Raw genomic sequence first — 266,686 nt, 5'->3', positions numbered from 1 at the left:
AGCAGGGCTGAAATTGACGGCTTTATAGGCATTCTAAAATACAGGATCAGAGTGGTTTTTTGGCAAGAGACTTCACAGACATGTTTTGGGGAGCTCTGAGACTTATTTAAACTGGTTGAAAAGGAGGATAATACGTGAACTTTAAGTTATTTTCTGGGCATTTTGCCTTCATTGGATAGGCTAGCTGAAGAGAGACGGGGGGATGACAGGCATTAAAAGGTCATGATCAGATTGGAAGCCGCGACCACTAAGACAACCATAGCCTCCATACTGTACACGGGGCACGCAGCAATAACTGAAATATTATCGCTGCCCCATCAACACTTTTTAAATACATAGCTCTATGCTTTGGTTTTATCCAGCAGGTTTCCTTCTTGTAGTTTGTACAGATGTACAACGTCAATTGGTGCGTCACTTTCTTTCTATCATTTAAACTGTTTTGAAACTCAGTTAGACTTTCTATCTGTCGTTAAAAAAAATAAACTAAATCAGTTCATCGGGGGGGGGTTCTCCTCCTTTTTATACTAAAGCATTGAATGCATGGCCCATGTGGCTGTGCTTTAGTTTAAAGGCCTTTTATTTGACTTGGCTGTGTGATTTCCTTATGTTATAAAGCTTGACCTCAGTAAACCTCAGACTGTTCCAACCTGTACCTATATCCCTTATAAAACCTGAAATGGAGACCGTTTGACATTGACTAGTGTATCGGAAAATTGTGTTTTTTCCTGCTCTTTTTGGCACACCAAACATCTTGTAGTTTGACTTCAATTATAATTGCTATCTAATCATTGGGAGAATTAAGTAGGGGTTAAATATACCTCTGACAATGTTTCCTACGCTACTGCCAGCAAAGATGACACTCAATCAATCAACAGATGGTATTTGATTTAAAACCAATTTACAAACCGACCTACACTGTACTTAAGCAGGATAAAAAAATGTGACAGGTAGCCTACACAAGCAGAGGCCTGTGTGTTTTCCGGTGAGTGTTGTTAATGGTGGTTAGTTAAAAGTGAAACGGCTCCTCGCCATGGGAGCTGTGCCATGCTCCTGTGTACCACCTGCCAGTCCTCCAGTCTTTTTCCATGCACCAAAGTTCTGAAGCGCCTATTCCCATAGTGACAGAAGGCAGGCCTAGGCGGTGCTCCCCTGTACGACCACGGTGAGCCCGAAATAGCTCCACTATTTACAGATGCAGTCACGCCCCTTTTTCCTGGCACCGTGTCCTCCTTACCCTAGTCTTCCTCTGACAGCGCCATGCCCTTTGACACAGTGGAGAGATGACTCAGGGCAGCATTTTCAACAAAACAAGAACAGGCCAACTAAAGTGGCGTCTCCATGATAATAAAACAAAACAATAAATACTGATATGTAGTATTACACATGGCCTACGGCAGTGCTGCATTTTTACAATGGGAAACATTCATGATTGGAACACTTTACTTCAGTTTTGAATTATTTAATTCAATGTTACTGCATGTGTATTTCTTGTATACTTATATTATTTTTTTTACAGAGACAAGAAAACTGATACCATCCTTTTAAGTTAAATACCCTCAACAGAGGTTCATTTAGCAGGTAATTGTGGAAACATGGATTTAATGTGCTGCAAATGAGCCTGTAAATAAAGTTTTGAATTGATTCTAACTATTGGAAAGGACTATAACCATGTTGTTTAACCAATATGTGTAGCCTGCAATGTCTGTTTGTTTACTTTGTCTATTTTGTTTCAACACAGACAACAAAAGCCTTTTTGAATGATTTTGATTTGGGATTTTTTTGGTCTTTTGTCCCTTTATTTTTTAGAGATGGGTCAGAGGACAGAGTCAAAAACGTGGAAGAGAGAGAGCGGGGAACGACAGGCAGGAAAGGAGTCACAGGTCTGAGTGGAGAAAAAGTCTAATAAAACACTTGCCGATACACAATAGATAATACAAATATGTAAGACTAAATGTTTGATTTTGTTCAGCGAGCTGTCAAGGTATTGGCTGGCTGATTTTCTTACATTTAAACAAAATATGTTTCACTGTCTTCCCCCGGTGCTAAATTGACTGTTACCTCCTCATACATCAAACATAATCATTTTTTCGAGAGAGACCTGGGTACACCAGTGGCAATAAAATAAATAATAAAAATATCGAAGTAACAGACATCAAAACACAAGTAGGTGCAAGGCCAAAACACACAACAACATCATACAAACATGTTCAGAGTCACGTCTCCTACACAGGGCGATTAACATAGACAACTCCCTATCGGTTTAGATTTGTAGTCTTTCAGCATAGCTTTAAATTCCACGAGAGTGACCAAATCTCTCTGTCACAAGTGGATCTGTAGTGTGTTCCAGGAAGAGGGAATACTGTAACTGATGTCCAGTACCTCTGACGACCTTTGTAATACATTTTCATTTTCACAATTTCAGTGATTTTGTAAAAATGTTCTCATCACTGAACTGAAATCATATGGTAATCAGAAAAATAAATCCCAGATGATCATGATAGTATGTAACTCATGACCAAAGTAGATGTGACTGTATTCATACAGAGTGCACTGATTAGGTTACAATATGTCCTTGGTCCTGCCTGGTCAAATCTTACTGACAGGGTGACTTGATTGACAGACAGACTCAAAAAATGATTGGCAGTCTAAGTGACGGACACACATTTGGACCAAGATATCCTTTGAGCAGACCATGGAGACATGCAAAAATCATAACCTGTGATCATAACGAGAGCAACGCGTGCCATTTTCTCCCCAGGGGCCACCTGCACACGGCACCTGGCAGAGGGCAAGACTTAGAAGTTTCATTGAAGGTTTTTACGGCTTCTTTACGGCTCTGCTTCCTCCTCCATCGTATTCCCACAGAGGCCTTGATTTGGGCCTTTACAAAGTGAGCGCATAGGCACAGCGCTGGAGCGGCCGCCCTCTTCTCTCATCAGCCATCTGCAGGTAGTAAATCCTCAATATACCTCCGTTATGAAGGGCATGTTGAGAGAACCATGGGGGTGGCTTTAAGAGATAATTACTTGACCATTCTCTGGGACCTTTGATAGTTTTGCCCCTTGTGATCACACTACATTTGATCTTTCATTTTGTCTCTGATTATTCTTTCTTCCTCATAGACATACGTCAGCTGACTATAAACAGACCGTTTTATAAATTACCTTTAGGAAGACAAAGAAGATGAAGACCATATGTCTTTGTGTGGTTATGGGCATGTGTTTACATGTGTTTTCTTTATCTGTTAAGCTTGGGATTTTTGGAGCTCCACAGGTGCACACACGCTCCTTTCATGGGACTGTTTCCATGTGACAGGACCAGCAGATGACCCGCTGACATGGTCACATGGTTTTGGACCAACAGACAAATCACCTTTTTTAAAAGACACTTTAAGAGTCACTCCGAAAGGCAACCAGATGGAGCCTGGAAAAATCTTGTGCCTTCTTTTATTCCCCATCTGCAATCATTCAGCTTGATTCTCTCTCTCTTTTGTGATGCGTGAAATGTTGTGCAAGGATTTGCCAAATTTAGCAGCAGGACAGATGTTTGCGCTTTGGAAATGTGAAAAGTGAGAATTTTCTCTCAAAGGTCTGTTCATACAGGGTGATCGCAACACGCGAGTTCTCTTTTTCTCCACATCAAAGTCGATCCATTCAAGTGGCCTTTCTAGTCCACTCTGAGAGCTCTACACTTCATGGACTAAAAGAAAATAAAACTCTAAGACATCCCGGGCGAGCCCTCCTCTATTGTTTGCTGTAAATGTTTCGGGACATATACAGAATGTTTATGTTGAAGTACATTGTAGCGCACATTAGGGATTCTCTTAATGGGCTACAGTAAAAGCCCTTGCTAGTCAAGAGTTCAGGCAGGTGCAGACTCTTACAGTAGATAAAGGAGCCTGGCACTGGAGATGAGTTCACGACAATCACTGTGAGGCTTTTAGACGCCTTCTCCAAGCTCAATCTTCATTTCCCCTGACACTGATTTTGCAATAAGGATCCGGAGAAAAGGGGAATGTCCATCTATTCATTTTAATGATCCCTCATTATTGACTGCTGGCAGGGAGGGGGCGGGCAAAGGTAATGATTCTTTGTCTTTGCTGGCCAATCACTCCTCTTAAAGGAATCAGACTCTAAATAAGGCCACTAATGGATGCCCAGTATGACCTTAATCTGACCCCAAGTAAACTATGCAAACTGACTTCCCGACATGAGGGAGTGAGAGATTGCTGCTTTAGTCGTTCCTCTTTTTCAAAGAGCTCATTAAGATTTGTCCAAGTAGAAAAAAGAATTGTAATCAAAACAGAACCAGAACCTCAAATTCCATTTGGTTCAAAATGTTGATTTTGTTTTCAAGATGAATCATTGCTAACAGCTATGGTCAGGTCAAGGGCAGATTTGATACTGATATAACTTCAGAAATCTCACAAGGGTTTTTTTTTTTGTTTTGTTTTTTCACAAACAGCTCCATAGAATGTTTCTTATTTCTGTTTTTTTTTTTCTTCCTTCAGTTAAATCTCCTGTGAGGAACTTTCAGAGTGTGTTGATCTTTTCATACCAAGTGGACAACACATCTTTTCATTTTACCGATTTTGTCCTGTACATGTCAAAGTCATGTTTTATAACCAACAAAAAAGAAATTCTGCTGTCTTCTAACAGTCAAATATATCACTCACAATGAATCATTGCCATGGGAAATGTAAACAAATGCATCACACAGTTGATTGGCTCATCTGACAACTACTTGGTGGCAACAGTGATAGGCATTACAAATAGAAAGAGTGAACATATTTTTGATGGTCTCATTTGGTAGATATATTGGCATCAATATTCATTTTGTTCTGTTTTATAACCAGCTAAGAACTCCTTATTAGACCTTTAAAACATGAGGCTAGAGTTAGCCATACAGTTGGCTTCTTCATGAAAAAAAGATAACTGAGGACTGGACTGGCTCTTTCCAAAGTCACCAAAATCCTGAAAGCACTGATTGTGTTACCACTGGATATGTAGGCAGAGCAAGTATTGCTTTTCTTCAAAGAGATGGATTGTTGTACTCTTATTCAAATAAGTGGCAGTCTGCTGGCCAGTAACTTCGTTTAACCTAGATTAAAACCTGGCTCTAAGCTGTTGCAAAGTCCACATATCAATTGAAGGGGTGACCATATTTCTCACTTTAAATTTGACCACAAACCCACATATATCAATGAACAGATTGGAGACCACTACACACTACACAAGGTGGCATAGGCCAAAGTGCTGAACAGTGCTGCTTTCAGTCTGAACCAACCTTTTGTGTTTGCTTTTTCTAATATGGCTTGGTATGACAGCATTTACACTGTGGGCAACTGAAAATGGACACTTACACATGCTGCTAAATTCAGCATATTCTTTGCTTAGTATTTTTCAAAGTAATCGGGAGCTCTCCTGGAGCTCTTTGGAAAACGTGAACTTCCTGTTCAGTATGATGTTACCAGGTCCAGTGATGACAAGCCAGGCTCGCTAAGCAACATCTGTAACCCGAGAGTCATGGACACGTGTACAGACAAATCAGTTTTAAACATGACCCTGGTACACAAGTAATGTTTATCTTTTTGGTTAAAATAGCAACAGCCTTAGCAACGACATTGACGTATTTAAAGACGTGTTGCAAGCATGGTAGGTTAAAAACTAGAACAGGGACTGTTCAAAACTAGGACATTAGTGTTTTATAGATATTTGTGATGACAGAGAGCTTGAAAACAGAACGGTCTTGGTCAAATCTCAATAGTTATTCAATAGTTTATCATAATCATGTTTATTTATTGATTACCCATGTTACTATGGTATAGAGTCAGAACCTTTCGCAGTCCTTAATATTCAAACAAATGAAAAAGACCCAATTACAGAGTTCTCAAATGTAAAAAAAAATCAAAAAAATCCAAGGGCTAAAAAAAACATAAATATCCCAACAAAATTCAACAGGGTTGAACAAAAACAAAGAAGCATGAGAGGGGTTTAAAAGTATTAAACATGAGGGCCTTCAGACGTGCCAAACTGACAATGACGCGAAAGCACATCGACACTAAGTAGTCTTTTGGTGATTGGACACAGGTGTGACAAACAAGACAGGTGAAACAAGTGAAGGTAATCAAAAGGGGAGGAAAACACACAGAGGGAGGAAGTAACACGAGCCATGATACTCAGGGACAAAAAGACAATGCTGAAATTTTTAGTCAGGAATATGAACAGAAAAAACACACAAGGGATAAAGCAACACAAGGGAGTAACAGGATCAAATCTTACAGTGAAACAAAATACAGAATGAAACAAGAACAAATCATGACAGGTAGCGCTTCATTAAGTCCCAGTAAAAAAAATAATTTAAACCTTAATTCAGGTTGGGATTTAAAACAAAAAAAGAAGGTTTATCACTGGGCAATACTGAGCGCTATCATCCAAGCTACGATAAAGCTGACTCACTAACACATTATGCTTCCTTCTTTGCCTAAACAAAGTCCTACTGTTATTTTCTCCCTCACTTTGAGTTAAGATAAGCTAACTGGATGCTGGCATCACATTTAACACCATGACATGGGTATTGTTCTTATCATCTTATCCTCAGCCAAAAGGTACATTCAGTTGTTCTCTTTAAACCTTTTCCCACCAAACTCTCTAAAGTTTAGAATTTCTCTGCCCCCACATCATTTCTCACGTATTGATTAGGACGCCTTTAGCTCACTTGTTAAGGCTTTCAAGTGAAGAAAAGAAGATGTTGTGATTGAGCTCCAGTGGCTCAAGATTTAGTTTCTCAGCTGACTGTATCATAAAGGTTTTAAAAGAAAACATCTCACTGTTCTTGTACAGAAAAAGGTGCACCGGTATCAAATTATGTACCTTTGACTTTATATTAATGTGTGAGAGTGTGCATATCTCAGCCCATCTGAGCTGTCATCAGTCTGTCAAGGTAATGAACCCTACTTTACTGCAGCCTCCAACAGCTCTTTAAGGCCTACTTCACACCACTGAAGAAATACACTCAGGTATAAGTTGTTTTGCCTGGATGGTCCGCTGGATGATGGGTGGGCGGGGATGTTATTAGGAGCGTTCATCTACAAGGCTCCCCAAGCCATACTATACTGAAACTGACCACAAGACAACCCTATCATCCTCAAAGATTACCTGTCTCCTGCACTGTATATGAATGTTTTATCATAAAAGCTTTTCTTTTTTGCTAAGTGCCTCCTTGAGTGTTTGCTTTTAACTTTTGATTACTTTATGTCTTGTTGTGAAGACGAAAAAACAAAAGGCCCCGGCCATTTGAATATAATGGACATAACGGGAAAGCCAGTCTCTGTTGCTTCATCGAGACGATATATCACGGCGGTGTAATCCAAACACAGCGGGTGCGAAATAGTTTACAGAAAGTGGTTATTTCAGACAATCGGAGTAAGCAGCTTGTCAGAAGTTTTGATCTAGACATTGTCAAAGTGGGCCGAGCAGGTGGAGATACTCAAGGGAAAAAACAGACATGACACAATCCTATAAATGAAATAGTACGGCAGGCTCTGTATAAGATCCATATGTTTCCGTCTGTGAGGAAATATAGGATGTCATGCATTACAGTGTAAAAAGACTCATTTACAACCATTAAAAGCGGACCAGCTCACCATATCTGCATTTGATGTGGCAGATCACTGCTCATTTGGCTGAGTTTTTATATGATAGCGCTCTTTTTTTATACAGCCATGAGTCATTTAGAAGAAAAAACATTTTTCTCTCATTCGGTCTAGACGTCTAGATCTCCAGTCCCGAGCACCCCCGCTCCTGCTCCTCAAGGTTTTACCAGACGTCGCGTTGCGAGAGGGGAATGGTCGATTGCATAACGGAAGGCGAGACTTGATCGTTCCTGGCCTTCTCACAAAATTCAATCATTCTCTGCATACTCCAATCCCATGACGGCCCATTAAAGAGCAGCCCGGGCTAGGATTTCCCCTCATGTGTTTTAAATTGAAATTACGGTCACAAAGTCTGCCATATGCATGAATCGAGGAAGACAAGGAGCTGGGGGAGAAGGAGATATCAAAAATAGTTGAACAGATGGAGAAAAGAGAGAGGCAGGCAGGGAGATAAGAAAACTCCTGACCCTTCCTTTCTCTGTTTAGTTACTTTTGTTACTATGCCACCCACATTCATGCAAGACAATCTATCCGCCAATTTAATTTGAATGAATCTGTTGGATTTCTTTTCATCAAAAGGACCAGATCAAATGTGTATTTATTAAACAAGGCCATGAAGTAATGTTGATAGTGGACCAAACATTGGATGTTTTCCCATCTTCAGATATAACGCCACGGTGCTTCCAAACAGGTCAGCAGCTTTTAAACTCAGCACACCATCAGTCATAGATACTACGGGAAGCGATAAGAAGAATAGGTGAAGTATGAGACATCAGGAGATGATCACCCCAGATGTTCTTTGAGGAACCACTGGGATCTGAATCAGACTCTGACTGGCCATAAGTTCCTCTTTCTTATTTGTCCCTGTTGACTTGGGGAAGGACACACACACACACGCACACACACACACACACACACACACACACACACACACACACACACACACACACACACACACACACACACACACACACACACACACACACACACACACACACACACACACACACACACACACACACACACACACACACGCTCCAGAATAAAAAATAAAAAAATTAAAAATAACATATCTATGTGAGGGCAGTATCACACTGACCAAGATGTTTCCGCATTTTCAAAGTTTGTCGACTGAATTGGGGATACATTTCGAAAGCACTCTTTATTTATTTTAGTCATCCTAAACCAAGGTTGTCTATTAGCCACAGCTAGATATCATGTATTCATGCCATCTATTTGTATTTTACATATGAACATGTGTTTGTTCACCACCTTATTTGCCTCTATGAAGGTTTATTCTCTGATGGGCCCACTGCCCAACAGAAATGTAGTTTTGCTTATGTAAATTATGTAATCTGTTTGTAGCACTGTGTCTGTTCGATAAATGCAGAATCATGATTATCTTTTATTTACTCATTTAACAAATGTTCCCGTCTTGTCTAAAAATTGTTCGACTACTTAAAGGATAAAGCTTAGTGTTACAGTGTGACTCAGTTCATCATGCAGATCTTTTTATCAAACAGTGACACCTAGTGTTGGTTTCAAAGACATGCAGAGAACTAAAAATAAGGAAAAGTTCAGTTCATACGTGCATCTCTATTAGGAAAAGGTTGATTAATATTTGTATTATTATTTATTTATCCCGCCAGGGGAAATGTGGTTTTACATTATGTTTAATGAACATGAACATACACATGCACAAACAGGATCCTATGGACATGCATTAATGGAGAGTGAGTGCCCACAGGGAGAGCTGTAGAGCAGTTTTGCTCAAAGGTGCTGCAAGAGTGGACAGGAAGAAGACTGGCACCAGTCCGACTACCAGGCCAATTAACAGAACATGGTCCATGCCCCTACAGTTCCTAACCCATGTCTCTACAGACCCCACTATCATATGGACACTCTTTCCATGGGTAGTAACCAGTAAACTATGTGTTTAATTCTGTTAGATTCAATCCAAAATTGAAGTAAAATCAATAACAGAGGTCTGCACAGTGCAGCAGTCAAGTATATTACTGGATCAAATCTCTGGTTGGACAGGGGCCTTTTTGTCTTACCACAGTTCATGCCCTTTTGTCCTAATTGGTGACTCTAAATGGCCAAAGGGTGTGAGTTTTTTTGTTTGTGTCATCATCAGCCTTGTGATTGTTATGTGCCTTGTCTTGGTGTACCCTTCATCTCGCCCAATGACAGCTGGAACAGCCTCCTGTTCAACCCATAGACTGTGAAAAATAACCCCAAACACAATCAATTGTATCAATAATGGATAGATAGATGCTTTTGATACAATATAGAACCACAGAGGAGCAGGAAGTGACGTTAAGATTACATTTGTTAATTTTTTTTAAAATATATCACATGATTCTTCTGGTAAATCTGGTAAAATTATTCGGTCAGGCCTTGTATATGACAAGACTTCACAGTTAGTGCTTTGAATTTCCCTCGGGATCAATAAAGTATCTATCTATCTATCTATCTATCTATCTATCTATCTTGCAAACCAAAGACAATTATCAAAGAGGGAAGGAAGTGTGCTTGGATGAATGGTTTCTTTTCATTTCATTCTCTTTTCCGTTGAATATTTCTTTTTCACATTTGATACAACGTTCCTCTTATCCTGCACTTCTCTTTTCTGTTGAAACACATGCTGTGAACACTACACAGGAGTAAATTGGTCATAAGTATCTCCTTTGTCTGTTATTCAAAAGTGCCCTTTTTAACTTTTTTGCATTTATATCACCTCTATCGAAACATAAAACAAGTGAAATGGGCTTGACAGTATTTGTGTTTTCCCTCCTGTGTTTTCAGCAATTTTGCCTCTCTGCCCCTGTCTTCTCTTTCAATAAAACCTTACTGCCCCAGCTTACTTAAAGTCAGTAAAAAGTCAGTGTGTAAAGTCATGTGCAGCATAAGTCAATCTTTCACAGAGTTTAACAAATTTTATTTGGTATTGTTTGAGTTTGTTCACTAAAATTACGAATAAAAAGCAAAATGAAACAAATGAAAATAAAAACAAATGCACTCATACAAAAGCACAACTGCTTCAGTGTCTCAAATTAAGGCACATTTTAAAGCCAAAAGTACCTATGTTCTTATAAAAGAAAGATCATTTAAAAACACTTTTCACATTGTGTTAATAGTTCAAGTAAACTGGCTTTGACCTCTGAATTGAGAAGGAAGTGTAATCTACTCAGCAACAAAAAAAAGTCGAGTGCAGTCTGACACATTCGTAATAACGTGTCATTTCAGACGCTGCTCCAAAAATAAATAAATAAACAATATCTATCAGAACTCTGCCATCTGAGAAAGAAGTGGGCACAGATCATTTCAAATGTAACTTATTTTAACGTTAACCCGTTAACAAAGAAGTTAACTTTGATATCAGTTCATCCGGTAATTCGTTTGATAATTATTGGAAGTAAAATCAACGTTGAATCTAAATGGTCTATCAAAAAGCAAAAATGACATTGGGTTTTTTTCTCTGCAATAGATTGGCATTCTTAAGAGGCCACGATGGCTCAGAAAACTCTGAACACTCATGTTTATGTTGAAAATTGAAAAGTAGAAACTTATTTCATAAATCACCCACCCGCCAGCGGACTAGGTATGTTTCTCAACGTCTTTTAGACATCTGTGCTGTACATATCACTCATGCTGTACTTCCAACTGTGTAAACAACTTCAAGATCTGACCAACACAGCAGCCACAATCTACGCATCTGTCAGACCACCGTCAAACGGACTCGTCTTTCTGATTCTTAACATTTTTGGGTCTACTCTGTACTTTTCTGGTCTTGCATCGGCAAGGGTCCCCAAGATCCAAATCCAGTAAAAGATTAAACCAAACACATTACACCCTTAAAGATCCATGCATTGATTCAAAACTTCTGTTATGTACTCTGCAATAGTTCTGGCACACTGACCTTTTGGTTTCCACTGCATTTGACCAATCAGGAACTTCCATTTACTATTCCTGGGCTACCAAAGCCAATGACATCTTGAGGAGATACAGGACTTTCTATCTCATCCCTCAGTGGCTGCATCACACGTGTGCGAGTTTAAAAAAAAAAAAATACCAGCAGGTTAAGTAGTCTCATCTGTTCAGAGTAAGGGTCAAATGAGATCAGCTGACTTGAATTGCCAAAAGTGGATTCAAGTAATGAAAATGATGTTATCAAACACTTATTTCAATGGAAGTTAAATGTTCACTATATCGTTTTTCAAAGAAACTTCTAAGTAATTGTTAACGGATTAACGGATTTGTGCCCAGCTCTGCAACAGCTGTACAAAAAGTAGGACTATGTAAAGCGAATGACTGTAATGAGCTCAGTGCTACTTCAGAAACAGCGCAAGTTATCTTTCAGTAATCTTACAACAGTGTTTACACTATAACTTAAATGTGTATTCTCTACACTGGACACTTGGTATTGCAAGCATCACCTGACTTAAAGAGTCCATATACACTGACCAATGGGAACATTGATAAAGCCCCAATCATGGAACCCAACTGTACTACTGCTCCACACCACACGAGGGCACTGTGACCCTCATCCCTCAGAATCACTCCAATGATGACCTTCACATATGACAGGGACAGGACAAACAGGATCCAGGCCAGCACCTGTAACACAGAAGAAGTAAATATGATACAATCATGTCAAACTCAGTCCTTGTTGTTCAGATACCACTTCACTGGATTAAGTGTTGTCTCTATTTAAAAGTCTAATTACTTAAATAGGTATCTGTGAACATGTATGCACATTTATGTGTATTAATATGATGTAATGTGAGATGAACTACTTTATTTTTGTATTATACCCCAAACAATCATATCACATTTGATAATGTGTTTCCAGTATAGAATACTTGACATCGACATTTTACCTACTTATCTATCTCCATACTACATGTCCATATTGATACTTGTGACCATTTGTGCCAATTATATATATATATATAGTTGCTGTTTTTAACAGTATTGCCTCATAATTTCATTTTCTGCTGATCCCATTGATAGACTTTTTTAAAATTCTTAATTCTTTTTCTTTTGGAAAAAACACTTTGACTACAGAAATACAAATAGGAAATAGAAACACGCCAATCCCAGCATGCTTCTTTATAATAAAAGAACTACAGTACATGTGCATGTGACTATGAAAAGTGACTATTCTGAGGTATCAAATGTCCTTTTCGCAAGTCAGAACTTCCTTTTGAATATAACTACTTTGAGAAGATTATACAACTTTGTCCTAATACATAAGAACAAACAGTCTGTACCATGACTACGGTTCCAGAGGGACTGTGGACCAGCAAGGGGCAGGGACTGAGAGAAGCCATGGCCATGATGTAGGCCCCAAATCCAGTCCCAAACATGGTCAAGAAACCCATGAAGAAGAGAGACCTGAAAGAAAAAATCATTACAAATTGTTAAGCGCATCATTTCCATTTCATGGAGCTACAGAATACTTGCTTACATTCATTATTACTCAAATATTTTTAACAGAAAGAGATGGTTTCAGCCTATACTTCTTACCTAATTGGAACACACATGGAGATGAAGCAGGCTACAGGGTTAGCAACAGCTGCCATGGTGGCGGCAAGATGGTAGGCCTTGTTCCCATACGGCAGACAGGAGTAGGACTGGATTGAGGGCAGCACTGCATTGGTCAGAGCATTGACCCAGGCAAGTACAATGAATATGAACAACACCTCGAGACTACTAAATGTCCCCCTCCCAAAAGAGCTCCTGGGCTCCCTCCTGACTGCTTCCAGGGGGCTGATCATGGGCTTCTGCTCTGGTGTCTGTGCATGAAGAGACAGACCTTGTTCCCTTTTCTCAGGAACCAGATCGCCACTGAAGTACAGGTCATTCTTCCTCTCCCGAGCCACAGCAGGGTGATAGTTTAGCAGGATGAAGGCTACCATGCAAACAACCATCATTACACTAAGGAAAATGAAGAAGACCTGCGCGGAGAATTTAGCTGGCTGGTAGATGGCTTTTAGCTCTCCACTCCCAACCATAGTTGAATTAATAAAAGTTTCGTTAGCAACATTAACCAAACTGACATTCTGACAGTGGACCACGCCAACACCTTGAATCAGAGCCACAACTGCAGGCACCAGACCGCTGAGGCCTTCACCTGCGAAGTACGTAGTGAGGTACTGTGGACGCAGTCTCATCATGAAAGGCAGGAAGGTAACAGACGAGGTGCAGTCAACAACAGAAAGCAGAAAGCTTAGCACCAGCAGAGGAACACTGTGAAAAGAGCCCCCGATTGTGACTGTGTGCTTCCAGAAGAAGGCCAACAGGAATGTCGCAATAACCCCCAAACCTACAATGCAGTATATGACCGGCCGCTCATCTAGTGTACCAGGTCGGAAGTGGTGCATGAGAGTGATGAAGAGAGGACCTATGTTGGCCATTTGGATGAGGACTGTGAGGTAGGATGGCAGAAACCAGCCCTCAGGGATCTCTGGTACGACCAATGGCAGCTCCACCCACATCCCGTTGATTGCCACCCAGGAGCCCATACCGAACAGGCAGGCCAGCACGTGAGTCAGCAGCGACATGATGGAGTGATTTTAATGGAATGAGGTAACTCAGGAAATGTAGAGCTACACAATCTGAAATAAAGTGAAAACGTGGAAAAGTTGAATTAGTAGAATGCAAAAATTTAAAAAATCACTCAAATATGTGAAAGGATACATACAAATCCAGTCTAGCACCTCTGTGAGGTTTTACTACAGCACACCAACCTTTAAATCCTGATCTGACGTGCTAAAACGTTCTTATTGGTAGGGAACTAAAACAGGATTTATGTAAATGTCATAAAAGTTTTGTAATTAGTTTTTAAACTTAATTTCACATGTCTTGGGGGAGGGGTTCTGGGTAAAATGCTAGCAGCTTGCTAGCATTGAGGCTTTATGTTGAGCAAAAGGCGAACAGTAATCTAGCATCCACGCTAAAACAATATCATCTTTTACAAAACGGTTGCAGGCTAAAATTTGAACATGATCTCTTGTACAGCAAGAGGCTGTTAGAAATGTCATGCCGTTTTGTAGAAACAAAAGTGCTATTCAAATATAGTTCTCAATGTGATGATACAACACATTTTTCGTCAAAGCACTCTATTATTCATATGTTACATTAATATCAGTTACATTAATGCTTAGGTGTAATAGTTTGACATTTTTCCATGCTAGCATTTGCTAATCAACGTAATGCTGAGGCTAATGAGATGCCACAGTACACTGATAAATCATCAAAGACCAGGGTATTGTTAAACTGTCAGTTGGACACAACAGTGGGTCTAGGTGAGTTGTTAAACTAGTGCCTTTTTGCTGATGTTTGCTTACCTCATTATTGAGGACATTTTGTGGAAAAAAAGAGGTTAATTTAACATGCATAGCAGGGGCTGAATGCCACAAATATGTTACTGTGTAGAAAACCAAATTAACCATGTGACTGGAGTTGACCTTCACAGTCTCTACCTTCTTATTCGTTCACTCTCTCATGGTCAAGCAACCTGACCTTTCACTCACTGACACACTGCTCCCATAAAAAGCTCCATGTGTTCGTGAAATAAACACACACATTTCAGGGACGTGTTTGTAACACTGTGTCATAAAACTACATCTCAAGTGCCATATGAAGGATTAGCTCATCTTCAAACTATCAACAAATAGTCAACTTTCAAATAACCACATAAAGCATATTGTGTTATTGACAAACAAAACAAACAAAAAAACGTTTTTCTGATGTCTTTAAGGGACAAGCTTTAGAAGACTAAATACAAAGAGACATAATAATCTATGTAGTGTTTTTAATAGATCCCTGTGTGGATTTTAAAACAGTATCTTGATCTTGTTATCTTAACACACAGCATGTGTAACAGTGGTATTAGGAAACTCTAAAGTCGCTAAGGAGGCAAACGGTTACAATTTCCTGTTCCTGCTTTTACATATACGTCTTAAAATCAAACCTGTTTTTTTTATACATACACAGACAGTGTGTTTATATACATACACATAAGCCTTATGTTTCTAGGATCATCAGGAAATCCAATACTCTGTAGGCCTAAATACCTTGCATCCACAGTCCTAGAATATTTCATCCTACCTTATTCAGAACATTGCAAAGAAGAGCCTGATCCCCTCTTCCCTCTGTCCATTCAAAAACCCTCACTCCATAGTGAGCCGTGTTTTCTTACATCAGCCACAGTATGTGTTTATATGCCTTCCCTCCCCCTTTTCTGGTCCATTCACTCTTTACTTAAGCTTACACTCTGCTTCCGTGTCCCTGCTGCTCTTGCCGTGGGAGGGACTGCACAGGCGCACATACTCCACACCACCATGACACTATGAATGTCCTCCTATTGGAGGCTTGTTTCAAACTCACACAGCCATGTGCTCGCTGTCTGCCAGGGGCTCAAGCAATAGGAGGAAAGAGAGTAAAGGAGGAGGGCTCAGAGAGATTAGCTCCTCCTTTTGCTTGTTCCTCCCCCAACCGGCATTGACCTTCATGTGGTCTGCGCTCCTCAGCAAACATGCTGCACTGTGAGTGAGAAGGTTAGTTACACACTCATTGAAGTTATGCACTATACATTGGGAACAGCATACCAACCTTGTTTTGCATTTGTTTTGAGCCTCTATGTACAGCAACTCGTTTGCATACAGGCTGTTGGTTTACATTTCACAATCACCTTAGGTGTGAATAGACTAAGAATACCAGACCAGTTATTCAAGTTCAACTTGGACACCACCCACATGACATTGCAGTTTTAATTTTCCAATCAGCTTAATGGTAAAGGCTCATGAAGTACAATATGTTGTGTTTTTAAGCTAAATTTAATACTACAAATTAAGAGGCAGGCATTTTACAAAGTACAGTTCAGTAATTGTGTTGCATCAGCATCTTGTGTTATGCCCAATTCTTTTGTAATCATCACAAGGCCAACCAGAAGGCACCTACATAGACAGGCTACAGGTTACGAAAAAAAAAACTGTCCATCCTAAATTACATCAATCAATCAATCAATCAATCAAACCGACCTATCTATCTATCTATCTATCTATCTATCTATCTATCTACATATCATCAGTCTCCTGTTACAAAACAGACACCCCCTCTCTTCTTAAAATGCTATAAGTCTTTTCTTTTTTCTTTTTCGCCTGATTGTCAACTATGATATCTTCAGTGTTTAAAGAGACTAAACAAGCCAGACAAAACAGTGGCAGGACACATCCGGACTCTGTCTCCTTGGTCAACATGAAGTGGTGATTGTTTCTAAATGTTCTGTCGACTCTGGGTTGTGTCCTCTAAGCCCCTCCTTCAACACACCCTCCCAGCACCCTGATGAGGTCAAAGACAACATGACAGTGCTCCTCCAGTTACCTTTACTACTGCTGAGTAACCTCCTCCTACATCACAGAGAGGTTAGTACATGTTAACCCCTCCTGCTAAACCCTCAGTTATCACTGCAGTGTGGCTGAATCTGAGCAACTGCACTATGTTTCTTGACTAAATGTAACAAGTCAATTTGAGGTATAGGGTAATAAAAAAAACTACTGGATGAATCTAACTGATGACTTGGGCAGACTTTTTGGGTATAGGTTCTTCATTTTGATTAATTTTCAAAAATGCAAGCAATCTTCTAGTCACTGCTTAAATTTAACAAATATATTGTCAAAATGTCAGTACTGAAATTATAAATTAATGAGAATTTTTGAAAGTGAAAAATGTTTTATCTTTAAGCAGCTTTGTGTAAAAAATATGACTGAAAATTCAAAATATTTTAAAGCTTTTAAATTTTTTAGCCCGAGCAGTCATTAAAGGAACACAGATTGTTTATTTAAAATAAAGTGGTATCAACAAATAACTATTGACATTTTGATAACCTGTGATCTTCTCAGTCTACCTAATTTTTTACAAGGTTGACAAATTCTAACTTTGAGTATAAGTAACATTGTCTGATATCATACAATATATCATCAGTATCATTTATGAAATATATCCTTCAGACGATATCCCCCCCAAAAAAAACAATCAAAAAAAACAATTTAAAAGCTACTACTTTGCAGAACCATTGTTTATCTATTTAGAGCTGCATAATGGTTAATATTTACTTTTTCTAAAAGATGTACAAGAATACGTCCTTTGCATTCTCTCATGAATCTGAGATAAAACTCTCGGCAGTCAAAGTAGAACCTGTCTCAAGGTTGTCAACAACAAAAGAAATCAGCAAGGGCAGGGCTGAGAATGAAGGAGGAAGAATCAAGTAGACCACTACTGTGCAGTGCATATTACAGGCATAGATTAGGCTTTTTTTAATAACATTATTCAGAATTATTTGTGACTATTCTGCAATAACACTGGTATTATTTTGCCATTATGTAATACTGCAATATATAACATTTAGATGTTTAAATATGTATAATAACAAACATTTGCACACTTTTACATAGTGGTTATAAAAGGTCACGTTTTCCCTATATTTCAAATCTTCTATATCTTTATTTGATGATACCTACTTAGATGTCATTGATCATCCTCATGTGATTTTGTTAAGGACAAGCTCAACATGTTTATTGTAATTTATTTCTTTATTTTAAGTGTTTCTAAATGTCCACAAGTTTAATTGTGAGAAGTATCTTCAAAAATACAAAACTTTACTAAAACCACAAGGAACTAAATTCATTGTGATATGATGATACATGATGATAATGATCTCAATTCATCATTCATAATGAGACAAGAAGCCACCTACCTGCGTGTGGGAATGAAAGTGAAGCCAAGCCTGGTGAGAAGTTACACAAGTGCAGCAATGCTTCTGTGCTGAGAGTTACTGTTGGGATGTGTAACAGCCTTCTGCTGTTTCTGTTTTATGCTCACACACTGAGAGCAGCCCCTTGTACTTTACTACTCTGGGTCCTACAATCTCTGTCATGTGACTGCAGAGGGCTGAGCCAGGGGTCCGGTTTGGGAAACCAAAGTCCTCAGCAGCAGAGGTGGGTGCTGGAAGCTGAATGAAGAAAGAGGGAGGAAAGCAAGACAATGGATAAAAGATATAGCTTTGAAAATGTTGGTGAGATATTTTAGTAGAAAAGTATCAAACTAAACCCGATGAGTTTGCAACATTAAAATAATACTTTTCTTTTTGTAGAGAGCTCTGCCGCAGTGGGCAGCTTAGCCAACCAGAAGATGACTTTTGACAGCTATGGTGCTTTCTGAGTGGGTGTTTGGTCGGGGTCAGTCCGGCTTTTGTTGAGCACAAATTCCTGCCCAAACGAATGACCCCTGTGGAGCACCAACTAGTATTACATCTGAGTGCCCTTGCACCCACGTCTGCCTTGTACCCTGACTGGAACTACATGTTCTGTTCCTGAACAATAAGAACATTTCACACTCATGACATTCAAGCTAATTACTCTGGAAAATGTCTTTGCACACTTTTCTCGATGTGTAATTAAGGCTACGGTTATGTAAGAAAGACAATATAACCTCTGACAGTTTGAAGCTGCAAAATGTCTATGAAATTGTTCCTTATCCTGTCCCTGTTTGTTCAACTTCACTGATTAGCACAGGAAAATAATTGCTCTTATTCTGTATTGTTAGTTTTTTTTTTTGTTTAAATTAGCCTTTGTAATGTTTTAATGAAGGTGGTTGTCAGTAACACATTACTGCAATCATCATTTTAAAAGGATGAGACAATGGCTTTAAAACTTTATGTGAATTGGTACTCAAGCACAAGGAACGACACAGCAAATTATTTGGCTGCCACTGGCTAGAATGTTGATCGTTAACATTTGCTGGACAGTTGGGCGACCTGTGTGGTAGCTGTTGCTAACGAACTAGCAGACAAGCTCCAGACATACTCACAATATTTATGCTATTGAAGGCCTGTTAGAGCCCGAAATGTAACAACAACCAAAAATGTAATAACAAAAATGTAATGAAACCTGAAATTTAATAACTGGTCAATAACTAACAAAACGCTGAGCTCAAAACGTAACAAGTTTTTACATTATGGGTCAGGCAAATTATGTTTTTCCTACTAGTGTAAAATTGTATTACATCACAGAGTGAGTCAATCAATTATGGATTAAAGGGTTTATTACTTTAATGTAGAGTGTAGTTTCATACACCTCCCCGTTCCAAATATATACACTACTCAAAAAATAAAGGTAACACTAAAATAGATGTCCTAGATCTGAACGAGTGAAGTATTCTTATTAAATACTTTGTTCTTTACATAGTTGAATGTGCTGACAACAAAATCACACAAAAATGATCAATGTAATCAAAAATGATTAACCAATGGAGGTCTAGATTTGGAGTAACACTCAAAATTAAAGTGGAAAAACACACTGGAGGCAGATCCAACTTTGATGTAATGTCCTTAAAGCAAGTCAAATGAGGCTCAGTAGTGTGTGTGGCCTCCATGTGCCTGTATGACCTCGCTACAATGCCTGGGCATGCTCCTGATAATAATAATAATAATAATAATACATTTTATTTAATGGCGCCTTTCAAGCCACCCAAGGTCACCTTACAGTGGATAAAAGCAATACATTAGGTTAAAACCTAACGTAAAAACAAACAAAAGACAGGTGTAGTGTGAAGTGAAACAGTTACAGTGAGTATGCTAGTTTAAACAGGTGGGTTTTGAGTTGGGATTTAAAGGTGGAGATGGACTCTGACTGTCGTATGTGGGGGGGGAGGGAGTTCCAAAGTCTGGGTGCCGAGCAGCTGAAGGCTCGGGCACCCATGGTACTGAGGCGTGGTGTGGGGATGGTTAGCAATCCAGCAGAGGTTGAGCGGAGGGTGCGTGAGGGGCTGTAGTGATGGAGGAGGTCGCAGAGGTAAGTGGGGGCTAGGTGGTGAAGAGCTTTGTAGGTGAGGAGGAGGTTTTTGTAGTCGATGCGATATTGTACAGGGAGCCAGTGAAGTTCAATGAGAATGGGGGTGATGTGATCAGATGATTTGGTGCGAGTGATGATCCGGGTGGCAGAGTTCTGGATGAGTTGCAGTCTGTTGATGAGTTTGGCGGGGAGTCCAGTGAGGAGGGCATTGCAATAGTCGATGCGGGAAGTGACAAATGAGTGAACTAGGATTTCGGTGCTGGACTGGGACAGTGATGGGCGGAGTCTAGAAATGTTACGGAGGTGGAAGAGGGCAGTCCGGGTGATGTTTCTAATGTGGGGAGCAAATGAGAGGGTGCTGTCCAGAATGACGCCGAGGCTTTTGACTTGGGGGGAGAAGGGTACAGGGAAACCGTCGATGATGATGGGTGGTACTGGGGTGTGTTGTGAGTTGGCGAGGGTGGGTTTGGAACCGATGGGCCTCGGTTTTGTTGCCGTTGAGTTTTAGGAAGTTCCTGCTCATCCAGTTCCGAATGTCTTCCATGCAGGTGATGAGGGAGGTGGGAGGGGTGGCGGCAGTGGGTTTGGAGGAGATGTAGACCTGTGTGTCGTCGGCGTAACAGTGAAAGTGGATCCCATGATGGCGGAGGATTGTGCCCAGGGGGAGAAGGTAGATGATGAAGAGTAATGGACCCAAGACTGACCCCTGGGGAACACCCAGTGAAACACCCGGACACCCAGACTTGCGGTCCCTTATTTGCACCAATTGTTGGCGGTCAGTGAGGTATGATGTAAACCAGCGGAGTGCAGCACCAGTGATCCCAATGCCAGCCAGGCGGTCCAGGAGTAATGTGTGGGAAATAGTGTCGAATGCTGCACTGAGGTCGAGGAGGATGAGTATGGTCAGAAGTCCGGAGTCAGCTGCACAGAGGAGGTCATTGGTGATTTTGACTAGGGCTGTTTCAGTGCTGTGTTTTGGACGGAAACCGGATTGGAAGGGTTCATGGAGGTTGTTTGTGTTGAGGTGGGACTGTAGTTGAGCGGCAACCACCCTTTCAAGTGTTTTGGAGATGAAGGGGAGGTTGGAGATGGGCCGGTAGAGGTTGAGGTCAGTTGGGTCAGCGCCGGGTTTTTTCAGGATGGGAGTGATAGCAGCTAGTTTGAGAGTGGGGGGTACAATGCCAGTGGTGAGGGAGGAGTTAATTATATTGGTGATCATCGGAGAGATGGATGGCAGACAGGCTTTGATGAGGGAGGTGGGAAGAGGATCAAGCTGGCAGGTAGTGGTTTTAGCTTTGCGGATGAGTTCAGAGATGGTGTGATCCGATGCTGGGGTGAAGTCAGAGAGGCAGCTGATGAGTGGTTGGCCAGCAGTGATCATCCAAGTTGGATCATTTGAGGAGGTGCAGGATGAGGCCAGTTGTTGGTGAATGGTAGTGATTTTTGAGTTGAAGAAGTCCAGGAAAGCAGTGCACTGATCAGTGGACATGTCTGGTGGGAGGATTTTAGGAGGCTGAATTAGGTGGCTGACCGTTGCAAAGAGGGCTCTGTTGCTGCCAGTACCAGTGTTGATGAGGTTGGAATAATATGAAGATTTGGCAGTAGTAAGCGCATTCTTGTAGTGATGCAGGTGGTCCGAGTACATTTGGCTGTGAACGGTGAGTCCGGTTTTTTTGTATAGTCGCTCCAGTCGACGACCTGTGGCTTTGAGCTGGCGTAGGGCAGGGGTGAACCAGGGAGCAGTGTGATTGAAGGAGACTGAGCGGGTTTTCAGAGGAGCCATGGTCTGAAGGGCGGTGGAGAGACAGTTGTTGTAGTGGGTCACCAGGTCAGAAGGGGAAGATGCTAGGGAAGGGCTGGGGTAGGAGCTGATCAGGGTGGAGAGATTTGTCGTGTTGATATGATTGATGTTTCTGAAGGAGATGGTCCGTTGTTCTTTGACTTTGTGAAGTTGGGTGTGAATGTCAAAAAGTACAGCTTTGTGGTCAGTAATGGGGAAGTCCATGATGTCAAGATTGGTGGGGGTGATGTCAGTGCAGCAGATTAAGTCCAGTATGTGGCCTTTGTTATGAGTTGGGAGCTTTACATGTTGTGTGATTCCGAGACAGGGGGGGGGGGGCGGGGCTCAGTGGACAAAAAGGAGCGGATGTTTGTGTTGCTGTTGTGTTGACTGTACTGAAAGTTCCGTTGAGAGCCTTTGTGAATGTGTCGTTTGAGAATGTAGTGGTGTTGTGCAGTCTGTGGTGGAGCGGCCCTGGAGAAAGTCCGTAGATGTAACATCTCTGTTACTGTAGATAGGGCAATGGAGGGTGGGTGGTGAACTGATTTGACCCTTTTTTCAGTTCTGACTGGGATGATATGTGGAATAGAGTCAGGAGCATGAAGTGAGACAGGGGCGTGGCTGTTCAGGCATACAGACAGTCAGGCACTTGGGGCTGTGTGCACGGCGTGCTGTATGTTAGCAGCGAGCATTCGTGCACCTAGTTTGTTCGGATGTAGCCCGTCTCTTTTAAAATAAGACCATCTGTTCCAAAGAAGATTGAAGTTGTCGATGAAGCCCACAGCGTGTCCACTACAGACTGACTGGAGCCAGCTGTGAAGGCTGAGAAGTCTGCTGAATTGGCCGGTGCCGCGACCGACTGTGGGGATGGGACCTGAGATAAAGATGGACTTTCCACAGCACTTGAGGAGCCCTAAACATTAATCAAAGTCAGCTTTGGTTACCTCGGACTGAGAGCGGGTTGTGTCGTTTGAGCCAACGTGCACTATGACTCTTTTAATTGAGGACGGAAGTGAGGGCAGTAAATCCTGGAGTTTTTCTATAATGTCAGTGACAGTGGCTCCAGGAAAGCAGTGGGTGGTGGCGTTAAAAAAGTGTACTGACCTAATTATTGAGTCACCGATGATTAGAGTTGATGGTGGAAAAAGTGGCAGAGGGATAGTTGGCTGTGTTGTGGGGGGAGAAAAGGCGGCATGATGGGCCTTCGAGGTGCGGGTGGTACTCACTGGCAGACGGGCGGTCAAGTCTGTGTGGTGTTGTTGCGCTGGGGCACCTATCTTACCAGCAGTAAGGGGCACCCTAGAGCTTGGATAGAAAGGAGCTTCTTCTCATCACGGCCTCCTTCAGCAATTGGCGGCGGTCAGAGAAGGAAGATTTGACTGTTGGAGCAGGTGAAGGCAGTGGTGTATGCTCGTCCAAGGGAGGAAAATCCTGCGTGCTCAGGATGTTGAAGCGGTTGGCAAGTGGTATAGCCAGGTGAGGGGAAACCGGCGACGGAGGCTTGGCACAGTGTTTAGCTCTACTGGCTATGGACCAACGATCCCGCGGACGCGGCGTAGAGCTCATGGGGCTCACAACTTCAGTTATCCCATTGCTTGGTGACGTCTCTGTGGATCTCTCACAGGGAGCAGACCCGGCTCTCGATTTTGGCTTCGCTCCCATGTAAAGCCACGGATCCTCTGGTACAGCTGACCTAGTCTCAAGCTCAGGCTCAGGCTCAGGAACGTCGGCGATCATAGAGCCCGACCATGGCACAGTGTGGTTGTTGATCTCTTCAGGATGGGCACGGAGGGGAAGGCCTGTGGAATCCTGACAGCTGTGGCCAGAGGAGCTTAGGACTGCGAGGCGCTTTGCCTGGGACGTGGCGACGGTGGAAAATCCTAAAATGAGCTGATCTTTTTCTCTGAGCTCGGCTTTCATTGAGGCAATGCTGGTCTTCAGTTTCGAAATGGTAAGGCAGCAGGATACACACTCCGATTCACCATGAGCCATAGTGCAGGTTACAAACTGTAAGATTAAGAAAAAGTGTAGGCAGACAGACCTGCTGCTGCTGGCTGGATGCTAGTAGGCCAGGCAGGTGGCTGAAAGCTGGCTGCTAGCAGGCCAGGCAGGTGGCTGGAGGCTGGCTGCTAGCAGGCCGGGCAGGTGGCTGGAGGGTGGATGCCAGCCGGCCGGGCAGGTGGCTGGAGACTAGATGCTTGTAGGCCGGGCAGGTGGGTGGAGGCTGGATGCTAGTAGGCCAGGCGGGTGGCTGGAGGCTGGATGCTAGCAGGTCAGGCGGGTGGCTGGTGGCTGGATGCTAGCAGGCCAGGCAGGTGGTTGGAGGCTGGCTGCTAGCAGGCCAGGCAGGTAGTTGGAGGCTGGCTGCTAGCAGGCCAGGCAGGTGGCTGGAGGCTGGCTGCTAGCAGGCCAGGCAGGTGGCTGGAGGCTGGCTGCTAGCAGGCCAGGCAGGTGACTGGAGACTGGATGCTGGTAGATGAGGCAGGTGGCCGGAGGCTAGATGCTAGTAAGTCAAGCAGGTGGCTAGAAGTTCCTCCTACCTGCTGAAGTCTGGCTGCCGGTGAAGGAAGGTGTAAGGCCTGGTGAGGCTGGCTGCTGCTTAATCCTCTCTGCTGCTCACTGCTGCTCACTGCTGCTCACTGCTGCTCACTGCTGATGAGGTGGCAGATGGTCTCCTGAGGGATCTCCTCCCAGATCTGAACTAAATCATTAGCCAATTCTTGGACAATCTGTGGTGCATTGTGGCGTTGGTGGATTGGGAGCGAGACATGATGTTCCAGATGTGCTGAATTGGATTCAGGTCTGTCGAACAGGCGGGCCAGTCCATAGCGTCAATGCCTTCATCTTGCAGGAACTGCTGACACACTCCAGCCACATGAGGTCTCGCATTAGGAGGAACCCAGGACCAACTGCAATTTGATTGATTCTCAATATTAATGACATGGATATGTATGAAACTTGGTCAAGATGTTTTTACATACCACAGAGTAAAAATAATATAAGTTCATGTTTTGTATTTAATCTTATTTAAGTACAGTGTTTCCCACACATGCTATACAGTAGAAGATATGTGGGCAGGCTGCCCAAGTATATTAAATTTACATAATACAACTTTTATGAATTTGAGTATTTTTCATTTTTTGATTCTCAACATATCATTCAATTTTAATGCTTATTGTATGGCACCAACAACACCCCTCCACACACGTCTGCACAAAGGAGTTATCAATTTGAACACATCATATCTAAAAACCATTAAGCAAAAGCGGCGGACAAAATTGTCCTTTGCTGGACCTGCAATTGCCTGTTGCTTCATGTTTGTGTTAGCAGGCTAATGTTAGCAGACTCTGGGGAACTTATTGCTTCATATTGCACATAAATTGACACTGAATGACCATGATCAACTGTATAGACCAAACACAAAAAAAAAAGATCCAAACAAGCATCGAGTGTGTTATTGTTATTTTTTCAAACCGCTTTATGCGCACAGCCACCCTGTCCCTGTAAACATGATTTAAAAAAAACTGACAACAGCACAGAACGGGGTCTCAAGCTTCTCACTCATAGAAAGCCATGACTCAGAGACATTTACAGAGGACACTTGATTTCTGCTGTATTTCTGTGTAAAATGTCACACATTTTGCTTTTAAAAGCCAACGTTACGAACGATTTCAACTTTTATATTTTCAAGCTAGGCCAACTGGCTTATTTTTCACTTAACTTCTGAATCTTCCCTTTAGCTGTGAGTTTCTTTCTTCAATAAATGGTGACAGGTCATGAAAAGAATGATAAACAGCTGTTTTACTATATATGGTAATCATTAATCTCAGCTACACTGCTTACACTGACACCATTTACTGCCCACTTTACATCTGAGAAATGATCTAAAAGAGCTTAGAAATGCTGACTCCATTATTCTTTGCTGATTGTATAACCTAATTTCTGAAAAAACATCATCAACTTAAAACTCCAGATCTCTAGTCAAAGGAAAATGTTTTTATAAAAACTCGATCATGCGCAGGCTGATCTAGTGACCTGGAGTCAGGGTGAATGTGTGTGTAGAAGTACAATACTCTGCTTTCTGTCTCTAAACTGCTGGACTCTGTTTAAAAAAATAAGTCTGTGTTTTTGGTACCGAGTGAACAGTCAGAGTGAGACTAAAGATTCCCTTGTTCAACTCAGCAGGAAGAGAACTTTATCTCGGTGTTCACAGAGGGTACATCTGCACCTGAGAATTTATCATTGAACATGATACAAAATACAATACTACATAACCTGACCCTTATCCTTGATTTTTTTGAATGTGACTTGTGATGCACACTATTTGTTGGTCCACATTTTTTAAATTTGGGTAACGCAAAGTTTGAATAAAAATGAAATCCCTGCCTTCTAGCAAATCGAAGAAACTTTATGTAAATTCACTTTTTCAGAACACGTCAGAAAAACTTAAACACACCAATAGCAGAGTTTGCACTAAAGTGTAGATGTGTGCACCAATTCTTATCTAATCACGCACATACTTTCACACAGCAGTTGCTCTACCTTTGCAAGCAATTTGAGTTCAGTGTCTTGCTGCCACTTCGACATTTTGAAGACTGGCCGGGGAATGAACCAAGTTAAGAGATGTGATTTTCAACTTAGGCACAGCTTCTTTTGTAGTCTTTTTGTAGTTGCATAAACTGCGCCAATAAATGTCAATGACACGGTTGAAGGCACACAGAAAAATCACCAGACTCTTATCCATGACAGTTTCACAGCTTAATTTGGGGTTGGTTTTGATGTTGCTGCCAAAACTTTACTATTTGGTTTTAGTTTCACTGCTATTAAAGTATCTAATCTAGACAAAACAGGCTCCTACAAGGTGGCCAGAAGTAGGGCTTTAACGTTGTTGAGAATCTGCTGCTTTTTAATTAGTTTGCCACTTATAGTATGATCACAATTTCTATTATTATATTTTTTCAAGACTTATTTTGTGGATTTTTATGCCTTTACTTGTAGACGGGACTGTGGAGAGAGAAAGAGAGAGAGAGAGAGAGAGAGGAATGACATGCAGCACAGGTCACAGCCACAGGTCAGACTCGAACATGCTTTGAGGACAGTTGCCTCTGTACGTCATCTGTACATCAACCACCGGACCACCAGCGCCCTACCATGACAACTTTAATAATTAAAAAAAAAAGAAAGTATATTGCTCATAACTACATAAAATATGAATGTGAATGCTTGTAGTAAAGTTGATAAGTCAATTTTGTGTTGACAACTTTGTTTCTTCCAAGTCCAAAATAACTGCACCAAAAAACAAATCAACAATGAACTGTTTCATGTTTTCATTGTCTTCTGGCCTACTCTTCCTCCCATAAAAACTGCATTGTAGTGTATAAATCACCAGGTTATCATTATGCCAAATATTTTTTTAATTTATTACAAAATGATTTCTTTTTTCGTACAAGACGTAAAGTTATTAGTGACATTCATCTACCGATTTCCCTAGTTAGACATCAGAAAGAGTGCTGGGTATAGAAACATTTACAGTACAGAAAGATCAGGGTGCATAGCAATAGAGGAGAAATCTGGCCTTTATAGTTTCACATTTCAGCAAAAGAAAATAGAAATCAACCTTCTGTGAAAGCAAAACAGAGAGAAGAGGAAAAGGTAAATCGACATGTAAAATCGTATTTGACTTTTAAAAATCTTCTTTTTTTTTGACAACTGCATAGAGCATAATATGCAACCTGTTACATAAACGCTACTGTGTCCACTCTCAGGAGGCTCTAGTACAAATGCGGACGTACAAAAACATTAACTGTACATGAAGCTTATCAGTGAGAAGTAGTATCATAGCCCAACACTAAGCTTGTACAGCAGACTGAAGGTGGAGCTGCCGTTGCTTCTTTAAGAAAAAATGTACAACAGTATTTTTTTTTTTGCTGAAGGGATGCATACTTGGTATTTTCAAGATCAGAAAACCTCTTAAAAAATGTAAATGTTTATATAAAATGTATTGTGAGAATTTCTGAATAAATTGGAGGTCAGAAAGAAATAAACAAACAAACTCAGAGGGAAATACAGGAAATTTAAAATATACTGCTTTTGGTTAAAGTGGCTGGTAGGGAGAAAAAAATGAAACTTTACGGTCAATTTAACTGAAAAATTACAAAGTTCAGCCAAAACTTCCTTCGTCTCGAGTGCATTCTTTTGTTTGTTTTCTTATTTATGACAACTGCGCTCTTAGCTAAATGATTCATCTACAGTAGTTGGACACATGAAAGTGCATTTTTATGAACACAATGTGCTAAACAAAACTTGCCCAGGAAGTACAGTGTTATATAGTAAACAAAAAAACCTACATTTTCACAGTAAAGTTCCATAAACATACATACATCCAGAAGCACAAAAGAAAAAAAACAATCCTGAGAAAAATAATCTCTACAAAACAACAATGACTTTGTTGAACTTCAGTGCATCGCCCATTACACAATCTCCAGTGTTTATAACAAACGTACTGGAAAAAAAAGCATACAAATAAACAATAAAGTGAAAATATGGAGGCAAAAAAAAAAACAAAAAAAAAACAGTGTGGCTCTGCCAACAATGTCAACTTCATGGATTGAAATGAAAACAGGAATTATCACAATGTCGAAGGACATCAAACTGTAACCTTTACATCCTTGTGGTTTTGGTATAAGTTTGTTTTTTTTGGACGATTTCAGACAGCACAACACTTCTCACATACAATGTACAAAAGCCTTCTAGCTGGAAGTCGTTAAAATCAGTTTTTTCCACATAACTGTCCATGAGCTTTAAAAAGAAAAAGCAGGAAAATCAAATTTGATAGAGCAAGGCGCCGGCCCTCATGCAATAAGCATCCATGCAGAACTTTTAATCCCTACTCTCTAAGCAGTCAGATATTTATGTATGAAATGCAACAAGGAATAAAAAGTAAATCTTGATTTGCATCTGGATTAATCTCGTATTTCTCCACACATGGGGGGGGGAATAATCTGTACACAGATTCTTAAAGGCAAAAAGACCCTTTAACATCTGGTGAACTTTGTGACACTCGTGTCATTTTTCTCTTCAGATGTGACTGAAGTGTCATTTTATTTGCCCCCCCTGTATCACGTTGCTTCCACTCATCCCTGTGTTTGAGGGGCCTCGAGGCGGTGTTCGGATTCAGCACTGCAGCATACTCGTGGTGCTCAAGGGCAAAGGTCATCATGTGGGTAACCTCTCAGCTTCTTCTGGGGGAGGAGATGAAATGAAAAAGGAGAGGGTTATCTGACCAGTTTGTTCATCTCATTTTGTACGTGTCCAATAAGTGAACAGGATGCATGATAAAAGCATGATTGTTAACCTGAGGGGGAGGGAGAATTGTCCTCCCCTGTTGTGACGAACTGTAGATCAGAGCCCAAAGCAGCGATGGAGCTCCGGGGGCGAATGCAGCGGTCACCTGAGAAACTTCTGCGAAGTAATGCCTGAAGCAAACATGAATCATCAGATTAGATAGATAGAGACTACACAAGCTTTCCAAACTGAATAAAGCACCAAAAATGAGCAACAAACTGCCTGCTGTTAAAAACTAAATTGTCAAGGAGACCCAGAAGGCTGCCAGGGAGGCCTTAACATTTAACACAAAAGGCTGGAGTACAAATAAACTTCCCAACACCCCTAGTTACACTCTGAGGGCGCACTCACACCAGGCAATCCGTACCGCACACTTAAACCCTGAAGTCCAGGGCCCGCATTCACAAGCATCCTGAGAATCCTCTCAGAGGGATTCTGACTTAGTGTAAAAAATCCAAGAAGTTGTTTAGGAACGTTCTCTGAGCGAGGAATGGACAATAACTGTCATCTTCGTGAGGAGGCGTGGTTGACACTGTTACGAAACATTTTTTTCAGAAGCTGTGACTGGTTAATCAAAAAAAAAAAATGGAGATAAAAAGTCAATCATAGAATCTAATCAGACGTGTATGTCTGAACACTTTGAAATTAGCATCTGTGTTACAATTTGTAACACATTCAAATTATATATAGCTTACATTAAATCCCACACCCACTTATGCAGCAGCTTCTTCACCTGCTGATCGTTACATCAGCAGGTATGGTTCTTAATGAGTGATTGGATACACCTGTGGAGCTGACCACATGGAGAGAAACACAACATGCATGTGTCACTTTGCACTGAGAAAAGTCAGAGATGGATTAAAAAGTCTGAACAAATCGTTTGTCTATTCTGCCCAACTATGAGTCAAGAAACATTCTTCACATAGCGTTTATTAAAAACGTCTCCATTTTCTCCTCAGATTCAGAAACTCTTATGCCCGTTAGAAATCCTCCTCACTACTTCTAACAGTTTGACACCTTAGTGGCTCTTTTAAGGGCTAAGACACTTTGTGAGTAACTTTCATCTTTACAAGGATCTAGTCTAAACTTTGAGGGTGAATTCTTAGAAAATATCCTGATTCTGAAGATTTTCTCAATGGGAGCAAATGTTAGTACTGATGAGGCTTTGTGAATATGGGCCCAGTTTCTTAGCCTTGTGTGAGTGCCTTGATCTGTGCTCAAGCAGAATATTGGACCTGGCACACTTGGAAGGGATGTGCTTCAAGGTACAGTTTAATGCTCAAGCATGGGTACGTAATGTGGAGCTTTTTCCACTATCAACAAATCCTTGACTTGTTGTGGCTGTATCACTCAAAATGAGCCATAATAAAGTGGCTGTCTTTTTCTCTTTTTTTTTTATTTCTGAGTCCACCTGTCTCGTAAACAGCACACTTCATAATTACTTGAAGCCATGCATGTGTTGTATAACGAGACCAGCAAAAGCGCAACAGAGAGCAAATAAATGAAAGTTTTCATTTGTGTGTATGCAGACTGACAGACTACGACCAACCACAGAGAGAACCTCTCACTACCTCTGAAGGTGAGATAATGAGTCAACACAGAACATGGGAGACCCAGAGTATATATAAACTCCCCACACCTGGGCTCAATCAAAGCCAATCAGTCACACACACACACACAAACACACACACACACATATGATCACACACACCTGGTTGCAGTGAGTTGATTCTCTCACTAATCTCTTTGAGTAAAAAGAGCGAGTACCCTCACATTCTCTGGTTCCTCTAAGTTTAGTTAGTTATTTTGGTTTTATAAATAATCCCGTTATTGTTTCCTTGGGAGGGAAATTAGAGATTATTATTATTCTTTTCATTGTTATTAAAGAAAACATTTAGATAATCTTATAACATATATATATGAAAAAGTAACAATAGAACATAGCATATATTAGTAAAATATGCCAGGAAAGGCTGCAACTCCTCTCAGTGATGATTTGTTGAAATTGTAGCGATGACAATCTGGTGTTGACAGAAAACATTAATATGAAAATACGACATGTAGCGCCAACTGCAGATCCCTAAAATAAATCATCTTGCCTTGCGTGTCATGGGGCTGGTGGGGGCGGAGGCACTGCTGTAGAGGCTGAGGCTGGAGTTTGACCTGCTGACAGTCAGACCCTTTGAAGAGCTTCCAGCAGGGGACAAGTACTTCTCCTTGATCTTTAGGTTGGTCCTGCCCTTTACTGTAGAAGGGACACAAAAGGGACATTTAACAGGTTACTGTGTGCAGATAATAAATGAAACAAACAAAGATTGTTTGACTCGATCTTACAGATGCAAGAATGCTTACTCATTTTAAAATCAAGGCCATAAAAGAAAGATACACCAATGTTATACATAGATTTGATATATGTTGTATTATACCGTACTGGGGATTGCATGGCACAAAAGAATCTCCAAAACCTTGATATAAATTGAATGTATGTACATAGAATAAAAAACTTGAGAGAGAGTTCAAACTATTTGGATTAATATACTGTATGTTTCGAGCGCTACTCTGATATGTAGCATTTACATATCAGAGTAGCAAAAACACACTGTGTCGTACAGCGTTCCAAATTCTGGACATTGGAGACAGCTGCCTTCCCTCCTCCCTAGACTCGATGTGCACGCAGGCTGCCATGTCGAGGACAGGAAGCTTCAGTGTTTGGCTAGTTGACAGTGTCCCAACCTTTCTGCGTGCTGCCAAGGTAGGTAGGGTAGAATCAATCATCTGAACCAGTCTGCTTGCTAGCTTCCATCGCAAACTGATGGGCCTCCAAAATGGCAATGTGGGGGTGTCTTAAAACTACCTACTTTCTCTGGTCATAACAAGAAGTGTCCATTCAGAACCAGAATCAAAACTTAGAAGGAGAACACGGCTTCTGTTTTGTTTTTAGAGATGCCAGTAGACTTCTTACATATTGCTCCTTTTAAAGGATTTGTCAAAACATCATGCATCACTTTTGGTAACTGCAAGTCATACTGCTTTGCCTGAACACAAAATGTGCTGATTTACAAGAAAATTAAGTTTGAAGGAATTATTTTTTGGGTATGTTACTGACCTCTGCAGGGGTCATTCTTTACCAGGAACTCATCTAGAGCAGTCCAGCCTCCTCCCACTCTGACCATCAACGTGCTACGCAGGATACGAACCATCCGCAACTGCTGGGAATCTCCAAACTGCAGCAAACACACAGAATAAATTATTTAAAATAAAATTAATTAAATTACTTTTTTTGGATATCCTTATTGTTGCATCTTTGCAGTTCATTTCCAAGATTTTTTTTTTACACACATACTTGAAATCTTTAAAAACATTGACTATTTAAAGCCCACCAGTGAGACAAAACGTGTTTTTAATCAAAGTCTAGTAAAATGACTCACCCTGTATCTATTGGCACTTATTTGCTCCACTTGAAACCTCTTGGGACAGTTACACTGTGACACCTGTCGACTCACCTGCAGAAAAGACAAAATAATAAGAAGTCTTAGTAAATTTAACAAAACATTACCCACTACAATTACACACTACAACTACTAATAATAATAAAAAAAACTTTATTTATATAGCACTTTTCAAGCCAGAGGCACAAAGTGCTTCCCATAGACAACATACATCACAACACAATCAATGAAGGAAGTTAAAAGCAGTTACCGCAAAACCCACAATAAATTAAAAGTAAGATAATAGGAATTATTATAAAAACAATTAAGCAAGACAAAATAAGCTTAAAATTAAATGATTGAACTACAGACCGGTAATAAGTAAAACAGATCAAATTAGTTTTCAGATAGAAATGCGAGCCTGCAAAATTGTGTTTTAATTCAGGATTAAAAAACAGAAACAATGTCAGCAGCTTTAATATCAACAGGAGGACTGTGCCAAAGCTGAGGAGCTACTACAGAGAAAGCTCCATCACCCTAAGTCTGGACTGTTGTACCGTTAGGAAACCTTTCTCTGCAGATCTCAGTGGCCGTTTTGGTTTGTACGTCCAAAGTAACATTTTGAAATGGATTCTCTAAGACATTGGTCACCAATGTAAAGAAGTTAAAACTGGGATGATGTGAGCGAAGTCTTTTGTCTTGGTCAACAGTCTGGCTGCAGAGTTCTGTACAGTCTGAGATTTGGCTACATCTCGGGCACTGAGGCAGGTAAACAGAGCGTTGCAGTCGCTCATCAAAAGACATACAGTATATATATGTACTGTCCCCTCAAAAGCTGTTCATACCTCTTCATTGATTTGATCTGCATCCAGTGTTTTCCTGTACGGATCTCTGCTGGGGTGCAGCGCACTCACAAACTCATAGTAGTCGATGAAGCCATCGCTGTTAATGTCGAAGATGTTTGCCACTGCGTTCATTTCCAGGGAGTTGGTTGGAAATTCTACACAACATATGGAGATGGATTTACTATGACGATGAAAAAGGTGTTGTCACATAATTGATATGTTCGATTTAGATTTTCCATATAATGTTATTGGTGAGAAATCTTTATTTGAGCATGTAAATTTGTGATTTTTGAATATGCCCTTTGAGTTCAAAAGTCTTTCAAAGTATGAGATACGTGTGGAAACACTGGACCAGGACATGACTATCGGTTCTTACTGGAGGCAAGGACATAATCAACAAGCTCCTTCTGGCTGATGCGTCCGTCCTGGTCTCGATCGATGCTGCGGAACACGTCCAGGATCCGCGATTTCAAATGACTGATCCACTGTATGTAGCGCTTTCGCCAAATATTGAAGTCAAAGTTTGCAAATTCCTCCATCTGTCCAGAAATGCAAAACATCAAAACAAATTTACTGGTTGTCATAAACTTTTAAACTTTTTGAACATATCTGTAGTGGTTTTTTTTTTTTAAAAATGTGTTCATTTGGCAAGAACAACAACCTCTTTGAGCATTTGCTGGTGTTGCTCCAGGCGTGTTTGTCTCTCCACAGCCAGGAGCCAGAGTTTCTGCCACTGACGGACCAGCTGACTGAGCTCAGGAGTCTGGGGGTCAAGGTGCTCCAGGGGGACAGGCACTACAGGCGGCAGCTTGAGAGTGCTCCTCCTCTCTAGATAGGAAAAAAATGGCAACATGGGAGTCATTACACATTCTGCTTTACAACTTATGAGCAGCATCCTATGCAGGGATTAAAACCATGACTTTTGGCGTTCTTAATAGAGTTGGGGCTTACTTGTCAGAGGCCGTTTGCTGGGTGAGACTTGGTGCTTAGGAATGCTTTTGTGTTTGCAGGACTTTGTGGCATGTTCAACCTCCGGAAACTTCTTATTCAATTCCTCCATGAAAACCTGCAGAGGCAAATGATCGTTGATAACACGAACCAGCAACAATGCAATTTAATGCTCTGTATGTGGTTGATAGGCTGGTGATACTGTTCCATCGGTGGATTATACGAAGAATGACTAAAGTACGATATAGAAAATACATCTGCATAAAGAGAAATTCCAATAAGTCAAATGAATTAAAATATTATGTTGGTTATGGTGCAAACACATCTCAACAATTATACATCATACTTGCAATTTAAGGAGAAGATTAGTTGATTTATTTGTCTAGATAACAAAAGAGTATCTACACATATAACCATTCCTCAGTTTGTAGTAAGATTGATGTTTGGTCTGCATTTGATATAGAAGATAAAAATATGTTTAGAAGTGGCATAAATAGGTAAAAAATATATATTTAAAAAATCATACTGTATGCTGTTCTATCAGTTCTTGGTTCTGCTCCGTGGTCTCGGGTAGGGGCTCATGGTCTCTGATGGTGAGGGATTCCTCTGCTGATGAGATCCAGTCCAGCAGCCTCTGGACCTCCTCTCTCTCTGCCTCCAGTGCTGCCAAGCTGCTCTGGATCTTCTGGCCCTGCTGCTGAGCCCAGGTCTGAACCTGACTCGGGAAACAAACAAGGTGAGTGAACTGCACTGGGTCCTTTTTCAAATGCTGACTCAACAGTTTCACAGATTGCGTAAGCACTTGAGTCCCATAACTGATGGCAAGGTACGCCAAATTATTAATTATACAAATTTTTTTTTAAAGGGAAACAATGTAATCCAGTTCCTACATCCAATGAACACTTACCTCTTCATAGCGAGTTTTGGTGACACTGATCCAGGATTTTAAGGTGATTATGGAGTCTGGGTGACAGGAGGCCAGGATCTCTTCACCCAGACAGTGAATGTTCTGCAAGTCCACAGCCTGAGCCTGCAGGGCACTCATTGATTCCTTCATAGGAGGACAGGAATTTATTTAAATCAGAAATACATTCTCACGTAGGATGAACCATTAGCTTAGTATTAATGGAAAATGTCACTAATAGCAGACATTTTTCCTTTGATGTCGCTCAAGATGGGAAGCTCAAATGTTACAGTGTACAATGTTACGCCTGTGTTCATTTTATTGCTTTCACTGAGGATAATTGATTGTAAAACTGTAACCAGCTACCCTTTAACATCAGCTAAAAATGTCATTCAACTTCATAGCTGTTTCTTTATGTATGAAGCAACATTAAACTGCTGTGACTGTGACCGTAGCTAACAGTTATCAAATGTGTCAACTGCTTTTAAATATGGCTGGATTTATCTTTTGAACTGGATTATCATGATTCGTTGTCTTTTTAGCTGTCATCTAATATAACCACTTTGTGAAAATGGTCAGCTATAAACCTTACCAGTTCATTGTTGATTTTCCTTTGTGCTGAACAATGAGTGAAATTGACAAGGCATGGAATGAGCCACATCAAAGTGGATCAATCAAAATACTCAAAAACAAAGTGAAGGTGATTCATACGTAAGAGTTTGGTATTTGAATGTAAGTTTACATTTACACAGTGAGCTACACCCTCAATAGGTGGATTCATAACTTCCTTTCTGAAAAACGGCAGAGCTGAGATAGATTACTTTTACAACTGGTGATCTAACAACTCATTGATATTAAATACAATGAAAACTACAGAGATTATTATTGATTTGAGAACATGGTCATCTCTCTCCCCTGTACAAAAGAAGGACAAAGAATTTGTGTGCAAGAGTACAATTGACCACAAACTGACATGGAACACCAACACCAAAGCATGATTTAAAAAGGCTCAACAGCGCCTCTTTTTTTTTTTTTTTAAGGAAACTTAGTCATTTTAATGATGACAGCACCATCCTGAAATTATTTCACAAGTTTCAATGAAAGTGTTGACCTTTTGTATTTAGTGCTGAGGAGGAGCATTGTCAGTCCAAAATAGGAACTGGACAAGGTTATTAAACTAGGCATTTAAGATAACTGGGAAACAAATGTCTGCAGCATGTCTTACGGACACATTATATTTAGCCATCAAGATTACAGCTAACCTTTTGCAACCCCTTTGGTGAGACTATGAACTCCTCATTTCAGGGTGCAGGTACAGAATGTCCAGGATGAGGACTAAAAGAGGCATTAAATCCTTTGTACCCCTCAGCATCCAGCTGCTGAATAAGCTCTGATTATACAGAATGAACTCTGCACACTGCACTTTATTTAACTTGCTACTGAAATCCTTCATTTAATCATGTGATGCTTTTGTGTGTTTTTATGTGTTGTAAATATTAGTTTGTGTAGTGTTTGTGCTCTCAGTGCAAGGAAAATTCCCTTAAGGGTAACAAAGGGTTCATTGATTCATTCAACTATTTAAATATTTCAGTTTGCAAAATTAGCATTGGTACATTAGCATGCTAACTTTTTTTTCTTCTGCTGCTACAAAATTATTTTAAAATCTACCTTAGTGGTTTTCATTACCTTCACCTTAAGCTTGGTCATCCTAGCCTCTGATTGGTTAGTTTAGTGACATGTGATGAATAACTAATTCACAAACAACCCAACAAATGTGAAAAATGGTTTGATGAAAAAAACATAGGAGGCAAAAATCTACAGTAGAACAGCTTACATTCTGTAAAGTGGCTCAATATTATGCAGCTTTATGTCATTACTTTTGTCGCACGCAATCACTCAATAAATTAACCAAAACGTTTCTGCCACATGGCCCCATTATTTGTCCTTCAAACAGGTTGAATGAGCTCCTTTTTTTAACGACCACTGAGCAAAATACACAACCTTATCAACACTAACCTGTTGTTCTGTTTCAGACCGTGACCCCTTGACCTCCCCAGAATCAAAAAAAAAAAAAAAAAGATAGGGCATATACATTTCCTCATAGACTGTGATAAGATATCCTCTTATACTGACCTCGTGTTGTTTGCGGAAGGCGAGCAAGCCTTCCTCCTCCTCTGGTATGACCCCATACTTCAGTATCCTCTCTGCCTCACTGAGGCGCTCCATGAAAGAGTGGACGAGGCCGTTGAACTTTTCAGCCTGACGAGAACAAACGTGTTTTTAGATAATTGAAGAAAAGTAGATTGCCCTACTAATTAATTGTTTTTTTTATTATATTAAGAACAGCCTATAATCTGCCATTGGTTATGTCCTGATATAGGATAGGCTACAGTTTTGCTATGTCCATTTCAATTTTACCAACAAGGATATTTTTCCTTTTTTCAGAGGAAATGTGAAGCGACTGTCAGCATTATTTATTGCAGCTAAAGACCACAAGGAAATCTTATCAAAGCTAATTTCGTCTTTCACTTTTAGTGATACCTGCTGAAGTGCAGCTTCCAGCCTGTCTTGTTTGCTGACTGACAGTTTGCACACAGCCTCCCATCGGCCTTCCAGCTCATCCATCTGCTCCTGCAGCCAGTGAGCGTCAGCTGTGCTGCTCCTGGTCAGATCTCTCACAGAGCGCTTCAGGGTCCTTATGCATCCAGCTCTCTTTCCCAGCTCCTTTTGGAAGGCCTACGAGTTAAAAAAAAAGAAGGTAAATCAAAATAAACTAAATAAACTAAATTTCAACATCCATTGTGAGTAACTGAATCTTTGATCCATTATCCTGTAGAAGAAACGATTGCAAGGCGTTCACATCAGAATACTACATTTAAAATGTAGATAAAAATGAATTACAAAAACAGATCAAACATCCTGTGAATCCTACATTCCCTTTTTTTTTTTAAATACTGAATTGTTGTTTAACATTCAGAAATTTTGAGACCACAAAATGAAAGGCATAATAGGCGTCGTACCTTATGTTTGTCTATCAGGTTGTGCACCATATCCTTGTCTCCGCCTACAGGAACATCCTCAGCGAGTTGGGGCTCTGCTCTGTACAGCCAGTCATTCAGTGCCTGCAGAGCATCAGTGAATCTACCTGAGAACAGCAGGGCCTCCTCCAGCTTGTGTTGTCTGAGAGAGGCAAACAAAAGCACATTCAAACATACTTGTACACAGCCGAGTGTGTCCTCATCCATTGTAACACAGCGCATACCTCTCCATGGATTTGCCACTGATTGTGTCCCACGTGTCTTTGAGTTCAGCAAGCAGATTTTCTAAATGCTGTCTGTCATAGCTGGTCTGAGCTCGCTCATGAAGGCTCCGCCCACTCTTAGATGTCGCGTCATACATCGGCCTCTTGGATCTCAGCAGCTTCTGGAACTCCTACATTTACGAGAAGAAGTGATCAGCGACGGCCTTCATGAACACATTGCACACGAGTTCATATGACGCCTTGGCTGTACTGCACCTTTTGCTCAGCCAGTTGTTGTTTAATCTCCTCGTGGGACACGGCGATCTCTTTATGTGTGTCTAACGTCTGCTCGACCTCCGTCATCCAGTCCACCAGCAAGCGCCATGATTCATTAAACTAAGACACAAGCAACACAAATATAAGTCACACAAAAGTGACATTGTAAGCGAACGAGTCTTAGAGAAAAGGTGAGAGTCGATATGACGGGTTTACCTGTTTGACGTTCTTTTTGACCTCCTCCAGCATCCTGCCTCTTTCTGCCGCCCGCTGCTGAAGCTTTTTGAAGCGATCCTGGACAGTCATGATCAGGTTATGGATGACGTCACAGTCTTCCTTCCTGCTCAGCTCGGTTAGTCGACATGCTGTGTTCTCCACCGTGCTCTTCTTCTCACCATAGCCCTTCACCTCATTCACCAGTGTCTGTGCAACGATAAGTGGTTCATATCAGCAAAGAATTCATATTTAAGTCTTGGACCTGACAGGGTTAAAACAGTATGTGTAAGGAGACCTACTCTTTGGTCCAGCAGCTGAGAACAAACTGTGTCCAGGACAAAGCTCGGAGCAGGGAGAAAGCCGATAGACTCTTCACACTTGGTCATCTTAGTGAGTAGTTCCTGCACATTACTGTGAAACTCCTTGGATAGACTCAGTCCTTCTGTAAGCTTTGCCTACGGGAACAAATGACAGGCTTTTTTAAAAATGTGCACTAAAAACACAACACCACACGAAAACGAGTTCAATCACCTTTCGCTCTTGGACTTTGCTGTAAACGGAGGCCCATTTCTGTTCCAGAATAGATAAGCTGTGTTCCGTGCTCGATCCCCGCACAACGTCTCGGCTCTCCAGCATCCTGTGGATGGCGTTCTTCACGTCCGTGTAGGCGTGGAGCTTGGACTCCATCTCATTGCACAACTCCTTTCATAGGCAAGAAAAAAGGGAGCCAGTAAGTTTTTTTTTTTCTTGCTTTTAGTTTTTGTTGTGCCAGTTAGAATGCTGGGGAGTTTTACCAAGTGTGCACTGAGCCTTTCAGCAGCAGAGTCTGGCATACTCCAAATGGTTTTAGAGGAGGACAGTCTCAGGTCTGTGTTCTCCAGCCACTGCAGAAGATCCTGAATCTCCATCGTGACATCTTGTACCTGAAAAAAATTGAACAACTGATTATTGCAAAATATCCGTTTGCGATGTTAATATCAGCTACTACAACCTCAGAGTTGTTTTTATATGCTCGATAAAAACTTTGACTTGAAGCTTCACATTACATAGTATATATTTAAACTGCTTCTCTTTCGGATAATCAATGCATGTAATTTGGACCTCTCTCTTCAAGCCTATGGTTAGTGTTACAATCACCACAAGAGGGCGCCAAGATACAGTGCTATTGAATCAAACTACAATATAGATGTAAAGTAAATATTGGCAGTAATGCATTTCATATGGAGTTTGTCTTATGGCTGTAAATTAATTGCACTTATTGCACAAACTTCTCTCTTCACCTGACTCAGTCTGTTCTCTAACTCCAGCTGCCTGCGTTCAGTCTCGCAGCGGACAAACTCCCAGCTCTCATTTAGCTGCTCCAGGTGAGACTGCAGACCATGCGGGCTGTCCCCAGACCCGACCTCCAGCAGCCCCCTGCCTGCCTTGTTCAGGGTCTCTACCGTGCGGACGTGGGACATGACATCATTACGCAACACCTTGGAGAAGTAGGAAGCATTGAAAGTGAGAGATTTGTCAATTAGATACATTGTTGCAAAAGTTTTGTTCATGTTGTCTTCATTGTGCTTGGTAAGTTACATTGACATTAATATTACAAAAGGTTCAAACACTGTAATGTTGAAAGCTGTCAGCAGGAAGAAGGTGTTCAAGGCCAAGTGTAATCTGGCAGATACACCAACAGGTGAGACGTTTGAGTGCTATTACACCACACTGTGTAACAGAGCCATTGTGTGATGAGTCCATAAACTGAAATTCAAGTCTGAACATACATCAGCGTGTTTAGGCCTCCACCTACCTTATGTTTTGCCAGTTCTATTTCACAGGCCTGCAGGTCGATGCTGATTGGCTGGCTGCCCTGCAGTTGTTCTGCAGTCCTGGAGAGCCATGTGTGCAGCTCATCCAGTGTGTTTTGGAACTGACCCAGACCCAGCAGAGCACACTCCAGCTGATGCTGATGGCAGCACAGGAAAGTAATAACTGTTATTATTCAGTGTTACAGTCGGTCTGTTTATCATGTAGTTTTCATTTTGTTTCTACAGAGCTCTAACAAGTTAACATCATGTTTTAAAAAAACCCAAAACATTCTTCATCAATGTCAGTGTCCTATTTACCTGTCTGTTGACGGTCTCTGACTCCAAGCTGTCCCAGCGGTGTCTGAAGTCGCATAGCGGTGAGACTGAACCTGGACGCTCTGAGCCTGGAGACAGTCGGCACACAAAGCGATGGTTCTGACTCTCGATCTCGATTTTCTTCTGGTAGAGCTCACGCTTAAATTCCTAAAGGGAGGCAAAATATAAGTTTGAATAACAATCGTCTACCAGCTATGGTAATTACTTGCTGGATCATTGCTGGTAATCTGTATTCTTGAGTGAATGTACCTTGAGATCACACAGCTGTTCTTTGACTGACTCCAGATCAGGGCCAACCATAAACTCTTCAGTTGACCTCAGCTCAGCCGACTTTAACCACTCAAAAAGACCCTGTAAGGAAAACAAAGCAAGGTAAGGCAAGAAAGAAAAGATACATTAAAAAATCCAATATTGCTTATTCAGAATTATGTATAGGTTCTTCTTAAAATCATGTAGGGTCTGTTTATAACGAACGACTACCATAAGTAATCAGCTCAGCGTGAACACAGATCTTATTGCTTTAAAGTCCCTGTGACTGTTAAAGTCTTACATCCTGCTGGACACAGATTTACCTCCTGGTCTTATTCGTACAGAAATGAATTCTTAATAATCCGTAATAACAATATGTGTCTTAATTATACTGAGCCCTTATTCCAGTCAGCCATAAATTATCACCATGTTATGGTAAATGGTCTTGACTGGTCTTGACTTGACTGGGGATTGAACCCAGACCAAAGAGACGTCCGAATCCACCAGTGATCCACAGCCACCCTGTGATTATCACATGAACGGTGTACTGAATGCTTAAACGACTATTTCTTTTGGTTTATGGAGCTGGATTTATTTCACATAGTTTGTTCCTTTAATAATGTCACACAGTTTGCTCCATTAAACTTATCTTCTTTTTGAAAAAGAATCCACACTGTTTGGCCAGTCACACAAAAAAAAGCTGCAGGGAGTCAGAGTCTGAACTCAGGAAACAGGAAAAAAAGAAACTGGCTAAGTATTCGGCAGGATGCCATAGCACTGAATAAATCAGGCAGTGGAAGCTAATTTGAAAGAGCTAAGATAATGACCAAGAAACGTTATTGAGTAAATTAGTCCATATGTTTGGGCAGCGACAGGCTCTGACCATAAGCTTCAGCCAAATCACAAGGTCCTGTTCTCATATTCTCACTAACAAACACACACATACCAATTATTATTATTATTAATATTATTATGGAACCATCTGCCTGTTCAGATAATGTTCCTTGTTACGTACACATCCTGTGGATGTATGAAAGCACAAACCTGCATCGTGTCCTGATAGTGAAGTGCCATCTGCAGGGACCCCTCCAGCTTGTTGTGACATTCGTTCCACAGTTTACTCAAGTTGTTCCACGTGCAATAGAGCTGTAAAGTAAAAATAAAAAGTTTTAAGTGAGACAATTCCACATTATGGGTTGAATGTGATTTCATTTGGATGTATTTTCTTACTTCGTCTAGGCTCTTTGTGACGTCTGGTTTATCTGTATCTCCACAGGCTGACATCAGGTCCATTCCTAAAACGCCAAGTGTGTCCAGATCTCCCTGTAAACTGTCAATATCCTCCCTGAGAGTCTAAAGGCAGGAGAGGGTGAAAAAGTTTTCATAGTGGGTTTTTTTTCATATAACAATGTGAAATTGTTATGTATGACTCTAAACAAACCTGCATGGTTTCAAGGCTCTGGCGGATTGTTTCAGAGTCTGTCCGACTAGCATTGAGATCCAGAACGGCCTGCTGAGCATCATTGAGAGCAGCTGTGACATCGCTAACATCACTCCAGAACTTCAAGGCCAGATCCAAAAGTTTGAGCAGCCAGCTTTCCCTCTCCTGGGCCTGAGTGTGTGTCTCATCCCACAGCTGGGACAGGCCGGACACTCGCTCCTGGATCGCTAAAATCACAAGAAAACAAGAATTTGGTTAAGAATGGTCCTTCTATAGTTGTTTGCATTTCTCTTTGTATACATACAAATGAGAGTACCTGTGCCAACAGATGCATCGCCGGCTGCCTGTGTGTTCGCCAGCAGCTCATCTGCCTGTGTCTTGATGCTGCCAAGGCCCATTTCCAGCTTGGAAAGCTCAGCCACGGTGTGTTTGTTGTCTTGCAGCTGCTCCTGGATCCTTGGGGTGAGGCCTTGAAGAGAAATGGGAGTCTGTATGCGACTACGCAGGCGGTCCAGACTCTCTCTGATAAGTGTCATCCTCTCATTCAGCTGTGGATTCAAGAAAAGGCATGAGGTGGTGTGCTTAGGAAAATTTGTAGGGTGTAAAATGTGAGGCTATTAACGGCAATTTTGAGATTTATCCACGTGTTCTTACCTGTGTGAATCGAGGCAACGACTCCTCCAGCAGATTAGCCGTCTCTCTGACCCGGTCTCTGATGGCTCTATGTTGTTCCTCGGCCTCTGAAGCCTTTCGACAGAAATCCTCCCCCTGAGTGGGGTTTAGTTCTGATAAGCGTTTTGCTAAAGAGCATAAGCGTACAATCAAGGGTCTATGTTCTGCTATAGACTCCCTCAGACCCTGAACACAGGAGAGAAAAAAGAAAGCTTGTTTAATATCAAGAGAACACAATTTTCCTTTCGAGAGAAACTGAGCTCATTTCCATTACTCCAAAGAATAGAGGTTTCAGTTCTTTTAATGGATTACCTACTACTGTAATACCGACACACCATTGCTACTGTTCAAGTATCTCTAGGTAGCGGATAATGTTAGGGAAGCGCACTTAGACAAAACACCTTATTTACCCCGAGGAATAGAGGCTTACTGTGATGTATAAAAGAACCTCTTTGTTGAAATGGACAAAGAAAAAAAAAAAAAACGAGCGATAACAAAGAGAAACGCTTGCAGGGTAATGTGGAGAAGCAGGTTCCTTCTACCTGTAAGAGGTCCTGTTGTTCCCGAAAGGCTTCATAGCTAATTGTGCTCAGGGAAAGCTGGCCAATTAGGGATTGAGTTTCTTGAAGCCAGGGCGAAACTTCAGTAAAGCCCTCTGAGAACTGGAGAAGAAGCGACTGAGCATGCTCAAGCTGCAGGACCACATGGGAATTGGTGGCTGAGGTTGTGTTGCATTGTTCCTGTAAGGCCTCCATTGGTGTCTGCATGGGGAGGTGACAGTAACATAATAAATTACAACTTTAAACACTGTTTTTACCTTTAATATCTTTATATTAATTCCAGGAAAAGTTGTTGCTTAAGATACCAGCAAATCGCCTGTTTCTCCTTCCTCACTGTATGTCAGCAAAATCTCACTGATCTTCACCATCTTCTCAATGTTGAACCTGTGTTGGAGAATCTCCACAGCCAAAATCTATTCAAGAGACAAAACGTCTAGTTAAATTGACAAAACATTACTTTTTTTTCATACAAAAATGGTAAATGTGTATCAAGTTAATTAGTCAGCAAGTTAAACGTGCTTGTCATATTTCCCAACCTTCTGTTCATAGAGTTGTTCTGCTATGAGCTCTGGATGCAGATTGATGGATTTCAGCTTCTCAAGACTCAGCGCTGTGTCTCTGAACCAAGCCATCTCCTTCACCACTGCCTGCTCCAGCTGATGAGAATGTGCTTATGTTAGCATGGTATCATCACAACACAACAAGAAAACATGACATTGTCAAAAGTCTCACTCACGTACACATACTACCACTCTGAGTAACAATCAGGATGTAAACTACTATTTGTGTTTTTTGCTCTGACAACTTTTTTTTGTGCAAAAAGTCAACATCAAAATGATTTTAAGCTAAGGGGAACATTCAGGGGCCGTCCTAAGTATTTAAAAGATATTATTTGAAATATACTGAGTTCTAATTGTATTAAAATGTGTCAATCTACATTTAAAACATGTTTCAAAGTAACTTAACCCTTAAACATGATTTTTTGGTTTGAGTCAGAATGTAAAGGGTTAAATGTAAAAGGCCTATCGTCTTTTCCCTTCTTGCTGGTGCTAGATCAGAAAAGGCTTTACTTCCATCTCTGTTATTGGAGTTCCTGCTATTAAATAACAGAGGGCTTAGTAAACTTAACTTAGTCAGGGAATTATTTTAAATGACAGTAGAATTGACCAATCACCTCTTTCATGTTAGTGGTGGAGGTATTGCAAAAGGTGTGAACAAAGCCATTAAACAGCCAGTGCAGAAATTATGGATGCAAATGATAGTGATTCAAAGTGAAAAGAAGACCTTCAACTGAGCATAATGTGGGGCCGTAAACGAAGGCTTTCGAGAAGCATTTCAATTAATAAAAAGTGATACCTGTCGTGGACTTCGTTTTCAAGTGATGCTATCGTCAATGTTTTGGTAATGTACATTTTTCAGGTCAACTGAAGTTAAAGCTTGCAAGCAACTTAACATGGAAGTTAATCTCAGCTTTTAAAATGTTTTTTTTTTTTACCACTGCTTGTATTGCTAACCAATGCAATGCTAGGCTATGCTAGTATATCAAAGCTTGCATTAGACATAATTGATCCTTTTAGTAAGAGATTCTATTTATTACTTATTATCAACTTTTGCTCTCAGAGCTTATATCTACACCCTCTTTTGACTATTGTGCATTTAACCTCCACACACTTGACAAAGTGTCATTTTTAGGCACAGTGTTGGCTAAATTAGTTTAGATTTCGAAACAACTTTATGAGATGATAGCAACGTTTATTCAGGGTCAGTTTGGGTGGAAAGCAAACCATTTTTGTTTTTAGAAACATTGATGCATCATAAGGAATTTTACACTTTACATTTAACTTTAAAAAGTAAAAAAAAAAAAAAAAGTGTATGACAGGCTTATTCTATTGCGTTTCTTGCATTTACCCTCTGTCTCTCAGCTGTGCAAAGCACTGAATCTCCAGCATGTGCCTGTGCTCCACCTGCCCCGAGGAGCTCCCTTTCAATGCGGCCCAGCCACAGGTGGAGGTCCTCCTGGCTGGAGGTACAGCGACTGGAGGCCTCCAGGGCCTGCTCCAGCCTCTGCAGCACATCCAGACTGCTTATACTTAGCACAGAGCAACGGATACGCAGGGCATCCATCTTCTCCTGTACCTGCTGGGATTCCTCCTCTGAAGCACAGGATGAAATGCAAACATTAGCATTATCAGAAGTCAAAAGGTAAGACCTGTATGCAGATATTGACAGTGTTAAAATATCAGATAGAGGTAAAAGTAAACTTTACCAGAAATTGCTTCCATGAGATCATGGGCTGATCTTTGTATTTTTCCTAGTTCCACAGTTTTTACTTGAATCTCTTCAACAACAGCCTTGAAAAGCAAAAAAAAAAAAAAAAAAAGTCCCGATTATATTTCTCAAGTGAAAAAGGACAAAAACATTTGTTCTTTAGCACATGCAGTTGAACTATAAATGATACATTCCCAACCTTGGCCCTATCTGTTGCCTCTGAGAGATGCAGCATCACTCTCTCTGCATTTCGTAGTTCAGCTAGAGTTTGCTCCACTGATATGAGCCATTGCTGCAAACTGTCTACTCCCTCCTGGAAGAGCTGGGCCCTGGGTAGAATGACTTCCAGACACGCTCTCCTACCAATTACAAGGCATTCACAAATTGTTAAGTACGATTTTAACACGATTTAACCTTTGCCAAATGAAAGTGTGGCATTGGCACTAAATGTAGCTGACCTTTGTTCTGCCTCCAGCTGTAAAGCCTCCCATTTCTGTTGGAGAGCAGAAAGCTTAACCTTGGTCTGCACCCCCTCCTCTCCTGGGTGGGCTTCCACCAGTCGAGGGCCCTCCAACATCATACAGTCCATACTACGCCTTCGGTCTGTCAGGAGGCGCTGCAAGAGCTGTAAAAGAAAAGATTTGTTCATGAAGTTCAAAAGGTTCATAATAGCTACTAGAGTCAGAGAAAAGACAGCCATGGTCATTATTGCCCTTTGGAGAGAAACCTTTTTTTTTTAATCCAAAACATTTACAATGAGGTGCCAGTAAAGCTCATTTGATAGATCAGGACCCCAGGTTCAAACAAACGAGCCAACAAAATTTGTTAATTACAAAAATTAAAAAAAAGTTTTTATAAATACTACAGACATAAAATGCCTTTTACAAGAGTTTGAATTTCATTAGAATTTATCAAAGCCCTATTCTTGTTTTTTCTTTTCTGCAATTCCATCATTCTGGATAAGCCCTGTCTCATGTGACAAGCTTACATTGTCTAGAGTCAGCCAGGTTTCACCTGATTCAGAAGAACCTACAATGGCTGTAATTGCAGCTGAGTGAGGTAGTTCCTTATTTTTAGTTCCCAATGTAATGTTCACAATGACTCACTGATCGCTACCCATCCACAAAAAAAAAAAAAAAAACTGAGTTTAAAAGAAAGCATTTGAGCATCTGTCATGAAACAAAGAACAGTGCTTAAAAGACTTTTTTTTAGCAAACTAGAAATGAGGTGAGTTGATGTGATGTTGGTGATAACAGACCTTTTGTTCTTGGAGCTGTGCTTTCACCACTTTGACCTCTGAAGATGGTGGTTTCTGATTAGCTGTGAGCTCTTCAATCTCACTGACCCACGTGAGCAAAGCCTCCAGGTTTTGGAGAAATGAGTCTGAATCTGTTGACGCATCCTTTAGTGCCAAGGCAGACCTCGTTCCCTTGAGATGGACCATTGAAAAGTGTTAGCTGAAGGTATTGATGAATGGAAAGACATTGTTCCCAGTGAAATATGATCCGGTTCACTTTACAATCACAATGGGGGAAAAAAATGGGTTAAGGGTTAAAGCATACCCGCCATTTATCTAGACTGGATTCCTGGTCTGAGCTTGAGTGTCCCTCACTTTGGAGCTGCAAAATAAAGGCATACTAGTTTCAATTTATTGAAACATTCTTTAAAAGAGGCTTCCTGTGTACGTCATGGATAGGAAACATGATAAAAGGTAAGAATCTTAGGATCAGATGAAGAGAAGAAGGAATGTATTGAACACATGAGATTAGACGTGTTTGAAAATTGGTGATTTTGGTTAACCTCAGCCAGTTCCTTAGCGGCACCATTTAGGACTCTAACAGTTCTTGTAACAACGGGGTCCCCTCCTTTATCTCCAGATGGATATTCGGTAACTTCCACAATCTCCGTTACGATCGTCTCTGTCACTTCCGTCACTTCCGTCACCTCTCGTGATGCCAACGTCTTCCAGGACCAAGGGCTTCCTTCTCTGGAGTCTCTTCTCTGGAAGCTAGCCCTCCTCTCCGTTGCATTCTTGTCAAGATGAGCCAGGGGGGATCTGGCAAACTCCGGGGGCATTGTTCTCCTCGTGAGGCTCCCATTTCGGGATGTTTTTATTGGAGAAGGGCTGCCGTGCCAGGCATTTTCCAGAGTACTGGTGCTCCTGATTGTAGAGGCTGGAGAACTCCTGAGTGGTTTGTCGGAAATGGGAGTTTGAGTCCCCTCGTCCCTTTTAAGATCAATGTCCTCTAACTCCTTGTCGCACTCGGACTCTGTTTCCTTATTTACATCCTCCTTTGCATTGTCTTCAACCGCCACTTCAGGTTTGGCCTCTACATGCTGTTCCTTGGGCTGCCACTCTCTTCTTCGTTGGTAACACTCCTTTAGGAAGGCCTCGTCTGACCTCACGTGTTTGGACTTCTGGCCCAGGCAGCTGGGCCGGCTGATGAGGTTACCCATAATCCTTCAGCCCAGAGGCTAGTGAGGTAACAGGTGAGGTAAGGCCCCTCGGCCATGCATGCAGAAGATCCTTCAGCTACCTAAAATCAGACAAGGGGGCTCTGGGTCATCATGCAGTAAAATAGTGCTCATTGTGTAAATTAACCAAACATATCATTGCTCACTTACTATAAAAGCATGTCTTTCAACTTGCAACTGCTAATATCTTCAGATAACACGTAACTATATGATTCAAAATGTCACTCACATTCTTTACTTGCCAAATTCTTGTGCTAGCATTGCCCTTTTCCTGCCCCGACAGATTACAGGGAACTACCGCAGAGATACTTGGCCTGGACAGTCGCTGTCCCTTTGTTTTTCTTTTGACCACATACACATGCTTCCCATCTATCTCACATCACCCACTTAAATATTCTGGGCTAAGAAATCAATGTGACAGGCTTGTCGAGGATCCCACTGTTGAGCCTGGCACAGAGAAGCAGTGGCAAAAGGCCAGCATTTTCTCGAACTTAGCCTGGACCAGTCCTGGGAAACCCGCTGAGAATCTGATCAAATATGACAGCCATAAAAACGCCTCATTTCTTTTGGGTGACAATAAAAGGAGGGGGTTTGAAGACAGGGTGGCATGGCGGAAGTTGGGGGGGTAATGAAAACATACACCAATCAACAAAGGCACCTTAGTGTGCAGACAAAAATTTTGTTTTGAAGAAAAAAAACTAAATAAATTGCTTTTCCATGATGAGATTGATTTGGAGCTTGTAAGGCTCTCATCAACATCTTGTTGGAGCAGAGTCAGTACATTACTGAAAAGACTCTGATTGGCAGTGACAATTTCAAACTGTGTCAGCCTGTCTGCTTCCCTCTCAGCACAGTGCTTTCATTGCTGTGACAGAAGGGTTAAAGGTGAATGTAATTATCTTGGTCTTGAGGAGCTGAGGTGAGCCCATCAGGAGATCACAGGGAGGGTCCCTGTCGAGGCCGGGTCCTCTCTCCGAGACAAGGTTGGACCACTCCATTCATCATTATGCAGGTCACCTCAGGTCATGCTTGGTTACTAAAGATCTGTTGGGGGGCAATATGGGTGGACACAGGGCCAATTGAGATGTTGGCTCTACAAAATACTGAGAGAATTCTGTTTGGGGCTTGCTCAAAAATTTAGAAGAGGTGGATCTTTGGATCGCATGCTGCAGTCAGGCTGTTGGCAGAGAGGATTATGCCGAATAAGCAGTTCTTTTATCTTGCCAGAGGTTAGATACAAAGACAGTGTGCAGCCAGGGAGAACTCAAACTGTGATCCTTTTAACATGCATGCCATTTTTGAAGTAAATCAAATCATGTCATTAGTCTGAAACTAATCATAATTAACATACATCATGGCTTTTAACTAAATGAGACCATAACATGACCTAGTTTGATATGATGGCCACATGTGCATTAGACTAGCAATTACCAACATCATGCATGTCTCTGCTGAGCAGATGATGCAGTCAAGAGAGATCCACAGGGGAGCTCACAGTCTGATCAGAGAGTGGTGCCCAGACAAAGCCTCAGACTCCAGATCAATGATTACCCAGTTAGCTCAGATCACTGGCCAGCAGTCTCCTGAGGAGAGCAGAGAGAGTGCCTGTGGCCGTGTTCACATGGGTTAACAATTCAACAAGAGGGTGTGCCGTGTCTGGTTACTTCTTAATATGTGTGGTTGTTAGCTGAATTACACGGGCGCCTCGACAGTGATCTCACTGCAATTTACAGTAGGCAAGAATATGCTGAGTAGGCTCATTATGGAGCACATGGTGCGCTGCAAGGGGGATATAATCAGACATAAACATGCAAATGTACGTATTATATCTACTAGACATGGGAGCTCAGACATTAAAATACAGCCTACTTTTTGCTTTAATAAAGCATTAATCACATGAAAGAGTATTACAAATCCCATGACCTACATTCTTCTACAATCAAAGCGTACAGGGAAAGCCCCTCTCAAAATGTCTCAAGCCTGTGTTTGATGTGCACCTCTCTCTTTCTAGCATAATGGTTCAAGAGGGGGAACCGGGGAACCAGAGAACCACTCCACCATTTACCTCATACAATGACCTAACCATCCCATCACTTAACCTATTTCAAAATGGCCCTTAATTCAGCCAGGCCTTTTCTCTGCACTCAACAGTGATTTATGGTACATGACTGCACTCCATTTCCTGATGAATTTGATTACAACCGTGGTATAGGGGCTTCTTTGTGGTATGGCCAAATATAAAATAAAAAATCCTAATATTATTGCCTGGAAAGAAGCTTAATACTTAATTTTCAATCTTCATGTAATTCTTCTCTAAATTTTAATATGAAGATGTGTATGCTATTCCCTTTCATTTTAAAATATCCATATATATACAAAAGATCAAATCTGTATGGAATGTGTTGCACAATTGACCCATTTTATACATTTAAAAAATGTCTGTATTTATATGAAATAGGGTTGTAATTAGCAGAAAAAACAATAATCATCCATCACAACAGTAGAGCCCAATGATGTTGTGTCACTGCTGTTTGTCTGTGTCTGTTGAGGGAGGTCCTGAAGTAGCAATCATGGTAGTGGTCCCTAATCAGAGATGGCAGCTGTGCACTCACTCACCCATGAGACTCATAACATTTTAGGCTGGATATAGTACAAGGTCACACATTCATCCCAAAGACAGTCTTCTAAAAGTTCAAGAAAAAGCTATTTCAGCGTAGTTGAAGGAAAGCTATTTAAAAACATGTGTTTTTTTTAAGGTGCTAATGTGGTTTAAATCCTTTGAAGAAGGTCCCTAAGAATGTGTTTACAAAGACGACACAGTTAAATAAAAAATATATACTTACATGTAAACTCATCCATTCAAGCCCTTAAAGTGTTTCATTGCCTGCTGCACTTGCTTTTTTCACTTCCAATGAATTTAAGAAAAATCACAACTCATTTACTGTCACATGGCTCCCTCAAATCACTGACCAGCAAAGTCCCAAACCAAACTCTCCCTTAGCCAATCCTGGCTAAAAGGCAGTTTTGGCGGTTTGAAACTCACAAGAACCACACTTACCCCTGAAGCACAGTTGAGCCAAACAGCACGAGTAAAGGAATCCAGCCAGTCCTCAATCACCATTCAAAAAACGGGGAGAAGGGGGGGGGAAATCCAGCTTTGTTTGAGCATCCTTTGAACGGCCTCCCAGCTCCACCATCCCAAACTGAAAGCTCCTCACAAACACATTTTCAAGCATACTTTCTCCAACACACACTCAATCAAGTCCACTCATTCACACATGTCCACATACAAACACACTTTCCAAACACTCTCACACATGCCCTGATAACTCATGCTTTTCCGTTGCCCACAGTCACAGGCAAACAATGTCCTCCTCTCCCCTCACGGTGCACCCCTCCCCTCCGCTCACTTCACTTCTCCTCCCACCAGCTCTGCTCCTCTCCCTTTCTTCTTTGTTGTGGGAGCTGTGATAGAGGAATTCCTTCCTTGTTAACGCCGCCGATGGGATAGTGCGCCCAGATGGAGACAATGTATTCCAACGGCTCAGTTGAACTCCCACAGTTCCCAGCCAAGAGTAGTTTTCACATGGAGGTCAGATTGTCAGCCAGCTCCATATAAAGACGAGGCGCTGGCATTCTCATCAGTTCTGCAGCTCAGGTTGCTCCTGTCCCCGGCAGCTAGGCGGCAAAGTGCCCCCTTTACCTTCCCCAGGCTTTTTTCTCTCAATCTCTCCCTGTTCTTATCCCACAAAGCCCCTCCTCTGGGTCTGACTGTGGCTCACAAAACTCCATGCCGCTTCTGCTTGAAAAATGGAATGGGTGGGGGGCAAAAAAAAAAAGGAGAGTTTTCTAAAGACCCCCGGGCCGCCCCTTGGAACATTCACATGTTAAGTGACAGCTGCCTTAGCCCTTTGCCTCTCTCGATGGCGAGGAGGAGAAGTGCAGGCTACAAAAGAAGAAGGTACCCACACCCACCCTTCTTACCCATCCACTCACACATTCACCCCCAACCCCCTTGCTGCCCCCCTTTCCCCATTCAGAGCAAGTGCAGTAGTCTCCACAGCAGCCACAAAGACGACTAATTACTGTAAAACATCTCAGATTACTTTTCAACTCACTTCAAGACATTGCAAACTCTGTCCCATAAACAAAGGGGCAGGAAGAAAACACACACACACGCACACACACAAGTAGAGAGCGATGTGAAGATAATAGTCTTTTCTCTGCGTTTGGCATGGGAAAGGAAAGGAAGGACCCCTGTGGGGAAATTCGATCATTCACTATTTCAGTATGTCACAATATTTGCCCTAAAAATGCCGAACACCAAGCATACTCTATGTAATCTCCATTCCACGAACATTGCACATTTCCTGGGGTTTCAACTTCACATTTTTTCAGGTGAATAGGACTCAAATTTGCATATGAGCAAAGGGGTGAACACAAGTTTTGTGCAGGTGCACTAACACCCAACTGAAGCGTGCTAAGCAGGTGACTCTCATCGTGTTTATGCTCCAAATCCTACCCTCTTTATTCTATTCTTTCTGTCTTTGTCCAGCCAACCAAATGATCAAGCAATCGACTGATCCGCCGAAACCGTGCATGCATGTACAGCACACACCCACGCACTCTCTCTCTCTGTCTCACACACATTGTGTGGTGTATAAACACACACACACACACACATGCACGCTTGCACATACCGGCATCCTTCCAAAAAACCTGCAAGGTCACATAGCATTCTGAGTTTTAGGATTATTTGAAGGGGAAGACATTTTCGGAAAAGGAGCATTTGTTGCTGTACTTCTTAAAAAGCTCTTGCCACAGTTTTTTGCCATTGCTTCCAGGGATGAGAATATCTACAGTTTGAGGGGGAGGAATGTGTTTCTTGGTTTAAATTACATGTGTGTATTTACATATATCCCCTCAAAAAATATCATGAAATCAATACCACTCGCCCATGTGGAATGCCTTCTGTGTTACATGTGAGTGGGAGGTTTTTAAATCTGTCAATACAAACTGAGTTAACTGTGCATGAGATGTGTGCAGAGACCTGATTTATTCTGTGTGGGCCCTGTGATCATGATGTTACTACAATATTGGAGACTTTAGAGCCCAGTATATCCTGAAAAAGGTTCTATTGGGGTTACAAGAAAATTCAAATACAGCAGGAGAAAAATGCTCTTTGTTTTAAATGAGTTAAAAGTGTATATTTTCTGTTTAGAGCGATGTCAAATACCTGCAGAGTTTCTGCAGGTCGTGTTGGGCACTTCTTTGACACAGTGATAAAATGAGCTAAATCCTTACATGCAGATTCACACATCAAGTAGATCTGAGGGGAACGTCATTAGTTCTGGTACGAGTGAGTGTAAATTGTAAATATAATAAAAATTGAATCTACAAATTTGAATAATTTCTTCATACAGTTAAGCATCTTGTTATTCAATCATTTGTGCAAAGTGTTTTAATCTATCTGTCTCAAAAATAATCAGAGTAAGAATAACTGACCTTTAAAAAGTGATGTTTGACTCTTGTTATTCATAAACAGCCTCATCTCATTCCTTATTGACATTCATTTAACACTATTAGCCTAGTGGTCTTTTTTTATTCATCTGAGATTCTTTCATTTTACTTAAAGAGGATGTAGGTAGCTGCTTTTCAGGGCTACAGAAACTTCTTGAGAATCAATTTCAGACAAATCTGCTGCTTGATTTTGATTTGGCTCTAAAAAGCACGTATCAAATTATTGTACTTGTTATTTGTAGATTTTTTTTGTTTGGTTCTATGTTGTCCTTTTCCACCCTCCGAGTTTTTGCGAACCACCTAGCACCCTCTAGCGACCCCCTGTGGGGCTGGTAGACCCACTCTGAAAAAAAAACAAACCCAAAACACTTCTCTCGACCACATGGAACAACACTACAGTGGCTATGACTGTTAAAAATACACATGGTGATAATGGTTCCCCCCCCTTTTCTTGTTCTGTTAAAAGTGGATATATGAGAAATGTGAAAATCATGTTGTTTTTTTATAATCATGTCTTTTTGCCTGGAACACTCCCTGACTTTTCATAAAATGGCTTCAATCTGTGGCATATGAGGTCACAAGGGCAGATTAAATACAAAAAATAACCAAGTGCAGACTTAGTCTTGTAAAACCCTCCCTCATGTGAGTGTCCACTCAGCCGCTCATTCAGTAACATTGTAACCTCAATGACTTAGCACTAAAGCTGCTGATGGTTCATTCTTCCTTTCCACTACTTTGCTACCACATCCAAACTCCCATCCTCCCTCTAGCAGTAATTTATGTAAATGGTGATAAAAAAACAAAAAAACCAAAACAAAGGCGTAGAGGAAGGGAAAAAAAACAAACAGTCAAAACGCCTGTCACTGTGGCCTACAAGGAAGAGAGAGAGAGGCCATGAATTGAATAGGACGACCCCTGCAGGGTCAAGTTATTTAACCCCTGAGTTCTTCAGTGCTGATGCAAGAATTATCTGACTCAGAAGATACACCTAATCTCAATATCTTGGAGCTGTACAGGGGTAAAAAAAAAAGAAAGAAAAAAAGGCAAACATATATTCTGGACTTTTAGACACAGCTAAGACAGTTTAGCTGTAAAAGATTCACATACACACAGAAAGTTGTTTCTTTGGGTCACTTAGAGAGCTCATGTCTTTAGCTGTTTAATGAGCGAGTTAGGCCCACATTCCCCTTCCCCCCTTTCTTTATCTGAATGGAGCTGGCAGTGATGAGGCACCCCTTTGCCAGGAAGACATTGTTGTAAAAACCATGACACCTGATCCCAGCTTTCAGCGTTCTCCAGCCCCCTCTGTACTAATGAAATGATTTCGCCAACACATCTCTCCTCTCCATTACACAGTACAGCAGCACACAGAGCCTGCACACAGTTCTTTAAAATACGGGAGCTGATGTGTCTGAAGAGCTGCTGGCACGCCGCGCTGTGCCCTGATGCAATAAGCTGCAACTGGCGTTGAGAAAGAAAGCTCATTTTTCACTCAGTAGCCTTCATTATCCCTCCAAAATTCAAGGGATAATAGAGTAGAGAGGTCGGGAAACAGGATAAAACGAGTCTCTTAAATTAATGCGATTCAGAAGAGTCCAATAGGAGCCGAGATTTGATCACAGATCCCATGTGCCAGAGGAAAAAGATTAATTTTACGGGCTTGTTTCCCCCCTCCTCTTCGAGCTCAACCTCTCTTCTGCCTTCAAATTAAATAAGACCTCAATGGCTCCTCTACAGAGCATGGTAATTAGTCCTCTTCGTGAGACATGAAAAAAAGAGGGGGTCCCTCTAAAGGGTCAAACCAGAAGCACCATTCAGTATGCACACTGTCATTTATCACCAAAAGAGGTTGCTTCCATGAAAAGTGGATGAAAGGCTGATGGGATTCCCTCCTGGGTTGCTCAGGCCCCGCTGAGCTGCAAAATGTACGGCCGACAATCGTGAAGGAGAAGAGGATTTAGGCACTCAGGGATTGAGGAGTTCAACTCATCTGGCCTATGCGTTTGATTCAACTTTCTCCAGGAAGTGAGGATTTACAACCATAGGTCCACATTTTACACAAGCACAACAAAGGCAATAAAGAGGCCCCACATTACCATGAACCCTGATCAAGTGTGTGAATCAAGAATTCTTCTACGGGATGTATTATGAAAAGGTCTCGAAGTTAGAAATCAATTAGACACACCTAGTGGGACAAACAAACTGGATATAACATTAAATCTTAACTTGAGTTGATAAAGCAAGAGTTTTCTACCTTTGAAGCATTTCTCACTATTCATTTATCTTGTAGGGGAATCACCGCAAGGAACACAAGCCGCCCCCCTTCACTCCTTTCCTAAAGGTTATGACAATGTCAGAGAGCCGGGATGCTGTTTGCTGGCTGTCAGAAACAGGGAGCAGAGGATAATAGGCTGTGATCTTTCACCCCGCTTCCTGACTGTGTTTGTAAGTTATGTGTACACGGCTTATTTGGGATGCAGCATCTGCCACAGGCCCAGGGAAACCAGAGACCTTTAAGACACAGACAGCCTTTATCCAGAAGAGCCTCCTTGGCAGGGATGGAGGGGGAGACAGACAGAACTTTTGACCCTAACCTGACTGTCAAAGTGAAGAGATGTCATTTGGCCTTGTCCGTGGCGTGATGCAAAGACAACAACACGATCAGACTCATATCCAAGTAAGACGATTTCTCAGATCACAGGTTTGGAAATGTCATGGAGCGCGTGGTGAAGAGACTATCACCAGAATGTCTGTTTGTTACTGTCACACCTGAGACACATTTCCATTGTACGTAATAATTACGTTTTTATTGATAAAAAAATTAATCATACCGTGGTATCCAAAATGCTGTTCCATCAATGATGCTTCAAGAAGGAATGATTCCAAAAAGGTCAAAAGTCCACAGCCTGCAGGTTTTAGTTTAATGCAGTTTTTTAGGTATTTAACTCATAATCATGCCTTTAAATTGTGTCGTCGGTTTTTTTTAACAGACAATTTACACAGAGTTTGCTATCATGGTCTGTTTTGTTGATATCTTTTTGGGACTGCTTATATTATACACATAACTGAAAATGTTGACAGTGATTCTACGAAAACTATCACTCACCAATATCCTATTTGAGTGCTGTAGCTTTAAACCCAGAGGAAGAAAAAAAAAGTCAAGCTTCCCCAGATTTATCATGTCCGTGTTATTGATTCTACAATGCTCATTTGCAGTTAGTTGGAAGTTTGTTGGTGTGTCATTGCATCAAACAGTCTTCCTAAAGTTAATTCTTCCAGAACAGATATCCTTTAGGTGTTCCAGAAAAACATTTGAATGTCTTCAATTTCATGGTGTCTGGACAACTCCATAAACTGATGAATATCACAAGACACCATCAAAACTTAGAGGAGCTACTTAGGGGAGTTTCATAAATCCCCTTTAAGTTTTCCTGGTTCACAGATTGAAGGGTATTGTTTTTTTTAAAGTGCTTATAGACAAGCTCCCATTTCAAGCTCTTGTGTATTCCAGTGTTGATGGGAAAGTGTGTTCATGGGAAAAACAGCTTAAGATGTGTCAATGCATGCCTGGTGTTAAGGAGCAGGTGTGTGTCTCTCTCCTGTGTATTGTAGGAGGGTCTGTAGGCCTATAGAGGGGGGGGGGGGGATGTCCTCATTCAGACTGCTAACTAACAAGTCCCTTAGGCCCAGACTACAACCAGCAGTGCAGCAGGCTAACAGCATTACCATGACAAAGGTCTGCGGTCGGATGCAGTATGAAAAAGGCATGGTATGAAAGACACCCCCTTAGTTCACACATTCTTATATGGGGGCCGAAAAAAACCCAACCAAGTTTTCAGGCTTTTGTGACACAAGACATGCCTGTGCATCACACACTCGTCACTTCTCAGGGAAACGCAAACAAAACGTAACGTGTGAAAAGAATAGTCAACTACAGGGAATGTTTCGTGCTGTAAAATGTTTTCTTAAACCCTCTTCCAGAGAAGTCAATCAGTAAGTTTCTTCAAAGGTCACGCAGGTTCAAACACAGATCGTACTTTGTCCCTTGGCTCTTTCAAGTCACACAATCAATTAATGGCTCAAACATCCAGTCAGGACAATGGGACACATTCACTTGAATGGACCGTATAACTAAATCAACCGAAACCAATTTTTACGATAACAATAACAAACTTCAAACACTTGACCCTTCTGTCATTGATTCACAGCTCACTGAGGAAGGTGCAGTCAGCTTTCACCATGGATAACCCAATACATTATTACCTCAACATTTTGCTGCGCCTCTGTTAGATAAAATAGTTTTCAGTTGGTGTTATAAATGAGCTAATAAGCTCAAAATAAATGTCTTTCTTGTCTAAAGGCTGAATTTATTTTTTTCAGTGTCAGTGCACAGTTAAACCACAGAATATGATTAAAAACATTCACTATGCTATTTGAGAAAAATGTAATTGCCAAAATCTAAATCTTGTAATATGGCAGACCTGCTGTTAAGAAAGATGTTAGGGGATTGACTAATATAGACCTGAAGGGGAGTAACATAATTGCAAAAATGCTGGAGCTAAACATAGCTTATTAGCAAACCTGCCATTAAAAGTGATGCTATTGTTTTCTTTTTTGCCATTCCCAGAGATTTAGCTAGCAACTTAATTTGTGGCCCCAGCCTTAACTGACAGATCTTTGAATAGATATTTGTACAATTGGTTGTATAACAAAATCTACAGTTGGTGTTCAATAAATGCCTCAATAGTCTGATCAGAGAGCTCTTACCATAAAGATCCAGCTCTTCTTTTTTCTGCCCCCTTGCCTCTTCCTTCCATCTGAGTCTAATGTCTTTTCTGTGTGTGCGCTCATGTGTGCAGGGGGCCTCCAGTGCCAAGCACTTCTGTGGCCCAATGGCACAATGGAGCCTGATCCCCCATCCCCTCCGTACCCCTGTGGCCTAAAGAAGTCTCTCTGCAGGAGTGGAGGAGGACCACCTCAGTATCCTTCTAAGTATGTCTGACTTTAAAAAAACATTCAGTCTCATTCCTATTTTTGTTGTTTTAAGTGTTAGCATGCTGACTAGCACGAGGATCATTTGTTGTCTCTTGTTTTCTGTTCTTCATAACAAACATAAGATGCTGCTGGAGGTAATGCAAAAAGAGGGTGCAAGTACAGGATCAAACGAATGGAAGAAACAAAGAACTTACCATGGTTAATAAGAGTTCATTTGTACAATAAATAAAAACAAAGAGGAACTGTAACTCAATCTAGAATTAGCATTCTTTTTTTGGTGGTTAAATGAAGTTGAAAACAACTAACTGGCTTAATTTGGAGTCACACTGCTGTTTAACCAACATTTGGCAGCGCACCTTCCTGATTGCCCAAGTATTTACCAATTTAATTTTCAGTTTAAATCTTTGTATCTTGGACAATAAAATGACGAAGCTTGCGTCTTCAGTTTGCTTGTTGTTTTAAATTCCTTTGGGTTTGCTAGCTTTGCCAATGATGTAGCTTTGAAGCTAGCCATGTTAGATAGATTTATTGGTTGACTATAAATCCACTATTTTGGATCAGACAGGATATCAACAACTTTTGTATAGCTTACCATGAAATGTGGGGCAAATTAATAATCCTTAGAGGATGAAGCCTGCTGATTATTGAGATATTTTTTTTTTTAAAGCAGCACCCTTTGTTGACTGAAAGAGCATTTGTTGAGGTCAAAAGGTTGCCATACGTTTTTCCGAAGATGTTTACGCTCCATACAGGATGGACTTTTCTTTAGGCTACATTTTCAATTCAAAATAACATTTTCCAATAAAGCTACCTACAAAGAAAAGGCCCTATTCAACTCTAGCATGCTAACCCCTATAATGGTGAACGCAGTAAACGTAAGACCTGACTTGTATCAGTGTGTTAACTTTAGTTCTGTAGATATGTTGCTAACATTTAGCTTCAAGCTGCAGCTATGACTGAGAGCAGAGTCACTACTGTAACTCTGCGGTAGAGTTCTGGTACTTGATGATATTGCTATGTTGTGACAAAGCTCCAAGTGTGATGAAAACCTAAAGGCTACACAAGGTTCACTCTAACCTTCTGAATAACTGGACTTGACACATTTACACAATGAGAGAGAGTAAGGCATGGCAATTGGATTTCATTTCTTGTAAAGCTTCCCATTATGTCTAAAAGAAAATATAAATAAATGGTAAATGGACTTGAGCCTGTCCAGAACTTGTCTAGTCTTCTGACTAGTCAATGCGCTTTTACACCGCAGGTCACACCTACCCATTCACAACCATTCACATACTGATGGCAGAGGCTGCTACTGTATGCAAAGTGTCCATCAGTACTTATCTATTGATACAAATTAATACACCAATGATGCAGCAAAACATGCTTGGGATTAAGTGTCTTGCCCAGAAAGGATCAACCCTCCAGTTGAGAGATGACCAACTCTACCACTGACCCACAGCCGCAACTTCCTTTGTATAACTATTTTTAAGAAAGAAAGTAAGGTAAAAGAAGTATAAAAAGCCAAACACAAACCTTTTCCAACCAAATCTGACATATTCGATTTGAATTTGCTGATTACATTTAATTACTTGATATTTATATATTTGGGAGACAAAATCTGTCTCAACAGGAAGATTCTTTGAAAATACATTTCATGTACCTTTTTTAATGTCAACGTGCTATGTGGTGAAAGAAAGAGAGTGGATGGTAGAGGGATGATGATAACGATGAAAAATCTGAGAGATAATAAGCTAAACAAACCCTGGGATCCAGAGGAGGCAACCTCATCTCCATACTCTTCAGCCACTGTCTCAGTGCCCTGATTTGACCTCTGAATTCACACTGCCATTGACTTAAGTCTTCCTCATCCCTGCTAAAACAGAGACACATATTATTGATTGCATTTTGGAATATCTTCATTATTCATTTATTGATTATTAATAGGTAGACAAGCATTTTGGTTTGTCCTGATATATTTCTTCTTCTTTGCGAAACAGTATATGTTAAAATAAAACATGGGTGTGGCTGGATCTCTGGTGACCGGGAGGAGAAAATGGAGAGGACAGACACAATAGCAAAACCCTGACCTTAACCACAGCAGGAATTAGTTACAACAGAGCTGTCAGGGAACATTACTCTTATCAAATATAAAGTAACCAGGGCTTTGGAAAACATCTCATTAGGGAGGCATATGCTCTTTTTCTCTCTGTGTCTCTCTCTCTGCTGAGCTGGAACCTCAGTTCAAAGTGTCTTTGTATTGTTGGTAAATGCAGACGAACCGGTCTACAAAACTGACACAATTGACCAACTGTTGTCACACAGGCTGACTGTTGGTGGCCACTTTCAGTTAAGCTTGTGTCATTTCATTGCAATTCCTGTTAATTAAAATAAAGTCAAATTCCAACGTGACTTCATTTTTAATGACCAAGTACAAAAATCAAAATGTAGTATTTCCTCGAGGCTTGACTCTGACATAGAGAGATCTTCTAAATGAAATAAGATACTTCTTAAGTTGGTGTTTTGTTGAGTTATATCAGCGACACTCTTCGATGGAAACATACCTCTGATCCATTGATGTTGGTGTTGATCCAAATATAGCACTTCCTTTATCCTGCATAAGACCATTGAAAGAAACAGACAAACAGAATGCTTGCACCAATTCTCATGTATTGATTACGTGAACAGTCTTTGCAGCTGCTTGAGCTGTTACTGAGCATTCAACAGTTCATTATATGAGTACAGGCATTGATGATGTGACTGTTTTGACCCTCTGTTTTCTGTGTTCTTACCTCCTCGCCTCCAGCTTCTGGTGCAGGAAGAGCTGGCAGCGAGAGGCTCAGATCAGAGTAGTCAAGGGAGCTGAGTGAAGAATTCTGGGAGGTGAATGCCCCGTTTCTTCTGTTGGCAGGCTCCTCCATCAAAACCAGTGGCTAATGTTAGCATAGAAGAGCAAGAAAGTTTTTTACATCTGGATTGACTGACTCAAGTTCTTTAGGCATTGAAACAACAATCAGAACAGCTTCCTTTCACAAAACCTAATTCTAAAGGAGAGCTAACACAGGTCCTCTGATTTGTAGCACATCATCAATGGCCTTAATAACCTATTATAGGCTTACTTTCCTGAAAGAAAACATCGAACTCAGTGGGTTCATAACATAAAGAGTCAGGCAATTTTTTTGACTGCATCTCTGTTTCACCTGATTCTCTTGCTTCCTTTTGCGAGTGTGGGTCATGCTAACACTGCCCTCCTGTGGTCAACTTGTGCCCTTACTCGTGGCAGGTTCCAAACACATGTTGGTTGTTAACAGATTCATATCAACATAGACCTTGCATAATATATGAATATCACAATGTATCACTATTTTAGATAAAATTATGTTTCTATGCAGTTGTATAGAGACGCTCTTTGAAAATGTTTTCACTGGTGTACTGCTTGGCTCATAAAATATTCACAATAACACGAGAAGAAGATACAAAGCTATTACTTTTCCCAGCAGGTTTCTTGGACAGTAGATTCATAAAATTCATTAAAATATTGTTAAATGTGCCACCCATAGAGCTGTCAGTTCACCTATTTTAGTTTCTCTTTATGTCCATGTTGACATTGACTATTAATGAAACGCATTTGGCATTTGGATTTTTCTCAGAGCTTCCATTTTATTATTCCTTTAAAGAAACCAAAGATATATGTTCAACTCAAAACATTGTGTTTCTTTATGCAATTAGCAAATAATTAAGTATATATTTGGGAGCTATAGTATTGAAAGTCTTTGTGCAAGTTCCATCATAACTAGCGATTTTTTACAACTCAGCACCAAAAAAAGTGATACTGACTTCTTCGGGACCTCATTTTTAGATTTTCTCTTTATTCCAATGTAATTTCAGAAAGCTGAATAGAACAATATGTTCCTTTATTATGTTCATTTATCTTAGTTCGCCCTTATATTGTTACATGAATGACAAGAGGGTCTCTTCAGAGCATATTTATTTACAACATAGTGTTATTTTCAGAAAGTACATCAGAATCCACTCACCACATCATTCAAAGCAATATTGGTCTCATAAGCAAAGCGGACCAGTTAGTTTGTGAACTTCTATATGATGTCATATTCAAAATCAGCAAAGTGATATCTGTAGTTTTTGTGTTATTTTACACTAACCTATTTCCCAAATATCCTTTATAAATGTAAAACATGCATAGCAAATAAAAAACAAATTGAAGACATTTACAGAAGTAAAACATTTGAGAGATACATAACAGAAATACTTGCAGAGGGAAAAATAGATATCAGCTAAAAAAGCTTCAATGCAAAAGAAATATGGGAGAAAATGTCAACTGAAATGAGCAAATGAACAAAAAAACATTCAAACAATATTGTGCTGTAAAATAAGCAAATACCAAATGTATCTTATTAGCACTTTGGTTGGATAACATTTACAGAGAGAAAATACAAAAATATACTCAGTGGACTCAGATTCAGTTTTATAAAGACGTGCTGTTCTATTACAATGTACTACTGTAATCCCAATTAAAATGACTGATCCTGTGTGTATGCCTTGTGAGTCCTCTCTAAAACAAATCTGGATATAACAGCATAAAAAGCACGATTGGCATGCAAAAAAAATAAATATATGAAAATAACTTCATGAATGAGAGGTGTTCCTAAAAAGTATCCCAAGATGGTGTCAGGTTGAATCAGCCTCAGTTTTCTTCAAATATGAATTGCAATGGAAGAAATGACATGGCAGATCTAGAAATAAAAGAAAAATAACTATGATTTGAAATGAAAAATAAACCAAGCCATGCATAAAAAAACAGAATTGATTGACATTTTAAATCTTGATGAAAAAATTCAGATTCAGTATATGATGAATTATAAGTTCCTCAACAGTTAAACACATAAGTTAACACATAAGTTCATACTGTACCTGTCTAACTGGATGAGGGTGACATGGACTCTCTAAACCATCCAAATTGATGGGATGGTTTTCTTCAACCAGCTGAGGATCTTTGTGCATCATTTGGATTCTAAGGGACTGAGGCAGCTGTAAAACACAACACAATAAAGAGCTCTTAATATGCAGTAGTGAATATGTTCAATAAAGGAATTCTCAAGTCGTGGGCAAGATGGGGAAAAGATTATTTAATGTTCTGAGATGTGATAAGAATCAACTAAATAACAAAAGCAAATTAATCAACAAACAGAAAAGAATTCAACTTACAAGAACCAAAATAACAGGCAGCAGGTCTGTATGGTAGATCAGGATCAATTCTGACATCATCTTGGGATTTAAAGGGGACACTTAAAAGATGGTGAATATAAAGTTTCCAAAATTGGAGTGTGTAAAACAATGGATTCATGAAGACAAAAGATGCAAAAGTCTACTAGATAAGATAGGCTACAAGTTAAAAAAAAATGAAATTGGTTTCAGAAAAAATAGTGCACATTTTCATTTCTGGCACTTGATTGTTGTGTAGTGTCTCCTTTTGTAGTGTCAAACTGTGTATTCTTATTGGGTAGGATATGTAGTTAGGCTGCATTTAATATAAATAAATGAAAAATGTCCATAATCTTTACATAAAAAAGAAATTTGAGGAATCTAATTACTTTTAACCTCTTAAAAACAGTTAACACAAAAGGTATCTCATTTAGTAGAACTGGGATAAAGGGTAGACACTGACAAATATTTTTGAATTTCAGGAAATAAAAATGGAAAAATATTTCCATTTTACATACATACAGTATATATTAGTTTTAAAGGCACAAGTATACAACTTTTTTCACAAGTGTGAGATTGAAACTATCAGGTCACTTTAAGAAATAGCAGAAATGTCATGCTTTTCTTTGTAAAATATTAACTTGGTGATCAGTACAAAAAAACATATATCTTATCTAAATGCTTGTTATGTCTCCATAAATGTATAGACATCATTTATAGATGAAAAACATCTGCGTGACAGGTAAATCTGTGTGACCATTTTTAGGGCAGAATAAATAAATTATATATTCTTTGTTAATGTTACTATTTATTTTTGGGCCTTGTTAGGATCAGTACTTGCTAAACTAGAATCTGCGGCTGTAGCCAGTTGAAGAGGAAGTGTAGGAGGACGATGAGAAATTCGTGCTGAAGCCAGCATCGATGCTGCCTCTCCTAGAGCCTGTTCGGGAGCCAGTCCTTGAGCCAGTTCTTGAGCCATAGGCAGATCCAGGACCACTTGCATTGTAGGGACTGTAGAGGCCTTTGCTAGACTGTGAGGAGGCCTCCAGAAGCCTTAGGCTGGTTCCTTCCTCAACCATGCTTTTGTCCATGGCATCTTTGAAGGAGATTTTTAGTTTGGTCTTTGGACATGTTAGGTATTTAGAATATGAATTCACATCTCTTAATTTCTGGGCAGTTCGGGCATCAATTGATCCCTTCCTTATGGATTCATCTAGTGACACTCTGTTTTCAACATCAGGTTCAATAAGTCCACCAGTCAGATATTGGATCTCAAGGAAACGTTGTCCAGCCTCATAGTACAACCAGCCCTTCTTTAAAGCTTGGGATGCAGACATCTTTACTTTAGATTTGGGATCTTCAAATCCATTAAAGGCTTTTTGAGCCAGGTTTAGGCGATCAACCATGATTTTATCCACTAGGCCTTTTTCTGTGGCATCAGCAACTGAGAATCTTTCCCCAGTTGTAGGGTCAATTATTCCGCCTGTGCAGGCTTGGGCTTCCAACAATCTTTGGCCTGAGATGTTGTCTACCAAGTTTCTGTGAATGGCCTCAGTGATAGACACCTTCTCCAGTGTGTCTATGTCTAAGATTCCAGCGATGGGACCAGTTTCCTCGGCTGGATCATTCCATATGACTGCAGGTGGTTTAACAGAGGGTATGGGGCTCATTGGAGAAGAGTAAGTGGAACCAGCAGTGGAACCAGTGGTGGAACCAAAGGAGGATGAGCGTGAGCGGAAGCCTCCTGTGTTTCCAGAAAGCATGTCAGCAAATTCTGTAATGGCCAGGTTTCCAGATCGGTATGTATCAAGAGATTTCTGGTCAATAAGGCCACGTGCAAGAGCATCATCAACATCATATTGTCTCCCTGACCGCCTGTCAATAATGATGGATTTGACAGTACCATCAGAGGAGGTCATTGTGATCTCTTCCCATTCACACTCTTGCTCAGCAAGCTCCAGGTAGGTTTGATGGTCTATGAGTCCCTTCCTGTAGGCCTCATACACTGTCATTTCTTTCCCTGTCTCTGGGTCTACAATGACAACTCTGCGTTTACGAACTGAGGACTTGGAGGAGGTCTTCCTTTCCCGCTTCTTTTCTTTCAGTAGCAGGAGCACCAGGCCTGTGTCAGGATCAGTGATGCACTTCTCCATAAGCCCGAGGTATGTTAGATTTTCCTCAGTGTTAGGATCAAAGAAGCCTTTGGTGTCATCAGATGGATCTGTCAGGATTTCATTCATTTCCTCATCAAAGAAGCCACGTTTGTAGGCTACCTCAACTGGCAGACGATGACTTTCTTCTGGGTCAATGATACCACCAGTGGCAATCTGGGCCTCCAAAAGTCGGATACCATGGTCTTTCAGGATGAGCCCTTTTTTCATGGCCTGGAACAGGGAGATGGTTTTGCCTGAATAAGGATCTCTGTATCCTGTCACTGCACGCTCAGCAGAGAGGAGTTTGTCTTTGAACTCAGGTCCTACAATTCCCATTTTCACTGCTTCATTGACAGTCAGTTTGAGGTTTTTGATTGGATCAATTACGTACCCTGTGGAGGCCTGGGCCTCGAGAAGTTCAAATGCTGTGCCTGGTCTAATCATGTTCTTTTTCATGGCCTGGTAAATTGATAGACGTTCCTTTGTGGACTCTAAGAATACACCAGCAATACAGCTTGTGCCCTCAAGGTATCTTGATAGTCTATTGGAAACCTCCTCCACTGTAATTAGACCTTCATTCAGTTCAGTGACAGTCTCCTGGTCGATGATTTGTGAGCGGAGCAGCTCTTCCATTGTGATCTGTTTCCTTAGACCCTTGAACATCAGCCTCTTGTCTCCTAGGGAGAGTAGGCGCAATCCTCCTTCAACCTTGCATCTTTTTAACAGCTCTGCATAAGACAGTTTTTCATCAGTGACAGGATCAACAAATCCCTTGACATCATCAGTTAGCCTCTCATTGGTTTCCTTGTTTATATAACCTCTTTGCATGGCAATGTCTGCAGGCAGATGGAACTGGAATTCAGGATCAATAATACCACCAGTGGATGTTTGAGCCTCTAACATTTTCAGGGCATAATCCTCTGGAACAAGATCCTTTTTCATGGCCTGGAATAGAGAAATGATTTTCCCACTGTATGGGTCTTTGTATCCTGTGACTGCTCTCTCAGCTGAAAGAAGCTTATCATGGATCTCGGGGCCAACAACACCCTTACGAACAGCTTCATCAACTGTGAGTGTTTCATTTTTTACTGGATCAAGAAGAAAACCTGTGGCAGCTTGAGTTTCTAGGAGGCTGAGAGCAACTTCTGGTTTCAGGAAACCTCTCTTCATTGCTTGGTAAATGCTTAGCTTGGTGCTTGAGTCAGTTGTGACCCCAGCAACACAGCCTGTGCCGTAGAGATACTGTTTCACACTGGTCAATTCCATTATGTCACGGATGTCCCTCTTGCCCTGTTTAATGAGGTTGTATGTTTCTAGGTCAATGATGCGAGCATTGTAAAGCTCTTCAATAGTTATTCTTCTCCTTATAGTTTTGTATGACAGTGGGTCATTTTTGACGACCTCTCTCTGCTCCATGATCTCGATGATAATGATTATCATCCGTTCTTTAGTGATATTCCCAGAGCGATATTCATCCATAAGTCTCTGCCTCTCTTGCTCTGGAAGCAAATTTGAGTTCATGATATCCCAGAGGTTCATTGATTGGTTAGCAAGACCCTCAATTGGAATGTCAATTTGGGTGTTTGTCAGATCACTCTGTGTTTGTTCCTCTGTGTAGAGGTAGGTCTTCTCCACAACAGTTGGAGACTGAGGCTTTGAGAGTGGAAGGATGTACAGGCCTGTCTCTGGATCTCTTTGGCACTTCTCTTTAAGCTGTCTGTAGGTCACACTCTCATCAGACGCTGGATCTGAGAAAGCCTTGTGATCATCAGATGGTTCAGATAGGGTTTTGGCCATTTCCTTGGTCAAAATCTTCTTCTGATATGCCACATTAGTAGGGACACGGTGGCTATTTGCAGGGTCAATGATTCCTCCACTAACCATCTGTGCTTCCAAATGTGGCATGGCATGCTCTTTTAGGACAAGATCTTTTTGCATTGCCTCATAGAGGGAGATTTTGTTGCCTGTGAATGGGTCTTTATAGCCAGTGACCGCCTTTTCTGCAGAGAGGAGTTTTTCATGTAGCTCTGGGCCAACAAGGCCTGACTTCACAGCCTCATCTACTGACACACACTGATTCTTCACTGGATCTACGATGAAGCCAGTGGCAGCCTGGGCCTCCAACAGTGAAAGACCTGTGTTGTGTCTCAGGAGCTTTTTCTTCATAGCCTGATAAATGCTTATTGTCTCCTTTGTGGGCTCTAGGTAGATGCCAGCAATGCTTTCAGAGCCTTGAAGGTATTTATTGACATTGGGATTCTCACTGACTTTGGTAGGTGTTGTTTTGCCTTGCTGCAGGAGTTCAAAGGTTGGCTTGTCAATGATTTTGGAATCATACAGAGCACTAGCTGGCACAGGGGATCGAAGTCCCTTGAAGCAGGACTGTTCTTGTTTCTTGGCTTCTTTGTCATTGACAACTGTGATAACAATTTTGATTATTTTTTCAATTGTAATCTTTCCTGACCTGAATTGTCTTAGCAAGTCAAGCCTTTGTTCCTCAGTGAGATAATCAGAGTTGAGGAGTTCCCAGATGGTCATCTTCCTACCCTTAAGTGGTCCAGAGTCAAGTTCCACTGTTGCCAGAGTCATTGCCTCTTCAGCCTGAGCCTCAGTGTAGGTAGGCTCCTCCTTTGCACTGATTGCTTCATCAGAAAGCGGCAGCAGCAGGAGACTAGTTTTCTTGTCAGTGACACATCTCTTAAAGAGCTCTGAATATGTGACCTTTTCTTTTTTGTTGGGGTCGAAAAAGCATTTAGTCTCATCTGTTGGACTGCTAAGAAGCTGTTTCATTTCATCATCAAAGTAATTTCTCTTGCATGCCACATCATGGGGAATGCGAAGGCTTTTTACAGGATCAATAATGCCTCCAGTAGTTGTTTGTGCATCGAGCAGTCGGATTCCCTGATCTTTAGGTATAAGATCTTTTTTCATTGCCTGGAACAGAGATACAGTTTTTCCTGTGTAAGGATCTTTGTAGCCTGTAACAGCTCGTTCTGCTGACAGGAGTTTCTCATGCAGCTCAGGACCAACAATACCTGCTTTGACAGCTTCATCAACAGTGTACTTCTGATTGTTAACAGGGTCAACCACGTAGCCTGTGCCTGCTTGGGCTTCAAGCATGTTCAAGGCAGGTCCTGCCCTCATCATGTCTTTTTTCATAGCTTGGTAAAATGACATGGTCTCCTTGGATGAGTCAATGACTACACCGGCAATGGCTTTTGTACCCTTCAGTGCTTTGTGGACAGGTTCCATTTCAGAAACCTCTTTGACTGTCTTATTTCCCTTGTGCAATTTATTGTACAGGTCTTTATCAATGATTTTGGACTCCAGGAGCTCAGTGGCAGGTACAGGTGCTCTCAGACCATCAAAGGTGATTTCATTCTTCTTCTCTTTGTCCTCCGCCACAGTAATCACAATCTTTATGATTTTTTCAATTGTGATTTTGCCTGTCTTGTACTGACGAAGAAGGTCCTTCTTTTGGTCTTCAGTGAAGTACTCAGAATTGATTATTTCCCAAATGGTGACAGTCTTTCCCTTAAACCTTCCAAATGGCACAGACACAGTGGTTTTGCTGAACACATCCTTTGTCTCCTCCTCTGTGTACATACTTGAACACTGGGCAGCTTTGTCTGTTATAGGCAGGAGTGGCAGACTGGTATCAGGATCAGCTACGCATCTAGTCATGAGCTCGGAATATGTCAAAGGTTCTTGAGTGCTGGGGTCAAAGTATCCCTTTGTATCATCGGTAGGCTTCTCCATAATCTTGTTCATTTCAGCATCATAGTGTCCCTGTTTATAGGCTATTTCATTGGGTACTCGATGACTATTGATAGGATCGACTATGCCACCAGTTGCAAGTTGCGCCTCAAGGATTCTGATGGCATGATCATGCTCTATCAGACCCTTCTTCATTGCTTCACAGACAGAGATCTTCCCACCAGTGTATGGATCTTTGTAGCCAATAACTGCTCTCTCAGCTAGAAGCATTTTGTTGTGCAGTTCAGGGCCAATCACACCTTCCTTGACAGCCTCATTAACAGTAAGTTTCTGATTCTTAATTGGGTCTATGATGTAACCGGTGGCAGCCTGTGCTTCCAGGAGAATCATGGCTGTGCCTGGAGTAATCTTCTTTTCTTTTGATGCTTGGTAAATTGACATCTTCTGTTTGGATGGTGTCAAAACACCAGCAATGCAATTTGTCCCTTTAAGGGTTGTTTTTAGATTTTCAGCCTCACCAAGTTTTTGCACTGTGGTTTTGCCATTTTTCAGCTTGTCGAACTCCTTCTTGGGTAAAAGGCCGAGGTCATGAAGTCTACTGGCTGGTACTTTTTCACGGATACCATCAAACGATAGGGGATCAGGTTTCTTCTCTGCACCACCTACCAAATCACCTGCATTTTGGCCATTGTAAACTGTATTTGTTGTTGTAACAGATGTTACTTTGATGAGCTCTTTGTCTGGAATGTTGGTGTTTTGGTCTTTCTTTGCTTCCTCGAGCTGTTGGAGCTGCTCCCGCAATTTCTGGTTCTCTTCTGCAAGAACCTTTTCCTGCTCTAGTCTCTTCTTTTCCAGTTCTTGCATTTCTTTTTGCTTGTTAAGCATCTCCTTTTCTGCCTCTTTTTGTTTGTTAAGGGCTGCATCCATGGTGGCTTTAAGTTTCTTCTTCTCCTCCTCCATCTGCTGTCTCTGGCGTTCTTGTTCATCCTTAAGCGCTTGGGCCTTTTTGAGTTCCTCTTCAAACTGGCTCTCCAGCTTCTTTTTCTCATCTTCAATTAATTTCTCCTTCTTTAACAGCATCTCCTTTTCTGACAGGAAGGTCTGCTGCAGGACTATCTTCTCATGTTCAATTTGTTTCTGCTGTGCATCAGCCATCTGATAGGAAAAATAGTAAAAAACAGAAGTTAATACAAGTATATAGGAGAGACAAATGTATACTTTGCATATGTTGTCATGTAACTATGGCAGTTTTTATTTATATAGTTAAGAAAATGTTTAATGGTAGCAATTTGTACAATGCACTCTGCTTATGCATATTGAGATCAAATAATCTATGTTTTAGATAATTTACAACAACAACGTTGATCAGAAAGTGAACTTCATGTGATGCATCTGCTAAACAAAGTGTAATTACTATTCTTTTCCTGTAAGAACACACTGGGCTCTACTTGTAAGGATAGGAAGCCTTGAAGTGTTGCAATTGAGTTGAAAAAAAAAAAAAAAACCTCTAAATTTTGAAGAACTGTTCAGTCAATGCTCAATATATTTATTTGTATTTTCCATAGTTGTATTTTCCTGGCTCTTGAATCTTTATTATAGCTTATTTTATTTGTATTTTTTTGTATCTTTATGATGAAGGTTAAGCAATTTTGTTGTATAACAATTTAGAGTCAACCCCAATAAAGAAAAGGGCTGCAATAACCCAAATAATCTTCATAGGAGAAATGATGAGCCAAAATTCCCAATCATGCCAGCACTGCACTCTATGGGTACAAATGAATGACCAAACTCCTCCTCACTTCTCTCCTATCCCCATTTTGTTTTCAATAGCCTTGGTGGAAGCTGCTGTAAATCAAAATTACAATAAGGCTAGTGCCTTTCGCTGTTGTAACGATTCACCATTAGTCTACCATGCCACATTACTCAGAACTCCAACATCCTGGCTCCTGCAGTTAGGGACAGTGAAGTGTAAGTGTAACACTTGCTCACAGCTTTCATAGCTAGCAGAATAAGCTATAAGTGACACTATCTATGAAGCTAGCTAGGTAATGGAAAGAAAAGCAATGCATCTATCCCTCAGAAACCACTACATAAAAATAAGATCCAGTTGAACAACAATATATTACTTATTTATTTTGATCTTTGTGTGGGACTTCTCAAAGTGTTGTAGTCACTGATAGCTCCATAGCCACTCTAAACCATTTCTATTAATGAAAATTCACTGGGTCATTGCAGTGTATTTGTCCTTATTGGCTAATGTAGTTAAATATTGGATTGATTTTAATATAGAAATTGGTATACTCTGGTAGAAGAAATAATATTTGTACCAAAAATGCTCTAAATTCAGTCCATGGCACTAATGCAAACTAAATGGTGAGGAATGTGGTTCAAGTCAACAAACACGTGTCAAGAAAGAGGGAATGGCGGTTGCATGCCTTTTGTGTCAAATAATGTACACAAGTGCATTACATGGTCATGCCGGCTGGACGGTTGACAGGATCAATAGGGATTAAAACTGATATTTTTCTTTCTTATAGCTGACAAATGTTAATGTCTAGTTCAGTACTATGCTTGTCAGCCTGAGGTGAAGGCACATTTGGTGGGAGTGTCTAGATTTCTTAAAGCACTCTCTCGGCCCCTACACTAAAAACATTAGTCAGTGAAACTAATAATGAAAACCCCCCTTGTTTTTGAATACTCTTAGACTCTACAAAAATGGTGAAAATCCAAGATTAAGCTACCATCAAATAAAGGCAACGGTATACGCTTATTTTGAACACATTGAGTCAGGGTAAATCTGTGAGTACATTTGACTAACTTTAGTTACACTCACTGACTAAATTGCAAACCAAATTATTTCTTAGTACTATTTTGATCTGAGTTTGAATCATTAAGTTTAAACTGACAAAATAGCTTTTTTAAAGGCAAGAATGATGACGCATGTCTTAAAAAAAGAAGGAACATTCCGGGGGGGGGGGGGGGGGGGGGAGCATTCAGGATGTGATCTGCATGAGCACAGTGCACTGTAAAAAAATAAAAAATAAAACATACTTTGAATATTTAAAATGACAGAAATAGTTTCATGATTAGTATTATCAGATAAAGAGATAGAGGAAATTTTAAGAAAGAAGTGGGTTATTTTTCAGAGAATTTGAACAATGACATAAGCTGCTCTGTTATGCCATTTTTGACACAATACCTCTTTTGACTTATTTTGCAGTTCTTCAGCCTCCTTTTTCAGTCTAGCCTTCTCCTTTTCTAGGTCTGCAATAGCATTGCGTAAACCGTCGGCCTCTTTGCTGGTATTCTGTCTGTCGACCTCCAGTTTTTCCACCACAGTCATTCTTTCCTGGGTGGCTTTTTCAGTCTCATAAAGAACTGAAGCGATGTTATCAGCTTGTTTCTTGAACTTTTTAGCTTCCTGTTCAGCTTTGGCCTGTGCTTCACTGAGCTGAGAAACTTGAAGTTTGAGTCGTTCAGCCTCTGCTATGATCTCTAACTGTCGTTTCCTCTCTGCTTCAAGTGACTTCTGGTATTCCTCCGTTTCCTCGTCCAGACGCTGTTGCATTAATTGTTTGTCCTCCATCAGCTTTTGTGCCTGCTCTTGAGCCAAGTCCTTCTGCCTTTGGAGCATCTCTGCCTCAGCTCTAAGTTTGGATGCCTCTTGTATGGCCTGCATTTTCTCTTTCAGCATTTTCTCTGCGAGAGCTCGTTGCTGATTCAGGTCGTCTTCTGCAACCTGTCTGAGGCGTGCAGCCTCCTGGGCCTCTACACTTAGTCTAGCTGCATCTTCAGCAAGCTTTTTCATGTTGTCTGCCTCTTTTGCAAGGAATTTCTGAGTGTTGTCTTTGTCTTTCTTGATGAGGCGTTGATTTTCCTCCTCCATTTTGACTTTCAGTTTGAGAAGCTCCTCCATCTGAACCTTGACTTTGAACAGCTCCTCCTCGACCTGGGCCCTTTGTTTGACGGCGTCATCGACTTCGTCCTTCAAGCGCTGCAGCTCATCATCCAAGACCGATTTCTGTTTATCGGTCTCATCAAGTTTCAGTTTAACCTTTGTGAGCTCTTGTTCCACTTGGAACTTCTGTTTCAATGTTTGCTCTGCCAGCTTTTTGTGTTTTGCCATGTCAGCATCAGCTTGCTGCTTCTGCTTGATTGCTGCAGCTTCAGCTTGTGCTCGTTTCGCAGCTTCAAATTCAGCCTCCTTCCTCACCCTCTCAGCATCCTCCTGAGCTTTGGCTTGGAGTGATGCTTCTTTCTCCGCAGCTGCCCTTTGACGCTCTGCTTCCTCTGCTTGTTGGCGAAAGAGAGCCGCTTCCCTCTCTGCCTTCTCCTTAGCAGCCTCCGCTTCTTTGGCCAGAGCCTTGGCCTTCTCATACTCTGCCTTAAGCTTCTTCTGCATCATAGTGTCTTCCTTCTGTTGCGCAAGGACACTTTGGACTTGCTGCTCAGCAGTACTGCATTTCAGCGCTGCTTGTTGGGCTGCAACAATCTGTTTTTCTGCTTCTTTGTCGGCCTCCTCTTTTTGCTTCCTGGCTTCTTCTGATTTCTTTTTCAGCCGATCCAGTTCGTCTTGGGCAGCCTTGCGTTGTCTGGCGGCCTCTTCCTCTGCAGCGGTGATCTTCTTGACCTTTTCCTCTGCCTCCCTCCTCCTCTTCTCCTCCTCGAGGGCAAGCTTCCTCATCTTCTCGGCCTCCTCTTCTGCTCTAAGTTTGCTCTGTTGGGTTTCCTCGGCAATGTTCTTCAGTTTGTTAAGTTCCAGCTCCAGGTCAAGCTTTCCCGATGAAGCCTTCTCGAAGTTGAGCTTGAGAATTCTAATCTCCTCTTCTACAACTCGCCTCTGCTTGAGCGTGTCATCTACGATGGCTTTCTGCCGATCCATTTCAACCTCAGATGACTTCTTAAGTTGGATTATCTTTAACTCAATATCCTGCTTGTGCTGAGTCGCCTGGTCTTCAAGAGCCTTTCTCTGGTAGGCCTCATCCTCAGCTTGACGCCGGAGTCTTTCATTTTCCGCCTCTTTTTCCTTCAGGGCGATTTCAGCCTCTGTTTTAAGGCGAGTGGCTTCGCTGATTGCAGCAAGCTTCTCTTTCAGGATCCTCTCAGCCTCCGCTCTCTGACGGGCCGCCTCTTCCTCAGCAAACTGCCTCTGATGCTTCGCCTCCTCTGCGATGGCTCTGAGCTTGCTCGCTTCATCAGCAAGGTCCCTCATCTTGGTGGCTTCAGCCTCAAGAAGCTGTTTGCTCCTCTCTGTGTTGGACATGGTCTCCTTCTCTGCCTTGGACTTAAGCTGAATAAGGATATCCATTTCACTTCTCACTTTGGCCAGTTCATCCTCCAGCTGTTTCCTGTCTTGTTGAGCTTGAATAACTTCGTTCTTAAGGCGGTAAAGTTCATCTTCGAGGAGGGATCTCTGCTGTTCTGCGTTGTCAAAGTCTGCCCGAAGACGAATCAGTTCCTGTTCTGCGGTGAGCTTCTGCTGAGCTGTGCTCTCAGCTACCTTCCTCTGCCTCTCAAGTTCTTTCTCCGCCATGTCTTTCTGCTTCAGGGCAGAGTCTTCAGCTTTGGCTCTCTTTTTGGCCTCGCGCTCAGCCTCCTCCTTTTGTTTTTCAGCATCTTCTTGCGCCAGGCTCTTCTTGTGAGCTTCCTCCTCAGCCTGCAGTCTCAAGCGGAGGGCCTCATTGGCCTTTTGTCTCCATTTCTCAAGTTCCTTTTCTGCTTCTTCTCTGGCATTTTCTGCATCCTCCTGTTGTTTCTTGAGACGCTCTGCTTCATGTTGCAGCTGGAGGACGGTGCCATGCTCTTGTTTGAGTGATTCTTCTAGCTTCGAGGTCTTTTCCACGAAGGAAAGGTGTTTGTTCTTGAGCTCAACTGCAGCGCTCTGCTGGGCCGCGGCATGGGCAACCTCGATCTGTCTCTCCTTCTCAATCTCTGCTTGCTTAACCTGCCTTTCAGCCTCCTCTGCCTGCCTCTTCAGGTTTTCAAGGTCTTCCAGAGCTTTTTGCTTTTGCCGAGCAGCTTCCTTCTCGGCCTCAGATTTGCGCTTGAGTTCCTCCTCTGCCATGCGTTTTTTCTGTGTCTCTTCATTGACTTGTTTACGGAGCTTCTCAGCTTCTTCCTGAGCGGCCTTTCTAAGTTTCTCAGCTTCAGCTGCTCTGTCACGCAGTTGCTGGAGCTCAGATTCTGCAGTCGACTTTTGCTTTACTGTTGTTTCAAGCTGGAGCCTGACTAGGCGGATTTCCTCCTCAATCTTGACCCTGCTTTGCAGAGCGTCATCCACCTGTTGACTTTTGTCCTTGATCTGCTGCTCCGACAAGTTTTTGAGCTCATGGAGTTCAAGCTGGATGTTTTGCTTTTGCTTCTCTGCATCGACAGCAGCCACTTCTCGCTTGTTGACTTCTTCCTTCATTCTGAGTTTCAGCTCTTGAGCTTCTTTCTCAGCTTTGGCTATGGCCTTCGCGTGAACTTCGGCTAACTGCTTTTGTTTGTCTAACTCAGCCTGCATCTTGGCCATTTTTTTCTGCTCTTCCTCTTTGAGTTTCTCTGCAGCTTTCTGCATTAGTGGAGGGAAATGGTAAAGAAAGGATTATAATCAAGCATGACATGTTAAAGGTAACACTTCACATTAACCAGCTCAACACAGCGGGAAACAAAACTGCAATTACGAGTGTAATCACAGCCTATCCCACTGAAGTATGAGCCGCTTAATGTACTGTATTACCCAGGCAATGTTAATGTTAATGTTAGCTCAAAGATCAGGTCAAAGGTCAATCACTAGATGCACATTCATTAAGGTAATGTTAAATTCACAATGCAATTAAAATGATTCATGACAAGACAATACAGAGGGGAAATGAATGATGATGTGGAATGTATGAATTATGTATGGAAACAAAAATATCACTTCACAACACAGCAAGAAACTCATATGGCATGCGCCTGCAGCTGTTGCAACTTTCAAAAACTGCATTAACTGGAGAGTTATATAATAATAATTATATTATAATCGACTAGAATAAGGGTCATGTAGCTTTTGGTCTTGTCAAAAACATTAAAATGTCTGTTTTAATATGTATTTCAAAAATACATTATACAGTATATATTTGAGATGATCCCACACTGATATTTTTTTTAAATATCCTATGTGTCTAATGTTATTCTGTTCAGTAGACATTTGTTTAAGGTAGTAATGTTCAACATTAAATTATTTCATGTTTTTATTTTCCTCTGCTTTATTTGGCAGGGACAGATGCAGTATACGTGGAGAACTAAAGAACAAGTTTCTTCTGCACTGCATCACAGCACTGAAAGCTCCTGCATATTCCCAATGTCTGTCCCTGAAAAGGCCTTCAATATAAAATAGTTTTGGTCATTAAGACCGTTTTTGGCCAAGTGTGGAGACATTTCAAAGTATTCTAGTTTTTCAGATTTTCAGATTGTCAAGTGTTTGCCACAGAACTTCACCTAAAAATAATCTTATCCCATGCACTGGGGTTCTTTAATTCACTTAGTTGCCATAACATGGAATGGAAAGTAAGGCAAGATGATGCCACTGGAGGTTGGGAAACCACTTTATGACTCCAGCAAGTTTTAGAAGCAGCTAAAGCAGTTGAAGAACACTAAGAAGTAAGAATGATGTTGACTCAGAGACAGTGCAGAAAGTTAAAGTGACTTAACAAGAGGCTTCACTAAAGCAAGAATTTAAATAGCATATAAAGAAGAAATGCAGTTTAAAAGGTGGTTGCAGTGACTCAACAAGAAGCCGCAGTGAGACAAGAATAACATGAAATGTAAAGAAGAAATGCAGTTTGAGAGACAGAGACAGATGTGAGAACAACAGGGGGAGATGGCGGTTACACAGTGTGAGTAAATTTACCTTTTTTTAATGCTCAAACATGTTAAGCATTCATCATGGCAAAGCACTGGCAAGCAGTTAAGAGAAGCAAAGAAACAAAAACAAAACATCAGGGTTAGAAAAGAATGTAAAAACCTTAAACCAGTGTTAATTAGGGGAGAAAAAAAGAAGAGCTGAAGACAATAAGTGAACCTTGGAGATTTAACTTTGATTTATAACCTTCAGAAAAAAGGAAAGTTCCCAGAGGAAGAAGAGAGGAAAAAGATAGTAGCGGTGAAAGAAAGAACCCCTCACTGTCAAAATGTAACGGTGAATGGAGATGGGGTGGCTCATACAAAGAAAACTATTTTAGAGAAATGGAATAATGTTCTCAACCAGGCATCAAAATCGATTTTGAAAATGGTGCTCCGTTGAATGTGCACACACTCAAAACTCATGCGTCATGTGTTTGGGACAATCTTTGATGCTTTCACTTTTTTCTACTAGAGCTACTAGAATATACTTCTATATCTTCCAGATCAGCTGCAGCATGCCAATGTTTCATGTCACCCTGTGCAGAGAGACTTTTGTCACCCGTACATTAATGTCATTTGTGTACGTGTGTGTGTGTGTGTGTGTGTGTGTGTGTGTTTGTTTGTGTGCAACACACAGAGAGAAGTGGCTGCATGCGTGTGTTGTGATGATCGGCGGTGGTTTTGTTCGTGTTGTTTTGTTTGGTTGATTATTAAGTCGGTTGGTTAGGTTCATGTTAGAGTTTAGTTTGTTTGGGATCCACAGCCAGTTGTCACGCACCTCCTCGTCGTCCAGCCGCCGCTGTGTGTCAGTGATGAACTTGATGTACTGACTAGTCAGAGTCATCAGCTCACTGTACCTGGTCCTCAGTGTTACATACTGACACAGGGAGAAACAAACAACACTCCAAAATGTGAGTTTTCAGCTGCATGTTGATGGACAGTCAAACAATTCTTATAACATCAATAAAAAAAAAAACATTTAATATTTATACGAAGAATCTGAATCCGAAAATGTTGTGAGAAAAACACCTCCTGAATGATGTTGTCAGAAGCAGAATCCAGTTTGGTTTTCTTCAATGGAGAAGCAAGAGGCTCCACCTGGGCTTTGTAGGCAACCAGCTGGAGTTCGTAGTCCTATTTGAAAACACAAAATACTCTCTAAATATGGGCTATGCAGTTTTTTTAAGGGGTTAATGTTAAAGAAAAAAGATTTGCTCGATGCTCACCTTGATTGAATCAATGTATCCTTTGGCATATTTTTGACACTCATCCACCTTGTCCTTGTTGCCCTCAATCTCCTCGAGAAGTTTCTGTTTTGAAAAAGGAGTTGTGAGAAGAGAGATGAGCTCACTGGTTCCATGTGAGACTGATTATGGCGATGTTCAAAATGTCAAGCAGAACACAGCAAACCTTCTCCTGGGTCAGCTGTTCTTTCAGAGTTTTGCTGTCCGTGATGGGCACAGCCTGAATCTTCTCCTGCCTCTGTTTGGCGTCGCCGATCCAGTGAATCAGCCAATCGTAGCTCTCGCGGTAGTAGCCAAGCTGACGGCCGAGCTGCTCCAGCTCTCTCTGGCGGAGGTCTATCTGCGTGAACATGGCCTTCCAGCGATCCTGGAGACTGGACTGCAGCTGTCGGTAGTGGTCGAGCTCGGCGTCGCGTTCGCTGTGCACGGCTGACATCTTGTCACTCACTTTGGAGACCTTCTTGAGCTCCTCGTCCAGAGAGTCAAACACTGGCTGCTCACCCTCAGCCTCGGCTCGCATTTTCTACGGTAAGAAAAAACAAAACAGGCTGATCAGCAGTGTACAAATAATTTAAAGTCATCAGTAGGAACAAAGCTTCGATCCCAGTGGCTTTTTGCCTAGAAAATAAAATATAGCCATACTGAGATAATGCTGCTCAATCAGCACTTATGGTGATGACAGTGACAGCAGGGACCCTGTCCTCTGCCTGTATTTTGATGTTTCGTTTTGGTTTACTCCTGACATTTCTCGGTAAGGGAGCTGGCGTGTTTCTCCCAGCCAATGAAAATACGCAGGTGAGATACATTTCTGCGACTGGAGGAGCTTGAACCTTGCGTTCGCCTTTAACCACGGACGTGGAGTTGGCCTGCTTTCTGTTGGACAGGCAGGTGCCAAACCCAAGTGGTTAGCTCGTGCTGGTGAAGGTAACTTGGTAAAGGTTGAATGTTGTGCATACAAGCTGCAATGACTCTACCTTTCAAGGTTTCCTCTAACTGCTGACGTTTCTCTGAACCCTGACACGAACAGAGTCAAAAGCTGTTTACCTTGAGCTTGGTTCTGTAAGTCTCCACTTCCTTGACATCACTGGGCACATTATGAACCTCACGCAGGTTGTCCTCATACTGCTTGAGAACCCCCTCAGCACCCTGTGTGTTACGAATCACCATCTCCACGGTCTTCAGCCTGGTGCAAGAAAAAAAAAGAAGAAGAAATTGTAGACAAAGTGGCAAACCAATGTTTCATCAGAGAACAGTGCACTATCTGTTTGTTTCAAAGAGCTCGTGTGTGAAGACTCACTTGTCCAGATAAATAGAGGAAAGCATGTGGGCGTGATCCATCTTCTGCACGGTGATGTCAAGCTCTGAGCGGAGGAGGGGAGAAGAGGCAGACTGCTGTGGGGAAGCCAAGACCTCTTGTGTCTTAACAGTAACCTTATTCAGGTCCTTCTTCAGGCCATCAAGCTCCACCTGGACTTTCTGTAGGACAGAAGAGGACAACATGAGTTTAAAACATGTGAAGAAGTGTCTACACTTTACTGAGGACAAACAGCTTTTTATAAATGTGCTCCAAGGCAGCTTTATAATTTCATGAACCAGTGCAGCGTTTCTCTGTGTGGATTGGCCAGAGGCAGCGCACACAATACTGACAGTGTGAGAAAAGCTGGAGTCTGAGCAGATGTAGTAAAAAAAGGTAGCTGGCAGGCGTGCAACTATCTCTCATGTGTGAACCAAATCAAGACCCTGTAGCAAATCCTAGCAACTCTCTGCTTTATTTTCACACTTCAAAGTAACCGAGAAAAAGCAACTACAATCTGTTCCACTCAACACACAGTGGAACAGAGAAAGCATGGAATTTCATTATTAATTGCTTTTTTTCCCAATCAGTTCAACTTTTTCTTTGCCAAAAAAGCTATGCCACATGAGTGAATAAAAGCAAACACTGCAGTTACACAGAGAATGATCACATCATGTTATGACGAGTAGCTGAGCATTTTCCATCCTCCTATATTGAAAAAAAAATTCCTCCTGCAAAGGTTATTAACAGGTTCTTTTCATCTCTTCCTCATAAGTAAATGGAGGGGGATACACGGTCAGTTGATGTTAATTAGCTCTTGGGCTAACCTTAAAAACTTGCCTGGTGGCATCTGTTGTTGAATTCTTGTAGATGGCAGTCAGTGCACTGCTAATATGTAATTTTTTAGAGGGATTTTTTGTTTTTTAATATGTTCAGGACTTTTTGATGCCGTTTCCCTACATCAAAACATAAACACACTGTTTTATTTTCATGTGGTACCTTCTGCTCTGTTGTCTTCTGGACACACTCCTTCAGAGGCTCCTTCTCTACGGGTCTGCGGATGCGAGCCACAGTCCCAGCCTCACAGTCCTCGATACGCAGGCGCAGGTCCTTGATCTCAGAGATGTAGTTCTTACACAGAGTCTCGTCCTTTTGACCTGCCGAGAAAGAAAGTGTCTCTGTTAAGTACAGCACAATGTACTATTTACTTTGCCCTAATATGAGGTGTGTGAGACATGTACCCAACATCTGTCCCACACAAGTGCTTGGCGGTTGGTTTGATGCACTGAAAAATATGATTTAATTAGAAGTACTATCACAAAGCTCAGATATGATATTTCTACAATCAGTTGAGAATGATAAGGAATGTTCATGATCTGGTATTTTAGAGGTGCATTTATACTGCATTTATATGTATTGAATTATATTTGAAAGCATCATAGAAGCCAGTGAGCTGGCTCACAGGCGTCGCCTCATATGTGTAGCACGATCATACATGCATCTCTTCGAGTGTTGTGACATAAACACACGCAGCACAATGAGCACTACAGTTACAGCATACACTATGTATATATGTATGAACAAAATCTACTCCGAGATACAGCGATGGCTTTATTACTTGATACGACTAAATGCCAAAAAACACAACATACTCAATAAACCACGTTTTGTTTTTCATTGTGCAAAGCTGCAGATCAGAAAAGCATCATGGAAACCAACACAACATGCTGTCACTCCGTTTTCTACTCTAGAGCTTCTCATCGAGGCTCATCCAAAGCTAAAAGCGTGTCCACACTCTAGCTTGGTAAGCTGTAGCTTTGACCGGCATCACTTACCTTTGAGCTTAACAAGCATTAGTCCTGAAAGTTGAATAACAATTACATTCTGTAAAGTTGCTGCGCACTTGTTGTTCATTACATTCATAGTTTTTCTTTCCCATGATAAATCAAAAGGTAAGCTGTTGTTTTGGAGAGAGATGTTACCTTTATCCATGGAGCGAACCAGGTTGTCGAAATGTTGGGTGGACTTGGTGTAGTCCTCCTCGATCTGCATGCGGTCGTCGGGTCCGAAGAGCTGTGAGTCCTGGCTGTCACGCATGTAGTCCTGGTAGTGGAGCTCCAGGTTTCTCATGATCAGCCTGTATTCCTCAGGTTTCATGCTCTTTAACTAAGAAGGAGGGACACGAAAGGAAGGGTGTGGTATAACTTTACTGCATCTATTCGGCCATATTCTCAGAAATCTGATCTAATGACTGGTTCACTTATTTTTTGTTCGAAGACATTCGAAGGTTTAATTCAATTTCTCATTTACAGTATATATGGAATCATCAAAACAAAACAATAAATCCTAACAGTCCCCTTGTTAACTAAGAATGGCCTATGCACTTTTACCAGTAGCTAGACGTAGTTAAATAGAACATTCAAATACATTAAACTTGTTCCAAACCCATTTTTTGGACCCTGTCTATCCTCTGCAAAACCTGTTATGGACAATCGTTACAATATTGAAATGATTTATTGCAAAAGAGAAGTTGTTGGTCCGGACGTATAATCTCATACAAACAGTCGGTTGAGCTAAATTGCAATTACTGATAAGTGAAGTTCTCTTGTGAATACATAATCTTATAATGAGCGTTAACACCTCTAAATGTTGTGCTTCACTTTGTTCAAAGCGGTTGTACTCACTGTGGTGACATTCCAGGAGCGGATCTGTGTATAGTCTCTCATCAGGTACTGCCATGACAGCAAGCTCTTCGTGTTAATGTGGAGCGTCTGCCACATGGTTACCATCTGCTGATGACCCCCATCCAGGCTGGAGCAGAGTTGGTGCAAAAATTAGGAAACAAACAGAACTTCATTGAGAACACATTTTCCTCTAAGACTTGACCCATAATCTGATTGGTGAGCAGTTTGATTATCAACCAGTTATAATGATTTGAAGCATTGCATACTTTAAAAAAATAATGCGGCTATAATGTAACTAATAGTAAAATACTAGTAAAATACTGTAGTATAAAGACATATGGGTCAAGGATTTGAAACAATCAGTATTAGCATTTCTTGCTACTGAATTAAAACAAATAATTCTGTTGCTGAGTGGCTCTTCACTCAGTTTATAAAAACACGAGACTGATTCATGAGCTGACCCGTGTTCTCACCTGTTCACACTGTCCACAGCCTCCTTGTTGACCGGAGGCACCATGAAGCAGACGGAGGGCACCAACGCCTCGCTTCCAGAGCGGTTCAGGACCTTCCACTTAAAGGGCTGAGAGTTGTTGAGGAGTGCACACTCATCTCCTTTGTGAACAGTGATCTGAAACACAACCCATGGTTGATGAACGTGCACGTTCATAAAACCCAGGAAAAAGTACGACCGCAATCATGTTAATGATTGTAAAAGCCTTTAAGGGGATCTTCTTACCTCCTGTTGCTTGAAGTCACAGACAGCCTGAACAGGCAGTTTGCCTTTGATAGAGGTGGTGGGGTTGCGTGGTTTCAGTTGGATGATGGACTTGGCTCTCTTGTTCAGGCCGGTCACAAGGGTCTTGTATTCATTCAGCTGTTCTTTCTCCTCCTACATAGAAACAAGATCACGATGAAGTCATCCCATCTTTTCTTACAAATGACCCTTATCTCGATCAATTTCTAATTCATATGTTTAGAAAGCTCCTTCTGCATCACCACATGCATAAAGATGTTGATATTCTCTATAGGTGTAGTTACGACAACTCACCACAGCATCCTGCAGCAGATCCTCAAGGCGGGTGGTCGTAGTGGAGCGATCACAGCTGTATTTCTTTTTCATGTTCTCTTGTATCTTCTTCATCTTGTCCTGAGCCTCTTTCACATCAGCAAAGAACTGCAAGGAAAGGATGCCATGCAGGTCAAGAAATACCCAAATGTGGTCTTTCATATAGAATAGATTTTTGGGAGGAAGAACCAGGAGAATCCCAAAGCTCTAAGTTCATTCAGCTCAATGTGTCAGTACCTGGTAGTAGGCTGTGTTTTCTTTGAGATGAGCCTCAGTGCAGCAGCACAGCTGGAGGAGCCAGCTCCACTGAGTCTGAAGGGCAGCTGTGAAGGCCTGGAAGAGACAAAGATAAAAAAAAAATATATATATATATATATATATGAAAATGAAAAAGTGACCAGCTTGTATACTCTGTATATTGATTAGTACTGCTCAGGAGGGTTTACTAGAGTTATTACCTCAACTGTTTTCTTGCCAGGATGTCCATCTTTGACAAATCTGTCTCCCATGGCCTGGATGTCATTGACCTTCTTCTCCCTCAGCTCCAGCTCTCGCATGAGACCCTGAACAATCCAATTCAAACAGTTAATGACTATCTTAAGGGAAAGAGTAATGCGTAATGATTTGATTACTTTATCAAACAAAATCTGAAGGACTGGAAGTATAAAAGACTAAAGCATGTGACTGGAGACAGTCAAGCGTTGTACTACTTCAAAGACATACCGAGTAGTTGTCTTTCTTAGCCGTCATGTTGGTGTTCCTGTCACTCCAGTCGAAGTTGACCTCTTCCTCTTCTTTGTCATTCAGCCACATCAGCTCCTTTGTGGCAGCGCTGACGAAGGCGTGGAGGGAATCCAGGTTCCTCAGGCGGGACTTTGAAGAGTTCTGAAAAGTAAAAAGTAAATCAAATCATTAGTAGAGGATAAAAAAAAAGAAAATCTGCATTCAAATTGCTAAAAATAAAAAAACTAATCTTTAGATTTAGTGTTACATTTTTCTAAATTGGAAGTTCGTGATGAACAATACTAGAACACGTTTTACCAGTAGTTTGCCATACTGAAGGTCCAGTTTGCCCAGGTAATCCTTGTAACCCTTACTACTGAGAGGCGACAGCTGGCTCTGAATAACACAAACATGCAACAGATGTTACTTTTAAATCAACAGCACTCTGCCCAGCAGTATTGAATACTTTGCAGTGGTTCTGATAGTATCACCTCATCAGCCCTGGCCCGTTCAATCTTGGATTTGAAGTCCTCTATAGTCTGGTGCAGGCCTCTGTGGCTGCCCAGCTGGGACTCCACAGTGGGCAGATCAGAGCCCCACTCAGCTTCATCAATGCGATGCTGGTTGTCCTCCACCCAAGCCAGAAGATCTTTGACATATCGAAGGGTGACATCATCCAACTCTGGCCGCATCTTTATGGTTTGATGGGAGGTCTTCGTCTGGTGAACATTGGTAGTAGTCACCACAGTCTTTAGACGGAGGTTGTAATCGCTGCGCAGGTTCACCAGGCGCTCATGGAGGAGGTAAACCCTGTGGGGTTGAAAAAAAACAAAAAAAAAACAGTCAGCTTTAAGTTAGTCTATGAGCTAATGTAATGTATCCCTATCTGTGCTTTTGTAACAGTTTTGTAACAGGGCGTGTCTGTTCAAGGAAACACACACAGCACCCACCTGCGGTACATCTCTTCAGCCTGAGGGTGGCGCCCATCCTTGAGTACTTGCACATCATTAAAGAGCAGGCGAATCATGTTGTCTGCCTTGTCCAGCTCTCTCTCTATTTCTGCAGTGTGCTTGGCTGGTTTCCCTGCGTTCAGCAGACGGATGTCCTGAACGGGTGGAATTAAAAAAAATATTAAAAAGGCTGTCTTCCTTTTTATTGACTTTTCTAACACGACATATTCAGCAGATAGCGTTCAAATAGCTGAAGAGCATTTTTTTTAAATGCATCATTTGCTCAGGATGTACAGTTCAAGTTTGCTCACATTTAAAATGCAATGCCAAATAAATTTACATTCTGATTCTGATAATATATATTCATTTTCTGGATTCTGGATTTCTGTTCTCCTTTGTAGTCACATATTAAAACAGTCATAATAATGGAAGACCACTGTAGGACTCACTGTCTGCAGCAGGTTCTCCAGGTGGCTGAGCTGGTCATCACTCGTCCTTGACTCCATATGGACTTTATTGAGGATCCTCTGAAGCCTCTCAAGTCTGGATGACACAAAAAAATACACGTACAAAATAAAAATAATAGAATCAATAAACATTTTGTTTATCCCTGTTCTAAAAATCCCAAAGAATCAGAGCGCTCTGCGACATTTGGACCACCAGAAGCCAAAGCTCACCACTTACTGAAGTCTGTAATCCAGCAAAAACCAATTTATGTGGATCACCCACAAATGCTATGATTCTGCTCTTTCATAACTATTAAGAATTCCAGTTACAAAAAAAGAACCTCTTCTCAAAGTCCCATTATGCCTGAGGATATCTACCACGTAGCAAGGCAGTGCGACACAAATCTCTCTGTTTGTCTGACAAAGACATCCAGTCTACGAAATGAGTCATTCCGCATCTCACAACCGTGAACGAGGCAATCAGACTGTGAGATGCCCCGACTTTCTCGTGACCACCAAACTATCCCATTTTCAGAGAATTCTTAATACTGGGGAATATGTCTTATTTGATTTAATCAGAAATAATAAAATAATTGCTTGTGTCTAATTAAGAGGAACATTTTTTTTTTTTAAAAAACAACCTTTGTCAAGGTTAAATCAAAATGTAAAGTGGATACACATTTTTTGAAATACTTTTTTCGTAATTTCTTTATCTGCATACGTGGACGTTTAAAGGCTAAATAGCATGCTATCTAATCCTATAACCTTTTGGCTAAAGCTAGACTAATAGGTTGTTTGCATGAAACTGTTATTAAAAAGATGCCTCATCTAGTTTGGTTAAGTTGAGTATATTTTCTATTTATACCTTTAATAGATGTTTTTGGCATCTATCTGATCCATGTTAGCATTGTCCTTTTCTCAACTGCCTGTCATCATCTGTAGGTGTAAACTGTTTTTGAGACACATGAAGCACATTACAGTGTCTTTTTGTCTATGTTTTTGTATTGTATGTATGATATGCTATAATCTTTGATTTCTAAAATTATTGATATTAGAAAAATCCTTATTTTAAGGATCATTCTCCATTCATACTATACAATATCCATAAAAATGCCCATAATTTGTGTCTACTTTTCCCATAATTACTCACATTGGAGCCTTTCATCTATACACAGTAACAGCTGAGGGCTTTTTAACGTCAGTCTTGTTTTGCCTAAAAGGACATTTTTTCCTTCCCACTGTTTCTTACTAAACGTTTCAAAGTTTGTTTTTGCTCATGATGGATTAATGTTGAGTCTCTGTAAATAACATAACCAAGAGCAAAGTTGGAACCTGCTCTTTTTGTCTGTAGATAAGATTCATACAAATAATTGATTGTTTGATATATCCAGGACTGTCCTCACCTCTCATGCTCTATCCTCAGCAGCCGTTCTCTTTCCAAGATGGCCACATGAAGTCGACCCCATTCTTTCTCCACATCAATGGGATGGTATCCTGGAGGGACCTTTACCTGACCAGCATGCACAGCGCTCTGAGGGCAAACGGGTGTACAATGCATAAGTCACATGTCAATAAAACAAAACACAATACTAATTCAAGGGAGTGTAAAAGCAGTGTCAGCTTGCCTCAAAGGACTGGTAGATGTGTTTGGACCGGTTCTTGTCGGTCTCTTTCACTGGTAGCTCTGCCTCTTTGAACTTCAAGAACTGGCGCCAAAGAAGCTACAAAAAATGAAGAAAAAGACAACATTTAATTTAATTTGTAATCTGTTCACTCATATGTTTTATCAGTTAGTTTTTTTGTTGTTGGTATATTTATGCATACAATGAATTTGTTTTGCTGTATTAATGCAAAAACAGTTAACAAGGAGAAGCCAAAACAGCAAAATGTTAAATAAAATAAAATGTAGGAATAAATAACAAATGTAGAAAATATAATTTAAAAATGTGAAATATAAAAAATAACAAAAAAACACAAAAAGTACAAAGGTGCAATAGAGTGCAATTAAGAAAATAAATTCAAAGTCCAGTGAGCATAAATGTAACGCATTAAAAAAAAAAGTTTCACTTTCACTTCAATTAAGCTGGTTGAAGGGGTTTATTAAAAAAAAATGAGGTTAACCTTTGAGCTTTTAATTCCTTTCATTTAGAGATAGGACCGTAGATATAGAATGAATTAGAGAAGAGTTTGGGGAATGAGGTCAGATATTAGCTTACACTGTCGGAAAAATTAAAACCTCAACTTTACTGGTGTTAAAGACATCACAATGCTGCCTTTTTTCAGTGAAAGTTATACAACTGGATTGAAAACAATTGGAAACACTAATTCCCTTAAATGTAATCAGTACAAATAAAGTAACACATCATGCTACAGTTAAACATTTATATATAGGCGGCTAGACTCTGGGGAACATCAAGTTGAAGTATGTGAAATAACTTTACTGCCTTGTTGTTGGAGACAGCGGCGGCTCTCTCTGGAACCAGACTTAGAAAAGCACACCTAAAACTCTACTTATGCAGTTCTTCTGTTTTGTTTGACTTCTAGGAAAGTTGAGAAAAAAAATACAGACATGCTATGCTTTTGTTCAGCAGCACTGGCAGGGAGTGGCACCGTCTCTTCTGAGGATTAGGTTTGGCATTATTTGCCTTGTGGCTGCATTTTTTATTTTTTTTTTATCAGCACAAGAACTGCCCCACCTAGAGCCCAACAATACATGTCCCTCCTTTCTGCCAATATTATGAATGCATGATCTTTTAGCAAAAAATCAAATGACCAACAAAACCTAAAAAACTGACAACTTATATAAGGTTTTCTTTAAATACCTTTCAAATAACAGTTTAAACCTTTCATTTGTACTCTTTGGTGCTGTTGAACTGCAGTCTGCACACATATCCAGAACAAAGCAAATCTCCAACCTGTGGGCATAATAACAGCACAGTCTCAGCAAATCATCTCACCTCGATCTCCTCATAGCTGCCGGGGAACTTCCTCTCCTCGAAGATCATGACATGGTGGCGGATCCACTGGAGCAGGACAGTCACCAGCTCGTAGTACTCCTGCCAGCGCAGCTCCAGCTCCTAAAGCCAACGCAGCAGAAAAAAAAAAGGAGAGTTGGAAGCTAAACAACAACAGACAGGAGGGCTCTTCTTCTCCTGCAGCTCTGTGTCCGATCATTCACACGCCACACTAAACCCAATTAGGTAGCAACAATCCAAGTCTTGTGTGAATAAACAGGGAAGGCAGAGGGCAGGGAAGGAGGTAAGCGGAGGGGGCAGTGGACGGGGAGACAGTGTTAGAATGAAAACAATGGTGGGAGGCAGATGGACAGAAGCTTGTGTCCATCTCCTGGAGTCCTTGTGAGAAGTTGTGTATGGAAAGATTCAGTTTAGGTTGCGTCACCATCGCAGAAATCTAAAGTGTGAGGTTGCATAAACACCCCCCCCCCCCATGCCTCCAAACTGTAAACACCACAGGTTGCTAATTTCCCGCATTACTTGGTTTCACAAGACTTCTATTTTTCTTTAAAGATCTTGAAGCAGTGGACCGCCCTAACAATAAAAGCTCAATTTTAAGTGAAGTCACAAGTCTGTTTATATTTGATGAAATCTGATCAAGCCTGCCATCAGATCTGACTTGGCAACATCTATTTATAACGTTTTACTTAAATCAGTTTGAAGGAACGTTCAATGTGATTGGATTTCAACAACCCTCGTCAACAAGGCACAATGTCTTGTCTCTGTGCTGTGTCAGTCATGCAAACGACTCTGTAGTGAAATATAAAGGAACAGCAAGTCCTGCGTCTAATGTTTTAGCACTCTGAATCAGTTTTGGTCTCAAGACTGGTCTCGAGGTCTCTTTTGGAAGGTCTTGTCTCGGAATTAAAAGCTGTTCCACTCGGTCTTGTCTCTGTTTCAGACTGGGCGGATTCCGGATTTTAAATCAAGACCCGACAAAACCCCCACTGACAGAATGAATCCATACATTACAGTGATTAAAAGGAAAATGCCGCTTTCTCAAAGAACAAATATCTTCTTGGTCTCGTTTAGTGTGGAACTTGACTACAACACCATCTGCGTCCTTTTAAACGCAAAAGGTGCTGTGATACTTTTCCAGTTAGAAAATAGTTTCTGTGGGTTTAAATTCAATCCCAACATTTAAATCTGAGCAGACGTAAAACAATAACTTTATAGCTATAATTAATCTCTTAGTTGATGATTTGGTCGTTTGTAGGTCATAAAGTGGCGTGAGTAACCAAACTCAGAGAAAAAAATGACATTATATGAAAGAAGATCCTCTCACGTTTGCTCTGGCACCATCATGTGCGTCCCTCGGCATGGCATCATACAGGGATGACACGTAGGTGATGATGGATTTCTCATCAGGGTGTGGCACATCGACATCTGGAATCAGAAGACAAAAACATGTAAAATAGAGAGAAAAAAAAAGGGGAAATAATTGATGCATAAAGAATGTTATCCAATGTCTGATGTCAAAATCAAAAGGACTTTTGAGTCTAGCGCACCTTCCGGGTCAAGGAGTCTTGTCACTCCCAGGTTTCTCTCTGCCACACCAAAGGCTTGCTCCAGGTTCTCTATGTTGTTCTGTCGGTACACTGTGCCCATGTCGATGAGTCGGGGACTAGAAGGAAAAAAACAACAACAAAACAACAATCAACCGCTGAGAAGTTATGACCTATGAGAGTCAAAGTTGAAGGGTTTGGTGGAATTATCTACAGAGGTCCAATAGAAAGAGTCATTTAAGTTGGATAGCATGGATGACCATGGACTGCTGTGAGTGCACACATTATGAAAGTAAAGAGCATGTTTTGTGCTCTCTTCATTGACCTTTGAGTTTTAGAAATCCAAATGTTTCACTAAAATGGTTAGCAAAATGCTAAATGCTTGATCACATGTTTCTATTAAAAATGAAAGAAAGGGACCTGTATTTTATGTGACTGCCATCAACATAGCCGATAGAGCTGAATGTGACAAATCCAGCTATCCTTAAGAGTGACATCAAATGTCAGACTTTCAACTGGACAACACATGAACATGGTGAGGCCTCAACATTTTTTAAAAAATGATTCCAAGGGACTTAAAAAGTGTCACAGCTTGTTAAACTTAATGTATAAGACTTATGATGTTTAGGTGTTGACCACTGCAAGACCCTACTGTTCTGGTTCGACGAGAAGTTTAAAACTTGTCCAATGTGATTTCATGAAAGGCTTAATGTCATCACTATAACATGTAAACAGAAGGAATGCATTCTGTACCTGTCTGCTCACTTAAAGAGTATCACATTTAATATACTCAAAACTCTGCATGGCCTTTTTAAGACCTTCTGCCAATGACTATATATGGCCATAAAATAGTCCAACTGTTCATCTTCTGACAAGCACCTGCCCTTTTTCTGTCCTCTGGGTGTTTGAGTCTCTTTGGCAGACATCAGTGCTTCTATATGTGGAATTTAATTTAAGCAGCAGCTAAGATAATCAAAGCTGACACATTTTAATCCTAACTTAACTAGCTTAACAGAGAAACGTTCATGTCTGCAGAGTGCAGGGAAGCATGAGAGAGCATCACAGAGTATCGTTGAGCATGCATGAATTAATTAACTATCATATAACTTTTAGAATTGACATCATCAGCCACAGCAGTTTGAAATGCATTGACAGAATTTACTAAGTACATAGACTGTTAGCAAATGCAGCACTAGTAACAGTAGGTGAAGTTTCATACAGCTCTCTGATGCGTAGGGTGGAACGGCTTGCGTTGGGTAAATAAAGAGGAGAAGACTCCACATGGCAGACTTCTCGTACAGAATACTGCTTCACTGGTCGAGAGGAGATGCTCATGCTCTGTCCCTCCTTTCCATGAAAGCAATGAGACCTCAGTCCATGACCCAGTTCCTCACTGCTCGAGCGGGCCCCCGAGCTCTGAGAACCCCGCCCCGAGTCCCCGGATGGTGTCTCTGACGGGATATCTTCACACAACATGACCACCCGGTTGTCTACACCGCTGACAGACCCTGATGCATCGCCGACGAAGCCCAGCCTCCGCTTCCTAAGCTTCGACTTCTTCCTGAAATTGAGCATTTTGAAATCTGCCAGAAGCTCCTTTTGCAGTGGCTTTGTCGGTTGGTCTTACAGCCTCATCTACTCGTGATGAAAGGTGGGTTTTTTTTGGTCTCGATTAAATCCATGCAACATGTCTCTCAGGTGTACATCATCATGTGAAGATCCTCCTAATCCTTCTGTCGGGTTGTTGTGATGAAAAAGCCTCCTAGTGGCACAGCCAAGTCACTACTTGTCAAGCTAGTCTGCATACAAGTCCATCCGTTGCCTTAAAGTGCAATATGTAAGCCCTGGACAATCTTAAACTCTGATGATGAGCACAAAATCGGCACTAAAGCCTGGGCATGAAATAACGCTAAAGTGTTCATGCAGCAGCCACAGAGTGCTACAGCTACGCCCACACACCACTCCCCTGCCCATTATGAAAGGCAGCTCTAATCCAGCCTCAGGTGACTCCAACAAAGAAGAAAAAGTTGCAGGTACATGTTCAAGTAGAAGGAAACCTGCCCCTGCAGGCATCTCTTTCTTACCATTCATAATGACTGTAAAGAAGAACATCTCTGAGCATTTCACTGTCTCTTATTTTATTCCTTTTTTCCTTCTGTCTGCTATAACTGTTAGCTCTTTGGTTTCCAAAACCCCCTTTGTCAAAGTGTCTAAAAGGAAATGTAACTTTATTGAAAAATCTTCTTGAGGAAAAAAAAAAAAAAAAAAAAAGTCTATTCAATTCCCAGGAAGTTAGTACACAAAGCAATCCTTCACCGCTAATTCCACTTTAAAGACACTAAACAATTCCAGGGGAGTGTGCATGTTTATGTTTTCACCAACAGGATATTTCACTTTTTTTTTATCACAATAGCTTCCTGAAAGTTTAGAAAGCTAACCTGACTTGATCGAGAAAATTATCACCCAAAGGTCCAACTGTATTACTCCTGGCAGAGACCTGTCTGTGCTATTACTAGCCTAAAGGGCTGTAATGTTCATGGAGAAGAATTAATACAGTTAATATTCAATCTGCCAAGGACCAGTTCTGTCAGGTGCTAACTTGAAAATAGGTCTCAAGAAAGTTTTCTTTGGGCAAAGAATAGCAAAGACATTAAGTTTTAAAACCAAGTTTAATAGACGAGAGTGCTCAATTATGTTGAGCTCTATTGCCTATTCTTCCAGCTGGGAGGACACTCTGTTAAATCATTTAATACTAAGGACTAATTAAATCCTATTAATCAGGTAATCAGATATCACATTATGGAAAAGTAAAGTTGTTGTTTTTATAACTGAAGTTAATTCAAGTATCAATCACAGACTGTAAATTTAAAAGGAGAAAGCCTGAGTGACATCAGCCATCAGTTTGTGCAGGGGAGGTCTGGAGCCTCATCGGCAGACGCCGCCATGTTGGAAATCCTGTCTCAGTCTAACTTTCTGTCAACCTAACGACATGCTAAGAGTTGGAGCTGAGGCGGGTTTTAAGCCTCCTGACACACTGTTACATCGCACCTGCCTTTCAATCAGGTCAGCTATGTGCCTAACTATGGATGACACTCCCAACCTTGTTAAGTTGTGTACCAGGCTGTAAACATGTTCATTTCTAACTGTAAAAACAGGACTTTTTGGATGTGGTGTGTATGTGACTTCCACAGCTCTTGGAGTCAGTCTCAAGCGGACCCTTGATGAACTGCAGGATTTTGTGTTTTGGCTTCATTTTTCAACACTGAAGGTTGCTGCTTGGTATCACTCCATCTTAACACTATCAAGAGTCAGTTTAGAGTAGGTACATTTCTTTTGAACAATCACAAATGAATTGGCCACTCACTAGTGTTTGTGAATGACGGCGTTGAAGAGCTTGCCGTCTCTCCAGCTGGTGGTGAAGTTGTCACAGCGGATGCCCTGGTAGCCGTCCGTCATCCTCTGGGACCAGAGCAGCAGCTTCTCCTTTGCCGTCATGTCTTCTGACTGACCATTGATCTGGATATCTGAGATCTGAGTTGATATATGAAACGCAAGTCAGGAAAGTGGAATAAAGTGCAGAAGATTTTCCTTGTTGAGGAAATGTAAGGAGTTGAGTCATTAGTGGAAACCAAAAGGAGAGGAATGATTGGACACCCCTGTTTAACTTTCAAAGGAGATATAAATGAACACCTCTGTCTTCCCTTTGACATAGCACCCATCTAAAATGAGCAGTTACTTTTGCTGTTGAGTCCAATTCCGATCCTTTTCTTGCTGAATTTTTAACAACAACAAAAAAAAAGCACACCCATGTGACTCATTATGGATGTGTTGATAACATAGGTGCACTTTATTTACTTTTATAAAGATGACATAGTGTGTCTTAATCTGTAAATACAACGAAATTGTCATAATCATGATGTGGGGTTTAACACTAGATTATATTAGAAGAGGAGGCTTTCACTGTCCCCTTTGATCGCTGTGACTCATCAGAAAACCACAGCCACTCATTATCCTCCCAATTCTATGAAAGTATAAAGATTCTGGGAAGCTCTTATCTACAGGACTCAGTGGCACCATCACCAGATTACCTCACCAAAAAGCTCTCTCACCACCAGCATCTCCTTTGTTTGCTCATGTTTACCTCCAGCTCTTTGCAACCTGAGCCTGAATCATGTGATATTTAAAGGGTGTGACCCTGCTCATCGGGCTGATATACCCAGGGATTTCTGTCTGTCAGCTCTTGGCATACACAGGAAAAAAGGCCTGGGTACATGGGATGTGGCTGGGAGTGTAGCATGACATCAAGTTGTACACCGGAGCAGACACACCCTCCTCTTGGGAGTGAGGCAGAGAGTGACTCATTCTTACACTCCCTGACTGTGTTTCACTTCTTTAAACTGCTCATAGATTACCGAGTTCAGGCTGGACATGTGAATGGAGCATCAGTGTATTATAAAAGCTGCATTTCTAGAACTCAGGGAAATGTTATCATGACATGATTAGAAAATGTCTTTTTTTTTTTTTGGATGAATCATGAAGAGCTGAACCCGTTGGGAATAGTTCCAGGCAGATGTGAAACAGCAGCTGACAGGTGTAGATCCCAGTGACAGATGTAGAGAGCGATAATACAATAAAAAAACAACACTGACAGATGAGGAGACCTGGAAGTGAAGGATGATGGTCCATATTAACCCCAAAGTGAGCTTTGGGTTTCCATCAGCGATGTCATCGTTTCTGATGTTGACCAGCTTGACCTGAGAAAACAAAGCATGGCAACAGTAGTAAACACTTAAATGACACTTCATTGAAATCTTTTTTTTTTTCAGTTGGATTTTCAAGTTGTTTTAAGGTGTGCTATCTTTTTAGTGTACATACCTGCCGATGTTTGAGGAAGTCCAGTGCTATCTGTACATTCTGCAGTTTGTGGAATCGCATGCGGCCTTTCTCTCTGGGCTGGAGAGGACAGAAAAGACACGAGGAGACATTTCGTCACATGACCTCGAGCTGTCAGAGGAAATCCTTTTGAACACTTCCAGTAAAGCAGAACAGTAAGTATTCAATGGAATGAGAAATCAAAATAAAACATTTAAAGAAAGAGAATAATCGCTGAATCCTTGATATGGCATTACGGGCTAAATTTCAGATTTACAGTAAACCTCCAGCCATACTTTAATGAACTTATAAAGAATGTAGTTTTCCTTGGATTCATCCTTTTCTTCTCCATTATTCAACGAATATGAATAAAAATTAAACTCCATAGAAATAATTAATCATAATACAGCAGTAAATTTGCATTGGCTGTGCCAGTCACAGGGTTTCTATCATTAATGTCATCTGACAGCAAATTAAGATAGCATCCTGCTCATCATATTATGCTTGATACTTCGTTTTTATGAAGTGGATCTAAACAATGTAAGGGCTAGGAGAGATTCTGCAAAAAAAAAACAAAAAAAAAAACAAGAAGCATGTGAACAAATGGAAACATATCCTTCAGTTTGAAACCCAAAGAAAGCCTGGAAATAAGGAAAAGAAGGGCAACAAAACACTTGACTTGCCATGGAGGTCTGGATATCATGCACAGCCAAATCGCTGGCAAAGCACGGATGAATCAAAACAACAAACCCAGATGAAGACATCTACAGTAGAAGTTATCAACCCACTCACCAACCGAACGCTCCTGACCATGTCTCTCTCCCTCCGCTAGCTCGAGCGAGAGCCGTGCAAAGAGAGGAGGAGAGGGCCAGACAGAACACACACAGGAGGGTTAGAGAAGGAAGGAGAGAGAAGGGAAGGAGAGCAATAGATCAGATTGGAGTATAGTTCACAAAACAGGTTAAGGTAAGAGTTAGTGCATTCAGGTGATGAAGATGCTGAGCTGGAGGAGAAGCCATGAAGCAGCAGAAAGCTTTTGGACAGAATAAAAACCCTGACGCAGTGCCCTGCTGCTGACCTTCTTTGGCCATGAGAAGAAAGAAAAACAAAAGTTGACAAAAATATATATGGTGAGCCAAAAAAGAACAGATCGAAAATAAACTAAAGAGCAGCAAGAGCCAATGAACAACTTTCAAAGGTGAGCTCAGGTTAAGTCTTTGACTGACACACTGGTGTGATTGGTTACAGCTTGTTGCCAAGGGGATGAGTCACTTTCAAACTCAGGATAAATGCTCCTCATTTTATTAGTCTGGATTAGGTTCTGGTTAAGAGAATGGATGATTGGGGTAAGATTAAAGAGAAATTTGTCACAGTCAAAGCCCCGATAACAAAGACAAGACACTCACCAGTGTTTCCCCAGAGAGAACCTCCAACAGCGAGATCAGGTTATGTCCATCTCGAAGGTCTTCATACAGGTCTGTGATGTGACGCTGTGACTGCAAGGACAAAGTGGAAACGGGATTGAGAAATTCGTTTGAGCACTGACTGAAGAAGGAAACAGTGTTTGCTGTTTACCTTCCAATCAACACGTCGTTTGTTTCAAAAGTAGTTCAGAGAGTTTTCTTAAAGCAAAACCAATAAACCATTTTTTCTTTTAAAAAAGCCTGAGAATTTGCAAAATGTATCACATAAAGAATTGAAATTTAGAGCATCCACACAATCATCTGTAAGAGAAACACTAAATACTAGTTGGAAGGACTTCTTTTTTAAGCTGTATTGTAGAAGTTTCTTTACAAGTGCAACTCTACACAGGTGAGGAATTCATCGCCGTGAGCAGCCAAGCCTGACTCTAAGTACCAAGCAGCAGCTGTCATCTCTGACAAATGATAGAAGGGAATCCAATACAGATCAGTGGGGTAACGAAAAAAAGAAATGTGCTGGTATTGTAACCTCAAAATCAAGTAAACACACTTAATACGCTTCACAAAACGTTTGGAAAGTCAACAATGCATTCAACGTGTATAAAAACAGAGGTGTGGTGTGGCTGCAACCGGACAGGGAAGAACGTGAGAGTGTGACGGGAGGTGCGATGAATGGTGCAAGAAAACAGAACGATAGACAGGAGGAGAATGTTTGAAGTAAAACATATAAGGGTAAGGACAGTCCTTCATGCAAAGTGTTCATGAGCGGTCCCGTTCAAATGTGGGAACACTTACCTCGGCGCTATAATGCTGGACGAAAAAAGATCAAAGACGGCGGAATAACAACGCGTGGACGCGTTATGGAAAGAAAGGAAAACAAATAAGAGACAGAAAAGATTATTAGGATAAAAAAAATGAACATAACGTGGAGAAATGAGAAGGATGACATGGAAACGTAGATTAATTCATGAAAGGAAATTGTTAAAATGACACTGAAAGATGATGGGTTTTTTTTAAAAAAAAAACGTTGAAAGTGTTTGCGTGTTTTATCATTGAGGTGAATGAGGCCTCAGCCCTCAAATGGAATGAGAACATTTCACCTGCAAGTTATAACAGTGTCTCATTTATATTGGCAAGAATTTCAAATGAGTTATCCAACCTCAGACGTGCTCCTTCCTGCCTGCAGAGGCGAGCAGGAGGATCCCAGTGCAAGTGAGGTCAAGCAACAGCGCCGCCACTAGAGGTCACTGTCTACTCATGTAAGCGCTACTGCAGACGGTTTGATGGAGAAGTAAAAATGTTCCGTAATAAACCACGACAGTGGTGGCTTTAAGTGTTATCGGTATCACTGAGATGCAAACGCACACACAGTATGAAGCTTTTGAACATCCTAAGTATGTGTATGAAGGTTTACGTCTTTTTGTTCTCCTCCTTTTGTGTCCTCAAAAGCCGTCTTTCACCACTCTCCTATTACATTGTGCTGAAAGGCGGCTCCGCTCCGCTCAGACACACTGTCACTGCTGAAAGGCGTGTTATGCTACAAATTGCCCTCTCAGAGCTGCTCTGTAAACTTTTCAAGGTGAAAATGATTAGCACACATGGCTGACAGGCCTTCAGAACTTCCGACGAACACTTAGCATGCCTTAGGTTTTACGTAAGGGTTTACATCCTCTAGTGCATTTCCTCTGAGCTCTCCGGGGGTTCCTTCCTTTACAGGCAGGTAGAATCTGAAATCACCGGGTCTGCAATGAGAGTGGCTTTTAATCTAATCAGATGTAGCTTCAAGGAATCGGCCATTACTCATCTGAGGATTTACTCTGCAGAGGAAACCACTCGACGGCCCTTCGCAGCTTTTCGTGGCTGCATCCAACCTACAGCCTGCCCCTGTTAGGTCAGTCATGAAGTCATTCAATCAGTTTAACAACAGCTTAGCCTCAGGGGAGCATTTTCACACATTTAGGAAGAGTGAACACTTTCTTTTCTGAATATGTTCTTTTTTTCTCATTTCCTCATCTTTCCCACAGATGACTGAAGGCTGAGTGATCGTTCTTCTCTTTTGATACGATGCTCTTAATTAATGGACCTTTTTTTGTATGATCAGAAAAGACAGCTGCATGGACAGCTTTTTCCCCTCTTGAACGTAAGGACTCGAGGCCTGTCTTTGTCATTTAGAACAATAAATGAAGAGCTGGAGAGTTTTATATTAGTTAGATCGAGGATGGAATTTGAATTCAATCTCAGAGATTTAACTTAATAATATATATTTTTTGATATTCAAAAGACTAAAAAATGCATATGTATATGATTGAGTCCACCATTGAAGCACATTTTGATGCCCTGAAGAAGGCTGTTTGTACCGCAACATAAGAGTTGACTCTCAGCTTGTTTTTTTTTTTTTAACATGACCTTCAATTCAAGTTTTCCATAATGAATTAGCTTATTCAATAAAGGCTTTTTTTGAATGTCTTTATTAACACTTTGCATGAACACCAGAAAACTCCAGACTCTATTTTATGTTTTCTAAACATTTCAAACTTTTGATTTTATTTTATAGGTTATTTTTAAAAGCAATATAAACTTTCATTTTTTAAAACTTATCAAGCGTTTCTCGCATCAATACAATGCTCCAGTGTATGCCGGGTGTGCATGCAGGTAGTCACCCTCTCCCATGAGTATGTGCAGCACATGTGCTACCGTAGGCATTCACCACTGTGGGCTCTGGGCCGAGACCAGGATTTTGCCTTTTTAGAGGGCTAAGAGAGTCCAGATGTTTGTGACTCACCCTCCAACATTGACAGAGAACACTCAATAGAAACAAGAGGGAGTAACTACACTGTACGTTCAGTGCAGTAGCCGAATACGTTAGCACTGCACATTCATGGAAATGAAAACACTCTTTGTGCTTTTCCCCGTCTTGTTTCATTTTTTTTTTTAAATGAATGGACCTGTGTCTTTGGAGTGATAATTCAAGTATGGAAGTCATACTCTTATACAAGTGTTGCTGCCAATGGGAGTTTCGTGAAAGAAAGGGGATATTTTACTGCTGTGTGTGGGAATTGTATTATGGGGGCTAATTTTTCACCACTAATGAGAAACTCCAGAGTGAGGAGTGTGGCCCCATCCTGACCTGTTTACCTCCCTGAATATGTGATGCAGGTTAGGGGAGTGAGGTAGGTGAGACTGAACGGATGCTGACGGATAGTTTACACAGTCCCTCAGTTGGTGATAGACTGGACTTCTGGTTAGCCTCCCCTTTACACATTGATTGCAGGGCAGTTAACAGAGGTAGCAACTGACCAGCTAACGTGTGTTTATGGAAGCACCTAAGGGTTGAGGTGTTGTACTGCAGACCATTCTGACCCTTAATTGAAAATCATCGGCAACATTATAAAGCCTGTTTGGAATCTGTCCTACAACTCTGTAAGACGATGTGAGTTTGTTTAAACCAGCATTCACTCACATTCGAGTGTCCAAACATGAACAATGAATAAAAGTTCCTGCCAACATGAAAATAAACCAAGACAACCTACATTTACACCTGATCATGGCTAAATCTAAGTACTGAATATTGACTGTAAACAAAAAATGGACAACCTCAAAGTGATGTCACCCACGGTTTTGTTGACTGCCTTTTTGAAGCCTTGCTTTATAAAGGTTTTGTTGTGTTGTTAATACTAAGTAATTAAAGCTTTACAGTCTACACTAGGTAGGATCTCATCATCTAATTTACCGATTACGGTACTTAAACTCCGCTTAAAATTTAGACTAGATGACTCCTCTTAAAACAAGTTAAAGTTGAGCCCAATTTGATCAGAGAGCTAAACAAGAGATAAGAGGTAGCTGTGGGTAAACAGGGTTGGTTTGGTTTGCCTAAGGTGACTAGCGGTGCCAGCAGATCCTCTTTGCGTGTGAAGTTCATAACTTTAATCTTTATCTATAATTTAATATAATACTATATCATTCAATAGGATGGTTTCTCAGGCAGTTTTACAACGCTGTAAATATGTTTCATGTTTCCACTATAAAGTTTGGCGTCTAACTATGGGGCTCTATGGGGATTGGCTCACTTTTAAAGCTAGCCTCAGGTGGCCTTTTGAGGAACTACAATCTTTCTGCACTTTACCTTGACTTCTTTTTTCGGAAAAGGAGGTTGTTGTTTTGTTGCGATATTGCCTAAAGACTCAACATTTCACCTGAAGGCAAATAGGTGTGATGCCTCACTGAGAGAACATCTGCTGTTTAACTGCTGCATTATTTACACCTAGGCCACAAATAAGGAGTTTTACCTTTTGATACCCAACCTACTTGTTTTGAAGATGTGTTTGACTGACTTCTTGCATAAGTTTGGTGGAAAGCTCAAATCTAGTCACACCTTATAAATTCTTTGAGACCTGTATACCTGATTGACATGTAAATGAATGAGGAACGTGACAATGTCAGCATAATGTGAGAGAGTCAAAGTCAAGCACAGGTCCTTACCTTCATTAAGTGCTTGTTCACCCATTTTGTGAAGGTCTTCTTTTGTACTCGATCTCGTTCATCTGCAAAACAGAGAAACCTCAGTTTAACACCAAGCGTAGGGGAAGAGGCAATAAGTTGTAACCAATCAACAAAGTTCGACCGACTAACCGGCCAGCCGATAATATAGGTTGCTATTACTCGATTTATTCAACAGTTAAATATACTTTAATTTGAGTTTCATTGTATAACCCTTTCAGTTCTCTGTCACCAGCAGAACATGCTAGATTGATAATAGCAAGCTTTATCACTCTCTATAGTGTCATGGTGATGCACATACATGCAGAGTTACTTTCCAGTTGAGTGATCAACACAATAAATGTGTTTATCTATATCTATCTGTTTGTACAGCTTAAACATAGATCTAAGAAAGATATTGGCTGACACATCTGTATCTGATTTTTTTCCCTCCCCAATATCAATATCGGCCCCAAAAATGTATCAGTTGGACCCTCTGAAAGATTTTTCTTTTTTCTTTTGTAAACTTTGAAATGTTTAAACTATGCATTGAAGGTTAGGCATGCTACTGATGTATGTATTTGGGATAAAAGTTTGATTGAATTGAAGTTATGCAGTAAACAAAAAGAAAATCTCTCAGATACAAGATAATGTGCAACCAACAGATTCATCTCTGGGTGGAAATACAAAAAAACAAAACAAAAAAAAACTCTTGACTGTGCACGCCTGCCTCTGAGTCAGACTGCATCAGAAATCATTCATTGTGGGCAGATGCACCCTTATTGTCTCAGAAACATTGTATTTGTCAGATCATGACACCGTGGCCAGCTGTGCTTATAGAGACAAAGGGATTCCTTCAGCAAATGTTCTGGATGCGTGAAGACATGCTGTACGATTACCACAAGACCTGGCTGGCATAACTATTAGAGTGCAATTTTTCAACAAGAAACAACAAGATCTGGGCAAAGGACCACACCTACTAAGAGAACAAACTATCATACACCCATCCAGTGATGTGTTATTGGATACAGGGAGAAAAAAACACAAGGTGTGTCACTGTGACATTAATTATGGACACATCGGCCTGTTTTCAGCTCTCTGATGTCGAGCTGCAGGATCTAAAGGTATGTGGTTCACTGAGTAGTTTGAATTTCCCAGGCTTTAACATGTCACTATGACAAAGAAAACCATTTAGGCAGGTTCAAGAATGTTCTCCTTCAATGACTCCCACAGCAGTCATTCCCAACTGTGTTGAAAAGAGCTATGGACATAAACTCAAAGTCCTCTGTCTTATCACTTTTAAAGGGAGCAATCAAAGCGTCTTCAGCATAGCCACACACCCAGCAATGAAAAGCAAAGGGCAGTGATTCAATGCTAAAGCTAAACCGGCGCCCACAGGCTACGTTTGTTTTCTCAGGAGGGTGTCAACAAGGACCTCTGCAAATGTGTTATGGAACTGTGTTACCATGGTAACCACACACAGACATCGCAGACCTTTAACCTCCTCATTTATCATTTAAACCCAAGCTTCACTTTGTATTCCCTGTGGTTCTATTTCTTGTCAGCAGGTTTAAAGTGTCACGCAGAGTGGATGCGTGATGGAGTGGCGCGTCGAGTCTCTGGGATGTTGTTAAACGCAGATGTATACAACGCAGTACTCCGGAGGACTTGCACCTTGACCCCTTAGGTCCCTGAATTCTGTTCACAACACGTTACCTGCTCAGGTTTCAACCACTGAAACTCTTTATAGAGTTGTTTGCTCTTTATAAGTGATGGGTATGTGTGTGTGTGTGTGTGTGTGTGTGTGTGTGTATAGGGGCCCAGTGAACTTCAGTATCAAATATCAACAGACACAAACAGGTTTCAATGAAGTGTGATGTCTACAGCACAGAACTGCACGAAATATCAAAGGTAGGGTTCAATGTAATTAGCAAGTACATCATTCTACTTGAACTATCTCTATCTTTCTCCAACTTAAGCTACTTTTTAATTCTAAACTCAACATTTTAGAGTCATATTTTTCTTTTATTTGACAGTGATACCATTCAGATGTTGGCTTTACATGAAGACTCATCAATAAGCAAATCAAATATGATCCAATCTTAGAAATAACAATTATCTCACACTCCAGTTAATGTAGCTCCACCACAACCAGGCACTTGTGCATTAGAGCATGCTCATGGCCCAGAGGCCATTCTTTAATAGAAGTCTTTTATACTTTAATTATTAAGTGTGAGTTTAAATGAAGACCATTCCTTTTATCCACCACTGGTCAATAGTTTTCCAGCCTACTATGAATATCATGAGACGCAAGAAGACCGCACACAGATAATAACAATAGAAGGATCCAGTTCTCCTGATAAGGTAAACACCTTGATTGGGCTTAAAAGTTCTCACAGATTAAGAATAGCCAATTTATAGAACGTGTTAATTATTTACAGGATTCTTTTCTACAAAAGCAGCAAAATTAAGGGGTTCTGAAAAAAAGGAACAAAGTGACTGAAAAAAGGAGGACAATGAAACACATTATTCACCCCAGCTTCAGTACAACTAAAGGGGAAATAGTCTGTAGTTATACAGTGACTCACTCAGCCAAAAACACACACAGACACGCTGTAGAACAGAAACTGTGAATGGGCTTTGCTGACCAATACAGCGTGAGGAAGCTGCTGATGAATTAGAAAAGGGGAGTATCCTCTTTTTAAAGTGTCAGAATGGAGAAACACCAGACAAAACAGTTCAAATTGACAAATTGACCTCAAAATCTATACAGCAGTAATTTCAAGCTGGGCATTCAACAATTGTAAAAGTTCAAGCCAGAGACAACTTGTTAAGAAAAAAAAAAAAAGTCCTCACTGCAGAAACATCCAATGCAAATATAACAATTATTACTCATCGCACCTCTTGCTGGAAAGAAAACACTTGATTCTTCCCCAGCAACATCTCACCAAAACAGGAACAAATAGATCAAGATTCCAATTAAGCTATTTCCCATAAACTGCCACAATACTGATACCTTTTCTGCCGTCCATAGCCTTCAGCATCCCCTGGTAGTAACCATCGTCTGAGGGCAACCTCTCTCTGCCCATGCTGCCAGAGGAGAAATTCCTGAACTTCGGCTGCTGAGAGTTCATCCTTGCTGTTTGTCAGCAAACACAATATAAATCCTAATGACAAGATATCCTTTTTTATGTTTGACTCCTTGATGGCAACTTCTGCTTTTCTCGCTCCTATCTGTCCCACTGGCCCTCAATCTGTCCCAAAGTATGCAGTCCTGTGGCCAGCACTTCACAAACCTATGATTTCTCTCAACCTCCTCACTCCCTCATCAGAGTTCAGCTCTGCCCTTATTTTTCCTCCTCCTATTTTTTTCTCCTCCTTTTTCTCTCGCTCACTTTATTCCTTTCATTGCAATTGGTGCCTGTGGGCTATGAAGTCTGGGCCTGTCCCTGTGAGTGATGTGGGAGTGTGTATTTGTGAGTATAGGACACCGTGGGTAGGGCTGTGAACACACCTCTTCCTCTTACTGTGTGCCATGTTTCGCTGAAGCAAGGAGGAAGGACGAGGTGTGGCAACCTGCATGAGTTATAACATAATCTCACAGCTTGCGTAAGACACACAAGCTGAGTCATTGAGGATGCAAAATGACCTTAAAATCATTTGCTGATAACTTTAATAATTTATTAACGTTTGATTCAACTACACATCCAGTGATAATGTCAATTTACTACAAGTCAGTAAAGTTTGTCTTGTAAGTCAAACCCTTACATGCACATAAAATCAACTCTCATAGTTAATCATTTCTTATTCACAGCATTCCTGAGACATTAAGAGTTACTCTCTGTGACCAAAAAGAGAGAAGAGTGGGAGGAGGAGAGAGTTTTAGGAAGAGCTGCTATAGATTCTAGACAGTGATGAATGACCACACCCTGAATATCCCTGATTTACTGAGAGATTAGAACTCAGTATGAGTATGAACAGGCAGACTCAGAGTTAAAGCTGTGCATTCATTCAGTCGTGTTGCTTTCGATTGCATTGCATTTCTTTCCATGTGGAAGCATCCAACGCAAATATAACAATTATTACTCATCGCACCTCTTGCTGGAAAAAAAACACTTGATTCTTCCCCAGCAACATCTCACCAAAACAGGAACAAATAGATCAAGATTAAAGATTCCAATTAAGTGGATTAGGGTTAATCTAATCATCTGTATGAGGGTTCGCCTTTTTTACATGCTGGGTTTGTTTCAGCCACCATTGTTTAAAAGTCTTTGTTTCTACGGTTTCAGCTCTTTAGCATTCAATCCAAACAAATCTGATAACATCAATTGCATCATTTCCTGTAAACTGCAGTGATTTTCCATTGTAGGGCACTCAGGCTGTACAAACATTCGAAATGTTTAAAAAGATCTATGTGCGTTACTGTGTTGTTGTTGTAATATTATACTTTAAGAATTATTATTATTATTATTTTTTTACATGTTTACATCCTGTTTAAATATTCTGCAGGAGAAAAAAATCACAAATTTATCGGTTGTATTGTCGAATAAAAGTTAGGAATTTGCCAACTTTTGGCTTGAGCAACAATTTAAGTGACACATTTCCTATATATTTCCTATTTGACACATTGTCAAATAGGAAATATAATGTACTTTACCTTTGCTTAATTAAGCCTTATTATTTAAGCTTCCAACCAGACGAAGACAGCCATTATCAGAATATCTGCAGAGCAATAGTTCTTATACACAGTTTATATTTTATAAATTGAATAATTTCATGTTTTGAATACTGCATATAATTCATGTAAAGTGTCTCCAAGCATACGTATTAAAAAACCTTGACTCCTGATTTGAGTTAATGATGAGCTCCATTATTGACCCCCTAAAAGCTTAGTATATATGTGGAGCTGGAGGACAGGGTGTGTCCTACCTATCCAAAATCCTGTTGCTCCAGGCCTAAGGTTGGTGTACACCCCTGACTGACATCATTTCATTGAGCATCTCAAAACCACTCTCCACTTTAAGAGCGCTGAAGTATTGAACACAACCTGTATGAACAAGAAGGTACTTAATTTGTCAGTGAGTTTTTTTTTTTTTTTTTTTATGTGGGTGTGTAAGAGTTTGCGAGAGTGTGTCTGTGTGTGTTGACTCATTTTGCAGCCACGTTAGCAAATTTGGAGACACACCTTTGTAGTTCCTGACAATGTCTAGGCAAGCTGAGGAATTAGGGAGTGGTGTATGGGCAGGTAATAAACGAACGGAATCATATCAAGTACAGAATTGACTGTAAAAACATGAAAGGTCTACCATTGGAAAATACTCAGAATTTGGAACACTGAAAATGTGCTTATTCATTATTTATTTTTCATTAAACGGCAACATGTCATTAAATGTTTATAGAAGTTTTGCATGAAAGGTATTCACTGCAAATTACAATGTAATGCCACTGCACCAAGCAACACATGGTAATCTGAGACACAGCAGCAACAGTAGATGGTAACTGATATCTCTGTGATGTTTGGCAGGGCAACACGTACCAACACCTAGCTGGACTGCATCTCTAAACCTCCTGGGAAACACAAGCTATGGACACAACTGGGAACAGGCATTGATGCAGAAAAGTGTGGAACATCTTAGTCATGAGATCTTTCCACCAAAAAGGAGAACTATCATTAAGGTCTCAACATGCTTATTACTCTGTTCCCCTCATCTGGCCTCATCAAAACCAGATGGAACACTTGGGGCTTTTTATACAAGGGGAGAGAAGGAGGGCTGGGTGAAAAAAGGAGGAGAAAGTATTTTCTCTCCAAATGACAAGTTTGAGGTTTGATATTTCTGTGTGGGAATGAAGTGACAGGGAAGTCAGTCTTCCTCCTGCTAACACTCCTCTTGTTGTGCTGAACACACATGTTGACTTGGATAAAAAAAAATGGTTTAGCTGAAGTGAGGTATGCTAAATAGTTTGGCAGGTTTTAAAAGGCTACTTTTATTCTCATGGCTGTAAAGCTAAACTGTAAAATCCCATCAGCCTTTGAGTTTACTGATTACTAGCTAACATTAGCATGCTAACACAGTAAATTAAAGTAAAATCTTAGTTTTGAAGATTAAATCATTTGAGCATTGTGAGCATGTTAGCGGCTAGTTAGCATCTTGGCAGCTTGATTTAACCTGAACCACCGCTGTGTCAAAAATGTAATCTCATAGAGCCTCTAAACTTGCCAAAAAACACACCATATCATTGTGAAAAGTGTTTGGTGTAATTACAGTAAACAAATATAACCACCGACTTAATGGCAGTGCTATTCCACACCAATGTTCTTCTGAAAACCCAATTACCCACTAACAATTTTGCTGACCTTGATTTCCTTTTGTGCTTTTGTGCATCATAGAATAAAATACTACTACTACTACTACTGTAACATTTAGCTGAGCATGACACAGAGCTGCACATACATCTGTAATGCCCATAATACCCACAAACACATGGTTGAGCTTTCAGGCACTTGGGCTAAAATAACCTGTATTTAAGATCTGGGGAGCCTTTGCCAAACAAAGCAGACAAATTAGACGACAAAAGAATTCTAAGAATGGTTCATTATGGTTTGCTAAAGTGCTGAACTGTACGGCGCACGAGGGTTTAGGATGGCTGGACAACATTTTTCATTGTAGGGAAACGATAAAGTAAGGAGGATTTGCTGTCAGGTAAGTTCTCTTCTCTTCTCTCCCTCTCCCATATTCTATTCTCATCTCTTCCATTAACTGCTACCACACCCCTGAGGGAAAGGAATGTTGATAAAAGGAGGAGTTTCAATACACCCTGGAGCATCACCATAGTTGTTCTGTGAAGTAGAGGATAAGGAGAAGTTAAGACTAGAAGAAGCACGCTGCTGCCAGCGGACACTGACTCATATTTCTGCTTACTTAAAAAAAGAAAACAAAAAATCACACCCCAGGCAGAGCGAACCCTCATTCACACCCATTTATGCACTGATGGTAGACTTTGCTTAGAAAAGTGTACATCATTATGAAATAATCTATTATTCCACATTCATACACCTCTGATGAAGCAGTGGGACAACTTGGGGTTAAGTGTTTTGTCCAATGGCACATTGACTTTTGAATGCACCGGCTGTGGATCAAGTCCCCGACCTTCCGGCTGAGTGACGACCGAATCTACCAACGGAGTCACAGCTCTTCCAGCGTTATCAAAACTCGCATACTCACATGGCCGCATGATTCAAACACGGCCTGGCATGTGTCATACTAAATTTAAAATACTTTGAAGCCGATGAAGAACCCTGAGGCTGTATGATTAAATATAATTGTGTAAAATGAGTGGTGAATTGTGTTAAACTCAAAAAAGTATTTATTTTTCTTATCCAGGGGAAACTCCAGTGAACGAGGAGTTCTTGTTGGAATCTATTTGACAGCTTGTCAGTTTTATCGTCTTTGAATCTTAATATTTAGATAAATGCTCATCCAGCTGAAAACTGATTCTAACCTCTGGTGTGTTTGCCATATCTGTGTTACGATAAGTAGACCACTAAATTCACCATGACCTCCTACATGACAGCAGACTTTAGATTATGTTGTCACAGTCAGATGCACTGATGAAGCTGCAAACTCAATTTAACTCAGACTCAACAAGCCCCTAGATTAAGACACGGCAGCTGAGTTTTAAAATAGCTTGGTGCTCAGTTCTGGAAGCCTCTGTTGAAAGCCCCACATCTGGGATCGTGCCAGTTGCTAATGTTTTATTTGGTTGATATAAAAAGTAAGATGGCAAGGGGTGAAAAGCTGAGTTAGCTGCAGTTTGACTGGCACCAATTAAACATTTTGAAACAGCATGTGTCTCCCTCTGCAGGTGAGAGCAAAGACATGCAAGTAAAACCATTTTCTTTCATAGCAATTCCCAGAATGAGGTGCCCTAATAAAGTATATTTACAAAATGATGTTATGCTGCCAAATGACTGCAATTTCAGTTTTTTTTTAAATAAAAAAAGGCAATGACTGACATTTTTATAACTTGCTATCTTCCCTTCATTGTGAAATAAGCAACCAAAATAAAAGTCTATGCTGCCGTCATCCTTTTTATATTGGTCATTGCTGTGCTGCTGCATACTGCTGGATACTGCCAATAACACGTTTCTTTTTCAAACAACTTGAAAATCAACATTTTTTGTAATTCTGTTTGCCTCACGAGCCATTTTGTCCTTCCCTTTCTTATTCTGAAAATCTAATAAAACACAATATCATGAATGATTTTAGAGCTTAGTCATTAATTTATAACTCAACATTTCTTCAAAGATTATTTACCCTGCAGTCACATCTTAGTTTTTAAAGGTAAATTGAAAAACTGTACAATGCTTTTCTTTTTCTGTAAAAAATACATAAATAATCAAATAGCATTTGTAATAAAACATATTTCAGATTGAATCAAGAGATTTAATGAAGTTAAATAAATATATATAAAATTGGTAAGTTTAAACAAAAGTTTAAAAAGTTAAACCCACAAGTAAATTATTAACTTCAAACGTGTAAAACTGACACAATGCTCAGTGAAAGACGACTTCATCAAACTGTTTAACATCGACACTCATGACTAAACCTAAAGAAAAATGTTTTAGGTTCCTCATTTCCCTTGTGATCTATTAATCCACTTTTAACACATTGTGGTATGTCAGAGTTATCTTACCCTTGACGGTTTCCAAACACCAAAGTAAATGTGGAAAAAAGGGGAACCTCAGTGATGTTTCTATGACAACCCCTGTAAATAAACAGAACCATGTGCCTTGTAACTGTGACTGACTCTTACTCATGACTGTATTTTTAGGCATAGAGATGGAGGAGTCTCCAATAACGTGTCAAGGAAAACACCGTCCTTCATCCAACTCATGCTCTCCATGACTGGCAGAAAGATGTGAAACATCTTCACCACTAGATGGAGTCAGAGTTCAACCACGCCCATGTACCAACACACCTCTACATGAGGATGAGGAATATTTCTTAAAAATTGATGAGGATAATATTCGGTGATTGAAAAAGTCAATTCTAAATAACTTATAGAAAAAAGTGTGACATTAATGACAGTCGCCTACTTTTGTTAGGGTATTAAACGGGCAAATTGCATTCCATTTGAATTCAAGTTTCAGAAAAGACATGGCTACACAATTTCTTAATGTTATAAATACCAAAACTATACATTATGTGATTGATAACCGTGAGAGAGAGTTACTGATATCATTCAATCATTGTATTAAATTATAAAATATAAACATAAAATTAGAAAAGAATATATCAAGTATATTTTTTAAATGACAATAACCAATAATAACCAATTGAGCAACTGTTCCTATGTGTATTATGATATCTTATTCCCTGCTATATGAACTATTTCTTAATCTGTCACTATCAGGGTGGTTTTAAGTAACATAAAGCATGATGACGACTATATGTAAAGAAAAGTTACTCATTAAATACCAAGAACAGTCTAAAGGCTTCGACTGCATGTCTGAAACTCACTTTTATTATTTTCAGACATGTTCTAACACCTGACATAGAAAGTTCCAATAAAAACAAGGCCTCCCCCATCATAACTCAGGAATGTAGAAACGGTTAGTTAATGTATGCATTGCATGAGAAACTTCTTTACTAAACTTTTATGACTCACAGTATGGAATCAGTGGAGCCAGAGGCATTCTTAGCACATCTCATGATGTTAGACGTACAATACTTTTTGAGCTTTGATTTATCTGTTTTTTTGTTCCTCAAAACTTTTTTTTTTTTAAACTCAGAAAATTGCCTTAACTCGTTTGAATAAAATGACGATACTTAAAGGAAATATTTTATATTTTGTTCTCCATTGATTCAGAAAGTTAAAATGTTTCTTCTGTTTACAGATATATAACGCACTAATGTAATCATTTTGCAGGTCTATCTGTATTCCATGCTCTTCTAAGAGGCAGATTAAGTAACGCATTACATGCATTTACTTTACATGAATGCCTTGAATGTGATGTTCTGATATGCATACACCGTGTCTAATTGTTGTTTTAGATACTTGCTTATTCATCTCTCAATCACGTTTACAGCATAATAAGTGTGCTTTCTGACTGGCTGCATAGTTGACTTGTTGAGCCAGAGTTTAAGCCCTTAGGATACATGTAAACAGCTGGTTTAGCTCAGTCCATACTGTAGAGCAAGGGCTCCATGAATAGAGGTCACAATCCTCGTTTTACTGGTTCGATTCCTAATGCCCCATGCTGAAATGATTTGGTTCCTACACTCTTTCTCTCTGTGTTTCATGTCTGACCTCAGCTGTCCTGTCAAAATAAAGACCAAAGCCCCCCCCTCAAAAAAACAAAAACAAACAAAAAAACTGCTGTTTTTAAATCGGTAAAGTTAAGAGAGAAGGTCTGTTTTAAGAACATTTTGTTACCTGAAACTCTTCAAGTAATGCACTGTTTACATCATCAGTATCTATACAAACTTTTTTTTCATGGCCTTATTGGCTCCTAACCGCCACCAACTGTTGAACAGTAGAAAAGCCTGAAACCATTGAATTTGCCTCCTCTTCAATCTCTCTGTAAATGACTCAGGTACTGTCCTTAGAACCACGTTTTTGTACAGTGCTGACACAGTGCTGAGAACTAACTCCTCCCTGCTCAGCCCACACACATCCGTCTCTCCACTCACCTGCACAACACATCTTACTGTACAGAAATTGGGTCCTCTCTCCGTATGAGCTTATCTCATGCAGGTACTTCCCTCGCTTAGGATTCCACAATGCAGCCATCACCATGAGCCCAATATAAAATCCCCCCCGTAGCCTTCTGTGTTCCCGGCACACTGTGCCAGCTGGTGTGAGGAGATTTAAAAAAAGAAACAGGAAGTACTTTGAAACAGGTGAATGTCTAAGAGCTGGCCCTGCCCCTCTCATATGTTGACCAAATAAAAGATAACTGGAAATGCAACATTTCAACCATGTTGACTTTGCATTTTCCTTTGTTACCTTGTTGCATACGGGAAGATCAACACACAGAGACGTTATTATTCATTCATTATTAACTCATCTATAGTCTCCATTCATCCAGCAGTGGAAACTTAAATTAACTATGATGCAGTCTTTAACCATACCTATATTTGTGTCCCTAACAGCCCTAAAATAATCTACTTATCTGTTTCACTTTATCTCCCCTGAGTCTGCCTTTTTACACACGTGTAGTGTAAGAGGTGGCTGTTTGAGGGCAGAGTGATGTTATTGTGTTTATTTTTAATTTCCCTACTATGAAAAGCTAGTGACTGATGTGCTTAACTACAGTAAAACCACACATAATAAACCCTGACTGCTTTAAGATCACAGATGAATTATTATACGTCTGCTCAAAGCAACAGGCCTCTCCAGCTGACCCACCGTCGCCAGTAAACTTTAAGACGTGACAATTTATGACTCGGCACAGCTGAGCTCTTCCTACAGTAGATCACTTTTAAAAGGGAAAGTGACCTAAATATGCTGCGTTCTCTTCTTACAGGACACTGACCTCTGACCCAGGACCTTTAAGGATGCTCTCTGATCTACTTACATTTCACACTGAACACAGTCACTCAGAGACACGTTTTTCACTGACAGAAAGAAAGTGTGAATTTGTTTAACATAACAAAAAATTACTGCAAAGGATGAAACAATGTATTGGCTGATATCAACACTGTTGCCCGCCCATCTGCAACTCATAGAGATGTAAAGATTAATTGTGAAATCTTGAAAAATCGAGTCAAAGGTGTTAAGATTCACGTCGGTACTCTGAAAATGAATCGCAATCGCGTTCAATGGACACCTAAATGAGAAGCTCCAATCACCTCCCCTTGTTGCAAGAAAACAAACACTGACAAGCGGGTTTGCAGCCCCTAAAGGAACCTCTCTTAGCAATAATGTTTCTACAGTCTTTTTTAATAAAATAAATTGTGAGAGAATCCATATCTTGAACTAAGAATCGTATTGTTTCATGAGTTGTTTTTTTTTTTTTTTACTTTATTTATCCCAGTGGGGAAATTCAAAGGGTCAGAGAAGTGACACACATACAACTCAGGGTTAAGTGTCTTGCCCAAGGACACATCGGACATGTTGCTCGCAGGAGCTGGAGATCAAACCCTCTATAAACGACGACTCTCCCAACTGAGCCACAGCCGTCCCTTTTTAGTGAATCATAACATTACGACAGGTGACTCAGATGTTTTTTTTATTGGGCAGAAGTCACCTGTTAGACAAACTCTGATTTGTTTTCATGGTCAAAAATGAAAGAAAATGTTGGCAGTTTGATTGCCTGAGAAAAAACAGCAACATGAAAAATGACTCAAGAAACATTATTCGACTTAAAGCTGTTTTTCTTTTGCAGTACATTCATCGCTTCAAGTGCAGACAACAGTACGGTTTAAGATGACACTTTGATATAGTGACATCTTTATATAAACAGCAGATGTCACTGTTTACTATAAAATGTGTACTAAGGAAACCCTAATGGTCTTCACGAAACATTAAATAAACTTAAAGCCCAGGACTTGATGTGTTTCCATGGTCCCTGCTCTGCTCATAAATTTAAATCAGCTCTAAATGAGCGTCCTGTGTGAGCTCCATGTATCTTTCTGTCTCATCAGCGTTCGTTCATTACTCCCATAGGAAATGAGAACTGTATCCAACGCTCCTGAGCCCCTGAGACAGAAGTTCCCTGTTTATGTTATGACTCATGCCCACTGGTTCACCAGGAGTAGCCATAGTGGTGTAGGCCATCAAGGCTGTTTAATACACACTCATGAGTTCTGAGGGGAAAAAAGGAACACACACACACACACACACACACACACACACACACACACACACACACACACACACACACACACACACACACACACACACACACACACACACACACACACACACACACACACACACACACACACACACACACACACACACACACACACACACACACACACACACACACACTCACACTGTTGTACGGTAAATGGTGGCTGGATTACTCCAGAGCAGGAGTCGTGTTTGTTTCCAGGAAGAACTCTGGCTTTTCCACTAATGAGGCCAATGCCAAAAAAAAACAGAACTCCACTACCATGGCCCACTCAGTGTCTCAAAATGAATCTTTAAAAGAGCCACTGGTTGGCAGGATCCTTTGCTTGCACACCAGCATTGCAAAAAATGGCTTGACGCATTCTTATCTCTAAGCTCCTGCGAAAAAGTGAGAATGAGGTTGAGCTTAGTTTAGCCAAAAGAGACACCTGGTTAACTAGTAATGCCTGAAAATACCAGCTATGAAAATTATTAACGGACCACTTATGCAGAGCAATTTACAACTGATTGCAGCCTGGGAAAATACCACCTTTTCTAAAAGAGTCATCACTACTATGAATGCCAAATCAGGTGTAAGCTATCACTTCATCACTTAAAAGGAAATCTGCTTTGTTAGTTTTTTCTCCTTTGTCTTTGAAATGCCATGTTACACGCTAAGAAAGACAAAACAGATTTAAAAGGCAAATGTTTAGCTAGGAATGTGTTTTACCTTTTGTTTGATACAAAGTATTTACAGTCCAACTGACTCATTCCAAAACAGCCAGGGGGAAGATGTTGATATTCATGAGCCCACCTCTTCATACTTAGAAGAGTCTTCTACAACTACAGGCTGTACTAGGTGATATCTCCTGCTGAGGAGCCAGGACGTGGATAGAGGATAGAGGACAGAGCTGACATCATGCAGGATGGGTGCCAGTGGAAAAGGCGACAGTTAAGACCGGAAAGCCCCCTAAAAGACCTGGACCAAAGATCACAGATTACTAAGAAGGGCAGCTGCATTAAAGTCTTCAGTATCTCACACAATAAAACATTAAAAGGAACGTTAAAATGTCAGGGTCGAGTATAGACAGCAGTAAATAAGCTAATATTAAATGCACGTCAACATAGATTAGAGTCATGTGTCTTTAGTGTATGAAGGCACAACAATGTTGGAGTATAAAAAAAACCTTTTGGATTTTGTGCAGCATTAAAAAGGCACAATGTATTCTTAAATACATAAGAAATGCCTGTGATGCAGTATCATTTGAGCAATGGTTGACATAATTATACTACACAGAAGTGGCATTATCCTTGGCATTACTAGTCATATTTCTGCCTTAACTATTAGCATTAGCAGCAAATGTCTGTGTTCCAGCCACATCCCTGAACAAGATTTGAGCGTAGTTAAAAAGCAACTATCTCTGAACCCAGGTTCTCTATCAATCACCTGAGTCTCCCTTCTTTCAATTAGGTGCCTTAGATTAAATATGATTCCCTGTCGATGTATGAAGTGGAAGCTGGGCTTAAATTAATGCTAATGTTAGCATCTAAATATGGCAAAGCTCACAATGGAAAAGCTAACGGGCTAATAATGGTTATAATGTTGAACACATTTAGTTAAGTGAGTTAGCTTTCGCATGCGGACATCAGCCTTGACTGATCGTTTAGGCTGATTAAGAATACCAACACTGTGGTATTATGAGGCACATTTATATTCTGGCTTCATAATATCACGGAAAAGTCAGGACAACACTTCATCCTTGTGAGACTACAGCACATATAACTGTATTCTTTATTTAAAAAATGCCCTTAATTATCATTAAGATATTTCAGTAAAGTAAATCCCAATGAAAGCAATCAGTTCAATTACAGCGATAACATCCAAAAACTAAAAAGACCAAAATGAAGTCATAGCATCAAACAGCTTATTGTCTAAATTTAGTATAAAAGGAAAGTTGGTGGCTCCCTGCATACAATTGTAATATTTCCCAGGGTGAGGCCAAGATAAAGTCATCAAAGACTCATTAATCCATCTTTTATAAGGCTCTTTTTTCATCGTCTGGCAGATGGTTTGGGGACTTGTAGTGGCTCCAATCTGACAGGTGTGTTAACCCAGTTCTTTAAGGAAGCAAATTGTGTTTCTGAAAAGACACTAGAATACACACACACACCCACACACGCCCTCAGATCTCTTATCCAGAGCCAAACTTGACTGGACTGGTTTGGGAGTGTCAGGCATTGTTACAACAGAGCTCATCAGCTGATCTGCAGGGAAAACTAAAGAAAGTCAGCTAAGTTCAGCTCGCTACTGTTTCTGTCCATGCACTGCTATATCTGACTTTAAGAGTCTGGGCCACCACAGCATAAGCCAAACAGAAGGTCTCCCACGCTGTCTGAGTCGTAACAAGGGTTAATCCCTTTGCAGCTGCAAGTAAAAACAGACACTTTGTGACAGTGGCACGGAAAGGCCTGGTGGCACCTTTGACTGCTTAAAGTGGCAGGCTGACAAGGTTTGAAGGTCACACATGAACGTGACCAATGCACAGGGTAAACAAACCACATGTGAAAATAGTGTAAGATTCTTACACACATAATGAAGATAATGAACTAAAATAAAATAGAAAAGATAACAAAGGCAAATTGTGCACTATTCTCATAAATGCTTCTTCACAAGTAGCAACAAAATCACCGTTTAGCAAGTATAACTTTAGTTAGAGCAATAGAAGAATTTACTTCTTCATTTACAGCTACTATTAGATTTGACTGTCATTGCATTTTCAACCTTTACAAATCCCCTCTGTGCAGCTCTCTTACCTTTCCTCTTGTGTTTTCTTAGGTGCCAGAATAAAATCAGGGTCACTAGATGCCCCAAAATTACCAGGGTGGGGAGAGTGGGTGCTGGGGGACTTGCAGGCATTTGTAGGGACAGATAGAGATAAGACAGAGGGGATGAGGGGACAAGCCTGGGCCGTAGAGTGACAGGTGGGTCTTTACAGGGAGGGGGGAAAGAGGAGTGGGGCACTGTGGGTGTGGCAGGGATATATAAAAAAAAAAAAGGGCAGGAATTCCTGCTGTTTCCCTCACCCTGGAGCTCGCGCTATTACTGAAAGCTGTCTTCTCTTCAAGTGTGCCGGCAATGATTCTTTTCAGCTGTTTGCTGACACTGACTTACTACGCTCTACTCAACAAGTTTGAATTGTTAACATTATTAAAAGAAAGTTGAATTTGCCAATCACAACATAAAGTAAATATTTGTGAATTATATTTGCACAAATGCTATCAGTTTATGGGTCTTTCAAGATCTCCCTGTCTCAGTTGCTACAATGAAAGGGGAGAAAGGACACTGAATACTGAACGTTGTGTTATCTGTGTTTATCTGAAGAATATCTGTGACTCATTTCATCTTTTGCAACATCCACTTCATGCCTAAGGGCTTCCGATCTGCGTTCATCAAAGTGACAACTTATTTTCTTGAGAAAAAAGTCAAGCCCATTTAATCAGTGATTGGAATAAATGTGCTTCAGTGAGTACAGCTTGCTTTTAACACTAAATATACAGTCTGTCTTAAAAAATGAAACTGTCAGTAAGTAGCAAAAATGACTTAAGATTTAAAAAAACTGAACAAGTGACAAAGTGATGAAAACTAAAACAATAATAATAGTGATAAGCATTATCTTATTTGTGATAACAACAACAACAACAACAACAACAACAACAACATCAACAACAACAACCACAACAACAACAACATGTCTCTTTATGAGATATATTGTACCAACAGCAGGATTGCAGGTTTTCGTGCTCTCACAGTAATCTGAAATAGACCTGACACACGTCTATACTGTATCTCTTAAACACAAAACAAGTTTGGAAAACCCCCCTCAAAAGTCGACCCTCCTTGTTGACACCCATCAGAACGAGAACAACAGGAAAGACACCTTGGGTGGGTGGGTGGGGTTGACTTTGCCCCCACGACCTCTGCCCTCATCCTCTCCTATATACATAGCATCAAAAAAGGAAAATAAAGAAGGCAGCCAACCTCACTCGTAATTCAAGTGAGTCACAGTTAAATATGGAATACGCTCGGTGCTGTACTAGGTGAAGGTTGTCCTGTGTGCGTGTCTCTGTTGTGTTTGTGAATGTGCGCGCACCAACCAGGAACACAACAAGACTTCACACTGCGCCTTTGCCAAAAACTCACTAACAGTCAGCAGACAGACAGACGTACTTAAACACAGACACACACGCCACAGCAACCCCACTCTGTGGACCTACCAGGTATGATCTTCATCTAAGAGACGGTATAGAGAGGAAGAGGAGGACGAGGACGAGGAGGTAAAGGAGAGCTGGGCAGAGAGGGAGTGAAGAGGACAGGAGAGACTCCTGTTTGTTTGCTCGGAACTGTTCCGTTTCTCCCGTGTTAAACTGTGACAGGCTGCACCCGCTGTTTGGATCTGTCAGCCTGCTCTCCCGTGGCCAGGGGAGGAGGGACGACACGCAAAGCCCTGGTACGGGGGCAGGGGCGAGGAGGGCTGGAGGGGGGTGGGTGGTCTCGGGAAGAGGGTCTGAGCTGACTGGGGGGCTATAAATACCCACCAGAGCCAGATGATCACACAGTGTCACAGTTAGAAACTGATGGAAGAGCTCTGGCGAAACACTTGGCTACACTCGCCCCCTAGAGACCCCCCCAAACAAACGCAAGCAGGCCCCCCCACACCATCACATGTCTCACTTTGAAGATGATGGTGGCAGGTTTATTTGCTCATATTATAGCTCTGAGCCAGAAAACAACTCTAATATGAGAGCCCCCTTGGGTACAGGATAATCAACACCAATTGGACATAACCCCAAATGTCAATGTGATAATCTTCCCATTCGTAATTTCCCCCCCTTCAGAAGGAAAAACAGAAAGCAGGACTGTTTGCTCAATATCTGGCACTTAAATTGTAATTGAGATGGGCTAGACTTAATAGGTTCAGCAATATTATGGGAAAAAGCCCTGGCAGTACCTTAGCCGGCCACAAATAGTACCAAAGCCAGCAAATCTGAAAAGTGAGATCTTAGACTGATGGTATACAAGATCAGATTCAGCCTCTCACAGAGTTTTGTGATGGGCAGATAGAAAGGGAGTTTCGGATGGCCTGAGCGCTCATTCCTGATCCCCTACTGCTTTTGGGATCACAGCAATGCACAACATTCTCTAAATATAGAAGCCCCTAATATATGCATATGTCTTTGTCAATTGTAGCGTTGACATCTGCTTGCATTTTTTCCTAATGCTAAGAGCAATTCCACCAAGTGTCTGGAGGGTAGAGCCAGGATTGTCTCCTCTCATGCATCCTCATCGCTATAGATGGATGTCCACCGAGCAACGAGGGCAGCTATACTAAGGGACCAAGTAGGGGCTTTAGAGAAGATCGCCGTGAATTCCTCTATGAACATCCTCATGTGCCTTCATAAACTCCTGGACTAGAAAGGCGCCTGAGCCCCATGCATACATCATTCATGTTAGGACACATAGCTGAAAGGTATTCTAAACTTTTTTGTCCAGAGGGAAATGCCTCTTGTCTCAATCTACACTGGTGTAGTGTTTAAGCTCCAGGTCTTAAATGACGCTCTTCTAAATCAGTCCCTTATTGAAGTCAGGTCAAATTAAAACAAATAACACGAATAAAGATAAATAAACTTTACTAAACACTGAACACGTGAAGGCTATGAAGAAAATTCACACTGCATCTTCTCAGCTCAACCAGGCTGATGTCGTGTGAGTCAGCCGGTCAACATGTACCCTGGGAAATGACTAACATTATAAGCATCTTGGCCAAACCCTCAATATATTCCACATGTTATCGATTCTTCTATTTCCTGTGCTGAGCCTACAATGACTTGTGTTGCTTTAACACATTTCTGATTACGTGCTGTGTCCACCACCAACTTCATGATGTTGGAACTCGCTGCTTTTAAAACTCGATATCAAACATGCCCCGCACGGCAAGGCGGTACTTCAAACGGCTCATGGGATAGGTTATATTTGGATAACTCTTACTTCGTGAAATCATTTATGCAAACAAGGCAAGGTCCTTTTTTCCTGTTTGAAATTTCAGTTTCAAACTCATCATAAAGGTGGCAGTGACTGATTCTGGATTTATATGTTAAGTCATGATTTTGCAAATTTTAGACAATCTTTTTTCTTCTCTTTTTGCCTTTATAGGATAGGACAGCTAATGTTGGGATGAAAGAGAGGGGGATGACATGCAGCAAAGGGATGATGTCAGAATCGAACACACAGCTGCTGTCACGAGGACTAAAGCCTCTGTACATGGGGTGCAGAACATAAACGCGAGGCTACTGGCTAGCTTCTACACAGTAGCTTTTAAAGTCTGCATTGGCTTTCTCAAGTTTCATTCTGACTCTGTATTTTCCGTACTGGCACACTGTTTCAACATCTCACTGTCAAAATGTTTGCTTGGTGTGCTTGTGTGTCAGCTTATGAAAGGCATGCTAATACAGTCTTACACTTTTGATCATTCCAATTAAATGTAAGATGGGATTTCAGGTGGACTCAGCAGTAAAAGATAGGCCGGCACGAAACAGCTAAGGTCGTTAACTTTGTTTTGATGAAAACATCACCGGTGGCCGACAGCAGAGAACGTAACAGCAGTATCTCTTTAAGCTGCCAACTCACAAAACATGAGACTGATAGCATGGGATTGAACATTCACAATGTCCTCCTTTTTTCAGGTTTTTTTTTTTTCCTTTTCCAAAAGGTCAGGCTTGTAACTCAAGCTCTCAGATTTGAGAATGGCCTGGGTGAGTCATGACATCAAAATGATGTGCCGCCATAATGACAGGCACAGAGCTGGAGCACACTGTAGCTCTTCATTTAACCAATCACACAAGAATGCATCGGGCACATTTTCAGAGATGAAAACATGGAGGACCTCAGTGACATGTCTGGGATGTGATTTTGTCTAATTGGCCTTGGTGCCATGGGTGGGCAGAGTTGGAATCGCCTCTCCTAGAAGTCCATTTGACACAAAAAGGGCACAGCTTTTGTAGAAGAGTGTACAGCAACATCTTTTCATACCAAAAAAAAATCAAGTGTGACACACGATGCCAAAGTGTTTGCTAGAAATTTAAACCAGCACAAAGTGACCACTTATTTTGAATGCAGCATTTTTGTGGCATAAGTCAGATTTACAAATACTTTCCCACTTTCCTGGTTTCCTCATCCCAGAGTCAATGAAAAATAAACCAAATTCATAGCAGGCAGAAAGTATAGGACCAGCTAACAGCAGTTTTATCTCAGGGTGTGAGTGAGACTGATGACAGCTGTGTAATGAGCAAACATACCAAGAATACCAAATAACAACAGTAAAAGCCATATCTCTGTAAATCCCTGCCCTGTATAACACTCCCTCTTCTTTCTGAGGTCAAATCCAAATGAAACTGCTTTGAAAAGACTGAAAAATATTGCTGAACCATCGCCCAAAAGAAGCAAGGATTATAGTCTTAGGTTGTAAAATATTAGTTACTTGAAGTTTTATAACGTCAGCTTGAGTAATGTTGTACAATTTGGTCTGTGTGACAGATGACAGTGGTTGTTAATGGACAGCAGATGTCAGCAGTGTGTTACAGCACACTGTGTCCATCTGATAGACTATCACTGTTGTGTCTACATCTGATAACAGCATTTATCAGACAACACTGGGAATACTAGTAACATTTAAACCTCAATGATTCTTCACGCTTCCAATTAGTGTTGCTAAGAGTTCATGGTTTCTTCAGAAATTGGAGTGGATATTATTCTGTGTATGATGAGTTGCACATGCTGCTTACTATATATGTGAGTCATACATGTGGTTTTATCACACTGCAAAAGGGACTTATTTTCCTGATGAGTACCACAGATTGAATAAAACAAACCTGCTGTTAATTAAATCCAGACCTACTGTCACGTGTGGAACCAAACAAACACACCCAGACAGCCGTGAGCAAAACGTTCCAACTTCCCGACGCTTTGTCCTTTGCTCACACCCACAATAGACAACGCCCTAGTGAAGTCCATGCTTTATACCCTCACAGGATTGGAAAAAATGCACATAATAGTCAAGATTACATTTTACTCATCAAAGTTGTGAAATATTAGGCATCGTGTATTATCAAGAGTCACATGAATATGCTTCTGCATCCTGATATGAAACGAGCAATGCAAGTTTCACTTCAGCAAAGTCAACCACAGAACCAACTGGCACCTTTTTCTGGATTTTATAGAATTGGGTTTTTTTTTCCTCCAGATCTGGCAATGGAGGCTTACATATACTGCTATCACTTTGTCTACACAACTCCCATATCCTACGCATACCATTACATAATGGTATGCAAAAGGAATGCTTATCTCCAATACAAGACAGGGTGAAAGGAGGACCAATAAAAGAAAAAAAAAAAACAGGGAACTTAAAACTGTGCCAAGAACAGAATATTACTGGAGCAAAGAGGAGTTGTGCTCCCAAAAGCACCACACCTCCTTCTCATCGTCAGTCCGGCTTTAACTCTCACACATCTATCTCTACAGGGAACAGGCGGGGCTGAATCGCAACAAACTGCCCCACCTAGTTGGAAGGCCTGCAGGTCTGCTTAATCTCATTTGGCAAACACTCAGAGATGACTCCAGAGATTACCGTTTTCTGGAACATGTGGCAAGCTCACTTTAGAAAACAGAAATTCCCCACCCAAATAAAAATATATATTTTTAGTTAGAATTGTTTAAGGTTTGAATGCCCTATATGTATACAGTGTGGGAAATAGTAATTCGGAACTCATTAGTGCTTGGATGTGATTTAACTTTTAAAATGAGCATTTATTTATAATTTTCAAATGTCTTGTGGAAGAATCCATGTCATAATGTCAGTCTAAGAATCTGACAGTGCCTTGAACACACTATAGGGCAGGCTATGACAGTGTCACTGATACTTCATCTATTTTAACACACACATAATTAAATCACAGCCACATCTCAATGCACTCTTCTCACCGGCTCACTGAAACTACTTCTAAAGACAGGCTGCCTGCAGTCCACAACACAAAGATGAAGCTGGCCTCTGTAATATGTCACTGTTAGCCATAAACTTTCATTGAATAACCCCAAATAATGCTTAGGAAGATAAGCAAGAGAGAGACAGCTACAGCGTGGGAGTGTCCTTAGGAGCATACTACACAAGTACCTGACAATGTGAAGGAGCAATAAAAGGGCTTTCATGTCCTACCCTACCTGCAGCCTCCCACACTTCAAACAAGAGGCAGAAGTCATTACATCACATGCAAAGAGAGAGAGAGTAAGAAACTACCGGAAGTAGGGTAAATCATTCACACAAACCTTCAATGAAGTTTGGCCACGTCTTTTCCTCCGGCTCCTCCAGTGAGTGGTCCCAATCTGATTCAGGTGAAGCCCCATGCACTGTGGGTCCAGCTGGTGCCCCTGACAACAGTGCCCGCTCTATGGCAATTGCTTCCAGAACATCCAGGTCCAGTGCTTCACCTTCTTCCTCAGGTTGCACAGGTGGAGGAGGTGACTGCTCCCCAGCAACAAGGTGCTTCACCTCAACTATCTCTTCAACCACTACGATTTTCCTCTTCATGGCGGCCTCGTCAATGTCAGGGTTTCCAGACTCACAGGTGTCCCCCAGGTGAGGCTGCTCAGGCTGGGCAGCGGCGGGTGGGGCAGTAGCAGAGGGTGTGTCCTCCTCCAAGTCCTTCTTCTTCGCTTGCTCCTGCTTTAAGGCCTCAGAAACAGAGAGGCTTTTCTCTGTGCTGCGCTCTGCTGCCTGACTAGCTGAATGTTGTGCAACTCTGGGAGGCTCCTCTGGCTTGGCGAGGGGGCTGGCCTGTGCCTGAGCTACAGCTGCCTCTGCTGTTAGCGCTGGCACTGCTGACGCTAACTCTTCGGCTGCGTGTGCTTCCCTCACAGTCGAGGATGTTTTTGGTTTCGGAACCTCCCGCTTGATTTTTTCAGCAAAGAGCAGAGCTGACTCCACCTCCCCTTTGTCTGCTGGGGCCTCAGAGAGCACAGCTGCTGCCTGCCTGGTTTCCTCACTGCACATTCTTTCAGGAGTCATCTTTGGGGAAACATTCTGCTCGCTCGGTTCAGAGGCCATGTCAGGGCTGTCTTTAACAATGTCATTCGACGATGATGTAGTGTCAGTGGACCTTAATGCTTCGGCCTCAGGCAAATGGACAGACTCTGCATTTATGCCTTCTTTTGCTGATGCCTGGGCCTGCTTTTTCCCTTTTCCTTTCTTCTTACTCTTTGAAGCTTCCTCTGCAGCTTTCCCTGCAATTATTGGGGATTTAGTCTCTGGTGTGAGTTTTTGTGACTCTGAGACAGCTGCAGGAATTTCCTTGTCAAGTTTAGGACTGGCTTGTTCAATCCCTACTTGAGTTATTTTCTGCACAATCACTGTTTCCACTTTAGTGACAGTCATTTCCTCAGATTTAGTCAGCTCCTCGTGGGCTAATTTAACGTTAGATTTGTCCATTGAGGAAAATTGTTTCTGTGTTCCCTTTTTAACAATGCTTTCCTCTGTGCTTTTTTTTACTGTGGCATGATCTACTTGGGGTCCTACAGGGACATCTTCAAGTGGAAGTGTTTTAACTTTAGAATTGCTCTGGTCCTGAGTTTGTTTAGGGACTTCCATTTTTGGCTTCCCTTCAATCTGTTGAGGGACTTCCTTTCCATCTTCCACATCAAAATCCATCTTAGCCTGAGTCATGTTTTTGTCAACAGGGGGTGCTCCCTCAAGCAGTAGTGTGGGCTGAAGGGCAATTTCTGCTATCTCCCTCTCAGGGGACTTGTCCGTACAAGTTGTTTTCATCTGAAACTTTGAGTCCAGTGGTCCCTCGTCATTTATACACTTTGATATCTCTCCAGGGGATTTCTTTTTCTTCCTTTTTGTTTTAGAGCTTCCTTCAATCAATGGCTTAGTTTCCACTATCTCCTGGGCGGTACTTTGACTCACTGGAGGAGGAGATGAGTTTTTTCCCTCTAACATTTGGCCCTGTACAGAGACTTCAGTGGCTTCTTGTCCTAGCTGTTTCTCTTTCTTAACAAGAGGGATCCCTTTTGCATCAGTGTTTTCCTGTTTTGTGAAAATCTCTGTTACTGTAGATTTCACAGGTGCTGCGTTTTCAGCATTTGTCATTGGTGCTGAGAGAGTCTTCGATACACTCGTTTTAACTTCAAGAGTTGAGGATTCAACCACTTTAGCAGTTTTGGGGGGCACTTCATCACTTTTAGGCTTTACTGAGAGATTCACTGAGGTCACTTGAGCATCAATCGGCGCCTGAGTCACGTTAGCGGTTACATCGACGAAATCAGTGGACAACGCCGAGTCATTGGGGGTACTGTTGGGTCGGGGTTTGGTGGTATCCTGAGTGAAAGATACTTGGGCCGTTTTCTTTGCCTTCTCATGTTTTATTTTAGACTCAACTGTTGTCTTTGCCTCTGTAGGTTTAAGTGGTTCCTTATCAACCTTTGCTCCCTTAAGCCCCTCATCTTTGATTTCCACACTGACAGGTTTTGTGCTGACAGGAGCGGCCCTGCCTGTGTCAGTTTGGGGTTTGGACATTTCCTTAACTGTACCTTTTGTAATTGCTGCTTCGGCCTTGACTTTTTTGTCTGGCTTTTCAGATATAGCCTTTACAGCTGCAGACTGAGCTGGATCCACTATTACCTTTTTTGTCATCTGCTCTTCTTTATTATCGGACTTTGTGGTGATGGCTGGGGTTAGGGTTGCAGTGTCAGTCAGGGGTTTTGAGATTTCCTGAGAAGCAGCCATTGTCGTAAATGCTTTTGGCTTTACTTTCTCAGCTGCTGGCGGTTCAGGTCTAGCCTTGACCTCAGCAGAACTAACTGAATCCAATGCAATTACCTTTGCTGTCTTATTCTCTTTGACATCTTTATTGACAGGCTCGGTGATGGCAGGTGTGGTAGTAGAACTGTCTACAACAGGTTTAGGGGTGTCCTCAGCAGAGGCAATTTGAGGCTTTAATTTACTAGCCTCCTTCTGAGACAGCACCTTAACTGCTGCAGGCGTAGTTGGCTCAACAATCTTTGCCTTTGTCTTCTCATCTTTGGCATCTTTTTTGACAGATTTTTTACTAACAGGGGTGGCATTGGCAGGCTCAATTAGGGCTGTGGAGGTTTCCTGTGAAGAAATGCTTGAAAAAACAGCTTGGGCCTTTGCTTTTTCAGTTGCCGCCTCAGCTGTAATCTTGACCTCTGCAGATTTAATAGGATCCACAACAATTGCCTTTTTTGTCTTCTCCTCTTTAACCTCAGTACCAGGAAGTGTTGTGATAGCAGGCTTGACGCAAGCTTTTTCATCAGGGGTCTTAAGCTTCTCTTTATTTGTTTTGGGAGAGGAGTGTTCTGGTGGAATCTTTGAGCCTGTAGCCCATGTAGCACCTGTAGCCAAAGTAGCAGCCATTAATGGTAGGGCCGGTTTGGAGGACATGGATGTCAGTGACACATCCTGTTTCAGATCTTCTCTCTGAACCTGAGCAGAAACTGGGGCCTTCTCCTTTTGGACTTCAGTCACTCTTCTCTCTGATGATTTTGATACTGGCTTCTCACTGCTCACATCAGGTGGCTGCTGAGAGACATGTTTTACCCTGCTCTCCTCCATCATCACTGATTGACTTGGGCTGAAGTTCCCTTTCCTAAAAAAGGACTGAGGCTGGTCCTCTACCTCACATGACACTTTTGGCCTCATTGGGCCTGCACCTTGTGGACGGCCCCGAAACCTTGGGGTTCTATCAGAGTAGCCCTCTCTTTCTCCGGGACCCATCATCTTGTGGCGGTAGCCCTGGCGTTCAGCATGAGCCTCTTGGCTCTCTGATTCCCCCCTGCGTCCTGGCTTCGGAACATATGATGTTGGACCTTCCACAGATTGGACCTTTGCAGCCCGGTGGGCAAAAGATAGGGTGGCAGCCGGCTTCCTAACCCTCTGAAGGGATGCAGGGACAATCTCAGGTGGCAAGCGAAGGAAGTCACGCAGGTAAACAATGCCCTCATTGGTCAGGTACCAGTAGAAATGCCTCCAAGCAAATGTCTCCTTCACATGGCCCCTTGACTTAAGAGACCCCATCGCACGAATGACTTGTAGATTGCTCACACCTTCTACCTCAGGGTGCTTGGCCTGGGGTCTCTTGTCCTTCTTAGCCACCATGACACCATCTCGAAACAGCACCTCATAGATGGCCCTCAAGTCCCTTAAGGGCATCAGCATTCCAGCAACCATTGTGCTTACACTAAGAATACTCTCTCAAACTAAAACTGAAAATAACAACATGAAGGAAAAGTCACTAAAATTACCCAACGTCTTGTTGTGTAAAAGAATCCAGTGGCAAAACCAGTTGTCACGTGTTTCTTAATTCAATAACAAAAAAAATGATAGAAGAAATCCTCGTTTGTTTTTTTTCTTACTTTTTTCCTCGTGTTCTTGCTGCTCCTTTTATCGTGAAGAAAACAAATATTCCTTTGTGAATTCTGACTTAATCAAAGTCAAAAGTTTCCTGTCCTTGCTGAATACAGCGTGGCTGGGAATGAACAGTCTCTGTTCTGCCGAGATGGCAATGACAGAATGGAAGAGGCAGCGTGTGTGTGTGTGTGTGTGTGTGAGAGAGAGAGAGAGAGAGAGAGAGAGAGGGTGAGAGTGAGGCACACTTCTCAGTCCGGCTCCTCCTACCTTCTCTGTGTAATTCTTAGGGAAAAAATGGCATGGAAAAAAAGTCTCACCAAAGTAAACAGTACGGCAAAGAGCTGCAAGCAATGTTTTAAAAAAAAAAAAGGATCTGAAATAAACCGATCGAAACAAAGTAAGCGCAAAGTCACACGAATTGAGCAGCACACCTAAGGAGTGTGTTTGAGCACATGCTCTGTAGCTCTGTGACTTACACAGAGACACCCACTCTCTCACGATAGCACACGCCTCCAGTGTAATTTACACACACCTCTAAACACACATTAAGACCGGCTGACACACACCCTTTTGCATGTCACACACCATACAAATAAAACATACTGTTCTCAAGAGATTAGTTGAGGAGAAACAGATTCAACAATATGCATACATCCTGCCCTGGGACGACTTGCAGTTCAGGCATGTAGGTTGCCAAGTACAAGGTGTCTAGTTTTACACATTTCCTGATCAGGTGTCACTGAGGACCTTTTACTCTACACACAAGGTGTGGTTTTAAGATTTCAAGTTGCATAGTGAGTGTGTAAAGTCTAGTGACACTGGCAGATGTATTTTAGTCAGTCTCTACAGACTAAGACATTTAACAAATATTGTACGCACAGGATATAAAAAGACTAAGCCATCATGACCCAACCCTTACATACAGAACTATTATAAAATCTACTTCTATTTTTATCTCTGTTTGTTTGGAGATTCATCGTATCACCAAGTAAAGAAAACGACATAGATGAATTGGCATTTCCTATTACAGCTCATTGAGGTAAAAAGAAAAAAAAAAGAAAAGAGATGGTAAAAGTGATGCAACAGGCTGTAAAGCACCCTGAAGTAGTTGTGCTGCAGCCAGCAGCCTGCAATGGGGCTCCTTTTAGCTGGAAAGAATGAATCTCCCCTGCAAAACTATATAAAGGGCTGGACATTATAGCTAACCTTTTCAGCACTCACAGAAACATGATATCAGATTTCTTTCCCGAGATCACTTTTCTCTTCTGTACATCTGTCTGCCGTTCGTCTCCCCGTGTCAGTGACAGAGTTCCTGTATCCCCAGTGTCCAGTGAAAGCCAATTTGAAGAAAAACTGACCATTATTGGTTATAGAAGAGCAAAGTTTACAAGGTCCACTGAAAGAATAGAGTAGAGCAAGCAGGCGGTACTTTGTCAGAGCACAATGCTCTAGTTGCGCAACTCTAGTGGCATTGGGTTGATTCTTTCCCCCTGCTGTTTTAAACCACAATCACTATGCATCCAAACACTGGCGAACAACTGTTTTTATTTGATTTGCCATGGCAACAGTCAAATGTAGTGAGCCAGCTCTGAGTAACTTACATATCCGCTTTCAGGGCTGTAGTGAAGAAGCAGCAGACCATAAATCTGTACTCCTGAACAGCTGTACAACACTGTCATTTCACAGTCCTTAATGAAAGACACTGACGTGACCTACACAAACTATCAGCAGACTCATCCACAATCAGGAAGATGTATCTGAAGCAAAATGTTAGACTATACAATGGTTAAAGTAATATTGTTTTGGTTAATAAAAAAGACAATAGGCTTAGAAAGACTGAAGGAAAGCATATATTCTTTAAAATAAAAGGCAGTCGTGTGAATTGAAGTAATTACTTCCAGGACAGCAGAATGAGTTTTTGGCAGTAAAGTACTCAACAATTCCTGTTCCACGACAGTTCTTTGACACTTATCTTGTTATCACAAGAGGCGATGCCCCAGGCCATGTACTGACTCCACCTATAGCAGCTATGCTGTACAACTTCAGTCACTATGGTTTATAATCTTTTGTGATCATGTCAAGTTACCAACTCAAAGTGACGACTCAGGGGTTTTTTTAGGAGAAGAACAAAGGAATTCTGAGGCTATTACGAAAGGAAGGCATTCCTTTGTTACGAAACAAATGTTTTATTGTTAACATGCTGCAGACTGCCTGACACTGAGGCAATGAGGTGGTGGGGCGGCACCAGGTAAAGCTGGATGAGTATATGCAAGTGTAATTATGCAAGCTTGAGGTCAAGTGTGCCTATTACTGTCAAGGAAATCATTATTCCATGTTGATCAATTAGTTTCCATATTGATTCACTAACAATATGCATTGATGACAAAAGTACACCAGTAATTAATCAAAGTATCTTCTGACCTTTGTTAAAGAAATATGTTTGCATTATTTGTGGAGGTTTAGAACAAAGTGACTACAAAATGTATTTTACAGTTGCATTATTCTTTAAATAATAAAAAATAAAACATTTTCCTTTAAAGTGCAGTTCTGTGCCTGAGCGGAATTTACAGCACAGAGCTAATCAACATTTCTTTAAACCCTCTGAGGTGTAAGTCAGATGAAGTCTTAGATAGTTATTACACCATGAATACAAAAGGACATTTCTTAGATATTTTGAAATAAAATAACTATACTATAAAACAACACACAATAAAATAAAATGAGTAAATCAATTAATAACAACTATGCAGCCATGATTTGTTCAGTGTGTTATGGATTTATCAAGCTATCCAAGCACAAAAAGGACAATCTACAATTGACAATTCTACAATTCATTCAAAGCTGATTAGCAAAGAGCACATTTTCCTGATACTAGAACAAGCGGAATAGGATGAATCCATTCAGAACAGTTCTATTTTCTGTATTTCTGTGCTGTGAGCAAACTGTGGGGCTGCCTTGGCTTATCATTGGCCCTTCCATATCAGCTGATCACAGAATCAAGCTCTGATTGGTTGACTGAAAGCCTCCAAGTTAGCCAAGTGAGCTAAGAACAGAAGTTACACTTTCAGTAAAATGTAAAACTTAAATCTTAAAAATTACTGTAGTTTTTAGGGGGATTGGATCCTATGTAAATACACATATGTAATTATTGGGATAGTAAAACTTGTGGATGTTGCAGAAACACATGGAGTTTATCACCTGAAAGCTGCCATTCTCACACAGCGAGTAGATTTGACATTAAGTCGCTATATCGGGCCATTCTATTTTTTGAGCTATGAGTCATAAACCACTCATTTTATTTTGTGTATGACAGTGTTTAACCCCAGAGTACAACCATTAATAGGCTTTAAATTGCATACATTTTGAGAACAAAAAAATAGATCTCAGGATTTTCTGAATTAGTCACCAATTTGAAAACCTAGTTTGCAGGGCATGTATTGATATTTTTACTCAGTTCTATTCTAAAGCGTGTATTTCGTCACTGCTGATATTTTGTGGTTTACAATTATGTATCAAAATTAATAGTTTACTCAATGGCAAACAACACAAATCAACCACTATTAAAAATCAAGCCTGGAGCAGACTCATTATGGTAATCTTGATCACCATGCTTGCCCTGTTCTCCTGCTTGCATATCAGTGGGATTTCATGCACTGTTTATGCACAAAGTGCTCAGTGACTCAAAACTTCCCACGGTGACCCTTATGCTGGCCTCAGGCCCAATCCTTTCAACCATCCTAATATGAAATATGCCGACTTCAAGGCCTGATTAAGCCTTCCAGTACTGTGCGCCGCTACTTCTTTTTATAGATACTTATAAGAGTTACACGCTGTGTCAAGGTTTGAAGTGAAATTACTATCTTAATAAATGATAGGAAATCGACTCAGGGTAGGAGGATACAAACTCACTGTAGAATTAATAGCACATACTTCAAATCATTCTACCAAGAGATATTGCAGCAGTGGACAATTGAAAATAGCGTCATTTGATTGATTGGAGCAGATAAAGGAGAAATAAGACTTTGGCGAGGAGTACTTGAATAGTTTCCTGCCGAGGAGTTTCAGAGCTCCACAAGTCCAAGAATAGACTTGTCATCGCCAACTGATGGTGGCTGGCGACTGGCCCACTGTAAAGGCCTGCTGCTCCAAGGCCTTCTGGTCCAGCACACGTGCCCAATCTGATATCAGATCCAAGCCTCTCCAGCCACTTCCAGGGAAAGCAAAGGTTAGCAGAGCCTTACTTGCCCACTGCTGTGAGTGCTTACATTACAGGAAGTCAAACATGTTGAAACTAAAGGACAAATGTCTAGACAATGATTATTCTATCGTTAGGGTTAGGGCGTACTGTAGGTTGCATGCAGTTCTTATACACAGGGAAAATCAAGCACTTCAGGATCAGGACTTGCAGAAACTGAAGAAGAAGCAATGGTGCTTTCTAGTTTAAGAGTGTTAGGTGGAACTATTCCTCAAACATTACTTTGATGGGCGACTTGGGATTTTACTGTCCTTTAAATACGTTTTTAAATGTAAATCAAAGGGTAGCTTTTTTTTACCCCAAAAACATGACTTGCAGTTTTGTATACATGACAAATCCTTTTTTGCAATGCACCCTTTTTAAACCTGCCCTATTTTCATTAGTGGAGCTTGTCTCCCGGGTATAATTAGGCAAGAGACCCCTCAGTCAGGGACAGCTGGGCCCCCCTTATACAGCTGACACATGTAAGACCACAAACACCTCTGACTGAAGGGATCTGCTAATGTTAGATATTGTTCGAAGCAGCTGTATATGTGGGCCAGGGTTGTCCCACGGTAATCATAGGCTTTACCTAGAGCAGAGTGTTAGCAGTGAATCTGTGCTTTTACATGACAAATAAATGGTTTGTACAATGAGAAACACATGAGAAAAGTTCCTTCACATGTTGAAAGTCACTGTGATGGTATGATGATCAATTTTTTTTTTTTCAATCACGTATACATATGATGTTGAATGGTTGGTTGACCAATTGACCAAATGGTCCCAAGAAATCTAACAATCCCCATAAGAGAAACCCCACTGACATATGTCATCATTTAGCTTTTCCTTGAATGCCTCTATAAGCTTAGCATTTTAGATTCAAGTATACCATCGGATGGACTGCCATGAATCAGACTCGCACATATCACATCTCACTATTCAGGTTGTTGTTGGGGGGGGGGGGTTACCACTTATCTAGGGACATCATCAGACACAAAAAAATAGACTCGTTTTGCACTTATTATCAATGTAACACCAACTCAATCAACTCATGCTGCAGTGTTGCTTTCCATTGAGCACTACTTAACAAATGTTTAAGTAGCTTAAAAGGGTTAATGAAAAATGTTAGCAATTGGTATGAACATGTTATCATTCTGTTGTTTGCTTAGAGCACAGAAAGCGACAAAGCTATGCTTCATACAGTATGCTTCAAAGGATTAAGTACTTAAATGTGGATAGGGTTTGAAAAAGCAAACCAAACTAGATTCATGGAAGTTTTTTCACATCTTTTTTTTTTTTTTTTTAAATGCCTCAATCTACCATATAAGACCTAAACTGTGTCATATCTTATACATAGTATAAGGTCATCAGGGGACAAGTGTGCAATTGTGTTCTATATTTAAACCTGACTTGTTGACTCAACAATTGTGACATGCTGTCCAATAGCATTGGATATCTCAATCCCAGCGTCATACAACTTATGTGACAACCTTGACTGTTATTTGTATGTGACACCATGAACAACAGTCAATTAGGGCTCGCACAGACAGAGAAAGTTGTCTTTGAAATATAAGAACTGTGAGGATTAACCTCAGGCACTTACTGGTCCCCGGCCACTCAAGTGTTATTCGGATGATCCAGGGGGGTTAAAATGACTCAGAGGGAACTGTGAATCTCATGAACAGCCAATGGGAATTGAGATAGTTTGAGGGTGGTGAGCAGGAGGAGGGACTGTATGTATGTCTCCCAGCAAACACGAACCCACAGAAGTGTGTAAAACCACAGTATGAATTTAAACAAAGAAGCACTGTCTGTGTTGGTGAGTATGGAGAGAGACTGAGAGGTGTTTTTGGCATTCGTCAAACTCCTGCAAAATATAAATAAAGTGTTCTTTGATAACTGGTGAACAAACGAGATAGAAAGTAAGGGTAGGAGAGAAATCATTTGCTTTGTTCAGAGCAGAGGGGTTAAGCTGTATAAAAGAGAAAGATGTGAAGTTTTTTGGGTTCGGAAAGTTAAGCAGTGTAAAAACGATGCAGATAAATGGTCCACTGTTTAAGAGGGGCAAAAAAAAAAACAGCTCTTGGCTTTTGTCTTACCAAAATGTGCAGAAATGTGAATGGAAAATCTATAAACTGTTGTACTGTATGCTTGAGGTGAAAAAAAAAAAAAAACCTCAGACATTGCTTGTGTTCTCAACTCTACGCGTCACAGATCACACTGACTTCTCCTTTTCCAGAGTGGAAAGAAATGAAGTCACAGATTATGCCTGCCTTCGCCCTCTTAACCGACCAAAAATAAGCAGCTGCAAACTCTCTTTTACTCTTTCTTACTCTCTTTCTTACTAGAACCCAACAATAAGGGGAAAACCAGGACAGGCTGAGCGCAGGAACAGTTAAGTGGCAAATTTGGAGCACATAACGATGCTCTATTGTACTTACAATTGATCCAAAGGAGGCCAAGCATTCCTCCCCCTAACATCTTAAATTAATTATCCGACAGTTGGGTCAAAATTCATACTCCGTCTGCAGCTAACACAGCAGAATGGGTTTCATGCCATTAAAACTGGAGCAATGAAAATCAGTTTTGGTGGTAAATTCTACAAACAGTCAGTGACTACAAAAAAGGCTTTGTGTTGTAAACAAGTTCCAGCAGTGAGTTCTGGACAGAAAATTCGAACCAGCCCTCCACTCTCTTGTTCTTTCTCCTGAGAGATCTGTCTGCCAGCTCAGCTAAACAGCAGCCAGGGATCAGACTCAGCATGCAGAGGATGTATTGCACCAATGAAGAGCAAGAAAAGGCTTCTTGACACATCCATGCTTGCTTTTGAGAAATTCAGAAGTATGGTCCCACCCCTTCATGACACTGACAATCATCCAACCAATGATGACAACCAATTGTGATCGCTCCAGCTCTGTCACTTACCTTTCTTTGGGCTCAGCCAGAACCGATCTCCGAGTGGATCTCCTGTTTCCATGTAGCTATATGACATGTCGCACAAAGACCTCAGTGACTCCCAAAGAAACAAAACTTTCTGTTTTCGCCACCAAGTCAAAACCACACTGCAACTCTTTTTCACCCTTGTGAGACCCACTTGCAGTCCGGCTGGAACAACATGGCATGCAAGATGGGTCTAAAAGAGAGAAGGAATGGGAGTGGAGGGGTACATTCAAGATAGGAGGGGGTTGTTTGTGACAAAAGAACAAGGGAATCTTTTCATCTGTGGTCCATAAATGAAGAGGAACATCTACACCATAAATCTAAAGGCCTCGCCAGGCTGGACACATCCCCTCCGCTGCCCCGGATACCCTGTCCCATGTCCCATACATCTGAAGGCACCCACGCTTTTATTCCAGCAACAGCTCGCTGGGCGATGCACACTGGATGCCTTGTTCGAGAAACCTCGCAAAATACAGCCCGAGAGATTAAGATGAAGGCCGGACAAAGAGGTAAAAAAAGAGTGAGTGCAAGGAAACTAAATAGAGAAAGTGATAAAACAAAGAACTTGGAGCCATTCTGTAAAAGGCACCATCAAGGCATCTATAACAACAACAACAACTCCTTTGTCTCTCTTGCATGCTTATTGCCTGCTTTATGGGGAGCAATTAACTTTTTGTAAGTCGATAAAAAGTCGGGTTAAAGTCGAACTGAAACCAAGAAATAGCTCGACAAAAAAAAAAAAACAGAGCCACCATGTAGCTCTGGAATGCAAGTTTCGTTTTGAAGAGCATCTAAGGAGAGCATATTTCAAGAGTGATGAGATTCCTTTCACTTTTTTTTTTCTTCAGTTCACCCTGAAGGGTTCGAGAAAGTGATAAAGATAAGACTGAACGGAACAGGTAATACTTTGTTCAGGCAAATTGCTCGGGCTCTCTACCTGTCAAAACAGAATCCTCCTTTCAATAATTTTTGATGGCTGTGTCAAAAAAAAACACACAATGTGGCCCCTTCCTGGATCCTTTACCTAAAGCCCTGTCAGAAAAGACAAGATAATCCAGAAAGGATTTTCATGGTTATAGTTCCTGACCTTGTAGTGTTGTTGATTTTGCCCTTGTAGTGACACAGAATGGCAAAGTAGAAGATATGGGGAGAGAGTCCAATGTTTTCTTTCTGTGCTTAAAACAAACATCGTCAGATCAGATAAAGCTGATAAGTTTACTCTCCTATCGACAAAATCAAAACCACAAACACAACCTAACCCTATTTTATCACAGTGTTGTCTCTGTATTACTGACCCCCCCCCCCAAAAAAAATAAAATAAAAATAAAAATCAACTTTGTAGTTTACAAACCAATTGTTTATCTTTTTATAAAAGTACACTTTAAGGGATGCAATTTGGCATGTTAGTACATTTTATGAGGACAAACTTTAGAAATTGAGAAGCTACTGTCTTTCCATACAAGAGCACATCGGGCTTAAGCTGACCCTCACAAAATGGAGCTCTGGTGTGGTTGGTGAGGAGGGTATAAAATGGCTGTACAGAGCACCAGGCCTGGCAGTGCCAACAGGGATCAGCCTATGAGTGCCACACAGATTCAGAGAGTTACCGCAGCCAGTGGCACACATTGTGAAATGGAAAGAAACAGCTGAGAAATGTGATTAGATCTATTTCTCTAATGTTCAAACAAAGTCCAGTTTTAAAAATAAAAAGATTCAATACAATTTGGATATTTGCACAATGAGTCAGCGTCTGCAAAACACCCATGGGCGTGGTTTGCTGGGCTTTGTTGCTGTAGCAACGCAACCCACAGGTTAGTCAAATACCATGTGTCTACCACGGTTGAGGAACGTGGGCCTGCTGCTTCTGATGCTGCCAGGGGCAACCGTGTATCACACAACAAAACCTGACACAGGATCCGGTCTCTGACTTCCCTGAATGGCTGCCACCATGTGCCGATTTGCATTGTAACCTGAAGAGGCTGGCTTTTATTTTTACTGAGGCATCCCGACAATCAGTCAAAAATAAACAGAGACCAACATAATATAGGTGCCTGCTCTCTCTCTCTCACACACACACACACACACACACACACACACACACACACACACACACACACACACACACACACACACACACACACACACACACACACACACACACACACACACACACACACACACACACACACACACACACACACACACACACACACACACACACACACACAGAAAGATGATTTATAATCCACACTCCCATAAAACCCCTCCATCTGGAGTGAATGAATCAGTTGCATTCTTTCTTTCCTCTGAGCGTAGAGGGGAAAAAGTCTTGAAGAGCTCCTCTTTTCATACAAAAAAAAAAAAGAGTTGCACAACTTTGTGTTTTTGGCTGGGCAAAAAAAAAGCGGGCTTTTCTCCCACAGCTTTAGAGCTACAGATACAGACAGCCATGACTCACCATCATTACCACCACAGTAACATTCATAAACTGCCTTTCACTGTGTTGAACCACCCACCAGAGGGCTCTTGTAACCTCATCGTGAAAAAGAAAAACCACAGCTGCTGCCGGAATGGACAATGCGCTGCCTTTTTGAATATCCCACACCCAAAAAGATAAGGTCAGTAATTTGCAAGAAAGTTTCCAGACTCATCCCTGAAGCATGCCTATTTTATTTCTGTTTTTTTATCTGATGAAGTAAAACAACAAAATCCTGTCATTCCAGTGCTGAGGGGCGAAGGATGAAGCAGTGCCCGCATGAGGATAACAGACAGGTATGTGTCCAGGCAGCCCTCTGAAGAGGGTGCAGAATTGAGAAATAAACCCTACCAGCATTCTGCTTATACAGAAACAGCATTTCATCACATTCCCATGCACAAGTTGTTGCTCTTTCTTACAGTTGTGTACCCCATCAACATCAGGAATGCTCTGCTTGTCTCTAAATCACAGCCCCTCTGCAGTAGTGTGTAATTACAGGAGGGTAAAAAAAAACGACTAAATGTGCCCAGCCTGTTGGTTCATGCAACGATGTGACAAAAAAATTCACAGTCTGTCGGCCGTGTCACAAAAATAAATCACACAGCATGATACTCTCTAGTCTGCGCTTGTGGCCTCAATACAACAAGACTTATTTTGCAGCTTCACCTTCTGGGTGGAGCAGGATTTGAATGATTTGCATTAGGCTCTTATTTTACATTTTAATAATACCAATAGGGTTATTTGTATATGAAACAAAGTTGTCTGTGAGACTGGAAAGCGTCCAAGACATGAAGTTGGGAAATAGTACACCACACCCTCAGGCTCCACTGTTGCTGGATTAATAAAACAGCAGGTGTTAACTGTTGAGGTGCTCAGTACAATACACTGGAAGTAACAATAAACACCCACATAGAGCCAACACTGATTTTCCCTTTGACTCACGTTGTTATTAATTCATACTGATCTGATCAGCTAATCTAAATTAATACAGGCTATTCATGTCAGGGTTACAACCCCGCCCACACAAGTGTCTTCACTTCTGCAGCAGAGGGCATTTCTCTTTCCTTTTCCCTTGTTCTTATCTGTATGGCTTTATTGGCTTTGCATCCTGTTTTCCACCTACAACTGTAGCTCCTGCATGAAAGATAGAATAACAGGCCAAACAATGGGCAGCTTCCTTCCTCGAGCCGTGGTAAAACAAGCCAGCAGAAGTTTTTTTCCAGCACGGGACAATACAGTGGAGTTATCTATCACTTCTGGCAAAGAAAGCAGCCTTAAAGAACTACGAAGACCCAGAGAGCTTAGAATTTAGAGCGTATTAAGAGTTTGTCCTTGAGGGCGTGTGGCCCCTGTGGGGACAAAAACAGCAAACCTGCTGCAGTGCGCAGACTATCGGGTTACTCCCCTGGCAACCCTACAAATGACTTGTTTAATTGCCACCTCTGCTCATGCGACAGTCTCAGAAACGAATCCACGTTGTGAGTATTTGACGAGTTATCTGTAATGGATCCCCTCAGTGGATGCAGAAAGAAATGTGTAGGGCCGCATATGTGTTGGTTTCACGATCATACAGTTGCAAAGCAGAAAATTAGGCAAACAGTCCACTCTTGTGGTGAAACTGAAGCTCCTCTGTGAACGCTTGCCTCCGAAGCACATCGACATGTTTTCTATGGAGTATCATGTCAGGTCAATTGTGGCGCGTCCTTTGAAAGGGATACCAAACCAGTTGGATCGCCTTTTGCAATGATCTAACTTGCTTTTGTGCAGCTGCCAGAGCACCTATGTGAGGTGTGACCACCATCCCTCCAAGAGAGACTACCCACCCTCAGGTGATGAAATGTGAACCAGCGTGAAATGGAACTCGCAAAAAAAAAAAAAAAAAGATATCACTTTGTGTCAGCCCTTGTTTAAACACCTCCAGTCAAAAGTTCTGATGTGTGGAAGCACAAGGTTGGTAGTGTCATGAAAGAGACAGGCTGCACACACAAACGCACAACGTTCTTGGCATTTTTGTTTTATGAGTAAAGTCTGAAGTAACTGAACAATCATTGTTTGCCACCGACCCACCCCTTCAATCCCACCCACACATCATTGGAGCAACTGATGGTATTTCTTGTGTTACCGTGTCTCCATTTACCGAACAGCAGTCTTCATTCAAGTTGCAGGAATACACGATATACCCCCCAATACTACACTTAAAGCCCAGCAGTGAAGTGACCTGCTCCATTACAGGGGCTACATCACGCCCAGTTGTTACCGCCCATCATATGGTTCATCTCACAGGTTGTAAAACATTCCAGATGCACTTCAGAGGAGAATGATGGTCTGCAAGGGCAGGTCTTGACCCCACCATTCCAACTCATGACTCTTTCCAGACAGCATAAAAACCTGCTCTGAAGTCTAAGTCTGTAAGATGGGCATTACTGAGTATCAAACAAGGAAATGCGCCTATCTAATCTCTACCCCATAAGCTTGTATTCTTGTATGCTGTAGGCCATACTAAAGTCAGCCATGGGACAAATGGAACAAGTGTCTTCTAAGCAGTCATTTTTAGACAAAACTTTGAATCAGTACTTATTGGTTGAGACGTTCCAGATCATCCTCGGACCACAATGAGAGAGCAGAAGAAAGGGCACTCACCTGAAAAAAAACAAAAACAAAGAGAAAGACATAGAGCATGAGTAGAGTCACAGCTGTAGTATATAAAAAGCAATGTATAATGAATTCAATAGAAATGAGTCTTCCAAGTGTGTTGTATTAGTAGAGCACAGCGAGAATGCCCTCTGGCAGTCAAAGCGTTCATTCAGACAACCAACATTTAGGGCCAACTTATAGATTCATCATCACGCTCAAATGTGCAGGTGAAGGTGATCTTTTTTAAGGAATTTCTTCTGAAGATAAGAGCGAGGAGATTTAGATCTTGTTAAAGTTGTCATGCAGAAGATTGAGCGAGGGAATTCACTGGATATGAACTTGAACAACTCCTCCAAGAGGCCAGCTGACATGAACTGGTTTATGTCACCACCTACTGGGCAAAGAGAATAGAGGCAGGTTTTTGTTGCTAAGCTTAAAGTAAGAGGAGATTACTAAGAGTTGCTTTGCAATTTTAATCGTCAAAGTCCCTCAAACAAAATAATATGATCTTTATTGTCACTGTGAAAGTACAAGTAAATACTGATGAGGCAAGCCTGTAGATGCAAAACGTACAAATACACAAAGTACTAAAACCAAATTTACAAATAAGACATAAGGATAAATAATGCAATATCATAGGCAGACAATCATTTGTTGCATCGCCATAGTTTAGGAAGAAAAGGCAGAGAGCTTTAGTCCTGTATAAAACAGCATGATCTGTTATCTAAAGTATAGATGATGCTAATGTGTGCTTTGCTTTATTCATCAACATGATCCCCTTTTTTACTTTAGCTATAAAATGAACTAGAACTAGACATTGATGTGAAAGCTCTGGAAAAAAAAATAGACTGGCAACTTGAATATGTCCCAAACGTCCTCAGTGAAGAGACTATTTCAGATGAGCCATCAAATTTTATAGCTGTCCTTTAACCCCCCCGGGGTCATTCAACTCTGCCCCCAACACTTACCACCCACATCGCCTGCTACCGTGTAGGTCATACCTCACACATATTCACTGGTACAATTTCCTGTTTATGTCAGTAACTTGAATACTAGCTACCAACCAGCCCTGATGATGTTTCTCATGTGAAACCAACACTGTGTTAAATGTATGACACCGGCGCTCCATAAAATATCCTGTTCTAAAAAAAGGCCAACTTTTGGTGTAGTTTTCAACAGCTGTCAGTCTCTGCCTTGGTGTTTATGGTGAAAAATGATGTCGTTTTTATGTGTATGTACATTAAGTTAAAAGAGATGATAATAACATTTTAGTGGGCCAGTTAAGAAGTTTGATCAGTTCACATTATTTGTGTCCTACATTGGAAACGCTCGTCCAAATGGTTACATCTCCTTCTCGTGGCTTCTTACCCCTTTAATGTGACGCCAACAACCTTACAGTTTAACTGCCAAATACTCCTTAAGAACAGTCCATGAGTGCATGGATACATGGATACATTCATGCAAATATTAAAAACTATCACTGATGCATTTTTTTTATAAAACTAATCCAAAAAGGGTTTCAGGAAGTTTAAGATACACTTTTTTATTAATCCTGGGAGGAGAAACTCAATTTTACACTCTGGATAACAGCGCTGGTTTTCCTAAGATCTGGAGAAAACGAACAACATGTAAAGAGAAAATAATTGTCATTATTAAAAATGTGATATTATACAATCAGATGTGTTCATGTTGTTTCGTAATGAGAGGAAACTTGTGATTAACAACCTCGGCCTCCATTCATGGACTACATGTTCAACCAAGGGCAACTACTTGACTGCTTGACAGCCACTTCATGTAGAAGTTAACAAGTCTGCTCACTGAAATGAAAACAGGCAGGAGACAACAACTGCTATTACAATCACACCATGTCCATGTTTTGAGCCTGTGACGTTTTCAAATTAATTTCGGAACAGGATGTGACATAGAGGAGCAGTCAGACTCTCCTCTGGAACATCATGGTCACATTTCCTGGACGGACAGTCTGCTGCTGGAAAGTGACGGATTGCAATGTGTGAACCAAGGACAGCATGATGGGGCTGGGAAGCATGATGTATTGACTGTCATGTCTTCCATTGCATGCAGCATTCTCTGGATCTTAAAAGGGAAAGAGCTGTACCATTTATTTAAAAAGATTGTGTTACATTTTACTGATTGCATTTTGACTCAAGATAGAAAAGCAGAGGAGTTCCTGTGCAAGTTCAATGTCTCGTACTCTTACAAAATCAGTTTTCATCAGCCCACAGGGTTGGCTTGACAATCAGGAATAATTCTTGCTTATCTTACAACATTTTAAAAAGGGATTTGAATTCATTTTTTATGCATAGTTCCAATTCATATCAAACGTTGTCTTCAGACACTTCAAAATAAGAAAGACAGTTCTCTTTCTCAAAGACGTATGTCCAACTGTAGGACTTATAAGGACAAATAACCCTGACTTCATTTGCCTAAGGACGATCTACAGAATGGCTTTATTTACAGAATCGATGACGAGGACAACAACCTTCCTATGTAAAATATTGAGGAAATGCTGTGTCTCTGTTGTTGCCCACTAGAGGACTGCAGACCCTGCAGTCCCTAAACAACCTTACACACACTCACTCAGTGAGCACAGCCTTAGAAATGTGCCCGAGGTTTTCCCCCTCTGTTCTGCTGCTCTGTTCTCCAGACAGACAAAACCTCCACCAGCCAAACTCTCAGACAGAAACACACAGTACTCCACTTCTCCTCACTCTGTGGGGGGTCTTTGAGTTGCGCTGCGGCCTAAGGGAAGCTCTATGGGAAAAAATTTCCCTCGGTAATCCCAGAGAGTGTGACAGCAAAGGGCTTTTGAGTGCGAGGAAAATCTCTTCTCCGTCAGCTCTGTGGAGAGCGAGCCACATGGCAGCATCACACTCAGCAGAGCACACAGAGGCTAATATACTGCGCAGGTTGCTGAAACAGGGACATCAACTGGGAAATTAGGGAGCAACGAGTAAAGTTCAGACTGTAAATCTCTGCAGGGCTGTAAGGCCACAGTCAGCACCTGTCCAATACTGAGTTACAACGAAGACGGTGCAATCCATTTTTTGATGCAGCATCAGGAGATTAGAGGTTAAAGGGAGAGTGAGTTCCTTGTAGCTTGTACAGTATACAAAATGTTCCAACAGAAGCTAGCAGAAGCCAAGCACTGGTGTTTGCCACCTGCCTGTCCAACAGAGAGAGAGCCAACCAAAGGTTCACCTTTGTTTTGAAATGAGCTTAATCCGCTTGGCATTACGCCTATGACATCATTTGTTGATGATACTGGATTTTGTGTGCTCAGCCTTGCATATAAACCCAAGAATTAAACTGTAAGCTGTGTAAAAAAAAAAAAAGAGTCAGCAAACACAGCCACATATCAATTGTTCAGATGCAGAGTCATCAAAAAGATTAGAGCCCGACTGATTAATAGCCAGCCAACAATATCGGCCGATATTAACATGTCCAGTGACTGTCTGTGTCAGATCATTTTTCAACACAGATATGTGACAAAATTACTCGATTAATTCACCAGTTAAAAAGCATTTCATCTGGGTTTTACTGTATAACACTAGCAGTTCTCTTTTACCAGCAGAGTGCGATATGGATTATAACAATCATTATCACTCTCCAGAGTGTCAAGCTGTGATGCAAGTACATGCACAGTTACTTTCCGGTTGAGAGTATCTTGTCTATGTCATACCATCTTTTCCACAAGTGTTTGATAACTACACATTTGAATTACATCTAAGAAAGATTTTCTTTCTTGATTGTCTTTTTCTCCCCATTATCGCGATCAGCGTCCCCAAAAATCCCATATTGTTCAGGCCCTTAAAAAATTCCTCGAAGGCAAAAAAAATGCTAACACAGGGACTCCCAAAAATATCCCTGGTTGTTTAATCACCTAATGCATTTAAAAACATTGTGTTTTCATCGAGTGCAGGAAGAGCCCAGTTTGGGATAGTGATGTTTTTGGGAGTTGCAGTGTTGCAGGTCAATCTGCTTTGATGGGATATCAAATAAAAACTGCTGACATGACAACAGAAAACGTATCAAGTTGAAACCATTCTGATGCTAAATAAATGAATAAAAACCGCATGAACGTCAGTGTGGCTTTCTCATTAAACTTTTGTTCCTTCACGTGTCACCTCCTCTCGAGAAGTGCAAAACAAACAAAGCTCTGACAGCTGTGTGAAAATCATATGTTTGGAGTACAGGCATGAGGACAATAAACCTGTGGTCTTCCATACTTTGGTAAACACAATCATTACAAGCTGGAGAGCATGCTGTGTTCTTTGCAAGCACTGACAAGAAAAACAAATAGAAACAAAATCCAGTGACAAACAGAGGGGAAAAAAGTTCTTCAGGCACTGTGGAGAATTACGATTGTGGTTCAAACAGCGTCACTATTACAGGTCTTTTTGTATTACCAAAGACACTCTGACGTACATTTACTGTCAAGTTAAACACTGTTCCATTTGGAAATTGATTATTTCCCTGCATCTGTAACTCAGGGACTCAGGGCTGTTCAACACTGTGAATTCAAATCAAGCAACCGATTTGACAACTTTGTCTTGGACTTTTGAAACGAAGGAATTCAGTTTCAAGAGTCGTTGTGTCCTCAAAGCTAAAACTTCATGAGATTCTGCAATTTGGTATAAACTGAAAACCGATGAAATCCTCATATCTGAGAAGCCTGAACAAGCAAATATTAGGAAATGATTCCTCCATTATTCATTCTGTCAGTGTAACGCTAAACAGAACAGTGGGAATCTAATACAAGTCCCCTTAGGCGAAACTCGGCATAACTATAATGTGTCCATTGTTTAGTGGTTGCATAATGTCACAGCTGATCTACTGTAACTACTGGACTGAAATGCACATTCAAGTAATAGTGAAGTTACATTCACAGCCATCCCTATCTGACAGATCAGACATCGACGTAAAGATCACCTGAATAAAATGGTGCGCTGAATTCTTCTTCTTCACATTCTCAATGCATTCAAAATGAATTATGCAGTATGCATGCTGTTTCATATTTATTAAAATTCAAGTGTGCATGCTTTTATGTCATGATATTGATCCAATGAAATGGAAATTAATGTAAATTGTTTTTGAGTTTAAATTCAGAATGAAGAAACAACATTGAGATCAAAGAACCAAATTCATCGCTTTGTTTTCAGATTTGTGTTCAAAAGTCAACTCCACCATAATGAGGTAAAAAAAGTTACAAATTCAATGCAGCCGTGAATGAGTCCAACTGACTAAGTTGAAGCAGGTACTTTGTCAAAACAAACAGACAATCATCTGATAGTTTACCATCCTTCTGTCTTCTTCTAAAGGGAATCAGAGATCACACAGACACCTGTTAAGAGTTTGGTGCTGCTTTGTAGTCTGACCCCATGTGCAGTCCCTCCCACTGTCCACAAACACTCTCTCTCCCCGTCTGCTCTGCACCTGTATCGCTTTACCTCCCGGCTGCATTACCTGTCTTCTTTCTCTCCTTTCAGCTGCAGCTCTTTTCACTCCGAGAATCCACACAACAACAAGCACGCCTTACCTTTGCTTGAGTAGAAGGACTCCATGCTGAGCATTTCCACTGAAGTTCATGGAACTTAAAGAGTTGGAACTTAAAGTTGTTGCTTTGTCCTGACAGCTTTCCTTCACAGCGAGCTCCCTCTCTTCTTTTTGATCTCAGTGTGTCGCGCCGGATCTTTTGACTTTCTCTCACTATCAGCGCTCGTTCTCTCGCTCTCGTTTTCAAACACGTCACGCAGTGTCGATCAGACAGAATGGGAGTCTCCCCCCTCTCCTTCACAGGTCAGAGCCGCCCTCTATAATAATACCTCTGCTCATGTCTGTGTGTGCGGCATTCAAGTGTTTGAAAAACAGATAATATTTCAGAGGAGACACAAAGGGAAACAAGGGTGTTAATTTGAAAGGGAACAAAGGACACGAGTGAAAGGATCAAAATTAAATCTGGCACAAGCACTCAAGAGTTCCCGTTGGAATGACAGACGAGACGCTGAATTCAATAATTACAGCCACATTAGAGAATTCATGAGGCCAAATGTAAGATTTCCATGCAGCTCTTTGTGGGACAATAGACATGTTCTCCTTGTGCCCCGAGACAGCGTGTCAAAAGCTTCTTTGTTCACAAAAGAAGAGAAAAAAAGTGGGACCATGGGACAGACACAGCATCCTTCTGAATGAAATTGCAGTGTATAGATGGGCTGGATCAGAGCCACACACCGTCGTCTCAGTGACGTGGCTTTATGCCAACACTTTTGAAGCCAGTGAGAGAGCAGTGTTGTGTAATATAGTGTAAAGAGAGAGTGTGTGAGAGGTTAAAGAGGGTCAAAGTCGTACATAGTTGTTGAATGCAACCAGGCCATCTAACTAGGGCTGCTAAAATTATCAGGACTAGAATACATTTTGATGCAAGCGGACCGGACGAGAGCCTAAACTTGGACAATGAATGATATCCTGCATGAAGTGTGAACAGCAGAAATGTTTGTCATATAAAGCTGTCTCCTCAAGCATGTGTTAAACTGGGTGTGCTCTGTGTAGAGGGTTAATGATTAACATGGTTTTTAAAAAAAATTGCCTCATGGCACCACACACATTAACCCGACGTGATATATTAAGAGGACCATAGAAAGAGTGTTAAGAAGGACAAGGCAACACAAGTGAGCCTAAAGGTTTACTACTAAGATGAAGTCCTCTCTGAGTCTGATCTGTGAATACTCGTCTTCTGAAAGTTCAAAGTGTGTTTGTTCAGTGCAGAGTAATGTTCCATGAGATAACGCAGCAGCACACGCCACCGACTTTTGAGTACTTAAACTTGATTTTATGCAGTGTTGATTATTCCATTTTATTTGCTGTGTTTGGAAATTGTTGTGCCTGACATCTACACTGCAAAGATCACCATGGATTCACTCTTACAAGGTGTATGACATCCTCTCTACTTGAATCATCACTCATAGTATATATACGTCTATCAACTTTATTAACATAAGGTTTCCTGCATAGATGGGCTGGTTAGATGAGTTGGTTAAACACCAGTGATTCCTCAAGTGGGGTCACAAGACATTATTTTTCCTTCCAAAAATATTTAAAAATGGAAAATGGTTAAAATGAGATATTTCACCTAATCATTTGAAAATATATACAAAAACAGGATGGTGTTTGGACTATTGTGTAGTGTTCTAATTCCAGTGTTTGGAGAGGCCTAATAGTGTGTGTGGCTGTGTGCAACGATAAATGCTTTAAGCACTGGCACTTCAACATTGTTGTTGTGCTAATACGCTAAAGGTTTGTATTATACCCACACATGTAATGCAGCTAGTTTACACAAAGCTGTAATTATTGTTACAAATGTCGACATTATAAAAGGAACTATTAGCTGGTCGTTGTCATTAACACAGTCCCTGTGTTATGTGAGAGAATCCAAAGTATGAATCTTTGTTTGTTACAGCGGATAGGTGCTCAAATATTGAAATGAATAAAATAAGATTATACATTAAATGGCAGAAATCTTTATCCTGTTAACCAATACATTTTATTCATGCATAGCCTATGCACATTGATGGATGTCTTTATGTATGGATGTAATGATTCACTAAAGTGATGATACAATTCACAGTACTTGGTTTACACTATGATTTCCTTCATGATTTATTTTACAAAATGAGGCTGTAGACAAATGATGACTGAAAAAGACTCCTTTAGGAGCGGCAAACACACCCGTCAGTGTGGTTTGGCCTTTAATGTTTTTTTTATTTGTTTTTTTGTTGTTTTTTTTGCAACAAGGAGATGATTGGAGCATCTCATTGTGGTGTCCATTGAACGCTGCATCACGTTGGTTGTGCTCTTTGTGGACTTCCCTGTCTCCTCGAAATATTTGCACACAGTTGTTATCTTGTCTGTTATCTTCTCACCTCTTTCATTTTCTGTCTCGGGGAAGCTAAAATGCTTCAACACCTCTTTAAAACATGGTGGTGCGTCCTTCTTTTCAAAACGTTGCTCTACAGCTTCTCACGCTCACCATATCATAAAGATTTTTTATTTTTTATTTTTTTTGAGTACCGATGTGAATCTCAACATCTTTGAATTGATTTTACACAAATGTATGATTAATCTTTACATCTGTATATTAATGTATCCATCATTCTTTAGTTCTATATGAAATAAATGCAATAGTCAGTCTGTGAACAATACTTTCTTCATGTAATTTTAATATGAATTAACCTTTAATCAGATATGAAACGTAAAAAGCTTGTATCCTGATTATTTTGTCTTGACTGAGCAACTGTCAGGTTACTGTCTGGTTGTTAGGAAGATTCAAAAAGCTGTTCTGACAAGCTGTTTGTAACCTGTTTGTAAATGAAGAGGACAAAGAACATTTTAACACCTGTAAAATGTCCCCAGAAACATGAAACATGAATGAAAGGTGTTGCTGCTGCTGTGTCTAATGGATGAGTCAACCGAACTTTCTTCTTGCCATAGGAATGGGCATTTCATTTAGAATTACTTTTTAAAAGTCACTTTATTAGAATACGTTCAAATATTCTCCTGTTGGTACGACATATCTTTTGTTAGCTAGATGCTAACACATAATGGAAAATGCCAGTAATGTGCAACCATAATTAGCATCACAGTTGATGTATTTCTAAAAGTTTACTTCACCATACAAACAACATATTATTTCAGTCAAAGATGTTTATCTCGACAGTCGTACATCCTGAAAGTAATGAGTTTTTTCTTCCTCCGATGTCGGTTAGCAAATAGCTTTCAGAAGAGCTGATGTACAGCCACCTCTGACAGTAGTATCAGAACAAGGTGCCACAAAAAATAATAGTAAAAATATATATATTTTACGATTAGATTTAAGTTGTATTATAACTCTTGAATTCTTTTTTTTTAAAAAGAGTGATTTAAATAGTTGAAAAACATGAGCCCTTTTAATATTTCAATATTGTTTTCACAACTTTATAAGCTTGTGTCAAGTGGCCAAACACTTTTAAGAAGTGCTCTTCCATATAATAATCAACCTGTATACAATTATTGAAAAAGCTATACGCTCACTGATTCTGTGCCTCAACAACAATGCAAAATGAGTTTTTAATTACTTGAATAATTGCAACATCTAGGACACATGCACTACAAGCTGACATGCTCACACGAAGAGCTTTCACCTTGGAAACTGAAAAAGACAATACGAGGAAGTAAAGAGTTCAGGCGGGACTGTTCCTTTGTCTTACAGAAGCTTCAAGTTCACTATGAGGGAGACACTAAGTGAAATCACAGCTGTTGGGCTGTGGATCAGCTTAACACTGTCAGGTCTTTCCCCAGGGTCCCTCCAGCACCAAAAATAGACCACAAACAGAGAGGGGGAAACTTCCCATGATGCACTTCCTTGCAGGGATGCCGGGATCACTATGACACAGGAATGTCCTGAATTGTGTATCAATTAATCAAGTGCTTGTGGACGAGGCTGTGAAACCAGATGTGAAGAGAGCCTGTGACGAACTGTGCAGACAGAACAGGTGACCAGGAAAGAATGACAATATATATGTTCTGAATACAACAAAAAAAGAAAGAATGTGAACAGCATAAAGCAGAGTCGAGGACACAGTGGTGTTGTGCCACAGCTGATAAATGCTAGAAAAACCCTGACTCTCACCCTCAATAAACAGTGCAGGAATTTGATAGGATCTCCATGTGTTGGCTTTCAAGGAAAAAGAGGAGGAAAAGATAGAGGAGTTATTCTTTAGGTCAACAATAACACGAGCTACACAATCCATTGTCCTGTCCCTTCTCCTAAAATAGACCGCACAGATTAGAGACCATACTGAAGCCGAGCAACACCAACAATCTGATGGTAATCAGATTCCACTGAAGACCCGTAAATGTGTATCGGGTCAGACCTTCTGTTCAGCTCAGCAGAGATGAATTGATTTTGTATTCACGGTTACAACCTCTGTCTTCAATCAATGGATACAGTTAGAACTTTGGGAGAGAGCGAGCTGAGGAAAGACATGCAGTAAAAGAGCCACAGGCCCGACCCGAACCCATGACATCAGTCTGCAGGACAACCACCAGGCCACAGGCTCGGGTCCTCAACTTTACCTTATGTGCACTAAGATGTGATTCCATGTGTTTGGTTTTTTAAGGCAAATTTAAAAATTTAAGGAAAAATCTATATTTTGTAGTGTTATTTTTGTTTTTTTTATTTATTTTATTACAACAGTAGTAGTAAAGTAACATGACTACTTTCATGCTTTGTTTATTCCACATCAGCAGTGCTTTGGCTGCAGGAGGAGCTGTTTTCTGTGAAAAAATATTTTGAAGCTTAGTTCGAAAAAGGACAGAGAACACGGTAGAGCATTCTGAGACATTGTTTGCCTCAGGAATTGTTGGAAACCATTGCCGATACAACAGCACAAATCCATTATCTGTTTGTGCAAGTTTTGGAACTTTGTTTTCAATTGAGAAATACCATTAATCCCAAGGACATTCCAAATTGCCTTCATGTATTCAATAACAAGAAAGAAACATAGGGGAGATGCAAATCAGTGTGCAGTGTCAACATATGAGTCATACATGTTCAGAAATGACCAATAGTTTAAGTCATCTGTTGATCTTGAACCTTTTTTGATAAGATTTTCAATAAATAAACTCAGGTGATTGATCAATGACTCACTTCCTGTCTGAACTAACAGATGGTTCAGGAAGCTGTCTTCTAATCATTAATGTTTGCTTCAAGCCAATTATGAGAAAAATCCAACACCATATTATGATCTTCATATTTTCAGTCCACAGGGCCTTCTGCGAGTCAGTCCTCTATCACAGCCATAAAGCAGTAACTCTTTGTCAAACAATAAAAATCCAAACTGTCCACTTAAATTCTTATCTTTTTCTCTTCCCAGCTTTTAGAGCCTCATTCCATTCCTCTGACATGTAGCTTCTGTCAAAGATCGTTGATGCCTTTTTTGGCATTTTTGGCAGCTGGTTGTCTCTGATCAAAGACTAAATGTTTGTGGAAGGAGTAACATTTACTTTTCTTTCAGAACTGTAGCCAACTGATAACAGCACAAGACACAAAGCTGCAAAATCATCAGTTCAGATCTGACCTTTGTTGTAGCTTAGACCCTCCCCTCTGTCTCCAGTGTCCCAACAATCCTTTATTAAGACAAAAACCAGGAATAGAAATAACAGCTATACCACCTTTACCCACCTAGACTGCAAAGGGACTCATGGTAACTTTTTAATTGTATTTTTCTAAACTAAGTTTAGCTTTCATTGTGTTTAGAACCTCACTATATTAACACACATGATCATGAACACATTTTCAGTAACTGTTATCCTTATGCTAAACATGAGTATATTGAGTATTCATTCAAATCCGCTGAATATTTTTTAACAATAGTTTAATAGTTTTTCTTTGTGCAACTGTAAACTAAAATACAGTAAAACAAACATACGTACAGTAAGCCTGGCCTGCTAGTTGATGAGTCACTTTAAGTCATACTTTCCGATGCTAAGGTAAATGGGTAGAAGTATAGGATGTGGCCTCATCTAGTCCATCCATATGCAAATTATGCAAATAATTTATCTAAGTAGGCATATTCTATAACTGGGACTGGAATCTCTCTGTCATGTTTAGCTATGTTAGTGTCACGTATGGTTCAAATGATAGAAATGTTTAACTGCTGGTTAGTCGGTTGATCAAGTCTGAAACATGCTACTGATGAGCTGAATCAAGCTTCACATTTAATGGGTGCCAGATGAGTTTACGCTATAGTCCTCCACAGAGAACTCACAATGTAGGAAGTAGTGAATGAGTATCTGTTTTTAGGACACAGCCAATGACTGCCAATAGGCTGTCCACTTGATATTTAACTTCTTCCACTTTGACGTTAATATTTATATTTTTCTTGGACTTTTCTTTCTGACATGTACGTACATATATTTCTGACACTTTTAATTGTAATCTTGATCAGAAGATCAAACTTGAAACTAACACCCATCATCCTCTGTTTTTGGGTCTATTGCTGGCTGTTCTTCATGCCATCATGGCATGGATATATTCACTTAACTTCAGCAAAAATGGAATCTTCAGTAAATAAATCAATTGGCCCTATCATGGTTACCAACTTTAGCATGCTAATGTTAAAACATGGCTCAAAGAACTGCAGTTCAGCTTCACAGCTAGCATGTTTGTATACAGTTGAAGAAAAAGCCAAAGTTGAAACCGCTGTGGAGCAGTTTTTTGTACTGATTAACAATTAGTCTAACATATAAAGATGATGAGAAATCTATGTTAATTCAACACTGTCACTTGTAATACCAGCCTTCGGGATTTTAACATACAGGTGCTACTAAATGTGAGAGTCCTGAGGTAAAAAGCTGGATCAGGCCCTGATGATGACAAGATGGAAAATAACTGGTGAAGAAAATCAAAGGGCATAAGACAAACATGCAGTCACACAAATGCCTCACACATTGGTCATGCTGCAATGAAGTGCCACATTGCAGTGTAAACACACAGACTACGTAGTACCCCTCACTCACTCTGTTGTTAAACGAGGATTCATTCATCATTATCCCGCTCTGTGGCGCCTCCTCATGCCCCACATAGCTAACACAATCCCGACACGGTCCTGAATGCTAACAGTGTTCTCTGTAATCAGCAAACTGGTGATAAAGGGAGCCGCCAGTTTGTCACTAGCTCATCGTTCACATCAATGCACCATGACGGCAGAGTGGGGAGCGACTTCAAAGAGCGACTATCCCGCCCGCAAAGACCTGTAAATGCTGACACAACAAACTGTGCTTATGGGAGCATCCTACGCATTGAGTGCTACCAAATATCATACATGTGGTTTTTTTTTTTTTTTTTTTTTTTAAAGATTTATTTTTGGCCTTTATCATAGAGGGAGGAAAGTGGACAGAGTCGGAAATCAGGGAGAGAGAGTGGGGAGAGACATGCGGGAGATGGGCCACAGGTCGGACGCGAACCCGGGCCGCCGGCGCGAGGACTGAACCTCAATACATGGGATCGCACGCACTGCCGCTGCGCCACCGGCGACCCCCATACATGTGTTTTTGTTGTGGGGTTTGAAGGGTGGGGGGAGAAACAGAAGGAAAGCCAATCTAAAAATAATATAACAAGCTGACATACTGTATCCAACAAACTCGAGGCAAACAAAGAGAGGAAGGCTGGAAAACATACCACTATGGAAACCTACTTTCCCTTCTTCCACTGCAGAGTCCTGGCCTGTCACTGTCTATGATACCTCACATATGAAAAACAGGACAACATGTCACCTTTGCCACAGACTGTTCCACTCAGGAAGAGAGGTGCAGTAAAATGTGACAGAAGGAAGCTACATCTACGTACGAGTGGTCTAAAAGTAGGAAAAAGGGGGAATCAGTCAGTCAGGCAGGCCAATGCTTTAAATTCTTTGGCTGTGGCCCAGGTCAGGGAATTCCCTCTGAATTCTGATTAGTGTTTGTACAAAACATGCTGACTGGCTGGATGTGTGTTTGACTGAACATCGGAACAGCAGAGCAGCCAATGTAAAGTTAACGCTGCCTTTCACACTGTTTAATGGAAAGGCAGGGGAATGTGCGTCAATCCCTTCAAATTGTTATGATTTTCATGAAAGATTATAGTCAAATGAACATTTCATCTCAGAACAGATGTCATGAGCTTATACTGTAGAGTTTTAGTGTTACCAATAGAAGTCAAACTAAGACTTTCAATAGTCTTCCAAACAGGCTGGAATGCAATGCAAACACGTTTACAATCCTTGGGAGATTTCCTGCATAATAAAAGTGATTTCCTTTAGACAATAGAGGAGAGGAGGTCGAGGCATGTGAAGGTCTCGTTCTTCACTGTGTCACACTCCTCAGAGGAATAGTGGGCAGTAAATGCACTTATGTATTACAGATGTGTTCACCACTCTATTTGCCTCTATGAAGGTTTATTCTCTGATGGGCCCACTGCCCAACAGAACTGTAGTATTGCCTAATATGTAAATTATGTATTTGGTTATGTTATAAGCTGTTTCAAGGCTTTTAATCATGAACAATCTTACACTGGCTGATGAAGAATATTTCTTAACAAAATATAGTATAGCTTCTGGTAATATTTAGTTTGAAAACTTTCTTTTTATCACATTCTTTATTCAGTTTTTACAAATATAAAGTCTTTTTAAAGCTTATTTATTGCAGAATTTTAAACCAAGCACATACAACACCCCTGTTTTGTATGACACATTATGAAAAAATAGAGTACAGCATTAATATCTCTTATTTCTTAAAGTTTAATTTTTAGATTGTTAAATACCAATGAGAAACCTTGATAACCAAACAAAAGGAGAAAAAAAAATGCAGTTCTCGTAACCTTTTTTTAAACTAACAAGCATCTTAAAACATACAAGTTATATATTATGTTCCTTAAGAGTGGATATTATTTCAGGTTACATTTTTGCTTTTACTGGATAATGGACTTCAATCACTGACTCGAGACAGATCTCTTTTTGAATCAAAGTAAACCATATCTCCGTGTGTAAAAGAAGAGAAATGGCTGCACAATGGCTGTATTCTTGCTGTCCAGCGACAAAAGCTAAGTGTAAAAACATACATTTGGTCTATTGGATGCTAACAGTTTGCTATGGCTCACTTCAGACTCCACACAGTAGCTGTACAACCCATGGAGGGATTGTATAAGGCTGCAGGTCTCCTCACAGGAAGTGCAACCGAGGCTGAAATCAATCTGAGGAGTAGACACAACGAGGCAGAGGTGGAGAGAGAGCGACCACTGGAGAGATCACATCAATCACACAAACTACATGTGGCAGCTTCCTGGAATCAGGCATTATCCAATGAAAGTACACATAGAGGGGCCTGTGTTCTGTAGCAGTATCACACAGTGTTCTCAGTAGCTAGACACTGCAGAAATAAAAGATGGGATGAATCAGGGTCTAAAAGTGTGTGTATGTGTGTGTGGTGTGTATGTGTGGGAGGTGGGGATGGGTGGGGTGGGGATCGTCGTGAATCACATAAGCTTCTTGTCCAGCTTTTGCACAGTATTGAGATCCAATAAACAGTTTCCTATTAGTGTGAATGTGTGAGGACTCACACTCAGTGTCTATACGGAGAACCGAAGCGTCAGACAGTTGCAAAGCTGCCGTTATAAAAACTTATTCCGGGATGAGCCTGATGAACCTGAGAGACCTAAAAAGCTAGCTTAATGTCATCTCTGGTGTTTGCAGAAGAAATGCTGTAGTGTCAGATAAATTCATTTAGTCTGTAATTCAGAGTTCTGCCTCTGCACACCTTCGAAACAGAGACAGTGAGCGTTAAGACCAGCGGCCTGTGCAGTAAGCCTTCACAATCAATGTGAGCTCCAAACTGTCACCTTTATTTCATCCTGACAGCGATCAACATCATATCCACCCCCAACACTAAGAGTTAGGGTGTGGTGGCATCATGGCATCATCAGAGCCAACATTGGGTTGTTTTTAATTACCAAATATTGTCCGCAAACTTCTGCGGACTGTCTTAATCGTATTACTACGTTGGCAATACTGTGGCACTGAAACTGTCAAAAAGTATCTGTATCTCTAATGGAAACTTTCTCTGGTCTGAGGAGTGTGCTGTGCACTTTGACACACTGTAACATGTTTTACACAAATCACTCCCTTTAATTCAACATACTTCATTCATCCTTTAAGAGGAAAGTCTAGTGAAATGACTATCTAATGTCCCTGGTTTATAATCCTGCCTTTAGTCACTTACATAGGTGTCTGGAAAGTTTTCAACGCGTAAACATACACAAATATCCAACATTTAATGACATTGTGAAGCTCCAGTTTATTGTAACATATGAAGCAGACAAACTGTGATGATGATGTGATGAGTTGTTATTGCTAAAGTGTGCTGTTCTTCGTTTATTAGGTTAAACATGTTGCGTTCCGGTAACAACCGTATATGTTCTCACCTGCTCTTTCCAGATTCTGTTCACCTGTGACTCAACCATACCAGCTGACCAATTCAACCAAATGATCGATTATCACCACCTAGAGTCCAATTTAAGTAAATAAATAAATCAAACCCACTGAAATACAATACATGAGTACACACACACGCTAGTTTTACACTCTGTTATCAAGATACATTTCTCACCAATAGGCAAATAGGGCCACATGGGGGTTGAGGGTCCTGCTCAAGGGAACATTGGCAGTACTTGAGAAGTGACCTGGCATCTCTCCAGCTGCCAGAGCATATTTCATATCCCCTCCAAATAAACATGAACCATCTTAATATAAACTTTATCTTATTCTATTTCTGGTCATCTTAAGACACATGTATCACTGTAATAATGTAAAAGTCATTTGTTGTTTCTAGTAGTGATCTTTTTTTTTTTTTTTTTTCTGTTAGTAGACAGAAACTGAAGCAACATGTGCAACTAACTTGTTCTGGGAGGTAAAACCTGACAGGTCACATGTTTCCTACATGTATAATGTGTAACTATGGAAACAACTGAAGCAAAGAACAGCTATGTGTGCTGACAAAAAGTGAAAACATTCCTTACGTGCCCTGTTTTAAAGATTGACTGTAGATCTCATTGACCCGCACACTGACAAAGAGGGACATTATGGGCGACTTGATAGATAACATTACACAGATAATTTTAGTTTTACAGGCAAGATGTTCGACTTTGCATGCTGTGTTTGCAATGCAAATGTGAGGTCTGAGAGGATGTCACTGAAATACCTGCGTGCTCTCCCTCCATCAGTATCAGTCCGTTTGCTCAGGCTGGCATACAGTGACACATTTTTCTGTGTCAACAGAAGTCACGCACAAAGATCTAACATTAGGCAAGAGGAGGCGAATGCGCTCAACTTTTATCCGCAGCTGCTACAACACAATGTTGTTGTTTTTTTACTTAAACTACTATTGTGAAGGCTGAGTTGAAAGTGTCTGAGCCGGGGGGATATTCGGAGCTTCCGCTGATTCCCAAACAATGGCTATGTGGGACACCCCTCCCTGCCTGCCTTCCTAAAAGGACACACAATAATACAAAACAGTGTGCACAATCTTTTTCTTCTTTACAAAAACCCTTTTAAATCTGGAGAAAAAAAAACTATATAAGAATAATGAAATACCTTTGAGAGACGTAATCTCATTTTGGATAGACCTGAAGGTGTCCATAGTCTTTTCGGGCCTCCTTGTGAATATTGAAGATGATGAGTGATGTGAATGTTGAAGCTTCACAAGTCTGGCAGCCTTCCTGTTCAGCTGGACTGATGCCTTGTCTGAGTAGATTCCTGTACTTAGTGTGTGAGTCTCTTCAGTCACTCTTTGGTCACTTTTCTCCTCTCTCTCTCTCTCTCTCTCTCTCTCTCTTTGCCACTACAGGTCTGCTGACCGGTACGCCACTCTGTTTTGGTTCGTGTACCTACACCATGTGCGCACACACACACACACACACACACACAAATTCACTCACTCGCAGTCACTCACACCACAAACATTTTGTGTAGGAATCTACACGGTGCAAGGCTCCTCCCTTGTCCCCTCCTTCTCTTCCTCTACCTCCTCAGTCTCTAGAACACAAACCTAGCCAGTCAAACAGCTTTACAATAAAACAGCCAACCAGGATAAAGATTAGATTATCCCTATACTCTATGAGGATGACTTAAGGAGATACTAGGAAGCAGAGGCTAAGTCAAATATATACAAATAAACATGTTTGGTGTGTTGCTGTGTGTGTGTGTGTGTGTGTGTGTGTGTGTGTGTGTGTGTGTGTGTGTGTGTGTGTGTGTGTGTGTGTGTGTCTGTGTGTTGTGTGTCCATGCAGAGTCACAGAATCCCAGTGCCACACCCAGATCCCTGCAGCAGTTCCAGGATGAGGCTGATGCTTCCACACAGTGATCACAAACGTGGGAGATAGAACTACTCCCTCTCTCTAATACTAAACCAAACAAGCCAAGGCCTAATTCAACATTCACCAGCTCATAGCACCTTACCTAGTAACTGTTGCAGTACTTTTTTTTTTGCCTGAAGAGTTAATAAAAGAGAGCACTTCTCCCTGGTGCATGCTAGGACATAGGAATTTCACAAATGTTTCCTTAACTCATGATAAAGTCTTTTACATGTTTTAAAGGTGTAAGGAACCAAAGCTTACGATAAAAATTGCCTTATTTAAAGTGCATTTTTGAAGGGTTTTTTTTAGCTTTTTTTACTGCCTAACACAAACATTACTTTATTTGTTGTTTGTTGTTGATTGTTTTATCATGTTTTATTTTGAAAGGACAAAAGTAAAGGAAGTTCTGTTGCAGGGTACCAAACAAGCCGAAGTAGGGATCAAACAAAGAGGGCTTACTGACGTGCTGATGTGATCCAATGTCTATGAACTATTTTCAATGAGAGCTTTGTGAGCACAGCAACAAAAGCAAAAAAAAAAAAAAAAAAAATTCTGCCTGTTACAAGCCGAATAAAAACACTGATGGTGGACACAAAACTCAAAGTCACTGTAGAGTCACAGTACATGAGCTGGGTTGAAATGCAAATCATTCAAATTGACACTAACTAACTTTTAGTTGTACATTAATGGACTTATATTTTTTATAATATCTCAAAGTGTGCACACACTAAGCAGGGCGCTTCAAACTAGCTTTTATTAAGAGCAGCCACTGAATTCCAGGGAAACTAAGAGAAGCCCAGGCAAATATTTGAATACACCAGTTGCAACATTCCTCAGCAGGAGCAGCAGCTTTGGAAAGCTTATAAGCATTTCAAACATGTTTTATAAAAGACCAATAAAAATCCAAAAGTGCAATATCCATATATAGTAAACACTGTGGATGTTTTCCTTTTTTTAAAAATTTTGATTCAATCATGGACCAACAGAAAAGGGAATGTACAGTTTCATCTCTGCAGGTATGCTCAAAATGAAGTGGAATGTTTCCAATTTGAGGCAGCCTACGGCCAGCCCTTGACCTCGTAATAAAAAAATGGCTCGATTCATACTGTTATTTATTGGTAAAATCTTCAATCTCTTTGGGTTTTAACAGATATTGCAGGACTTTATAAAAACAGCTATAAACATAGAGCGAATACTACGCCGACAGTGATCGTCAAATTAAAACGGTTTCTCTGAAAAGCTTCCAACGTTTGCATTAAAGTCCAGAGATACAAACAAAGCTCCATCAGTAGCAAACATCTTTAGCTCCTCTTTTTCAACAAACTATGTTTTAAACCCTGCCTTACCCAGAAGCAATAAGCATAGTTAAAGTCAGACCATCCTCTCATAATCAGTTAGCTTCTGTATCAGCTCAGACAGCAGGCGGGCGGGCTGCAAAGCTCTGTGTTTGAGCTCTCACACGGCCTCTTGTACTTAATAAAGGACGTCTGGAGGAAATGACTGGCACATTTTTGGCAGCAGAGAAAATGGAAGTCTTGCTGTTCTGCACAGTCAAGGAGAATTCAATTGTGTGTCTATTTGTGTGTCTGTGTGTGTGTGTGTGTGTGTGTGTGTGTGCGTGTGTGTGTGTGTCTATGTTTTCAAAAGTGCACAGCTTGTGAAAGTGGCTGTGGCAGCTGTCTCTGAGTACTACTTAAGAATTGTTTTGTTTTTGTTACCAGCCTTATATAACAGCATGACACACACTTACACATACCCACATGGACATAGAAGCATGTCAACGTACAGATTAGCCCAGCTGTGTGATTTTTGTGTGATTTAAGTGTGTGACTGCTTGCTTTGGCTGACATGAGTCATTCTGCAGGACTCTTTCTCTTTTCATGCCTGTGTGCAGTCTTTTTCTTAAAGGCACAATATGTAAGATATCTACTGAACTAAATCATGAAATGACCTCACAATATCATTAGGGGCATTAAGAGAACATGCTATGTTGAAGTGCTGGCTTCTTTGAAAACAACTAAGTTTCGATTCCCGTTTGGAATTGTCTGGTTTTGTTTTGACCAGAGAAGGTAGGCGATTTAAATCTAAAGTACCCATCCTGAATGGACCCCACTCACCAGTTATCCTGCACAAACCAACAGGGATGCAGCGATGCAGGGATGGAAGCTGACATGCTAACTGGTTCAGATACACCTGATTCTACCGTACATACGTTTTTTTTAGCATTTTCTGAAAAAAGAGAGGAGAGGTCAGAATGCGGCACTGCTTCAAGGTCAATACGGAGCTGGTTAAAAACGGAAGCTTCATTGTCTCTGACATGGCAAACAGCATGCACATCAACTCCAGGAAGCCTATTTAAACAAAGGGGCATAACTTACTAAAGGTTTGCATGTCTTGAAACTTGTGCAAAGTTGATACCACGGGCAAACATTTTACTATCTCACTACTAACAATGTGCAGTAAGGATTACGTCTTTCACATGAGCAAAACAACAACGCATTGTCCATTTAGTAGGCTTGCCTGAAAATATGCAATATGGGGTGTTTTTGCTCTGGCATGCAAAATACTGGGTGAGTTAGTCCACGCACTGCATTTTAACAAGCCAGGCAAAAATTGCAGTGATTGTGACGGTGCCTAAATATAACACCTTCAGAAGGAACGTGCAGTGAGCCCAGTGTTACAGGCTGCTGTTATTGTAATTAGAAGGAGACGAAGGCCCAATAAAAAAGGTACAAATATCCCATTTTCTAATGATTCAATAATATTTAACAAAGATTAACTCCATGATTAAACTAATATATATATATATATATATAACTGAAGGATTTCACAGCCTCTGCATTCTAAATAGTTTCTGCCTTCCTATTTCCCTCTTCTCACCAACTGGGCATCTCCTTTTTCTCGTGTAGCGCGTCTCTCCCCTAGCTCGTCCACCTTCAGTGCACTCCTCCACCTGTTATCGTTCACGCAAATATTCTGAGGAGATCAACCGCAAAACGCCATCAACCAAATGTGCAATTTGGAGTGAATACGCAATTTAGTACTCGTTAATTGGGATCTCAGTAAATCAGGCTCCGAGTATTAGGGGGCGGCTGTAGCTCAGTGACAGAGTCGGTCGTCTCTCTAGCAGAGAGTTAGGGGTTCGATCCCCAGTTCCTGCAGCAACATTGTCTGATGTGTCCTTGGGCAAGACACTTTCAAATTTCTAACGCTGTTTGTTCAGCAGGAATGGGTAGAAATGGGATTAGTTATTCTACTATTTACCATCCTAAAAAATATAAATAAAATATTAACTAGCACAGCAGAAAGTGTGAAACATTATCATATAGAGAGAGTTCACTCGCCCCCCCCCCCCCCCCCAACCACACACACACACACTGAAATTATCTTCCAGCATCCCTGACCCTGGTTCAAACCAGTAAACAGTAGCTTAGCATGGCAAGGTACAAGTGTGTGAACAATCATAAATCTCCATATGAAGCATTTTATTTACAAGCTGAAGGACTCAGCTAATGAACCTTTGTGTTTATTTTCCAGTATTTAACTTATTCTTCTGTGCCGTTGACATTTGCAAACAAATATTTATTTATTGCCTGCTGCTGGATAATCAATCGAGCATAATGTCTCTAATTGCAGTAATACATTCATCAGCTGGAGGCTTTAAAAGAAATGAAATAGTTGTGGCTGTGTGATGCGGACAACTTGGATTTTTAATTTTTTTGCAGACGATTTTATGGAAAAGGCCTGAAGGAAATGTAGAGACATATAAATCTATATCCTTCAGGAATACCTGATATGGCTTTGAATAAACAACGTCATTGTAACACTGCTACATGTGGTTCATGTAAAGTGTTTTTCTCAGATGTTTTTGACTTTGCACTGTGCTTGACAACTGGATTCATTACAAACCGACACGATCCTTTATTATTGTTTCAAATATTTGCAGCGATGTTAAACAAAAGCAGAAGCCTGCAGATGCGTGCGTGATTATATCCTGCAACAAACACAGATAACCATGTCAAACACTAACTCTTCAGCGGCTCAAGGTCGCAGGGATGAATCGTTTAGCTGCTAGCACGGTTTCATGACTGGCTTTGGAGGAATGAGAGTTATGAGGAGCAGACCTTTTCTCATGCTAATCCAGGCTAAGGTATGTGCCTCTGTCCAGTGCGGACTCACAGCAGGGTCCTGAGTTTATAAGCAGCCACACAGCCTGTAAAAGGCTGAGGTTTATTTGTTAAGGCTTGCTATGGGAATCTCTTCTAAACCTCAAACTAACAGTCAAAGGCTGAAAGATTACTGCTGCTAAAATACCGCCCGGTATTTCCTTCATTACCTTTTACAGAAGTGTCAGAAAGAATGAGCTAAGTCTGCGTGTAAAGTGAGTTTTATGACATGATGAGCTATATTTATCGAGAAAAAATAAATTTATTTTCTAGGCTCGTTGGCCTCTATAAGTTAGGACATATATAGAGAGACAAGAAACGTGGGAAGAGGAACAAAGTGGAGGACGATAACTATCAACAGCATCCGGATCAGGAGTTGAACCTGCAACCGGTACAAAGGGCACCTTTGTCGTGTTGAAACAAAGACAAACACTGGACTTATATGCCAAGGTTTTTCAAAAACTTAGAGTGCAAATTTGAATGGACAAAGCCTGAGTGACATCACTCAGCTGTTACTGCAGGGGGCTTTGGAGTACCATCAGAGTGGTTGCCATGCTGTATATGCAGTGTCAGACTACCATTCATGCAAGCTAAGGACCGGCTGAGAGCTGGAGCTAAGGCAGGTTTTAAGCCTCCTGACAAGCTGTTACACTGCGCCCGCCTGTCAATCAGGTCAGTTTCTGGCCTCATTGTGAATAACATCCTTATCCGTCATTCAAAAAAAAAGGGAAGACTTATACAAAAAATTCAACCACCATACTGCGTGTGCCGATCGAGACATGAACTAATCAACCCAATTACCGTAAATTCCGTACTATTGAGCGCACCTGGATATAAGCCGCAGCGGCTAAAAATAAGTAAATAAATGTATTTGTACATATATAAGCCGCACTTGATTATAAGCCGCAGGTGTCCACGCTATAACAAGAGCTATTTACACAGACGTAGGCTACCGGTAACATCCGCAAATACTGTAGCGTCCGTACGGACGTTAAAGGACGACGAGAGCGTTCAAATAATAACTTTTAATAACCTGATCACTGTCGGCCGTGACCACGCCGTTTACAGCAGAGAGCAACACATAACTTGCCGTAACAATCCAACTCTCTCCCCCAGCGTTCTCTCATACAGCCACTCAACACGTTCTCGCTGGTGCATTCACTGACTCTCCACACAATCGGAATTATGAACACATTATCAACTACTGACTTTGCAACATGAACCGTTACAATACGAAGCCTAGCCGACGGTGTCTGTAACACGGCTGATGAAAAAGATGACCGTAATATATTTCACAAGAAAAAGTCCATCCATTCACTGCCTCAGAATGACTTCATTACTCACTTCCTCAGTCTCTGTTGTCGCTGTCAGTGTCATCTTAACGTGCAGCAGCTCTGTTAGCTTCTTTGACAGCCAGGTCGATCGCCTTTAACTTGAAAGCTGCATCATATGTATTTCTCCGTGTGTTTTCCATCATGAGGGTGCGTGCATGAAGCGCAAAATGACTGATATTAAGATCCGACGTGACGAAGTCAAATGTTTTTGCGGCAGAAGCTCATTGTCCCCCATAAAAAATCCATGCATTAGCCGCACCGGAGTAGAAGCCGCAGTGCTCGAGGTGTGAGAAAAAAGTAGCGGCTTATAGTCCGGAATTTACGGTAGGTTTTTTGAACCGGGTATGTAAACATGTTAGTTAAAAGGGCTTTTTTTTTTTTTTTTAACATGTACTTCCAGTGCTTCTGCAGCCAGCCTCAAGCAGACACTCGATGAACTGCAGGATGTTGCACTTCTGCGTCAGCTACATTTTTCCTTTTTTGGAGGTTCCCACTTGATTGAAAAGCAGCTTTATGACCTGTTGTCATAAGCTCATGTGTACTAAAAGGGAACCCTGTGGGGTTTCTGAACACCAGAAGTATGAAGCATTGTTTTTTTTTAAGCAGGTTATTTGTGTATGCGTGACTTCTAAAGTGACGAAGAGTCCATAACTAAAAATAGGTGAGTATAACGATTTCACAATAAGTTCAACGACATCTGGAATATGAGCTTCTGGGAATATTAAATGAGAAAAAAAAGACTCAGTAATTACACTTTTTGAGGTTTTATTGTACCTTCACAAAACCTTTTATTTGATACTCTTCACCTAGGAGTGTTTGATAAATCTGCTGGCTCTCGGCCCCTCTGCTCCGTCTGCATCAGACCGGTAGCCCTGCTGTGGATCCAGACAAAACATTCCTTCTGTCTGAGGTCACCCAGCCACTCAAATCTCCGGCCCAATGTACCGGCTTAGAGCCCCGAGCGGCAGTCAGCAGGAGATCTGCCTCACCACCGAGAGAGACAGTCTCTGCGCTCGCCTGCGATAAAATGGTTAAGCCAGTGGAGTGAATGCAACAGATTATTGACTGTCAATCAGAGATGTGATGTGCTGTGAGGGGGAAAGAGTGACTGTGGATGGAGAAGTCATGTCAAGTTTGTCATGTTTTCGCTTGTATCTGAAGCATCCTGTACAGTAGTAATCAAAACAACTATTTCTGTTGAGTTTTATTTTGCCATGTGTGTTCCACACTGGTATACTCAAGTCAGGCAAGGGATTCTGGGAATTAAGAGAGAGGGGAAACAACATTCACAGAGCAAATGACCTCCCATGCTCCACCCTTGGAGATGTAAAGACCAAAGGTCCCATGGGGGCTTTTAAGTAATGTGAGATCCTTCCCTTTCAGATCTTCCCCGTGTGGATATTCGGATAAAATGATGACAGTGAGTTGGACTCTAGAAGGTTGTGCCCCAAGTCACACACAGTTTGCAGAAGGAAGAAACAGAGGGCGTGATTAAGATGTTTCAAGAACTAACCCGGGGGCCCAGAAGGTCCCCCCACCCACACTCTGACTCATCGGCTTTTACTCAGAATCCTCCAGAGAGATGCTGTCATTCCAGCTTTTTTTAGACTTCACCATCAGCTACTGAAGAAGGAGGCTAATCCAGGCTTTGATTGAGGATGATCTGAGAATTCCCCCAACTTGCTATGACTATGAAAGTTTTGATATTAGCGTCCTTCCTTCCTGGAAATCAGGTCAAAGACCGATTTCCTTAAAAGTCCATTTTCTCTGCTCTTTTCACTGTGCTGTTATGAGGACAATGATCCACAAGGGGGCTGTGCTTACTCTGTGAAGCCCAGATAAGCTCAACCAACGTGAGGAGGAGAAAGTAGAGCTGACAGCAAAGAAAATATTATGATCCTTAAGGTGCTATCACATACAGTGAGAAAAAAAAAAGATCATGAATAAGACATGAAAAATAAAATCTCAAACTGCTTCTCTCATAAGAGCACTTTAAATGTCTGCGTACAGTAGTGGAATACTAACAGAGAGAAACTCATCAATTATGTAGTGTACACTTAGTAATACGCATACTTAATAAATGGAACACATTCCTTCACTTTAGATACACACACACCCTGCTGTGCCTTCTGCAGGGAGAGACAGAACCCTCCAAGGACCTGGAAGCTGGAGGCTCACACAAGACTGGAAACACTTTCTTTGCCAAGCGATGCCTCCCATGGGCCTGAAGGGAAAGTACATGGAGCTGGCAGGGTGTGTGTGTGTGTGTGTGTGTGTGTGTGAGTGTTTCAAACAATCCCAGCAGCAGGATGGAAAAGTGTGACACTGCTCTGGGCTCTCATCACCTGTCAAACCAGTCAGATTTTCACTGGTGGAGCAACACCCACAGCTGCTTAGCTACAGTTGTAGGCACAACAGAGGAGATGTCACAATTAAGAGAGGCAGAGGGTGAAACCTGTCAAAGTGTTTCTGCTCAGAGAATCAATGTGTGATTTGGTCTTGCAAATACCAAAAGTCCTTCCAGTCACAGCAACTACAAAAGTTAATGATGAAAGCTGGTTAATTCATTGTTTAACGCTTAAAGTCACTGATAATCATTTGTCAAGCAAAACCAGTCAGCATTTCTTCATTCCAGCTCCTCAATGTGTAGATTTGTCTTAATGTGTCACAATGGTTAATTAGATAATCAGGCTTTCATGTTCCAACATGCAGCTTTAAAAGGTGTAAGAGCAAACAAAAAAAATAAACAACAATGGTGACAATAATTGTTAGTTTCTTGCTTTACTACGATAACGTATTAAGACAATGTGTTAAATAGTTCCTTTAGAGAAGCTGAAAAGTTTGATTTTGTTTCTAAAAACACTTCTTTATTGATAAGTCAATCATAAGAATATAGCAGGACAGAGGACTTTCTCTCTGTCACTGTGCTAAATTACCCATGGCAAGGGTCTGCTATCCCTCGATGGCCCCCCGTTGTTAAGAAAATAAACCGTTACTATGAGGAGCAAGAGGTTGCTAGGGACACAGCTCTAATCAAAGGCTGCCTGTGAGTAAGTGTAATCACATCAATCCTCAGAAATGAGTCTGGCTGATTTGACGTTAGTTTTCTTTACGATATCAGACAAAAAACTGGATGATATGACGGAGACACTGAGGATGGCGTATGATAGGTGACCGAACCTGACATGGGATACAGAGGTGTTTGTAAGGGTGGTGAATGGAAAAGAAAATGACGACAGCCTCGGTGCAGCACTGATTCATGTGGACCCGTTCAGCTTGTCTCACTTCACCATCAGTGGAGATCATCAGTTTAATGACAGTTATAAAGGCTAGCTTCGCTAACAATTCATAAAATCACTTCCAATAAAATGTCATGTAAAATCACTGATTTTTTTCAAGTAAGCAGCTTTCTAAAAAAAAAAAAAAAGGGTGGGGATGTCCATAATGTAACCATACATCTTTGAAGAGTGTGAGTAAGTGTGGTTTAAGCATTGTGTCGTTGACTTGGCAGAAACACTTTTAGAAGCACAATAAAACCTGAGGCCCAAGCAGGGCTCCCCTCTCACCTAACACATAACTACTTCATCCAAACAAACTAACCACGAGAGCGACATCAACCACATAGCAGATCAACGCTAACACTCCTCTCTTTCATATTAAGCCGTTTCTTCTCCTGTAGTTCTGCTTTTAAACTCCTATTTGCCTCTGAGTCTCTGCTTCCTGTCGTCCTTCTCTCCCACAGTCTCTGAGTGCCTCATCATCTTTTTCTGTCTCTGCTATGCATGACAGGACTTTCTGCTGCAGGCGCCGCTCTGGCTACCAACCGCTCTGCTCCGCTCCAGGGATGGGTGCTGGGCCTGCCTGGGACTCCTACATGTCTGACAGATTTACATCGATTCTTCCACAGACTTTAAAGCTTTCCCAAAGTTCACACCAATGTGTCTCTATTAAAACGCTGACTCTTGCAGTGCGTGGCCTCTTACTGTAAGTCACATGAAATATTTAGTACAAGACCACTTTCTGTTTCTCTGTCTAAAATACAATTTGATCCCTGCAGTCAAACAAGATTTACAAAAATCTTAAACAGGACATTGATTAAAATAGTCTGTTTTCTCATTCGTGCTGGGAGACAACAGGAAGTCAGGCAGCTAGGCAGCAAGATGTCACAGAAAAATATTCTCCCCTGGATCAGATGACAAAAGACTTGCTTCATGAGGCCCAGGATGAGACGCAGATTTTGGAGACTTTTTATTGACTGGACGCATTTACTTCCACAGTCATGGTGATACACCATTCTTTATGTTGGTAACATTTTCTTCATCTGAAGAAATGTGCACCAACGCTGCAATCATCATTATGGAAGCATCAGCATTTTGGTTTTATACAATGAATAGAAAAAAATATGTCCATTGGCAAATATGAAGTTAGCTACAGTATACTGTATGAGTATTCAATGTTAATCTGTTGTTTTGCATCAATTTAAGGTTGACAAGCTAGTCTAACTCGCTGCTTAATCAGAGAAGATAGCATTTGCTGGACAGAAGAAGTCCGTAGTTTGATGTTTCATGATGCCTCGATGTTGCGATTGCGACAATTCATGCAAATTCAACCAATCCCCCTGAATTCTGGCCGACCTTCCATTTTTGTCAAATCACTGCATTCTTTCTGCAAATTTGAGAAATCAAAATAGTTTGCCCTGTGAGTTTCACCAATCATAGCTGTCATCCACAATTTAAATCCACTCAATCACACAGGTCTCCGTATCAGCCCGAAACTGTTAGCTTGTCACAAATGTGTTCTGAGTTCATCTTTTTCATAACAGAGACAATCCAATGTAGCTATAATGACGTCTAATATGAACACATGAGCAAGGATGCTAGCTAAACATATTACTTATGTTTGGTCTAATTCTTGCTTCTTTTTTCCTTTCCTGTAGAACATTCAGCAAACCATCGGCCCTGATGGACTCCAAAATACCAAAATGTAATTTAACTAAGAGAATTGAAAGGTAATAGCAGTTTAGCTGCAACATTGCCCTTTGCACAACTTTAAATACTGTACCGTAGACTGGTCAGCTGAGTGAGTCAATACACGTTCATGCCATATTCAAGAGCATTACCCCGGCCTTCAGCTGTGAATTCATGGTATGGATGTAAAGCCCAAACATGAGTGATGTATAGCAGAGGTCGTAGCATTCCTCCCTCACATGTAAGCCTCCATGCTTCTGCTACCCATCATGAGTCTATCCCCTGTCTTCACTGTGATAACAGCTGTAACAGCTTAATGAGAGTAAGGTAAAATATTACACACTGGGTTCACTGCACACAGATGGCAAAAGGTTGCTAGAGAGCAACTGGAGCTCAGCCATGCTGTACTTCCTGACAAACTGAGTGACACAGTGCAGCTATAGAGTAAAACAGGAAGAACTAAATTAGCAGCGATTTGGACTTTGAGATAAGAAAACAAACAGCAGGGAGTTGGTTTTTTTTGGGGGGGGGGGTTTTGGATTGTTGTTTGACCTGTGGTTGGAGGGAGAAGAGGCACACCCTTCAGAGACCCGGCGGTCAACAGACACACAAACGCAAGATAGCCCCTGTTTAGTTTAACAGAAGCTGCCTAATCTACGCAACAAATCAGGCACTTATGTAACAGCAGTTTTTGCAACCCTTTTTGGTGAAAACCCCGGAGCCAGCCACACCATTTAGGGTCTCTGCATCTCCTGTCAAAGCCGAGGAGAATATGTCTGTAAGAAGGTATTTGGAGCTGCTAACAAGCTCAACTCCTCCGTGTTTGGTACGTCAGACCAAAAGAGATTAAGTGATCCGCTAACAGAGCAGAATGTAACAAGTTATTCCTTATGGGACGTTTGTCGTCCCCACAGGAGTGTGTGGAACTTCATGGTGTATTATGTGTGTGTGTGTGTCTTCACACGTGGGGCACATGCCCCCACCCACCTGATGTCAGCTGCGCAGGGTGACCTGCTGTGACATTTCTGGCCCATGTGGTGACTGTCACGCCGGCCGGCAACAGTTGCCCTGAATACCAATGACCAGCAATAAACTCTTTGCCTTTCAGCAACAGGAAATGACGGGAGTGACTAAGAAAAAGGCCGACCCTCTCACACACACACGCACGCTCACACTCATCATTACCTGGTAATATAAATGACCAAGTGTCAAATCATGCGCGGAGGGGTATTTCCATTCTCGCTCACTTCAAATGTAAACCCCCAAAGTCTTTTTTTAAGTCTCACTGGCACTGAAGCGGAAATGTTTCCACTTTCCACTCCGGAATCTGGACAGTGTTCAATGAGGGGGGAAAAAAAGGACTACAGTGTATGAAACTGTATTTGCCTTCATTCAACAGATTGCTCCTTTACAACAGACACAGATGCATATATAAATATAAGCCACAGTGGAACAGATGGTACTTCGATTACTGTCAGAGTATGTTAAACAGGTTCTCCACTGTCAGACTTCTCATAATGTTGGCCTCATGTGCCTGCTTCCGATTGGTTGGTGTTTACAGTAGCAGTGTGAATTGAAATAAAGAATGTGCAACATTTTGATCCGGTAGCCTTTAAGCGCAAGCATAAAACCGAAACGCACCGACGCCTCGGCTCTCCTCCAGCAACACACCTCCAACCCTCCTCGCTCATGTTAGCGCGAAGGAGTCAAGCTGAAGTAGCGGACAAAAATTGTCCTTTGCTCCAGCTGCAATCTTCTGTTGCCTGCACTGTTGTGTTAGCAGGCAAATGTTAACACACACTCTTAGTTTCACATTTCTTATAAATGGACACAGTGTGATCTATTAACCCTTAAATGACACTCAAATAAGCTGTGAGCATGTTAATTCCTCTTTTCACTAGTCCTTGATTAAAACAGCTTTAATAATCTAGGAAAGCAGTCAGCCATCCCGTCTATGTAAACACGGCTTCGACAACAACACAGCCAGCGGCACTTTCGCTTTTCACTGCTATATTTAAGTGTAAACTGTTGCACATTCTTCGTTTAAGGCCTTTGCGTGTTCTGCTTTGAAACTTTCCAAAATAAGGAAACGGAGGGAAGATTCTGTCATGTTCAATTTGAAAAATTCTGAAGGAGGGAAAAGTTTGCAAAACAGCTTTTGTTTAAGATCAAGCCCTCCTTTTTTTTTTTTCCCCTGACTCCCTACAGGGCCGGTCCCTGGAAAGGGCAGAACACCTGTCATTGAGTGTTTTCGTAACATCTGACTCGACTCATTATGACGGATATATTTAGACGTCACACCTGGCTAAGTCTTTGTGCGGCCATAAATGTAACAAACGATTAACTCTTTCTCTGAACAGTATTCTGTGAAAGGATGACACCTATGGACAACGTAGAAATAAAATAGTTTGATCATGTACTTTTCACTTCATCTTCTTTCTCACACACTTGCACTATTGTGTTCACACACAAACGCGCGCGCTCAGGTATTTCAGTCCACTCTTAAAAATTGTTCTGGAGGGGAGTGTTGGGAATCGAGGGGGAGGGAGTGTTCTCAGAGCTTAAGAGGTTGTGACTCCTCTGCCTTCTTTAAAGACCTTTCCATCTACAGTCGGATGTTACTACATTGGTATGCATGCATGTGAGTGTGAGTGTGAGTGTGTGTGTGTGTGTGTGTGTGTGTGTGTGTGTGTGTGTGTGTGTGTGTGTGTGTGTTTGTTCGTGTGTTAACCTGCAGTTAACTGAGAGGCAGTTTTGTTGTCTTCTTCATTAACATTTTCATAGCTCACTGGAGCCTTGAAGCTACAATTCCAGACTCTAACTGGTCCTAATGAAGCGTCTGAGCCCTGCCCTGCAGAACAAAGCAGGGGGAGGCACACATAGTCTTTGTGTGAGACACAGCCCAGGTGTTAGAAATTCAACATTTTCCACACAAATGTGTTTTCCACTCTCATATTTTTTTTTTTTCCTCTCCAGCCACAAAGCCATGTGTTATAGCCCTTGTAAAACTCAGGGAGAAACTCTTCATGGTTAAATACCACAGGGCACCTGGTTTGTTTGAAAGAGGAGCACAGAGGCTCACAAGGTGGCAACGTTACGGAAGTCTTTTGCAGTTAAAGAGAAAACAAGATGTCAGATAGAATAAAGTCAACAGTGGAGGATGCAGACATCTTCATCTGCAGGACGGCTGCGTGAGGCAGCACATACACATCTGTCTGACTCAGCAATGTCTTGCACAGCTTTTGACAATTTAATTCAGCAACGTGTATGAGGTCTGAGTACACTGCTTTCATATGAGGATGTCAAGGTTGAAGGTGCATCTCCTGAGTGGGTCTGAATTTTGTATTTTGATCACCACTAATTGAAGTTCTTAAAAAAATATCCTTCTGTTTGAAAACAATTTATTCCTAAACCACAAAAGACAAGAAAATCAAAGATGGAGAGAGCATTTCACCGCAGCACAGGTGTCAGAGAAGAACAACAAGAAACAGACAGAAAACAGATGCTAAAGAACGGTTTAACTCCAAACTGCCTCTATCACTCTTAATAGACACAAAATAAAGCCCCAGTTTAAGTTTGAAGCTTTTCTACTGTGTCAGAGCTCAAGGAGACATCATTGTCTTGATCAACTATCAAAAACCTTAAAAGATGTTTGTTTTACACTTAACATTTTACAAAACATTTACACTGACAAGGAGCTGCAACCAGATTTCTTTTCATATCATCTCTGCTCAAAAGCAGTTGAGCTCGAGGAATGAGGCCAGACGATTCAGAGGACTTGAACTTTGTTATTGAACTTTCACACTGAGACAAACTTAAGAGTTCACGATAGGCTTGTTTTCCTTAAGATCTTAGCACGAGACTGTTAGAAATGTAAGAGATCCCACTCAGGGTTCACTGTGGGACGAAAGACGAAACACAAATAAGATCTCATCTTAAACTTTAGTTTGCAATGTGCAGGATCCAAACAATTTAGCAGACACACAAACAGACGGCTGTTTTCAAAGTTTCACTTACCAAATAGCGTCTTGGAATTTATGTCATGAAGTAAATGTGGTTTAAGGTTTGTGTTTCCACAGTATCTGGTTTTATGGGTTATAGCAGGTGATTATAACTTCCACACCTCATGTTTAAACTTTAAATGATCTCGAGCAAACATTACTTCATGTTATTCACTGAGTGTTTTTCTCTCACACACTCATAAACAGTCATAAAACACCAGAGATTTAGGTAAAAAAGAGCAGCAGCTTCTGTCCTGAAATATCGTTGGGCGTTTGACAGGAAAGCTGAACAGATTGGATGCGCATCCCTCCAGAGTGTCTCTCTTTACCCCCTCCCCATAAAAGGCTCGAAAGGAATCCAAACAAAGTCACGCTTATCAAGCCCTGCCCCAGAGTAACCTCTGACCTGAGCTGTGTGTCTGTGCTGATCCATCCCAGGCAGCAGGATGCTGACACACATGAGAAATAATACAACCCAGAGAAAAAAAAGAGGAACATTACACTGACCTGAAAGAAAAATGAAAACTCTCACAGCAAAGCTCAAATGTCAAAAGGGACTAATCTGAGCATTTTTAACACACACAGACACACACACACACACACACACACACAGACACACACACACACAAATCAGCACACACGCGCACAACACAGAAACACACCCTGCATGTGTTTGTTTCAGTTGGTGAATCTAACAGAAATACAGAAACGTTCCATTACAGAGATTTTCCTATTTGCATTGTAGGTTAACCGGTCGTCTCAGCTCTGAAAGGGCAGCGTTTGGCTGCACTACACAAAAAAGAAAACGTCCTAAAATGTCACACAACTTTAGAGATCTCCACTTTGCCAAATCCAGAGATTCTATTTTACCAACGGCCTACTTTCCATGACCGTCTCACCTGGCACTGACGTCTGTGCATGGCTGACCTCAATATGAATTCAACACTTTGTGTTTGTCAGTGTGGGATCTAGCCTTAGTCTGCTGCAGAGTCATAGGAAAATAAACTGGCAAGTTTAACTGATTTTAATGGAAGAAACAAAAGCTTGTCATTGTATTATTTTTTGACCTTTCTGAGAAATCTGTCAGCTCTATTGTTAAGTTTGTTAGGGACCATTTACAAAATACACAGTCAGCTAAATTAATGAGAGGAGGAGATGCATTGAACCAGACTTAAGGCTGGTTCACACGGCAGGATTTTAAAATTGTCGGCCGATTTCCCAAACTTGAGAGACCACACACATGGCGATGAATAATCAGAGGTTTTACAGTTTTGGTCGTACAGTGTGTGGTGTGCGGCCACACGGCAACAGCATCACACCACACACCAACCGATTTCACTCGCGAACGTCCCCCGATCAGACAGGAAATCTCGCAAAACCTCTCGAGATCAAACGTGATTCCAGAGTCAACAAACGGACGATGAGGATGTTATAGGGATCGTTTGTGCTGTTTTTATCTGAAAAACAGGCTTTTAAAAAGAGGAGTCGGTCAAAGGAGCGGAGACAACGGGAGCATGAACTGTACTTTCTACATGTTGATATGGAGGTGAGTAGTTGACCGGTGATTTCGCTACAATGTCACCTCGCTTTCTGATTGGCTATGTGTCACATTCAACAGGCTCGTGCTCGTTTTCTCCTCGGGGGACACCACACATGATGAGAGATCGGGCCAAAACAATCCAACATGTTGAATATCCCCGATTTGAGATCGGAGTGGTCCCGACATTCTTCCGACCAGACGAGAGCGTTCTGAACACACCACACACGGCAGGATGATCTTATAAGATTATCTTATGATGATCGGGGCGTCCTTAAGATTATCGGAAGGGGAGAATCGGGGCCAAAATCGGCGTAATTATCCTGCCGTGTGAACCAGGCTTTAGCTGATTAGCTAAGATTCCATCTGCAGTCCATTAGCAGTCAGTCACACAAACGACACGAAATACACAACACAATAAATGATTACAAAATCTGATCAGGAGCTAATAAAACTGCATTAGATCATACTCACATTCCCCTAACCTAAAACTTACCAAACCTTCCTCCGTTCACACAAAACGCATGCATACCCAGTACCACACACAGGGATCTGGGTGTGGCACTGGGATTCTGTGACTCTGCATGGACGGACACACACACACACACACACACACACACACACACACACACACACACACACACACACACACACACACACACACACACACACACACACACACACACACACACACACACACACACACACACACACACACACACACACACACACACACACACACACACACACACACACACACACACACACACACACACACACACACACACACACGAAAATTAGACAAAGCTTTGTGGTATAAAATCTCTGTGAGTTGATCCCTCTGTATAATGAAGAATATCTCAAATATGTCATGTAATGGGACCAAACTGTTCCAAAAATATTCAAAGAAAAATACATCAGTATCTGTGTGAGCATTACCATTTTCTTTTGTATTTTTGGTTAATGCTAATAAGTGAGTGTTGGCTATCAGTCTAAACTTAGGAGGTGAACATCCTAGCTTGAAGCTTGACAGCATATTAGCATATTAGCACTGTCATTATGACAAATCAACTATAGCACAATGTTAGCTTAAAGGTCCACTGTGTTTGTTAGAGCCACACAGAGCTGCCCGCACGGCTGTATCGCGTCGGGTATTAGTTGACCGTTACTTGATATGTAAAAACACCATAAAAGACGTAGAGATAACTTTTTATATCTTCAGGAAACATCGCATTATCGGATTGACAACCCAAATGTAATTTAGCCACAAGACACTGAGTCACTCTTTTGTGATTTCAACTGTAAAGGTAATATAACTGAAATGTAGATACGCCTCATTTATCGTAGAATATGTTTTGGGGAGAAATAAGTTATGCATATCTGTGCCATACATAGTGTTTAGTGTTCATTAGTTGCAGGTTATGGGTTTTTTCAAGGCTCCTCACCAGTTGTTCTCTCTGAACTCTTTATTACATTCAGTAACACTCACAGGCAGCCAGCCTAATACTCTGAAATTCCTGGGAAAGATGACAAAAGATGAAAAAAAGGCCATCCACAAACTGTCAAGCTAATCTCAGGAAGTGAACATAACTTCCCTAATTGATATTATTAGTTTTAGCAGTTGGACAGAATTTAAAAGAATTCTCCGGTCTCAGAGCCACGATCTGGACCGAGTATGATGGGAAAAACACAACCAGCACTCAGAAGCTTTTAACAGACAAGGTTTTAAAGTATTTTTTACTCAAGCATGCAAACATGAACTTGCAAATACAGTGTTGCCTCTCAGCTTTTTAAATAGTTCATTCATTCACAAATTTGAGTGACAAATCACTTCCCACGTCACTTCTCGCCTCTAAAAATGTCATCTAACAGTCATTCATAGAGATAGCTGCACCATACAGTGTTTATTTGGTTTTAAAAAAGTGATGAAAGCCTATCACTAACACAGCAAAAATACAGCTTGTTAATCGTGGTTTCTATTCTTGTCGGACACAGCAGTTCCTTCTCTGCACATCAAAGCCAGCCTTGGCTTTATAATTGACAAATGTTTGATGTTTTTCAGCCAAGAAGAAACTGGAATTTTAATTACCCGTAGCAGACAATCAAGCTTGCCAAAAATAACTATTTAATTGGCTGAACATGACCAAGGCTATATTTAGGGGTTATTTTAAGCCCTGTAGGGCATAGGACAGGGCCTTGTAGGACACACACAGTGGGGAAATATGGATGCCATCCATGTCTGTGCAACCTCAGCAGTCCACCTGACATGAACATGGCAATCCCCCACACAGGCAGCCCAGTGACATAGGCATCAGCTGTTAGAATAAATTGCATTAGAGGACAGTGGGAAGACAGCCAGGCCTTTACCGACCAGCCGGCTACAGTTGAGATGGAGGCAATGAGGCAGCAGTGAGGAACATTAGAAAGAGCCAACTGGCTGATTGACTTTCATTGTATTTTAAGCCATTTGGGAAATATTCCTGGCGTCCAATTCTAGGTGAATTTAATGCTTGACTTTTTACTGTATTATAGTTGAACACTTTATATGTTACATATATCTCCAATGTGAAAAAATATGAAAACAAATATAGCACAAATTATAATGGTAGAATGCTAACACACTAAAATAACAAAGCTAAGTAGCAAGCACAACATGACCTCGAACACTCGAGTTCACTGTGTCAGTAAGATATTATAAAACAATAGGATATACAATTTGCTACGTGAGCCTGATGGGAATGTCATCTCACAAACGACTGATAACTTATGGTAACTAATCAAAAGTTTAAAAAAAAAAATAAAAAAACTCTACACTTGGCTCTGATAATGGAGCTTAGTGAACCATCAGGGGATCACAACCAGTTTGTAAATGATCCCCAAGGAGACTTAAAGTGGCAATATAAAACTAAAAGCGACCCATCCAATAGTTGTGATTATAGTCCAGGAAGGAGGAAAATTATAGCAATCTTTTCAGAGTTTGTTCAGAGGTATGTCAGTCAGAACCAAAAGGGTTGACCAACCAGCTCACTAACTACTGTCCCATGTCTAATAGATTGCTGCTGCTCTATGAACTTCAGTGAAATACACTTGAAACATGTAATTCTTCTCAAAACACACAGTGACAGATCAATGGTAAATGAATAAGGACATACTTTCTGCTACAGTTCAAAAGCTCATCACTTCAGGGAAGTACACACAGCCATTATGCCAATGAGGGGAAAACTTTGCTAGACATAAGAACGCTGTCAGCGCTCTGATAAGCAAACATCACACCTGGAAGCTGAGAGCTGTATCTCGAAGGCATCAGCAATTTCACAGGCAAATTAATTTCTTTGCATGGCAATAAGCGATGATACCAAAAGACAGCTTTCCAACAACCAGTAAAGTTTTTACATAAGATGAAATTTCAGTACAGAAACTGTACACGTTGATATGATGGCTGCCAAAGATGAAGCCTTTCAAACGTTTTGAGCTCACAGAGGGTTCATTTAAAAAGGGAATTACTCCTGTCATCACAGAGCAAGATGCATCCAAACAAACTTCTTATGATTCAGTATGTAGGTTGAATACAGTATGTATTGTGTTCATATTTCTGGACACAAAAATACATGAGTAAATCTGGAGAAAAATATTGTGATCTGCCAAAGTCTGTGTTTTAAAAAAAAAAAAAAACCTGAAGTCTCTATAGAATACTGACAAGGACATATATTTAGTGGACACGCCAGTGGATACATAGTGCAAGGACAAAGATGAGTATCTGACGAAGAACTATCTAAAACTGCTATGCCTTGAGATTGTTTACCAACCAAACATGTTTGACACATGAGGTATTAGTGGGTACATCTCCACACACACACACACACACATATACTCAGTCGATATATGTGTACTTTCCATAGTTTGTCAAGTCTTCCGACACAGTCCCATGTTCTTCAGAAATGTGTCTGAGGTTTAGTGTCACGACTCGGTGTGATTCTGCAGTATGTTCTCAAATGAGTTGAGATGTAATAAACTCAGCTCTCTTATTGGCTGGTTCATCAGCGTGCCTTAATAAGGAGCGCAAGACATCAGACAAGCACAGACGATGTCAAGGAAGGAACACACAGCAATGTCTGGAAAATAAACACCTGCCACAGGGCCGGCCTCTGCTTCACGTTACCTCCTGGTGCACAAAACGAACCACAAACACAAAGATCTCACAAAATGCACAAACAATACAATTCAAATGTGCTTCTAGCAATGTTGTTCTTTCCTATCAGTCTTTCACTCCTCACATGACCCTGCTGCCAAAGAACCCTCAAACCTAAAGAGCTGTATGTACAGTTGATGCCTTCCTCCTTTCTATGCAATCCACCCTTTGTCCTGTGACTTACAAACCAAACACAACCCCATGACCCAGACGTGGCTGTCTATTTGTCATTGGAGCGTATTGTTTACATATATAAGACTGCTGTCTAGAAATCAATGTACGAGTGGTTTAAAAATGTGGCAGCGCGCAGTCTTAAAAAAAAGAAATGTCAAAATGGGCGAGCAGGCGAAGAATAACATACAAACATGCTGATGCACTCAAAACAAGCGACAGTGATTCAGCACAAGGCCAACCGCTGCATTCTCACAACAAGAGGGAGAGAGAGAGAGAGAGAGAGAGAGAGAGAGAGAGAGAGAGAGGGAGAGAGAGAGAGAGAGAGAGAGAGAGAGAGAGAGAGAGAGAGAAAAAAAACATTTGGGGCAATATTTATAGAAGAGCTCTCTCCCTCTTCCTGATGATCTCATGGAACGGATGTGATAAAACTCGGAGGGGGGGGGGGGGTAAATGACTAGTGTGATATAGGCAAGAGTGAAACCTAAATGAAAAGCACCTGGAAGATGCTGCTGACATCCTCTGACAACAACAAAAAAGAGCAGAGTAAAAGAGTATCCAAGGTTCGGAAAGATTGGTCCTCTTCACAGACCTGGATTGTCTTACACCTGTCGGAACTAAGTCATCCGTCTTTCTCTGATTCTTTTTCTTCCCCGCGTGAAGATTTCCAAAAAAAGTAAAGTATGTAAGATAATCCAGCCTAGACATGCTGCGCTGCACACCGACAGGATGAAGGGGATAGAATGAGATAAAGATTTGAGAAGAAAGCCGTGAGCTACCCGCGGTGTATTAATGAATTTCACTGGAGCTCAGCAGCACCTGTTAATGTCCTCTGTTGTGACTGGATGGAGGATAACAATCAGCAAGAGCGCTCAGATTTAAACTAAACCCCCCCCATTACACTGCCTTGCCGAGGTCAGAGGCCAGTGGAGCCGGTTTGTTGCTGCACGGTCACATATCAAAGTTAAGCACGTCTGTAAATCCAGCGGGCTCGCACAAGTCAGAGACGCAGCGTGGAGGAGTGACAGCGAACATGTGCTCCAATCAATAAAACACTCAGCAGTCAAGAATATGCAGCATGCCTTGGCTGCCACTCTCTTCCACACAAACACACACACACAAACCAAAATGATCAAAGGCATGGCGAGGTGCGAACAATCACGTGTTGGCACCTGTGCCTGGTTGAAAAAAAAAAAAAAAAAAACCCACAACAGTAGACAGAGGAGTAAGAACCTCCCCTTACAAACACGCATGCAGAGACACCTCCTCCATCAAGCATGTCGCCGTGCCGTAGCTGTCATCACTGTAATGTGAGTGCAGGCTCCTACCTTTATACATCTCTCTGACGTTTTCATAAGCCTGGATGAAGTCCTGCTCCTCTGCATTGGGAGGCAGGTAGGTGGGCTCGTACATTGCCATACCGGTACTCTCAGCCTCTTCTTCTTCTTCTTCTTCTCCTCCTCCTTCTTGATGTTTTTGCTTCTTCTTCTTCTTCTACTCTCTTCTGGGTCAGCGTCTCTCCCTCTCTGTCTCGGAGTGTCTGGATGTATGTGAGGGAGCCTGTGCTGTCCCCTGTCTGTCTGTCTGCTCTCTCAGCTGTGTGTGAACCCTCCACAGCTTCAAACTTCATTCCAACTCCCCCCCCCCTCCTCCTACTCCTACCACCCTCCCTCTCCCCGTCTCTTCCATACCCTCCCATAGCCTGGCTCAGAAATACTAATAGAAATGTCAGGCCCCTCCTCTTAAAGATACACAGACTGGATCAGCAGACGCACACGCGCGCACACAGTGAAAGCATGACGCTTGCCAAGCAGAAGCACAGCCGCAGCAAGGAGAGCAGAGCAGCAGCATACGGCTCACTGCGAACACTTGGGCTGGATTAGACTGCGATGGATGCCAAAGTATACTCCTCTAACTGTCAGACAAATGTTACAAATTCAGTTCTCTTGGATGTTATTGCTTGAAAAATGCCAGACTGAATCACATTGAACAGTGTGTTTGATACATCTGTTTTAAATTCTGTCAAACGGTCCAGTGAAACAAAAGCTGCTTGCAGGTAAAAATAGACACACTGCAGGTTCCGGGTGACTTTAAGGTGTTTTTTGAGATGTATCTCAGAATGTAATATCAAGGGGACTTCCTGGCTAGAATAAGGTGCAACGAATATTTTAAGGATGCAACTTTCTGATCACTTTGACTAAGAAGGGTCTCTTCCATAATCCTGTGTGGCCGATAGCTACTGAACATGTTGGTTACTTACTTTGACCTGACGAGTAAGTGAGACACTATACAGTACCAACAACAAAGCAGTCATCTAGAAGATTCTACTTTAAGTGTCAAATGGTTTAATATCTAAGCTAGTAGAGTTGACATGATGCCAGATCTTAATTACATTTTTGTACAATTGTGTAAAGTTCTAATCACACACATAGCCACGGCCACATAGCCTACTGCCACTACAACAACAACAACTACAACAACAACAACAACAACAACAAAAGTCCCAGGGGCATCAAGCATCAAGTCATTTCATATTTTTAATATCCAAAACAAGCTGGAAACAATGTCGAAACTGCACAGATATGTTGCCAGCAATTAAAACAATCTTCTGTCTTTTTCTATTTTAGACATATGACAGTAGTTCAGAGGCATTTATACTGTTGCATTGATCGAAGCATTTTTGAGAACTATACTGCAGAATCACACCGAGTCGTGACACCTCAGAAACATTTCTGTAGAAAATGGGACTGTGTAGGAAGATAGATCATTTTCCTTGCGGTTATTGCTAAAGCTAGCTATAGATCATAATAGAAAGTGCACATATTGCCTGTATGTGTGTGTGTGTGTAGACATGTTGCAATGTACCCATTAAGTTTCCACACTTGATACAATCGATCATTGAAATGATGACGATTGTATCGTTTTCCTCCTGCATTGGAACGTCAATAGCAATGAAAGATATTGAAAATGTAATTACTGTAATTCTAACACTTCCTGTTTGAGGGAACCACAGGGCTCGCTACCCGTCACGCGTGTCTCTGATAAAGACAGCTCATTGCATGCTACCTGAGCTAACTCTGAAAAATTGTCAGCATCTTTGCTTGTTTACTTTTGAACAGACGGTTCATGATTTTAATCCTCAAAGATCCATGTGAGCTATCATGACATCATACCAAAATAAAATGGTTTACTTTGGTGTGGCAAAGTCTTCTTTTATTGTTACACATTGTTTCAAATTAAATAACCTTCACACCCATGTTTCTTGAAGTAAAACAGGATTTCATATATATATATATATATATATATATATATATATATATATATATATATATATATATATATATATATATATATATATATAGTGTAATTCCTGCTATATATCAGTCAATTTGTATGTCACAGGAAAGCCGATGCCCCGCCTTGTCTGTGCTGCAGTAACGCCGTCCAACTGGTAGCTGTTAAGTCTCTTCTAGTCACTGAGAGAGTTGATGTCTGCAGCACCATGAATACATTCAGAGGTGGTTGCAGAGCAGACATGCCCTTGACATCCAACTGTTGGGACAACCATGAATATTCAAACAGAAGCCCTGAGCAGCCATTCCAGACATAAAGGAATGATGGGTAAGAAACCAGTCAGCTACATGTCAACATCTCAAGAACTCATTGGTTACTTTTATTCAATTAAGCTGTGAGTGTGGTGAAGAAACAAGATGACTTCATGAGATACTATGATAAATACCGATGCAGGTTGTGGCATTTAGAATGATTAACAACGGTGGTGTTGGCAAACAGAGAGAGGATGGAGACACCTAACAGAGACATACAGTGATGTCTTGCAGCATTGGATTGGAATCTTAAAAGACCTTTTCTGTTGAGCAGTTTTATGAATGTATGCCACATAAAAATGAAGAGGAGAGTAAAGAAGACATCATGCTGGTGTGCGTAGGAGTCTCTTGTAGCACAAGTGTAGCAATCTGATGTAGGAAAAGGAAAATCCCTGCAGCTTAGCCCAACTATCAGACATCTCTGGCCAAGGCCGCACTGACATCAGCCAGGACACTTCCCTCAGAGGAAACATGATAAGTCTGCTCCAAACTCCCTGTTTTCATTACTGCTGTGGAAATGAGAGCGGTTGTGTGTACTGTATGTGTGTGTGTGTGTGTGTGTGTGTGTGTGTGTGTGTGTGTGTGTGTGTGTGTGTGTGTGTATAGATACAGTAGGTCGACATCTCAACACTCAACAGGAAGTTTTACTGGCAGACACAAAAGAAGTCAGAGACAATTTCAATTCAACACGTTTGCTCTTTCTTTCAGACCTTATACTACTCTGATTTAAATACAAGATTATAGCAGTAATGTGGATTTACTTGAAGAAATGTCACGTAGATAAGAAGCAGAGGAATAGAAATGCTGGAGGTGGGACGGATCCACAATCTTTTATCGACATTAGGTCCGATATTAAAATAATTTACAAATCGAATATCGAAAAGATGAAGCCGATCAATGTCACTAATCGAGAAAGATTGTTGGGCACTTGAAACATTCTGTACTCGCACAGTCTAGCTTTGTAGATATTAAAACTGAACTGTAGGAAAGTGCACACACATGGTTTCCATGACGATGCTCAGACGAGATGCTCCGATGCCATCAAATGTACAACTCTTACACTTGAGTTTAAACAATCTTGACAGTTGTTGCTGCTTCCTGTTTGTATATGAAGCCGGAGCAATGTAATGCAATGCTGTGTTTAATACAGCTTTGTGTAGCATTGTACAGAATAGCAATAACAATGCCAGTTATGATAATAAAAACAAAACAGTAGTCCAAGCCACTGTAATCTCAGATTGTCCATGTTTAGTATCACTGTGATGTTTGTGAAGTGGATGTTATCTAGGAACTAAGTAGAAGCTAAGTGTAGGTACATAAAACTGAACGTTTAACACCTCACCCACTTTTAACAGCCACTTATGCTGGATCTCCTGACATCAGTTTCCTAAACACATGTAGTGGTGACACTTAGGAGATACTTAAATATATTACAGGGTACTGAGAGGATCATTTTAGCCTATAGTGGACACTGCCAGAGCTCGACACCCAAATCTGGCTTCAGGACATCTGTTTATTTAGTTAAGCTGTGACTTAAAAAAGGCTCATGATCTTGTGGGGTGATCATGGATGTGTGTGACGGTGTGTGTGTGTGTGTGTGTGTGTGTGTGTGTGTGTGTGTGTGTGTGTGTGTGTGTGTGTGTGTGTGTGTTTGCAGCCAAAAGTTTGACTCCCACATCTCATTCAACAATACTGAACAGGTGCAGGCCAGACTCCAGGCACATGCATGTGGTCTTTTGTTTACTCACGCAAGGTCACACATTAAGGATCTGAATGTTCGGCTGTATGTTGCAATGTATATTTGAAACCCTCAACACAGCTGTGTGTGTGTGTGTGTGTGTGTGTGTGTGTGTGTGTGTGTGTAGGTGTGTAGGTGGGGGTGTGTGTGTGTGTGTGTGTGCGTGTGTGTGACCTATATGTATACATAAAGCATCTTGTGCATGTACATTAACACTTCATTTAATGTATGTGAACGGTCCCAGAGGATGAATGTAAAGAACATAGTTATAATATCCTACATCCGTAACCCATACAAATAAAGGCCAGACAAACCTCTTCTTCTATTTTGTACAACTTTATTTACTCCACCACTTCAGTTACTTTTTACTCTTCAGATTTCACTTTCCAAAATATTGTTTTCCAGAGGAAAAAACCCATTAAAATCACTATTTGATGTATGATAAATGTTTTTCTATTGGTTGTTAAAAGCTCATCCCTCATCTTAAGCCTCATACACTTTCGACCCTCCTGTGTTGTCATTAAATTTAATCGATGAAAGGATTGATCTTTAAGGAAAGTAGTACAACACACATTACGATCTTAAAACATCATATGTTGTATCATAGATCTAATTACTTATAAGCAGTCCAAATAGATTCAATTTCATCAGTCACCAATACCTTTAGAAGTAAAATGTAAGATTTTGGGGTATAAAAAAATGTGCTGTACTTAGAAAGTCCATTAGCACGATTAAAACTACAGATGGGGTTGTGCGAAAGAAAAATCTATAAAATGTTCAGAAAAGATCAGGTAATCAATTTCTAGTAAAGTAAAACCTCCGAGTTAAGTTGATCAAAACTTTTGAGGAAAGAAATGTGGTTAACATAAAAACATGATCATCCTGGTCCCAGCAGAGGGCTGGATTCAGACTGCTTGGTTAAAACAGTTTACATGGTAGTTGACGTTTGACAGTTGACAGTTTTGCTTCGATGACAAAGACGTTGATTTAAGGGTTGTAAAAAAAAGGATTTTGTCCTCCTAAACATATTTCCCCAAAACCCGTCAACAGCAAACACTCTAATCCAAATTAAAGCTGCTGTGAATGTCTTTCAGTTTGTGTAGATTCTGGCGCCCCCTGTGAACACAATTTGCAGAGGGTTGCACCTTTAAAGCTCTGCTTATCTGGATTGTGTTCCCCTAAATCCTGTCTCTGGGTGAGCTGGATTCCCTGATCCTAATAAAACCAGATATTTTTTATCAGGATATAACATTTTGAACAACATTGCGCTTAATGCTCAAGGTGCTTTTACATTACATTTCATATTCACCCAGTCAAACTCTCACCCACACAGCAGCATCAACTTATCACTTTCATGTGTGTCCACATGCAACTGGTTATGTCACTTGGAGGGGTTCAATGTCTTGCCCAAGAGAACTTCAACAACACCAACCTTCTGATCGAGAGGAGATCGACTCTACCAGTGAGCCACAGCTGCCCAAAACTTTAAAATTACACAACAGATATCCTCACACTGTCAACCCAAACAGGTACATTTTGCAATGTGTGCACCATTGATCACATTCACAAGTTATTTGCCGAGTAAACAGGCAGTGTTTTGTTTATTTACAAGCATGCTTCTTTCTGTTTTCACTTTGTTTGGACCGACTCACTAGACAAGTGAGGTTACGTCATTAACATGAATAAAAAAAGAATGTTCACACCAGTCGGTTCTAAAAATGAGTCTTCACAAATAAAAGCGCATCCTCCTCACACTCAAGCATCAGGGGGATTAAAAAAGGAAACAGCTCACTGCTGATGGAAAAAAAGCCATGAGGGGAAACAAACAGAACCATGTGAAAAATACAAACACAAAAACACACACATATACACAAATAGAGTGTAAAACTGGCCACCAGCGAGACTGATCGACTGGCTTTGGAAGATGACAAGCCTCTGAGCAGAAGTGTGGCAGATGTTTTTAAGGGGGGATTAATGACCGACCTAAACTAGAACAGGATTTCTGCTCAGTTGGATTTCGAATGAAATGAAATGATCTATAAAGTAAAGGATGTCTTTGAGATGTCTCATTCAATTCAAACTGACTCTTTATCATTGTCAGCAGCAGACTATGATCAATACCACAAAGGGCTAAAGAAGGGCAATTCATCCTAAAACCTCATCCTCTAAATGAAACACAGAGATGAATATGTGTTTGTTTCTGTCACAAGTATCTCATTTATCATGTATTATAAGTAGAGAGCAGTTTATCTGCATTTTCAGCCCTCCGGCCCTGACGGGTCCAGAGTTCCTGCATGAAAAGATCCATCATCTTCACCTCCTTCTTTCCCCTGACTCCTCTTGTCATCACAATTTTTAGAGGCCCATCACACCTCTCCGTCTATTAGCCATGCAGCGCTTTGGCTGATAGTGATACGTCATAGAGCAATAGCAGTGCAATGTTACTGTAATCAAGGTAAAATAACAGAGAGACAAGCATAGAAACAGAGCTGGCTCCCTCTTCTGGATGAACATTTCTGGCTCAAACCCACTAAAACACAGAAGTCAGAGGTAACGGGGCATTTCTCCTTTTCTCTTGCCTGGAACTGTTCAAGTCGTCACAGGTCACTGACAGGAATTGAAACTGATGTTGAGGTCCGGCATTCTTTCCCGAACAGAGCATGGAATGGTAAAGGTCTAGAGGTTGAAAGTATAAAAAAAAAAAAAGGGGGGGGGGGGGGGGGGGTGCAGGAATAAAGCTGTTTTTGTCTGAAAGACCCTCTAATGACGTCTTACCTTATAGCCTGCTGCAATAAGGCGACACTCTGTATCACAAGAGGCACAAGGAACACACTATATAGCCAATGCTCTTTGAGACAGCTGTGGGAAATGAGACACATTTTTCCAGAAGCTGGGATGACTCTCCAGGAACATTTCAGGCTGTACCAGCCTCTTTGACAGTAAGCGCCATCTAGTGGGCAAATGGGTCACAGCTTTCTGAGAGGAAAAAAAAAACACAGCTTAGTTCAGTGCAGTGCTTCATTTTTATAAAATGAGATTTATTAAGATCAACTTTGTAATCTGCAGGTAAGATGGGGTTTTTTCTGAGCCTGAGAAGCATGACTTCACACAAAGACGTTTTTATGACGCTTTCAGGAAATGAGATCAAGAGAAAGACATAATATGACATTATTCATCTCTAATTATTTTATTCAATGCTTTCTATTGTGCTATAACGAAAGGAGCCCAAGGGCAGGACTCTTCATGTCTTTCTATGGAGTAGCTGTCAGTGGTGGACTTGGTGCATTTGTGTATAATAAGGCCTTGTCCACGCGTAGGCGGGTATTGTTTAAAACAGAGGTTTTCCTCCTCTGTATCAAAAAATGATCCTGTCCACACACGCTAAGTTTTCAGAAACCTCTTCGTCCACATGAAAACGCACAACACACTTTCACAGCTGTCATGAGCATGCTATCGAATCGTGTCGCCCCCTCAACCACCGCCAATCACAAGCCAATACCACCAGACTGACACGTCCCCCTGCATATCCTCTTACATGCTCTTTTGTGAAGCGTCTCGAGATAGCAGTTCTTATGAATTGGCGCTATACGAATAATGGTTGACTGACGGATTGAATACAAAAAACCATGTCCATGACATGCTTCAATTTTCTCGCCACCCCTTTGCAATGGCCATTCCATTTTCAAAGTAGTCCATTCTGGCGTCTCTGCTCATCAACGTTGTGAGAAAGTCACTGTATATGTATTGCTTGTGTAAAGTCCAGTTAGCAACGTTAAGACCAGCACTAGATGGCGTTTGCACTAATCTCGCGTCAACTAAAGTGACAGTGTCGCACAGTGACGCCAAAAGGAGAAGAAACCGACACACAGTCTAACATCACAAGCCCAAAAATGTGTTTTCAAAGTCTACACATAAATGCCTCAAACAAAGTTTCATAAAATCTTCGCCTTGGAAGGAGGTTCCAGCAGGTGCATTTTCAGAGATCCAACATCTTAGGCCTCGTCTACATGTAGGTAGCCATCTAGTGCTGGTCTTAACGTTGCTAACTGGACTCATAAAATCTTCGCCTTGGAAGGAGCTTTCAGCAGGTGCATTTTCAGAGATCCAACACGCTGTTTCCACATGTACAAAAGGCAAAAAAAGCACAGAAAAACCTGTTTTCAAAAACACCTACCTAAATGTAGACAAAGCCTAAGATGCATCGTCTTTTCTCCACTCCTATAATAGTGTACCATGAGAACATGAGGGGCAGGGAGTGGGTGACTCACATGATTCCCCATACAGCCTGTAATACATCATCCATGTAACACCGTGGTTATACGAGAGGCTCTGTTCATTAACTGTAATCATTTTAACACTTAGGCCATAATCTGCTTCTGTTTGTGTATCTGTGTTTGTGAGAGAGTCTCTGTGTGGCGTCGTCTCAGTGTCAGATCATAGCCTCCCCATTATAAATAATTGAGGAGTCTGCAGAGATGTTTGCCGTTCAAATACAGATGGATTCTCAGAGCTAACTCTGGAATACACACAACATGACTGCAAAGACTGTTGGCGTTCAGCTCCATGTTACATCAAATGACTGTCTATAAATGTGTTGTTTGTAAGTCTTTTATGTCATTTCTATCCTCCATTTCTGTAAACTGCCTAAAAAGGTCCAGGCTGAATGGTTCATGGACTGCACTTTCGAGTGGTCCAAATACTTACAGTAGAGCCCTTGCAGTTTAATACTGAGAACCTGTCATGTGAAAGGGTGACACAGGCTCTTAAGCAAAGAGTCCCACCAAATGGGCACAATCTTATCTCGTCCACACGCATTCGAACTCCAATGGCTAATGCCCATGGACACTTTGAAATGCGGACTGCAGGAGGTGTGAATCTGAACCACCCATCGGCCATTTAGAAGACAACGCACTCTTCGCTGAGCCACAGCTTTCCCTCCCGCCTGATGGATCCTTCCTGTGAGATAGAGGCCGACTGGTATTGAATATTTGAGAGTTATTGAGAAAAAAAGCTGAAATAGCAGCCTTTTTCAGCGTTGTGGTGAAAAGCCATTAAACCCCATCGCTCTGCTACCTATAAAAAGCTCAACAGATTGCAAAGACTAGGTCAATACATTTGTACTACAACTGACTAAACAACTAGAATTACTTTGGATTCTTTATAAGGTGAAAGCTCCTCAAGGTAAACTACTTGAAGGTGGAGTACCTAACATATCACCCAGAGTACTGATCTCATGCATGTACTTAAAGTTCTGTACATTCTCCTGACCAGCTCCAGAGGTGACCTCTGACCCTCTCTCTCCTCTTCTACTGACCTCAAAGCCAAACTGAGGACAGTAAATCCTCCCTGCGAGCAGTCTGACAGCTGACTGACTGAATGGAGTAGTTTCACCCTCAGTGGTTTGTGAACAACTGTACACGAGGAGGCGGTAAGATCTATGCAGCATAAAACAAATGCATAAATGAGGCCGTTAATACATCACATACTGCATCATAAGGTGTCTGAAAAGAGATCAGGTCAATAAAGCCAGTCATCAGCTGCACTTTAGAGTCGTGGCTAAGATTACAAAGTTAATAGGCAAATATTACTTCTAAAAACATGTACAACTTTGCCTCTTTCTACCACTGCGTTTCTTTTTGAAGGTTTTAAGTTTGGGACTTTCTGTGCCTTTATTTACAGACAGGACGGTGCATAGAGTCAGACACTGGAGGGAGAGGGAGAGTCCAGGAAATGAGCCACAGGTTCGATTCAAACCAAGGACTGCCTGCTTGGAGAACTATGACCTCTGTACATGTGACACACACACTAACTAAAAGGTTTACTTCACCCCTCCACTCTGGTTCTTAACAGTGTCAAAATGTGGATTAATAAATCTGTCACCTATGCAGCTTGAAACTGCTATTCAGAAATGGTGTGTCCTGCTTCATTTAATTTAATTACTCAAACTGTAATGATTTTGTCATTTTTTACATGGGTTTTGTACTTCTATGCAAACCATGCAAAGGAATATTTCACACAGGACCGTGGTCATGTTTAACTTTGAGTCCACAGGAAATATTTTGCTTCATATCAAAGGAAGCATACGTCAAGAAGTGCAAATTCTGAGCACACATTCTGTGGGCGCATCATGGAAGAGAGACACACAGGCTTAGGACTGAATTCCATCTGCACCCTTCTCTTCCTCTCCAGCAAGCTGAAGGAGACTATTTGATTATTTTTTTCATTCAGCAGCAAGCCTTCTAGAGTCCTCATTCTGATCTAACAACAAACAACAAATCAAAATATACATTTTTTGTTTTAATATCTGAAGCCATTCATGTCGAATAGGCCTGCAGGATAGGACATAAATATGCCATGTGTTGGGCTATATTGCAATAATAATATGAATCGCAATAAATTAAAAAAATAAAGTACAGAACACATGATTTTGCAATATGTCCCTGCTAAATCCAGAAAAAAAATCCAAAGAACTGTATTTTCCTTGACTAAATCAGCTAAATCTGCCCAGTGAAGAACGCCTTTGTTTTTGTCCTGGGCTGGTAAGAAGTCAGCACCAGCTGTCTGGTCCACCTCATCTGGCCTGCGAGCAACAGCACAAGACTGGGAGGTGAAAGTTGACCTGGGGAAGCAACTGAAATTCCCAGAAGCTGTTGCCACTACAAAACTGCGGCCTTACATGCTACTTATCTCCGAGACCTTCAAGCAAATGGTTCTACTGGAACTCAACGTACCCTAGGAGGACCGCATCAAGTAGGCCAATGAGAGAAAAAGGGCAAAATACACTGAGCTAGTGGAGGAGTGCCGGAACCACGGGTGGCGAGCGCGGTGTGAGCCCATTGAGGTGGGATGCAATCACGCAGAGGGTTCGCTGGCCGGTGTCTCTGCAGGGCCTACAACATCCCAGGCATTACAGGGGCCAGTGAGTGAAGGGCCATCAAGGAGGTCACGGAAGCAGCAGAGGTTGCCTCAAGGTGGCTGTGGATTAGGAGAGGTGGGGTGGAGTAGCGCTACCTGGACACAAGCAGGAGCCCGATCAACCCCAGCTGGGTCGCCTGGGTGAGAATAGATGATGTTCGAAAGACCTGAAACACTCTAACATCACTGACGATGTGTCCAGGCTGCTTTAATGTTGCGTTGATGTTATAAGCACTAATTAAAGAGAGAGTAGCTGATAGTTAGCATTAGGGTAAAACGTACGCATGGTGATAAAGCAATGTTTGGTGGACAGCATTAACCTAACATAAAGTGTATTTTATTGAGATAAATCCAGACTTTCACAAATGTGTTCATTAAAAATACAATTCTTCAACATTTATTAAATTGGGATTAATCGCCAAGCCATGAGCCAGAAGCTTTAGATACATTAATACACGGGTTAATGGCTGGAACTATCTCTTAATGTTACTACAGATATAAAAGGGTAGCATTCATTGTCTTCATGTCAGCATAAGTGAACATATTCAATATATCGCAGAACTGTGGGATTTCTCAGTTTTAAAAACAGCACATTAGAGCTGACAAGAACTTGTGCATAATCCACTTCTGACACCCCTCTCCAACATCCTCATCAAAGTACACTCAGTGATTTCATAGCAGGGAGTTCGTCAGTCAGCAGAGCTCACTACAACAGCTCAACCTCACCCTCGGGTGCTGACACAGCCTGGCCTGGCCTTCTCTTAAAGAGAGGAAGAGCAGTGCAGGATGTGGACGCAGACCTATTGTAGGTGTTAAAGTTATCCAAACTTCCTCTTATTCCGGCAGGAACAGCATTCCCAAACAACTGCATCAAAGACATATTGTTGCTAAAACTGGCACACGGAAAATGAGCACTGCAAAACTCAAAGATGGAGAACTCTTGATTCTGACCCTTTGAGAGATCCTCCAAGAATATACACGTTACAGCTTTCAACCGTCTCAAAGACCAACATCGTTTTAAGACCAAGTCTTCTTCATTTAGAGCAGACGTGGGGGTTTTCCTGCCTAACGCACTCAAACTTGCTTCAGTAGCGGAAGCTCTATTTTAATTATTCTCCAACACTTCTCTTTTTGCAATTTATGTAATGCAGTTTCTTTTTGAATATCCGCCAACATGTCTCCAGTGTATTTGTGACAAATCAATATTGGGTTATAACACTGAGCTGTTGAGTCAGGCTTTACTGCATTGAGGTAATTGTTTTAGTATGCACTTGGTCTTCACATAAATAACACTATTGGGTAATAACAGTTATATGATATTCTATCCCTACTGATCCAAGCCATGTTACAATATACTGTACACATGGTACATATTTTCACATATAATAAAAGATGATAACTTGACATTTCTGATAAACCTACAGGATGTCTGTGGTTCACTGCTGCAGTCAGTTCGGTGTGAGGCCTTCACCGACCATGACTCGTGTAATTGTGTCCCAACACTTGGCCTTTAGTAATCAGCACATCACCGCAGTGGCACTGCTAACCTGCAGTGTAAATAAATAATGTGTTTCCAGCATTGGAAAGGATCCCAGCCTATTGTTTGAGAAAAAATGAACCACACCTCACACTTTGAAAACTAATGTCTCTGTTTTGCTACTGTCCTTGACCTTAATGTATGTGCCTGCATGGAAGCGTATCCTGTCAAGCTGGCAAAACCCATTAAAAGTCTGCAGGAGGTAGCTTACTGTATGTACGTAAAGTCTTGTGTTTCCTTTTTGCTTACAGTATAACTTACTGTAAAATGTTAGCACCTACTCAGTGACCAAGCTTATCAAGTTTTTTAAACCAGGTAAAGCAGCTCAGGATGTTTAGTCAAGCAGGAATAGAGATACTGCATCACACTGTTCACAGTCGAGTGAACCTCCGCTCGGCAAATGGGACAAATATGGTCAGGATTTATGACTAAGCCAATTTTTATATATTACACAATTATACCATTCTACGAACAGATACTTCATGCTATTTCAAAACAATAATAAATCAAGCCACATAAAAAAGATGAGCAACCACAACACCAGTAAAAAAATGTAACTCAGCCCTCTACGAACCAAGTTTTTGCCAAAATATAAACGAGGACATTCTCACAATGGTTGAGATTTAAAGAGTTTTCATGAGGAGATGTGGCAACACTATGTATAATAAAGGATACTCTGTTCATAATGATATTCAAAGAGAGGGAGATTCTTGTTCTGACTACAGCTGGATACAACAACAACAACTGATGAATGTATAAAACACGTTTTAAAATACACGCCCCTTTATCCCTGTAAACTTGTTTCAAAAGTCGATTGCTCACAGCAGCCAGCTGCCTCTGTGGACAATAGCTTACAACTAAATGGAATCATAAGATCATGAGCGCTGTTTCATTGACTTCCCCTGGTTTCAGGTTTAAGTCCATGTTCACCTTGCATTCTATCTGAGCACTCAGAAGTGTTTATATGAATCGTTTGTGTGGTGAGAAGAAAAGCGCAGAATGTCCTTCCTGTCTTTAACAGTCTGCTGACAACGACACTGTTGCTTTTTACTTTGTTTTTTGTTTTTTTTCATTCAAGGTCGTTTTTTGACCCAGTAGAGAGGGCGTTAAGAGGATCTGGATACAAGACACATTTCGTGGTGGCAACAAAACAGGAAAGATCTTACATGTGGAAAAGAGCGCCGGTGGTATCAATAGCGCCTTTCTGAAAAGTCGAAAGATTTTCAACTCACACAAAAGACGCCGGCACACAATAAAAGACCGTAGGTGGACACTGGGCATAAAAAAAATGCAGAAAAAGCATTTTCTTGATCAGGGAGTCCCATTATCAGCCATATTCACATATCTGTTGTAGCAGCAGAAATAATACTTCTTTTTACAGCCTGGTAGAAACGATGACTTTAGTCTAAATAGCTCATATTTGAGGCATAAGAAGTTGACTGAGAGTTGGATATGTTGGAGGCGTGTGCCAGGGGGGTGAAGGCTGCTTTGTTTCCTGCTTACTCGTGGCCAAAGTCACTGTATCCCTCTCACTTTAGCGCTGCCTGATCCAAACACATTGCAGTTGAATTCTGTTGTGCTGCTTTAAAACCTTTTGCTTCACTGCAGTAAAGGTGAAGGCTTCAAACACAGAAGGTCAGCTTTCTAGTGTTACAGCGAGAACATTACAACACACAGTGCAGAACGATGGGGAAACAAGCAATCAGTTCTTGTCGTCGTCCTACCTGCGATGCGAATAACAGCTCGCTCTGCTGGATCCAGGACCTCCCCTGACGCTGACTTGGAGCGTTTCACCCTCTGGTGTTTGGACAGGTTCCAGGGAAGGGTGTCTCCTGGACAAAGGGCGCTGCTTCTCTCTCCATAGGTCTCCTCCACTGGGGGTCGATCCCTGCGTCTGTCTTTGCGGTTCGCCATCACCTACCAACCAAAAGGCATTTAAAGACAGAGTGTAACAAATTTGGTCTGAAAAACACCAACAAAATCTCAACACCCCAAACCAATTAAAGCACTTGCTGAATATGAAGACCAACACAGCACCACCTCAGACTTCAAACCTACAGTATGACATTAAAAAATACATTTATTTCTACTTGTGTCACCTTAATGGCTACATATAATTTGTTTTTCTTAATTTAAAACTGTTCATTAGAAGTTATGCAATACAAAGCACGATTATTTCCCTGGTTATTAGACTGGGCCATTCACCAGGCTAATCATTAAACCTCTGACTCATTATTCTGAAACCATGAAGAACCAAGAGCTTCAAGCAGAAACACCAGAGCTGAACAAAACAGTGAGCACTGTGTCAGGCTATCTTCTTTGCTGTGTGCTCACTCTTCAAATGTTTAACTGCCAAAGATTTATGGGAAGATAAAACTCAAAATACTGAGTGATAGAGTGTCCATAAAATGCAAATTGGATTGATAGACACATAGTGGCCTGTGGACATGCCTGCAGGGAGAGGCTTCATATCCATGATAACAGCATATGGACCTTTACCTGTTTATATGCAAAAGAAAAACTTGTGACATTAGCCATACATGGCTTAATTTAATTTACTCTGCTTACATCAGCAAAGGAGAAGAAAGTCAAGAAAAAAATGTCTAGAACACTAAAGACGTCATCTGTTTTGTTTGTTTTTTTTGTTGTTGTGTTTTTATCTTAATCTTCCTCCTACATGGTTGCCTTATGCCTCCATAACCCAAAATGCACCTTGACCAACACTGAGTTGGAAGTTTGTGTGTGTGTGTGTGTGTGTGTGTGTGTGTGTGTGTGTGTGTGTGTGTGTGTTTGGATCAGTTGTGAAAAGGGTTGTCTCTTGGAATTGGAAGGTTGGGGGATTGAAACCCCACCTTCTCCAGCATGCAGCCACATGTGTGACGTGTCCTTGGACACTTAACCCCAAGTTGCTCCCGCTGCTTCATCGGTGGCGTATGAATGGATTAGTTAATACTGATGGACACATAGCAGCCTCTGCCAACAGTGTGTGAATGGCTAGCTGTGACCTGCCGTGCAAAAGCGCTTTGAGTAGTCAGAAGTCAAAAGCACTATACAGGCTCAAGTCCATTTAGCATGAATGCTACATGCAGCTAATTTGAGCTCATGGCCTCAAAGAGAGATGAGCAGCTAGTAAGGTCTCATGAGCTCAATTGTTCCTGACTCCACAACCCCAATTTTATTTTGTATTCCAAACGTGTTAAGCCCAAACTAAAGCTGAGTTGAGTAACATCCTTTTATCACAGAACGAGCCTCACAAAAAGCTTTCTAAAACTGACATTTAGTCTACAATCCTCTTGACCAGAAAACTTTGAGTTTGCCTTCTGAATGAAGGCTGCATGTTTTTGTATGTTTGTATGTGCCTGAAAGAATGATAAGTGAAGTCAAAGGTAAAGTATATATGTTTTGTATACATCACTGCCTTACACTGGATGACAAAGTAAAAAACTGCTTTGCATTGCACACAATCACTCACTGTCGGATTTGTTTAAGCTAGGTGCCGAGTCTCTGACCTTTGCACTTAGCTTAAATATTTACCAGCATGTGCAGCAAAAATGAAATATGACAGTGAGGAGAGGAAATCAACTTTCTCACTGTGGAATATCTCAACTCATAACAAATAACAGAAATACAGTACAACCCGTGTTATTTCATATCAATGTTGTGAAGTGTATTGTGTATTGTACGACCAAAAACAAAAGGGTGAGTAAAAAAAAAAAAAAAAGGCCAAGCGCAGCCCAGGTAGAATACAGACCATAGCAATGGATACTGGCTGAGTGAAAGTAAAACCAACACTAACTAATCTGCATCAGTGAACCAATGAGTCATCAGCACTCACAAACACCATCTGTAAATCTGCCTAATAAACTCAAGAGAGGTGTTTTCCGATAGGCTCTCTGGGGTGACACCACTAGTCACTGTCTGTGACATCAAACACAAAAAAAAGAAAATCACTTCCCTTTCCGTCTGCAGACATCCGTAAATAAAGGCTTAAGAGGCCAGTTTTACCTGGACTGTTACAATAATGATCTGGTGTTACAGGTTTAATGAACTGTAGGGGTTAACAAAAAAAGGGTAGATCAATATTTGTGCAAAACATATGACAGTGACACACCCACTCTAACAGAAAATGTTGCATTCAACATTTATAGTTGCACATGCTGTCAGTGTTGTCAAAGTTGAACTGAGCTCAGAGTTCACTTCTCTGAGAAGTTATCACACTAAACATGTAAATACTTTGGCAGTCTCACATTGGATCATGATGTCATCCTAAAAAAATACCAGGTCCTTAGACACAGACAGGATATCGTTTGGCCAGGCTATTTCTGTGAAGTGGTTTGTTTTTGCATTTACAGAGTTATTGTTTCTGAAACAAAGGATGGCACAGATTATCTTTCATACTTTGTCAATGTCAGAGAAAACGATATCATTATCCCCATCCTCTTGGGAATGTGCAGCCTATGTTTGCCTAATTATCAGAGCTCATATGATCAGTGTCATCTTGTGTGGTTTGAATTTATCAACCCCTTTACTTTAACAAAAGACATATTCCCAAGAGTCTTCTGGTTGTACTGCAATAGTCTACTGATAGTTAAACACACAACGTCTCAAATCGGATCATTAGCCATTGGCCCAAAAAAAGTATGAACATTGTCCCTTGGATCTGTAATGTTATGTTGATAGTCGTGGAATTGTCTATTCATGCTTCAGTTATTAGTAACAGTAGTTGCAGATTGGGCAGACTATAACAGGTTAATCCTTAAACAATATGTTAGGACTTTTGGTGCGAGTAAAGTACATCTATATACATCCTATAGGACGCCTTTGCTGGGCACTTTAAGGACTCCATGCAGGGAGCTGCAATACTGGCATCATGCACCTGCAGCAAAACTGCTCCCAAACGCACTCAACAAGAAATGAAAGACAGGGTGACTCATTAAGGCAAGTCAACACTAGACTACACACCATTTTAACTGTTAACCCAAACCTAAGCACACACCCAGCACCACTGAGGAAATGTAGACTACACTCTTACCTTATTTCTGAGCTGGATCAGTCACGTAGAAAGAGACTGTCAAGCAGCCATGAAAGCATGTGTCGGTGCCACAGTCTGCGTCCTGATGCAGGTTATCTCAAACCAAAACAGACGAAGTCGCCGAAAGCCCGTGCGTGTGACAGCGCGTTGCATGTGTGGTGTTAGATAGCCACTCCTTTCCTTACAGTAGGCAGGACAGCTGGAGGAGGCTGGGGAGACGAGACGCCGTGCGGAATCCGCAGTCATCTGTGATGGTTCTGTAGCTCTGCTCGCTTGTCATTCTCGGCCAACATTACTCCCTGCCGACACCTCTGAAATCAAAGGTCGCAGCGCGTTCATGCAATCGTTTTACTGTCACCCAAAAGACGCAACATCCTGCGCAGGTCTAACCTTCATTATTGCAAACATGTTAAGACGGAGGCTTCCTTGCTGAAGCCGCTCAGAAGCTGCAGCATCGATCGACAGCAATTAACGTGTTTTCTCCACCAGCAGGGTCTCGTGCTGCGGTTATACGCTGCATGACTCACTGATCGATTAGTTTGCCTGGCTGTCCCGGGCTGAGCGCACTTTGAAAATGTCTACAGGCAGTCACAGACAAGTTTTTACCCTTCATTGATGGTAATTGGGTTATTCAAATGAAAGGGGAGGTGTAATTATACAGCCGTCACAAGGCTCATTTTGTGCAGAATATGCTGAATAAAAAGTTCTGACATAATTCTTCTTCAGCGCAGAGATCTGTTTACTGCAACCTCTTTCCTTCTTATTTAACACAAACACTCTGCTGCTGTTGTCACAAAAGATTCTGATAATGTCTGGGTTTTTTTTATTCGTCTGTTAAATTATATCTATTTTTAAATCACACATACTGTAGGCTACAGCCATAACAAATAGTGCAACCTTAAAAATACACTGCATTAAGGAGCGGTTTACCCAAGGCAGCATTGCTGTGTACATGTAGGTGAGGAATGATCACATAATGTGTCCACTTTCTGGGATTGTATCACATGAAACTGAATATTTCACTTTTGTGCTACTCTGTACTTCTACTTGAACACTTAATATCACTCTCTATCCAGACTACAAACATGTTGAATTGCTGTTGGTCTTTTGAAATTATTGAAAAAGGGTCATTGTGATATCTAAGGAGGTTCAGACTGTGAAATAGTACAGATTAGGGGATTGGCCTGAATTTCTTTCTAAACCCTTGGCTGTGAAGTTGTACTTGCTGGATTGTTTTGTTTAAAGGAGGACATTTGCCAAGAAGACTCATAATCTCTCTTTTTCATAGAACTTGAAGAAAGATGTAGGACTACTGTAGGACCAGGCTGAATCTATACTTGATATTTGGTGTTGGCCTCCAAGAAACAGTTTGCTATTATTACATCAGGCTACTGCACACAACAGAGTAAGACTCAGATTATATTTTTCTGTTAGTGTATACAGTACATGTGTTGAGATTTGTTTATTTTTGATGTTAAGATTTTTCATGGAAACACATGAATCAATTCAGTGATCCTTCACCTTGAAGACGTCTGGACTTCTTCAAATAGAGTGTAGTTTGTACTATTGTGTTATAATTCATATGGCCATGAGACCTTTTCCTCTCCGGACCTCATAAGCTTGTAATTACCTTTCAAGCCCTAAAGTAGTAAAACTGTCCAATAATATACAGAAGGAAATAAAAATATTGAGTAAAAAAAAAAAGTATTTAACACCATTAGATAGATAGATAGATAGATAGATAGATAGATAGATAGATAGATAGATAGATAGATAGATAGATAGATAGATAGATAGATAGATAGATAGATAGATAGATAGATAGATAGATAGATAGATAGATACTTTATTGATCCCGAGATTCAAGCTTACTTACTGCAATATGACGCTTTTTGCAATATGCCGCTTTTTGCATCACATGAAGAAAACTTTCAAGCAAAGAAAAACACATTTTTCTCGTCTCAGGGCAAAATGAGGGTTGGATTCACAACCATTCAACACTACTACCATGTTTCTAATGATACACAGCTTCATGTAAATGGGTGAAGTGTCCCTTTAAATTCCTGCACAGAAGCAGCTTATACATAAATAAACAACATACATGAGAGGGTACACTAATAGTATAATAGTACAAGTTTCAGATTACATCATTTAATATTAAGCAATACTATAGTTCTGTTGGGCAGTGGGCCCATCAGAGAATAAACCTCCATAGAGGCAAATAAGGTGGTGAACAAACACATCCGGAATGACCTACACAAACACAACAATGGACATCATGTGCCTCACACCTTCACATTGCCTTAGCCTAATTACCTTGTTAAATAAAGGCTGAATAAAAAAAATAAAAATAAGAGGATGAGATACATAGATTATGAAACTAATGAGGTGATAAGGGCAAAAGTTGAAACCCAACCACAACTACATGTCATCAATGTAAGATGTCGGTCTTGAAGAAAAATTAACCTTTTTTTTCACAGCACTCAGACTTAACCAAAACTTCAGTTCTCATCTCAAAGACTGCACTGCTTGAGACACATTAAACATTCCCATTGTTAAACAGAGAGGTTAAGCTTGCTCGACTAGCTGAAATTGGTGTGGTGCCAGAACTCGTGTTACAAAATGAAATAATGGCCCACTTTCTAATGCAGCACCAGCACTTACAATTGCCTGCTGCCTGGGTGTATTAGCTTATAAGTACCCCGCTGACACATTGTGTGAAGATGCAACATGGCAGCATGGAAATGAAGCCAGCTAGCTCTCTTAAAAAGATACATAGCTCTAAGCACATCACAGTTGTATTGAATGACCAATATTGTAAGCAGAACGTTTTAGCCAGATGAAGTCAAATTAAATCAGTTACACTCACACCTATGCAATTTCTTACTTGCCTCCACTTAAGACGTAAAGTCAATTAAAAAAAATTGCGCAACAGCAGATGCGTTCGCCTTTTTTATTTCCACACAGACTGTTTTCCTCAAACCAATCAGACAATATAGTACACATACCACACACCAATATACACAGACCACACCAAAAAATCTTTCATTTGCCAAAAGACAAAGCATCCACATGCAGAATCTGTACAGTGATTACACAGACAGAAAGAACAGACGTGTTTTTTGAACCGTCAGGCTGGCAGCTTGCATGTTGCTGTTTATGTAGTATAAAGTATGGCTGACGATTACTGCCAACAGCAGAGATGCACCGGAGCTTGTGGATGTACAATTCCTTTAAAATAAATTATGGGGTTTGCTTATTTATTAATGTCATAGTCTTTTTCTTAATGCAGTCAAGGGTTTGAATAATTTGTATTCAAAAAACATGTTTTAAAACCTGTTACAATAATCTTTAATACTGACCTCACACATCCTCTTTTTTTCCTCAAATGTCTCTTTAACAGGCATTAAGACCAAGTACATGTTACACATGACATGGTCTTTTTTTTTTTTTTTTTTTAAAGTGCCAATGGGTGTAACACACATGAGTTTTGCCTTGATGTTAAGAGTGGTGTGAGAGCTGTATCTCAGATAAGATGTAAATCTTGGGAATCCAAGCAAAAGTCAAGTCAAATCAAGTTTATAGCACATTCGCAAACAGCTTCGGCTGACCAAAGTGCTTTACATGCACACAAACCAATACTTACCTGGACTATAAATAGTCAGGGACTCAATTTATCAAAAGGATAAGAAACAACTATTCTTATAAATAGACAGAATAGGTCATGGACTTGGACCCATAAGAGAGAGTCAGGGACTCAAAAGGAAAGTAAAAAAGAGTTAGGGACTCAAAAATCATTAAACAAAAATCAGAGAGATTTAAGAATCTCCCTTTGTCTGTGATCCATTTACATTTCCCCACAATGCTGTTTGGGCTCTCTTGGTTACCTTTCAGATCTTCTGTTTCATTCTGCCCAGTTTCAAGTCTTTATCGAGCCTGTAACATTCAGTGCTCGCCAAAACAACAGCAAGACCAAAAGGTTAATGAGGTTTTGCTCTGCAGAGGTGAATGTCTGTGTCCCTGCATTAATTAGTCCTACATTTACAGCTTTGTGGACAAAAGTTGGCAAGCGAAGGACTGACAATTCAATAATGGGAATTACAAAGGCAATGATTTGTAGTTAAATGTTTTCTTAGAACATCCATTGGGAATAACAGTGTAGCAGTGTTGTTCCTTCTATGATGCACACAACTCACTAGTTACAATAAGACACACTGAAATCTGCACAACTATGTGTATAATGTTGGATTTGAATTTATCCATCATACCATCACACATATTTGACATATCGGAAAGAAAATAGCCCCAAACATCTGCAAACATATATCTGCAGTTGGATTTTCTAGAGTTTTTCCTAATTTAATTACAGATATTGAATTGTCAAAATGACCTGAGTGTTTAAGAGGTTGTTTTTTTTTTTTCGTTTTTTTTTTACAATATTGATCTTGAGATACATTTCAGCCATATCACTTTGCCCAAACACCGACCAGTGTACAGCAGTGGTCAGACATCTAACTAAAAAACATTTTAGAAATCTTCATCTTCTCATATAAATGCTAAATAAGGAATACTGAAATACTCACCTAGATCAGACTACAAATGGGTGAGTAAGAAAGGGCTTACTTCTCACCTGCCACAGCTTTATAAGCATTTTTTTCTTTGTTTACCCATTTGTGTTTGAAGCAGTAGTAATTAAAAGAGCAACCCTGCCCTCTAGTGGAAATAAACATGCCCTTCCTAGAATTCTTTTTAAATGTGATGTTAAGTTCACGGCAGGTCAAAAATTATGTGACCAACTCCCCAAAAGAACAGTTTTAGTAGATCTATTAAAAAAGGGTCCTTATCCAGAAAACCCGAGACATAGTGTACATTTTGCCAAATCTATAAAGACCATCCTCTACCTCAAGCACTTAAAATTCTCCAGACGATTAATTCTCTCCCTGTTATGTTTAAGGCATTATAAGAGTCTTGTTTTTTTATCTGTTAGTGTGATGGAAGGTGTGCATATTTTCAAAGCGAGATCAGGCCGATAGAGCCATAAAGTAATGACGGAAAAATGGAAAGCTGAGGGAAACTTTACGTTTGAGTCTATATGATTTACATAAACAATAAATGGAAAGACTGAAAGCTTCTCCGCAATGAGTCACTCATGGAGCAGACTGCATCACGGGAGTTTTTTTGCAGGCAATGAGAGGGTGGCAGAGTGCTTTGAGATAAGTTGGCTGTAATGTTGGACTCTGTATCAATATATAAAAGTAGAAATTTAATGTGATTATTACTAACTGCCTAACACACACACAGTCACACAACACAGACACATGTAGGATGGAGGCCAGATGCACACACAAACAGTGTGTACACACATTGCAATACACACACACACACACACACACACACACACACACACACACACACACACACACACACACACACACACACACACACACACACACACACACACACACACACACACACACACACACATGCACAGAGAGTGAGAAACCACACAAATACACACAGGAGCACTCAGTCACCATAAACCACAGTCATACACACGCGCACACTCCTGCAGTGCATACCTCCCCGCTATTGGTCCAGACCCAGACACCGCATGCCAGTGCACCTCGCTGCCTGAGCCGCAGGCCGCAGCAGTAGAAGAAGAAACAGATGGGTACCAGCTGTTTGGATGAGAGCCCCGGGTACACAGCTACTGTATTTCAACCCACACACATGCATGAGCACTAAGTTATTCAAGTTGTTTAACTGCACCCCGGCCTACACTGCTTTCATTATTTACTCACATCACATGTTGAGCTATTTCACTGTTGGTGGTTTGTTAAATAATTCTGATATGATGTCATCTTTTAAATTCACAGTTATTGTAATAACTCGTGATTTACCGATCCTGAACAGATAACCTTTAAACAGGACATACAGTCAAATCTGTAAAGGTAGGATTTCACCTTTAAACATGACTTGGCACTGTTTATGAAAAGGATAAATGAGAAAACAGAAAATATGGAGGCAAAAAATCCTAAACATTCAGAAATTAGGATGTACTACAAAAAAGGTAATAGTCCAAAATCCAGAGGGGTTTTAAGATGATTTTAAAAGCTCTGCACTGATTTTGCTTCACTGGTTTTGAAATCAAAGAATAACCATGAGGTTATAGTGCTGACTATGTGTTTACATACATATTAAACAGTGATGGAATGAAACAAGGCTTTGGGGCTTTTTGGCCAAACTGTAGAATGCTTTTGAATGGCCAAGCCAGTCACCCCACTGAACATATGTTTGACAATGTTGTCTTAAACAGCATCAAGTAAAAGCTCCTGAACGACAAGCCCGACACATGTAGAACTTGTGTCAGCTTCACAAGCTTCCCTCTATTTCTGTTAGCATTTCAGCAGCAACCTATATTAAAGCTGCTTTATATATATATGCAAAATAGACCTCACCATGGTTTTCTCACAAGTATGTGTTTTCTAGACTGTCTAAACTTCCCAGTTATAAGAAAAGTCCATCCTGTCTGTTGTTTACCAGTTCCACTTTTCAGAAAATATGTGTTCAATCAGTCCATTTGGAGATTTTCCCTTTGTGATGTCATAAAGGAAAGCGACAATTCCACCAGGTGCTTGACACTCCCTGCGAGGTGTTAGTTCTGCCTTCTGAGTTTGCCCTCATCTGTACACAATAGGGCTTGCAGCAAAAAAGGGCATCTGGGTATCTGGGTCTGGACTCAGCTAACCTGCATTTAAAGCTACAGACACAGAAATAGCCTGAAATAGAGAGATATATAGGCATGATCAAATACAAGTTCAGAGTGGATTTTTAGCAAGAAACTTAAGAGACATGTTTTTGGGAGACTTCTTGAAACTGGTTAAAAAGGAGAAGAATATGTGACCTTAGCCGAGTGCTGACATGTATGGTAAAAGGGGTTGGTTGTAGTTTCAATCACATTGAGAATTATTATTCATATCCAGATTTAGACTGTACACAGAGTAAAGCATCTTTGGGGTTTTTCCTTTGGTTTAAACTGAACCGTTTTTCACTTGTTAAAGTTTCATTATTGAGATTAAAGCAGGCTATCTGCTTTCAGCAAAAAGCTCCCATACAACAACATTACTACTAGCAGCCTCACACCAAAGATTAGATATATTCAGATAGTGAAAGGCTGGATAGCAGGAGCATTTAGCACAGATATACCTCAAAAGTTGATGGAGAACAAAAGAGAGATAAACGGTGGGATAGGACTTACACTTGTCAGGTGGAATTAGACAGTGGTCATTAGGATGACACTGTGTCTTTAGAACTGCAGTAGGTACACTAGATTACACGTCTACTACTCCCAGATAACGCTCTGAAATATGTGCTGTATCCACTGAGACTGGAATTTTTTATTGGTTTAAGAAAGCAAGAGCGTATATATTCGAATACTACGACTTTAAAAATAACCGTGTCCAAAAAGGATTTGGAATGAGTTCATTTTCAGAAGTTTGTTTTCTCATCAAATGTGACCGCTGTTCCCCAAATAGACGTCAAGTTAACCATCCACAATGAGGGCAGTGGACACTGTTGATCACTCAGGATTCTTGTTCTTTCTCTGTGCTTTCTCCCTGAACCCAGCAATTTTTTGTGCCAACCTCAACTATCAACTTTCTTCCTATGAGTCAACTGAGGTGGTGACTCCTCCAGCTCATTACAACATGACTTATTGAAACCAAAATTCTCCCTCCAAAAGCCTGAAATGCATGTTTCCTCCGTCTGAATGCCATTAGTTACAGACGGCGGTTGTAACCTCTTATTACATTCACTTTGGGCACAATCTGTCTCATTAAATAAAGAATCTGCATTGTGTGAAGTCCAGTAAAGTAAAGGGTTTAATTCATCTGCAGTAAGGCTGCTGTGACAGACCTGCCACTACAAACTACATAAAACATCACAGAAGGCTTAATGGCATCCTGGAGTGACCTTCGATCTTGTACCAGCTACTGAACACCTGGCAGGAAAGAAATGACAAACAGAAATTGTATTGTGAATGGTTGAGCATAGTCATTCTGTGATTTCCAGCTCCAGCGCTGATGTGGTCTGGCGAGCGTGGGTTTAAAGGGCATCGAGAGCAACGGCAGGCTGGTGTGGGATCTCTTTCCCTTGTGAAGCCAACAGGATGTCTTTAATGAACCACAGTGTGCTTGAGCTGCCGCATCTCGCCATAGAGAAGTGCAGGCCTTCAGGTTTTTTTGGGGGGTTTTTTTGGCGTGCACACCATGGAAAGGAAATTACAATGACATAAAGAACACGATAAAATCTAAAAATGTATCAAATCGAGGAAACGGCGTCACTGAGACAAAGACCACAAATCAAATATTGGACATAAAGGGAGGATAATGTCGTTGGATAATGTGGAGGTTGTAAGTGACTCAAGGAGCCATGTTCCTGTTGTACTTCCCTTCCAAAAAATGTCCAAATGTCACAGTCAAAATGCAGCCAGATTTTTTTTTTTTCATAAAATCAAATAAAAGCCAAAGAAACAATGTCTGCATTTCCACTCTGAGGTTTCATCAGTTTTTGGGTTCATAATGTACCATACGTTGATTTATTTTGAAAACTCTGTGTTTTAACACAGGTTCAACTGAAACTGGTTTAAGCTCGCTTGATCTAGTGAATGTGTAGGATTTTTGTTTATTTGAACAAACAATTAATGTGAATAAAACGGTTAGATTATACAATATACCCTCAAATCAAAACGTGTTAATAAATAAATAAAGCGCCTGCGAGCTGGTTCAGACAGTCAACTCGATCTGCAGCTGTTTAAGATATCATCCCATCCCTCCTCAAATTTCTGCATGTAATTTAAAACCGAGGAGTGATGAGGTCGGAATCTTGATGCCAAACACAAACTATCTTCTGCTGCAATAAATATTTTAAACAATACAGACATGGGTTGTGTTGGTGTTGATCCTGCAGGCCCCTCCTCCTGATATGAAGCATTGAGAGTGGGTTGGCTGTATTTGTAATTTCTTAAACATGAAACATAGGAAACGTGGCAATGGGCATCCAGAGGCTGGCGTTTTGTAAGGTTGAATATATGTTTTCAACATTTTACAAATAAAATGAAACTACAATAAAGTGGCACCATCAACCAGGCGGAGTGCTTCAGCTGAAAGTCTCACTTGTGTCACCAAAATGCAGACAGTCAATGACACTCTAAAAACATCACTGCCTTTCTTTGTTTAGTCATCACACGTTCACACGTGACTTCTTAGCCCACTGATACACGTGACTCTGAGACTCATAACAGCAGCAGAATCTCCAGAGTATCAGTACTCTACTGTGTTGTTTTTTCTGGATTATTTTCTCAGTTGTATTCAAAGTTGAATGTGCATGACATGTTCCCAGGCCAGTGGCTTGGTTAGCTTTAAATCAAAGCTTTTAATAAGTTCTTTCAGGTAATAGGATACTTTTCATTATGTTCAGTGAATGACATTATCCATTGATCAAATCAATAGTTTGCCCTGGTCTGATGACATAAAGAGTATAAATGTGTGACTGCCTCAAATGGAGGGGAAACCTAAAGCTGTGCGTGTGTGAGCTTTTACCTGTTATAACCACAAGATGGTGTTGCTGTCGTATCATGTAACAGAACCAACTGCACCACCGCAAAGCAAACGAGTTCCTGTCATTATCTCGATATCTGCACACTTTGGTGATGGTTCAGTAACTGAGAGTGTTGATACGCTGCATATTGTTTCAATTACTCCTAACTGTTGTTGCAGACCATGCCACAGGAAAATGCTGAAAATACTCAGTGTTTTTGATCTTGTGGCCTCTTGTGAAACTGGAAATGAACGGTGATTAACTATAATGATGATCATCATAGTGAAAAGGTTTTCTGCCACAGGTTATTTGACTGTGTGAGTAAGCCTACGTGTGGAAGGCCTGTGAAGGGAAGCCTTTCAAAGAATTGACGCTTCAAGAGACGTATACGTGCAAGTCCCAGAAGCTCAGATATTTGTCGATGTTCAAGATATTCGACCAACTCCAGCTGCCTTCAGATCAAGCTTTGATTTGAGATGATCACTCACAAGGGTGTTCATGTTTAATCTGATAAAAGAAGGAAACGTCTGAGACAACCAATCAGTAAAAGGTTTTTTTTTTACAAAGGTATACGTCTTTCCCACATTGAACAGTGCTGTGCCACAAATGAACTGCGAGTGCTGCTTGGTTTTATTTGCGTGTGCATGTGTGTGGTGTTGTAGTGGGAGGCTTTGTAGTGTTGAGTGAGAAAAGGAATATGGCTATGATTAAAGCAGGCACTAAAGCAAAGGTGGTAATTGGGATCATAAACACTCACTTTTCCATTTGCCCCTCTAATGAAGCATTCATGTTTATTCTAAGGAGCCGATTCATCAGAAAAACAGCCTCCACTCGGAGCTCGTCTGGGTGTCGGGCGCTCTTCACATCTGCTGAGAGTATGGCAGCGAGGTTTAGAAGGATGTCAACAAATGCAGAGGGTTCACAAACAGCATAAACAGGCTGAGTATACGGCACTCACGGGGTGTAGATACTCATGTTTCTACGCAAATGCTGTGGGTTAACTGTGTTTAGATATGCTGTAAGTGCTTTTTTTTTTTTGGAGCCATTTGACCATTTCAAAAGAAGATGAGGTAAACTCAACCATAAAATTCTATAAAATCCATTTCTGCATATGATGATCAGACTATTCCACCTCAGGCATTGATTTCATAGTTTTAAGTATAAAATCACAAATTAAAACTGTTGGATCGAAATGTCTGAAAGTTGTTACATTGTTATCAAGTTAGTTCCATGACCATTAGAATCATCCATTAGAGATAACAGCAGGACCAGACTGTTTATATTATGCACTGCAGGAGGGAGATAATAATGCCTACTAACAATCCTGTTTTAAACCATTGTTGTCCTCAGACTCCCCTCCAGATTGATGTTAATCAGTCGTTGAATTGCATCAGTTGCTCTGAGCCTTGGATTCCTGCAGATCCAGTTTATGGATGTTGACTTGCCTAAAAGTTGTCACATTTACACAACTCTGGAGTCTTAACACAAAATACAATACTTAAAGAAAATGGACATTTATCCAAATATATCTAAATAAGTATGTGTCATGTGCGTGGGTGGCTTCGGCTCAGAGTGGGTCGTCTCGCAACTGCTGGAAGGTTACGAGTTTGTTCCCCCTCGTGCAGCAACATTTGTGATGTGTCTTCGGGCAAGTCACTGAACCCCAAGTTGCTCTGGCTGATTCGTCAGTGGTGTATGGATGTGAGTAAATGGGATTTGTTACTTCTGATGGTCATATGACAAACACCCACGTTGCGATATGGGTGATTAGTGTGACCCGCGATATATACAGTAAATGCACTTTGAGCAGTCAGAAGATAAAAAGTGCTGAACAAGCTCAAATCCATTAACCATTAATTCCTTCACTCTTTTTCGCATTACTGTACTTTTCTGTGTGAACTGCTTGTGGTTGCTTTTCCACCTTTGTTAATCCGGAAATTTGATCATACAACCTCTCTAAGAAAAGCCCTATAAGCAAAACTGGAGAAGGTTGAAACTGGCTGGAGAAACTGACTTTAAATTACAGGAAAATATTCAGTATAATTTCTCTTTTGCTGAGTATAAGGTTAGATTTGATCACAGGTTTACAGACTGCCACCTCTGAAGCTGTTAGACTAAACACGGAGGGAAACAGTTTTAAAGTAACAGAATCAACACAAATTCTGCAAACTGCCGGTGCTGCAAGTTGTGTGTGGGACTGCAACCTTCAACGTTTTTGTTTCCGATAAGGAAAGAAAAAGCTAGGCTCAGGGGGTCAGACTTAATCATATTTTTTCTCTGATTACCCTTGGTTATGTCTTTATGATGGACACTGGAATGTAGAGCTGTACAGACACTAGACTTTGTTTTACAGCTGATCTGGGCTCTGCCAGGTTCTGTCAGGCGGTGGATGCTTTCATGCAGAGAAAAAACCCCCTCATAATCGTAAATACCCGGGAGAAAATGTTGCTGTTGTTTTTTTCACCAGGGTGAGAGTGTTTGTCGTGAAGTCAGAAAAGAAGAAGAAGAAGTCAGGGGGATTATCAAGGATTTACTTAAATGTTTGGATCGAGTGTCGATTGACTTGAAGAGAAATGAAATGAGAGAAATGTCCTCCTGCTGCAATATCGGAGGCTCTCAGATGTCATGCAACTCAAAAACGATAAGCAGTTCATCAACTGCGGGTGTATTTTCACTGTTTTGACATATTCTTTATTATGACTGGAAGTGTTTAACTAAATATTTCGCCTGCCTGCTGGCTGCTTAGATTAGGATCAGTTTCCCTTTCTACTCTTTTCCTTTAAAAAGCAACATGTATTTATTAGTCTGCGTTTGCAGTTCAAACCCCCTTTTCAGCGATTCTTTTTGACCCTCTCCGCTCAACCAATACAAGGAACGTTAATTTATTGTAATCCTTTGAAGAGGAGACCCGTAGGAAGCTCACCCAGTCAGAATGGTTTCCTGTCGCCTTTCCAAGCCCTAATGCTGTGTGGCATGTTTGACATAGGGAATGAAAGCAATAACGCATTTTGTCAGGTAAGGAAAGAGCCAGGCAACGAGGCCACAGCAATCAGGAAAAAAAAAAAAAAACTTGGTCCAGCACTAGGCATGACTTCAATAAAATACCTCCAGTCCTGCTTTTAAAAGCATTAGTCCAGGGCAAATTAAAAAGTAGAGTGCAATTAAAAGAAATCACTGTGTAAATGTTAGCATGTGGAAGTTTTCCTTTTCCCTTTTCTCCCCCTTTCCTCCTAGCTGAACAAAGAATGCCCCGGAGGCAGAGGTGCACAGCTGCTGAATATTATTACATCCATGTGTTTTAAATAAGACCCCATTATAATCAAAATCATAAAAAATAGGTATTGTGGCTCTCTTAAACATTTAAATGTAAGTTAACCAATGTAGAGTTCAAGCCTGTGTGAGCCTTTTGTAGCTCCTAATTGAATAAATCTTTGGAAGAAACCATCAATGAAGTCATTATTTCTAACTCATTCAGAAGGAAAGCATTTCAAGACGTTCTGTTTCTTCAAACGTGATGTGTTTGTTTTTTTTGTCACGATGCTGCTACACCAAAAGGAAGAGCTTTCAGAGAATGCTGATTGGTAAAATCAAACAGTACACATATGTACACGTGTAAAACACAGAAAATAGATGTGAATATTGTTGTCATTTAAAACAAACCAACAAACAAAGTTACAAGGGTCTCGATGCCCCCCTCACACAGGAAATAAGGGGATCTGTATCCAGAAGGATCCACTGGTGTTAAAGTTTACGGTTCTGTCATGTGTCTATAGTGCTCATAAACAATTACTAGGAGATCTGAGGCCTGTTCTACGAAGCAGGATTTGATCTTAGCGAGCTAAACTCAGGGTTAATCTTGGGTTTTCAGTCCTACGAGGGTCGTTCACGTCTTACCTGGGTATATTGCCACGGTAACTTATGCTGCACACCTAACCTGCTCCGGAGCAGTGAAAATCTCTGACTATTTCACATCCTTCGATCATAGAGCTCCCCGAGCTGATCGAGGACACTTCACGAGTTGTTGTCTCTCACTCGGAAGGACTGAGGGTTCGATCCCCAGCTCCTGCGGGCAACATGTTCGATGTGTCCTTGGGCAAGACACTGCTCCCCCTGCTGTCAGGGGCGTATTAATGTGTGTGAATTGAATTTGTTATACTTGATGGGCCATATAACCAGCCATCAGTGTGAATGGGTAGCTGTGACCTGCGGTGTAAAAGCACTTGAAGTAGTCAGAAGACTAGAAAAGCGCAATACAAGCTCAAGTCCATTTACCATTTAAATTAATGGTTATTTTTTTACTTTTATAAATTAATGATCACTGATATTCTTCATCCTTCAACATAGACTGAAAAAGCATCGGAGCATTTTAGTTGAAGATGTACAATGTCTTCTTATGGCTTTGAATTGTATTTTCATAATAATGTTTAATGTCTCCATGCCGCTCTGTTGAAATATAACTTCTGAAAGTGTTAGAGGCCTACTTGCTACTTTAGGGAGTCAGAGCAACACATTCAGTTCAGAAAACAAACAGGAGTAATTACAGTCAGTTCGAAGTGAACTAATGATGGAACAAATATAATAAGCCACATTTTTCAAGTTACTACTTGCCAAAACTTTTTTGCCCTTCCTGCATTTGTTGCTGCAGCTGTGTAACTTTATTCTTTGGGAGCCTGTTTGTCTTGAATGTATTTATATTGTTAATATAGTTTGAAGTTTTTCTGACAACAGGGTTTGTAGATATGACGATAAGGAGACCCTGGATATGTTGAACTCGTTTCGTAGTAAGCCCCTGAGTGTCCTTTATACCACACACACACACACACACACACACACACACACACACACACACACACACACACACACACACACACACACACACACACACACACACACACACACACACACACACACACACACACACACACACACAGAGTAGATATCCTTCCACTTCCCCTTGTCGGAGAAGGATCAAGGATATGCCTATGGCTGTGACTGAAATTGCTCACTATTCAATAGATGATGATCTAGGTGATCTTTGACTGAGAGATAGTCATCTTTAAAATACTGAGGTGAATTTACAACCAGAATTAAACATAGTTTCAAAAGAGGTTTGAAAGTTATCTAGTGAGTTAAAGTTGATAAAGTGTGTATGTGCACTGATCAATTGGATCAGTTAGTCTATCTAATGAAGTTCACAACAAATCCAAAGGCTGCTCATTACACGTTTCATCAATACAATACAGAAGAGTTAAAGGTCTAATATTATGCCCTTTTTGTTGTTGATATATATACTGTATATTTTATGTATTTACTCAAGTACATTCACAATTGCTAATGATGTGTTGTGATGTCACAAACCCATTTTCAACAAGGGGGGCTAGGGACCGAGAATTACATGCAGGTACTGCTACTGCTAACAGGAGGACATAGGAGAAGCCGCGTTTCCACAGACTTTGAATTTTTGCAAATAGATGAGCCTAAACATGCACAAGACACAGAAAAGACACAAGACACAAAAAACAGAAAAGGCATACTTTGGGACCTTTACATCTCATATTCTTTTTCATTGGACAAGGCAAGATGTTGTGGTGAAGCTTGTCTTCACCTCCAGACATCTGTCCTAAATCAAAGTCCCTACTCAAAAGGGAAGTTCAAAGGTCATAAACATGGCTTGGGTTTGACCATAAGAAAGGACACGTGTCCCTCTTATCACACCCACAACAATTACACTGAACACACCTTTTTGTTGCGATGTCCTACTTCGGAGTGAGCCTGACATACCCTATATAGTCCACCTATTGTATCCCACACTGCATTGTGAAAAGTAGTCTGTCAAAACAGTCAGTTGATGTAAGATCAGCTATTTCCAGACGCAAGAGTACATAAGTAATGAACATATTTAATTATGAAGGAGTCAGAGAAGTGCATACAACATGCATTGGATGTTTTTTTCCCTTTTTCATTTGAAAAGAAAACCAGAGGACACAGTTACAGATAAATTGTGTGGGGGCTGGTGGTCTGCAGCAGTCTGCTCCACTCAACCCTTTGGTTAGAAGTCACTGAGGGTGTCGCCTCACACCAGGACGGATGAGTTTCCATGGGAGGAACGATAATGTCTGGCCAAATCCACTTTTCCCCCTTATTAAAAAGGATATTTCCGAGCTGTCAGAGGGTGAAGTCTGGGTTTTAAGAGTGTCTTGCTGACTTCTCGCTGACAGTGGGCTTCCTTTCCCCATAGGTTCAATATCTCCGGTGGCTCTCCCTCCCACCGCGCGGTACAGTCTGTTACTCGATGAGTCCCACGCAAGCACGATTCTGGCAAGCTGTTCACTTTTTCGCTTAGTGGGGTGCGCTAATTTACTGAGACGCTACACTATGTTGGGTCGGCGGAGCATTTCCCACGTTCCAGCTGAGAAAATATATCATTAGTCCCTCATCATGTAATGCTTGCCACGTTACGTTATAAAAGCTGGGTGTAAAGCGACCTGGATAAAACAGGAGCCATTTCCAGTGTGCCTCATTTTCACCACCCGCTTGGAATAAGTGGTGGGTGTAAAGAATTTGAAAAGGGGACAAGATGCGGTGTTGAAAAGGCCATTTTGCTTACTAAATACTCCTGGGTGGCTGAAAGACTAAGCATTTCCACTGCAAGTGTCTCGACAAACATGTTCCAGCCATATGAGGGAAGGTCTTTATGAGCCTGCCTTGAAAGTTATAGATTCATTAAGTTTCCCGGCCAATTAAGATGTCATGCTAATAGGTTTAATGAGATCTATGCCAAAGATGGGTGCATCACAAATAAAGTCCTTTATAATGTTTAAAAAGAATTAGATGAATGTTTACTGCACAGAGGCAAAGCGAGTGACTTCACAGTAACCCGACATCTGCAGAGGTATGTGTTGCTCTGTCATTACCGTGCTGAGATTGACTGAAGATCCTTTTTTGGCACAAGACCACACTTTTCTGGGTTCTTCACTTCACAAACATTTTTACAGGCTGTGACCGAGCTGGCCGCAACAGAAAGCTCTATCACCTCAAAACAACCACCGTGCAGGGTCACACGAGCCTGCTATAAATATATACATACATATATACTGCCTCCCAGGAAGCAGGGCGAAAAAGGATCTGTGCAGTCTGACCGGTGATCTTGTGGCTTAATTAACTAACACAGGACAGAGTCAAAGAAAATTAAAGGCCAAGCAACTAAAGCTCTTTGATAGGAGGCTTTGTAGGCTTTACCACATGGGGCCTCTTATTATATCACTCATCAATACCAAATTGGGCACAGTATCAGCCAACCACTCATATCCGGGCTAACTCTCTGTTTACCGTGCTATTGATCAGGATGACTAAGAAATCCTCCTTCAGCTTTATCCCATCTATTTTAGAGGATGTGAAATCTGACACTTGGGGACTCAAAACAAAAACAAAAGATGACGTTGAGGCTTGTGTGGTCTCATGGGAGGGACGGTGACCCCATCATGTGTCACCGTCCCTTTTTCCCCCCTCCTTTACAGCTTATGACTTTTTGTGTATGTAACCCTTCGCTGCATTCCTGAACTTCTTTCTGTGGATTTATGACAAGAGATAGTCGTATCAGAAGTAGAGCTTCTGATAATATGTGTCTTATTGAAACAGCCTTACTGTACAGCTTTAGTAAGTATGGTTCATACATGTATGTTGAAGAGTGCCATGACAGAGGGATCCCTTATAAATAAATAATTTATTACATCCTCATTTTAGAAACCCTATTCACATTTTGGATCTAAAGCAGCAGAACACAGTTTTTTTTTTTAAGTGCAAAGGCTCCTGTAAAATTGTTTCATTACCACAGAAAAGCAATGGCCTTTGACTCTGTGCAGAAGACATCATCCGCTTACAAGCTCCAATAATAAAACCCATGCATGCTGTAATAAGCCCCACTTTGTTGCAAATACATCCAAGTTAAAACATTTATTGGACTAATTACAACAGTCTGCAGTAGGATTTTCTTCCTGTGTTACACATGTGTTGGCAAAGTGCCCAGTTTTGTGTCAAAATGTCACTCTGGTCATGATTGGAGAACAAGTAGCTGGGCATGGAGAGGAAAGGACGGAGCGAAAACACAAGGTAGAATAGCCAAAAAGTGAATTCAGACATGAGAGCAAATAACAACGTGTTCATCTTTACTTTAGATTCTTTCAAAGACCAAATAGTGGTTGTAAGATAAGCGTGTAAATGGTTGATGTGATTCTATGCAAGGGACACTAAGGCCCAAGGTCAAAATCTGATCATTACCCAATTCTCATCACAGAATCATTTTGGAAAAAAAATAAACTTTGTGATGCTTGTTTTGAAAGTGATGAGGCAACCGTGGAAGACTCAGGGAAGTAAAAATATATTGTCTCAAGCATTACTAAACGCTGCACAACCTCACAGGAGGAGGATGCTAGTTTTGCTTCAGTCATTTTGTGGCATTTGCTGCTCATTCTTAAGATTTCTGCACTACTCTTGGATTTTATCAACAACTAAAATTTAAAACGTACAATATTCTAAATGTAAAAACAGCAGAAATAAAATATATCATATATACTGTAAATGTAGGCACTGACTATAGGCTATACCTACTTATCTTGCAGAAAGGCAGAGCTGGAAAGGCATGACTGTAGTTGTTATTCAAGGGGTTTTATCATTTGCTAGTTTTTATCATGTTGTCAAATAAAAAGCTGTACACAAACAACAACAACATTGCCACCAATGCACTGATAAATTGCAGAAAAACAAGAAAGCACAAGATTCAAATAGAGTTTACCAGAAGAAAATAGTGCAAAGGTAACCTCTGATGCACTTTTATGTCTTTCGTCTGCATGCAACACCTCAATTGCCTGACTTGTGCAAATCACTTGTGCATCATTTTGCCTTCATTTTTTTGAAGAGCACACTTCAATCTAGGTTTAGAAAGTCTGACCAAAAGACAAATATTTGGCATTAAATCTAGTTACGTGAGTAAGAACATGAGCTACACATGAACAAAAGACAAAACACTACAAATGAATATTTATGGTTTATTTGATGCAGGAATCTTCAGAACTTGCAGCACAGTCCACAGACACCAGGCCGGCAGCAGCCGCAGCACACTTTACATTTAAAGGCACGCTTCTGTCTGTTGTTATACGGCGTCTGTGAGAAGAGAAGAAGACAGGAGGAAAATGTTCATCTCCAGCATCGTCACTCACTCTGTTTACTCTCTCAGCTGACTGAGGGAGAACACATCCACCTAAAGGAGCTCGTGATAATGGCTTCATTGTTTTCAGTTATCTGAACATACCATCCATGACTCCACTGAAGTCTCCTCATGGTCAGCAGCTGGATCGGCATTACTTATGGCCTCCTCCACTTCTTGAAGCTGTTGAACATGAAATCAAATTTGAAAATCTTTGTCAAACGTTCATGACTAATAACATGACTGTGTTAGTAAAGTTCTTACCTCAGTGACTGGCCCAGCAGAGCTCTCCTGGACACAAATAAACATGAATATGACGGCCACAACAACTGCAACGCTGAATGTCTTCATGTTGTTTTGAGAGCTTTAGGTTGTTTGATCCTCTCACTCTGTGGATGCCACTGGTCAGATCCTCTGTCTTTTTCTTCTGATGGTTGAAATGGAAGATGTGACAGTATTTATACTCCATCATGCCTCTGTTTCCTCATCACTGACGGGACTTCAGTGTATCTGCTGTCAGGAAGAAACTTGCATCACTCTCTGAGGGATGCTGGGAACAAGGGTTGGAAATTCCTCTTTTTCTGTATTTGTTTCCAAACAAAAATAATAATGAAAATGAAAAGATAATTACGTCAAACTTTTCTTCCTTAAGACATTTCAGAAAGCTTTAAATAAATCAGATAAAAACAACACTAATAAAAAAAACGTGGAAAAAAATGCAATTTAAAATGTCAAATATGCCTTGAATACAGAGCTGATACTGAACTATTTGAAAGACAAACTACATTACACTCACATTACTCTGCAGCTGCTGTAATCTGTGGAGCTCCACAGGGGTCCATCAGGTCATTGTTTGTTGACGCAGGGTGATATGAAGTGAGGGGTTTTGGCTGTTGTGCAAGATTTCTAGTTACTCAAAATTCAAAAGTCCCCAGACTTGTAAACTGCACATATTGACTTACACAGCTTTGCGTTTTTTTCAGTACACTACCAGACAATGAGTGCTGCAGCAAACACAGGCCTGACAGCAGGCCCATGATGGAGGAAGTGGGGAAAGTAGAAGTTGATTACAATAAAAAGGACACAACAAAATGGTCAATGATACTTTATACATTAGCGTGCACAAGTCCAAAACTAAAAACACACAAGGTGCATGAAAACTAAAATTCACCATAAAAGAAATCAGTCAGGAAACTGGAACTATTAATAGATGGTTTGACAAAGAACTGGCCAAGACAACAAAAGACTAAATATTGTGACAGTTCATACTCAGTGATCTGACTACTGAGAAAGATAGAATGACAGGCTCCTTTCACACAATGTCCTCACATTTAAACATGGGCTGCCTGTATGAGTACAGATGTCCATCCCATTCTGCAGAATATTTCTGAACTTTTTCCTGCCTGCACCCTGGTGAAAAGCTCAAAAGAAGTCAGGGTGAATCAACGTTTAGTCAGGTTAAAGGAGGTAACATTTTGAATCATTCACCCAGAGCTAGAGGCCGGGTGACTGTTTTAGACTGAGTACAGTGTCAACAGTTTGAATTGAGTCTTTCCTCTGTGATGGACGGACATTTACTTCTCTCTTTGAGTTGCTTTTGTTTTCTGTTCAACTTCCAACTTGAGAAGCTTGAAAGGGTATGGGTAGATATACCTGCAGATGTCTGTTTAAATAATTAATTAAAGGACAAGTTCAGTATTGTTTGTATTTTTGTTAATTAGGGTTGTATGATGTACATTTCAAAAGAAAGTGCTTCAGTCACTGGTGATGCTGGTCAGCTTGGCCCGAGTTGGAGCATGTAGGCTAGGCTATACACTGCTGCAGACGGGTTTTTTTTTAATTTTTTTTTTTTTATAGAAAGTAAATTAGCAAATTGAATTAAAAAAAAACTGGCCTACATATAATTGACGATGGTAGTGTGTGATATTTTTGACTGCTAAATAGCCAATTTATTTAAGCATTGCTTCAGAGCAGAACAGACCTGTTCATCCGTTTGGAGCAAACTGGGTCCGTAGTAAACCTGAATCTTGGTTATAGACTGATAGTTTTAAAGTGATATTATTATCCCAGTTTGAGATCATTTGGGGCAATAGATACAATTATTTTGCTTGCACAACAAGAGCTATGAACTTTGTTATGGTAGCTTTAATGTCCTCTTCAAGAGGTGGGAAACTCTGAGCTGTCATTTGAAATAGAAAAAAGCTGAACTGTGTGCTTCCAATAGACTTGTGTAAATTGGTGTTGAGCCTATAGCCTCTCTGCTAGCACGCTGATTGGGTTTTCAATTATGGAGCCAAGTTGACAAACATCTCCTGCAACTATTACACCTGCTATTGACAAGTAGGTCCCCACGTCAAAAATACTCAACTATCCTTTTAAATCTGAATTGTTGTCAGATGACCCATGATGTCACCTGCTCTTGTACATAAGTGTTTGAAAACCTCCTCCTTCATTACCTATTAGAAAATGCAAATTGACCGTTTGACAAGAGGCCAGGTATGGTATGGAGGCAAATGCAGACCCAGGAGGAGAGTTCAATAATCTGTCCTTTATTGCAAGCAGGTTTAGTACACAGGTAGTCAGATAGGCAAACAAAACCAGAGGAGCAGGCGAAGGTCGGTAACAGAAAGCAGGCAGGAATCATACGTAAGATCAAGAACAAGGAACGCTAGGACGAGGTAACACGAGGGAAAACACTACGAACAGGCAACATGAAGGAAGAAACACGGGGTTTAAGTAACACAGGCAATCAGGGAGCAACGAGACACAGGTGCGGGTAATCAGGGGCGGAGCTAGACATACAAGGTGGAGACGAGAGGAGGATCTGCAACACAGAGACAAGGGTAAGTAACACATAAGTAATTCTGAATAAACAACACAAAACATGACCTTAACCAGGTTGACTCCTCTCAAGGTTGTTGTTTTTCCATATACAATTTTAAAGACTGTTGTTTCACATTGTGTTTCAGTGTTTCACAATGTGTTTCAGTGTTTCACAATGTATTTCGAAGCAGCGACAGCTCCACATACACTCTCATGCGCACACATACAATATCTGCCTCTTCATAAATGTATATCAAATGGAGACTCTAAAGGAGCATCAATAACACTCCTTGGACTGGAAATAAAAATGAGGCACTGAGAAATTGAAAACACATGTTGAAGATTAGAGCTCGATCTGATGAGAAAAAGCAGAGGCGTTAGATTGCTTGTTGATCAGTGTTAAAAAGCCGTTTACTTTTTTCAATGCAGTTATTCCGTGTAATTTTGATCTCTTTTAAAATGCCTTACATTCTCGAAATGCAATTTGGACACTGACATTCACTTGAGGGGTCCAGAAAGAACTAATGATATAGTTAAGAAAACCACAGTTCATAATAACAATACTATAATGTAGAAGTTTATTGTGTTAATGCAGGTTGTGAGCAGCCAAATATTTTGCATGAAATCTAGTTACGTGAGTAAGAACATGAGCTACACATGAACAAAAGACAAAACACTACAAATGAATATTTATGGTTTATTTGATGCAGGAATCTTCAGAACTTGCAGCACAGTCCACAGACACCAGGCCGGCAGCAGCCGCAGCACACTTTACATTTAAAGGCACGCTTCTGTCTGTTGTTATACGGCGTCTGTGAGAAGAGAAGAAGACAGGGGGAAAATGTTCATCTCCACCATCGTCACTCACTCTGTTTACTCTCTCAGCTGACTGAGGGAGAACACATCCACCTAAAGGAGCTCGTGATAATGGCTTCATTGTTTTCAGTTATCTGAACATACCATCCATGACTCCACTGAAGTCTCCTCATGGTCAGCAGCTGGATCGGCATTACTTATGGCCTCCTCCACTTCTTGAAGCTGTTGAACATGAGACCAAATTTGAACATCTTTGTCAAATGTTCATGACTAATAACATGACTGTGTTAGTAAAGTTCTTACCTCAGTGACTGGCCCAGCAGAGCTCTCCTGGACACAAATAAACATGAATATGACGGCCACAACAACTGCAACGCTGAATGTCTTCATGTTGTTTTGAGAGCTTTAGGTTGTTTGATCCTCTCTGTGGATGCCACTGGTCAGATCCTCTGTCTTTTTCTTCTGATGGTTGAAATGGAAGATGTGACAGTATTTATACTCCATCATGCCTCTGTTTCCTCATCACTGACGGGACTTCAGTGTATCTGCTGTCAGGAAGAAACTTGCATCACTCTCTGAGGGATGCTGGGAACGAGGATGGGAAATTCCTCTTTTTCTGTATTTGTTTTTTCAATTTGTACGTCAGAATTCACTAAACTAGAAAGTATAAATAGACGTATGGTCCACTTCTAGCATCTTTCACCGACACACATGATTTTCAGAGATTGATTACATGTTATTTTTTTGTCATGCTTGAAAAAAACAATATCAACAGCCCAAAACCGGCATACGAGACATCATTTTTAAGACAACGAGACCAAAAACGTTGAGACTTTACAACACAAATACTAATAAAACAAACCAGCCTGATGTTTCTTCCAGGCTTTGAACACAAACGTGGCCAGCTCATTAACATAAAAATGAAACAAATGTTCCATCCTGTCATCATCAGTGCTCCAAAAGTTTTCAAGATTCTGAGCGTACATTTCATGAATCAAAGGTGTTCTGAACTCATCATAAAAGGACAAAAGAAATGAAAATAAGATTCATTCTTCACTTCTCCTAAATCACAGATTTCACACTATGTGCTTTTAAATCTGCTGATTGAGAAACAACTACACATTTTGGAACCACTTATCATATATTTTAAAATGCTGTCAGTGTATTTTTTTCAGATGTTTTCAATGAGGAGAGAGCGTTGGCAACACTGTTGAAACCTCTCAGAAAGGTGCTGTTGAAGTCACCAACACTCTTTTCCAAATACATTATATTCCCTGTATGTTTGTCGCCTCCTGAACATGTCTGGTTCTCATATCCTCAATATTGCTCCATGTATGCGGGGGTCAAAAACAATGTAAAATAAAAAAAAAATACATCAAAAAAGTAACAGTTGGCTACAGACTGTTGTCATAGACACATGGCGGATGTGCAGCGCTTTTCTTCTCAGCACTCAATGCTTCATACAAGATCTCTCCAGCGCACAGCCAACGCTTTACCGCCCTGAAAAAAATGTAAGGTGGACATGGGGGCTTAAAGAGGAAATCTTGATTGTCATGAAGAGCTTTGTCGCTTTTATGATGATGATGGTGGAACCAGAGTTCATTTGAGCAACCTTTAAATAAAACCAAAAATATCTGAGCATTGTCATTTATTAATTGTTATCCTAATAGCCAACTTGAACTGAACAATTAAAGCAAAGCAAATCAGTCCTGTATAGTTGTTTGTTGGGATGTTAATGGATGTATTGTTTACTTCTTACATATAAATAGTATAGTGTGGCGACACTGTTCTGAGTTATCACACACAAACTGACTTTATTCTGGAGGGTCAGTTTCCGGGTGAGAGGTAATATAAAGAGAGAGTTCCGGTGCTGCGAAATATTGACTCTGTATGTGAAGTGAGTTGCAAAATAAAGCAGTGGAGACTCAGAGATACTTTCGTTCATTTTTCTCTTCGACCTCCACATTGGTGACCCCGACGTTTGGACTATGTCGACTGAGAGCACTTCTTCGGTTGCACCCGCACCGACTGTTTTCGCGGCCACGGTTAAAATCCCGGACTTTTGGCAGCATGACCCGGAGCCATGGTTCCAACATGTGGAGGCTCAGTTTCACCTGCGCGGCATAACCGCGGACGACACGAAGTATTATCATGTCGTCGCGGCTTTGGATTCAGCCACGACACGCCGGCTAATGGGACTGCTCCGGGACCCGCCTGGTGCTGGGAAGTATGCTGCACTGAGGACGACGTTGCTACAACTGTACCAGCTCTCGGATATGGAGCGGGCTGATCGTTTGTTGTCCCTCACGGGTTTAGGAGATAGCAAGCCTTCTGAATTGATGGAAAATATGTTGGCGCTGCAGGGCTCTGGGGACGCTTCTTTCCTTTTCACTCACCTTTTTCTGCGTCAGCTTCCGCCGCAGGTGCGCACAGCCCTGGCCAGCTCTCCTCTGATTCGAACCAAGGATTACAGAGGTTTGGCTGAAGAAGCAGACAGACTTTTGTTGGCATACCGCCAGTTTTCGGTGCACGCTCTGCTGCCCTGCGTGCCTGACGGTGACACTACGGATGTGACTGCGGTCGCGGAGCGCCGAAGGAAGGAGACCAGCCTGTGCTTTTACCACCACCGCTTTGGAGTGAAGGCCCGGCGTTGTATTCCACCATGTTCCTTCCAGCAGCCGGGAAACGAGAGGGCCGGCGCTCGCTAGCAGCTGCGTGTACCGGCAACAACGATAAGCTGCTTTTCATTGAGGACAGCGCTTCAGGACAACATTTTCTCGTGGATTCGGGGGCACAGCGGAGCATCGTGCCTGCCTCCTCTGCTGACTTTTTGGGACATGGACAGGGACCCCCGTTGGACGCAGCGAACGGCACCCCCATCCGCAGTTTCGGCACCAGGGGTATGACTGTGTGTTTTAAAGGACGTGAGTTTGGCTGGGACTTTGTGATTGCTTCAGTGAAAGTTCCCATCCTAGGTGCGGATTTTTTATGTGCTTACAGACTGTTAGTGGATGTAGCTAATAGGTGTTTGATTGATGCAATGTCTTTTGATTCCTATCCATGTACTCTGGGCAAAGCAGGGCCATTGCTCGCTAACATGCTTGTAACAGGGGACTCATACCAACGTCTGCTTGCTGAGTTTCCTGCCCTTACTGTTCCCACGTTTTCTGCCACAGTGGCTAAACATGGGGTAGAGCATTATGTTACTACTAATGACAGGTACCCGGTCCCCCATATTCAGGATTTTTCTGTGCATCTGGCAGGGGCGGTCATTTTCTCGAAGGTTGATTTAGTGAGAGGGTACCACCAGGTGCCGGTCCATCCTCAGGACATTCCCAAAACGGCAGTCATCACTCCTTTTGGGCTTTTTGAGTTTTTGAGGATGCCGTTTGGCTTGATGGGGGCGGCACAGACGTTCCAGCGGCTCATGGACTCTGTGTTGCGAGATATGCCTTTCCTTTTTGTGTATCTGGATGATATACTGGTGGCAAGTGCTTCTCTAGAGGGGCACAGGGTACACCTCCGCCTGCTTTTTGAGTGCCTGAATGACCACGGATTGATTGTGAACCCAGCTAAATGTCAGTTTGGGCTTTCAGAGATTGAGTTTCTTGGCCACTGCGTTTCCCGACGAGGTGCTGTTCCCCTTCCTACTAAAGTCGGAGTGGTTGCAGCTTTTCCCCGCCCCTCCTCTGTGAAGCCCCTGCAGGTGTTTTTGGGCATGGTCCATTTCTACAACCGTTTCATTCCTCGAGCTGCCCACATAATGCACCCCTTGTATGAAGCTCTGAAAGGAAAAAAGGGTAATCAGGACATTGAGTGGACACCTGGGAGGTTAGAGGCATTTGGTAAAGCTAAGACAGCGCTGGCTAATGCTGCATTATTAGCCCATCCTGACCCTGCAGCACCCATCGCCCTGACCACTGATGCGTCCGATTACGCTGTGGGAGCAGTTTGTGAACAATGGGTCGACGGAGCCTGGCAGCCTCTGGCTTTTTTTAGTAGGAAGTTGCGGGATGCTGAAAGGAAGTATAGTGCGTTCGACAGGGAACTTTTAGCTCTTTTTCTTGCCACACGACATTTCAGGTTCCTCTTAGAGGGCCGAGAGTTCACTGCTTTTGTTGATCACAAGCCTCTTACGTTTGCGATGGCCAAAACCTCCGAACCGTGGTCAGCGCGTCAGCAGAGACATCTTTCGGCTATTTCTGAGTTTACCACGGACATACAGCATGTTGCAGGGAAGAGTAACATAGTTGCGGACTGCCTCTCTCGAGCACCAATTGCCACGGTTGATTTGGGAGTAGATTATGGGGAGATGGCTGTGGACCAGTTGGCGGATTCGGAGGTGCAAGCACTGCGCACAGCCGAGTCTAGTTTGCAGTTGAAGGAGGTGTCTTTTCAGGACAGTGGGGCGGCCCTTCTTTGTGATGTCTCTATGGACAAGCCCCGCCCTTTGGTCCCGGCTGCTTGGCGACGTCGCATTTTTGATGCTGTTCATTCCCTGTCGCATCCCAGGGTTAAAGCTTCAGTTAAATTGGTGGGTGCCAGGTTCGTGTGGCCTGGCCTCAGAAAGGATGTTAGAGCTTGGACTTCTACCTGCGTGGCATGTCAGCGCGCCAAGGTGCAGCGTCACATTACAGCTCCTTTGGGGTCATTTCCGATTCCTGAGAGACGATTTGAGCATGGTCATGTGGATCTGGTCGGTCCTTTTCCCCCGTCGCGAGGTTTCACTCACCTACTCACTGTGGTGGACAGAACCACACGGTGGCCTGAGGTGGTTCCCCTCTCGTCTACGACTTCAGCGGAGGTGGCCCGGGCTTTCCTGTACGCATGGGTGTCACGGTTTGGGGTTCCTTTGGACATGACGTCTGATAGAGGCCCCCAATTTACCTCCGAGCTGTGGAATATGGTTGCTGGGAGCTTGGGGGTTAAGCTTCACCGAACCACCGCGTACCACCCACAGGCTAATGGCTTGTGTGAGCGGTTTCACCGTACCATGAAGGCTGCCCTCCGCGCGTCTTTAGTTGACAGTAGCTGGGTGGACAGACTGCCGTGGGTGTTGTTGGGGCTACGTTGTGCCCCCAAGGAGGACCTGCATTTCTCCTCTGCTGAGTTGGTTCTGGGTCAGACTTTGAGGGTCCCGGGGGAGTTCCTTCCTGGGGTCTCAGGGTTGGGCCCCGTTGTGGTGGGGAGGTCTGGTTTACAGGGGGAGGCAAAGGTTTTCTCACCTGTGGCAGTGCACCACTGCATCCCCCAGTCATACATTCCCAAGGACCTCATGTCGGCGAAGTATGTTTTTATCAGATATGATGCGCACCGCTCTCCCCTGCAGTCGCCGTATGACGGGCCCTTTCGGGTGTTAGAAGCAGGGAGTAAGTTTTTCCTGGTTGAGATGGGGACGAGTCGGGACCAGGTTTCGGTGGACCGTCTGAAGCCTGCTCATGTGCTTCAGGATGAGCAGGTGGAGCTGGCTCGTCCTGCACGCCGGGGCCGTCCTCCTAACCCTACCTCTTTGTCTCTTCCTGTTGTACCTCCGGTGGCTGTTAGGTATAATCGCAGGGGTAGGGAGGTCAAAGTGCCTAAGCGGTTTGGTTGAAGTTTGAGGATATGTATTTGTTGTTTTTGTTTTTCATGTTCTTGAATGAAGTGTTTTTTTTGTGTGTTCTGGGGGGGCCTATGTGGCGACACTGTTCTGAGTTATCACACACAAACTGACTTTATTCTGGAGGGTCAGTTTCCGGGTGAGAGGTAATATAAAGAGAGAGTTCCGGTGCCGCGAAATATTGTATGTGACTCTGTATGTGAAGTGAGTTGCAAAATAAAGCAGTGGAGACTCACAGATACTACCTCCACAATAGCATAGTTGAAGAAGCTGCACTTCTTCCACATGTAAGCTATGTTTCATCATTTTCTGATTGTGTTATTAGGAGTTAACGTGTGTGCATATTAATGCTATGTGCGTGTGTGTGAGTGTGAGCATTGTGAGCTTTTGGCATGTACATGCACCTCTGTGTGTGGGTGGGTCATTAAATCATTTGAACAGCAACCATAGTTTGTCCATTGTTTTGCTTGTCACTTGCAATATGTTGAACGCTCTGGATGTTGCTTAACAAGAACACTATCACAGAGTCCATCTGAGCAAGTTTGTTGGCCAATTTCTGCACTGATTTAACACCAGACCATTTACTTGACCTTTGTGGCCATTATAATTGTGAGCTGCAATATGGTCATGCTGTAAGTAATACAATAGCATGCATATCACCATGGCTGGATGCCATACCTCCCTGAGCTGTACGGGATAACTAGCAGAGCAGCAAAGCTGAGCTGGGCCTGCTTAGCACTTGGACAGAAGACCACCCTTTGAATACAAAGCGGCCTCTAGTAGTGTTGTTTGTTTGAGGCCAGTGGAGTATGTTGTGTCCTTAACACCACTGTATTTTAACCTGCACAGAAACAGATATGAAGTGTTGTTTATTTCCCTCTGTTCCCTGGATTACTTGGTTGTAGATTTACTTAATTTATTAAGTAAGTTTTTGTTTTATCTGTTCTTCTGCTCCTTGGATTTACTTTGTTTTTCTCCTCGTGCCTTTCTGGACGTTTTGGATTTATTATTAAGTGAGTTTTGTTTTTGCTTTTTCTTTAATCAATATTTTTACCTGCAATTGGGTCCTCTTCTGCCCGCATCGATGACAGAAGGTGTATTTAGCCTTTTTGATAGTCTCCCTGTCCCCACTCCTAAAAGTTACCTCCTTTAAACGTCTGAGTGTAGCTGTGAACCAGGGCTTGCCGTTTCTGGAACTCAGCGTAGTGCATAAGCCAATGTATGATGTCACAACCTCTGTGTAATCATCCAGACTGTTTGTGGCGGACATGAATGTATCCCAGTCAGTACAGTTGAAGCATACCTTTATTTCTTCCTCAGCTTCACTGGTCCACTTCTTTGATGTCCTCACAACAGGTTTACAGAACTTTAATTTCTGCTTGTATGGAGGAATCTGATGGACTATGATGTAGTCAGAGTGGCCTATTGCTGACTGTGGTGAAACAGTGATCCAAAACATTTCCCTCTCTGGTCTGACATGTAATAAACTGTCTGTACTTAGGACTGCGGTGGAATGTAAACACTGATCAGAATGAATGAAGTAAAACAGCTTGTACATAGATCAATGATCTCACATCATATTTTTAATTATCAAAAAATATCCTGAACAAACATACACTTAATGAAGGGCTCTGCATTGTGTGAAGTATTGTTTTACATGAACCCAGATACAGATTAAACCTGCATGCTGTAACGTGCAAACCTTACATTGTTTGGTTCCTCCATACTTCCATCTACCTCTGATCTGCTGCCCCTGTCTTTTTCTTTTCTTTGAGTATTTGCTTAACAATGTCAGTAAAACAAAGTAATGTTTTTGTTGAAAGATTTTTTTTGTTTCTTCACAATGCTTCCTCTGAACCAGGGCAATAACGCTGCAGTTCAGAGTTCATTGAGAAGTGTTGGATGACCTTTAAATAAATACCAACATGGTAGGCTTGTGAAAAAAGTGAACAGTTGTGTTTGGAACGCTGCATTTGTTTGGTTGTTGTTTTTTTTCTGATAATCACCAACAACTGGCATCATCCTGCACCTCCTCCTCAAATGATCCAACTTGGATGATCACTGCTGGCCAACCTCTCATCAGCTGCCTCTCTGACTTCACCCCAGTATCGGATCACACCATCTCTGAACTCATCCGCAAAGCTAAAACCACCACCTGCCAGCTTGATCCTCTTCCCACTTCCCTCGTCAAAGCCTGTCTGCCATCCATCTCTCCGATGATCACCAATATAATTAACTCCTCCCTCACCACTGGCATTGTACCCCCCACTCTCAAACTAGCTGCTATCACTCCCATCCTGAAAAAACCCGGCGCTGACCCAACTGACCTCAACCTCTACCGGCCCATCTCCAACCTCCCCTTCATCTCCAAAACACTTGAAAGGGTGGTTGCCGCTCAACTACAGTCCCACCTCAACACAAACAACCTCCATGAACCCTTCCAATCACCAATGACCTCCTCTGTGCAGCTGACTCCGGACTTCTGACCATACTCATCCTCCTCGACCTCAGCGCAGCATTCGACACTATTTCCCACACATTACTCCTGGACCGCCTGGCTGGCATTGGGATCACTGGTGCTGCACTCCGCTGGTTCACATCATACCTCACTGACCGCCAACAATTCGTGCAAATAAGGGACCACAAGTCTGGGTGTTCGGGTGTTTCACTGGGTGTTCCCCAGGGGTCAGTCTTGGGTCCATTACTCTTCATCATCTACCTCCTCCCTCTGGGCACAATCCTCCGCCATCATGGGATCCACTTTCACTGTTACGCCGACGACACACAGGTCTACATCTCCTCCAAACCCACTGCCACCACCCCTCCCACCTCCCTCATCACCTGCATGGAAGACATTCGGAACTGGATGAGCAGGAACTTCCTAAAACTCAACGGCAACAAAACCGAGGCCCTGCTCATCGGTTCCAAACCCACCCTCACCAACTCACAACACACCCCAGTACCACCCATCATCATCGACGGTTTCCCTGTACCCTTCTCCCCCCAAGTCAAAAGCCTCGGCGTCATTCTGGACAGCACCCTCTCATTTGCTCCCCACATTAGAAACATCACCCGGACTGCCCTCTTCCACCTCCGTAACATTTCTAGACTCCGCCCATCACTGTCCCAGTCCAGCACCGAAATCCTAGTTCACTCATTTGTCACTTCCCGCATCGACTATTGCAATGCCCTCCTCACTGGACTCCCCGCCAAACTCATCAACAGACTGCAACTCATCCAGAACTCTGCCGCCCGGATCATTACTCGCACCACATCATCTGATCACATCACCCCCATTCTCATCCAACTTCACTGGCTCCCTGTACAATTTCGCATCAACTACAAAAACCTCCTCCTCACTTACAAAGTTCTTCACCAGCTAGCCCCCACTTACCTCTGCGACCTCCTCCATCACTACAGCCCCTCACGCACCCTCCGCTCAACCTCTGCTGGACTGCTAGTCATCCCCACACCACGCCTCAGTACCATGGGTGCCCGAGCCTTCAGCTGCTCGGCACCCAGACTTTGGAACTCCCTCCCCCCCCACATACGACAGTCAGAGTCCATCTCCACCTTTAAATCCCAACTCAAAACCCACCTGTTTAAACTGGCATACTCACTGTAACTGTTCACTCCACACTACACCTGTCTTTTGTTTGTTTTTATGTTGGTTTTAACCTAATGTATTGTTTTTATCCACTGTAAGGCGACCTTGGGTGGCTTGAAAGGCGCCATTAAATAAAATGTATTATTATTATTATTATTATTATAATGTTATGAGGAGAAAACATTGGTGTGCATATTTAAACAAAAAGTGTATGAGGTTGATATTCTTTACTTTTTACCAAGATTTGTGCGCGTGTGCTTGCTTGTGAAATGGGAGATTTCACAAGCAAGGAGGAAATCAATACAAATTCCAAACTGCATTTGTACTTTTAAATGTTTTATTCCATCTCAGTGTTATTACTTTCTTCAAACTGATAGGAAGAACTTCTTGTAAGACTAAAATTACAAAAATAAAAAACATACAATAAGAGCATTACATGGTACAGTCATTATATATTCACAACACTGATGATTAAACATAAACCAACAGCTTGTCCACATAAAAAAACAAAAAAAATAGACAAAAAATACTCAGAATCTGCACTTCAGGCAACAGATCCCTGTGCTGCAGCAGCCACAGCAAACTTTACACTTAAAGTGATGATGTCTGTAGAAATGTGGCATCTGTAAGGAAAACAAAAGACATGAGGAAAGTGTTCATCTCCAGCATTATCACTCAGTCAGTTTATTCACTCTGCTTACATGAACTCAACTGCTGGCACTCATCAAAACACATAAGAACAATCGTATGTGATTATGTTCTGAAAATTAATTTAATTCATTCAGTTAATGTACCATCGATGAGTCCATTGGGATCTCTGGAAGTTCAGCGACTTGATTCTCATTGCTCATTGGCTCCTCCAGTTCAACCTGTTAATGATTAAAACACATTTTATCAAGTTTGTTGACAAACACACAACAAATACACACAGTACAGACAATATCGACACAGGTTATACATGTCCAAAACAGAGAGCAATCCATCCCAGCAGGGAGAGTCACACACCTTTTTTTCCATCACAGAGGTAGTCAACAAGAAGCATCAATTAACTTGTTTATGTCATGGAAAAATTGTAACAAAAACCTAAATGCAGCAGAAAAAGGCACAACAATCATGAGAAACAAATAAATCTGATCTCCTAATTCAATCCATTAGGAATGAGAGTACCCAGAGAATGGATCCAATGTTTCTCTGTATAAAGAAGGAGTTTGTGCCTTAGTATGGAGGAATTCTGTTTCCATATCAAAGACAATTCATGTTTGTTTTTCTTAACATAAAAAATAAAAACATACCAAAAAAACCGATTTGAAGAAAAAAGTGTACCTGTATCTGATAATGTCATAAAGATTAGTTTCACTCATTCAGTTCACTTAATGTACCGTGTTTGAGTCCTCTGAGACGTCTGGAAGTTCAGCCACTGGATTGTCTTTGCTCATTGGTTCCTCCACTTCTTGAACCTGTTAAAGATGAAACCAGATATTATTATGTTTTTTGTGAAAATTCATGACAAATAAAAGTAAAGAGAAACAAAAAAAGTTCTTACCTCAGTTAATGGTACAGCAGAGTTCTGCTGAACACACATAAATGTGAGCACAGTGGCCACAACGACTAAAAGACTGAATGCCTTCATCTTGGTTTGATCTGTTGTTGGATTCTTTCTCTCGGTTTTGTGAGTCCTCTTAACTTTCTCAAGTTCTTCTTCTGTCTGATGGTTGACATGGGAATCTGTTGATATTTATACTCCATAGGTTTTGTTATCACTGATGCTTATCACTCTCTGAGGGATGCTGAGAATAAGAATAAGGAAACTACTGTAACTATTCCAGGAATGGAAGATAAGGACAGTCTTGTTATGTTGTTTATATGTGATAAATATTAATAATTAATACACTTTTTGCCCCACCAAAACCACCATTAACAGGCTTCAGGTGTCACATTCAGTAACCAATGGGTGGATTCCTGGAGGTTTTGTTCATGCGTTTTACAATATTTGCTCACATGTAGGGGTGCGTGGAGGACAATTATTTCTGTAACATATCATTGATCTACTGGAAGGGCATCCATCCTGCAGGCTTGACCCGAGTGCCTTTTTTTCCCAGGAAAACCTCCTTTAGATCAAGAATCTCATTTACAAGATGACCAAGAGAAGCAGAACAATAAACAAGACGTAAAGCACAGAGCAACTACACACAGAACAACATGTCCTGAATCACAGAAAAGAAATATGAGTTTTCAAATCTACAACCTGAAGCATCTTCCTCCAACACCTTCAATTTGCTTTTCAAAGGATTTAAAGAGACCCGCTCCCCCAGACACAGATGATCCTCCAGAAGATTCCAGGCTGCAGGACCAGCATACCTGAAACTCTTTTCCCTATTTTGAGATGCACTATGGGAACATATTGTAACTACAAGGAGTGTGGATTCTAGCACTTATTTCCACGAATACCATTCCACAAGCATGAGGGAAGCAGATAAATAAGAACATGCCTATGATTTTCTTCAATGCATAGACAATGCAGGTCAGCCAACTTGATCATAAAGTTTAAAATGATGAGTCAGGGCCATGAGATTTGTTACACTTCTTATCGCATCATGAAATACTGTATCCACAGATCTTAAGCACCTGCATGCATATCCAGTACACTCATCGACCACTTTATTTGGTACACCTTGCTCGTACCAGGTTGGATCCCCTTTTTGACTTCAAAACTGCTTTAATCCTTCCTGGTATGGATTTAAAAAGGTCCTGAAAAGATTCCTCAGAGAACTGGTCAATATTGACATGAAAGCATTACACAGTTGCTGCAGATTTGTCAGTTGCACATGAGACCAATATCCTGTTCCGCCACATCTCAAAAGGTGCTCTATTGGATTGAGATCTGGTGACTGGTGACGCAGAAATCCCACAGGAGTAGATAAGCAGTTGCTGAAATACTCAGACTAGCCCATCTGGCACCAACAGACATGTCAAGTGCAAAGTCACTTAAATCACCTTTCTTCCCCATCCTGATACTTGGTTTGAACTTCAGCAGATCGTCTTGACCATGTCTACATGCCTACAGTAAATGCATTGAGTTGCTGCCATGTGACAAACACTGAGGTGCAGTTGAACAGTTTTACCTAGTAAAGTGGCTGGTGAGTGTATGAAACACCACCATAATCAATCAGGGGCATGACAGTAGCAGCAACAAGTTATTTTATTCATCATTGTCCGTCACAATTTTGGTTGCCTTTTAATGTGATAAACTTTGACTTTCTCCAGATCCATTATCATGAGTCGGCCTTCAGGCCCTCTCAGCTGTGTTTGCACCAACACTGACAGTTTAATCATTTAAAATAAATACTATATGAAAAATGAAACATTGCGATGTCAATATGTGCGGTTTACAATGAGTAATAAACAACTTTCTGTATGAAATCACTCTGCTTATTACTGAGTTTGATTTCACTTACAAAGACACTATAATCTATGCATGTTGCAGTTTTGTCAGGTTCTCTTCTATATCATGCCAACGCAGTCAGTGTGACTATAGCAATGAATAAACATGGTAATAGGGAAAATGATTGTGCTTCAGAGCAACAAAATAATACTTATCTCTGCAGTTAATAAGCAGCAGCAATGAATGATTTTAAAAAAAGAGTTATCTTGGTGGTTAAAAGATTTAAGTGTGTGCACCAGGGATGCAGCAACGTTAAGAGGGATTTCAAATGGACCTCTGGAAATTTCTTTGGAAGGGTTGAACAATTAAAGAACAGGATACAAAAGTGATTGAGTCCAACACACTCCAAAAACTAATCAAAGTCGTGCTAAGTTAGATGTTCAGCTTGATTTTGAAAAGATAAAGCCTTAAAAATGCAATCCAACAATGTTACAACCCATAATAATATTTAAAAAAAAATATGATACAACCCAAAATTTAATAACTGGATGATAATGTAACAAAATGCTGAGCCCAAGACGTGAACTGATTTCAATTAATCTAATCTAATCAAGGGACTTCAGTTTTATGTCACAGATTTGCGTTCATTAATTTTATAACCTGGCAAAGTACTAAAGAAGGCTGTACAGTTCAGAACTTCAACAAAATATTGATCAGGCTTCTGAAGATATGGCAAAACATTCACCCTCAAATAAGTGAAAAACATGTTTATGAGTTGAATATCAAAGATAATATACGTATCGGAAGTGATCCTTGTCCCATATTATGCTCAATAAATGTTGACATTGATATTCAATGGATGGTGTTTTGAAGAAGCTGATTGGCCAACATGACAAGAACTATATTGTAAATCCCTCACTAATCACTGTTTATTGTGTACACGTGTCTGAAGGATTTCTTGGACCACAGACAGACTTAATCATTGGCATATTCTTGATAAGATAAAGCAGTAATCCACGGCAAATTGAAAGTTGCCTTACTGTCACGTTATTGTTTTCTCATAATAAACAGGCAGTAAAGTAATTTTCAGTTTGCCACAGATTATTGATTTATCTTATCATTGTATGTTTCTCCTACTGACCGGCACCTGAGAACAGAGGTTGACTGAACGGTACTCTGTTGGTCATTTAGATTAAAACTGCAGTATTCTTATCTTATTATTCTTATTCTTTTGTGTTTGTGGATGATCTAGAGACAAACATTTACTCTTCTAATGTGTGTTTTTGAAGTATAATAATATATATTTTTTTATATATTATTTTTTTCTATTTGAATGTGTGGCTGCCTGTTTGAAACTCTGTAAAAAATTGCAACTGCCTGTCTTGGCAGGATACTCTTGAAAAATAGATTTTTAATCTCAATGAGATTGATTCCCTGGTTTAATAAAGGTTGAACAAATAAATAAATTGGCAGACTCATGTTAATATAGGACAATGTTGAGGAATATCCATCAACTAAATACTAAATAATCAATGCAGCATTCAAAAGGAGTCCTTTCAAGTCAACAAAAAGAAAACAGTCCTATGGTGGATTGAAGAATGTACAAAAGCTATTAAAGAATGAAATGAAGCACTGAGAATGTTATGGAATAATGTCAATCAAGAGAATCAGAAGAAACATACTCAGCTTGTACAGAAATTCAGAATAGAAAGCACAATGCATGGCTGAATTATTGTTTTACCAATTGGAGGGAAGTTAAAATATGAGAGGTATGGTCAATGCTAAAGAAAATGAGTGGGGGGAAAAGTATTTAGATAGCGCACAGGTTATAATAGAGAAGGAAAAGACAAACGTGAAATTATACAACATTAGTTTCTTAGAATCTCCACAGTCTGTTACACCAAAGTTGTGTCATTAGGACTTCACTTGTGCCAGATCCTTCAGGAACAGGATCCAGCACTACCAAGATCAATATCGACCAGTACGTATCTGATTAAATCCAGCAACACCTTTGTCAAAATTGCTGTTCTGTCTTGTCTTTTACTTTGCATTTAAGTTTATCTGTTACTGTTTCTTTTTTTCCAACTTCAATATTTGAAAGAAGAGGGAGAGAGCAAGTCACGTTAAGATGCTTGAAGCGGGAGTTGTGTGTAGGTCATGAGAGCTAAGTTGATAGTAGACCTATTGTCTGTGATTTGGTCAAGAGGATCCGTGGCTGTTGATTGGGCTTTTTTGGCAGATTTTTTATTGCTATTCACTTCTGTGTTGCTGTTTATTATTGATTATTGATCTAAAGAGCCACGAGTGTGATGATGAAATTATTCTGCTTCATTGATCATCGGTGCAATATATTTTTTGTCTGTGAGAAAAAAAAATTACAATCTGCAGGAAAGATTAAAACAAAAAACCTGCTAATGAATTCATGAATCATGTCTCAATGTTTTTTTTGGTTTTAGCGTCATGTGGTCTGTAGCCTGTGTTGGGTCCAGCCAGGATGACAAAGTTCAGGCTGTGTCCTTTGGAGAGCAGGACAAAAGACTCTTTATCCCAGCATGCCTTGCAGGTACTCCCAGAATGCTTTGCCACACCTAACAAATAGGTGTGAAGTTTGGGAGGTATAAAACCGGCCACGCCCCATTGTTCAGCCTCTTTCATATGTCGTCTGGCGACGTTCGAGGACACCAACTCTGTTCCTGTTTCACAGCACGACTCTCTTTGTTTGAAAGTTTTGGCGCGCAGCTAATCCAAGGCCTTAAAGCATACCGACATTCTGAATTCCGAGCTTAGATCATCCATTTGAACGCATCTCTAAGAAGAGCGTCTTAATTCTCCCGTAGTAAAACGGTATTGAGAGACATTGTAAGGATTACGTCTCGTTCTGTCCTTTAAAGAAAGGACATCCACGGAGACCACCTCGCTCGACGGAGGACACTACGGCCCTTTGCTCAACCCCCTTGGACGCGCCGTCATCACCATACAACTGCAGAAAGGCCGTTCCAGGACCCCTTTTCTTCCTTCATCAACCGCGGACAAACGGTTACAAGTGAGGCTTAGCTAGGTCTGGGCAGTTAAATATATAGAGTGTGTTTAATAACTGAGCTATTATTTTGAAACGGTGATTATATTTGCTTGGTGTTTGACCACTGTGTCTTTGGTTTTATGAGAGTAAAACCTCTTTTATTTTCTTTATTTGGGCCGCTACGTCCCGTGTGTTTCTCTGTGAACTCTCGCGTCATAACCGGGTAATAGACTCATTATCAGAAAGACTAGTGTGAACGCCGTCTGATACAAATCCAGCCACTGGCTTCTGGTAAGTGAAGTTAACTATGCTCTGAGTTGTGCGTGAGTTCCAGGCTGAGATTGTTGATCTCTCTCTCTCTCTCTCTCTCTCTCTCTCTCTCTCTCTCTCTCTCTCTCTCTCTCTCTCTCTCTCTCTCTCTCTCTCTCTCTCTCTCTCTCTCTCTCTCTCTCTCTCTCTCTCTCTCTCTCTCTCTCTCTCTCTCACACACACACACACACACACACACACACACACACACACACACACACACGTGCCACGCTTGTTTGTTTTGTTTGTTACCTGTAGTTTAGTTATAATAGTTGTTTGTTTGATTGAGTTTCATTGATTAACTTGATGTTGCTTTGTTAAATAAATTCTGTTATAATTTAAAGAGCAGTTGTTTGTGATTACTGTGTATTTGCATTGTGACTTAGGCTGGGTGAAAGGGCTTTGTGTTCGGATTTCACACCTTCAATTAAATACAGATTATTAATTATTAATGATATTGGTATTTAATTAAATAATTTGAGACTGATATTTGTAATATTTTGATTGTTCCCTGTTTACAGGGTGGTGCCCCAAGGTTTATTCAACTCAGTTTAATAACAATTATTGATTTATATTAATAATTAAATAAACTTAATTATTAAATTTATTTTGACAATCAAATTTTACGTCATAAAACCCAACCTAACCGTTGGTCAGGTATTCGCTCCTGAAAACCCCAACACCTGTTGTTTATTCCCGCTGTTCCCTGGATTACTTGGTTGTAGATTTACTTAATTTATTAAGTAAGTTTTTGTTTTATCTGTTCTTCTGCTCCTTGGATTTACTTTGTTTTTCTCCTCGTGCCTTTCTGGACGTTTTGGATTTATTATTAAGTGAGTTTTGTTTTTGCTTTTTCTTTAATCAATGTTTTTACCTGCAATTGGGTCCTCCACCCTGTTTTCTGCCCGCATCCATGACAGAAGGTGTATTTAGCCTTTTTGATAGTCTCCCTGTCCCCACTCCTAAAAGTCACCTCCTTTAAACGTCTGAGTGTAGCTGTGAACCAGGGCTTGCCGTTGCTGGAACTCAGCGTAGTGCATAAGCCAATGTATGATGTCACAACCTCTGTGTAATCATCCGGACTGTTTGTGGCGGACATGAAAGTATCCCAGTCAGTACAGTTCAAGCATACCTTTATTTCTTCCTCAGCTTCACTAGTCCACTTTTTTAATTTCTGCTTGTATGGAGGAATCTGATGGACTATGATGTAGTCAGAGTGGCCTATTGCTGACTGTGGTGAAACAGTGATCCAAAACATTTCCCTCTCTGGTCTGACATGTAATAAACTGTACTTAGGACTGTGGTGGAATGTAAACACTGATCAGAATGAATGAAGTAAAACAGCTTGTACATAGATCAATGATCTCACATCATATTTTTAATTATCAAAAAACATCCTGAACAAACATACACTTAATGAAGGGCTCTGCATTGTGTGAAGTATTGTTTTACATAAACCCAGATACAGATTTAACCTGCATGCTGTAACGTGCAAACCTTACATTGTTTGGTTCCTCCATACTTCCATCTACCTCTGATCTGCTGCCCCTGTCTTTTTCTTTTCTTTGAGTATTTGCTTAACAATGTCAGTAAAACAAAGTAATGTTTTTGATGAAAGATTGTTTTTGTTTCTTCACGTTGCTTCGTCTGAACCAGGGCAATAACGCTGCAGTTCAGAGTTCATTGAGAAGTGTTGGATGACCTTTAAATAAATACCAACATGGTAGGCTTGTGAAAAAAGTGAACAGTGGTGTTTGGAACGCTGCATTTGTTTGGTTGTTGTTTTTTTCTGACAATGTTATGAGGAGAAAACATTGGTGTGCATATTTAAACAAAAAGTGTATGAGGTTGATATTCTTTACTTTTTACCAAGATTTGTGCGCGTGTGCTTGCTTGTGAAATGGGAGATTTCACAAGCAAGGAGGAAATCAATACAAATTCCAAACTGCATTTGTACTTTTAAATGTTTTATTCCATCTCAGTGTTATTACTTTCTTCAAACTGATAGGAAGAACTTCTTGTAAGACTTAAATAAAAAAAAATAAAAAACATACAATAAGAGCATTACATGGTACAGTCATTATATATTCACAACACTGATAATTAAACATAAACCAACGGCTTGTCCACATAAAAAAAAAAAAAAAAACTCAGAATTTGCACTTCAGGCAACAGATGCTTTTGCTGCAGCAGCCGCAGCAAAATTTACACTTAATGCGACGGTTCTGTCTGTTGTAGAAATATGGCATCTGTAAGAAAGACAAAAGACATGAGGAAAGTGGTTATCTCCAGCATTATCACTCAGTCAGTTTATTCACTCTGCTTACATGAACAAAACTGCTGGCACTCGTCAAAACAAATAAGAACAATCGTATGTGATTATGTTCTGAAAATTAATTTAATTCATTCAGTTAATATACCATCGATGAGTCCATTGGGATCTCTGGAAGTTCAGCGACTTGATTCTCATTGCTCATTGGCTCCTCCAGTTCAACCTGTTAATGATTAAAACACATTTTATCAAGTTTGTTGAAAATTCATGAGAAATAATATCGACACAGGTTGGACTAATTTTACATGTCCAAAACAGATACCAGTCCATCCTAGCAGGAAGAGTAACCACACACTTTTTTTTCCCATCACAGAGGTAGTTACAAGAAGCATCAATTAACTTGTTTACGTCATGGAAACATTGTAACAAAAACCTAAATGCAGCAGAAAAAGGCACAACAATCATACGAAACAAATAAACCAAATCTCCTTATTCAATCCATTAGGAATGAGAGTACCCAGAGAATGGATCCAATGTGTCTCTGTATTAAGAAGGAGTTTGTGCCTTAGTATGGAGGATTTCTGTTTCCATATCAAAGACTGAAACTCATGTTTGTTTATCTTAACATAAAAAAACTAATTTGAAGAAAAAAGTGTACCAGTATCTGATAATGTCATGAAGATTAGTTTCATTCATTCAGTTCACTTAATGTACCGTGTTTGAGTCCTCTGAGACGTCTGGAAGTTCAGCCACTGGATTGTCTTTGCTCATTGGTTCCTCCACTTCTTGAACCTGTTAAAGAAGAAAACAGATGTTCTTGTGTTTTTTTTGAAAATTCATGACAAATAAAAGTAAAGAGAAAAAAAAAAAAGTTCTTACCTCAGGTAATGCTACAGCAGAGTTCTGCTGAACACACATAAATGTGAGCACAGTGGCCACAACGACTAAAAGACTGAATGCCTTCATCTTGGTTTGATCTGTTGTTGGATTCTTTCTCTCGGTTTTGTGACTCCTCTTGACTTTCTCAAGTTCTTCTTCTGTCTGATGGTTGACATGGGAATCTGTTGATATTTATACTCCATAGGTTTTGTTATCACTGATGCTTATCACTCTCTGAGGGATGCTGAGAATGAGAACAAGGGAACTACTGCAACAATTCCAGGAATGGAAGATAAGGACAGTCTTGTTATGTTGTTTATATGTGATAAATATTAATAATTAATACACTTTTTGCCCCACCAAAACCACCATTAACAGGCTTCAGGTGTCACATTCAGTAACCTATGGGTGGAGTTCTGGAGGTTTTGTTCATGCGTTTTACAATATTTGCTCACATGTAGGGGTGTGTGGAGGACAATTATTTCTGTAACATATCATTGATCTACTGGAAGGGCATCCAATCTGCAGGCTTTACCTAAGTGCCTTTTCCCCCCAGGAAAACCTCCTTTAGATCAAGAATCTCACTTACAAGATGACCAAGAGAAATAGCACAATAAACAAGACTTAAAGCACAGAGCAACTACACACAGAATAACATGTCCTGAATCACAGAAAAGAAACGTCAGTTTTAAAATCTTCTACAACCTGATGCATCTTCCTCCAACACCTTCAATTTGCTCTTCAAAGGATTTAAAGAGACCAGCTCCCCCAGACACAGATGATCCTCCAGAAGATTCCAGGCTGCAGGACCAGCATACCTGAAACTCTTTTCCCTATTTTGAGATGCACTATGGGAACATATTGTAACTACAAGGAGTGTGGATTCTAGCACTTATTCCCACGAATACCATTCCACAAGCATGAGGGAAGCAGATTAAGTATAGCCTGATAAATAAGAACATGCCTATGATTTTCTTCGATGCATAGACAATGCAGGTCAGCCAACTTTGTCATAAAGTTTAAAATGATGAGTCAGGGCCATGAGATTTGTTACGAATCTTAACGCATCATGAAATACTGTATCCACAGATCTTAAGCACCTGCATGCATGTCCAGTACACTCATCGACCACTTTATTTGGTACACCTTGCTCGTACCAGGTTGGATCCCCTTTTTGACTTCAAAACTGCTTTAATTCTTCCTGGTATGGATTTAACAAGGTCCTGAAAAGATTCCTCAGAGAACTGGTCAATATTGACATGAAAGCATTACACAGTTGCTGCAGATTTGTCAGTTGCACGTGAGACCAATGTCCTGTTCCGCCACATCTCAAAAGGTGCTCTATTGGATTGAGATCTGGTGACTGTGGACGCCATTTGAGTACAGAGAAGTCCTTGTCATGTTCAAGAAACCAGTTTGATATGATATGAGCTTTGTAACATGACCCTGACCTCTTACATCAACAAAGCATTTTTACCAAGATGTTGCTCACTGGCCTTTTTTTTTTTGACTATTCGCTGAGATGTTTGAGCGCAGAAATCCCACATGAGTAGATAAGCAGTTGCTGAAATACTCAGACTAGCCCAATTGGCACAAACAGACATGTCAAGTGCAAAGTCACTTAAATCACCTTTCTTCCCCATCCTGATACTTGTTTGAACTTCAGCAGATCGTCTTGATCATGTCTACATGCCTACAGTAAATGCATTGAGTTGCTGCCATGTGACAAACAATTGCACTGAGGTGCAGTTGAACAGTTTTACCTAGTAAAGTGGCTGGTGAGTGTATGAAACACCACCATAATCAATCAGGGGCATGACAGTAGCAGCAGCAAGTTATTTTATCCATCATTGTCCGTCACAATTTTGGTTGCCTTTTAATGTGATAAACTTTGACTTTCTCCAGATCCATTATCATGAGTCGGCCTTCAGGCCCTCTCAGCTGTGTTTGCACCAACACTGACAGTTTAATCATTTAAAATAAATACTATATGAAAAATGAAACATTACGATGTCAATATGTGCAGTTTACAATGAGTGATAAACAGCTTTCTGTATGAAATCACTCTGCTTATTACTGAGTTTGATTTCACTTACAAAGACACTATAATCTATGCATGTTGCAGTTTTGTCAGGTTCTCTTCTAATTCATGCCAACGCAGTCAGTGTGACTATAGCAATGAATAAACATGGTAATAGGGAAAATTAATGTGCTTCAGAGCAACAAAATAATACTTATCTCTGCAGTTAATAAGCAGCAGCAATGAATGATTTTAAAAAAGAGTTATCTTGGTGGTTAAAAGATTTAAGTGTGTGCACCAGGGATGCAGCAACGTTAAGAGGGATTTCAAATGGACCTCTGGAAATTTCTTTGGAAGGGTTGACCAATTAAAGAACAGGATACAAAAGTGATTGAGTCCAACACACTCCAAAAACTAATCAAAGTTGTGTTTAGTTAGATGTTCAGCTTGATTTTGAAAAGATAAAGCCTTAAAAATGCCTGAAATCCAACAATGACCCCAAATGTTACAACCCATAATGATGTAAAAAAAAAGAAATACGATACAATCCAAAATTTAATAACTGGATGATAATGTAACAAAATGCTGAGCCCAAGACGTGACCTGATTTCAATTAATCTAATCTAATCAAGGGACTTCAGTTTTATGTCACAGATTTGCTTTAATTAGTTTTATAACCTGGCAAAGTACTAAACAAGGCTGTACAGTTCAGAACTTCAAAAAATAATCAAAATATTGATCAGGCTTCTGAAGATATGGCAAAACATTCACCCTCAAATAAGTGAAAAACATGTTTATGAGTGGAATATCAAAGATAATATACATATGGGAAGTGATCCTTGTCCCATATTATGCTCTATAACTATATTGTAAATCCCTCACTAATCACTGTTTATTGTGTACACGTGTCTGAAGGATTTCTTGGACCACAGACAGACTTAATCATTGGCGTATTCTTGATAAGATAAAGCAGTAATCCACGGCAAATTGAAAATTGCTTTATTGTCACGTTATTGTTTTCTCATAATAAACAGGCAGTAAAGTAATTTTCAGTTTGCCACAGATTATTGATTTATCTTATCATTGTATGTTTCTCCTACTGACTGGCACCTGAGAACAGAGGTTGACTGAACGGTACTCTGTTGGTCATTTAGATTAAAACTGGAGCATCCTTATCTGCATGTCTATTCTAGGTCTACTTGACTTTTCACTTACAGAGACTTACAAACTTTGATCCCAGGACTTTTTCTCTCTGCCTGTTCTGAAGGTCAAAATTGTACTGGGGAAAAGGTGTGTAGGGTTTGCCTTTCCCTTTACCTGCACTAAAAAAAAGGAGACTTCACAAGTTTGTTGTTTTGGATGCTTTTAAGACGATGTTAAATTACCTAATTTTACCGAAATTCCCTTTGATATTAACAAAGTAATTTGTGTTTGTGGATGATCTAGAGACAAACATTTACTCTTCTAATGTGTGTTTTTGAAGTATAATATATATTTTTTATTTTATTTTTTTTTGTATTTGAATGTGTGGCTGCCTGTTTGAAACTCTGTAAAAAAATTGCAACTGCCTGTCTTGGCAGGATACTCTTGAAAAATAGATTTTTAATCTCAATGAGATTGATTCCCTGGTTTAATAAAGGTTGAACAAATAAATAAATTGGCAGACTCATGTTAATATAGGACAATGTTGAGGAATATCCATCAACTAAATACTAAATAATCAATGCAGCATTCAAAAGGAGTCCTTTCAAGTCAACAAACAGAAAACGGTCCTATGGTGGATTGAAGAATGTACAAAAGCTATTAAAGAATGAAATGAAGCACTGAGAATGTTCTGGAATAATGTCAACCAAGAGAATCAGAAGAAACATACTCAGCTTGTACAGTAATTCAGAATAGAAAGCACAATGCATGGCTGAATTATTGTTTTACCAATTGGAGGGAAGTTAAAATATGAGAGGAATGGTCAATGCTAAACAAAATGAGTGGGGGAAAAGTATTTAGATAGAGCACAGGTTATAATAGAGAAGGAAAAGACAAACATGTTAAGGAAGAAGTTCGCCAACACAAGTGTGCAAAGTAGTGACCATAGATGATACCATTAATTCTGAAGTCAACATCAATAAATGAGTGTTTGTGTTAGTTTTAAATGGGATAAAAAAAAAATATATTGCTAAGGGAGAGGATAATGATATAAGCTATGTCAGGTTCCTAAAATGATCTGACCTGAATGTAAAGGATAAATGGATTTAAGAGGAGCAGTAGTTGGGCAAGATTGGGGAGCAGACAAATAATAACTTGACGATAGCTTGGCATTGAGCTGCTACTCCTCCACATCGAGATGAGTCACCTGAGGTGGCTCAGATATCTGTTCCGAAAGCCTCCTGGACACCTCCCTAGGGTAGACCTCGGACACGCTGAAGAGACAATGTCTCTCGGCTGGCCCGGGAACGCCTCGGGAACGAAAGAGCTGGAGAAAGTGTCTGGGGCGGGGGAAGTCTCGGCCTCTCTGCTTAGACTGCTGCCCCCGTGACCCGGCCAGATAAAGAACAGGAAATGTATAGATGCATGGATGTAGCAGAGAAGCAGAGCTGCTTCTTCTTATGTTTTTTCTAATTTGGGGCTTCTTTTTTTTTGCATGCAATTTTGCAATCTTCGGACCCCCTGTGTTTTCTATGTCTGAAGGTGAGTATAAAATCTTTTGTAATACTGGTAATGGTGAAGTACTCTGCCCTTCCCCTGGTATTGTTAATCCAACAATATTTGAAGCTTTTAAAACTATGTGTGCAGTAAAGAGATCTCAACATGTCATACTTGTAATCTTTGCAGCTTTTATCATTCCTGTTTACATTCATATATTTTGAAACTTCAAGCGCATATATCTGCTTAATCTTCTGATCTCTGTACTTCCCAGAATGGCATGAAGCTCCTGAAGTCGCTACTGTCCACTGGGTTACACAGTGTTGACGCTTCCTGAAAATGATTTATTGTCCTGGATAAATACAAATGAGTAAAGTAAGGACCATTGTCCTTGCACAATATGGGGTATGCAACGAGTCAAATCTTACAAAGATATAAATAGAACTCGTGTAAATACTGATGATTGATAAATAGAAAAGAAAAACATTAAGTTTTCCAAAAGGTAGTCCTGGAATTTTACATGCCCATTCCGAGCATCCCTCAAAGTGATGCAAGTCTGTACTGACAGGGATGAGGAAACAGTGGTCTCATGTATATAAATATCAGCCCATTTTCCATCCCAGCTATCAGACAGAAGAAGCAGAGCTAACAAGAGTAACAAACAGAGTAAAATAACTCAAACCTCTCAGGTCAAGATGAAGAAATTTACCGTTGCAGTTGTTGTAGCCATCGTGCTGGCTTTTATTTGTATCCAGGGGAGCTTTGCCGTCCCGTTCACTGAGGTAAGAACTCAACTCAAACTCAAATAGTTATAGTAAAGTTAGTTAAACTATATTTAAATATTGTAGCACTTTTAAAACACTCAATTAAATAGTTCCTCACAATTAAAAATCGGTCCCTATAAATTGCTGCAATCTAACAATTCATACAGAGATTGAAGATTTAAAAGGGGAAAGCATTCTTCTGATGTTTCAGATATTTATTTGTTGTAGGAAACAGGACTGTACAGCTTAGAGGTGGGAGTGTTAAAGGTCATGTGTTGGCCATGGATAATTCCAAGAGTAGCAGTTGGTTTGGTGTTTAATTGAAGAGCTATAAAAATAAAATACATGTTATAATAAACTGTTCAACTGTTATTGTGAAGTGATCAGCTCCAATTAAAAGTATTTCAGTGTGGCTACTGGTCATGAGTGTTTACAAAGACGTCGAAATTTGGTTTCATGTTCAACAGGTTCAAGAACTGGAGGAGCCAACGAACAATGACAATCCACCTGCTGAGCATCCAGACATCTCATTAGACTCTTGGATGGTACGTTTAGATAGCTGAATAAATCGCAACAATTTTTTTATTTTTTTGACTGCTCCAATGTTCTGTTCTATATGAACAGAACATTGGAGCGGTCAAAAAAAAAGGAATAATCAGGGTGAGTGATGATGGTGGACATGAAACTCTTTCCTCCTGTCTTCTTCTCTTCTCACAGACGCCGTATAACAACAGACAGAAACGTGCCTTTAAATGTAAAGTGTGCTGCGGCTGCTGCCGGCCTGGTGTCTGTGGACTGTGCTGCAAGTTCTGAAGATTCCTGCATTAATAAATAATGAATTTCTATTTGTTCGTTCTGTACTTGTGTCTATATTTCATATAGATACAGTCGGACGTAATAAAAAAATAAACTTCTTATTGTTTCATTATTTGAAAATTGTTTGTCTTCAATGATACCATCAGTGCTCTCTGCAGAGGGAGATGTCCAAAGATTCATAAACTGTCTGACTTCATGTTCTCAGTGAATTGTCAGCTTAGACCAAACAGCAAATTCTAAAATGAAACAAATCTGAAGCTCTGGTGTTGAAGAGAAGTGACTTCATCAGACAATTATTTTAGTCAATTATTTCAGTTTCAGAATCCCTCAAGAAGCAGCAAGCAGTCAGATAGCATTTAGAATAGGGGGGCTATGGGTACACAAACAATGTGGTACGGCATGATTCTCAGTTTTAAAGCTTTGGTTCGGTACATTTTCAGTACAGTTTAAGAGACCTGATGCATCACTTGTTTTTCTATTTTAGGGACATTTAGAATTTCCCTTTTACACTTTGTCCGAAGAGCAGCATTAATAGTTTAGACTTGTATACCTGCTTAGGTTTCTTTTAAAGAACATTTTAAATTAAAATGCAGCAACCTTTAACCAAAAGATTGCCAATCAATAAAAGAAGGAAATGAAATTAAGCATTGTGGCAACATGCATGGAATAATGACTCTAGAATGAGCTTTGATCTCAGTCAATGCATACTGCCCCAAGCAGGTGCTTTTGTTTAGACGCAACCACAACAACAACAACCACACAGTGGCAACAGCAGGAGGTCATTAACATCAATACCCCAAACACTCATGGTTTACACCAAAGTCCTGAACACCCATAATGCTTTGCAGCATCAAATCCCCGCGATTGGCTCTACGATCGCTACAGTATTTTAGAATGAGATGAAATAATGAATATAGCCTATATATTAAAATATTTATTTTAAATAGCAGACTGACACCTTTTGGTTTATTAAGCCAACCCTTTTTTGAAAGCCCTTTGAGCACATACTGTAGTAAACCTAAAAACCCCACTGGTACAGTATTGTTTCATCGCGGAACTATTAAAGTTCCCTCTGTCAATAGAAGAGCTTGGAAAACAAATGATACAAGAATCACTTTCTGCATATAACCTGCTGCAATAAAAACGCCAATGGCATTAGTTATGTCGTTGGCCTGGTCAGAAATAATAACAAAAGGGTGTTTAAATGCAAAGGAGCGTTGTGTTTGCTCCGCTGTCTCTTTTAGTTGCAGTGATTTTTTATGTTTTCAAGTGGTTTAATAAGTTGGAAGTGTTGCCAGCGACATATCCGATATCTGCTGAACTTTGGCAAACTACTCCTGTCTTGTCAACATGTATTTGTCCATTATTGTCTTTAACTGGGAAACCAAAAAGATCCCACACAGGAGACCTCAACAATAGCGAGGAATCTTACTGTCCATTTGTTTTGGCTGCCATGACGCTTGTCATCTGTGGCGTGCTTCTGCTTTGCAGTCCGTATGGGAACACAGAACAAAGCATTTTTGTTCTGGGAGTACTCAAATTGGTCCATCTGAAAGCCCTGTTCCGAATCAGTCCGGTCCGAGTACTTGTCCCTTTACACCCCTGATATATGGGTGTATAAATCCTGTATGCGTGGAACTATTGCTGATCATGACAGAAAAACCTGAGGACTGTTCCGTCAACATTTATTCCACAATGTTGACCTGCCTGCAGTCAGGCATTGACCATTTAGCAAGCGCTATAGTTAACTTCTTGATTTTAGTATCAACTACAGCTCTAAGGTGATTCACACGATCCAAAATAATAATCTGCCAGTTTTGATAATGAGGTTGACAACTTACATTAGTCTGATTAGACACGCTTGTGTGACTACCTCATATGCTGGGTCGAAGTGAGAGCACTTTGGTGATATTTTAAATTGGTAAAACAGAAGGTGCATTTAAAGGCACAGTGGTACCATTGTTTTATTTCACTGTTGCATATAGGCAGTGAACTGTGCACCGTGAAGGAAGAAATTATTAAGAAACATGTTTGTTCATTCATTTCAGACCTTTATTGCATTAAGATAACATGTAAGTACTAAGAGCACTAACAATTGAGTTAGGGCTGTTAGAGGCCTACTTGTTTAAAGATGCTTAATGACTGTGTATTGTGGATTTGTTACCTTGAGATCATGGTGCATGACAACAAGAAAGCAAAGAGAAAATGTTGTGACAGATAAAAAGTTCTGCATGTGGGATGTTGATGACTCTTTTACATCCTTTGACTTCTTCTTAATGCTCCTTAAAATACATTTGATATTCATTTCTAGACTTAATAGACTGACTGGTAGGGATAACACTCCCTGACTGCATCAGAGGCAGATGTGCGTGTGTGTGTGTGAGTGTGTGTGTGTGTGTGTGTGTGTGTGTGTGTGTGTGTGTGTGTGTGCGTGTTTGAGTGTGTGTGTGTATTTGAAGCTCCCGCTGCTTCTAAATACATTGCACCTTATGTACTTTTGCAACACTGTAGCTAAAAATGAAGTCACATGATGAGACACCAATATCTCACAAAAATACAAAAGCATAATAATGGATGAGCTTTGTTGCAACTCTGAAGCAATCTTAGGACTTCCCTCTTTGTGGTGCCATCTCTTGCACTCAGCATTGATTGTCGAGTAGTGTAGCTACTGAAAAAACCCCCCAAAGCTGTGTAAGTCAATATGTGCAGTTTACACTGATCAAATCTGGGGACTTTTGTATTTTGAGTTCCTTGAAATCTTGCACAACAACCAAATTGCCTTACTTCATGCGTCAACAAACATGACCTGATGGACATCTGGGGTGTATACTACGAAGCGAGTTCAACAACTTTGTGTTATTTAGCTTTCCTCAGTCTAACATAAGAGATTGTGCTTAACAGTCATCAAGCTGATAAGTTAGCCTTGAGTTTCCAAGAGTGCGTTGACATAAAAGGGGCAGAGTTAAAACATATGAATCATCAATGACAATCTGCTGCCAGCAGATTGTCCAACAAACTCTAAAAATCCGATATTATTAATATGAAGAACAAACAGGCTACCAAACGTTAATTCCCAGACAATGAGCTCTTATGTTCATTACTTCAGATAGAGTTTCAGTTTGTTGTCCAGAATATTCCTTTGAACTTAAACATGGAAAAAAACACGTCATCTTGCAACATACACAGCCTCTTGATATTTAAGAAGTTAAGAGTCAAACAATAGGGATTCAAAAGGATGAGTGAGGTAAGGAATATCTGCTTTGCAAAAAATGTGAAGTTTATGTGGACCCTAAATGACAGTTTGGTCTTTGCTTTAATGATGCCTCATAAGCATATATATATATATATATATAAGCATATTTTAGGCTTTTCATATTGGCAATGCATAACACAATGGTAAACCAAACCAAATCAAATCAATCATGTGTGTCCGTGAAAGATGTTGGAAGTGCGCAGTGAGTCTAATAACACTCTTTAGGTTATTAGAGGTCTTACGTACTGTACAAACTAAAAACAGATACAGAAAAAAAGGAATTTCCCATCCTCGTTCCCAGCATCCCTCAGAGAGTGATGCAAGTTTCTTCCTGACAGCAGATACACTGAAGTCCCGTCAGTGATGAGGAAACAGAGGCATGATGGAGTATAAATACTGTCACATCTTCCATCTCAACCATCAGAAGAAAAAGACAGAGGATCTGACCAGTGGCATCCACAGAGTGAGAGGATCAAACAACCTAAAGCTCTCAAAACAACATGAAGACATTCAGCGTTGCAGTTGTTGTGGCCGTCATATTCATGTTTATTTGTGTCCAGGAGAGCTCTGCTGGGCCAGTCACTGAGGTAAGAACTTTACTAACACAGTCATGTTATTAGTCATGAACGTTTGACAAAAGATGTTCAAATTTGATCTCTTGTTCAACAGCTTCAAGAAGTGGAGGAGGCCATAAGTAATGCCGATCCAGCTGCTGACCATGAGGAGACTTCAGTGGAGTCATGGATGGTATGTTCAGATAACTGAAAACAATGAAGCCATTATCACGAGCTCCTTTAGGTGGATGTGTTCTCCCTCAGTCAGCTGAGAGAGTAAACAGAGTGAGTGACGATGCTGGAGATGAACATTTTCCTCCTGTCTTCTTCTCTTCTCACAGACGCCGTATAACAACAGACAGAAGCGTGCCTTTAAATGTAAAGTGTGCTGCGGCTGCTGCCGGCCTGGTGTCTGTGGACTGTGCTGCAAGTTCTGAAGATTCCTGCATCAAATAAACCATAAATATTCATTTGTACGTCTTTGTCTTTGGTTCATGTGTAGCTCATGTTCTTACTCACGTAACTAGATACAAAATATTAGGCTGCTCACACCCTGCATTAACACATTAAACTTTTACATTATAGTATTATTATTTTGATCTATGGGTTTCTGAACTATATTATTAGTTCTTTCTGCAGACCTTAAGAATTGTTAGGGTTTAAATTGCATTTAGAAAATGTAAGGTATTTTAAAAGAGATGAATGAATAACTGCAGCATGTGATTTGAAATGACAAAGCACAACAAGAAAAGTGCATCTAATTAGAGTAATGTGAGTTGTTAAATCTAATTATCATTGATTTTGGATTGTGTTAATCACCTTAGAGCTGTAGATGATACTAAATTCAAGAAGTATCCGACTGCAGGCAAGTCGACACTGTGGAATAAATGTTGAAGGAACTTCCTCAGGTTTTCCTGTAGTGATCAATTACAGTATATGCTTTACAGTCAAACAGAGTAACACAATAATTACACCCATACAACTAAACTGGAACTACTGAAACGTGCACTTACACTCACATTAACTGAGGACATCAGTGAGTCATTTTGTACATGCATTTCAAAATAAGAACTACACTTATAATTTATAAAAAATAAAGTTAAAATGAAAGTTTAATAAAAATGTTGTTATACATTTCATGATACAGAAGAACAACCAAAACATCTGAGTCAAAACAAATAATACTTTAAATCCAGGTCACCTTTCCGCTGCTCAATAGAGGAACGAATTAACGAGCATAAAAGCAGCTTGAGTTTATTTTGGTTTTCCAAGGCATACAGCTGAGGATCCATGCATTTTTTTTGCATGTACTAAGCAAATTGAATGAGTTTGGTACACATTTGCATTTATAAATTGCAGGACATTAATCCATATAATTTGAAAGATCACAGTTACATTTTTGTTGTGCAACAGACAATGTGGCCTTTGTTAAAAGATAGTTAAACATTTTTCCAAGAGTCGTTTCAGCTTTGGTCGAGGTGAAAGTCCATTCCTGGAAGCAGGAATTTTTTGTTTTGCCAGTGATGATGTAAATTATTGAACCACTCATTGCAATCCAAACCATAAAACAGACAGTATCACTATCTGCTCATCAACTTCAAAGATGAAGAACTCTGCGGTCCCAGTAAGAACTCAACACACAGAATGTCAATTACATAAAACATCTAAAAGTTACGTTTTTTGCCAGAATGCTAACACGTCACTTCTTGTGTACAAATATCATCCTCAGGTGCAAGAGCTGGAGGAGCCAGTGGACAATGATAATCCAGTTGCTGCTAATCAAGAGACGCAAGTTGAATCATGGAAGGTATGTTCACTTAAATGACTAAGACAACACAAATATAAAACAGAATATTCTGGTGTGAGTGGGTATCTTTTTACATCTTAATGTCCAGATGATTCTCCGGATAACAAGAGAGAATAAACAGAGTAACTGATGCTGGAGATTACTGCCCCGTTGCCACCGAGCGGTCCGGCTCGGTTCGTCTCGGTACGGCGTGCATTTTGCGGCTTTTCCATAGACCTGTGAAAGATTCCCAAATAACCGATCCAGACCGTCCCTCTTTTTGGGACCCTTCCTTTGGGGTGCCAAGAATGTCGAGCCGACCCGAAAAGGTGGAGCTAAACACTGCAGTGTGTTGATTGGTTGAAAGAATCGTCACTTCCTTGGCTACGTCGGTAAACAAAACTCCGCCGTGTTTAAACCATTGATTGTAATACACAGCTGATTATTTACGTCTGTATTTCTCCTCGCGGCACACAGCCTTCTCTGAAACAGAGCTTGATTGAGTTCTTGCAATAAAGAGTCACATGTCAATGACAAAGTGGATGAACTGCTGGATGTCTTCCAGCGTTGGTTTCGTTTGTGTAGCGTTTTTTCTTCTTTGTTGAATTTATTAGTTAGCAGTTAGCTGCTATCATATGACACTATTTACATAGCGGCTATCGTCATCCGGCTTACATCCGCCTACCAAATAGGGCACGGGTTGCTGTGGAAACGGGATTGGTCTTAATCGAACCAAACTGTACCGGACTGCTGTGTGGAAACTCGTTCAAGTCTCTTTTCTTTCAAACAGATTCCAATTCACAAAAGACAGAAGCATGACAGCAATTTAACATGCTACCAATGTTGCCATAGAGCTTTAAGAGGCAGAATCGCCTGCATTATGTGCTGCGACTGATAGCATTAAAATGTTCTGGAAACAATGGTGTACTTTCTTCTTTTTTAAACCCAGCTCCTGGTTTAAGCATTCATTGCATGGAAACTAGAATAAAAAGTATGAAAGGACCAGTGTGAAGAATCAGAAGCAAAGATTATGTGCTCATGTGCAGAATAGCAAAGCTAGTTGTAAATTTGAAATTTACACTCATAATGTGTGATATCCCAACACTTACAAGTTAAAAGACCAAACATTAAAAAATCACAGCCTCTCTACCAATTCACTGAAATAGACAGGAATAAAAAAAAAATTAAAAAATGAAGGAAAAGTAAAAGTGCAGAAAGTCACACGTTAACCTTAAAATCCACTGGCTATATGATGTGTCATTAGATTATTTACTCAATTTATTTATTGTAATGTCTCATATCATTTGGTGTGTGACATGTTTAAATTGATAAGTAGTATTGATTTCAAATTTCATTGACATTTCAAATCAATACAGTACATTTCTTTATCATACTGAATATTGGAGACCAACCCTACCTTTTTTTTCAAGCCCCCTAGCCAGTTAACAAATCTTGAATGCTTGAATAATAATAGATATGAAAAAATATCACAAGTTACTTTAAATGGCACACAGGGATTTTTTTGGGATGGGACGCTGGTGCAAAACCAGCAATGTTCCAAAACAACAACCACAAAATCACAAGCAATGACCTGGAAAGGGGAAAAAAATAACAGAACTGTATAAAGTATCAACAGGATTCCAAAACTAAATAATGCACCGAAAATGATTAACTAAACCACAGCTGCCAAGCAGCTGACTCAAACCAAAAATTGTCCTTCGACAACACAAAAGGCTGGAGACAAAATGAAACTAATTAATGTACCATGTAATGCTCATTGTATTTTGTCTTCTTTTATTTTAGTCTCACATACAAGACGTACTTCCTATCATGTTCAGGAAAGTAATGACTCTGAGGAAGAATATAACATGTAAAAGTACAAATGCAGTTTGTATTAATTCCCTCCTTGTTTGTTGTGTCACAATATCTCCCATGTTTCTCACACACACACACACACACACACACACACACACACACACACACACACACACACACACACACACACACACACACACACACACACACACACACACACACACACACACACACCTGAAGGTGAGATAATGAGTCAGCACAGAGAACTGGACACTCAGAGTATATGAAAGCTCCCCACACCTGAGCTCAATCACAGCCAATCAGAGCCACACACACACACACCTGACTGCAGTGAGTTGATTCTCTCATAGAGCAGAAAGCGTGAGTGCCCTCACAGGTTTACTTATTTTCTATTGATCGATCATTACTTTTTTACACATGTTCAATCTAGTATTGGTCCTCCAAGGGAGTGCTCGACATTTGACAATATGACAAAACTTATGGAAGCTTTTATGTAAAGAAAAAAAGTACCATTGACAGATTCTTCCACTGAGCTACAGCCACCCCATATTATGCTAGAACAATTGTCCTCACTTTACTCCTCTGTATTTATCAGAGATCATCCCCAACATACACAAGTCTTTTTAACTGAAAAAATGTGGCAGACACATGAGCTTCAAGTTTAAAAGATTTAAGAAATTCTGGAAAAATAAAAAAGGTAAAGAAGGCCAATATGACCTATGAAGGTCTCTTTATTTAAAGAATAAATACTTTCAAATGCTTAAAATACTTTTGAATTAAAATGAACATAACCCTTAACATTACCCATTGAAAGAAATCTGCTGATTTACTTATTAATGTTATTAAATTAAATCATTTAACCAAGAAAAAAACTTATTGAGATTAAAAATCTATTTTCAAACAGGCATCCACACATTCACGGACAAAAAAAATAAATATTATTAGACATTTACAAACTCAAATTCAAAGAGTAAATGTTTGTCAAGATCATCTGGAAACACAAAGACTGTAAGTCCCTGTAAGGAATAAAGCAAGTAGACCTCAAATAGACAGATAAACAGATAAGAATAATCCAGTTTAATCTAAATGACCAACAAGGCAACGTGCACAGCCAACCTCTGTTCTCAGGTGCCAGTCAATAGCAGAAACATACAATGATAAGAATGAGTCAGTGATTAAGTCTGAGTCTGGTCCAAGAAATCAATCCCACACGTGCGTACATCAAACAGTGATAAGGAAGGGATTCAAATTTAAAACATTGTTATTGAATGTTGACCTTTCATCATCTTCCAAACATATCAGCTTATGACTGCGTCTTTCAGGAATATCTGTTTCAAAATTCATGAAGCGTATTCTGGGATTATGATGAATTCCAATACATTTGTTATCTGAAATATTCCACTGATAAACACATTATTGCCCCATTTAAGGATGATGTTTTGCTATATAGCCTGATCAATATTTTCCTTACATATACCCCATTATTATTGCTTGGTCACCCTGGCATTAAATCCTGATTCATCATGCAAATCAGAAGTATTGGCCTCATGGAGGAGTCCTCCAAAGCTCGATCAGACCTTCAAGGCCTTTTGAGCTCTGGCTCTGTAAAAAGCTGAATATGTTACATCTTACACATTTGCAGAAATCCAGTATTACTTCTGCAAATATCTCTGAGTCATGACTGTCTACATGACATGACCCTTGCTGTTTAACTGAGGGACTACACAAAAAAAAAGAACAACCTACTGTACTCACTGCTTCGGACAGACAGACAGACAGACAGACAGACAGACAGACAGACAGACAGACAGACAGACAGACAGACAGACAGACAGACAGACAGACAGACAGACAGACAGACAGACAGACAGACAGACAGACAGACAGACAGACAGACAGACAGACCTCTTTGTAATTCTAATCAAACTCAATAATAAACAGAATTTTATTCAGAAATCTGCAGCAGCTGTATTCTGTTTATTCAGACAACTACATATCAGGCCACTGTTCTTTGGCACATGGAGGTGCGGAGACTTTTTGTAATTACGCAAGATATTTGAAATGACTCGAGTTTGTGAAGCAGTGTAAACTGCATATATTGACTTCCTGATGTTAACTTTTTTTGTAGTCTTATTTTTAAATGATTATACTATCAGGTTGGTGCAAACACAGCTGAGAGGGCCTGAAAGCCGACTGATGAGAGTGGAGCTGGAGAAAGTAAGTTGGGATGAATGAAATACCTGTGTATGTGAAAAGTGCTAGAAGCCATGCTCTGTACCCCAGTCAAAATGTATGGTAGTGATCTGTTCTCGAAGTGTGTATTGCAATGGGGAAAAAACTTTCAGGTATATGATGGCCCTGCAGCCTGGAATCTCCTACAGGATGATTTGTGTCTCAGGGATCCTGTCTCTTTAAATCTTTTGAAGAGTGGATTGAAGGTGTTGCAGGCAAGTGCTTCAGGTTGTAGAAGCTTTGAAAACTGACTTCCCTTCTCTATGACTCAGAACATGTTGATCTGTGTGAAATCACTCGGTGTTTTATGTCTGTAACTTGTGTATTGTGCTGCTACACTACTCGGCCATGAACGCTCTTTTCCTTGAGATTCTTCATCTCAATGAGGTTTTCCTTGGAAAAAAAGAGAGTTAAGAAAACAAACAAACCCTGCACCCAAGTAAAAGCCTGTACAGTTCCTTTTTTTTTAATCTTTTTTATTTAACCTTTATTTATCCAGGAATGTCCCATTGAAGTTAAAAACCTCTTTTTCAAGAAAGGCTCCCTTCCACTGAATAAATAATACAGTGTAAAAATGTGTTGTTCTCCATGCACTCTCACATGTGAGCAAAGACTGTAAATAAACAAGAATGAAGTCTCAAGGATGTCACCCATTGGTTACTGAATGTGACACCTGATGCCCGTTGATGGTGGTTTTGGTGGAGCAGGAAGTATATTAATGATTAATTTATTCATCACATATAAACAACATAACAAGACTGTCCTTATCTTGCATTCCTGGAATTGTTACAGTAGTTTCCTTATTCGTATTCTCAGCATCCCTCAGAGAGTGATAAGCATCAGTGATAACAAAACTTAATGAGTATAAATATCAACAGATTCCCATGTCAACCATCAGACAGAAGAATAACTTGAGAAAGTGAACAGGAGTCACAAACCGAGTGAAAGAATCCAACAACAGATCAAACCAAGATGAAGGCATTCAGTCTTTTAGTCGTTGTGGCCACTGTGCTCACATTTATGTGTGTTCAGCAGAACTCTGCTGTACCATTAACTGAGGTAAGAACTTTGTTTTTTGTCTTTGCTTTTATTTGTCATGAATTTTCATCAAACATAATAACATCTGTTTTCTTCTTTAATAGGTTCAAGAAGTGGAGGAACCAATGAGCAAAGACAATCCAGTGGCTGAACTTCCAGACGTATCAGAGGACTCAAACACGGTACATTAAGTTAACTGAACTGAATGAAACTAATCTTTATGACATTATCAGATACAGGTACACTTTTTTCTTATAATTTGTTTTTTGGTATGTTTTTATTTATTAGGTTAAGAGAAACAAACATGAGTTTCAGTCTTTGATATGGAAACAGAAATCCTCCATACTAAGGCACAAAGTCCTTCTTTATACAGAGACACATTGGATCCATTCTCTGGGTACTCTCATTCCTAATGGATTGAATGAGGAGATTTGGTTTATTTGTTTCGTATGATTGTTACTATAGTGCCTTTTTCTGCTGCATTTAGGTTTTTGTTACAATTTTTCCATGACATAAACAAGTTAATTGATTCTTCTTGTTAACTACCATTGTGATGGAAAAAAAAGGTGTGTGACTCTCCCTGCTGGGATGGACTGGTATCTGTTTTGGACATGTATAATTAGTCCAACCTGTGTTGATATTATTTCTCATGAATTTTCAACAAACTTGATAAAATGTGTTTTAATCATTAACAGGTTGAATTGGAGGAGCCAATGAGCAATGAGAATCAAGTTGCTGAACTTCCAGAGATCCCAGTGGACTCATCGATGGTACATTAACTGAATGAATTAAATTAATTTTCAGGACATAATCACATACGATTGTTCTTATTTGTTTTGACGAGTGCCAGCAGTTGTGTTCATGTAAGCAGAGTGAATAAACTGACTGAGTGATAATGCTGGAGATGAACACTTTCCTCATGTCTTTTGTCTTCCTTGCAGATGCCACATTTCTACAGACATCATCACATTAAGTGGAAAGTTTGCTGTGGCTGCTGCAGTGAAGGGATCAAATGTTGCCTGAAGATCAAATTCTAAAGATTGAGTTTGGACAAGCTGTTGATTTATGTTGAATTATCAGCATTGTGAATATGTAATTAATGTAACATGTAATGCTCTTATTGTATTTTTTATTTTTTTATTTTCGTCTTACTTACAAGACGTACTTCCTATCATGTACAGGAAAGTAATGACTCTGAGGAAGAATAAAACATGTAAAAGTACAAATGCAGTTTGTATTAATTCCCTCGTTTGTTGTGTCACAATATCTCCCATGTTTCACTCACACACACACACACACACACACACACACACACACACACACACACACACACACACACACACACACACACACACACACACACACACACACACACACACACACACACACACACACACACACACACACACACACACACACACACACACACACACACACACACACACACACACACACACACACACACACACACACACACACACACACACACACACACACACACACACACACACACACACACACACACACACACACCTCACTACCTCTGAACGTGAGATAATGAGTCAGCACAGAGCACTGGACACTCAGAGTATATGAAAGCTCCCCCACACCTGAGCTCAATCAGAGCCAATCAGAGCCACACACACACCTGACTGCAAAACAAATACCATTGACAGATTCTTCCACTTAGCTAGAGCCACCCCATATTGTGCAAGAACAATGGTCCTTACTTTACTCATCTGTATTTATCTCTGACATGAAATGACGGTAAATACTTTCAAGGGAGAGTCAACCTACACATTCCCCACTTGCTACAGTAGTAAACCTTCAGAAGCCTGAATTCAGGCACATGTACTGAGAATGCAAGGTCGTGAGGCTTTTTTGGGGTGAGGTTTGTACTGTGTTATCGAATGTACTGGATATCAATGTAGCATGTTCTACCACTATGCTACTCTTGAATGATACCACCTCACTAAAGATGATGTGTTGGAAAAGACGCATGTTCCTGACAGGCACCACTGCTGCCAGGAAGATGCTAGCTTTACGCTGGAAACGTCCTCAAACAATTACTCGATCCCAATGGATTAACACATACATTGACATAATTCATTTGGAGCTGTCGGTTGCAATAATGCACAATGCTAGAGCTTACACTATTCTAGTGTGGCAAACAAGGGCATTAGAGATTCAGGAATTGCTGTAACTACCACCTGTAATTGCATTTTCTGTATATTATCGTGATCTCAAACCTTGTGACAGTCTTATAGAGATCCAGGGATGGGAATGGGCGGGTTTAGTGTGGGGTTAGGAGGTCGCCACAGGGTCTTCTTTCTTTTGTTGTTTTGTTTTGTTCTGTGCATTTTTGCTTTGTTTGTGTTTGTCTGTCTTTACTCAATATGCCGGTCTGATCATTGTATCCATTTATGTTTTATTAAATTAAGTAAAAAGTTGTTCACAAAAAAAACAAAACCTTCAGAAGGCTGACAGAATTCTTGGAAAACCAGAGATCATCCCCAACATACACAAGTCTTTTAAAAGAAAAGACGTGGCAGACACATGAGCTACAAGTTTAAAAGATATGAATGCAAACAGATATGATAAAAAAAAGTTATAGAGAGCCAGTATGACCTCTTAAGATCCCTTTATGTAAACAAATACTTTCAAAAGCTTAAAATGTTTTGGAATTATCCATACATCCATTTTCTTCTGCTTATCCGGGGCCGGGTCATGGGGGCAGCAGTCTAAGCAGAGACGCCCAGACTCCCCTCGCCCCAGACACTTCCTCCAACTCTTCTGGTGGGACCCCAAGGTGTTTCCAAGCCAGTCAAGAGACATAGTCTCTCCATAGTGTCCTGGGTCTACCCCGAGACCTGCTCTCGGAGGGACATGCCCCGAACACCTCCCGAGGGGGCATCCAGGGGTCACCCGGAACAAATGCCCCAACCACCTCAACTGACTCCTGAGTTTTTGCCTCCACAATGGCCCGGGCTGCGGAACGCTTGGCTTGCCGGTACCCGTCAGCTGCCTCAGGAGTCCTATGAGCTAGCAACGCCCAATAGGACTCCTTCAGCTTGACGGCCTCCCTTACTTCCCATGTCCACCACCGGGTTTGGGGATTGTCGCCACGACAGGCACCAGAGACCCTGCAACCACAGCTCAGAGCAGCTGCTTTGACAATGGATGTGGAGAACATGGTAAACTCGGACTCCATGTCTCCAGCCTCCCCTGGGGTCTGTGAGAAGCTCGTCCGGGGGTGGGAGTTGAAGAACCCGCTAACAGAGGGTTCTGCAAGACGTTCCCAGCAGACCACCACTACAGTTTTGGGCCTGCCAAGTCTGACCGGCTTCCTCCCCCTCCAGCACATCCCACTCACCACCAGGTGATAATCAGTTGACAGCTCAGCCCCTCTCCTCACCCGAGTGTTCGAGACAAATGGCTGGAGGTCAGATGACACGACCACAAAAGTCTATCATCATCCTCCGCCCAAGGGTGTCCTGGTGCCACGTGCACTTATGGACATCCCTGTGCTCGAACATGGTGTTTGTAATGGACAAACTGTGACTGGCACAGAAGTCCAATAACAGGACAGCGCTCTGTTTCAGATCAGGGAGGCTGTTCATCCCAATCACCCCCCTCCAAGTCTCACTGTCGTAGCCCACATGAGCGCTGAAGTCCCCCAGTAGAACAATGGAGTCCTCAGTCGGAGCACTGTCCTCCCAAGGAGTCCAAGTAGGCTGGGTACTCCGTACTGCTGTTCGGTCCGTAGGCTGTGACGAAAGTGAGAGACCTGTCCCCTACCCGAAGGCATAGGGACGCGACCCTCTCATTCAGCAGGTTAAACTCCAACACCTGGTGACTGAGCTGTGGGGCTATGAGCAAGTCCAGACCAGCCCACCGCCTCTCAGAGTTGACAAATCCAGAGAAGTTAAGAGTCTAAACCCTCTCGAGGAGCTGAGTTCCAGAGCCAAAGCCGCGCAGGAGGACGGGCCCGCGTCGTCCTATCGGGCTGGGCCCGGCCAATATATTAATAGACATTTAAAAACTCAAATTCGAAGAGCAAATGTTTGTCAAGATCATCGGGAACACATCAATCAGAGTCAGACATTATTGGGCTTTATTAATCTCAGCTTGAAAGTGTCCAACAAGTCCAGCTTGTGAAGTCTAATTTTTTTTTAGATCCAGGTAAAGGGAGCAGCAAACGGAGAAACATTTTTCTCCAGTACAGTTCTGACCTTCAAAACAGACCGTCAGAAAAGGTCCTTCGATCAAAGATTGTAAGTACCTGTAAGGAATAAAGCAGGTAGACCTCAAATAGACAGATAAACAGATAAGAATAATCCAGTTTAATCTAAATGACCAACAGGGCAAAGTGCACAGCCAACCTCTGTTCTCAGGTGCCAGTCAATAGCAGAAACATACAATGATAATAATAAGTTAGTGATTAAGTCTGCATTTTGTCCAAGAAATCCATCCCACACGTGCGTACAACAAACAGTGATAAGGGAGGGATTCAAAACAAGATTTACTACAACGTTCTTGAATGTTGACCTTTCATCATCTTCCAAACATCTCAACTCATGACTGCATCTTTTATGAATATCTATTTCTTCTAGAAGCCATGCTCTGTACCCCAGTCAAAATGTATGGTAGTGATCTGTTCTCGAAGTGTGTCTTAGAATGGGGGAAAAAAGTTTCAGGTATATGATGGCCCTGCAGCCTGGAATCTTCTGCAGGATTTTTTGTGTCTCAGGGATTCTGTCTCTTTAAATCTTTTGAAGAGTGGATTGAAGGTGTTGCAGGCAAGTGCTTCAGGTTGTAGAAGCTTTGAAAACTGACTTCCCTTCTCTATGACTCAGAACATGTTGATCTGTGTGAAATCACTCGGTGTTTTATGTCTGTAACTTGTGTATTGTGCTGCTACACTACTCGGCCATGAACGCTCTTTTCCTTGAGATTTTTCATCTCAATGAGGTTTTCCTTGGAAAAAAAGAGAGTTAAGAAAACAAACAAACCCTGCACCCAAGTAAAAGCCTGTACAGTTCCTTTTATTTTAATCTTTTTTATTTAACCTTTATTTATCCAGGAATGTCCCATTGAAGTTAAAAACCTCTTTTTCAAGAAAGGCTCCCTTCCACTGAATAAATAATACAGTGTAAAAATGTATTGTTCTCCATGCACTCTCACATGTGAGCAAAGACTGTAAATAAACATGAATGAAGTCTCAAGGATGTCACCGATTGGTTACTGAATGTGACACCTGATGCCCGTTGATGGTGGTTTTGATTAATTTATTCATCACATATAAACAACATAAAAAGACTGTCCTTATCTTCCATTCCTGGAATTGTTATAGTAGTTTCCTTATTCTTATTCTCAGCATCCCTCAGAGAGTGATAAGCATCAGTGATAACAAAACTTAATGAGTATAAATATCAACAGATTCCCATGTCAACCATCAGACAGAAGAATAACTTGAGAAAGTGAACAGGAGTCACAAACCGAGTGAAAGAATCCAACAACAGATCAAACCAAGATGAAGGCATTCAGTCTTTTAGTCGTTGTGGCCACTATGCTCACATTTATGTGTGTTCAGCAGAACTCTGCTGTACCATTAACTGAGGTAAGAACTTTGTTTTTTGTCTTTGCTTTTATTTGTCATGAATTTTCATCAAACATAATAACATCTGTTTTCTTCTTTAATAGGTTCAAGAAGTGGAGGAACCAATGAGCAAAGACAATCCAGTGGCTGAACTTCCAGACGTATCAGAGGACTCAAACACGGTACATTAAGTTAACTGAACTGAATGAAACTAATCTTTATGACATTATCAGATACAGGTACACTTTTTTCTTATAATTTGTTTTTTGGTATGTTTTTATTTATTAGGTTAAGAGAAACAAACATGAGTTTCAGTCTTTGATATGGAAACAGAAATCCTCCATACTAAGGCACAAACTCCTTCTTTATACAGAGACACATTGGATCCATTCTCTGGGTACTCTCATTCCTAATGGATTGAATGAGGAGATTTGGTTTATTTGTTTCGTATGATTGTTACTATAGTGCCTTTTTCTGCTGCATTTAGGTTTTTGTTACAATTTTTCCATGACATAAACAAGTTAATTGATTCTTCTTGTTAACTACCATTGTGATGGAAAAAAAGGTGTGTGACTCTCCCTGCTGGGATGGACTGGTATCTGTTTTGGACATGTATAATTAGTCCAACCTGTGTTGATATTATTTCTCATGAATTTTCAACAAACTTGATAAAATGTGTTTTAATCATTAACAGGTTGAATTGGAGGAGCCAATGAGCAATGAGAATCAAGTTGCTGAACTTCCAGAGATCCCAGTGGACTCATCGATGGTACATTAACTGAATGAATTAAATTAATTTTCAGGACATAATCACATACGATTGTTCTTATTTGTTTTGACGAGTGCCAGCAGTTGTGTTCATGTAAGCAGAGTGAATAAACTGACTGAGTGATAAGGCTGGAGATGAACACTTTCCTCATGTCTTTTGTCTTCCTTGCAGATGCCACATTTCTACAGACATCATCACATTAAGTGGAAAGTTTGCTGTGGCTGCTGCAGTGAAGGGATCAAATGTTGCCTGAAGATCAAATTCTAAAGATTGAGTTTGGACAAGCTGTTGATTTATGTTGAATTATCAGCATTGTGAATATGTAATTAATGTAACATGTAATGCTCTTATTGTATTTTTTATTTTTTTATTTTCGTCTTACTTACAAGACGTACTTCCTATCATGTACAGGAAAGTAATGACTCTGAGGAAGAATAAAACATGTAAAAGTACAAATGCAGTTTGTATTAATTCCCTCGTTTGTTGTGTCACAATATCTCCCATGTTTCACACACACACATGCACGCGCACACACACACACACACACACACACACACACACACACACACACACACACACACACACCTGAGCTCAATCATAGCCAATCAGAGCCACACACACAGGACTGCAAAACAAATACAATTGACAGATTCTTCCACTTAGCTAGAGCCACCCCATATTGTGGTCCTTACTTTACTCATCTGTATTTATGTCTGACATGAAATGATAGTAAATATTTTCAAGGGAGAGTCAACTTAAACGTTCCCTACTTGTTACAGTAGTAAACCTTCAGAAGCCTGAATTCATGCATATGTACTGAGAATGCAAGGTCGAGAGGCTTTTTTGGGGTGAGGTTTGTACTGTGTTATCGAATGTACTGGATATCAATGTAGCATGTTCTCCCACTATGCTACTCTTGAATGATACCACCTCACTAAAGATGATATGTTGGAAAAGACGCATGTTCCTGACAGGCACCACTGCTGCCAGGAAGATGCTAGCTTTACGCTGGAACACTCCTCAAACAATTACTCGATCTCAATGGATTAACACATACATTGACATAATTCATTTGGAGCTGTCGGTTGCAATAATGCACAATGCTAGAGCTGACACTATTCTAGTGTGGCAAACAAGGGCATTAGAGATTAAGGAATTGATGTAACTACCACCTGTAATTGCGTTTTCCGTCTATTAACGTGATCTCAAACCTTGTAACAGTCTTATAGAGATCCAGGGATGGGGATGGGTGTTTTATTAAATTAAGTAAAAAGTTGTTCACAAAAAAAAAAAAACCTTCAGAAGACTGACAGAATTCTTGGAAAACCAGAGCTCATCCCCAACATACACAAGTCTTTTAAACTGAAAAGACGTGGCAGACACATGAGCTACAAGTTTAAAAGATATGAATAAAAACAGTTCAAGAAGGCAAGTATGACCTGTTAAGATCCCTTTATGTAAACAAATACTTGCAAAAGCTTAAAATGTTTTGGAATTATCCATACATCCATTTTCTTCTGCTTATCCGGGGCCGGGTCGTGGGGGCAGCAGTCTCAGCCGAGACGCCCCAGACACCCCTCGCCCCAGACACTTCCTCCAACTCTTCTGGTGGGACCACAAGGTGTGACCAAGCCAGACAAGAGACATACCCTGCGACTCACTTCCCTTATTTGCACCGAGTGTCCTCCGAGTTGTCTCCTCTACTTGCGTCTTAGTCCCGCCGACCAGAGATGCACGGAGGAAACGAAGCCGAGGAGAGAAGACAGAGGAAATCAGCTTTAAGAGACGAGACGTCCTTTCCTCAACAGCATCACGTGAAGCGACGTCCATTTGTGATGACATCAGCGCAGCTGGATCGGCTGCCACAACTCCACAATTTATGAGTGTGAGATGCCGCTGCGCATCGGGTGATGACATTTATTGGTGATTCTCCTTGCAACTCAAGTGTGGTTGTGTGAGGAAATAAAATAAAAACTGAAGTTGTGAAAGCATTTGTGGCAACCAGAATACCACTTTAAGAGGCGTTTATTTATGAAAAACTACAATAGGCTCCAAACTAAATATTGAAAGATTTATTTTTTCGCCTTCCCATATCCATTCCACGTATTGTTATGAAGACAACAGTGTTTGGGTGTGTGTGCGTGTGTGTGTGTACACTACAATCTATTCACAGTATTTCCAATAGTATCACCCACTCGAACTCTATTGCCTCCATGTATTTAGCCTCTTCGTGCAGTGTGTACACGATCATAACTGAATGAATTATTGTGTCACACGTTGTCACGCTCTGAGCCATCTGCATTACTAGTTAAAATTCATTCATTTGAATCACATCATTCTTCCTATCCTCATGTGCTGCCACTCACAACAGTTGCCTTTTGGCAACTCTTGATAACTCAATGACATGTTGGGGTTTTCCCACGGCGGCAAAATTTTGTATGGGTTTTATGATGTAACATTTAGTCGTCGAATTAAATTTAATAATTAAGTTTACTTAATTATTAAAATAAATCAATAATTATTATTAAACTGAGTTTAATTAACCTCGGGGCACCACCCTGTAAGGGAACAACCAAAATATTACAAATATCAGTCTCAAATTAGTTAATTAAATACCAATATCATTAATAATTAATAATCTGTATTTAATTGAAGGTGTGAAATCCGAACACAAAGCCCTTTCACCCAGCCTAAGTCACAATGCAAATACACAGTAATCACAAACAACTGCTCTTTAAATGATAACTGAGTTTCATTCATTAACTTGATGTTTCTTTGTTAAATAAATTCTATCAAACAAACAACTATTATAACTAAACTACAGGTAACAAGCAAAAACAAACAAGCATGGCACGTGTGTGTGTGTGTGTGTGTGTGTGTGTGTGTGTGTGTGTGTGTGTGTGTGTGTGTGTGTGTATGTTTCTGTGAGAGTGAGTGAGAGTGAGCGAGAGAGAGAGAGAGAGAGAGAGGGAGAGAGAGATCAAAATGGCAGCGCAACCACGCGTGATCACGTGATGGCGGACACCGAACACAGGTCTCCTAACCTGCTCTATTGTCTAGAGACGGAGTCAAACTCTGTCTCTACCTGATCTACGTTTCTGCAGCGTCTGGAAAGCCACAGATCTCTATGTGTGTGCGTCTGCCGAAAGGTGCCGTCGTGTCCTCTGTCCACGGTGATCTCCGTGGATGTCCTTTCTTTAAAGAACGGAACGAGACGTAATCCTTACAATCTCTCTCAATACCGTTTTAATACGGGAGAAATAAGACGCTCTTCTTAGAGATGCGTTCAAATGGATGATCTAAGCTCGGAATTCAGAACGTCGGTATGCTTCAAGGCCTTGGATTAGCTGTGCGCCAAAACTTTTAAACAAAGAGAAGCGTGCTGTGAAAAGGGAACAGAGTTGATTTCCCCGGACGTCGCCAGACGACGTGTGAGAGAGAATGAACAATGGGGCATGGCCGGTTTTATACCTCCCAAACTTCACACCTATGTGTTAGGTGTGGCAAAGCATTCTGGGAGTACCTGCAAGGCATGCTGGGATAAAGAGTCTTTTGTCCTGGTTCTCCAACCGTACACAGCCTGAACTTTGTCATCCTGGCTGGACCCAACAGACAATAAAGACTTTTCCTAGATACCTATCAATCAGTGTGTCTGCTGTTCAATCCAACCATGCCAGCTGAGT

At 40.8% G+C, this 266,686-nt stretch overlaps 10 protein-coding genes across 28 annotated transcripts; 3 read left to right on the top strand and 7 right to left on the bottom strand.

The window, feature by feature from the left end:
• Positions 1-10,573: 10,573 nt before the first annotated feature.
• slc52a3-2b (solute carrier family 52 member 3-2b) lies at positions 10,574-18,578 on the bottom strand. Of its 2 annotated transcripts, none has more exons than XM_079344326.1 (4): positions 18,420-18,578; positions 13,187-14,277; positions 12,931-13,054; positions 10,574-12,274 (listed from the first exon to the last, which is right to left on the bottom strand). In XM_079344326.1, the coding sequence occupies exons 2-4, from the start codon at positions 14,221-14,223 to the stop codon at positions 12,062-12,064; spliced, it is 1,374 nt and encodes a 457-aa protein (XP_079200452.1). In that variant the 5' UTR covers positions 14,224-14,277; positions 18,420-18,578; the 3' UTR covers positions 10,574-12,061. The 2 variants fall into 2 exon arrangements, with proteins under 2 accessions (XP_079200452.1, XP_079200453.1); XM_079344327.1 differs by lacking the exon at positions 18,420-18,578 and adding an exon at positions 15,773-16,676.
• A 9,112-nt stretch (positions 18,579-27,690) lies between these two features.
• macf1b (microtubule actin crosslinking factor 1b) lies at positions 27,691-65,169 on the bottom strand. 7 transcript variants are annotated; one of them, XM_079344064.1, is made up of 43 exons: positions 65,029-65,169; positions 64,735-64,851; positions 62,595-62,735; positions 62,367-62,416; positions 61,567-61,678; positions 48,378-48,434; positions 48,074-48,244; positions 47,274-47,440; positions 47,015-47,174; positions 46,814-46,898; positions 46,456-46,700; positions 45,084-45,203; positions 44,853-44,960; positions 44,530-44,748; positions 43,970-44,173; positions 43,632-43,863; positions 43,316-43,542; positions 43,105-43,227; positions 42,919-43,020; positions 41,875-41,976; positions 41,608-41,772; positions 41,292-41,447; positions 40,777-40,974; positions 40,291-40,419; positions 40,028-40,198; positions 39,796-39,951; positions 39,497-39,703; positions 39,281-39,400; positions 39,026-39,195; positions 38,784-38,943; positions 38,305-38,499; positions 37,897-38,022; positions 35,767-35,910; positions 35,386-35,574; positions 34,863-34,977; positions 34,573-34,739; positions 34,288-34,450; positions 33,912-34,066; positions 33,067-33,141; positions 32,745-32,862; positions 31,738-31,883; positions 29,649-29,769; positions 27,691-29,535 (listed from the first exon to the last, which is right to left on the bottom strand). In XM_079344064.1, the coding sequence occupies exons 1-43, from the start codon at positions 65,086-65,088 to the stop codon at positions 29,510-29,512; spliced, it is 6,174 nt and encodes a 2,057-aa protein (XP_079200190.1). In that variant the 5' UTR covers positions 65,089-65,169; the 3' UTR covers positions 27,691-29,509. The 7 variants fall into 7 exon arrangements, with proteins under 7 accessions (XP_079200190.1, XP_079200191.1, XP_079200187.1 ...); XM_079344065.1 differs by having other exon boundaries at positions 61,567-61,675; XM_079344061.1 differs by lacking the exons at positions 61,567-61,678; positions 62,367-62,416; positions 62,595-62,735; positions 64,735-64,851; positions 65,029-65,169 and adding exons at positions 48,616-49,352; positions 59,578-59,876.
• A 700-nt stretch (positions 65,170-65,869) lies between these two features.
• LOC306824087 (plectin-like) lies at positions 65,870-181,027 on the bottom strand. 10 transcript variants are annotated; one of them, XM_079344048.1, is made up of 34 exons: positions 124,676-129,226; positions 102,463-102,524; positions 97,969-98,058; positions 97,355-97,390; positions 96,566-96,643; positions 96,352-96,444; positions 95,055-95,221; positions 91,694-91,809; positions 91,471-91,571; positions 90,129-90,248; positions 88,797-88,892; positions 88,575-88,702; positions 87,175-87,268; positions 86,726-86,880; positions 86,267-86,585; positions 86,094-86,171; positions 85,776-85,937; positions 85,511-85,615; positions 85,290-85,385; positions 85,035-85,160; positions 84,723-84,875; positions 84,460-84,614; positions 83,987-84,113; positions 83,285-83,468; positions 83,138-83,161; positions 82,302-82,459; positions 81,306-81,484; positions 81,053-81,191; positions 80,175-80,531; positions 79,991-80,074; positions 79,794-79,898; positions 79,543-79,641; positions 74,095-77,448; positions 65,870-72,050 (listed from the first exon to the last, which is right to left on the bottom strand). In XM_079344048.1, the coding sequence occupies exons 1-34, from the start codon at positions 128,595-128,597 to the stop codon at positions 65,871-65,873; spliced, it is 17,442 nt and encodes a 5,813-aa protein (XP_079200174.1). In that variant the 5' UTR covers positions 128,598-129,226; the 3' UTR covers position 65,870. The 10 variants fall into 10 exon arrangements, with proteins under 10 accessions (XP_079200174.1, XP_079200182.1, XP_079200183.1 ...); XM_079344056.1 differs by lacking the exons at positions 97,355-97,390; positions 124,676-129,226 and adding an exon at positions 180,693-181,027; XM_079344057.1 differs by lacking the exons at positions 97,355-97,390; positions 124,676-129,226 and adding an exon at positions 158,239-158,748.
• LOC306824090 (microtubule-actin cross-linking factor 1-like) lies at positions 140,679-195,137 on the bottom strand. Its single transcript, XM_079344066.1, has 2 exons — positions 194,884-195,137; positions 140,679-141,067 (listed from the first exon to the last, which is right to left on the bottom strand). The coding sequence occupies exons 1-2, from the start codon at positions 195,071-195,073 to the stop codon at positions 141,024-141,026; spliced, it is 234 nt and encodes a 77-aa protein (XP_079200192.1). The 5' UTR covers positions 195,074-195,137; the 3' UTR covers positions 140,679-141,023.
• A 21,463-nt stretch (positions 195,138-216,600) lies between these two features.
• Positions 216,601-217,407, bottom strand: LOC306824609 (hepcidin-like). Its single transcript, XM_079344794.1, has 3 exons — positions 217,255-217,407; positions 217,096-217,173; positions 216,601-216,947 (listed from the first exon to the last, which is right to left on the bottom strand). Exons 1-3 carry the CDS (start codon positions 217,339-217,341, stop codon positions 216,852-216,854), a joined length of 261 nt encoding a protein of 86 aa, XP_079200920.1. The 5' UTR covers positions 217,342-217,407; the 3' UTR covers positions 216,601-216,851.
• Positions 217,408-220,490: 3,083 nt separating this feature from the next.
• On the bottom strand, positions 220,491-231,528 carry LOC306824518 (hepcidin-like). 3 transcript variants are annotated; one of them, XM_079344695.1, is made up of 4 exons: positions 231,379-231,528; positions 231,215-231,292; positions 230,630-230,704; positions 220,491-220,625 (listed from the first exon to the last, which is right to left on the bottom strand). In XM_079344695.1, the coding sequence occupies exons 1-4, from the start codon at positions 231,463-231,465 to the stop codon at positions 220,530-220,532; spliced, it is 336 nt and encodes a 111-aa protein (XP_079200821.1). In that variant the 5' UTR covers positions 231,466-231,528; the 3' UTR covers positions 220,491-220,529. The 3 variants fall into 3 exon arrangements, with proteins under 3 accessions (XP_079200821.1, XP_079200823.1, XP_079200822.1); XM_079344696.1 differs by lacking the exon at positions 220,491-220,625 and adding an exon at positions 230,161-230,458; XM_079344697.1 differs by lacking the exons at positions 230,630-230,704; positions 231,215-231,292; positions 231,379-231,528 and adding exons at positions 220,774-220,851; positions 220,933-221,054.
• Positions 231,529-238,532: 7,004 nt separating this feature from the next.
• LOC306824642 (hepcidin-like) lies at positions 238,533-239,929 on the bottom strand. Its single transcript, XM_079344829.1, has 4 exons — positions 239,697-239,929; positions 239,532-239,609; positions 238,966-239,040; positions 238,533-238,794 (listed from the first exon to the last, which is right to left on the bottom strand). Exons 1-4 carry the CDS (start codon positions 239,781-239,783, stop codon positions 238,696-238,698), a joined length of 339 nt encoding a protein of 112 aa, XP_079200955.1. The 5' UTR covers positions 239,784-239,929; the 3' UTR covers positions 238,533-238,695.
• Positions 239,930-245,001: 5,072 nt separating this feature from the next.
• Positions 245,002-246,048, top strand: LOC306824345 (hepcidin-like). Its single transcript, XM_079344449.1, has 3 exons — positions 245,002-245,138; positions 245,588-245,665; positions 245,838-246,048. Exons 1-3 carry the CDS (start codon positions 245,052-245,054, stop codon positions 245,931-245,933), a joined length of 261 nt encoding a protein of 86 aa, XP_079200575.1. The 5' UTR covers positions 245,002-245,051; the 3' UTR covers positions 245,934-246,048.
• Positions 246,049-249,621: 3,573 nt separating this feature from the next.
• LOC306824346 (hepcidin-like) lies at positions 249,622-250,219 on the top strand. The gene is made up of 3 exons (XM_079344450.1): positions 249,622-249,776; positions 249,859-249,936; positions 250,085-250,219. Exons 1-3 carry the CDS (start codon positions 249,690-249,692, stop codon positions 250,178-250,180), a joined length of 261 nt encoding a protein of 86 aa, XP_079200576.1. The 5' UTR covers positions 249,622-249,689; the 3' UTR covers positions 250,181-250,219.
• An 11,887-nt stretch (positions 250,220-262,106) lies between these two features.
• On the top strand, positions 262,107-263,463 carry LOC306824612 (uncharacterized protein). Its single transcript, XM_079344796.1, has 4 exons — positions 262,107-262,255; positions 262,339-262,416; positions 262,929-263,003; positions 263,175-263,463. Exons 1-4 carry the CDS (start codon positions 262,169-262,171, stop codon positions 263,268-263,270), a joined length of 336 nt encoding a protein of 111 aa, XP_079200922.1. The 5' UTR covers positions 262,107-262,168; the 3' UTR covers positions 263,271-263,463.
• Positions 263,464-266,686: the final 3,223 nt, after the last annotated feature.

This window comes from Symphodus melops, assembly GCF_947650265.1.
Source record: "Symphodus melops genome assembly, chromosome: 5".
Classification (NCBI taxonomy): Eukaryota; Metazoa; Chordata; class Actinopteri; order Labriformes; family Labridae; genus Symphodus; species Symphodus melops.
This window is presented reverse-complemented; position numbering and strand designations above follow the sequence as displayed.

What these genes read in the sequence shown, in the direction of transcription:
- slc52a3-2b (XM_079344326.1), bottom strand. Translation starts at nt 14,223, where the DNA reads ATGTCGCTGCTGACTCACGTGCTGGCCTGCCTGTTCGGTATGGGCTCC. An exon ending in TCCATGTGTGTTCCAATTAG is followed by an intron (nt 13,055 to 13,186) that starts GTAAGAAGTATA and finishes TTTTTCTTTCAG; the next exon opens with GTCTCTCTTCTTCATGGGTT. An exon ending in CCTCTGGAACCGTAGTCATG is followed by an intron (nt 12,275 to 12,930) that starts GTACAGACTGTT and finishes TCTGTGTTACAG; the next exon opens with GTGCTGGCCTGGATCCTGTT.
- macf1b (XM_079344061.1), bottom strand. Translation starts at nt 49,272, where the DNA reads ATGGGTAACCTCATCAGCCGGCCCAGCTGCCTGGGCCAGAAGTCCAAA. An exon ending in AACAGCTGTGTGATCTCAAG is followed by an intron (nt 41,773 to 41,874) that starts GTACATTCACTC and finishes GCCTCCCTTTAG; the next exon opens with GAATTTAAGCGTGAGCTCTA. An exon ending in CAGCAAACGGCCTCTGACAA is followed by an intron (nt 34,740 to 34,862) that starts GTAAGCCCCAAC and finishes TTTCCTATCTAG; the next exon opens with AGAGGAGGAGCACTCTCAAG.
- LOC306824087 (XM_079344048.1), bottom strand. Translation starts at nt 128,597, where the DNA reads ATGGTTGCTGGAATGCTGATGCCCTTAAGGGACTTGAGGGCCATCTAT. An exon ending in TGGTCAGGAGCGTTCGGTTG is followed by an intron (nt 96,644 to 97,354) that starts GTGAGTGGGTTG and finishes TGTCCTCTCCAG; the next exon opens with CCCAGAGAGAAAGGCCGCAT. An exon ending in TTCAGTATGGCAAACTACTG is followed by an intron (nt 85,938 to 86,093) that starts GTAAAACGTGTT and finishes TTTACTTTTCAG; the next exon opens with AACTCTTCAAAGTCCCGCCT.
- LOC306824090 (XM_079344066.1), bottom strand. Translation starts at nt 195,073, where the DNA reads ATGGCGAACCGCAAAGACAGACGCAGGGATCGACCCCCAGTGGAGGAG. An exon ending in AGCTGTTATTCGCATCGCAG is followed by an intron (nt 141,068 to 194,883) that starts GTAGGACGACGA and finishes GTTTTTTTTCAG; the next exon opens with GTGAGTGCCCTTTCTTCTGC.
- LOC306824609 (XM_079344794.1), bottom strand. Translation starts at nt 217,341, where the DNA reads ATGAAGACATTCAGCGTTGCAGTTGTTGTGGCCGTCATATTCATGTTT. An exon ending in CTGCTGGGCCAGTCACTGAG is followed by an intron (nt 217,174 to 217,254) that starts GTAAGAACTTTA and finishes CATGTTCAACAG; the next exon opens with CTTCAAGAAGTGGAGGAGGC. An exon ending in CTTCAGTGGAGTCATGGATG is followed by an intron (nt 216,948 to 217,095) that starts GTATGTTCAGAT and finishes CTCTTCTCACAG; the next exon opens with ACGCCGTATAACAACAGACA.
- LOC306824518 (XM_079344695.1), bottom strand. Translation starts at nt 231,465, where the DNA reads ATGAAGGCATTCAGTCTTTTAGTCGTTGTGGCCACTGTGCTCACATTT. An exon ending in CTGCTGTACCATTAACTGAG is followed by an intron (nt 231,293 to 231,378) that starts GTAAGAACTTTT and finishes CATCTTTAACAG; the next exon opens with GTTCAAGAAGTGGAGGAACC. An exon ending in TCCCAATGGACTCATCGATG is followed by an intron (nt 220,626 to 230,629) that starts GTACATTAACTG and finishes CTCTTCTCACAG; the next exon opens with ACGCCGTATAACAACAGACA.
- LOC306824642 (XM_079344829.1), bottom strand. Translation starts at nt 239,783, where the DNA reads ATGAAGGCATTCAGTCTTTTAGTCGTTGTGGCCACTGTGCTCACATTT. An exon ending in CTGCTGTAGCATTACCTGAG is followed by an intron (nt 239,610 to 239,696) that starts GTAAGAACTTTT and finishes CTTCTTTAACAG; the next exon opens with GTTCAAGAAGTGGAGGAACC. An exon ending in TCCCAATGGACTCATCGATG is followed by an intron (nt 238,795 to 238,965) that starts GTATATTAACTG and finishes TCTTTCTTACAG; the next exon opens with ATGCCATATTTCTACAACAG.
- LOC306824345 (XM_079344449.1), top strand. Translation starts at nt 245,052, where the DNA reads ATGAAGAAATTTACCGTTGCAGTTGTTGTAGCCATCGTGCTGGCTTTT. An exon ending in TTGCCGTCCCGTTCACTGAG is followed by an intron (nt 245,139 to 245,587) that starts GTAAGAACTCAA and finishes CATGTTCAACAG; the next exon opens with GTTCAAGAACTGGAGGAGCC. An exon ending in TCTCATTAGACTCTTGGATG is followed by an intron (nt 245,666 to 245,837) that starts GTACGTTTAGAT and finishes CTCTTCTCACAG; the next exon opens with ACGCCGTATAACAACAGACA.
- LOC306824346 (XM_079344450.1), top strand. Translation starts at nt 249,690, where the DNA reads ATGAAGACATTCAGCGTTGCAGTTGTTGTGGCCGTCATATTCATGTTT. An exon ending in CTGCTGGGCCAGTCACTGAG is followed by an intron (nt 249,777 to 249,858) that starts GTAAGAACTTTA and finishes CTTGTTCAACAG; the next exon opens with CTTCAAGAAGTGGAGGAGGC. An exon ending in CTTCAGTGGAGTCATGGATG is followed by an intron (nt 249,937 to 250,084) that starts GTATGTTCAGAT and finishes CTCTTCTCACAG; the next exon opens with ACGCCGTATAACAACAGACA.
- LOC306824612 (XM_079344796.1), top strand. Translation starts at nt 262,169, where the DNA reads ATGAAGGCATTCAGTCTTTTAGTCGTTGTGGCCACTATGCTCACATTT. An exon ending in TATCAGAGGACTCAAACACG is followed by an intron (nt 262,417 to 262,928) that starts GTACATTAAGTT and finishes AATCATTAACAG; the next exon opens with GTTGAATTGGAGGAGCCAAT. An exon ending in TCCCAGTGGACTCATCGATG is followed by an intron (nt 263,004 to 263,174) that starts GTACATTAACTG and finishes TCTTCCTTGCAG; the next exon opens with ATGCCACATTTCTACAGACA.